We start from the raw sequence: 252,545 nt of genomic DNA on the forward strand, positions 1-252,545 counted from the left end.
GTTATGATGCATTGATCTTGTTTCTAAATTAACCAAGCAATCATGTTAAACTTTTGAAGAAAGATGTTGTCTGATAAATATAGAAAATATAATCACTACAAAGTGAACAAAATTCAGTTGACTACTGTGACCAACAAAGATTTGCCAAAGAGCAATTCAGATCATGATTTAAATTAAATACAAGTAATATGAAAGTCTGCCTATTGGATCCCAGTTAAGACTTATTTGTCAAATCTGAACATTAATTTTCCCTTAGCCATGTAGAATTGGGGACTCAATACCATCAAGTCATGTAAAAAGGAGCAGGGTATAGCACGCTGCTATTGATCTCTTGAGCTTTCACATGAATTTTACGGGCAATTTTCATACAACAAATGATATTATATAGTGTAATGATAAAGCATTATGAGCACAAATTATATCTCTTACTAGTGGTGCAAAAATCTATTAAGTGTCATATTTCAAAAGAAAATTTATATAAAAAGGTATTATTAATTGTTAAAACGTTATAAAGGGTTATTTCAATTCACTAAAGCATTTAATTACAAGAACAAGTGCATTTTATGTCAATTACAATACATGTAACAGTATTGGCATTGTATTTATCTGCATTTGATGTATTTAATACACTTAAAAATGCAGACAAGACACACTTCTAACAGAAACAAATGTATTTTTTTTTCTGCATTTTCCAGCATTAATACTCGTCAAGTGTATTTTTTATCATCCCAAATACACTTTACCAGGAAAAAGGTATGTTAAAATGCATTTTTAGTTTGTTTGAAGTATATTTTCAAATGCATTAAGACACTCTTTTCTTTTGCAAAAAATGTTGAACAAAAACTTGAAAATATTTAATATACTAAAGTGTTGTAATAATTAAAGTTTTGTATGAGCATCAAAAACAATGTCAAATTCATAACAGTGCATATTTAGTAGCAGTAGGCCTTATATGGTCTACTTGTGGTAGAAATAATGCATTTTGTATAATACAACATACATAAATTAAAAAATATAGCTGCCCATACAGTTCAATACAATGTTCAATTAACTACACTATGCAAAGTTGAAATATGACATCATGCTTTGAATAATCTTTTCAATAAAGAATAATATGCTGTTTTAATTTATAAGTGAAATAGACTCTTGCATATAAAAACTGATTTTACATCAAAACTAAATGTTTAATTTGATTTTTAGCTCCACTGGCCAAAGGTCATGTGTCCATCGTGCATCCATGCATAAACTTTTCCTTTAAACATCTTCTCCTAAACTACTGGTCCAATTCTGATGAAATTTCTTAGGAATGTTCCTGGGGTGAACCTCTTTCAAATTTGTTCAAATTATGCCCCTGGGTCAAATTTGACTCTGCCCTGGGGGTCACAAAATTGAAAATTTGCTTAAATAAGGCCTATTTTGTGAAAACTTTCAAAATCTCCTGTACATAACCATTGGCCTAGGGCTATCAAATTTGGTTTGTAGAGACATCTAATAGTCCTCTACCAAATTTGTTCAAATTATACCCCTGGGGTCAAATTTGACCCTGCCCCGGGGGTCACAAAATTGAACATATGCTTATATAGGGTATATTTTGTGAAAACTTTACAAATCTTCTCGTCCATAACCATTGTGCCTAGGGCTACCAAATTTGGTATGTAGTGGCATCTTATAATCCTCTACCAAGTTTGTTCAAATTATGCCCCTGGGGTCAAGTTTGACCCTGCCCCGAGGGTCACAAAATTGAACATATGCTTATATAAGGCCTATTTTGTGAAAACTTCAAAAAAATTCTTGTCCATAACAATCCGGCCTAGGGCTATCAAATTTGGTATATAGTGACATCTAATAGTCCTCTACCAAATTTGTTCAAAATTAATCCCTAGGGTCAAATTTTACCCTGCCCCGGGGGTCACAAAATTGAACATATGCTTATATAATACCTATTTTGTGATAACTTAAAAAAAATCTTGTCCATAACCATTAGGCCTAGGGCTACACAATTTGGTATGTAGAGACATTGTATAGTCCTCTACTTAGTTTGTTCAAATTATGCCCCAGGGGTCAAATTTGACCCTGCCCCTGGGGCCACAAAATCAATTATATGCTTATATAGTGCCTATTTTGTGAACATTTTAAAACTCTTCTTGTCCTTAACCATAAGGCATAGGGCTACCAAATTTGGTATGTAGTGACATGTTATAGTTCTCTACCAAGTTTGTTCAAATTATGCCCCTTGGGTCAAATTTGACCCTGCCCGGGGTCACAAAACTGAACATACACTTATATGGGGCCTATTTTGTGAAAACTTTAAAAATCTTGTTGTCCATAACCATTGGGCCTAGGGCTACCAAATTTGGTATGTAGTGACATCTAATAAGCCTCTACCAAATTTGTTCAAATAATGCCTCTGGGGTCAGACCCTGCCCCGGTGGGGGGGTCACAAAATTGAATAAACGCTTTTAAAGTGCCTATTTTGTGAAATCTTTAAAATCTTCTTGTCGAAAACCATTTGGACTATGGCTACCAAATTTGGTATGCGGTAACATCTTATAGTCCTCTACCAAGTTTGTTCAAATTATGCCTTTTGGGTCAAATTTGATCCTGAACCGCATGTCACAAAATTGAACATTATATACGCTTATATCTTGCTTATTTTGTGAAAACTTAAAAAATATTCTTGTCCTTAACTCTAGGACCTAGGGCTACCACATTTTGTATGTAGTGAGATATAGTAGTCCTCTACAAAGTTTTCTCAAATTATGCCCCTGGGGTTAAATTTGACCCAGCCCAGAAGGTCACAAAAGTGTACATGTGCTTAAATAGGGCCTATATTTAAGTATTTGCACATGCATAGAAATTTGTTTCAACCTTTTTCAGCAGTGGAGCGATACAGGGCCATCACGGCCCTCTTGTTTAAATACTCAAAAAATGAAACCAGTTTCATGCTTGCATGAACACAGTTTATAAATGCTGTCAGAATTATAAAATATGTAAGTACTATAAATACAAATGCCAGGGAAAAGTGCTTTTTGTACTAAAAAATTTGAATGAATATTACAATAATACATTCTGAATACTTTAGTATGTAATAAACAGTTTTGTCTGAGAAAATCACTAAATTTTATATATTTATTCAAATTCACATAAATCATATTTCAAAAAAAACATAATTACTTCAAATCCTTTCACACAATACTGAAAAAAATGCACAGTTTCTGATTGTTATTGATTCTTTATTAATTTATACATGTACCATTTTTAATCTTGATGCATCCTCAATTGTATAATGCTCTGGAGGTCACTGGTGTGATCCCCAGTGTGGGAGCATTCTTAAGAAATCTCCAAGAGACACCTAAGTACTGGTTCTAGGCCCAGGAAACGAACTCAAGAGCATTTTACATACATGTACGTAGTAAGTACTTTAAATTTAATGGAACTAAAAATGGGTTAAAACTAACAACTGAAACCCTTATTAATACATTTTATTTTGAATCAAGCAAATGTGCAAATTCATTAAAAATAATGAGTAAAATTTAAAAATTCTACTTTAAAGTAATCATGATAATTTAGATCTTCAGAATATTTAATGATGATAATGATACAATTTTATATTCCCTAAATGATAAAAATAAAACATGTAATGTTAATTTATGAAAAAAACGTTTTAATTTTATCAATATCATGGTAATTACAACTAGATACAGGCAATTAGATCAGAAACGTGCATTAATTATATTAATGAACAACCCAGACATTTGTAGTGATTTATGGTCACTATTTGATTAACGTTCTATACATGACCTGTCATAAAAGGTATTTTTTAGCCAGTATTACAATCGGCAATGATAGTCTGTATTGCATACATATTCCAACGTCTATTATCGATTCGCTTCCTCAAACTGAACAAATATTTAATGTTTACATCGCGAAACGTAATGCATCCAGTTTCACTTTCGGTTTGGTTGGTTTTGTAAACACCGTAATTTCATCTTAAAAATTGGATGATAGGGTGATTAAATAATAATGGAAAAGTAAATCGCTTGGATAATAGGTCAAAATGCAACACAAATGAACGTTAATAGTGCTATTAATATCAAAGTTTCGGTAAAAAGTTTGGCGCTAGTTCAACGCGCATCCGTATACAGCCTCATAACAATAGACTGACAACCTTTTGGGTAGTAAAGTAGTAATACAAGGCAATATGGCGACCGTTAGCCACGAGGCCTATCTTACGGAGGAATCCGAGATAGCCGAAGTATCACGATTGGTATTTTGATAATGACTGTAGTGTAACCAAGGTCAGTGTATTACTCCGCGTTCCAAAAATAACCGCTGATCAAATAATCATTTATTTTAAATCAGAGACGCGTTCTGTGACAAAGAGTTGTGCGTTATTAATTGCAATTGTATTTATATTGAATTGCAAATATAAAAGTTTTATAACATCAATATAACATTTAGTTGTTTTATACAAGGTAACTACATTTGTTTATAACGTAGCCTAACAAAGTAGCACGTGCCGTTGATTATATATAAAAATTAATAAACGGGGCTTTAATCAACCGAATTAGCTGCACAAGTGGGATAAACATATATGTGTGTTACTGCTAAATCAATAGAACCACTGCACGTTAAAAATGCCAAAATATGTTTCGTAACAAACTGTATAATATGCTTTTGAAATAAATATCATCTTAAGTTTGTGGGAGATACCCGTCGATGCATGGCAGACTCTGAAACAAAAATCACATCGTCGAATGCCCTCCATTGTAAAAAAACAACGTATTTCGTTTTTAAACCTTCTCTTTTCTGTGGTCGATTGATAAATCACACGATATAAGACATCAGACTAGTCATTAATTAATTAATTTGTGTAATTAATCATGTTGTTTTTTTTAATATGCGTTTGTGTCGACATTTGAATTAAGCTCTGCCCACTGTATGTCTACTCAACAAGAACTTGTTGCTTTACCAAATATGTGTCAGAGTGTAATGGTATTCATGGAATGCACGTACACATAGATAAATGTAACATATAAATTAAAATTGTCAATATAGAAACAACACCAACAAGGACACATGCCAGTAAACACAGGTTGCATTCAAAAAGTGAACCACACTTCTCTTTATACCCATTATTTCAGACAATCAGTTAGTTAACCCAATTATGCCTAGCGTCTAGAAAAAAGGCCTTGGCAAACAGCGTAAGACCTAGATGAGACGCCGCATGATCCAGTCCGCACAGGCTAATCAGGGACGATTTCACTTTCCGCCTTTATGGCAATTTAAGTTTGAAGGAAGTCCCTCCTTACCGAAAATCAAGTTTAGGCGGAAATTGTCGTCCCTGATACGCCTGTGCGGACTGCACATGCTTATCTGGGATGACACTTTACGCACATGCATTAAGCCCAGCTTTCTCAAAACAATGCTAATATATAATCATGTACTTTTTAATCAAAGAAAGGCCTGCGCTCTGAGTAAATATTGCTTTCTAACACACGACAATATTATTGGAATACGTTTACGATCGTTCCAGTTACAGGCAGCAGTATCCCCCCTCCCGGACCCAACCCCCCCCCCCCACCCCCTCCCCCTCCGAGCTTACCCCCAGGGGTTCCAGATTGTTAAATGTACACCTATTGTGTCGAGCTTACCCCCAGGGGTTCCAGATTGTACAACTATTGTGTATGGTTTGACTTTTCAACAACGAGTATTGACAAAAATACACAGTTTGAAAAAAATAATCCTCGTATAGGTATTATATATCATGCTCGGCACGAAAACGAAAAAGCAATCGCCAAGGCTCGTGCTTTTTGTTTTCTAAGCCTCGCATGATAAACCTGATCTTTAATAAACACTAACCTATTATTCTCTATATCTTTTTGACTTTAACTATGAGAAGAGTGAGTACGTGTGCTGATAAGTTTGTAAGAAACTGTTTGATTTCCTTCTTTGTATATGGAAAACAAAAGTGTAATAATAAAACACATGAATATTTTGATAAATATGATAAAAAAGACCACTGCGGCATGTAAGCGTATGCAAGTTGAGCCAATGTTTTTTGATAAACAGTAAAAAAAAAAGAGGACGACAATGCTCTTAACGCTGGGCATGTATTCAGAACTGTTATATGAAGTGCGTTTCATTCCAATAATAACAAACGAAATAATAACAAGTCGATTACATCATGCATTCCAGACAAAACTAATAACTGCAATACATTTCTTAAAATAAAGAACGTCTCCGAGCAAATGCGTTACAGATAACTTTAATGTCTGTGATGAACAAACGTGAATTAGATATATATCCAGCCAGCAGGTTTTTTATCTTTCAAATAAAAAATATAACAGAACTAAACAAACAGTGACTCAAACTTAATGTAAACTTATATTTTAACAGTGGGTTTTGTTTCTAAAAATCAGCAATTACCAATAGCAAGTCATCATATTGTCATGCATGAGTCACAATCTTAATATGGTGTGTTTAAGTTACATTGACATGCAAAACCTTACACGGACAGATAACATTTCATACTGTATTTGTAAGTGCTCTTTTTTATAAAATGATATCTCACAATCGCAAAAAATGTTACATTTATCCGAGTCTAAATTACAATTTAATTGACGACAAATGTTACACCTGCTTAACAGCTCACACGGCCAGGTACTTGATGTAAATATAGCATCTAATACATCAACGCATTTGTAATCAGATGTTAAGTGCGTTCAAGCTTTTTAATTTACTACGTACATTTCACATTGCATCTTACGACTGATGTACACCATTTGTTATCCCTTGTTGAAACTGAACGACTGCTACACATTTTACGCGAATTATATTACAGTTGCGAGACAAAGTGTTTACCTGGACTAATACGAACGAGGAACTACTTGTTTGATAAAACCTGTTAATATCTTAATACTTCAAACACTTACATTCAATGGGTTATCATTTCTATGACTCGTTAAAACTTTTAAATGAAATAATGAATTTATTTTATGTAAACTTTCTTTCAATCGAAGTCAAAAGGAATTCCAATAACGCGCTTTTATCGTGTTTTATAATACTAAATAACTGATTAAATAAAAATTATAAATTATTCACTCACGTGAACATTTAGAAAAGTAGCTAATGATACCATGCATGAACACAGTAAAATATAATTAAAAGAATATATGTTTGGGGTATTACACTCAAATTGCGTTTTCGATGACTGAATATACAATGACGTCTTTCTACAATTACATGCGTAATTTAGATACAGTACTTTCTTCTTTTTTTCATGATTTCACTCGTTGACTTATATTAGAATTACTGAAAAATGGTGATTCTTTTTCTGCTAAAAGAATACGTTATAGTTAATCATGGTGAAACAGCAACATCAAATGCTTGCATCGCGTGTGATGTGCTTTGATCTTTTGAATAGTTTGATGCCCGCCAATCATTCCGTGGCATGTTGATGTCAATATTTCAATGTGGTCCGACATAAATAGCTTTCCGCGTTCACTTGGGATTGCACGTCTATAATAATTCATGGTGTTTGAATTTGCAAAATAAATATACTTAACTTGTTCGATCCTTAAACCTATGTCCTATATTGGTATATGTGTTAGAACTAAGTGCAATAGTTGTGTACGTGTATCGAATTTTATATCAAAACACGAGAAAAAATATGTATTTGTCTTACAGGTAAGAATATGTTTCAAAGCCACATTCGGTAAAAAAAAAAAACTTCATTTAAGCTGTGAAACCTAATAATCGTTTCTGTAGCATAAGGTTTCAACTGGGTAGTGTAGCTAGCCCTACGCCCAACCCTCCTCCTTTTTCAGCGCGGGCTTGGGACCGTCCATGGCGGACTGCATACTTGCAGAAGCGCTTAAGGCTGACGTGGATACCAGTGTGGAGCTACTACACCCGCTCATCAGCACGATATGGAAAGAAGAAGGAATTCCATCAGAGTGGAAAGAGGGTTACCTCATCAAGCTTCCCAAGAAAGGTGACCTCAGTTCCTGCTCCAACTACAGAGGAATCACACTGTTGTCAAACCAGGAAAGGTGCTTATCGCATCCTGCTGAACGGAATCAAAGACGCAGTAGACCCTCACTTCCGTGACCAACAAGCAGGCTTTCGAAAGGAGAGATCATGCACAGATCAGATTGCAACCCTGCGCATCAGTCGGGAACAATCCCTGAAGTGGAATTCGCCGTTGTACGTCAACTTCATTGACCATGAAAAGGCGTTCGGCAGCGTTGACCGGGAGTCTCTCTGGTAACTTCTGAGACACTACTAAGTGACAGGAAAGATCACCAACATCATCAGGAAGTCTTATGAAGGAATGACCTGCAGAATTGTTCATGGAAGACAGCTCACGGATGCCTTTGAAGTGTGAACCTGAGTGAGGCAAGGCTGCTTACTCGCACATTTCCTGTTCATGCTGGCCATTAACTGGATAATGCAAAATTCGACGGTGCAGAAGCGGAATGGAATTAAGTGGACTCTCTGGAAACAGTTGGAAGACTTCAACTTTGACAATGATCTTGCTCTTCTCTCCCACAACCAATTACATATGCAGAAAAACGTGGTATGGGACAACTCAGTTAGAATGGGCCTTATCTTCAACAGAGGGAAGAGCAGGGTGTTCAGGACTAACACATCCAACAACAAACCTATCACAGTCCTAGGCGATGCGCTGGAGGAGGTTGACAGCTTCACCTATCTCGGAATTCTGGAAAACCAGGGAGAAACGTATGCCGATGTCAGAACCCGCATCGGTAAAGCACGAGCAGCCTTCCATCAGCTGATGAACATCTGGGGATCCAGCGAAATCAACACCAAGATTAGGCTCTTCAATACCATCGTGCAGCCACTACTCCTCTATGAAGCAGAGAATTGGAGAATCACTGTCACCACCACCATAAACAAAATACAGGTCTTCATCAACAACTGCCTCAGGAAGATCGATCCTCAAGATCCTCTGGCCAGACACGATCTCTAACGAAGAATTATGGAGAAGAACAAATGAGCAGCCATTTGAAGAAGACATCCTTCAGAGACGTCGGCGGTGGATAGGCCACACACTTCGCAAGCCTGCATCCAAAACGACAAGGCAATTTCTCACATAGAACCCCCAAGGAAAAAAGACGAGATGGCGGCCTAGAAACACTTGGCGTCGGGACCTGGATGCAGATGCTAAGCAGATGGGCCAAACACGGGGACAGCTGAAGATATTCGCCCAGAGCCGAGACGCCTGGATAAAGTTGGTTGGCGGCCCAGATGGGACCACATACAAAGATGAGATGAGATTACCTAATGATCGAATCATCTGACGGTCACATTGGTACACTTTTGCATGAATGTTACTTTTGTTAAAACTGATTAATGCTTCCAGATAGTTGCTGACTTTTAAAGAATGTAAATACATACCGTTAATTAATATAGTGCCACTGTTTCAGTATGTATAGTGTCTTCAAAGCCTATTTAGCATGCTAAAATACTGACTTCATATTAAACTTTTCCAAACACGCATCTCAATAAAATCATTCTTATTTCGTCAACAAAACTAATTGAATTTTAGGCAAGACTTTTGTTTCAGTATTTTATTTATTGCGAATGGCCTTCTGCAACATACATAATTTTAACCTACATAAGTTTAACCATGAAACCTCTGCAAACGAAATGTTGACCCAATTTTCGACGTTGTAATCAAACGCAATTTATGGTCTATTGTCCATTATATAACAGAGGAGGTTATCACGTGATATTCAAAATGGCGACGTCCATGCCGAGACCGTAATTTTTCGCCGATGTATACCTTTTATTTCTTTTGTTTAATTTTAAATGACGCTCACTTTCTTGCAAAATCAGTAAAAAGGTGATACGCGTTTATTTTGTATTAAAATTCGTTTGATATCTCAACTTTAATCTCCGCAAATTGTCTTAGTTACGCTGTGATAAGGTCATCCCGCAAAGAAATTTTGCGTGGGGTAAAGTCTCAATATAGAGCGAATATTAATACGAAATAAACGCTAGTTATTTTCTTGCTGATATTGCTGGACAGTGAGCGGCATTTAAACAATTAATACAAGTTATGAATGGTATAAAACTGCCTATAAAAATACTTGCCCCGGAATGGACTTCGCCATCTTGACTACCACGTGATTACTGCAGTACCCCATTGTATAAGATCCTTAACTGTAAAAATAACATTTTCAAGTCTATGTCATTGATAAATAACAGCGCTGTGAAAGATATTGTTGCGCCCCTCTTATGTATGGGGGAAACAGACACAGCAACTCAGTTATTTGATTAAATCATTTAATAATTCTAACTCTTGACATAACCACTTTTAGGCAATAAACATATTTTGCTCACAGGATAAAAAGCACAAAAGCCACAGTAACACTTGTGTCGTCGTATTCCAAGTTACAAAAGCGCGTTTGATTTAAACTCGCGAAATCCGTCGGGAGGGCAGTCTTTAAAGCTATTTAAAGTTTAAAATTATCTCCAGAAAGACAGAATGATGTTACTTATAGTTAAACTAATCCGTTTACATACGTAGAATTGATAAATCCAACAAGCGTGTATTCAAACTTTTGAAATTTAAGCCCTCCCGCTCTGGAACTTCACGGTCTATTTATAGCTCATAGAACGATTGCTTTGGTCGACCGGGTCGATCGAGTTTACACGGCCTATGGTCGACCAAAAATATGAACACAGACGATTATAGCATATGTGTAAACAATGACATTCCGTGTAGAACCGAACCACGGACATGGCTTCATAAGAGAAATTACATATATAAACTTTATAGGATTAGGACTCGAACCTTAAAGAGAACGGAATAATACATCGCGATAGCATACATACACACACATGTAATGATAATGCATATTTCACAAACTCAATGTCCGTTAAATCACACTTTGATAAATTCAATAAAGCTCAATTTTTCAACACAACGTCCGTTAGATGATTGTTTTTATAAAGTCCATACAGTTCACATCGGTAATCTTCTTCCGTATTTGTTAACCTTACACACGCGATAACACATCAGCAGGCGTCAATTTGAAAGTCTTATGAACGTTCGTCGGTGGTTGTAAATCCACACACTGTAATTCCGATTATGAATGAGTCATTTTCACGTTCCACATCAATGCTTTCTCGTCGGTTTTATTGCATCCCGCATTTCGCGGCTCATGGAGCGTCTCCTCTAGTATCTGGGCGCTCCTGTCCGCTATTGTAGCTAAGTGTCCCACGGCGTGGCCCAACAGCTCGCGAAAAGAACGCAACTCTCCTGCTTCACTGGTCTCCGCTTCTTGGCCCTGGAAAAGGGGGTCTGCCTGGTCCATCTCAGTCGGCATGACGCTCTCGTCCTGGACCGGTGTAGAGGGAGCTGGTGGGGGTGTGACGGCCTCACATCTGGTGGCGATGAACGCAGGGCCGTCATATTTCTCTGCTGAGCCGGCACAGGCTGCGTCCCATGCCATCTGGACCGGATCTCCGGGAGCAATTGTCGCTGAGACGCCGACATCTGCGTCAGTCATCTGCGTGAGCCGACCAGGCAACTCCGTCGCAGGTGGAATGTGCTCCTGAAGAACGTGCTCGAACAATCGGCCGCGCCGGTCCCGATTGCCGCAGTGCCTGCAGAAGTACAATCTGCCGCCGTTTTGCGCATGAGCAATTCTCGAAACACAGAGAGGCATATAGTGTAGGCTGATCAAACATAATACAAGTATGCAATTATAAAACCGTCAATATTTAAGTACTAGTATATTTTAATTTTAGATAATTTTTATTTAATCGTATTGCACGAGCTGCCCTCGCTGAACGCCGCGACAGGAACTACGCCTGTTAGGTCTCGGCCTCACGTCTGCAACATCCGAACTTCGGTCGTGGAAAAATAAAGATCGCGGCAAATACAACAATGACGCAACGTTATTATCAATGTTCACTTTTAATTTATTTTAAAAGATACTTAGTTCGCAAAAAAACATATAAGGGGGATGCACTGAAAGTTGAAAACTAGAGGCGCTTTCGTGCACGCTGGATCCAGGCAGGAAGTTGATTGCCACGGTATGGTTTAAGCTTGTTGTGGTGCACCAGACGCTCTTGGCCTTTGCTGTCCGGTTGCAGCACAAAGTTCAATTCCGTGACCCTTTTCTTGATAAGAAATGGGCCATCAAACGCTCGTTCCAGCTTCGGGTTCACACCCACCTTCTTTGTCTCGTGCAGGCACCAGACGGCGTCTCCTGCCTTGTAATTGAACTGCTGCACGTTCAGGTCATAAATTCCCTTGCTGTAGCGCATGACCTTTTGTAAATGTTCACGTGCAATCCGATGGGCAAGGTGCATGCGTTCTTGAAGTTTATCGACGTAACTTGCGGGACTGGGCATGTCCTCCCTTACACCGGACGTAGTCGGGAACACCATGTCCTGGGGGAGGAGGACCTCTCTTCCAAGGGCAAGCATGTTTGGGGTCATTGCCGTTGATCGATGGGGAGTTGCACGGTACTCACCCGCCAAGCATCCTAGATACATGTCCCAGTCGTCTTGCTGTTGAACGAGGTAAGCTCTCACCATTCGAAGCAGCGTTCAGTTGAAACGTTCGACCTGACCGTTTCCTTGTGGATGCCGCGCACTTTATCGCGCTTTCTTAACGCAAAGCATCTGTCACAACTTCCCAAACATCCGGCTCTCGAACGCCGCTCCCTGGTCCGTGTGAATCGTTAGCGGTGCACCCCAGCGAGCGATGATGTCATTAAGTATGATTCTTGCGCACACTTCCGCTGTCTGATTTGGAACCGCCCAAATTTCAACATATTTCGTGAAAACATCAGTTGCGACGAGGATATAGCGATTCCCTCTTGGCGTGATGGGGAACGGACCAACAAAATCCAAAGCAAGGACGTCCCACGGTGCGCCGGCTCGTAGGTGGCCCAGAGGTGCCTTTGGCTTCCTGGTCGGCTTCTGGTCTGGCTCGCAGATCTCACAAGCGTTGACGTACGTGCGAACGGATGACTTCATGCGAAACCAGTAAAACGAACGAGCCACCTTAGCCTTGGTCGCCTTAACACCCATGTGACCGGATGTGAGCGAGTCATGGTTCCTATTATCTTTTTGTGGAGGGCTGCGGGAGCTACAATCTGGTCTTCGAATTCATCGGACGGCAGCCGGCAACGGCGCCACAACAAGTCGTCGTGAAACACGAGGTCGTTGGCTATAAAGTAGTAGTGGCGAGTCTCTGGACTTCCGCTTTGTGCTTCCTCATGCGTAATGATTTCACCGTCGCGCTTTATTATGTAAAGCGGCCTTATATCTGGGTCTTCACACTGTAATCGAGCCATTTCTTGGCTTGACATCACCGCCATCCATTGTGGGCGGCGATGAGTCGACGGCGCGGTTGAAGTTTCACCGGAAGGAGGTCTCGTATCACTTGGCCCTAAACTTGATGCCTTCGCGTATTCCACTTGGCCCTCATTAGCCCCTTTTCCTTGATGTTGCATCTGGTCTGCTCTCCTCTTGCACCGGTTGCATGGCCCGCACTTTAAAGGCTCGCTCATATCAACCTCATCGCACGTGCAGTCCATAGGCATAGGACACCTTGACAACGCATCGAAGTGTCCCTGATTTTTCCCGGGTCTGTATTCGATCGTGAAATGGTACGCGGAGAGGATCTCCAGACAACGAGCGATCTGACCATTGGGTTCTCGCAGCCGGAACAGCCACACTAACGCCTGATGATCCGTTCGCAGCCGGAAGTGACGTCCCAGCAGGTATTGCCGGTAGCACTGCACGAAGAATACAACAGCTAGTAGTTATTTTTTTGTAACGCAATAGTTTCTCTCCGCTTTGTTCAGTGCGCGGCTGCCGTACGAAATAACGCGTTCCTGTTCACTAAAACCACTATCCTCGATTTGAGCGAGCACACCACCGATTCCCAACCCGGACGCGTCGACATCCAGCATTAAATCGCCAGCGGCTTTCTTTGGGTAATCCATCACCGGAGGACTTGTCAAGGCTACTTTCAGAAAAGTGAAAGCATTCTGGCAGTTCACTGTCCATATGAATTCCTTTCCAAGCTTCGTAAGCTCGATTAACGGCCGTGCAATCTTTGCGAAATTACGCACGAAGTGCCTGTAATAGGAAGCTGTGGCTACAAATTGCTTCACCTGTTTTGGGATCTCGGGCGTCGGCCAGTTAACGAACTTGTCGACGTTGCTTGGGTCCGGGCGGACCCCGTGACCTGACACGACATGACCCAGGAACACAACTTCCGGTTGGAGTAGACGGAATTTTTCTGGTTTCAGTTTCAGCCCTGCGCAAGATAGGCGTTGAAGAACCTATTTTAAACGATGCATGTGTACATTGAACGAAGGAGCGTGTACGATGACGTCATCAATATAGACCAGGCATGTGAGCCACTGCAGCCCTTGCAAGGCGAGCTCCATTAGCCGCTGGAAGGTTGCACAGACCGAGTTCAATCCGAAGGGTAGTCGGAGCATCTCGTATTGTCCGTATTTACACACGAACGCACTCTTGGGAATGTCATCCAGTCTGAGTGGTACCTGGAAGTATCCGCTTGTCAAGTCGAGCATGCTGAACAAGCTCGAATCAGCCACGGCGTGTAGGCAGTCTTGAATTCTCGGGAGCGGAAAACCGTCGGGTTTGACCAATTCGTTCAACTTCCGGTAGTCGACACAGGGACGAACCGCGCCTGACTTTTTCCTGACAAGAACTATTGGGGACGCCCATGGCGATGTACTCCTTCTTATAACGCCCATCTGTAAAAGTTCGTCGATCGCCTTCCTTTCATCATCAGCATAAGCCATGGGTTCTCTACGAGGTCGCTGCTTAACTGGAGCCGCGTCGCCGGTGTTGATGCTGTGCTGTAGAAGATGTGTAAGCCCCAGGTCCCAGTCGTCACGCGAAAATGTACCAGCAAATTTAGCAAGAACGCCAGCGATGATCTCGGACTATTCTGCACTCCGCCCGGAGGTTGACTTTTCGTATAAGTCCTTAAGGTATCATGGAACCTCTGCGGCGTTGGCCTTAGGAAGCGAGCCGGTATTGGCGTCGACGGAGGTATCGTTTACAAGTCGTATCCGCCGGACTGTCGTGCTATTTTCACTGTCAGGAGACTCGGCTTTGGCTATCACGCTTACGATGCGGTCCGCACGCTCAGCTATACCAACTTCCGTTCCCTGTCTCAGCGTCACGTCATCAGGCATCGGATTTAATATCCGAATCCTACATGTGGTGGCTGCATTAGCATCTACTAGAGTCGAAGCCACGAGAAGAGAATATCGTTTTCGGAACTTTGGGGCCGCCTCAACCACGTAGTCGCGGAACGTGTCCTGGTCATCCGCCTCGCTGCGTTCTATGTACACGTCCACTTACGCCTCAGACTTGCCAGGGACGCACGTATCTTTCGCAACCACGACCTTACGCAATTCGCCAACATCCACAGTCCGCATGCACGTATTCCTAACACCATTCAGCAAAATCTCATTTTTACTAAGCCACGTGTCTGTATGACCCTTTTCGCCGTTAAACAACACGTCACACCCGAGAAGAACATCATCTGTAACGTCTGCGACCACCAGCTCCCTTTCCATCACTACAGACCCCATAGTTATGGAGAACCGTCCCTTTCCTCGCACCTTAATCGGGGTACCCCCGGCACCCTGAAGCATCGTTGACCCGCTCAACATTGGTCTGTTCGATGGATCCATCTGCTGGAACACTCGGTCGGAAAGAATGGTCTTCGTGGCCCCTGTGTCTGCCATAAAAACAACCGGAACATCTTGCACCTTACCCCGGATATATATGCCTTCACTCGAGTTCTTGGCAGTTTTCCCCGTTTTAAAGTCATGGCCGTCGTCATCGTGATTAACATCTACGCGGACCTCCCTCTGGCCTCGAGAGCAGGTCCCTGAAAGTTTAAAGGCTCATTGCCTGCCTCCGTTCCGCGTTCCTCGGCACTTTCGTCCGTCACCGTCCGTTTTGGGCAATCCCGAGCAAAATGACTTACCTCGTGGCAGCTGTAGCACTCTCCTTTCCGCCTTTTAGTGGCAGGTAGCCGGCCACGTTTCCTTGTCTCTAACCATTTAATTCTCCGCTGAAGGCGCTGGATTTCCGCATTAACATCCGGTGCCTGATGCGCATGCACCGTAGTGTGGCTGGGGGCGCGCTCTTGCCGCCGATAACTTCCGGTTCCACGCAGTTCATCTCTAACGTGTACCTCCGCAGCTTCGTCAGCGGTTCTGCGGACGGTATAGCGGTTCCGGTTGACACGCGCGCAGTTCCTCATCTGTTTCCAGTTAACCACGTGAAACACGGCCTCGTCGATATTACTCGGGGCTTTATTGAATTCGACCGCAAATCTGGCGTCTTGGTCGAGGAGCCCGTCAAAGAACCGTCTTACGAGGTCCTCGTCTCGCGTCTGTCTGTCACGGTTCCGATGCGCCTTGGCGTACAGACATTTCAGATCGGCGGCGAATTCCTCCGTCGTCTCACCTTGTCTTTGTGCGCGTCGGTTTAGCCGGGCAGCATACGATTGGACTGTTTCGATCATTCTATAGCGATTCGTCATCTCAGCACGAGAAGGTCGTAGTTATTAATCACATGGGGTGGAAGTTTTGTAAATGCAAATTCACTGGCGAGGCCTTCCAATTTGGGTAGAATGTTGTCGAGCTTCTCGTCCGGGCCCCAGTGGTATCTGTCTGCAATGGCTTCGAATTTAGCGATCCATACGGCCAAATTTTCGGTGCCACTGAATGGCGGAAACTTCGGTTCTGCTCGCATGGGACGCTCACTGGAACGTCTGTTGTATCCGCGTTCACACTGGCGTCTCTCGTAATAAGAATCCGAACGTCGATCGTTATTTCTCTCGTCGGCGAAATGCGAGTTATTAACGTCTCGGCGAAAACCGCTCGTCATTGATGCTCGAACGGGTACCTCTGGACTCCACCGCGGTTGTGGTTGTGACTCAACGTGTCCTGGTGAATGTGACCTCGGTCGACCGATGGTTCTGATCGTCCTCTGCACGCTGTCTAGCTTAGCAACCACGTCGCGTAGAGCACTTGCAAGTGCCGTCAGGTCAGCGCCGTCGGTCGTGTTGCCTTCGCTGGCGACCTGTCGTACCGTCCGGCGCTCGTCGGGATCGGTTGCCTCTACCTCAGCGATATCTAACCTGGTACGCACACCGTCGACTTCCCTAAATGTAACCTCGTCGTCCGTGCTGTTCCCGCCCATGCTTGTCGTTGACGTCGGTTCGTATCACTCGATCGGCGAATGTATAAACCGGCCACACCGCTGCCACCAAAATATGTTGCGCTCCTCTTATGTATTTGATTAAATCATTTAATAATTCTAACTCTTGACATAACCACGTTTAGGCAATAAACATATTTTGCTCACAGGATAAAAAACACAAAAGCCACAGTAACACTTGTGTCGTCGTATTCCAAGTTACAAAAGCGCGTTTGATTTAATATCGCGAAATCCGTCGGGAGTGCAGTCGGCACCGAACACTTTAAAATGTTTAATGTAACTAAAATGTATACATATAAAGAATACTGGGGCAGATCAATATTAAACACAAATGAATATGATTCGCAAAATAGTATAGTATAATCAGCGATTTGAATGAATGTTGTAAATTACTGTCTATAAAGACGAAGCGTATGTAATATTGGTGTTGCTCATGCGTTGAAATAGATCTTATTGGCAAACATCACAAACATGCATATAATTGCATTTATTGTCAGTGTATACTCTTTATAAATAAATACATAATTGAAAAATAATATCATATAATACTAATCTAAAATAAAGATGCATCTAAGCAAGCAATCTTCGATGTGATTCATTGTTTCCTTTTCCCGACCACAGAGTAACATATTAAAAGTTTTTTTGTTAATAAGTGATTATAACACTTAAGACATATCCGAGTAACTAAGAATGAGAAATCGGAAGTGTTTAATCTATTATTTCACGAAACGCATATGTAATATGTGTATAACGTATTCGACCGAAGACATGACATCTGTTCAATGAATCGTATTCATCTCACATGTTTTTCAGAACAAAAACAACGCCATAAAAAACCGTTGCCCTCATTCATCATTCATTAGTGGCTTTATTGAAACTTCATTTAAAACAGATAGAAACCTGGTGAACTTTAAAAACAATCAGATAGTTGAAAGACCGCATGACACAATTGTTTTTATTATCAACAGTTTTTGTGTGTGTGTACAAACGTGTTTTTATTGTTATCTTGGTCGTTTTATTTAAGTTCGAGTACCAACTAAAATACTAGTATTGTCTATTGTAAAGCTCGTTTTAATTCTATCTTCTGAACGGTGGTTCTTTCATTTTTACTTTCGCAATAATGAGGAGTCAATGTATGTTGACTTAGGAGTTAATCGCTTTGTTCTACGAGGTCATTAAACTTGATGTGCATAAAAATTTTGAAAGACCAATAACCGTATTTAAATCTCAAATAAAACGATAGAGCGAAATCATTTTCATAATATATCCTCTTATCATAACCATGCATTTGTGCTTCATACCATAAACACACATACATGTAAAGAAATAGTATAGGTGTTAATTATTGTAATCGTTTGCATTGACACTCATGTTCTATGTTTTATTTAAGTTAATGAAAAAACGTTTCGTTATTATTATGATTGTTACCCTGTACTTAAACAAATATGTATGCATATATGTGTTTTATGTCATATGGATTTAATATACATTGATTATTAATGCAACTGGACATAATACTTGCTATATATTTTATCAGATAGTTGTAAATATGATTAAACATTATGACTTTTTTTATAAATGTCACAGCTTGGGCCATTTGATATAGCATTTGCATCAGTTACTCGGATGTTGATATGCAATGCCACACATTCTTCTCCATTGCGGAGATAACGCGCTGCATTTTATTAATTTATCTTGTTATGGTTTTTATATTATACATGTTTTGGGACAAACGCACAAACAACTTAAAAAATACGGAAGAATATTACCTAAAAAAATAGTTTTTATTTGAGTATAATCGTTCACAAACCAGTGCAGTTTATCTAATGTTTCCTGTGTATTTATTGGTATATACAATACGATGCTTTATGCAGTATTGATCAGACAACATGCTATTTGAATAAATTTACCATTCACGTTTTTACAAACCAATAATAACAAAACCAAGTTTGATATATGTCGACGTTTTCACTAAAACCACTATAGCGGTGAATGTTTGAATTCATGCTGCGATTCTGGTAGGTTCTTGTTAGTTGATCCAGTGTTATTAAGCTTACATCTTCTTACATCTTCCTATTGTTTTTCTGTCTGACCTCAATTACTCGTATTAAATATTACACAATAAACGTAATGTGTCCTCACCTTTAAGTTATTCGAGTTGTCTCAATTCTCATTTAATGTCAAATCAAGACAAAGGTATCAATTTTTTTTAATCTGAAATTGATATCGTTATTTTATTCTAATACAAAACATGTTATTATCTATACAAGATTATTTACATAATTATTACCCGTTACGTACTTAACAAACAACATATTAACATAAATCATTATAGCACACAGGTTTACAAATATGAGTAGAGTGTAAATAATTGAAATGACAAATGCAAAACACCCACTTCTATGTTTTGCAATCGGTCTTTTTTTTACAATAGGATTACGATTTTATTTTTACCCGGTAATGTAATAAATACCCGTGAGCTCGTATGCAATTTAATTTTTTTATCCAATTTGCAATCAAGCACTGGCAACACATATGTTGATAACAGTAATAATGTAAAAATGGTATCATTTTAAAAAACATTGCGTGTACACCAATAGATTAATTTATCTTAGATTATAAGATATCATTTTTATTATATTATATGTATTAAAAATTGTTCAATCGAAGATCCTTCCGGAAGTCCAAATGTGAGAAATAAGACATTATTTTATCTTGTTAACGTTCAGTCTTGACAGAGAAAGCAGAAAAAATATTCAAATCATTACTAAATATTCAAATCATTTCTAATGATTCAAATCCGCATGGCTGTGTTAAGGCACAATGGAAAAGACCCACAGGTGACAAGAAATATTATGGAAACAACGATAATATGAACCAGACCCTTTAGGTAACTTACTCCTGATGGATTGAATTATGTAGCCGAACTAATCAACAAACACATTCGTAAGTCTGCTTAAAAATGGTACGACTCTTTTAAATGTGCAACTGTTCAATTTTATGTTTTAAAGATTTTTAATTTTAAGCCGCCTTTAAATACTTTAGTTGGATATATTTACCATAACAACCAAACGTGTATTGCCTTCAACTGTGCTGCGGTACCCCATACAACCACAAATTAATACTAGTATTATGTTAAAGAAAAATTAGGCACTTAGTTGCAACATATAATTAGCAATATCAGCAATGAAATGACCTAAACATAAGACAGCAATATATACTTATGACGTCTGCGTGTGAATATTTCTATTTATTTGATGTTATCACTTGTAAAATTTATTTTCCTTTTAACATGACTTAAAAGGTAAATTCCATTAACATGCATTCCATAACACTCATTCGAGTAATACATGAAACTTTAGAAACGAACTTCACATTCTTAGTATTCAACAGTTGTTAGAGCAAAATTGCTAACAAACCATTTGGCATTAATAATAACAATACGAATCGGCCATTGACTTCACACAGTGTCAACAACAGTGAAGTCTATTGTTGCAAAATGATAAACAAATAGCCCTTTAGAACACTTGACTGAAACAAACTTCCAAATAAATTCGTCTCCAATTGTATCAAACCACTAGCAATTCTCTATGAATTTTGGAATAATCCCATAATCTATCCGAATGATATTAAGAGTATGTCAGTAACCCGAGTACTTGCATACCTGTCGCTGGCATATACGTGGAAACAACTCCGAGCAAAACCTTTCAATTACAATCATGAACATATAAACAAGGCTCCGTGTCCTTCGCATTGTGTCATTCACCTGAATACATTTAGCAAAATATCGTTTTCATTGTCCCGAAGTCCGCACTACTTTCGCCTTGTTTTGTTATCGATGGCGACATTTTCTAAGGCATGCTCCTCGTTAAAGGCCACTTGGCTCTCCAGCAGGGCGGTCTGTTGTGACTCATACCGCAGACATCGACCCCACCAGGACCGCTCAACGCAGACCTCCTCCTCGGAGAACGTGAAACATTTGCTGCCCAGAATGTTGAAGTAGATCTTGCCGATCATGTTTGCCATCGAGGACACGGACTGACGCAGACATCCACGAAACCTGAAAAGAGATGTGAACACCGGCGTGTTGTAATAATAGAGTTTACAGTGTCGTATATGATGAATAGATTATGTGTCAATTAAGGATTCAGTTCACCAGGCGAGGGATTATATTTGAGTACTTTAAAATAGCAATTGGTTGCGTATAAATGCAATTTATCTAAAATCAACCTACTAAAAGAGATGATCAAGGAACCATTCTTCAGTGCGCAATGGTTAAAATGGCAACCATTTTAAAGAAAAAGCACATGGGTTGCGTTATGTGGAACAGGCAAATTGGCATCGCTTTAAATAAAAGACTGGCGCATGTTAACAATAATGTTTTATCTGATATTGTTTTTGAAGTTACATTTTTCCAATATTTGTATTGATGGAATGGTTTACGGGCTATTAGTGCGTGAAGGTTTCAAATAAAAGAATAACTCGCATGATGAATACGAAGTTAAACACATCATCAAAAGAAACTTATATTTGGATTGTGTTTGGATACTTTTTAGCCGTCGTAAAAACCTCATTCCACAAAGAGTATATGTAATTAATAAAAGCTGTCAAATGACAACGGCAATACTTGTGGTTATAGGCAACAATCACTTTAGATGCATTTTCGATTTCGATCTTATAAAAAAATATGCCTCCCATGAAAAGTTGGCTTTAATAATCTCAACTAGTTGGGAAACAAAACAGAAAAAAATGCCTCTTGGTCCTAGGAAAAACTCTTCTGTTATTGAAGTAATTCATCGAGTAATACCGCCCTATAGTTATTATTATGTATTCCCTTGTAATGTTGTTGCTAAGAAACAAATAACTGTACACTAGACGGTAACTGACAAAAATGCTTCATTTCAAACTGGAAGAACATTATATATGTAGGCAAACATTACTTTTTTTCTTGGGATATGTATTGAATGTAAAAAAATATCATACAAGAGTGATGCAGTTAATTACTGTTGTTTATGCTTTTTTATGGCGTCAAATATAAAAGGTATCACTAAGAAGAAAATACGCGATTTAACTCTGATTTGAAAATACTCGGAGGCAAGTAATGTTAATTATAATAAATAAATGAAAAACAGAACAATTAATAAATATTAGCACAGATTATGGTCCGTGCATTTCGGAAGATATATTTAACAAGCAAGTGATACAAATCTTTTTAACACAAACATATATTAAATGCATCTTAAACTTTATTTTACGTTTTTCTTTAAGTATATGTCCTAAAAATATAAAGGAGACCTGAAAACCCCGATGTCGCTCACCTGAGATACAAAGCAACTGACCTGATCTCTGTGAAGCCCAAGAACGAATGTTCCGACCAAGGTTCTTGAAGATTTAACTATACATGTGACTAAAACAGGTTTAACAAGGGTTTACTACGGCCATATAAGAAAAGATTCCCCTCAAACTGGCAGTTTATATGCTTTTCAACTGACCGGAACCGTTTTAGAACTTATCCGACATATCATTACAAAAAATGTTCTGACCATGACCAATAAGACTGGACTATAAATGTAACTTTTTACAATGTTATACTATAGTCATATAAGGAAAAATTCCCCACCCCCTAGCCATGTTTTTCAACAAACCAGTACCATTTCAGAACTGATCCAAGATATCATTTAGGCGAATATTCTGACAATTGTCATGAAGATCGGACAAAAAATGTGGCATCTAGAGTGTTAACAAGGTTTTACCATAGCCATATAACGAAAAATGCCCCGCCCCTTGGTGGTCATGTTTTTCAACTAACCGTAACTTTTTTTTTCGACCTTGTGCAAGATATCATTGGAACAGCTCTTCTTACCCCGTCCCATGTATAAAGGAAAGAAATGTGGCCTCTAGAGTGTTAAAGGGGCCTTTTCACAGATCTTTGCATGTATTGAACATTAGAACTAAAAACAAACTCCAGTAAAGAATCCAGAATGAAATAAAAACAAAACAGAAAAATGTAACCCTCAACAGGGCTCGAACCTTTGATCCGTAGAGTCTTAGAGTAAAAGTATACCACTTAGACCACTAGGCCATCCGTGCTTATACGATGAATGATGTATCTTATACTTTATAAAATCAATCCTCGTAGTTTCTTAAAACATAACGACAACAACAGAACTCTCCAAATTATTCAATCGTTTCGCGTTGCAACTCTTTATAATTTTCAGGTTTAAATCGTCAAAAGATGAATATATTTGCTATTTTAGAGCATGGTATTACTGTTTCCTCACAAATATCATAACTAAAACGAAAATTTGCGAATCTGAAACAACTGTGTTTAATTGTGTCAATTTACCAAAACGTCAAAAGGCCCCTATAACAAGGTTTAGCTATAGCCATATAAGGAAAAATGCCCCGTCCCCTGGCGGCCATGTTTTTCAACCAACCGGAACCATTTTCAAATGTATCCAATATATCTTTAGGAAAAATGTTCTGACCAAGTTTCATAAAGATCGGAGAATAAATGTTGACTCTTTAGTGTCAACAATGTTTTACTATAGCCATATACGGAAAAATGCCCCCACCTCCCCCCTCTGGCGGCAATATTTCTCGATCAATCGGATTCATTTCCAAACTCATTCAAGATATGATAAGGACAAATGCTCTGACCAAGTGTCATGAAGATCGGACCAGTTATGTGGCCTCTATAGTGTTTACAATATTATTCAACCAACCGGAACAAGTGTCACCCCGTCAAAGATACTCTTGTGACAAATCTTCTTACCAATTTTCAAGAATATTGGACAAGAAGTGTGGCCTCTATCGTGTTAACAATGCAACTTTTGACGCCGCGCGACGCAAGACGGACAAATGGCGATTACAAAGGTTCACCATGAGTACATTGTGTTCAGGTGAGCTTACAAGACCTGTTACTTTTATGGATAAAGAACATACTTAAATGAATGTAACCAGAGTGATAAATAATGAAACAATAGAATAGATCCACTTACTTTCTCACAGATAAATAGAAGATAATACTTGCATAATTGCATATGTATATAACTTATTGCATAGATAATGTGTGTATATAGATCGGGATTTACAGGTGTCGATAACAGCTACCAACGCCTCTGTTGATAACCTCTCGTTTTTTGAAACCTAATAAAAATAAAATTAGTATTTAATGTTTTCAATATGTGTTCTCCAATCAATTCATGGTGATGGTTAATTGTTCTGTAATGTTCGTAAATATTCATTAATAACGATATATGTGCGTTGCGTGGCGTTATATTTTCTACTTTGATTGACAATTATAAAGGTTAAATTAATACGATATAAAATAACGTTTCAGTACATATTGGTTAACAAACTAACATATACATGAAAAAGGCACTAAAGTTCTGATTAAACGAGCCGAAAACAGCATATACCTACCTTCCAAAATTATCATTCATACAGCAATTAAACTATTCTTCTCCAGTATTTGCTATTATGCCTGGAATGCGCGTAGTTTATTTCACTAAACATTCGTTTAAGATTCATGGTGTTTTGCATTACAGTAAATGTTTTTTTCGGGAACACAGATTTTTTTTATGACGAAGTAATAACAACGCGATTGGAATGGCGTTTTATTACCCCTAACGTTCTGTTTTTGTTACTGGAAGCTGGTTTAATCATACGGTCAGTGGCATTGTTTCGTTCGGTTATTGCCTTTAGAATTCTTGGAGTAATAAGTACTGGTACAGGTAATATACACGACCATCATTTGTGATTTAGATGCTCGAGATAGACGACAATTATTTTACAAATAAGAACGCTAATGACATATACGAGGATGCTCTCTTCATAAGAGTTATTTCAGCAATCATTTCTCAATTACTTCAACAAATACATGTGCAATAAGTACACAATAAGTAACACACTAAACGCCAAACTATTTCATTTAACCCACTTATGCCTAGCGTCTAGAAAAAAGGCATTGGCAAACAGCGTAGACCCAGATGAGACGCCGCATGATGCGGCGTCTCATCTGGGTCTGCGCTGTTTGCTTAAAGAAATTTATGTAAAAAAATATTATAAATATAGAAATAAGTATACTAGAAATCCCTTATTTCGAAAATAAATTGATCCAATTTAAAAGGATATGAGAGTCCACTGGGCATAAATGGGTTAATCTGACACAAGCTTTATGTCATGTAAAATGCTTCTGAATCTGCGATTAAATGAAATACGGTTTGCTTATATCATTATGTATATACGCCTTCAAACGGGAGAACAATGGCAAATGATAACTTAGTTGTATCAATTAACGTACGCAAATCGTATTGGTTGACCTTATTGAAAAGTAAACAGGATGAGGACAACATACATCGATGTGCCGAACATAGTGCATGTGTTCCCCTAGATCAGCACAATACCAGTATATGTACCGTTCACGTGAATGAGCCGAACTGATCCTTAGGCACACAAATAATGCTATTTAAAGCGCGAAATACTCTCGAAGGCACGTGTTAATACATACGTGCGTTTCCTTAAAAATGTCATTAAATGAATTAAATTAAATCACAAATCTGTAATGTTTGGAATAGTTACGAATAATTATAATAACATAGACAAGATAATAAATGTGCCTCTCTTGGGGTTTGAACATTGGACCTGTCGTAGCAAACATGTTACCTCTACACCCAACAGTCTGGCGAATTTGTAAGGTAGTTTTAAAACGTGTTGGCACTACAAGTTCGTGTAGTATTTTAAAGAAATGCGTTCCAAGAGTTTACTATTTTTCCAATTTCCACTATACAAAAATTCCAAATGTTGGTTTTCATGTTTCGTTGTCAGAATGGTGGGCTTATTAAATACAAATACAAATTTTATTTTAAGTTGGTTTGTACATAACATACAGAAGAATATATATTTTTGGAATATTTGACAAGTGTATTTGAAACTTGCCATTATAAAAATAGTAAAAAGGTATCTGTAAGTTTATTCTTTCATCAGGTTATGTATTTCTGATTCTAACAGCCTTATTCGATACAATGGGTCTTGTTACATGACTATTCAAGCACAATAGTATTACGAGCAATATGCTATTAAATAATACGAAATTCGATCTGTTTTGGTTGCTTGTCTGACAAACCAATGACCTATGCTCGGGATTTCAGTTGGTTGCTTGACTGACAAATACACCAATGACCTATGCTCGGGATTTCAGTTGGTTGATTGAATGACAAATAGGCCGACCACCTACGCTAGGGATTTCAGATGATCCTCTAAACAAATCCAATGTTGATGGCAATCATGCAACCATTTGCACTGAGATAAACGCTGATTTATTTAACAGATTATTGGTCCTTGGGCGGGTAAAATGAGTGGTCATGGTGTTAAATTTCTAACCTCATGTCGACAGGTGTTAAACTACAAATTATCAAACACCGACAGTCAATCAAAGGGACTAGAGTGATCGTTCATCGATTTGCTGTATTTTAGAGGCTAACACCAGGTGTATTGCACAATTTTGTGCATTATTGAGAAAAATCTTCATGTGCTTTTCAATTAAAATAAAATAACAAGATCATAATAACTTACGGAATTCGTTTGAATAAAAACAAAGGTAGTATTGTGACGTGTAATAGTCATATAAATGCAAAAATAAAAACGATTGTTTAACGGAAATTAATTTGAAATATTGTTTACACATAACTACTTTACTTGTTATAAAAAGCAGGAACATTATCAGAACAGATCAAAACAGAACAATATTGTATTTAGTTACGCATAGTACAGCTCATCGTGATCAATAGTATAAGACATTAATACATTCGTGAAAAACAGTAATTGAAATAATAATGCATTATGCGTGAGAGTCTTGTGTGTTCATTTACACAATGAATTGAGTGTGTAAACCATATATTAACAAAAATCAGTTGAGGCAGAAAAAACAATATTCATTCGTTTTATAATAAACTGTCATGATAAAAGAAATCAGCCTTAATAGACGAAAACACAATTCATTCATTTCATATGAAACAGTTAATAGATTACAATAATAAACGTTTCAGTAAAAAAAATACATTTTCCCTCTTCTTAAAGCATGTAATACAGTCAAGTGCTAACTTTTTGAGGGTCCCTTTATTATTACTATTTAAAAGTTTCAAAAATGTTAAGCCTACTTGGTCTTATTGAGAAATGTTTCGATATGTATTTGGATCCTTCTTCTAAATAACATGGACATTTAAATATGAAGTGATATTCCTCTTCTTAATCGTTAGGATTACATAAAGTGCAAATTATATGTTGACAATCAAGGAGCTCGACATAATTATATTGTCTGTCAACTTGCGTGGCTTTGGTATGTATGTATATATATGTGTGCTTTATTTATGAACCGTATAATTGGTTGTGACAACCCAAACAGTTCTACATTAATTACTACGAACGTAAAATGGATTTGAGGTCGACTTACATGTTGGTTCTATTCAATGTATGAGATAACGGGATTAAAGTAACGACCTTTTTCAAGTGGCCGTGTTCTAAGCGATGATAAATAATTAGTTGCAATCAAATTAATGACATTCCATTCGTGTGTCTGTAAATCATTCAGGAAAATGAAATGGCATGTGTCGCGCATGTATACTCTTGTTCATGGTTAACTTCGAAGTATATCACTATTATAAACATGCATTACCCTTCCACCACCATGATTATCACTATCATCATTATCTTCCTCACCATCAATATCGTCATCAGCATCACTACAGTCATGATCATCATTATCAATAACAAAATAACCATCATCATCGCCACCACACCACCATCAATATCAGCATTAGCATTATTTTGGATAATTAATAATAACAAAAAAATATCTTCTTAATTTGATTATCATGATTTTTTTTGCATCAATATCAAAATCAACGCCAGTATTATCATAACTCTGATGTTGTCGTCATCATCATCACCACCACCACCACAATCAGTATCATCATCATTATCATTATCCGCCACATCGTCATCATTATCAGCATCAGCAGTATTATGATCATCCTCATTATAATCAGCGTCATCAACATCATCATCATGATTATCACGATCATTACCATCATCACAATGATTGTAGTCACAATAGTTCAAAGTAAAGTTAAAACCCAAAAGAAATGTCCGGTTAGGGTGACAGGTGACCGGTAGATGAGGAATCCGAGTGCACAAATATCCTTTCTCGTATCCTTTCAGTTAATGAAAAACAGTGTCTTTATGTTCCTAAAAAAATGTTCATACTATCATAAGAATTATTGTCTTAACGCTACTTATATTAATTTATTACATAATATTTTACTTTTATTGTATTTAAGTAGTGAAGCCGGTATTGTTTTATTGCTTAAGTTTAAGTAAATAAATAAATAAATATATATATATATATATATATATATATATATATATATATATATATATATATATATATGTATATATATATATATATATATATATATATATATATATATATATATATATTTGGTTGAGAAAAAATATTACAATAATCGATATTACCAACATCGAACAAATGTTCTACAACGGGAAGAGAATGCCAATAAATCCGTCGTTAGATCCTGTTGAGTTTGAACACTTGCTCTCTGAGGTTCAGAAACATATGGTGTCTACTTCTGAATCGTACTCACAGAAACTCAAAGAAACTTTCTGATCTTAATAGTGTTTCCCATTTGACTAATGTGAAGTTTACTAATGTCTCTAAAACCAAGAAACCTAGAATTCGCCGATTTGAACGTCGTCAATCCAATACTCGACCTAACAGTCAGCCCAATATTGTCGTAAATCTTTCAAGCACAGACCTTACAGAACACGAACAAAAATTACTTTCAAAGGGTCCGAAACCACCCCACATTGACAGAGGTAGCCTGATTGAAGATAGCAAATCTTTTAGTAGACAACTTAGACTCAAGTCCCACTTTTCAAAAGCAGAACCACTTTATGATAACAGCTCTGTTCCTATCGAAAGAGAAAATTCAGATTCACAAACAGAAAACCAAATCCTTAATGAAATGGGTAGCCTTGACGAAAGACGCAGTAGCCTTCAGGATAGGCGCAGTCCAAGTCAGGAAAGGCTAACAACCACCACTTCTGAGGATTGTGAACTCACAAACAATAATGAAATGTACCCCAAATTCAAACTAAAAAGCAAATGGGAACCCCAAAAACAATCTGTATCGCTCGAAACATTTATTCATAATGTCGAATCGGACATTTCAGAAGCCCAAACAAATACAAACATGAAAAGCAACCTCATTAAACATGAACGACAAGCTCTGCGGTCATTGAAAAACAATAATGACATTATTATAAAACCAGCAGACAAAGGGTCCGCGGTTGTCGTTATGGAAAAAGAACAGTATATATCTGAAGCCGACCGACAACTCAGCGATGCCAGGTTTTACAGGCGTTTAGACTCTGATCCCACCCAGGAATTTCAGGCAAAAGAAGTAACAAAACTCAAAGAAATGTTACACTCTGGAGAAATCAGCGAAAAAAACTTCGACTATCTCTCAATCACCAACCCCAGAGCTGGCCGATTTTATCTTTTACCAAAAATACACAAACCCGGCAACCCTGGACGTCCAATTGTCTCAGCGAATAGCCACACAACTGAACGGATTTCGGAGTTTGTGGATTATCATCTCAGACCTCACGTAGTAAAACTTCCGTCGTATGTAAAAGATACAACGGACTATCTTACAAAAGCATCATCCGACACTCTAACAAGTGACACATTACTTGTCTCCATGGACATTGAATCTCTTTATACAAACATTCCCCACGAAGAAGGCATTGAGGCCTGCACACATGCTTGGGAAACAAGAGACACAAAAGACCATTCAACAAAAACATTAGTGGATTTACTGACCCTTATCCTGAAATGTAATAACTTTGAGTTCAATGGGGTGCATTACCTCCAAATACAAGGTACAGCAATGGGAACTAAAATGGCACCATCATATGCCAACATTTTCATGGGACATCTCGATGGACAGCTCCTGAAGGCGGTACCATTGACACCTTATCGCTGGTTACGTTTCATAGACGATATAGACATGCAGTGGTCTCATGGACAAGACAACCTCAAAATATTCCTTGAACTTGCCAACAACTTCCATAAATCAATTAAGTCCTCTGTTTTTTAATATTCACAATTTTCAATTTTTGAAAATGTTTATGGGCTCATTATATAAGTCGCGTTCTGAGGAAACTGGGCATTATCCATGTGCGTAAAGTGTCGTCCCAGATTTGCCTGTGTAGTCCGCACAGGCTAATCAGGGACGACACTTTCCGCCTAAATTGGATTTTTCATTTAAACGAAAAAAATGTCATAAAAGCGGAAAGTGTCGTCCCTGCAGTGCACAGGCTAATCTGGGACGACACTAATACTGTCTTTACGCACATGCATTATCCAGTTTTCTCAGCACACGCCTCATATTAATTAATAGCATAATAGTTACGATGATACGCGGAAGACAACACTGACCTTGGTTGTTATATCTGCGATCGATCATAGAAATCTCAATCGAGTGAGGGAGGACCAGAGCGTTACCCTGTGTAAAATGCTGACGCGTAACGAAATCCACGGGAGTTTTTTCTTTACGGATGACAAATCAAACACTCGATCGTCGATTGTAATACTAGATTTAAAGCATTTAATGGGCTAATTTATTTATTTATGATTTTTGCGTTGAATGTTATGTGAAATGGAGTGAAATGGGACGGAATTTGTGTGATTTTGTTTGAATTTAATTCTGCCCATTAATTTGTCGCAAACGCCATAGGTGGTATAAAAGACAAATGAACAAATACAACGGGCTTGAAATATAATGCATATTTTTCGCATTAAAATGTCTAGACTTAAAGTTGTCAATGGAATCAATATGCATTCCTTAATCATTCGATCTACAATCAACTAATAAAAAATAAACCACGAAAGAAATGTCAAAACATGCGCATTCTGCGATTTAATGTCAACGAATGTTGTTTCATTCTTAACTTGGAAAAGATGTATTCGTTTTTAAAGGCATTCCACAATATTTCCACATAAGGATTGATGGAACACGTGCAGTCGCAATGTGGCGTGAAGCACATAACATTGCGAATCGCATCCATACTATTATTGTATCTATCATTCTGTGAACTAACATGCACGTTATTAGTATTTGAGGTGACATACGATGACTGATTGAATCGGTTCAAACAGATGACGTTTCGTTTTTTCAAATCAAAAACTGAAATCACAATTGATTCCAAACATGAAAACGCGACTCACGTTGTTAACATAATAAAACAGTAAAGTAAACAAACTGATGATAGAGAATAAAAATCGGCAATAAGCGATATAGTTAAACGTGAGCATACCGCGTGCTAGCTTTTATATCCTCGACATTGGCATAACGTATGAACAGCGATATCAAATGATGGACTACATGTGTTTTTTTAGTGCTGGCTGTATTATTGTTAATAGTTTCTTGCACAGAGGTCCGGGGAAGTTATATCCTGGCCTTCTGTAAGGATGTAAAACACACGCTAATGAGCATATTTCACTGAAATTAATATCCAATCGTGCTCGCTAGATAATTAAACGAATTACGCTGATCGTTTAATTGGTATTTTATATTGTGATAGTTTTGCTTTCAAAAACAACGCAATTGGTAACATAAAACCATGTCAATTAGAAAATACAAGTTAAATGTTTAGGACGTGGATAATCCATGAATTTATAAACACGTGTATTTAGGCACAATGGCGAAGTTATTCGTGAAACCGTTTTCATTTATGACAAATCATAGTCGACTATACCTGTAAACTATTAGCAGTATCAATATATATTATTTTAAGTGCTTGCAGATATGACGTGGATTTATTCATTAAATACTCAGTTTCAATTCAAGAATATCGCTCAAGTTCCAAATCTAACTGTCCCAATTCATACTTTGAATGTGTGTGTGTGATGCTATTATTTTAATGGTTTAATCCATTTATGCCTTGTGGACTCTCCCATCCTTCTAAATTGTATAGATGTATTTCCAAAATTCTGGATGTCTAGTATATTTATTTCTATATTTCGAATACTTCTTACAGAAATTCCTGTAAGCAAACAGCGCAGACCCAGATGTGTATACGCTGTTTGCAAAGGCCTTTTTCTAGACGCTCGGAATAAATGGGTTAATATTTTAGCCGCGATCTGCGAACATAGGGCTTAATGCATGTGCATAAAGTGTCGTTAGATAAGACTGTGCAGTCTGCAGTGTCTCTTCTAAACGAATTAAGCCTTTTTCACAGAGCGAAGCTATTTTTTATTTTCTTCATCTAATTTAGTCAGCAGTATTTCCAACGTGTACCAGCTTCGATAATTGATTAAGCGGAACTCTTCTGGGATGTGAGAAGTGATCGTGTCACTAGAACATTAACTACACCATACAAACTAGCTGGCCTGCAAAAAGGTAGTTACTAAGAGTGTTGTAGTGTGTTATTTACCGTTTTACATTTAAAGTATGTGATTCTTGCGTGTCGTAATGTCGTAATGTCATGTAATCCAGCCTTTCCAATTACGTAAGTGATGTTTTATGTAATTAAAAGCTTTTGATTACAATCAGGCGATCGAGCGATGTCTACCAAGACGTAAATTTCAACACCTCAGTCAGCCAAACTTTATGTATTCGTTCTATGATATATGAGTCGTGTTCTGAGAAAACTGGGCATAATGCACGTGCGTAAAGTGTCGTCCCAGATTAGCCTGTGCAGTCCGCACAGGCTAATCAGGGACGACAGTTTCCGCCTAATTTGGAGTTTTGCTAAGGAGAGACTTCATTTAAACGAAAAATGACATAAAAGCGGAAAGTGTCGTCCCTGATTAGCCTGTGCGGTGTGCCCAGGCTAATCTGGGACGACACTTTACGCACATGCATTATGCTAGTTTTCTCAGAACACGACTTATATCATACTTCCACTAAGCGGTATTACTAAGGCCAGACGCGTGGCTAATTGAAACTGGCAAAATAAGAACATAATATTTCAACGTGTATTATCATAATTTAATTAAGCAAAAACGAACATTTTGTAAAATTGCATATCAGAAAAAATAATTAGGAATTCGCATAATCGAGGCGTTTAAGAATGAGCAATAAATAAACGCTTTAACAACGTGACACTGTTTCTTCAACAGTATCATTTTTCACAGCCCTTGATGTGTGGACTCGTTGATTTAAACGTATATGTTTTAACATTCCGAAAGAATTTAAGTGTGCTTTATACTTACTGAGGTTATGCATACTTTAACGTGAAGATTTGACGTATTAATATATAGCATTATTTTATCTATAAGATCCTTTGTTTCAAACAATTTACAATGTGTATATATTAGCAAACGGTTAATAAGATATGATCTACGTATTAACAAACCGTATCTGTGTAATCAATTTAATGTCTACTGTATAGATCCAGACGCAACAGATGTCGATTTCTCAATAAAAAATACATGACAACTCAAGAGAAGACCGGACATTAACTCATAATGTGCACTGTATGTGGTTTTGAATGTGTCAAAAAGATTGTGACAAAAAACTGTCGCTACTTTTCGTCATAGGTATATTTAATGAATACAAGTTTTGCCTGTTGTCGATACATGGTAACTCAAATCTTGCTCTTGTGTGCGTCACCTCATAATAACATTGGGATATTCTATCATTAAATTCCACATAAAAGAGCCGTAAAAAGCTAATTAAAAATATATATCATCTTGGGAGTATTTTAAAGCATACCGGTATATCAACAAAACGACACGTACTCAATAAAAGTGGGTCATGGCGTCAGGTACTTGCGATATCTTCAAGTCGAATGTAGCAAATTGTGACATCTAAAAGTGTTCTCTCATTTCGGAGAGCGAAATATTGTTAATGCATATTTTAATACCGACACCTTTTGGTTTCAAAGTATAACGAATGGTTTATTAATTCATTAAAAATCTCTGAGTAAAGTGCACTAGTTCGTAGGGTGAGTTGAAGAGTGAATTCGTCCAAATTGCAGTGAATACGTTTTGAAGACAAATTAGATTTAAATGAAATAATAAATATAAACACCGCGCGTGTTCATACGTTTAAAAATATTTTATTTCCGGTCGCCATAGCCTGTGACATATGGAAGGGAAATACCGCCAATATTATTCATCACCAGAAATGTTGCACGTGTTGAGTATTAAGCTGATATGTTTCATCTTGCAATTATAGATTATACATACATGTCAAATAATATCCGTTCAAATAAGCAATGTTCGATATATTGTTATGATTCCAATATCAGAGGGTGGGGATTTTTTCATTCATGGTTCTTCGTCAATTTTTCTCTCATTAAAAAAAGTTTTATTATTTATTTGAATATATTAGGCTCCTGGGCCCATATACTATCCAGGGTACGTTACTTCCACCTGTGGGCTGGTAGGATTTTACTAATGACAATTTTTACCCTAACACCGTTTGACTTGAAAATGCGTTGTAAAATGTTGAATTGTGATTTGTCAACTTGTAATCTGTAGAATTGTAAAGTGTACCCTTGTTAGATGCTGACTTGTAGCAGATTACTAAAACCGATCGTACATCTTAGAAAATATTGAACATGCTAATGTAGTTTTTTTTATCAACTTCTTAATTTTCTGACAGATCTGAAGTTTAAGAAGTTACATGTTTGTATTTAAACATTTAAACTTGTTGAAGTTACAAGTCTACACATGTGTAGTGTGGACATCGATCTAATTTAAATGAAAATATCTTCATATTCATAATTGATTTATTTGCATATCGATTTTGTAGAATCGGAACATACAACATTTTACAATTGTACAAAACAGATATTCAAATGTTGTATTTAAGCATTTTAAAAATTCTCAGTTAAACAAATGAGCTGAATATTCAACACGTGCAACATTTCTGGTGATGAATATTATTGGCGGTCTTTCCCTTCTATAGTGACACGATGTACTCTAATACTTGGTGTAAGACAAGTTTCACGACCCTGATTTCATATCACTGTTCAGTGGGTAATTAGAAATGCATTTCAACACATGCATAGTTTTAAAAATGAATTAATTCTGCTGTTCTGGCTTGATGGATATGAAAGAATGGATGTAAGCGCAAATGGGTTAATGAAAAGCCACACGAACACCGCATTTTAATGAGAATTCCATTCAGGACGGCACGCGAATTGATGAGGCGAATATGCTGTTTAAGGGGCATCGGAAATAGCGCCGCAGCTTTCAAGATAGGTGCAGATATTAAACCGAATCATGCGACCAGAACGCGGTGCAAGTGCGGACCAAATACAAGTGGTTCGTACTCCTTATAGACTCGAGCCGTCTGACAAGGTTTAACAGAAACCCCTTCTAATTAAATCTATCCGAGTTCATAAAATATACATGAAACTGGGTTAAATAACTCAACGCTGAATTATTTTCTCTTTTTATGCGATACAAGTTTTATATCAACGACAAAAAATGTCTCAAAATTATGCTGATAACTATGATGAAATATTACCTGGAAAACAATAAATGGATCGCATATCATTTCGCAACGTGGTATTTGTCTGAGTATGTTGCCCGTGTCAAATATGATCACGAAACTTTGCACTGAAACCTTACGATTTTGTGATGCAGCGGCGGGTATTTGGAACAGCACAAAACACAGACACTAACAATAACATGCATTCGTCCCCTCATTTAATGTCTAGTTGTATAATGTCTCTTCTGCGCATATCTTGGCGCTTGTTGCAGCTGTCATCACATATGTATGTGAAATGCAATCGGACCAAGCGATTCTAACTTCTACGTGCCAACAAGCATGAGAATAGAACGTGCTAAAACGCGAACCAGTTTGATTTCAATTCTGTAGCAGTGCTCATTCATTTGAGGCGCGTTCTGAGAAAACTGGGCATAATGCATGTGCCTTAACTGGATATTCGTGTAGAAGAGACTTCCTTTAAACAAAAAATACCATACAAGCAGAAAGTGTCGTCCCTGATTAGCCTGTGCGGACTGGACTGCACAGGCTAATCTGGGACGACACTTTACGCACACGCATTATGCCCAGTTTTCTCGGAATGCGACTCATTTTATCAGTTAGAGTAATTACGGTTCTCATTTTTGCCGTGTGTGATTTTTGTTATTGATGATTCGCAATATTAGCATTGATGTATAGGATTAAAATTGAACATTGATTAAAAATGTGCGCTCAAGATTTCACGATTTAACATCATGGTTAGCATTATAAAATATTCACTAGACCTGAAAAAAGTAAACCCGACTGTAGACAATTTTTGTAAAAAAAAAATATATTTGTGATGCACGAGTCAACACTTTAACCAACATGACCGTCGAACAGTCGTCATTATGTGATTGCAATATGGCGCTGTTATGTGCGTACCCTCCAAAGAACGAACGCACTGAATATAAACAAGCGCCCACAATATATGTCATTCCATTCGGTGTTTTAGAACAGGTGAACGCGAGTGCCAAAGAGTCTGTTTGCTGTGATAAAAGATAATTACCTAACGGGAACATTTGTTAGTTTATTTTTTTTTCTCTCATGCGTTTTTGTGAATTATGCGCCCCTTAGTTATTCCAATGTCCCAAATTTAAAGCAGTTTTTACGTTAGTCCCGAAATGTTCTGACACGAGTGCATTTGGTACCGACATATGACATCGCGTTAATTGTTGAATATGGCAGTCAGTGTCCTATATATTTGTCTTTCAAAATAACAAAATTAAGGAGAATATGTTTAGAGTAAGTTTATGTACAATTTTTTTCAGTAAACTTGTCCGTTTAGAGTGAACAATAACTCTCTTTGATTATATTTTTTAACATTAAGTTTTTGCTTACGCTCATTTTGATAATATCAAATATAATTATACTGATATCATTAACATGAAATGTATGTACTTTTTGTAGTTTAACAGGAAAAAATCCTGCATTTTATGAAAGTGTCGCCCCTGATTAGGCTGTGCGGACTACACAGGCTTATCTGGGACGACACTTAACGCACATGCATTTAACCCAGTTTTCGCAGAACGCGACTCATGTGAGAAAAACGGTACGAAGTGGAATAGATTTAACTAAGATGTAAAGAGAAAAGGAAAGCATATTTAAAGTTTCATTGAAACCGTATTTTCAATCTAACACAAAATGCAAATTATGTTTAACTGTAATAGTTTTTGTGATTGTATTTGATTCTATAGTGTTAAAACGACGAGTATTAAACGACGTTTTGATCACAATTTTACAAGCATACATGAGTCGCGCCCTTGAGAGACGGGCTAAGTGTATCTGCTCTGCGCCTAGACTGATATATCCGTTTAGAGGATTTAAAAGAAAAGTTCCAAAAAAGCGAAAACAGTTTACCCTGATTAGCCTGTGTGGACTCCAGAGGCTATTATGGGAGGAGACTTTACGCACATACACTAAACCCTGTGCATATATAACAATATACAAAACCCTGTATATGGGTTCAGTTAATTAAATATCATCCTACTGAATCGTATAGTTCAACAATCTTACAACGACATTGTCCTGAAAAGGGACTGATATGTAAAAGTTCCCTTCTATAATAATAGACAAAGGAGGCATTAAAAAACGAATAAAATTCCAGAAAATTATTAAGTTGGTGTAAAACAATTATGCTGCTTCATATTAACAAATCAGAAATATGTATCGTAATATTCATCTTTATGTGACTATGCTGTTTAGTATTTAACCCATGTATGCATAGCGTCTAGAAAAAAAGGCCTTGGCAAACAGCGTAGACCCATATGAGACGCCGCATGATGCAGGTCCCATCAGGGTCTGCGCTGTTTACTTAAAGGAATTTCTGTGAGAAATATTCTAAATATAGAAATAAGTATACTAGACATCCCCAATTTCAGGAATAAATTGGTCCAATTTTGAAGGATGGGAGAGTCCACCAGGCATAAATGGGTTAATAATTTAATAAAACAGGACCCAGAAACGCGATAACACTTACCGCTGATCGCACTCGCAATGCAGCAGGCTATGCAAGCGATAGTTGAAGAGGTTGTGACGTGACGTGAACGGCGGGATGACAAAGGGACAGCAGTCGTGGTCGCGGCAACACATGTCCAGCTCATGATCGTCCCCAAGATCATCAAAGCACTGCGCCAGGTCGCCCTTGCCGCACCATTTTGTGCCAGGAAAGATGAGAACGCTGCTAAAGTCGAATGCGCCGCGTTTAGAACGCTGATTCTTCTTGACCGGCACGGCTGCAGATCGTTTCGAGAGGTTGTGGTCTTGTGGGGTTAATAGGGTTTCTTTAGGTGGCGCGGGTAGAATACCCTTGTAGCTGTTTAGTTTTTCTGGATCGAGTGTATTGATAATTTCGGCCAAAAGGTCTGTGAAGTTACCAGATTTTGCTTCCTGTTCTGCGGTTTCGGTTGCTTTCACCAGAAATTTGCGGCAGTCTCTCCGTAACGCTTTCATGTTGACGTAATCTTCAAGCTCTCCCAATTCCGTTGCATCTTGGAACGTCAAATGTGCAAGCGACATGTTGTGTTTTGTATAGTTTGTAATTGACGTGGAAACAAACACGTCCCCGAAGTCTTCCCTACATATTTCTCTATCACCCATGATAAAAGATGAGATAAAATCCAACATTTGATTTGTGTCTGACGAAAGGTCGCACTCTTTCAACGCGCCTCCCTGAAAAACCGCCTGAAGTATATCCCGGCCGTCGGTCACCTGACGTAACGTCATGTCATAGTCCGGCGAGTAGCCTGCTAGGGAGAAACGTCTCCAAATACAGCGTCTTGTTGCAGGCGATTCGTGTTTCGCGCTCGCCATGTGCGTTTATTCGAACGCCGACGAAGTTCGTCTGATGCATCAGGCGAGTTCGGATACGAATCCATTGGTCGCCGTCGAGATGAAGACCTCGACATCCTCCGTTCTCTGCTCCCAGCAAGAGGGAAAATATTAATACCGCTATTTTCACTGGGTCCATTTTCATGTATCCATGGTGATTTTTCACATTTTAATTACATGTATTTCTAACATCACAAACACTCGAGGCGACGAAATACAGAATATTCTTGCTACTTTTCACCCCAAAAAATATGTTCATATCCGTTTAAGATTTATACAATCATTCGGATTGTTCCTCCAGATAGAACACAAAATACCCGACACGTTCAACAACCTTTTGCAGCGCGATGGGACTTGTCAGCACAATCAACTGTCGACAAGCGACTGATTGGAAGATTGGTTTTTGTGGTATAGTGTAACCGACTAGCGCTAACGCTCCGACTACATTGAAGTTCGCAATATAAGATCTACCGGTGTTCGCTTTCAAAGTGAATGAGTATAAACAAAAATAGATTAACCATTGTAAATAGTCTTCTTTTAAAATCATATACGTTTTTACACAATTAACAGCAACAAACAAACCATAAACCTCGCGCTCGATACACTTGGGTGGAAGTTACATTTATTGCATAATATAAAATATGTTGTTTAAAATTGATTACATATACCTGCGCCTCGACATGGTCAAACATGCATTAATTTAAAAGCGTAGTAAGTGTTTCGTGTGCGTTGTGCATTAAAGGGGCCCTTTCACATTTTGGTAAATTGATAAAAATTTAAAATAAATCAGATTTGCGCATTTTCGCTTAAATTATGATATTTGTGAGAAAACTGTAATACCGAACACTTGCCATGTTCTAAAATATCCATTATAGGCATCTTTTGACGATTTAAAATCTGAAAATTATGAAGCGTTGCAGCGCAAAACGATTGAATAACTTGGAGAGTTCAGTTGTCAACTGTCGTTATATATTTTGTGACACTATGATGATTGCATAAATATGAAGTATAAAATACATCTCTCATGGTAAGAGCAGGGCTGGCCGTGTGGACTTACGATTAGACTTTTATTCCATGGCTCAGTGGTTCGAGCCCAGTTGAGGGTTACTTTTTTTCTTTCTGTAATTTTACTTTTGTTTTTACAGGAGCTTTTTGGGTCCACTGTTTACATTTATCAATATAAAGCATTTAATGACAAACTTATATACGTGTCAAATTCTGTGATAAGGTCCCTTAAACAAACTTGCATTTATATAAGTGCAGGTCAGAGTGTAAAAAAGGGACTATTAATTCTACGTTCGTATTGTACTTCGAATTTTAACTAGAACAAATTATGCCTGGTTAATGGAACAGGCACGATTTTACACAAACCATGAACAATAAACAAGGATTCATGCGAACTATAAAAACATATCCGATGAATTCATCATCAAATACAATTGGGAAATGTATGTTCTCTTGTGAACAAAAGAAACAGCAAAACCATAATTTTTGCTTTTTATAAATGCGCCATAGTAAAATAAAGGTATAATTTTCAAGAATATTTGGCAAATTGTATATGCATTGAAATACTGTCGTTACTCTTTAGCCAGCAAACAACTCAAAGTTGTTCTAACCTTATGGATACATTATATATTTAAGGGACCTTTTCACGTTTTGATGAATTGATAAAATTGAAAAAATGTTTCAGATTCGCAAATTTTCTTTGTAGTAATGATATTTGTGAGAAAACAGTAATCCTTATCATTTATCATGCTCTAAAATATCCATTATATTCATCTTTGACGATTTAAAAACCTGAAAATTATAAAGCGTTGCAACGCGAAACGATTGAATAATTTGGAGAGTTCTGTTGTTGTTATCTTTTTGTGACACTATATTGCTTATAGAAAGTATAAAATACATCATTTTCTCTTCGAGCACGAATTCCCGAGTGATCTAATCGTTAGAATTTTACTCCAGAGGTCAGTGGTTCGAGCACACTTGAGGGTGCCTTATTTTTCTTTCTTTAATTGTATTCTTGTTGTCTATTGCAGCTTTTTAGATCTTATGTTTCACATTTATCAATATAAAGCATTTAATGACAAACTGCAATGCAAGCCAAAATCTGTGAAAAGTTCCCTTTAAATTGTGTATGAAAATGAAAATGTGGTTCCGATTCCTTCGCGTCGGAAATCTACATCTATTATTGATTATTGGCCGATACACAGCGATAAATTATTTCTTACAGTGTCTTGGACTTTTAAACGGTAAAGATATTATAAGAATGGATTTGTTTTACAAATATTTAACTCTAACGTAACACACTTCCCATACATAATCATGTATACATAGTCGTGTTTATTTATATTTAATATAGCTCTTATGTCGATCTAAATCTCCATTTAACGGAATTATTTGTAATGATATGGGGACAACAACGAGTTTTTTCTGTATATTGGTACTATTTAATAATCCGAAAAAACTCTAATATCTGAAGTAAAAACCTATATTTCTCCAACCGACCTGCAACTGTGGACAGACGGGCCTCGTGAAAAACGAATGTGTGTAACCCTATGTGTGTAACCTGGCAAACTTAACTATCAAGGTAGCTGGTATACACGCACCGCTGAAACAACAACAATCAACTTATTACCGATTTCTGATATAGTTTAGCTTTTATCAATGCGTAACTTCTTTCCTCTCAGAGGTATATGTCCTTTTATAGGTGCAATAGTTTTTTTAAACGTCAAATGTGGTGTGGTTAATGTGGTTAGTAAGTCTGATTCTGTGTTTGTTCTATTTGTGATCTACCGAAGTTGAGATTTGAAATAAAAAAAATATTATTCTTTATTTCCTCCGATCATGACCGATGTCGAATATTCGAACAACATCAGTGCCGTAGCCAGACCCAACTTTAAGCCGAGGCAGTATCTAAGGTCCTTCTAGTCGGGTCCGGGGGCATGCCTCCCCGGAATTTTTTTTATCCCTAGAACATCTCTGGTGCGTTTCAAAGGCAATTTAAACAACATTTTATACCTAAATTATCGGAATCGTGGACGCTATATATGACTGTTTGGTATCAATAAAGTTAAAAAAAAAAATCTGCTTCAAGTTCATTGTCAATTTTATATTCTGGTACCATAAACGGTGTTTGAAGTGACAATGATGTAACAAACTTAACTACAGAAAAATAGTCATATACTTCATTTGAAGTCAGTGACAGATAGAAACAAAAGTTGAGACACAGCTCTCTCATACAACCCATAGTATGTATATGGATAACAAAATGTGCTCTACATATTTATTATTGAAATACTAAAATAAAATAGATCTACCTTATAATATGAAGAAACAGATCTATCAAACATTTTAGCGAATAATGTTTCATGAACATGTTTTATTATTCTAAAACTTTTAAATATCAATCTTATTGAACGCTAATTCAACTCTCCTGAATCCAGTCGAATCCCACATTTTTAGAATTTGTTTTAAATCAACTGGAATGTGTTTATGCACCAACATTAAAGCGATGTCATTAAGCCGTTCCTCTTTCATAGTAGAACGTGTCCACGTTTTAAGCCTTAGCAATGCGCTAAAACTCCGCTCACATGTACAAGAACCAATAAAAAATATTAATTCTTAAGATAACATCATATCAGCTTCCGCAAACTTGCTGTTGTAGTTCAGACAAGTTCACCGTGAAAAAATTTGTGTACGTTTTGTTTTTCCATTTAGAGCTTGAAAGCACAATAGGGCTATTTAATGAAATATTTAAATGCATTAAATCAAAAGCGTTTTCAATCATAAACACATGTAAAAAGGATCATTGATAGAATTTACTTAAACACGGACCTACTGGGATTCGAACCAACGCAGTGACAATATAATAGTGAGCAATGGATCCAAAGTCTGACGCCTTACCGATCGCGTCACAGGGGCATATTGCTTTTTATGAGGAGAACAAATATTTAACTGAAATCAGTAAAGTTTTTGGCCATTTTTTCAATTTTCTTGTGTAACATTTTGTTTTAGCACTGCGTCATCATTTTCTGTCAGTTTACAGTTTTATCGTCAACTTCATTGACTATTAAAAAGAAAAGACTTGAACTTCTTTATATCAAAAAAGTTTAATACGCGGGATATCGTAATTTGAAAATTCCAATGTAAACAAAGATTCTTATCACCTGAAACGGTCCCGGATTAAACTCGAAAACGCCAACCGACCGAAGTGTGTCTATGTCCAAAATAGATCCAGACCTGGTCGTAAAACACCCGATCCTCGCTCGGTACGTTCCGATGTCCACAATGATTGTAACATCGAAGTGTACAGTGCGACGCTTTGTTTAATATACGGATTTTCCTAATCATTTAATTTCATTTTGCTGAGAAATTTGGCATCAATAGAAGTTATTAAAATGAAATAATTATCTGCCTCAAAATGAGCCAATTGTTCAATGATAATATTTGTTTGTGATCATAGTGCCTTAAATTCATTAAATTGCCTCAATTTCTTATATAGAGTTTATTCTTTGACATAAATTTTCCTTTTTTTCCCATGTAATCTCAAAATTGCTCTGCAAATTTTAGCCGAGGCAACTGCCTTGGTGTGCCTCAGCGTGGCTACGGCGCTGAACATAACTATACAATAATCACAAAGCATGTCCAACATAGGAAGAGTGGCATAATTTACAAAATATATAATCATGAATAAATACAAACACACACACACAATTCTTAATGATATCATTTCAGCTGTTGTTATACATGTATTTACAATATCACATACCAAAGTCGAAAGCCAAAGTTGGTGTAATATTTGTAAACTTACATGTGTAAAGTATTCAATTACCACACTATTTAGCTATTATCGATAACTTAATTTACTTTACCTTAAACGAAAATTCAAGCTAAAGTTAGGTTATCAATAATTTACTGACAATATCATATCATCCTGTAAGTTATTACAAAGAAATATTATAGTCAATTTGAGCGAATATAATATAAACAAGTTAAAACAAATCACATATGAGTTTTAGTAAAACGAAATTGCTAAAAAGGCCATCTTCAGTTACTGTAAATGCAAGACACACTAGATGTCTACTCATTGTCAATACGGGAAGAGCCATAAATTGCATAAATTTGCAGTGCCCGATCACTCTGTACAGTTCAACAATGCATAAATTTGCAGTGCCCGATCACTCTGTACAGTTCAACAATAGGCTTATTCCTTTTGGATTCTGTTTTTTCACAAAACCAGAGAGTATGGTTCAAAATACTGTCTGTGAACTTGTAACAGATTGCACATTTACTTGCAAATTGCCTCGACATCGGCATACTTAGGATCTTCATTGACTTGTGGTTCACAGAGAGTGACAATGGCGGTAAGTGGTCTATCAGCTTCAAATAGCTTTAAATCCTCAAGACATGTAATTTTATTTGCAATGTCTGAGCGTCTTTGTCTGTTTGTAATTCTAACACTGTTTTTGATTGTCCGTTTCAATGCCATCTTTCCAAGGAATACACCACTTTCCAGATATGTTTCTAGGGTAGGCATCAAACTGTACTTATGTAAAAGTCTGTAGATGTCAAGAATCAGCCCTTGCATATTAATGCACCCTAAGCAATATCGTGTTAGTCTATGTATGAACACTTTCTGGGCCAAGAATCTAACTGGAAGCCGGCACAGTTGCCCGAAAAACTCAAGCTTCTAAAAGTCTATCAGTTCTTCCGCGGATTCAATGTTTAAGCATGACAATGCAACATCGGTGTTTGTGTTCCTACCGACGCTAAGAATTTGTTTAACACATCTTCTACGAGATATTTCAAGTTGATTTATGTCACCATTAGAATAGTTGCACCATAGCGGCGAGCCATATAAAGCTTTGGGCAAGACCAGATTAACATATATTTTACGAAGTGTTATAGGATTAAGTTCAGCAGGATTAAATCCACAATGAAGGATAGAATTGAGGGTACCTCTCATCTTCGACGAAGCTTCACACATCAGTGCACCGCTCGACATGTTACGGTCACATTTCAGTCCAAGATGTGTGTACGTTTCTGCTTCCTGTATAGTTTCACGCCCGAGTGTCCAATTACGTTCAGGTCAGCTGCATCGCTGTTCGTTGAATACTATAACTGCACATTTTGATGGATTATATTCAAAGCGCCATTTCCACGAATAGTCATAGCATATTTTCATCATGCCATCAAGTGCGTGCTTTGAAAATACAATTAGAATCATGTCATCTGCTACTGTAGGACTGTTCATATTCATTCTGTACATACAAAAACCTAGACCAGAATGTTCAAGAGCATTGATTAGTCCATTTATATATACTAGATAGCAGTTCGGTGAACTTTTCCTGCCTGGCGAGTTCCCTGACAAACAGGGAACCATTTCGATGTATGGCCATGATTTTTGACACAACTAGTCATGTTCGCGTATAATTCCATGAATGCGAGCAGTGAAGTGTCGTCTATTATTGTTTGGAGCTTGTTAAAGAGGCCGTCATGCCACACTTTATCGAACGCTTGTCTCCCATCCAGGTAGCACACGTATAGCTTTGATCCATGTTCACGTGCAAAATAGACACTTTCACGTAACATGAATGACGTCATGAGATAGCCAAGGCCCTCCTGGAAACCACCCTGTTGAATGTTAATCTCGGCCATCATAATTGTACTACATTGTTGTAAAAGCACAGATTCAAAGAGCTTTAACACAATAGAAGTAAGGGTTATAGCTCTGTATTATCCGGATTGTCCTTTTGTTTTGATCCTCCTTTATGTAGCGTTATTATAACACCACGCTTGAGAATGTCAGGAATGTACACTGTACGAAGAATTGCAGTGAAGAAATTAGCTAATAATGGCGAAATAGCACTCGCTACTGGCTTGAGATGCTTGTATGTTATACCATCATATCCAGGAGCCTTTCCGTTTAGACAAGAACGTATACACCTCTGAATGTCTTCGGGCATTACTGTGGCGTTGCTGTCAGGTATCAATGTCTCACGCATTTGCCCAACGTTTTGTGACACATGATCACGCCATTTGTCATCAAAATGTTCAGAGTTAGATGGCGAATATAGTCTTTCAAAATAAACCTCCCATTGTTTCGTAATCGCTTTCTGGTCACGATGTACCATTTCACCAAACTTGATACCAGATGTGAACTTATTACAGTTATAGGCCATACGATGTGTGTTGACCTGTTTCCAGAAATCTTTTGTATTCATTTCTGCAGATTCGTCAATATCCCGGTTCAGCTGCATCATATGCCCATTTGCTGCCTTTCTATGGGCTCGCCGGAAGTCCCTCTTTGCCGTCTTATAGGACATATACTCTGTGTTAGTTTTGTTCCTCGGACGTCCAGCACGACACCACTGGGACCTTTAATAACGCATCTGTTTATGGTATTCACGTAAACCACTAAGCCAGTACGGCTTTAAATGGGACTGAAATGGTCTATGACCGATACAAGTTCCTGCCGCTCCTGTCAGCACATCACATAACATAGTATATGTTGAGTCAATACTGTCTTTACTATCGCACACATATGTACATTGATTCAAAGAGTTTGTAACATTTCCAACATAGTCACTAATTTGTGCATCCGTGGCTCTTTTCCAGCTTATACGTTTAAAAGATTCTTCACTGATGTTAAATTTACGGTTTGACACAGGAAAGTTTATGCTTACTGTGACAGGTCTATGTCTAGATACATTGAGACAATCATCATCTAAAATTTCACAATGCGAAACGAGATCAATACAGTCACTAGATAAACAAATATAGTCAATCACTGATTCATATACAACATCATATAATACAAATGTAGACTACATACCATTACAAGCTGGCAAACAGTTTACAGGTATATTCTGCGAGTCTGAAAAGAACTGCCTAAGAAGCAAACTTCAAGGTTTGTCATCAAGTACAGAACAATTAAAATCACCCATAAGAATTACCATCCTTAACTCACAATAGGCACACCAAAGTTCATACAATTTCTGCACGTTATCCCTGTATAACACATAAGAATGATTGGTACATGGCAGATACACTTGAAAAATAAATACATAATTGCTTGGTGATATTTGTAATTGTAAACCAATAATCCTATCATCAATTTCAAGGGGCGAAACTCTGTCATTGAGTTCATGTCGCCAAAGTAGGGCTACTCCCCCTTTACCAATTTTCCGTTTGCTAGGCAATAATAGGTCATTATCACACTTGACAATATATCTATAATTTTTAAAAGCAGAGTCAAGAAAATGTACACTGTTATTAAGTAACCAATGTTCAGAAATACCACAAATATTTATGTGAAGGTTAGTCAATGTTTTACACAAGTAAGACATAATTATCCCCACGCTTTTTGAAAAAAAGGTGGGGATATTGTGGTTATCTCCGCCGTCCGTCCGTCCGTCTGTCTGTCTGTCCGTCCGTCCTGGCCACTATCTCCTCCTACACTAAAAGCACTAGAACCTTGAAACTTACACACATGGTAGCTATGAGCATATGTGCGACCCTGCACTATTTGGAATTTTGATCTGACCCCTGGGTCAAAAGTTATAGCGGTTGGGGTGGGGCCGCGTCAGAAATTATCACTCATTTTTTTAGGTTATTTTACATTTACTTCTTTATTTCTACACCGATTCACTTCAAATTGATACTGGACCTCTCTTATGACAATACGGTCAATCTCAACCATGCATGGCCCCATTCCCAACCCTGGGGCGCCCCGCCCACATAGGCCACACCCACCAAAAATTTCCATTTACTATAATTTTTTCATTTCTACACGGATTCACTTCAAATTGATACTGAACTTTTGTTATGACATTAGGGTCAATCTCAACTATGCATGGCCCCATAACCAACCCTGGAGCCCCGCCCACACAGACCACACCCACCCAAAATTGCCTTTACTATAATTTCTTCATTGCTACACTGATTCACTTCAAATTGATATTGAACTTCTCTTATGACAATACAGTCAATCTCAACTATGCATGGCCCCATTACCAACCCTGGGGCGCCCCGCCCACATAGACCACACCCACCCAAAATTGCCTTTTACTATAATTTCTTCATTTCTACACCGATTCACTTCAAATTGATACTGAACCTCTCTTATGACAATACGGTCAATCTCAACTATGCATGGCCCCATTACCAACCCTGGGGCCCCGCCCACATAGACCACACCCGCCCAAAATTGCCTTTTACTATAATTTCTTCATTTCTACACCGATTCACTTCAAATTGATACTGAACTTCTCTTATGACAATACGGTCAATCTCAACTATGCATGGCACAATTACCAACCCTGGGGCGCCCTGCCCACATATGTCACACCCACCCAAAATTGCCTTTTACTATAACTTCTTCATTTCTACACCGATTCACTTCAAATTGATACTGAACCTCTCTTATGACAATACGGTCAATCTCAACTATGCATGGCCCCATTACCAACCCTGGGGCCCCGCCAACATAGACCACACCCGCCCAAAATTGCCTTTTACTATAACTTCTTCATTTCTACACCAATTCACTTCTAATTGATGATGAACTTCTCTTATGACAATACGGTCAATCTCAGCTATGCATGGCCCCATTACCAACCCTGGGGCACACCTAGGTCAAACATTCGGCGTGGGGATACGCGTCGGCCTCTGCCGCGCCATTTCTAGTTCCAGTTGCATTCCATGAAATAAAAAAAACAATCTGAAGTTTTCAACATTCAGTTCACTCATTCAGTGTTTGAAATATATTGAAAACCTTTACATGTGAAATATTTTCTTTGACTGGCATATGTTAATTCGGCAAAAGTAGCTGTTACCTACATAAACACACATGGAGACACCCGGAGACACCCTAGTTCTTCTTGAATGCTCTGAGCTTTTATGGCTACAAACACACTGCTCAGAGTTCATCCTGATTAGACCAAATCCAAAGACCTATCAATATGCATGTATATTGATAGGTGTTTGACAAAATCCAATGTAAAAAAATAAGTCTCAAGTTTGTCAATAAAATCGCATTCAATCAACCTTAAACAGCATAACAAACACAATACCTGTTACAATCAATATCAGTTGCATGTTGTTTGTGGATAATTGCTCAAAACAAAAAGTTGATAAAAAAATCAAATGTAAGCCAAAATTTTGAACTGACTATTTGATCTATCTTATGGAGGGTCTGAAAAAAACACACGGTGTATTTCAATTGGTTAATAAGACACAGGATCTATCTTGCTAAGGATTCAGGAGATAATCCATAGCGTATTTTCTATTTCAGAATACTAGGCTATTTCCATTGCAAAAACTTACACATTTGTATGAACAGTTGATGTGTTTGAAACTTTGGATTAATAATATTATCATGCAAGCACACCACAGCACGTAAGTTGTTTTTATTTGCGCATTAGTGATATAAATGATCTGTTTGTTTTTATTCATGCCAGAAAATAGTTTATGTTGCATATATTACTGATTTAAGTACTGCTTGGATTTTGGGCAGCAGACTTTACATGAAATATGCCACGTTGCAACTCTCAACGACCTGAAAGGTCAATAGCTGGGAGTTGGATTATTGCAACTAGGGTACCCCCTCCACCCTAGTTCATATAAACGTACTCCCAGAGCCTTTGATAATGTTTGCTCTGCCGCTCTGGGAGTTAGTACATATGCATCCCTTCTTAAACTCAATCACAGTTCTGCGCACAGATTTTGTGCGCATCACTAAACAGACGTTGTTTTTGTTTACCAATAAAGGCTAGAGGTGAAGAGACTACAAAAACACATTAAATAAGTTTACCTGAATGGCAGCTTTCAGACATTATCCTTTGCATGCAACCTAAAAAACACACGAATGTATCAACACACTATTCCTGCTTGCATTTTCATTTTGAAATTTGGACCAATGTAAATATTTGACATCCGTTTGACATCATTATCGACACCAAATATCAAGATGTGTCCTGAGATCTAACCAATAGCAACACTTTTAGTCGGCACTATTAAAACAGTTTCCCAATATGGAGGATAGAGCGTATGAAAGAATAACAACGTAAATAAAAAGCAATTATTTCTTGCTTTTAGGGTACCATTTTATGAGTTTATGCTTTAGACAGGTAACCATTGATAAGTTTTTGCAGTATTAGTGTTCCTTAGCATTTTCAGTGGTGATCAAATTGCAACTATCAGCAACCCTTTAGGTTATAAAGCTGAGAGTTGAATTATTGCAATTACCTCCCCCCAGCTGCAAAAGCATAACAATTTTCCATATTATATACCGGGTAGCATATCTGTCTGTAGTATCAGCTCTCTTAATGAATACGAACATTTTTTTAATTGAACAAATACAAAAACACAAATTGTTATATGTCAATCTATAGGTAAATGTGTACTCTGGGACATAACAACGAAAACTACATTTAAATCGACAATGTTTTGACATTTTATGGCTAAACTTAGCTCCCTGTAGTTATCTGTTTCATATTCAATTGTCTCATAGTATCGACCCTTCTGATTGGCTGCTAAAATTTGTTACTATGCTGCATGTGCTTGGTCTAAAAAAAAGTAACTTAATGGAAAAAATGAAACTCTTTCTCATGTTGTTTTTAAAACATTTTTACATTTTATTTTATTTTTAAGCGGCATATAAAACATTTCATAAAGCTACTATTAATCCATAAATTTACCATCATAATTGTGTGTAAAGTAATTAAAAATCATACATGTAGCATCGTCCTGGAATAAACATGACCTACTTTCAAACAAACACAGGAATCATAAGAATATTTGTTGTAATCAGTATTTTTTTTCCCTCTTTATAAAGTATCGGAAAACACAATTTCTCAATTTGGAAGAAACTACGAATTTCCCTATTGCTGTCAAGTATTTGGGAGTAAAAAATCAAATACACCAATATCATAATATACAACACAAATTTTTTTAATTTCAGGGTTGTTCACGCACAATTTTCCCAAATGGGCTCGCACCGTTACTTTTCCCAATTGGACAAAAAAATTAGTGCTTGTAATAGTCATGGATAACCATCAAATAAATAACAACTTCTTAAAATTGAAAAAAAAACATGAACTTTCCAGAACTTCTTGAAGGTTTTTCGTTGAAGGCACAATACTCTGAGGAGGAGCGATAATGTGAGAGTAAGAGATACACATAAACAAACAAAAAAGAGAGTGTAAACAGCCTCACTATTGTATTCTTGATTGTAGGCTGCAATATAGCAATGAGAAATAGTAAATGTTAACAAAATAAAGCTAAAATAACAAGCTTTAATTTGAAACTTATAATAGACGAAACACAGTGTTTTTTCCAAATGACATATTGACTCACTTTCGGACATAATGACAAACAAAAACATCTATAAGTTCTTACAGAAATCTGGACATATGAGATGTATGAAATTTAACCTCATATAAAATGTTGTGATTTTTCACCAAACATCCCACACAATGAATTGCCTCTTGACAAATTCAAAATTTCCTGTCTTACAGAGCTGTGGTAAATAAAGGTGGACATGTTTAAGAATGTTGATGGCCACAAGAGGACCGACTTCCTTGAGCAAACAAAGGCCCAGAGAGAGGAGCGGGCACTGGAAAAACTTAGGGAGAAGTCTGCACTAATAATACAGGTGAGAAGTCTGCACTGATAATGCAGGTGAGAAGTCTGCACTAATAATACAGGTGAGAAGTCTGCACTTATAATACAGGTGAGAAGTTTGCACTAATAATACATGTGAGAAGTATGCACTAATAATACAGGTGAGAAGTCTGCACTAATAATGCAGGTGAGAAGTCTGCACTAATAATACATGTGAAAAGTATGCACTAATAATACAGGTGAGAAGTCTGCACTAATAATACAGGTGAGATGTCTGCACTTATAATATAGCTGAGAAGTCTGCTCTAATAATACAGGTGAGATGTCTGCACTTATAATATAGCTGAAAAGTCTGCACTAATAATGCAGGTGAGAAGTCTGCATTAATAATACAGGTGAGATGTCTGCACTTAATATAGCTGAGAAGTCTGCACTAATAATACAGATGAGATGTCTGCACTTATAATATAGCTGAAAAGTCTGCACTAATAATACAGGTGAGAAGTCTGCACTAATAATACAGGTGAGAAGTCTGCACTAATAATACAGATGAGAAGTCTGCACTAATAATACAGGTGAGAAGTCTGCACTAATAATACAGGTGAGAAGTCTGCACTAATAATACAGGTGAGAAGTCTGCACTAATAATACAGGTGAGAAGTGTGCACAAATAATACAGGTGAGAAGTCTGCACTAATAATACAGGTGAGAAGTCTGCACTAATAATACAGGTGAGAAGTCTGCACTAATAATAAAGGTGAGAAGTCAGCACTATTAATACAGGTGAGAAGTCTGCAATAATAATACAGGTGAGAAGTCTGCATTAATAATACAGGTGAGAAGTCTGCACTAATAATGCAGGTGAGAAGTATGCACTAATAATAAAGGTGAGAAGTATGCACTAATAATACATGTGAGAAGTCTGCACTTATAATAGATGAAATGATCTTTACAGTAAAACTAGGGATTGCAAAATGTGTATTTGTCTTTTTGTCATGTAAACAATTGAAATGTATTAATTATCTTAGTATTAAGATATTGGAATGAATTATAGTTTTCAATATAGGCCCTAAAGCAATTAAACGATTGGTGAATTATGAAATCATTCAAGCTGTCATAATATCGGTATTTTTCATTCATTTTTTTTTTCATAGGTATTTGTGAGAAAAAAACGTCAAATGAATGAAAGAGAGTATAGTAAAGGTGTGATTAACAGTATCTTTCTATTTAATTGTAGGTTGGAGGTAACGCAATCTAATTAATAAGCCATATTGCATACATTTACAAAGTTACTTCAGAATTTTTTTAAATATGCTTTATTCTAATTTATTATCAGAAACATTCTTTTACAATTACAGATTTTAGTATTTATTGGCCATTTTGGCAGTTGGTTATTCTAACATAGTCATCTGAATTTGCTTACATGTTTGGTTTTCAGAAGGTTTTCAGGGGACACAGGTCAAGAAATTCAACTCGTATTGCAATCAGGTACAAACAAGTTTGGAGAGGTGAAAGAGAACAATACTTTATGCCTTTTATTTAACCATTTATGCCTAACGTCTAGAAAAAAGGCCTTGGCAAACAGCGTAGACCCAGATGAGACGACGCATGATGCGGCGTCTCATCAGGGTCTGCGCTATTTGCTTAAAGGAATTTCTGTAAGAAAAATTCTTAATATAAAAATAAATATACTAGGCATCCTTAATTTTGGAAATAAATTGATCCAATTTAGAAGGATAGGAGAGTCCACTAGGCATAAAGTGGTCCTCCAGCTTCCCTTCACATCACAAGACCACACCAACATTTACAATTCTTTCAGTAGCAACGAAAAAGTGGTAAATTTGTCCCAAATTTCATGAGTGTAATAAATAATAAGGTAGGATTGCTGGGGAACACTCCAGGTCCATACATATGGGGCGTGTTTTGAGAAAACTGGGCATAATGCATGTGAGTAAAGTGTTGTCCCAGTTTAGCCTGTGCAGTCCGCACAGGCTAATCAGGGACGACACTTTACGCACATGCATTAAACCCAGTTTTCTTAGAACAAGGCTCATATTAATGTAGCCTCTGTGTCAGAAAGGACCTCATAAACTTTGAAATACACAAACATGTTGTCTACAGTATTCAACAATATAAACTGCTGGTTAAAATATCTATTTGTCCACAAAAAAGCTATGAACTCAAAGTTTGCCATGTTAAATTCTCAATTGTTTGCTCATTTTAAAAGGCATTTAAACATATTTGAATGTCATCACCATTTCTACTAAGATTTCAGTACAAGCGCCAACATATTCAGCAGTGTCCCTAACAATTCCTCTTTTGCGCCAAGTAAAAAAAGCAGTATTTGATTGGCTGGGTACTGTATTTTTATGCCCCCGCAGGAGGGCATATAGTGATCGCACTGTCCGTCTGTCAGTTAGTATGTCCGTCACACTTTGGGTTTCAGTTTCGAAAAATGCTCATAACTTTTATGTCGCTTCAGATGTAACATTCATATTTGGTATGCACGTGTATATGGACAAGGCCTTTCCATACGCACACAAATTTTGACCCCTTTGACCTTGACCTTGAACTAAGGGTCCCCGTTTAGGTTTCAAGAAATGCGTTTAGGTTTCGAAAAATGCTCATAACTTCTATATAAGCGTTTATCGGGGGCATATGTTATCCTATGGAGACAGCTCAACTTGGCATTCATGTAAAATGACTTTTTAAATCACACTTTGTTATATGTTTCTCATAGCTTGCATATTTTAAAGGTTTTGGTTAATAAATTTTCTTATGATTTTGTTTTAAATTGTAACAGTTTGTGTTATTTGTATTTGTTTGCTTAAATTGGGCATCTGATTGCAAAGTTTAATATTTATTTATTTGAGTTGAAAAATACATGAATTTTACATAAATTAAATTCTGTTAAGATGAGTAAATTATGAGTGGTGTTTTGTATGATTTACAAAACAGAGTGTATAGTGCTGAATGTTCCCAGAGTTTGAAAAAACCCTAGATAATCAATTTAATGGAAATTCAGTTGAACTCTTTATAATCACATTCATCTGTTCTCATACAGATTAAATACATCACATGTGTAATGTTACGCAATACTTCTGTTCTCTAGAACTGAGATTGAGCAGCTGTTAAGGAAGCCTACTACTGAGGATGGAGACTACATTCCCAACTTCAAACCAGGTACAGCAATTACTCTAAGTTTACGGACACTAACATATTTATTTTTTTTAACTACAAAAAATATTCAAAAATTACAGGTAAATGATTGAAGTGTCACAAGATAAGTGAAAAACAGGGCTAAAGTCTATAGAAAAGCGCTGTAAAATACAGTGTCTAAAAATTTAGAGACATTAATAATAGACGAAAACCCATTATGTCCGAAAATTTAGAGTCACGAAAAATAATTATTTTCGCTAAAAAAGAGGGTGTCCAAAAACTTTGATTGTCCGAAAACTTAAGAGTAATTACAGTAGTTTTCTTTTTCTATTGTTAAGTGTACATACTTTGCTGATTTTGCAAAAATATACGAATATGTAGAAATGTGGAATTAGGCCTTTTTTCATAAGTGCCTATTGCATATATATATTTTCCATGCTTATAATTACAATCCAACTAGGGTATCAGTTTTAATTAAAATCTTTAAGGACTTCAATTGACTTCCAGCCAATGCCATACAAATACTGTTTTGGTCTCATTCTCATCCCATTGCATATCAATTTATATATGTAACGATGTTCATGCCAAACAGCAACAAAACTTAGCTATTGAGAAATGGAATTCAACATTTGTTAATGTTTTCACTAAAAAAATAACATCACTGCGACTAAAAAATTAAAAAATATAATTGTCATGAATAAAAGTAAGTTGATTAACATTAACATATCACATAGTGGGTCCACATGTATGAAAAAAAGGGTCATTTGGGCTGATTATCCAATCAGTAGACAGTATTTACATTTGTAGGTGATATGCAATAAGTTGTAATCATGACAAAACATTATCATGACCATTTTTACTTCTTTTGCAGCTTTGGAAGTGTACCAACTGCTCAGAAGGTTTCTGTTTACATTCTCAGACACAAGTGATGCCAAGGTCTCATAATCATTAGCTCTTAATTGAGCCTTGTTCTGAGAAATCGGGGCTTAAGCATGTGCACAAAGTGTCGTCCCAGATTAGCCTGTGCAGTCGACACAGGCTAATCAGGGACGACAATTTTCTGCCTAAACATGATTTTTGGTAAGGAGGGACTTCCTTAATACCATATAAGAGGAAAGTGTAGTCCCTGATTAGCCTGTGCGGACTGCACTGGCTAATCTGGGACGACACTACGCACATGCATTAAGCCCAGTTTTCTCATAAGCTTTTAATTTATTTGAATGGCTCTGGGAAAACAGGACTAAAGGCATGTGCGTCAAGTGTCCTTCCAGTCTATGCAGTCCGAGCAGGCTAATCAATTTCAGCCTGAACTGGATCTTTGCTTACAAGAGACTTTCTGAAAACAAAAATTTGATGAAGCAGAAAGAGTGGTTCCTGATAAGCCTGTGTAAATTGCTAATCTGAAACATGACTTAACACACATTCATTAAGTCCTGTTTTACCAGAGAATTGCTCATACTCGTGTTCAGATTTTAATGAAACGTTTGAGAATGGTTCCCTGTATTTATACCCCAATAACCATTGGTAATGAGAGCTATATAGGAGTCATTTTGTTGGTCAGTCTGTCGGTCTGTCCCAAAAATTTCATCCCATATTCACCAAACTTGTTCAGAAGGTGTATCTAGATGATGTCTAGGTTAACTTTGAATATGAGTCATGCTGTGTCAAAAACTAGGCCGCGGGTTCACTTAGTGCGTTTTAAACTGAAAGTTTGTCCTGACCATAACTATGTCATTTATCGTTAGATTTTAAAATGACTTGGTACATTTGTTCACCTCACCATCATGGGACGGTGTGATAGCGAAAGAAGTATGTGGATATCTCCAAGGTCAAGGTCACACTTGGAGTTCAAAGGTCAAATGCTTGTCGAGGCCATAACTTTGTCATATATTGTGAGACTTTAAAATCATTTGGCTCATTTGTTCACCATCATTAGACGGTGTGTCATGCGAAAGAATTACACCGATATCTCCAAGGTCAAGGTCAAACTTTGAGTTCAAAGGTCATAAATGGCCATCAATGAGCTTGTCCAGGCCATAACTATGTCGTTCACTGTGAGATTTTAAAATCATTTGGCACATTTGTTCACCATCAATAGGTAGTGTGTCAAGCGAAAGAATTATGTCACTATCTCCATGGTCACACATTGAGTTCAAAGGTAAAAAATGGCCATAAATGATCTTGTCCGAGCCAAAACTATGTAATTCATTGAATGATTTTAAAATTACTCGGTACATTTGTTCACAATCATTGGACGGTGTGTCATGCAAAAGAATAACGTCAATATCTCCAAGGTCAAGGTCACACTTGGAGTTCAAAAGTAAAAAATTGCCATAAATGAGCTTGTCCGGGCCATAACTATGTCATTCATTGTGAGATTTTGAAATGACTCGGTACATTAATTTTGTTCACAATCACTGGACAGCGTCTCATGCGAAAGAATTAAAGAGTTAAAAGTTCAAAATGGCCATAAATGATAATGGCATAATAATTCTTAAAAATAGCCATAAATTAGCTTCTCTTGTTTTGTGAAGGCAGCATGCAAAATAGTCTGTGTCAATGCAGCATGTGGGGATATGCGTCATGTCTGTGACAAAGCTCTAGTTTTAAAAGTGACATCTTCATTGCTATATCGGTATAAATCGTTTAAAAAAAAAAGTAACAGTTCTGTTTTCATTACTTATAATTGGATGAATTCATTTTAAGCTGGGCTGTTTTCTGAGAAACCCCGAGGTATTGTCATAGCCAGCTTGTCATGTCATGTCCGTCGTCGTTTTGTCTGCTTCGTGCTTAAACCTTAACATTTTGTCAAGGTTTTGAACATTGGCTCTAAAATCAAATAGCTTCAACCTACAACTTTGAAACTTCATATGTAGCTTCACCTTGATGAGTTCTATATGCCACAGGCATTTTTGGGTCACTATGTCAAAGGTCAAGGTAGCTGTGACCTCTAAAAAAAACACAAAAATCTGACAAGCTTTCATCTATTTAAAACTGCACCCGCAGGTGAGCGTGGCACCTGTTATGCGGTGCTCTTGTTTTTATTTACTACCAACAAGGCATTCATTCGAAGGTGCAAAAAGTCAACATTCACATTCATCTGGTTTGTTTTTCACGCTCCTCTGCTGTTATAGATTCTTATGTGTGTCTATTTTTGGATTATAAGTTTGACTGCAGTAACTGCCTTTGATATAATGAATGTAGCCCTTTGTGAGAAAATGAATACTAGAGTGTTGATGTTTGTTTTACTGTGAATATTTCTGAAAAAGTCTTCAAAATAAATTTAAAGAAATCATCCCTTTTCAAATTAGTACCTAACAACGTTGTGCTAGTATGTGGTTTTAGACATTTCACTTGTATTTTATGAGTTTTGCTAAGCTTGAGGTTATTTGAATGAAAAGTCATGACTGACTGTTAAACACAGGTTAGACTGTTTGATTTTTTTTGACCAGCGGACACAATGTTTGAAGCTTGAAATCAAGAACTCAACTCTAAATTAAAATATGCTAGTTGTGGCAATTGTTTTTATGCCCCCGGATCGAAAGATCGGGGGTATATTGTTTTTGACCTGTCTGTCATTGTATGTGTCTGTGTGTGTGTCCCAAAAACTTTAACCTTTTTCATAACTTTTGCAATATTGAATGTAGCAACTTGATATTTGGCATGCATGTGTATGTCCTGGAGCTGCACATTTTGAGTGGTGAAAGGTCAAGGTCATCCTTCAAAGTCAAAGGTATAAAAAAAATCAAAGCGGCGCATTAGGGGGCATTGTGTTTCTGACAAACACATCTCTTCGTTGACTTATAAAATTCTTTTGATACACTGTATTATAGAGCTTTGAGATGGTGTGTCGATATTTGCTGCATAGCATGGATACAGATAATTTAAAGGTGTGTGGAAAAAGTATTTGTTTATATTGTTACATTATAATTTTGTCGTTTGGTTATGATAACTTTTAACTTATTTGAAAATGTAAGGTCATCATCTGCCTTTTGAAAAGTGATTTGATTTTGTAAGACACTTTTATTACAATACATTATTTGTACCTTGTACATTAGAAAGTACCCAAAATCAAATCAACTTCCTAGTCTCTGTAATTTCAAAATAAGCCTGCTTGTGAATAGTTCATTTAAGAAAACATGGCTGTGATGTTAAGTAAGTACCATTGAAAACAAATATAATACATATTGATTATACAATTGTGTTTTAAACTTCTATAGTGAAAAGTGCAATATAAGATATCTCTTGCAATTCTTCTGAATATCATTTCTGTTTGTTGCCCATTCAGGTGTGTTATGTCTCAGTGTCCCTGCTGAAAGACTTTGTGTTGCCATGGATACAACAAGCAAAGGACATTCTCTGGAAATGTGTCCAGTATCTCAAACAGCTAAGGGTAAAAATAAACTTTATAATTGCACTAACAAGACAGTGTATTTCAGCCTTGCACTGTGAAAAGGGGGTTTAATGCATGTGCGTAAAGTGTTGTCCCAGATTAGCCTGTACAGTCTGCATATGCTAATCAGGGACGACACTTTCCGCCTATACTTGATTTTGCAGACTTGAGACTTTCTTTAAATGAAAAATATCATAAAAGTGGAAAGTGTCGTTTAGGATTAGCCTGTGCAGACTGCACAGGCTCATCTTGGACAACACTTTACGCACATGCATTTAGCCCCCTTTTCACAGAGCGAGGCTTATGTATTTGTGGTAATAATTGAGTACTCAACTTTTGAGCTCAACATTTAGCAGAATATTCAGAGCAATACTACTCACCCAAATGTCAGAGTCGCCTCTTGGGTAATGCTTTGTGTAAGGTTAACCCTCTGCATGCTGGAAAATTTGTCGTCTGCTAAAATGTCGTCTGCTGAATTTCTAAAATAAGCATTTTCTTCGATTTTTTTCAAAGAATTTTTTCAGAATAGCAAATAGTTTGGATCCTGATGAGATGCCACAGAACACTGGATCCAAACTGTTTGCAAAGGCCTTCAAAATTCGGTTCCAGCAGTGAAAGAGTTAACATGCAACATCTCAATATAATTGTCTCTATTACATGTCTACAATTGTAACTTGTCATGTGTTTGGGGTCAGTGTGTGAGGTTACTGACAATTATCCATAAGTCTGACCTGCATTTAGCACAACTATGCCCCTTTATGTACGTACTTAAAAACTTGATAAAGGTAAACATGCAATATCACCATATCACCGCTTTCGATTACATGTATTCAATTGATACTTCACACATTTGTTTGGGCCTGGGGGTCATTTAATTTGAATTTCACGCATGTGTTCATGTTCATTTTATGAGGTCACAGATCAAGATCCATAGTTCTGACCAGCAATTAAGCAGAATTAGGCCCCTTTGCAAACAAGTACTCCATATGTTATTTCTTCTACAGATATTGAAACAACACTTTTCATATGCGTTCAGCGTCTTAATGAACATTCACTGTCCAATACCCAAGTCCATCTCAGGAGTGTGTTTAAGTTGATATGTAGGATTGGATTTGTGTGCAAAAGGTTCATATTTCTGTAAATACTACAGATATTGAATTGAAACTTCACACATATGTTGGGCGCAAACATATAAGGTAACAAATCAAGGCTTATAACTTCTACCAGCAATTAAGCGTAATTTTATACTTTAAAAAATCAGGATACCATTTGGAGGCAACAACTTCTATCTCCAACTCACATGTAGACATATTATGGAAATGCATATTGGGCCGATTAGGTCAAGGTCAATGTTACTAAAATTATTGCAGTGATATATATTTCACTTTAATTTTCTGTGTATGTATTAAGGTAGCTTATATTCAATCCTTGCTGGCAAAGTAAATTAAATTTGCCATACTTAATTAGTACAAATTTGAAAATCTAATATTTTGGAATGGTCATATTTCTTGTTTGAATTTCTACATTTAATCTTTTAGTTAACGTCATGTATTCAACTTAAAATATGTCTTGTGGTAGCGTTATAAGGTGACTGACAGAAAACGTAGATTACACTATCAAAGCAGAATAATAGTCGAGGACCAGTCTTAGGAAGTTCTCATTTGCATGACAAAATAACTTTAATTGTATTTTGTAATAACTAATAATCTTTCTTGGTTTATAGTAAACCAATGAAGTTATTTTCTCAAAATGTTTGATTTTAGGAATCTTATATATTTTGCAGTCAATTTAAAATCGCAGGATATTGTAAATTAATATGTATCAGACAACATGAAATTGTTTTTGTTAATAAAGAATATTTAGTATTGAGCAATGTACTATTTTGTTGAAATAAATTAAACAAACATTTATCATTAAAGAACATGCTTTTGTCAACGATTGCAGCCAGAGAATCATTCTGAGGTTCGAGTGATAATGGTTTACCTGCGGATGCTGATCACCTTTACCAGTACTGGAACCTGGCGAATATTGAAAGGCAAAGGTCAGTGGTATGTTTGTAAGGTTTCTGTCACAGCGTTTTGTAGTATTGACCTTTTTTGTGAAGCAAGATAGATATACATCCAAAGGTATATTTTCTGTAAACATTTGACTTAAAAAAATGACCACATGCATTTACCACTGAGTTATATAAAGTACTAAGAACTTTGATATTTAAAGTCCTTTTTGTTTCTAAAGAGTTTATTAAACACAGCATAACCTGTACACATTAACTGGAAAAATATGTTGTTGTTGTTTTGACACCATATGATATATGATCGTAAAAATTTAATGTTAACAATTTGCAGATGCATGTTAATCATTTTCCTAGTATAGTCATACAATAGTTCACCTGTCCAATCTAAGCATACTGCATGCTTTGTCATATGCATGAATTCAGTGTATGATATCCCTGTCAGGTGAGGGCCTGGCTGATGGCCTGGGCAAGTTGTGTAACAACATCATGGGCCACCTTAACAACAAAGGACTCTACCCAGCTTTACAGGTAGCCATTTTTTATGCAAAGTGATTGTGAACTATTTTATAACACTGTCAATGTGACTGCATGGAGAAAACAATCTATGCAGTATTTCCACCCTGAGCCAAGGTTCAATGATGTCTGAGATCATTGTATTTTTTCATGAATTTTTGTTGTTTTCTTTTATTGTCCCCTCCCGGTTTGTGCTCTGTGTGTCTGTCTGTCAGTCTGTCACACTTTTATGAATCTTGCGATAGCTTTAAAAGTTCTTCATATTTTTTCATGAAACTTGAAAAATGGATAGATGGCAATATGGACATTATGCACGTCATATTATTGGGACAAAGACCAATCCTAAAACCTCACCTGAGCAATCAGGTGAGCTAAAAAGTGTGTTTCACCTATCTGAGCCATTTTCCAACTTGTCCAAGAAATCAATAAAGTCAATGTATTGACTAAGTTTCACAATGATTAGGCAAAATATGTGACGTCCATAGTGTTCGATCGTAAGGTTTCTCTATATAGTCACATAAGAAAAACTGCCCCACCCCCCTGGCACCAATGTTTATTGACCCATTGGGGATGGACAAAGACTGGCTATCATTATTGTCCCCTACCTGTGAAACCGGAGGGGACTTATGGTTTGCGCTCAGTCTGTCTGTCTGTCTGTCTGTCTGTCTGTCTGTCTGTCTGTCTGTCTGTCTGTCTGTCTGTCTGTCTGTCTGTCTGTCTGTCTGTCTGTCTGTCAGTCTGTCCGTCACACTTTTCTGGATCCTGCGATAACTTTAAATGTTCTTCATATTTTTTCATGAAACTTAAAATATGAATAGATGGCAATATGGAGATTATGCATGTCATTTCAATTTGTTCCAACGTCAATAATTATGGTTACTATGGCAACAAATATATTTTAAAAATCTGACAATGGTGGAGTTTCACCGGTACGGGACCATATTGCTTGGCACTCTCTTGTTTCTATTTGACGTCAGTCTAACTCTTGAAGTAATTGTTTATCGCAGATTAATTTAAAAGACATCATTTATACAGTTTACGTAATATCCATCTGTAAGTAAACAGTGCATGAAAGACGGTATTGGGCATCCTCATCACACCTTTTTACCGTAAACAAGTTCTTAACCAATAATTGTTACTTATGAGAAGTAATTCAAGTTTAATGCAAATGGGGAGCATTTAATAACTTATGGCGAATAAGTTGTGAAAACATTTACCATTACAAATTTTATGCGGAAACAATTTAATTTCAGTACAAGTATATTTCATCATGTCCATTTATAGAACTGAATTACACAATTTGTCTACAGCCACGTGATTATATTATTTAGTCCCTTTGTATGCATATGCACCATTCACTATGCCATGTAAAATGTGTGTTTTAAAAAGAGCACGAAATTGTTGCTGAGAAGTTCCATGCATGAAAAGCATGCCTGTTAAATCAGGCCATGTGCCGTAACTAAATATAGACGGGCAACTCAGTAATTTTAGTAATTTAGAATGAAAAAAAAATGCATCGGAATCCATGCACAAGATGCCCATTGAATCTTTAGAAAAAATTACGTAAATTTACTAATAATACATTTAATTGAAGTCACTGATTGATTGGTTGTTATAACCAAATATGAACAGTGCTGATGCTCGCACATCGTGTCACCTGATAAACGCATGTTACATGGGAATGATCCCATCCAAACAAATCACTTTGCATTTATGCGGTTGCGTAAAATGGCGGACTTTGTGTTTATAAAATTCTAAAACACATTAGCGTCAATACTGGTCTTATTTTGGTTTTGAACATTGAAATCGCAATTATACTGGATTATAGGGTAATGGATAGAGTCGAAACATGTATGTATCCAGCTTATTCATTATGCCCCCTTTCGAAGAAGAGGGGGTATATTGATTTGCACATGTCGGTCCGTCCACCAGATGGTTTCCGGATGATAACTCAAAAACGCTTAGGCCTAGGATCATGAAACTTCATAGGTACATTGATCATGACTGACAAATGACCCTTATTGATTTTCAGATCACTAGGTCAAAGGTCAAGGTCACAGTGACTCGAAATAGTAAAATGGTTTCCGGATGATAACTCAAGAATGCTTACGCCTACGATCATGAAACTTTATAGGAACATTGATCATGACTGGCAGATGGCCCCTATTAATTTTCAGGTCACTTGGTCAAAGGTCAAGGTCACAGTGACTCGAAACAGTAAATTGGTTTCCTGATGATAACTCAAGAATAAATAGGCCTAGGATCATGAAACTTCATAGGTACATTGATCATGACTGGCAGATGACCCCTATCGATTTTAGGGTCACTAGGTCAAAGGTCAAGGTCACAGTGACAAAAACCTATTTACACAAGGGCTGCCACTACAACTGACGGGCTGTCACTTGTAGTGGCAGCCCTTGTGTAAATAGGTTTTTTTTGGGGGGGGGGCATGCATGTATTACAAACAGCCCTTGTTAAAAGAGTTGTCTCACATGTTACATGACCTTAATTTATGATTGTTTGCAAGCCTTTTTACTATATAAATATAAGGAAAACTGCCCCGTCTCTCTGGCAACCATGTTTTTCAACGGACCGGAACAATTTTCAAACTTAACTCACGTATCTAGGAAACATAAGTTCTGACAAAATTTCATGAAAATTGGGCAAAAAATGTGCCTTCTAGAGTGTTCACATGTTTTCACTATATACATATAGAGAAAAATGCCCCGCCAACTGGCGGCCATGTTTTTTCACGGATCTGGACCATTTTCGAAATTGTCCGAGAAATCAATAAAACCAATGTTTTAACCAACTTTCATGCTGATTGGGCAAAAATTGTGACTTCCAGAGTGTTTACAAGGTTTCTCTATAGCCAAATAAGGAAAACTGCCCCGCCCACTGGCGACTTTGTTTTTCAAGGAACCTGAACCACTTTTGAACTCAACAAACATATCATTAAGACAAACATTTTGACAAAGTTACATGAAGATTGGGCATGAAATGTGACTTCTACAGTGTTTACAAGTTTTTTCTTTTTTTTGACCTAGTTTTTGACCCGGCACGACGGAAGTTTCGAATTCGACCGAGATTTCATTGGGATGAAGCTTCTGACCAAGTTTCATAAAGATCGGACAATAAATGTGGCCTCTAGAATGTTTAAGAACAAATGTTAATGGACGGACGGACGACAGACAAAGACTGTTCACAAAAGCTCACCTGAGCAATCAGGTTAGCTAAAAAAACATCGAACCGCGAATAACAATTATCGCATAAATGATACACTCAACTACACTGTATTATTATGAAAACATTAACAGTCAAAGGGGAGTAACTACTGTAAACTTTAATGCAATATTTAGAAGAGTTGTCTCGCATGTTACATGACCTTAATTCATGATTGTTTACAAGCCTTTTTAAATATAAGGAAAACTGACCCATCCCCCTGGCAACCATGTTTTTAAACGGACCGGAACAATTTTTAAACTTAACTCGTGTATCTTGAAAACAAAAATTCTGTCAAAATTTCATGAAGACTGGACCAAAAATGTGACTTCTAGAGTGTTCACATGTTTTCACCATATACATATAGAAAAAACTGCCCCGCCCACTGGCGGCCATGTTTTTTCACGGATCTGGACCATTTTCAAACTCATCAGAGAAATCAATAAAACCAATGTTTTGACCAACTTTCATGATGATTGGGCAAAAATTGTGACTTCTAGAGTGTTTACAAGGTTTCTCTATAGCCAAATAAGGAAAACTGCCCCGCCCACTGGCGGCCATGTTTTCAAACGGACCGGAACCACTTTTGAACTCAACCAACATATCATTAAGACAAACATTTTGACATGAAGATTGGGCATGAAATGTGACCTAGTTTTTGACCCGGAACGACCCAGTTTCAAACATGACCGAGATTTCATTTGGACGAAGCTTCTGACCAAGTTTCATGAAGATCGGAAATAAATGTGGCCTCTGGAGTGTTTACGAACAAATGTGGACGGGCGGACAGACGACAGACAAAGACCGGTCACAAAAGCTCACATGAGCAATCAGGTGAGCTAAAAACGATGGGATGAATAGAAAAGCAGGTAAGTATTGATTAAATTTCACCTAGGGTAATTAAGCTTTTAAGCCGCACTTTATTTTCATTTAATTATTTATCTTTATGTCTCATGAACATTTGATAGTAGTGTGCTTGTACTGGTGAATGCTCAGTCTTTAAGGGTGATGACTTTGTTTACAGATTCTCCTGATGCGAGGACTCAGTAGGAGTAAACCGGCTTTCACCAAAACATCTTTAACAGCGATTGTTACAATATCCTTGAGGCAATTATCACATTTTGTACTTATTTTATTAGCGAGGCTGTTTTCGGAGAAAACCCGAGCTATTGTCATAGCCTGCTCGTCGTCCGCCGTTCGCCAGTGTCGTGCTTAAACCTTAACATTGCCTCTAAAATCAAAGTGGTTCCACCTACAACTTTGAAACTTCATATGTATATGCACCTTGATGAGTTCTACACGCCACACCCATATTGGGTCACTAGGTCAAATGTCAAGGTCACTGTGACCTCTAAAAAAATACAAAAATTCTGACAAGCTTTCGCAGCCGAGCGTGGCACCCGTTATGTGGTGCTCTTGTTTTGTGTGTTTTTATGTCCCCCAGTCTATACTGGGAGACATATTGTTGTCCCCCAGTCTATACTGGGGGGGACATATTGTTTTTGCCCTGTCTGTTTGTTGGTTTGCGTCAAACTTTAACATTGGCCATAACTTTTGCAATATTGAAGACAGCAACTTGATATTTGGCATGCATGTGTATCTCATGGAGCTGCACATTTTGAGTGGTGAAAGGTCAAGGTCCTCCTTCAAGGTCAAAGGTCAGAAAACAAAATCCAAGGGTAGTGACCAGATTTTTAGTATGCAGGGCTTACTCTGCCAATCGCCAAATTAGCCGTTGGCTACAAATAAGGAAGTTTGGCTACCAAATAATTCATCTGGCTACAAAGTTTTCTGCATTGTCACCCATAAAATATTGAAAAAAATTAGAATTAAGACATAAAAAGATATTGGCAACATAAATGTTGAGCCAGAGGGAGCCCTGAGTATATGATGTGTAACATTTACTTTGACCTATTTGTTATGTAGTAAATAACTTAAAAGGTGTCTGAAACCAAAAGAGGTATTAAGTATATAACATAAGACAGAGGTTCTGCAAAAAATGTGTGTAAATCATGCCATTTGGGTTAAAACTAGTAATGTCTTAGTGATTATATGATTTGTATAGACTTGTTTAATGAACAATTTATATATTTAATTCCTCTGAAATTATTATAATGATCAGCGGTTTAATACATACATGTAGTGTGTACCATTTTGTTTATTGGTTGTCTGCACATTTTATACAAATCGTACCCCTGGGGTAAAAACTTACCACTTCCCAGGCATCATAGGTTTGGAAATGAAACCTTTAAACTTAAATGTAGTAAGAAAGGTCTTTAATTAAATTTAACTTTCTAAGGGACTACAAATGCGTAAAAATAAGTATCAACGTGGTTAAGGGTTAAGACTTGTATAGAAAATTACTTACAGATCTCCTCTGAATCCACAAGGCCACAGGATGTAATATTTGGCATGGGACATTATATAGTGGACCTCTAAACCATTTGTTCCCATCATTCCGCTGGGGTCAATTTAGGACCTGCATTGGTTGTGAGGGTGAAATGTTTGACATTTAATTATATTGTACAGTAATTTCTAGATTGGAAATCTAATAGCACCCAACTTTTATATTTGGTATGTGACATTGTGTTGTGGTCCCTTAAAAGTTTCTATAAGTCACAACCTTTAGTTTGAATTTTGCTGTAACTTGCTACACAGGTGAGCAACCAAGAGCAATCTTGGCCCTCTTGTTTTCATGTTATCCATAAAAAACATAACACAATAGCAACTTGACATGCTAAATTATTCACATTTTTATTTCCTAGGCCCCTGATGGCAGCCAACTTTTCAGACAACCTGCTCACTTTGTTTGTATTGAACATCTTCTCTGTGCCAGCTTTAGTGCATCATGTGTCAGTACTAGCCCCAGATGTAAGTACTCATGTGTAAGTACTAGCCCCAGATGTAAGTACTGCCAACCTTAAGTCTCTTGGTAAAATGATTTTTTTCTTACAAGTTCTTGCAAAGTTTACAATAATTGTTTTGTGAAAAATGTAGGAAAAGACATGGTTGTATTTTGACTTTGCCAAGAATATTATTAGCATTTTCAATCGCAAATTGTAATCTTATTTTTGAGAACACATTTAATGATATAGTAAAATAATGTTTGATTCTGAGACTCTAGCATTGAGAGTTCAGGTGATAAATAGTGTTTAAGCAGTAAAATACAAGATTTGGTCACATCAAGAATAAAGTGGTCAATTTTTTCCAATTTTAAATTTTCTGAAATAATAACAGTTTTTTATCTGTAAATTGTTTCAATACTTAACCACTTGAATGCATGCAAGTTCTGTTTACAATCATGATAAAATGTTTAAACAATATTTTTAGCGTTTGAGCTTTTGTGATTGCCTTTTGTCCGTTGTCTGTCGTGCGTCATATGTTGTCCGTTGTGCGGTGTCAACATTTTCCTTGTTAACTCTGTAAAAGCCACATTTATTGTCCAATCTTCATGAAATTTTGTCTGAAGGTTGGTCTCAATAATATCTTGGATGAGTTTGAAAATGGATACATTTGCTTGAAAAACATGGCTGCCAAGAGGCGGGGCATTTTTCCTGGCTATATATGGCTAGAGTAAAATCTTGTTAACACTCTAGAGGTGAAATTTATTGTCTGATCTTCATGAAACTTGGTAAGAAGATTCATCCCAATAATATCTTGGACAAGTTCGAAAATGATGCCAGTTGGTTGAAAAACATGGCCGCCAGGGTGCGGGGCATTTTTCCTTATATGGCTATAGTAAAACCTTGTTAACACTCTAGAGGCCACAATTATTTTCCTATCTTCATGAAACTTGGTCAGAAGATTTGTCCCAATGATATATTATCTTGGATGAGATTGAAAATGATAACCTTTGGTTGAAAAACATGGCTGCCAAGGGGTGGGTCATTTTTCCTTATATGGCTATATTTGGCTAATGTAAAATCTTGTTAACACTCTAGAGGCCATATTTATTGTCCAATCTTCATAAAACTTAGTTAGAAGATTCATCCCAATAATATCTTGAACAAGTTCGAAAATGGTGATGGTTGGTTGAAAAACATGGCCGCCAGGGGGTGGGGCATTTTTCCTTATACTTTAGTAAAACCTTGTTAACACTCTAGAGGCCACATTCATTTTCCGATCTTCATGAATCTTGGTCAGAAGATTTGTCCCAATGATATATTGGATGAGTTTGAAAATGGTTTTGGTTTTTTTAAAAACATTTTTCCTTATAATGCTATATATGGCTTTTGTAAAACCTTGTTAACACTCTAGAGGCCACATTTATTGTCCAATCTTCATGAAATTTGGTCAGAAGATTCATCCCGATAATATCTTGGAAGAGTTCAAAAATGATGCCAGCTGGTTGAAAAACATGGCTGCCATGGTCGGGGCATTTTTCCTTATATGGCTATAGTAAAACCTTGTTAACACTCTAGAGGCCACATTTATTTTCCGATCTTTATGAAATTTGGTCAGTAGATTTGTCCCAATAATATCTTGTTATCTCAGGTGAGCGAATTTGGGCCTTTCAGGCCCGCTTGTTTATATTGTAGTTGTTAGCTAAGGAAGGGTTCTATAGAGATGTAACTGGTTGTCCTGTTTCCATGTATGATTACAGTGCCTGACCCTGTTGATCACAAACCGGATCTTCAAGAGGTCTCTGGACCTCCTCTCTAACGAGCAGAGTACCAGGATCATCTTCAATTCCCTCGAGGGCAACTATGCATTGTGCTTGCTGGGTATGGGAAGTGGCACTTCTATTTAAATTGTGATTTTTATGTCCCCCACCACTATAGTGGGGGACATGTTGTTTTTGCCCTGTCTGTTGCTTTGTTTGTTTGTTTGTTTGTTTGTTTGTTTGTTTGTTTGTTTGTTTGTTTGTGCAAACTTAAACATTTGCCAGAACTTTTGCAATATTGATGATAGCAACTTCATATTTGGCATGCATGTGTATCTCATGGAGCTGCCATTTTGAGTGGTGAAAGGTCATCCCTCAAGGTCAAAGGTCAAATATATGGGTCAAAATCGTTCATTTAATGTACCCTTTTGCAATATTAAAGATAGCAACTTGATATTTGGCATGGATGTGTATCTCATGGAGCTGCACATTTTGAGTGGTGAAAGGTCAAGATCATCATTCAAGGTCTAAGGTCAAATATATTGAGACATAGTGTTCCACAAACACATCGCTTGTTTTAAACTATTTTTCTTGATGTGTTGGAAAATTACTGTTGCATTCATACATTTTCATATAGATTGAGGAGACTGCATTTTTACTTATTTTAAAACTTGTAATATTATATTCAATATTTATACCCCCATTACCAATGGTAATGGGGGCTATATAGGAGTCACTTTGTCGGTCAGTCTGTCCCGAAAGCTTGTCCGGGCCATAACTAAGTTGTTCATTGTGAGATTTTAAAATCATTCGGCACAATTGTTCACCATCATTGGATGGTGTGTTGTGTGAAAGAATTACGTTGATATCTCAAAGGTCAAGGTCACACTTTGAGTTTAAAGGTCAAAAATGGCCATAAATGAGCTTGTCCGAGCCATAACTTAGTCATTTTATTGTGAGATTTTAAAATCATTTGGCAGATTTGTTTACCATCATTGGACGGTGTGTCGCGCAAAAAAATAACGTCGATATCTCCAAGGTCAAGGTCACACTTTGAGTTCAAAGGTAAAAAATGGCCATACATGAGCTTGTCCGGGCCATAACTATGTCGTTCATTGTGAGATTTTAAAATCATTTGGCACATTTGTTCACTATCATTGGACTGTTTGTCGCGCGAAAGAATTAGGTCGATATCTCCAAGGTAAAGGTGACACTTTGAGCTCAAAGGTAAAAAATGGCCATAAATGAGCTAATGTCTGGGCCATAAATATGTCATTCATTGTGAGATTTTTTCAATCATTTGGCACATTTGTTCACCATCATTGGATGGTGTGTCACTCGAAAGAATAACGTTGATATCTTCAAGGTCAAGGTCACACATTGAGTTCAAAGGTCAAAAAAGGCCATAAATGTGCTTGTCCAGGCAATATCTATGTTGTTCATTGAGAGATTTTAAAATCATTTGTTCACCATCATTGGACGGTATGTTGCACGAAAAAATTATGTCGATATCTCCAAGGTCAAGGTCACACTTTGAATTCAAAGGTCAAAAATGGCCATAAATGATAATGGCATAATAATTCTTAAAAATCGCCATAAATTAGCTTCTCTTTTTTTGTGAAGACAGCATGCAAAATATTCTGTGTCAATTCAGCATGTGGGGGTATACGTCATGTCTGTGACAAAGCTCTAGTTGTACTTAAAGTTAATAATTGTCCAATTGGCAATTATTCTATATTTGATTGACTATTTGTGCTCAAAACATAAAGTTAATGTTTAATGTTTTTCTGAAAACAACATAAAAATGGTGTATGATGTATTTACAATTAAGTATTTAATCTGTTTTTTTTTAAATAATGACAGTGACCTTATTGTAAAGTTTTGTGCTAAGCAATTCAGTCAAATTTTTAAATTATGAAATAAAATTGTCCCTGTTCATTTCTTATAGCATGCTCTCTTTTATTCTGCTTTATGCTTCAAGCAAACATGATACAGCTGGGATATTCAGAGCTGGAAGGACTTGTAGAGAACACAGCTAACTTCATGGTGTGTTCAATTTTGTATTGAATATGTTGGTAATTGAATTCTAACAGAAAGTTGGTATGTGAGAAGAGGTTCATATGAGTAATATACATGCTATTCCTTTGTGAGACAAAGATTGTGGTTGCTATGGTTTAAACAATGATTTATAATATTTACTCAGTAGGGTATTGCTTTTTTCTGTGACAAAGCTCTTGTTAAAATATGATGAAATTGTTGTTGTTGTAGCGTTTCAACAACAATGCACCCGTCTCAAAGGATACACTGTCTGTTACATCTTTTTGTGTAGTCTCTTTTTGTTATCTGTCTCACTGCCGATTATTATACAGTCATTGCTTCTTGGGATTTTTGTGCAATTGTATTTCACCATCTTATGACTACTGTGTATGAATATCTGTTGACAGAGTGTAACGATGCGTTTGCTGGACAAATGCAAGAACTATGTGCAGAACAAGAAGTCCAACTTGACCCACTGGCACCCAGTGCTTGGCTGGTTCTCACAAAACACAGATCAAGGGTAAGTGCTTGGCTGGTTCTCACAGAACACAGACCAGGAGTAGGTGCTTGGCTGTTCTCACAGAACACAGACCAGGGGTAGGTGCTTGGTTGGTTCTCACAGAACACAGACCAGGGATAAGTGTTTGGTTGGTTCTCACAGAACACAGACTTGGGGTAGTAGCTTGGCTGGTTCTCACAGAACACAGACCAGGGCTAGGTGCTTGGTTGGTTCTCTCAGAACACAAACCAGGGGTAGGTGATTGGTTGGTTCTCACAGAACACATACCAAGGGTAGGTGCTTGGTTGGTTCTCACTGAACACAGACCAGGGCTAGGTGCTTGGTTGGTTCTCTCAGAACACAAACCAGGGGTAGGTGATTGGTTGGTTCTCACAGAACACAGACCAGGGGTAGGTGCTTGGTTGGTTCTCACAGAACACAGACCAGGGGTAGGTGCTTGGCTGGTTCTCACAGAACACAGACCAGGGATAAGTGTTTGGTTGGTTCTCACAGAACACAGACTTGGGGTAGTAGCTTGGCTGGTTCTCACAGAACACAGACCAGGGCTAGGTGCTTGGCTGGTTCTCACAGAACTCAGACCAGGGGTAGGTGCTTGGCTGGTTCTCACAGAACAAAGACCAGGGGTAGGTGCTTGGCTGGTTCTCACAGAACACAGACCAGGGATAGGTGCTTGGCTGGTTCTCACAGAACACAAACCAGGGGTATGTGCTTGGCTGGTTCTCACAGAACACAGAACAGGGATAGGTGCCTGGCTGGTTCTCACAGAACACAGACCAGGGATAGGTGCTTGGCTGGTTCTCACAGAACACAGACCAGGGGTATGTGCTTGGCTGGTTCTCACAGAACACAGACCAGGGGTAGGTGCTTGGCTGGTTCTCACAGAACAAGGACCAGGGATAGGTGCTTGGCTGGTTCTCACAGAACACAGACCAGGGGGTATGTGCTTGGCTGGTTCTCACAAAACACAGACCAGGGATAGGTGCTTGGTTGGTTCTCACAGAACACAGACCATGAGTAGGTGCTTGGCTGGTTCTCACAGAACACATACCAAGGGTAGGTGCTTGGTTGGTTCTCACTGAACACAGACCAGGGCTAGGTGCTTGGTTGGTTCTCTCAGAACACAAACCAGGGGTAGGTGATTGGTTGGTTCTCACAGAACACAGACCAGGGGTAGGTGCTTGGTTGGTTCTCACAGAACACAGACCAGGGGTAGGTGCTTGGCTGGTTCTCACAGAACACAGACCAGGGATAAGTGCTTGGCTGGTTCTCACAGAACGCAGACCAGGGGTAGGTGCTTGGCTGGTTCTCACAGAACACTGACCATGGGTAGGTGCTTGGTTGGTTCTCACAGAACACAGACCAGGGGTAGGTGCTTGACTGGTTCTCACAGAAAAAAGACCAGGGGAAGGTGCTTGGCTGGTTCTCAAAAAACACAGACCAGGGGTAGGTGCTTCTTGGTTCTCACAGAACACAGACCAGGGGTAGGTGCTTGGTTGGTTCTCACAGAACACAGACCAGGGGTAGGTGCTTGGCTGGTTCGAACATAACACAGACCAGGGATAAGTGGTTGGTTGGTTCTCACAGAACACAGACCAGGGGTAGAAGCTTGGCTGGTTCTCACAGAACACAGATCAGGGGTAGTAGCTTGGCTGGTTCTCACAGAACACAGATCAGGGCTAGTAGCTTGGCTGGTTCTCACAGAACACAGATCAGGGGTAGTAGCTTGGCTGGTTCTCACAGAACACAGATCAGGGGTAGGTGCTTGGTTGGTTCTCACAGAACACAGGCCAGGGGTACGTGCTTGGCAGGTTATTACAGAGCACAGACCAGGGGTAGGAACTTGACTGGTTCTCACAGAACAAAGACCAGGGTTAGGCATGTAATGAGGAACATATTTATGATTCGTATATGTATTTTCACAAAATACACTGCACAGTTTTATTTGTATTATAGTCATTTAAGCTTAATTCTATTTAAAGTACAAGGCATTTTGAGACAACACTGTATTTATATCAAGTCTATTTCCATGATTAAAGCTGAATTCTCCTGAAAGTACAAGCTTTTTTAGACAGTATCAATTCTATTTCTGTGATAGAACAAGTATTTGTTTTCTTAAAATATCTTGAAAGTGCTCTCAGAGCGGGTGATTAAACTTTGTGAATATGTGCTATGCAATATAAAAGTCAGATTCTTGAGCTTAATTAAACAAGTGGAACACAAAGCCCTGAATGAAACAATCCATCTCATTGATGAATAAGTTTGATCAACTAAGATTGAGATGTAGAATGTTCTCATATTATGCTGGTTATTTTCTGCCCCAGCTTGCATGAGGCCCTACCATATGTGGTGAAGCAGCTCCAGATCCTCTGGTGCAGTAAGATGGTGCGGCTGCTCTTCCAGGAGTTGATAGACTACGTGGACCACGCCCGCAGTCAGGACACTCAGAGGGCCGCAGCCAGGGACAAAGGCTAGTAAAGCATAGAAAGACTGGCGTGGACAACATGGATTGCTTGTTAATATGACCCTGGAAACCTTTTAATCCCACTACTGTGAAATTTTAGTTTGCAACATTCGCATTAGTTTTGTCTTCAAAACTTAACTCTTAAAAGACACAAAATAATGATATGAATGATATTATAATTCAACTGTGTTAATTTTCTATTATATTTTCTATCTGATAACATAACACTTCGTAACTTAAAAGGGTCAATTTTCCCCACAGGAATCCTGAAGAAAGCTCTGGACAAAGCCTCCTCAAAAAATGCCCCAACCAAGATCAAACTAGAGTCTGCCATATCTCACTCAACATGCCTACCTTGTGCCCTCTACCAGTGTGCCATTGGCACCCTGTCACAGCTACGGCTAGACATTGTCAGCGGTAAGTGGAGGTCGTGCTGTCTCTTTATGGCTGTAGAAATAAATGGGATTTTAGAGTTGCTTCTTATTCATTTTTCTGAGGGTTATGTAGAACTACTATTTGTAAAATACTATTTGGAAAATATCTCTGGCAAATGAAATCTTGTCATGTATTTAAGACAATATCATTTGATGTAATTAAGATCTATGTTGGGACAGCAAGGTCTACATCTCTTGTTTGGTGATGATGTTAACTGCTGTTTATAAAGAAAGTGAAAGAAATAGCTCTCAAATCCTTTGACCATTTATCTTTCTGTCTATCTGTTCGTTCATTTGTTTTATTTTGATGTGGAGCAACTTCATATTGTGACAGCAGACAATTAGAGACAGGTTATAGTCTTACTTCAACTTAATATAATGGTACAGGAATATGATGGTAAGCTCATAGTTTTACTTTAATGTCATAAAATGATTGAGGACATTAGGGTTTATGACAGTGGACCATAAGAAAACATTCATAGTTTTACTTTTAATTTCATATTATGATAGCGGACAATAAGAGAACGTTCATAGTTTTACTTTAAATTTCATATTATGATAGTGGACAATAAGATAAAGTTCGTAGTTTTACATTAACTTCATATTATGCTAGTGGACAATATGAGAAAGTTTATTGTATTACCATATACAGGTCTGAGCTACAACGAGATAGTGCTGCCCAGCCTTTGGCGGTTCCTGTGTGACCTGGGACCCAGCTGTGGTCTCAAGGTCTTCCTGGACCTGCTGAGTGCTGCGCCTGGTAGCACCATACACCCAGTCTTCTCTCTCCTCATTCTCTTCTGTGAGACAGCATCCACGTACATCTGGTGAGAACAATTTGTGTAGGCTTTAAAGAAGTATAATGTGCGTTTTGATGAGATGTGGATTTTTACTTTTCCCACCATTGTAGCTGCATTTGTTATGTTAAACTCGTGTGAAAAAACTAGTTTATACTAAATCGTAAAGATTTTTTCAAAATCCTTGAAAATAACATGCAGTGTACAGATGTTTACTGGGGGAGCATTTTGCAAACTTCTGTTTATGAAATCTCTTATGCTTGTATAGCACCCTAGACCAGATGGAGATGTTTGAGCAGCAGAAGGTATTCAAGGTGGCAGACTACATCAAGATGGGGGAGTTTCTCAACATGTTCACATTCAGAGTCATCTGGCAAGCCCTCCTGCGTAAGTGCTTGTGTACTATATGGCTACTTGTTTACCATGTATCTTTACATACTTTGTCAATTGCATCTTCCTGACCCTCTTGTTTAAAATGAACTTGTACTTTTTTACGATTTCTTTATTTAATATTAATATTCTGCAAATAAAATCAAGATAAATTGATATGGGCCGTGCTCCGTATAAAAAAGAGGTTTAATGCATGTGCGTAAAGTGTCGTCCCAGATTAGCCCGTGCAGTCCGAACAAGCTAAGCAGGGATGACACTTTTCGCTTTTATGATATTTTCTGTTTAAAGAAAATCTCTTCTTTGCAAATATCCAGTTTAGCCAGAGAGTGTCGTCCCTGATAAGCCTGTGCAGACAACAAAGGCTAATCTGGGACGACACTTAACGCACATGCGCTTAATCCCCTTTTCACTGAGCACGGCTCATATGAATTTCTACAGCAAGTGTTTACAGATACATGCACAGAGATGTCATTTTGCAGCAATATTCAAAGAAGTATTTAATAAAAATCATATCATCTGTACAACTGGGTTCAATTTAAATGGAAAATGAAGTTAATGATTGGACTTGGATAGAATGGTCACCTGACAACAGTTTGTCAAAAATACTAAAAGGATCACCATGATACATGAAAAGATACATCAATTAAGTTGATAAGTTTGTAGTGTTTTTAAGTTGTGAACGATTACAGGTGGAACTCATAGCTTCAATTGACCTAGTATCATGTTGTTTGCCTGCAGCTGTACAGGAGGCAGGCAGCAATGAGTTGTTCACAGCGACCCGTGGGCTGCTCATGATTCTCTATGAGATGGACTCCAGGCGACCGTACACTCCACCTGATCACTGGCTTATCAAGTACTCAATGGAAAAACTATTCTTGATGCATAGCTGTAAAGTGTCATCCCAGATTAGCATATGCAGTCCACAAAGGCTAATCAAGGACAACACTTTTTGCTATTATGAAGTTTTTCATTTAAAAGAGGTCTCAACTAAAGAAAGTCCAGTGAAGACAGAAAGTGTTGTCTGTTATTATTTGGAGGGAATTGCACAGACTCATATGGGATGACACTTTACGCACTTGCATTAAGTCCAGTTTCCTAGATCTACGGTCATTTTTGCCTGTTATAGACAAAATAACTGCCCATGTGGGCTAGACTTAAGGGTCTTTCCTTCCTCTCAAATACAGCTTACATGTGCAGTTGTTTTATGTCATATTGTTGGTCCTCATGTCAGATATGGCTCTTTATAGTTGTATATGATATTGTTCAAGCAAAGATAAATACTTGGTATTGGTAATTTCATTTTATTTTCCAGAGGTTGTTATTGAATGTTTCACTTACATAGAACATACGGTTGATATGATTTAAAACAAAAATGAACCTCACTCTGAGAAAGTATGGTTTAGGTCATTTGCCTTTGCCCTTTGCATGCTGGGAAATTTGTCGTCTGCTAAAATGTTGTCTGTTGAATTTCTAAAATTAGCATTTTCTTCAATTTTCAAAGAATACTATCAGAATAGCAAACAGTTTGGATCCTGATGAGACGCGACATATGGGTTTCACATTACTTTGTGCATTAGACAATGCTTGAAATAGTTTTAAAGCAAACTAAAAAAATGTTTTTACTACACCTATAATTTATTTTTGATACCTAGTTTCTTTTTTCTGCTATATAAGAGAAGTGAAGGCGAGTAGTTTCTTGGTTGACCTGGATAAAGGCAAGAAGACTGCCATGTTCATTCTACTCAAGATGCCTCACATCATTCCTTTTGGAGAGGTGAGTAGGGCTTAAATTGAAACATAGATTTTAACCCATTTATGCCTTGTGGACTCTCACATCCTTCTAAATTGGATCAATTTATTTCCAAAATTATGGATGTCTAGTATATTTATTTCTATATTTAGAATATTTCTTACAGAAATTCCTTTAAGCAAACAGCGCAGACCCAGATGAGACGCCGCATTATGCGGCGTCTCATCTGTGTCTACACTGTTTGCCAAGGCCTTTTTTCCAGATGCTAGGCATAAATGGGTTAATCACATTGAATATGTACCTTTTTAAAGAAGTTAAACAAATTAAAAACAATTTTTCTGTGAAGTATCTGTTGTCTATGCAGATGAAACATTATAACATGTACATCTTAAACTAGAACAGGTGTGTATAATAAAGAGAAAACTCTACTGCAATTTAACAATTTCAATATGGAAAACACTAACAAACTAAAATAATTTTGATTTATGAAGATACATTTTAAATAATGATGTTTCAGCAAAAGAAAGTTTGTAAATAAAATGATGTTTTTTCAGAAAAAGAAAGATTGTAAAAAAAATGATGTATTGAAAAAAGAAAGATTGTAAATAAAATGATATTTTGGAAATAGAAAGATTGTAAATGAAATGATGTTTGGGAAAAAGAAAGATTGTAAATAAAATTATGTTTAAGGAAAAGAAACATTGTAAATAAAATGATGTTTTGGAAAAAGAAAGATTGTAAATAAAATGATATTTTGGAAATAGAAAGATTGCAAATAAAATGATGTTTCGGAAAAGAAAGATTGTAAATTAAATGATGTTTAAGGAAAAGAAAGATTGTAAATAAAATGATTTTGTGGAAAAAGAAAGATTGTTAATAAAATGATGTTATGGAAAAAGAAAGTTTGAAAATAAAATTATGTATTTCATAACAATAAATATTGTAAATAAATTGATGCTTTGGAAAAAAAAAGATTGTAAATAAAATGATGTTTTGAAAAAAAGAGGGAATGTAAATAAAATCATGTTTTGGAAAAAGGTAGAATGTAAGTAAAATGATGTGTATCATAAAAAGAAAGATTGTAGACAACATGATGTTTTTCGTAAAAAGAAAGAGTGTAGATAAATGATGTTTTTAGCTCGGCCGTTTTTGGAGAAAACCCGAGGTATTGTCATAGCCAGCTTGTCGTCCGGCGTCTGCCATCCGCCTTCCGCGCCATGCTAAAACCTTAACATAGGCTCTAAAATCAAAGTGCTTCCGCATACAACTTTGAAACTTCATATGTAGATGCACCTTGATGGGTTCTACACGCCACACCCATTTTTGGGTCACTAGGTCAAAGGTCAAGGTCACTTCTGACAAGCTTTCATTTATTCAAAACTGCACCAACAGCCGAGTGTTGGCACCCTCTATGCGGTGCTCATGTTGTAAAAAGAAAGATTGTAAATAAAATGATATTAAAAAAAAAAAGATTGTAAATAAAATGATGTTTGGTAAAAAATTGATTGTGAATTTAAAATATGAATTTCGTGAAAAGAAACATGGAATTTAAAATGATGATTTGAAAAAAGAAAGATTGTAAATAGAATGTGTTTTTTTGGAATAAGAAACATTGTAAATAAAATTTTGTTTAGAAAAAAGAAAGATTGTACACTTATAAATATAGTCATCACACTTATATCTATGTTATACTACCCAACAAGCACTTCAAAATTGTGTTCCATAGCTGTTAAGACCATAAGCAAATGAAGTTCAATGGAGCATAGTAAAATGTACTTCACAATTTTTACAAACATATAGGATATGGCACGAGTTGTCATATCATACCATATTTTATTAAACGAGTTCATGAATTTTGTTAGAAAGCTCGCCTTTACTAATGAATTTCCTGGACGAGTTAAATAAAATATGGTATGAAATGACAAGTGTCAGATTTTTTTTATCACATGCAAATGATCAAATTAAATAAATATTTACGCAAACATAATGATAAATCCAGAATGTTGTTAACATTTCATGACGTCATTTGACGTTGCAATGTCATTTCAGCAAAATAACAAAATGCGATTGGTCAATCGAACGAAAACTAAGCCAATGAAAAGGCTTAAAAAGTATATTACACATGTGTAAGATAAAAATATTCGTAATGGTTATTTTATATGGAAACAGGGTATGGCATGTGATAAATAGCTCTATTAATTTATTTACAATGATTTGCCATATTGATAAATGCCTGTAAGACTACTCTGGCCTTTACCTGCACTGTTTAACTCCTTTCTTAATTATAATCGGCCTAACTCTTATCCTAATTATTATCGGCCTATCAGCAACTATAAAATAGGAAATTATTTATGAAATAAGAAGGTTCTATTAGAGCGTTCTGAGAAACCTGGGCCTAACGAATGTGCCTCAAGTGTTGTCCCAGATTAGCCTGTGATGGCCAGGCTTATCAGGAACACCATTTACAATCCATTATAATTGGATTTTTGTGTTTAAAGCAAGTCTCTTCTAAATGAAATTCCAGTCTAGCCATAGAGTGTAGCCTAGCCATAGAGTGTAGTCTAGCCATAGAGTGTAGCCTAGCCATAGAGTGTAGTCTAGCCATAGAGTGTAGCCTAGCCATAGAGTGTAGTCTAGCCATAGAGTCTAGTGTAGTCTAGCCATAGAGTGTAGTCTTTGATTAGTCTGCACAGGCAAATCTGGGATGACACTTTACGCAGATGAATTAACAATGTTCTATTACAGCGTGTGAAGGTGTTCCGTAAGACGGTGTACAATGAGAGGGTATCGCTGGGTCTGTGTGACTCCCAGAGCACCACTCCACAGTCCACGCTGATCACTGTACACAGGAGCAGGATTGTAGAGGTGACAAGCCACTGAATTTATGTACAAAGATTAATGAAAATATTTGTAGCCATATAGGTAGAGGATATATAAGAGTAATTTTGTAATCGGTCAAACAGTTTGTTAGTTTGTTCACATAGAATATTGAAAGTTTGTTTTGCATATTGCTTTCACATTTCTCAAGTATATTAATAGACACTTTCTTGGCCAATGACATACATTCCTGAGTGCTTGTCCATGAACATAGCTGACAAAGTTGTGCAGGGTATAACTCAAGTTTTGTTAAACTCTTCTCCCCCCCATTAGAAGCAAAGAAAAGATGGCTTTTGCAACCAGCTTATAACCAGAACAGCATGCGAGTTACTCACAGTCTATTAAGGTTTTATGCTGTTTGCTGCTCATCAGTAACAGGGTTGGAAATGAAGCCTTTAAAACTTAAATTTAGTAAGAAAGGTATTTACTTAAGTTTCTAAGGGACTACTAATGCGTCCAAATAGGTATCTTATTGGTAAAGTGTTTAAAACTCAAGCTACAGAAATTGCAGTGGGCAAAATTGTTTATATTTTATGTGTATTTATTTGTTAAGATTTAGTTGCACGTCTTTCACCTTTTGATTTTTTGTAAAGCTATTTTTCCTGTTGCTTTTGTAATCAGGAAGTCGTTTTTTCAAAAGTATGCAATTTAAATAGAATTATATGTATTTGAATGATCAAAATGTTTTTTCAGAGTTTATGTTTCCCCTCTTTATCTTTTTAAGAGATAAACAACTTTAAAATGTAACTCTTCTTTTCCTCTTCATGTATTTTATTCAATACAATAGGCTCAATGTAAATTGAAGCTTACTATTTGCCACGCCCACAGGATGGATACAGGCAGCTGGCCCAGCAGCCAGTGCGTGCAATCAAGGGCCTGATACGTGTACGGTTTGTCAATGAGCAGGGACTAGACGAGGCCGGTATAGACCAGGATGGCGTCTTCAAAGAGTTCCTGGAGGAGACCATTACAAAGGTGTTTGATCCGTCCCTCAATCTCTTCAAGGTAGGGAGGATTTGTTGGCCTTTTATGTTAAGCATATTTAGTCTTTATCAGTGGTATGGAAAAATTAAGTTATCTTTAAGTTCTTCCTCTGAAATTTACAGTTCATAAATCTTTGAAAACAGGAAAATCGTAATTAAAAAAAATCGTGGAAAATTGCAAAAGAAAAAATATATGAGAACTGTGTCACAGTTTCTACATGGACAGTTGCATAATGAGTATTCCGAATGTTTAAGATGTATACTATCATTGTCAATTACATGAAAGCATATAATTGTAAAATTAAATGGCAAATTGTTGTCATGGTAAACATTTGATTTTCTGGAGAGCATGCAAACAAATGATGACGTGTATAGCATCATAATTTCCTATTTCAAAGTGTTGGGGTTTTTAGTTAATATTACAACTTTCTACCACAGAGTGCAATTAGAAGTGCTGACTGATTACATATGTTGATATATTAAACAAACAATGTGTGTGCCCAATGTGGAGCATTATTTTAAGGCAGTATTCAATAAACAAAAAAGAGAGCTATTTTATCTTTATCTTATAATGCAACCTCTATAAGATAAGCACCTCTGTCAATTTAGTCACTAGTCCAATACAGGCTGATGTACATGCTTATTGTCCCCTACCGGTTTCACCAGAGGAGACTTATGGTTTGCGCTCTGTGTGTCTGTCTGTGAGTCTGTCTGTCCGACTTTTCTGGATCCTGCGATTACTTTAAAAGTTCTTCATATCTTTTCATGAAACTTGAAACATGGATAGGTGGCAATATGGACATTATGCACGTCATTTCATTTTGTTCCTACGTCAAAATTTATGGTTGCTATGGCAACAAATAGACTTGAAATACTGCTGAAAATGGTGGTTTTCTGGATCCTGCGATAACTTTAAAAGTACTTCATAAAACTTGAAACATGGATAGATGACAATATGGACATTATGCACGTCATTTCATTTTGTTCCTACATCAAAATTTCTGGTTGCTATGGCAACAACAAAAAAATAATTCTGACGATGGTGGAATTTCTGACAATGGTGGAGCCGCTAGGGGACATATATTGCTTGGCAATAGTCTTGTTACATTAAACAAGCATTTTTAAGGAGGCATTCTTAAATTAAAATTGTTAAATCTGTGAATGTTTAGTTTTTTCAAAACTTACATTAGGCAAATTTAAGACCACATTCATATTTGAAACTGAGCTTAATTTGTACCCATAGGCTTAGGAATTCCAGTGGATTTACAGCACTCTGTTTGTACCATCTTCTGTTTCAATATGAATCAGTTAAATACATATTGAGTGTTATGTTATTAATGTTAATTTGCACTAATGAAAATTTAAAATGCCTGAAATAGTATTCTTTTGACTGCAGCTTTAAAGTTGCGCAACAAAACTTCAGGCATAGCTGTGATTGATTTTGAGCACATTAAGTACATATACCAGTATGTTATAGGGATCTGTAGGTATCACAGCACATTAAGTACATATACCAGTATGTTATAGGGAACTGTAGGTATCACAGCACATTAAGTACATATACCAGTATGTTATAGGGAACTGTAGGTATCACAGCACATTAAGTACATATACCAGTATGTTATAGGGAACTGTAGGTATCACAGCACATTAAGTACATATACCAGTATGTTATAGGGAACTGTAGGTATCACAGCACATTAAGTACATATACCAGTATGTTATAGGGAACTGTAGGTATCACAGCACATTAAGTACATATACCAGTATGTTATAGGGAACTGTAGGTATCACAGCACATTAAGTACATATACCAGTATGTTATAGGGAACAGTAGGTATCACAGCACATTAAGTACATATACCAGTATGTTATAGGGAACTGTAGGTATCACAGCACATTAAGTACATATACCAATATGTTATAGGGAACTGTAGGTATCACAGCACATTAAGCACATATACCAGTATGTTATAGGGAACTGTAGGTATCAGTACAATTATCCTATAGTTCATGTATAAATGGCAATAGTGTGTGTTTCTAGTTTGAATGTTTATGAACACTATCTTAACCCATTTATGCCAAGTGGACTCTCCCATCCTTCTAAATTTGGATCAAGTTATTTCCAAAATTAGGGATGTCTAGTATATTTATTTCTATATCTAGAATATTTCTTACAGAAATTCCTTTAAGCAAATAGCAGAGACCCTGATGAGACGCCGCATTATGCAGGGTCTCATCTGAGTCTACTCTGTTTGCCAGAACCTTTTTTCTAGATGCTAGGCATAAATGGATTAACATAATTTTTGACTTAAGCTTGATGAAAGCCTTTTGAGTTGTACCATATTCGTCTCCTAGGTAACCAGTGAGCAGAAGCTGTTCCCCTCGTCCACATCGTATATCCAGGAGAACTATCTGCACTTGTTTGAGTTTGTAGGCAAGATGTTGGGAAAGGCAATATATGAGGTGGGGTGTACTGTACTGTCATGGTTTAACTGCTACATTAAGTTTTAAATCGGTAGGATTGTAAATGAAAATAATAAGTTCTTACAATTTCTATTTAAGAAGAGGAAAAATAAATCAATGTTGTCATTGAATGTATGAGTTTTTTTGTCTGTCTTTGCTATTGACTTATTTTGATTAATGTAAGATGCACTGTGTTTGTTGTAACTTTCAGGGTATAATAGTTGAGGTGCCGTTTGCGCCGTTTTTTCTCACCCAGATACTGGGCTACGGCTCCAGCTCTACCTACAGCTCCGTGGATGAGCTGCCCTCATTAGATCCTGACCTTGCCAAAAACCTCTCGTATACCAAGGTACCAATAGCATATTTAGAACGATGTATTTAAAGAGATACCTGATGTTCAGTTAATATATAGAGAATATTTGTTGGATCCAATGGAGTATAGTTTTAATTTCAAGAGTGATCATAAAAAATAATATTTTCTCAAGTGAAAATATTTTTTTATGATCAAGAGTGAATTATAATCGATATTCCAATCCAACAAATTTTCTTTTTATTTTATGCTTTTTTTTCACTGTTTATTTACATTATAAAAGCATTTAACTGGAGAATTTCGCTGGAATAATTTCGTCGAAAAAATTGTCATTTCACAGTCAAACATTGAACAATATTGATATTTTTCAGCGTAATTTTTCGCTGTTTGGAACAGTGAAATATCAGTTTTATTTCACTGATATTTCTCTATAAACCACCAGAAAGCATAAAATAAAATTGCTTATTTTTATGTAACTGAAGAGTTGCATTTCAAAATGTTAAATATTCGTACTTACATAATAATGTTTCTTTATATATATTTTTCAAAATAAATGATGATAAGTGCATAAGTATTTAAATTGTAGTTATAAGTATGCTTTCTTGTTACATGTAATTCTATTGAAAGGTTGATATTATGTTAATGTTAAGGAAAATGATCTTGTAATATGTCAGTCATAATTTTGACTGTTTGTAGCAGATGAGAATGTCATATTTGCTGAAACATGTCCTCTTCCTGCTTTTCTGTATGCAGTGTATGTTAATAACATTTACTTACTTACTACTGGTTTTGGTGTTCAGCATTATGAAGGTGATGTGGGTGACCTTGACCTGACCTTCTGCTATGATGAGGACATCATGGGGCGCCTGGAGACGCATGAGCTTGTACCAGGGGGAAAGGCTATACCCGTCAATAACGACAACAAGTAGGAATTCACATATGGGGGAACTGAAATAAAGTCCTGAATCCTGAAATTGCGAGTAACTCACAGTCTTTTGAGGTTTTATGCCATTTCCTACTCATCAGTATGTAAGTGTTGGAAATGAAGCCTTTAAAACTTGAATTTAAGAAGAAAGGTTTTTAATTTAATGTTACTTTCTAAGGGACTACAAAATGCGTGAAAATAAGTATCTAAGTGGTAAAGGGTAAATCTTTTAAAGCATGTTCAAGTAAGCCTGAGTTAGTCACGCCAGCATGAGGTCCAGGGTATTCTTTAAGGCTATAATAGTTAGTCTCTTTTTTATGCCCCCGGATCGATAGATCGGGGGTATATTGTTTTTGGCCTGTCTTTCTGTCTGTCATTTTGTCCCAAAACTTTACTGTACAGTAAAGTTTTGCAATAACTTTTGAAATATTGAAACTAGCAACTTGATATTTGGCATGCATGTGTATCTCATGGAGCTGCACATTTTGAGTGGTGAAAGATTAAGGTCATCGTTCAAGGTCAAAGGTAAAAAAAAGAAGAAAAAGTGGCGCATTAGGGGGCATTGTGTTTCTGACAAACACATCTCTTGTTTGTGTCTGCTCCATATTACCCATCCCCTTTGGAAAAAAATCAGGAAATTTCCCTCATATCCCCTATACCAATTAAGGGTTTTCATGAAAAGTTAATTTCATTCAGAAAACGTCTAGAAGTCATGAGTTAATCACTTTTACTCTAATCAAGGTCACCTATTCAAGGTCAAGCAGAAATCAGACGAGGATGTAGTTGCCTCTTGAATTTCCTTGTTTAATGAAAGAGGACACTTTAGATATAAATTATGTTTTCTATCTTTTAATGATACATACATTTAATTTGCCTAGGCAAACAGTCAGGTGTAAAGAAAACATTGAACAACTGTAGCATATTATGTTATATATAAAGAGTAATGTATTTCTGTCTGATCATATGTAATATACATGTATCAGGGGAGGCTTAGAATTTAATAATGGCAAAACTTGCAGAGGGGTAATTGTATTCATGCCGAGCCTGAAATATAACATAATGATCAGGCAGTAATCTGTTACAGATATTGTGTTTATCATAGGTTCACATTTTTAAAGAAATATTTAAATATAATTGCTACAATGCTGTTTTTTTTTGTGGGAATATGATTTAAGTAGTTTTACTTGTTAATAATAATGTCATTATCACTTGCGATTTAAATTTGTAAATTATGTGCTTTGCTGTTCTGTTACTTTTATGTGTAAAATATATTACATTTTGGTATCAAATTGTTTTGTTGAATCTGATTCTTTTTTTACAAAAAATGAGGACTTAATTATTGAATCTGAATATATGACCTATCCAAGCATTGACTGATATAACAACTTTCTGTTGACGTTGTATGAAAAAAATTAATCAGGCAGCAATATATCAGATATCAATGCAGTGGCATGATTCATAATGATAAAAGAATGTAGGATTATTTCAAAAACGTGCTAATATATATGAAATGAATATTGTTGTTATTAACTTTTTATGATTTAATTAACTTACTTGGGCTCTAGAAATTTGTTTTATTTTGAGTTTGATTGTTCACTGTAAAAAATACATTATAAGCACAAAAGTACAAGCTGTCTGCTTCCAAAAATTCTTAAGTAAGATGGTTTTAAAATTATCCATAATAACAATTAACCTTTTAATTAACGTTTTGTGTTATGTAAATGAGTCTTGTTCTGAGAAATGTCATAAAAGCGGAAAGTGTCATCCCTGATAAGCCTGTGAGAATTGCACAGGCTAATCTAGGCCGACACTTTACGCACATGCATTATGCCCAGTTTTCTTAGAACACGACTCAAATCATCATTCTGTGATCAGGATCCGCTATGTGCACCTGATGGCCCATTTCCGGATGTATCGGCAAATCCGTGAGCAGATGCTGGCTTTTAAGCGCGGCCTCAACTCAATTGTGAACCCTGACTGGCTGTCGGTGTTCTCAGCTCCTGAGTTACAGAAACTCATCTCTGGGGACACTGCTGACATTGATATTAGTGATCTCAGGTCTGTGGGTTCTATTTCAGATATTATACTGATGTATTTTGGATTGTATAGTTAATGCTTATTAGTTAATTGATGAATTCTTATATTTACATGAATAAAAATTCATATAAATTAAGTATAAGCTTTTCAAAATATGGTTTTCTTTAATGTTTGGTTATGTATAAGCCCCAATTCATTACAGCATTTTCCTCTAATGAAACGAATCTTTAAAAACATCAAATATACTACTGGCTACATTTAAGAATTTAAATATATGGGCCTCGCACTGTCAAAAATGGATTTATTGCATGTGCCTAAAGTGTTGTCGCAGATAAGCCAGTGCAGTCTTCACAGGCTTATCAGGGACAACACTTTCTGCCTAAACTTGATTTTTGCTAAGAAGAGACTGTCTTGAAATGAAAAATGTCTTGAAATGAAAAATATCATAAAAGCGGAATGTGTCATCCCTGATTAGCCTGTGCCGACTGCACAGGCTAATCATGGGCAACACTACGTACATGTATTTAACCCCACTCTCACAGAGCATGGCCAATATGCCTTTCAGAAAGCACACACAGTACTATGGTGGTTACCATAACAACCACAAGGTGGTAAACTGGCTCTTTGAGATTCTGGAGAAGGATTTCACACCCACAGACAGGGCCGCATTTCTAAAGGTACGCTTTTAGTCATAGTCTCATAATGCATGTGCATAAAGTGTCATCCCAGATTAGCCTGTGCAGTCTGCACAGGCTAATCAGGGACGACGCTTTCTGCATTTATGACATTTTTCGTTTAATTGAAATCTCTTGTCAGCAAAAAACCAATTAAGGCGTAAAGTGTCGTCCCTGATTAGCCTGTGCGGACTGCACAGGCTAATCTGGGACAACACTTTACGCACATGCATTGTGCCCAGTTTTCTCAGAACACACCTCAAATAGATGAATTGTGGATCTACGGAGCGGGGGAAATAACTGAGTGTTGTGTTGAAACTCCAATATAACGCGGATGATGGGGTCTAAGTCACAAGACAGCGTTATAAACAGATTAGCGTTAAAAGTTCTGAGCATTCATAAATTATTGCAAAGTTGTGTTGTCATTTGCCAATACTTGCATAGAAACCCTACGCTAGTGATTACTGTATACATAACATGTTTCTAATGTGCATGTATATCTGATTATCCCTAGTGTAAGTACTTCATCAATTTAACAATTATTTTGACCATTTATGACGATCAGTGATTTTAAGAATTTCATAAACACAAACATACACCATTTTAGAAGTGTAAAATGGGCACTATTCAGATTTAAATGTAGCAACCAATGGATGAGTGAGTTTAAATTAGATTGAAAACATTGGATACAAAGCTTATTTCATTTTTATTGCCTGATACGTTTTCAGTTGCATTACATGTATCAACTCTGAGAAAGGTGGCAGGTCCCTTAAGATTGTTAAAGACATTAAAAGACATAGGGGATAAGAATGATAACATTTTTAAAGGAAATTATATATTTTTGTTGATATTTGATGTCCACTTTAATAAAATACTTAGCTAAAAACACTAAATTATGAGTATATAACACTCTTACTTGGTTTGATGTAAAAAAAGCTGTTAACATACACACAAATGCATCTGGCTTTGTCAGTAATTGTCCAAAAAATTCTTAGTAAAACTTAAATTGAGAGGGGGATTTTAAAGTTGATCCTGTAAAAATATGAATGCACAGGTAATAAGGGACGACACTTTCCGCCTAAATTGGAATTTTTGCTAAGAAGAGACTTCATTTTAACAAAAAATGTCATAAAAGCGGTGTCATCCCTGATTAGCCTGTGCAGACTGCACAGGCTAATCTGGGACGACACTTTACGCACATGCATTATGCCCAGTTTTCTCAGAACGCGACTCATATGTATGTAGCATTTGATTTAAGGTTAATAGCTAACACTAAAACTACTTCTAACATATCTGTATTAAAATATGTTAAATATTAAATATCACAAAGGTCATTTATGAGATACCAGCGATAAGTTGAGTTAAGTTGCGAAAATCATAAAATAATATGTAATAAAGTATGGAAACTTAAGCAATATCCGCTGTACCAATGTTTGCACATTTTACTGTGTATTTTTCTACGAACTTCCAAAGGCTTACTATATGTTTTTATTAAACTTCAGTTTGTCACCAGCTGTTCCAAACCTCCACTTCTGGGCTTTGCCCACTTGGAGCCGCCATTTTCTATCCGATGTGTGGAAGTCAGTGATGACCAGGTATTGTTTTGCAAACTTTGTTTTATTATTGAAATGTTTAGAAAATGAATTTTATCTTGTGAAGGACTGTAATTGTCAGTTTGAAAGTACCACATTGTTCAAATATTGGTTAATACAAGTTACTTATTGAAAGAATTATTTATAGAAGTATTAAATTCCAATGTTCATTTTACAATTTTGCGCCATTAATACAACTACAAACCAATGTTACAAGCAATTCTATTGGTCAATACTTTTAAAGTTAAGATCCAGTTGACATGAGAAGTAGCGGTATGTGATTTGTACTGGTGATAGACATTGAGTCCTTTAGTTTGAGTTCAACCCACCCCCAACACCCATAGGCCTTTGAAGCAGCACATTTGCCATTTTGTGAGCATTTAACAATCCCTTCTTTCTTTATCGTCCTACAATACGCAGGATACGGGTGACACAGTAGGGTCGGTTCTCAAAGGTTTCTTCAACATCGGACGCAGGGAACCAGTTGGAAGACTGCCCACTTCCTCCACGTGTTTCAACCTTCTCAAGCTGCCCAATTACCAGAAGAAATCCACCATGAGGGACAAACTGAAATATGCCATACACTCAAACACAGGCTTTGAGCTATCGTGAACTGTGGCATTTGAAGTGATACTACAGTGTGTACTTAACAGGTGGAAAGGGATAATAGCAAATATTATGATGTAATGCTGTACTCAGAAAACTTATTCTAATTTTGCACTGTACAAGTCTTGGACATTTTTTTTTCATTCTCCTTTATTAGCATAAATTCACATGGAATTATCTTTTACATCTATGCTCAGTTTTTGTTTTTAGTATTTCCAAAAGTAACACAAGTTGTTTATAAGCATTTTAATCTTGAATGTATGTTTAGTCAAATGTATTAAAAATGAGCATATTGGAAATTAATTTAATAGCCATGTAAGTTTCAATATAATTTTACTGCAAAAGCAGTGGCCCTGAACATTGAGATCTGCTTGCCTTTCATTAAAAATGTAAAGTCTTATTTTCTATGAAATTGTGTCATGCAGTGCTTTCTTAATATTCAGATCTCCAAGTAAAAGCTTTCAAAAACTCGTATTAATATAAAATTATTTCTGGTGTTACTGCATAATTATCTTGTGTTGATTGTCTAAAAATACTCGGTTACTCAATGTGTGCTTAACATGTACTGTATTTAAATGTTTGTAGTGATATTTTGTCATGTGTCTTGCATGTACCGGTTCCTTTAAAGCACCACATAATTTGCCAATAACTGTGGACACTCTGTTGTCAATGTGCATGAGAAACATACATTTACATGGATTGATTCTTGATCCATACATAGGTCTTTGCTGAACCTATTGTGGAGTGACTAATTGGATCGTTTCATGTTGTCAGATCATATTTGTTTATTTAACCGGATCCCATTTATTAAATACCAAAATAAATATTTTAGATCTGATATAACACAATATTTTTATGCCCCCCTTCGAAAAAGAGGGGTATATTGTTTTGCACATGTCGGTCGGTCCATCGGTTGGTCGGTCCGTCCACCAGATGGTTTCCGGATGATAACTCAAGAACGCTTAGGCCTAGGATCATGAAACTTCATAGGTACATTGATCATGACTGGCAGATGACCCCTATTGATTTTCATGTCACTAGGTCAAAGGTCAAGGTCACAGTGACTCAAAATACTAAAATGGTTCCGGGTGATAACTCAAGAATGCTTACGCCTAGGATCATGAAACTTCATAGGTATATTGATCATGACTGGCAGATGACCCCTATTGATTTTCAGGTCACTTGGTCAAAGGTCAAGATCAAAGTGACTCGAAACAGTAAAATGGTTTCCGGATGATAACTTAAGAATGAGTATGCCTAGGATCATGAAACTTCATAGGTACATTGATCATGACTGGCAGATGACCCCTATTGATTTTCAGGTCACTAGGGTAAAGGTCAAGGTCACAGTGACTCGAAATAGTAAAATGGTTTCCGGATGATAACTCAAGAATGCTTACGCCTAGGATCATGAAACTTCATAGGTACATTGATCATGACAGGCAGATGACCTTTATTGATTTTCAGGTCACTAGGTCAAAGGTCACAGTGACTCGAAACAGTTAAATGAATTCCGGATGATAACTCAAGAATGCTTACACCTAGGATCATGAAACTTCATAGGTACATTGATCATGACTGGCAGATGACCCCTATTAATTTTCAGGTTACTAGGTCAAAGGTCAAGGTCACAGTGACTCGAAACAGTAAAATGGTTTCCTGATGATAACTCAAGAATTATTAGGCCTAGGATCATGAAACTTCATAGGTACATTGATCATGACTGGCAGATGACCCCTATTGATTTTCAGGTCACTAGGACAAAGGTCAAGGTCACAGTGACAAAAAAACGTATTCACACAATGGCTGCCACTACAACTGAAAGCCTATATGGGGGGCATGCATGTTTTACAAACAGCCCTTGTTCAGTTTTATTTAATGATAAAATTCTTTTCAAGTGTTATAATAAATTTTATCTTTAAATTATTATTTGCTTACTATTGTTTGCAATTGCAACATGAAAATGCCATATCTAAACCTTTTGGAGCAAATATATATTTGTGAAATGGGGTTTGGTTAAATATTGATTCAATGTCTGGCCAACATCATAATGAAATTACTTGTACCTTTCCAAAGTGGTAATTTAAGTACATTGTATTATGTTGATGCATGAAATGCCTTTTTTAACATGTACAATTAGATAAATTATAGTTATATATGTTATTATTTTATTATTTATTATGAAACCTTTCGTATGTACATAACTACATGTGAATGAATTTAATCCTGTTATTTAAACTTTCTGTATGTGGAATTGTATTAAATTAACTCTTTATTTCCACGTTGATTCAATATATATATATACATGTATCTTGTTATTTCGTATTTTATAAAGTCATTTTTGTTTTGTTTTAAAGCTATGCCTGTGAGAAGAATGAAATAAAATCGCAAAAGCATTTGCTTCACCAAGTTCTAATTACTTAACACTAAATGTTTACTAAATTGCCCTAAAAAATATTCAGATAAAAAACATTCACGCTAGCAAGATTATGCCAAGGCATCAATTTTACCAGAATCTCTCTTTAATTTTAAATCTTAAAAAAGCCTCAACACAAAATAGAAAGTGCACATATTTTTGTGTAGCTATTTCAAATGGATGTACCTGGAAATAAGGCTTATACTCGACTCAAGAAACGTTAAAAGATTGAAGCTTGTCATACCCAGATTGAAGCTTGTCATACCCAATTAGACGAGGTAGCTCAATATATATGTGATTCATGTATGATTGAGGCTGAAGCTCGTTAGCAAGTAAGAGCATCAACCCATTTATGCCTAGCCTCTAGAAAAAGGCCTTGGCAAACAGCATAGACCCAGATGAGACGCCACATAAGTGGCGTCTCATCTGGGTCTATGTTGTATGCTTAAAGGAATTTCTGTAAGAAATATTCTAAATAAACAAATAAATATACTAGACATCCCTAATTTTGGAAATATATTGATCCAAATTAGAAGGATGGGAGAGTCCACTAGGCATAAATGGGTTTATTATTCCTTGTGGCCTTTGATCAGTGATTTCTTCTGTTCAAGAATATTAAAAGGTAAAGAACTGTAGACCACTGTGAAATTGCTATTTTAAAAGCTAGACATGCATTATACTTTAGTTTTAAAACTATAAAAAAAAATTGACACAGATTCCATGGTTCTTACAGGGATGATATACATGTAATTAGTATTAACATAGATCAAATACTAAGTTAAAACCAGAATATCACTCCAGAAATGTTAGTTCAGAACAATAGTTGAAACAGAGTGAATCAAACAGCCAATTTGGGTAAGCCCAGCATTCCGTTTTCTGGAAAAAAAATTATGCAGCACTTTCAGATATAGTTGATTTTTTACCTGCATGACAAACAGATGATATGTAAATGTAAGACGTTGTGTCGGAAGATTTTTATTGATATAGTATGTGTATGCATTATAATAAAAAACGGGTAACTAAACTTGCATCACAACTGATAGTTGATCATTGAGTCATTGCCATCGAGCGCCTGTGGCCCTGACAAGCTGTTTCATGGCCAATTTCAACATTGACCTCTAAGTGTGACATTGACCTCTCAGGTAACAGGGTTCCCAGCCAACCTGGAAATCGGGGAAAACCTGGAAAAAGACTCACTCAGGGAAAAGTCAGGGAATTTGGGGGAAAATCCTGAAATCAGGGAAAAATCAGGGAATTTTGTTTGGTCAGACTTTCCAGACTTGTTTCGAAAAGTCCTTACAATTATGACAGCAAATCGCTTCATCTGCATGGCTATGGTGGCTTTGTAGTAAACATGTAGCTTAGTGTACTTCATGTATTAGTAAATACCTACTTCTTTCTCTGTTTATATAGCAGCTGTGATGCACCTATGTATATTTATTGAGGGTGTCTAAAACAAGAAATAGGTCGAAATTATGATCCTCAAATTTTTATTTTCCATCAGGGAAAAATCAGGGAATTTTGCTCATACAAAAAACTGGGAACCCGGGGTAAGGAGACTGGTTTTAGACACAAAACATGCACTCCAAATTGTGGTATTTTGCTGTAAATTATTGTAAAATAGCATGATGAATGACAAAGTTACTTTCTGTTTTATGGAAAAATTTGACCTTTTACCTCTTTGTGACATTGACATTTGAGGTAGGGAGACAAGTGCTACATATGAGTCGCATTCTGATAAAACTGGGCATAATGCATGTGCTTTAAGTGTAGTCCCAGATTAGCCTGTGCAGTCCGCACAGGCTAATCAGGGACAACACTTTACGCTTTAACTAGATTTTCGGTAAAAAGGGACTTCCTTTGAATGAAAAATACCATACAAGAGGGCCTGAAAGGCCCAAAGTCGCTCACCTGAGATTCAAAGGAACTGACCTGTTCTGGGCAGCCCAAAAAGTCATTAGAACCAAATGTTCTAACCAACTTTCATGACTAGTGAACACCCTGGCAGCCACGTTTTTCAACAGACCAGAACCATTTTCACACACATCCGAGATATCATTTAAACAAATATACTGACAAAGTTTAATGAAGATTCAGAAGTCCATATAAGGAAAAATGCCCCGCCCACTGGTGGCCATGTTTTTCAAGCAACTGGAACCATTTTCGAACTTGTCCAAAATATCATTGGGACAAATCTTCAGACAAAGTTTCATGATCATGGTACAATAAATACGGCTTCTAGAGTGTTAACAAGGTTTAACTATAGCTATATAAGGAAATATGCCACACACCCTTGGCGGCCATGTTTTTCCACCAACCGGAACCATTTTTGATCTCATCCAAGATATCATTGGGACAAATCATCTGATCAAGTTTCATGATGATCGGACAATAAATGTGGCCTCTAGAGTGTTAACAAGGTTTTACAAAAGCATGATACATGTATATAGTCATATTAGGAAAAATGCCCCGCCCCCTGGTGGTTATGTTTTTTAAGCAACCAAAACCATTTTCGAACTCGTCCAAAATATAATTAGGACAAATCTTCTGACCAAATTTCATGAAGATCGGAAAATAAATGTGGCCTCTAGAGTGTAAACAAGGTTTTACTATAGCCATATAAGGAAAAATGCCCCGCCCCCTGGCGGCCATGTTTTTCCACCAACCGGAACCATTTTTTAACTGGTCCAAGATATTATTGGGATGAATCTTCTGACTAAGTTTCATGAAGATCTGACAATAATGTGGCCTCTAGAGTGTTAACAAGGTTTTACTATAGCCATATATTTAGCCATATAAGGAAAAATGCCCCGCCCCATCGGATAAGAAATGTGGCCTCTAGAGTGTTCACAAGGTAAAATGTTGACGACGCACGCACAACGCACGCATGACGGACGACAGAAAAAGGCGATCCCAAAAGCTCACAATGAGCACGTGCTCAGGTGAGCTAAAAAGCGGAAAGTGTCCTCCCTGATTAGCCTGTGCGGACTGCACAGGCTAATCTGGGACGACACTTTACACACATGCATTATGCCCAGTTTTCACAGAACAAGACACATATTGTCCCATGATGTATTGAATTTGTTCCAACCTATTTAACAATTGATCTCTAAATAGCAAACATATTGCTGTGGCAGGAATTTTCAAGATCTTTTATCTGAAAATGTTACCTTTGAACTCTTATTTGTGGCGTTGGCTTTTGAGATAAAAAGAGCTTAACATTCTGTCTAATGCTGGCCTGCATTTGTGTCGAGTTATTTCAAACTCCATCCCAATATGGCAAAGTAATGGTTGAAGCAGGTAATCTAGAAAACAGTTTCTGCCTTCCAGGAGGGGGGGGGGGGCTGTAAAAATTGTGAAAATATATTTTAAGATTCAAGTTCAGATATTATTGTTTACTGCACCAGCTTTGACCATGTATGTTAAGATATGATAGAAGAGACAAAGGAACAGAGGGAATAATCTTGGTTTAATTCTTTAATAATATTGCACATTATTTATTCGGATCATAAAACACATCTTAACAAAAGTAAAAATTAAACAACTGTAAATCAACATCTAAAATATAACATTAATTCAAATTGTAAATTCTGTTTTGCTATACATGTACATGTATTGTAGAAACAGTTCAAATCTTGCGACCAGATGAATGGCAAGACAACGTACATCAAAACAAACAGAATGGGAATATGAAAATAAATTGCTTCTTACAGAATTTCTTTCAACAAATAATAGCCCTACAATTTGAAATCATAACATCACATGTTAAAAATACATAGACATATGATGGATATTTCAAATACAATACTTCGGATACATTGATTCTTACGTCGGTAATATCAGCAATCTCCCTATTTCACTGGAGTTAAAGAGAATTGTACAGAACATGATTGTATTTTTGAAATCCGTCAAGAGTTTTATTGTAATATCCTTAAAATAAAACAAATCACAAGTCAAAATAACAGTTCAGTTACAACTTGTGTATGCTTTTAACAAACATGATCAATTTGCACTTCAGTGCATATTTTTATACATGTTATAAATAAATTCACAAATTTGTAAAAAGTTCTGCTAATGGCAAACCTTTGCAATCATATAAATAGCGCTACAGAACCTAAATATACATAGTTATACATACTTGGGTATAGGAAAAAACATTGAAAAACATGGCAATCACTGCAAAACCACTACCAACAAACCAAAGGCAAACAACAAAGCAGTTTGACATAGGTGGAATGATTCATTGAATGCAATAGATTCTGGAATGGTTATTGATCTTAACCCTTTGCATGCTGGGTAATTTGTCATCTGCTAAAATGTTGTCTGCTGAATTTCTAAAATTAGCATTTTCTTCGATTTTTTTCAAAGAATACTATCAGAATAGCAAACAGTTTAGATCCAGATGAGACGCCACGTTCTGTGGCGTCTCATCTGGATCCAAACTATTTGCAAAGGCCTTCAAAATTCGGTTCCAGCTCTGTAAGGGTTAATACGGCTACAAGTACATACACTAGACATGTTAAATATGCACCATAGAAAAAAAACATTTAATGTCTCTAATTATTTCAGCAGACAAATTAAAACAAGAGGGCCTGAAAGGTCCAAAGTTGCTCACCTGAAATACAAAGGAACTGACCTGTTTTGTGCTGCCCAATTTATCATAAGAACATATGTTCTGACAAAGTTTCATGACCAGTAAATTATAAATGTAACTTTTAGTGTGCTAACAAGGTTTTACTATATCCATATAAGGATAAATTCCCTCCCCCCTGGGGTCAATGTTTTTTAAACAGACCAGAACCATTTTCCAAGATATCTTTTTTTTTTAAGTTCTGGCGAAGTTTCATGAAGATTGGACAATAAATGTGACATTTAGAGTGTTAATAAGTTTTAATTTTTAATTAATTTGGCCTCAAGAGTGTTAACAAGGTTTTACTATAGCCGTATAAGAAAAAATTCCCTGCCCCCAGGGGACCATGTTTTTTAACAGACCAGAACCATTTTTATCCTCATCCAAGATATAAGTAGATCAAATAATCTGACCAAGTTTAAGGAAAGTTGGACTATAAATGTGACTTTTAGAGTATTAATAAGGTTTTATTAGAGCCATATAAGGAAAAATGCCCAGCCCACTGGCGGCCATGTTTTTCAAGCAACCAGGACCATTTTCGAACTTGTCCAAGATATCATTGGCAGAAACCTTCTGACCAAAGCTCATGAAGATTGGACAATTAATGTGGCCTCTAGATTGTAAACAAGACAAATGTTACGCAAACAGACAAAAGGCAATCATAAAAGCTCACCATGTGAACATTTTGCTCAGGTGAGCTAAAAACATGCAATTATTAATTATTTTTATACATAAACACTCATGCTTGTACACCTAAAATAAATAAGGCAAACATGAAATTCTTATGAATTTAGAAACTTAAGAAATGTAAATGTTGGGCCTTCTGACTAATGTCACATGTATATGTTTTTATTATGATACACACCAACATAGAAAGATATGTAAACATAAGCAAGAAAACAAATGGAAGCTCCCAAATAATTTGCTTTGTTAATTTATGTGTTAATTGTAACACAAAATTAAATTAAAAGAAGAAAATGTCATATTATAAATCAAAAGGTATAAATTAAAAAAATACTTTCCTCTTTAAAAATAAAGGAATGTCCACTGTATATGCTGCATATGACTATAATACATGTAAGTCCTTAAGATCAACAAAAAAAAAACTATTAATAATGCACATATGCACTCTAAGACTCAATAACTCCATGAAAAATACTTTGACTTACAGGCCTGACAACAATGACAATTTCCACCCTATAGCAGAGCTGCATATCGCAAACAGCGCAGACCAGATGAGATGCCGCAAGTTTCTCACGTGTAACTGACAGAATACATGGCGTAAGGATAAATTGAAGGACAAATAACACAGTGTTCGAAAGAAATTATTATCGGTGAAATTAGTTTCAGACCCACGGAATGTAAATCCTATAAAAAAATAGGAATTTCAATGGAAATAAAAAAACAGCAACTATGTGTCGTGTTCTGAGAAAACTGGACAAAATGCATGTGCGTAAAATGTCGTCCCAGATTAGCCTGTGCAGTCTGCACAGGCTAATCAGGGACGACACTTTCCACTTTTATGACATTTTTTGTTAAATGAAGTCTCTTCTTAGCAAAAATCCAATTTATGAGGAAAGTGTGGTCCCTGATTAGCCTGTGCAGACTGCACAGGCTTATCAGGGACAACACTTCGTGAACATGCATGATGCCCAGTTTTCTCAGAACGCTACTCATATGTTCCCCCATTTAAGAGAGCACAAGCCAAGCAATTATAAGAATTTAGAACAAACAAACATTAAGCAAATGAAAATATTATGTTCGGAGTAAATACACTGTTACTGTTACCAGAGATATCTGAAATATTACATTTAGGCCCGTTATAAACAAAGTGTATTTTGAATTGTTGGAATGAACAATCTGTGTTTCTCTGAACAATGCCCATTAATGCTATTATAAACATGACTTTAATGTTATGTAAAGTAAATTATTTTCACAAATTATAAGGTAAATTATCAACATTTTAAATATATCTGTAACTTATTATATCTGATTGGTTTGTTGATCAGTTATTACAGGTTGTTCATTCACACAGATGAAAGCAATTCTTACTTAAGATAGCTTAACAGACAAAAAAAGCACTGATCAGACAATATAGAGGGTTTTTTTAAACAATATAAATGGATTGCTAACTATACACTGCACGTTACAATTATGCACATTAAATGAAATAAGAAAATTCGATCAAAATTTTACATCCTATTGCTGAAAGATTAGTTTTAATACAAGTAAGTATAAAATGCTGTTTTTGTTAACATTTTGAATAAAACAAGTTTTTTACTTGAAATTAACTGAATATCGCTAAAATACAAATACAGTTTATTAATATAGATAAAATAGAAACACATTTCTCTTTTGTTAACCTATAGATTACTGGTAAATTCTTTCTAAGTTAAGTTGTCTTTTGAACATCACAATATTTTCTACTTAACATCTCATAGAAAACATATAAATAAAGTTAGCTAGAAAAAAGTTCATAATAATGGTTATTTTGGTTTTAAAATGGCTCTTTTAGTATACATTACACAATACATGATAATATATGCAGCATTTAAAATAACTGTATTAAGCTAGCATTCTAAAGATTGGTATCAATTTGATGTCCTTTACAGACAACTGCTGATTGCTCTTTTATCGTCCTTATAATTAACCATTTGCATGCTGGGAAATTTGTCGTCTGCTAAAATGTTGTCTGCTGAATTTCTAAAATTAGCATTTTCTTCGATTTTTTTCAAAGAATATTATCAGAATAGCAAACAGTTTGGATCCTGATGAGACGCCACGTTCTGTGGCGTCTCATCTGGATCCAAACTGTTTGCAAAGACCTTCAAAATTCGGTTCCCTCACTGAAAGGGTTAATGCCATCAGATGTTACCATGGCAATTATGAGACCTCAACTGCCGCATAATACACACACACACTGGCATAAAGACTACCTATGGAAAGTGGTGATCACATTATTGGTGGTTCTTTGGGATCTAAGACATCTGTAACAAAATATCAACATAAAAAATTAAACTGTTCAATATGAATTTTCACCAGCTGGGTCAATGAAAATAAATTAAAAGATGCAACAATAAAGACCAACCCAGTCTAATTAAACATACATCAGAAAACGACAAGGTAAATTTGAAAGAATCATTAGAAAGGAACAACCAAATTTTAACTTTAAAGACACATCTGTAAATAACATGTCCGCATTTTATTTGTAAGATAAAGTGGTACAGAGCAACTAAATTGATTTGACTTTTTTAAGCGCAACACGTTCTGTAAAGAACAACTCAATTTAACTTATATAAAAAACAGTATGAATTGGTTTGAAATAACTCAATATTTGAAACAACAGTATGTATGGCAAACAATTCGACACAAGCTTAAAATTAAAAAGCCAGAGCCTACCTGCAATAATCCTATGCCAGGGCAGGGTGACGTAGGTGAGGTAGGCGTTGAGAGAGACACTGTTAGCCCTGCGTCGCTCCTTAAACCAGTGCCACGCCTGCCCAAAGGACTTTCCCCAGAACCCATTGTACTGCTCTGCATCCTCAAGTTCTGAGTAATTAACAGGGGAAATAATATGAGTCATGTTCTGAGAAAACTGGGCATAATACATGTGCGTAAAGTGTCCTCCTAGATTAGCCTGTGCAATCTGCACAGGCTAATCAGGGACGGCACTTTCCACTTTTATGGTATTTTTCGTTTAAAGGAAGTCCCTTCTTTCGGAAAATCATGTTTAGGCGGAAAGTGTCGTCCCTGATTAGCCTGTGCATACTGCACAGGCTAATCTGGGACAACACTTCATGCACAAGCATTATGCCCAGCTTTCTCAGAACACGTCTAATATGAGATAGGTGTGCAAAAATGGGTTGTAAGCCAAATGCCACTACATGTAGCTTAGGTCTGGCGCAGCCTGCGCAATTGTGTTGTCTGGTGAGGAGCTATCTTTTCAGCTATTGAAACCAGCAAACCTTGCATGAATTTATGGCAGACAGGGTAGCTACTGTCAATACTGTCCGAATAACTGGTCTAGATGTGCACTGACCAGCGTATGGCATACTGGATGTGTGCTGACCAGCGTATGGCATACTGGATGTGCACTGACCAGAGTATGGCATACTGTATTGCACTGACCAGCGTATGGCATACTGGATGTGTGCTGACCAGCGTATGGCATACTGGATGTGTGCTGACCAGCATATGGCATATTGGATGTGTGCTGACCAGCGTATGGCATACTGGATGTGCACTGACCAGCGTATGGCATACTGGATGTGTGCTGACCAGCGTATGGCATACTGGATGTGTGCTGACCAGCGTATGGCATACTGGATGTGTGCTGACCAGTATGTAGCATACGACCCATTTTGACATGATGAGGCTCATACAGACAGTTATGACTCAAAGATCGACATGGTGGGGCAGATATGAGAAATGCATAATTCTAAGATTCATCAACATTGGTAAATTATTGTATAAACTTTATTGAACCAACAATGCCATGCAACTTAAAAATGTACATCATTTCAGCTTTTGTATGGTAATATACAGAGTAAAAAATGAAGCTGAAACAGAATTAACAGAAATTTAATAAGCTAATTCAGAAAAAATTAGCTAAAATTGTTGCTGATGAATATGGCTCGCAAATATAGGTATACAATGTACTTTTAATAGATTGCTTATGGTAATGTATTAAATACATATCACATATATTGTAGTTTGTCAATGTGAATACTAATTTTCTATAATGATCTAAGTTTTATGCAAGTGCAAGAGCATGCTATCATCTCTGCCAGTTTATATGACTATTCATTATTTTTCAATTTCAAAATAAGACTAACAAAAAGCATTTACTTGCCTGATAGGAGCTTTCGTGTTTTACAATTAAAAAGCAGAGATGACAATATTTATCTGTTAATAATAAGAAAGTGCATGCAATTACAGCCCACACACCGTCATGCAAGGTCCCTGCTTCAACTTCCTGTTCATTGCCAATGGCATCCACATTTTCAGTTTCTGAACGCGACTTTTTCACCGAGCGAAACATGAAAGACTTTATTGCTTGACTAGGGTCGCTCATTCTGCGTTGAGTGTAACCATTTTGCTGCAAGGGGAGACAATGCAGGTGTGCTGAGGAGTGTACATGTCAACATTACTGATTATCACAGGTACAGGTTCTAAGATAGCTGGTGGAGTATTAAGGCTAAGAACTTTGTCTTCTACAACACAACTTAACTCTTCTATCAATATATAGCCCCATGAAAGGGGATGGAGTTTACACAGGAAACATATTTATTTCATTTTTTTTATTTAACTTCCAAACCTAGATCTAGAATTTCTACGAATTAGTTGATCAAAGATACAGCCTAGATTTTGGGTAAATATGCACATGCATTATGCCCAGTTTTCTCAGAACGCGACTCATATATATATTTGTTTTTGATAGTCATGTACATGAATATGTCACATTATGAAACAATTATGCAACAATTGAATTTCTTAATAAATAAAATAACCATTATCAAAAAATGATGACAAGTTTTTCACCCATCACCACAACATTGACTTAAGTATTTGATTTATGATTGCAACGATGCAGAAATGCCATAGTTTGGCAGTAAAAAAACTATCATAATGTTAAAATGCAACTTTAAAAGTTCCATCAATGATAATTCAGGTTTGTGGGATACGACTTAAAATGAAAATGAAATAGTGACAAAATATACATACTTTCATTGATAAATGACAATTAATTGTCCTCATGTATTCTATTTACCTTAAAAAAACATCAGTCTTAAACCCATTTATGCCTAGCGTCTAGAAAAGACCTTGGCAAACAGCATAGCAAGGAGATGGGACGCCGCATGATGCGGCGTCTCATCAGGGTCTGCGCTGTTTGCTTAAAGGAATTACTGTAAGAAATATTCTAAATATAGAAATAAAAAAACTAGACATCCCTAATTTTGGAAATAAATTGATCCAAGTTAGAAGGATGAGAGAGTCCACTAGGCATAAATGGGTTAATATGTCTCTTCAGTCTTTGAAAATTTAAGATGCAAACATGATTGCAATGGACAAGTGTGGCTATTAAGTCATAACTCATTATTTTAAGTAATATACATGTCAAACAAATGAGTTGCGTTCTGAGAAAACTGGGCTTAATGCATGTACATAAAGTGTTGTCCCAGATTAGCCTGTGCATTCTGCACAGGCTAATCAGGGATGACACTTTCCACTTTTATGACATTTTTCGTTTAAAGGAAGTCTCTTCTTAGCAAAAATCCCACTTTAGGCGGAAAGTTTCGTCCCTGATAAGCCTGTGCGGACTGCAAAGGCTAATCTGGGATGACACTTTGCGCACATGCATTATGCCCAGTTTTCTCAGAACACTACTCAAATGTAGTTGTTTGAATTGGTATGGTTCATCGCAACATTTGGGATGAGGATAACAGGAATATGAAGGCTTTTTTTCTGCTGATAAAAGGTAAGGTGATGCATATGTTACCTGGATATATGTGGCATTGGTATAATGTGAAAAAAAACAAATGAAATTAATTTACCTTTATCAGCCTAAAACAAAATATTTCTCACATATGGTATGAATTTTTTAAGTTTTTATTTTACATTATAATAATCAATAGTATATCACACTTAAGCTATCCTCATAGCACCATCTTCATGGAATCACCATAGCACACACTTATTAACATCAATATGAAAAAGTTTTAATAATCTTAATATTCCTTAATTACAAGAAAAATCAATTTGACAGAAAGCTATTATTGAAGCTATGTGTAGCCTTCAATTTCAAACATAAACATCAGTTAGGTCATATAACAGTTACATAACAAAAATACCAGTTTTTGAAATAAGCTTTAATTCAAATACAATAAATCATTAAAACAAGAGCTGTCACCATAGGATGACTTATGCCCCCTATAAACACTTGATAGAAGTTATGAGCTTTTTTCGAAACCTAAACGCAGATTTCAAAACCTTAACGCGGACCCTTAGTTCAAGGTCAAGGTCACAAAGGTAAAAAAATGTGTGCGTAAAAAAAGGCCTTGTCCATATACACATGCATACCAAATATAAAGGTTATATCTCAAGGGACATAGAAGTTATGAGCATTTTTTGAAAGCTAAACACAGATTTCGAAACCTAAACACAGACCCTATCTTCAAAGTCAAGGTCACAGGGGTCAAAATTTGTGTGCGTATGGTAAGGCCATGTCCATATACACATGGATACCAAATATGAAGGTTATATCTCAAGGGACATAGAAGTTATGAGCATTTTTCGAAACCTAAACGCAAAGTGTGATGGAAAGATGGACAGACAGACAGACGGACAGACAGACGGTCAGACGGACAGTCCGATCACTATATGCCCCCTTTTCTTCGAAAGGAGGCATAAAAATAAAACAAGTGTGTCACAAAATATGTCTGTTTAAAGGTTTGGGTTAAATTGTTAAATGAAGGATGTATTCAGTTTTTGTACACAATTATTCCAAAGAAGTAATGGATAAAAATAACTCATACCAATGGCAAAATGGTCTTCAATGTTTAACATATTAATGCAATATAAATAACGCATGTGCAATCTCAAGTTAGGCCGGCAGGTATGTCAACTACTGGTACACACATCATTTTATATAAAAAATATCCATCCAAACTCATTATATTCAGCAGTGACCTTGACCTTCATCCCACTGGCCATTAATTAAAAGTCCTGCAAGGTCTAAATGAAAGCAACCTACATTCAAAATGATAGTCTATACCTCCATCCAAAATAAAGCAATTTAGGGGAAACAGTGTTTTTTATTTTTTATTTAAGTGACCTTCACCAAGTGAAATCCCATGCTACCACTGCAGGTAAGCTATGTACACACAGATCTTGACTGGAAACATTTTTTCCATTTTTTAGTAACATGGTTTAGTAACATGGACCTTCACTGGACCAGCTCTAAATGTAATCCCAAGCTAGGTCTCTGCATAATGAAGGTAAGCCGGATCTCAACTGCTTGATTTTGCGGTGGTAAAATGTTAACCTGCATTAACTAGTGGGCTGGGTTTATCTACCAGTGATTTGCTGCTAATATTTAGAGTGTTTATAAATAGAAACACGTGTTTGAGCAGACAGAATACTTGGTATAGTATAGAATCTGTATTTACATGTAAATATCGAGTGGAAACCACTTATAACAGAGCAGACAAAATTAACTTTGGCAAATTTTAGAGAATTCAAGGATACTAATTCTTCACATTATCTCGCTTTTGTCATCAAAGTTGGTCCAGATATTTTGTCTAAGACCACATTCCTCATCACCAAGTTTCATGAAAATGCAATTGTAACTGTACAAGAGTGCAGACATGATTAATTTTACCATTTTGCCGACACTTCAAGGGACATAATGAAGGAAAGCTTTAGGACAGGAAACATGACTCCTTTAGACACAAGCTGCTGCCAGCTGCCTAATATGATTGTTCCCAAAGTACCAATCACTTTTTAATGGGTGTATAAAAAAATTAAAAATAAAAATTCAAAATATAACACATAGCGGAACAAAATAACAAACAAGGGCTTTTTGTAAAACATGCATGCCCCCTTATGGGCTGTCACTTGAAGTGGCAGCCATTGTGTGAGTAGGTTTTTTGTCACTGTGACCTTAACCTTTGACCTAGTGACCAGAAAATCAATAGGGATCATCTGCCAGTCATGATCAATGTACAGTACCTATGAAATTTTATGATCATAGGCCTAATTATTCTTGAGTTATCATCAGGAAACCACTTTACTGTTTCGAGTCACTGTGACCTTGACCTTTGACCTAGTGATCTGAAAATTAATAGGGGTCATCTTCCAGTCATGATCAATGTACCTATGAAGTTTCATGATCCTAGGCGCAAGCATTCTTGAGTAATCATCCGGAAATCATTTTACTATTTCGAGTCACTGTGACCTTGACCTTTGACCTAGTGACCTGAAAATAAAAAGGGCTCATCTGCCAGTCATGATCAATGTACCTATGAAGTTTCATGATCCTAGGCCTAAGCATTTGTGATTTATTATCCGGAAACCATTTTACTATTTCGAGTCACTGTGACCTTGACCTTTGACCTAGTGATCTGAAAATCAATAGGGGTCATCTGCCAGTCATGATCAATGTACCTATGAAGTTTCATGATCCTAGGTCTAAGCATTCTTGAGTTATCATCCGGAAACCATTTTACTATTTTAAGTCACTTTGACCTTGGCCTTTGACCTATTGACCTGAAAATCAATAGGGGTCATCAGCCGGTCATGATCAATGTACCTATGAAGTTTCATGATCCTAAGCGTTCTTAAGTTATCATCAGGAAACCATCCTGTGGACGTACCGACCGACCGACATGTGCAAACAATATACCCCCTCTTCTTCGAAGGCGGGAATAATAAATTGACAGAATGTGGAATTATAGCATTCATTGCTTATACCTGTTGCTGGTCAGACTCAAAATCATCTGATGGAAAATTCTCAAGATCTGGGGTTTCGGCACCAGAACCTTTCACTCTTGATACTGCAATCTCTGCGAACCCCTTGCCTCCCGGTCCCCGCATTCTCATAAACTCCACCCGCTTGTGGGTCTTGTTGATCCATCCCAGAGACATCTTTTGTGCCATTTTGGAAGTAAGACTGGCCTGCAAGAAATATACATGTCGAAACTGCTATCCAACAATTTTTTTAACCAAACATACATGATCATAGTCCAAGAAACCAAAATTAAAATGTTTCAGTTTAAATTTTATTTATAGTTGATGAATGTAAAACAAACAAAGAAACATTAGGTATAGAAAAAACAAACATTGATTTCAAACATAAACTGACCTCTTGCTCGTTGTTCTAATTTATACAAACAAGTGACCATTAGATACACCTGGTGCAATACACTTCCGCAAGAACCCATTCAACTATCATCATGAATGCATGAAAACTAATGAAAGCAGCTGACAAAGACACTGAACTAACTGCGTGTAGTACTTTAACAGATATTTGTAGTTTTAACAAATACAGACGGGTATGTGAAGCAAAAACTACAAAACACACAAAAGAATCCTTACTCTGGCATCATAAACTTTCTTTAAGTTATCATAGCGTATTGATCCTAGGAAAATAACCCCCTGATATGCACCGTCCCTGTCTGAAGCTATTAGCTGCACTGTAACGAGCTCGCTGTCCTGTACAACTATATCTGTGAATGCCTGAAAAAGGGGTTTAATGCATGTGCGTAAAATGTTATCCCATATTAGCCTGTGCAGTTCGTACAGGCTAATAAGGGAAATCACTTTCCGCAAGAATTGGATTTTTGCTAAGAAGAGACTTGATTTAAACGAAAAATGTCATTAAAGCGGAAAGTGTCGTCCGTGATTAGCCTGTGAAGACTGCACAGGCTTATCTGGGACGACACTTTACGCACATGCATTATGCCCAGTTTTGTTAGAACGCAACTCATATCTGTGAATGCCTGAAACGGTATATTTGCCTGAGCAATAGACCACCAATAAAACTCACGATGGTGTAATGGTCAAGGTGCCCTCATTACTAAGGGCAGATTACAGGTTCAATACCCAGTTGGGTTTGGTTCTTAAGATCTTTCCAAACAGAGCAAGTACTTATAATTCCCAGAAAATTAGCTGGATAGTTTCCCTGTCCACACAAGGCCTTTACTTTCATCGAGCTAACAAAAATGAGCAACACTCTGAGAAAACCAAGCCCACAGTTTTACCAGATAAGCCCATTCAGTCTGCTTATGCTAGTCTGGGAAAACCAAGCCCACAGTTTTACCAGATAAGCCCATTCAGTCTGCTTATGCTAGTCTGGGAAAACCAAGCCCACAGTTTTACCAGATAAGCCCATTCAGTCTGCTTATGCTAGTCTGGGAAAACCAAGCCCACAGTTTTACCAGATAAGCCCATTCAGTCTGCACATGCTAGTCTGGGAAAACCAAGCCCAGAGTTTTACCAGATAAGCCCATTCAGTCTGCACATGCTAGTCTGGGAAAACCAAGCCCACAGTTTTACCAGAGAAGCCCAGTCAGTCTGCACATGCTAGTCTGAGAAAACCAAGCCCAGAGTTTTACCAGATAAGCCCATTCAGTCTGCACATGCTAGTCTGGGAAAACCAAGCCCAGAGTTTTACCAGATAAGCCCATTCAGTCTGCTTATGCTAGTCTGGGAAAACCAAGCCCACAGTTTTACCAGATAAGCCCATTCAGTCTGCTTATGCTAGTCTGGGAAAACCAAGCCCACAGTTTTACCAGATAAGCCCATTCAGTCTGCACATGCTAGTCTGGGAAAACCAAGCCCAGAGTTTTACAAGACACGCCTGTTCAGTCTGCACATGCTAGTCTGGGATGTAACTAAGGTTTTTAGGAATCTATTTCTTTAAAGTAAGTATTTTCTAAACAAATCTTCACTCTAGGATGACTCCACAGGCTAATCTGTGAAATACTTCACTAACGTGGAGACTAATTTTTCAATATTTCATGTCATTCTATTCATCCAGGTTCACTTTTATTTTACATTTTGTACCACTGTATGTTCTTTTGTGTAGGTTAGAGTAGAACATGTGAGTCTATAGTGCAAAACTTGATTTTTTACATGTGGATTTCTTCAACAGTGTCATATATTGAGTGTCGAAATTGGCTTGGAATTTGTATGTAAACTAATATATAGAAATTGAACTACCCATACGGAATCCAAAGAAGAGATAAAACACAACTTTTATATATTGCTTAAAGAATGTATATCAATTAGACTTAAATACTGTTAAAGATTGTCAAAATAAGACATGCAAAAGGTTTTTATACAACTTTTTGCAATTTAAATTAATAATTATTTTGTATTTAATTAACAACCAACACACACAAACCTCTTCAAAATTATCAACTGTAAAGAATATATTAGGATAACAGATCTCCTCTTGTGTTCCTTTACTGTCCATCCGTCTTTTACTGGGCGAGGCATACACTCTCTGTAAGGATATTTTAGAATGAAAACAATATTATCATTCAATGACTGAAAATACAGGCTTCCTGAAAAGGCCGGACCGCCGGTCTTGTCCGGCAAAATTCTTTACGGTCAGGCGAAGTTTCTAATATCGCCGGTCCTTGTGACAGGCCAAAAAAATATGACTTAATAAAGAAAAGTCTAATACTTGCCAAATGATCGAAAAAAGCAACATTAGAATCACTCTTTTTGTGAATTTCAAGCCTTTTTTCAGTAAGAACACTAACGCGTCACTAGTTCTTAAGAGTGCTCTCCCTTTGAAACGTTGTTTTTTCAAAAAGGTCAATTTCATTGGTCCGACATATTACCATCTATCTAATTACAAAGGTTATAACAAAAAACTACACCTGAAAATAAATGTAGTTGCTAAAATTCTTCAATGGCAACACCAATCGTGCTGCGTGATTTTGTTTTGAGTCTGACTACAATTTTAAGCTGTTGTCCATCATACACTGTAATCACTAAAACACACAAGTGTTTTGATTTACTTTATTGAGTGTACTTATAGGCTGCACATAGCAATAAATATGAGTTTTAATTTACTTAATTCTTCAGTTGTAAACTCACGCTTTTTGGTCAGGTGAATTTTTGTCCGGACAGGCTAAATTTTCCATCAGCCTGTCCGGTTGACAGGCACTTTTTGGGACTTTTCAGGAAGCCTGAAAATATGCAGCTTGTATAAATAAGAAATTAAACTATTTAACACTTTATCCAGGTATTTTATGTCCTATTCAAAAATTCAGATGTGGTATAAGTTTCATTGCATGATGGTCTTACCTGTGAATACTTTTTGAGACATTGCAAATGTTTTTCTGCAGTTCTTGTGCACACAGCACATGTCATTGTGTAAACAAACTGAAACACAGGCATAAACATTATTTAAGTTAATCAGACTTATGTTCAAGTAATAGAAATACTTTTTTTCTTCAAACTGTTTTCTTATTACAAATGTATTATTATTTTCTGCAGCATCATAATATGGCATACAATCTGTCTTGATCTTTACTTACGTAAGAAATCTACATTATTGTTGAATATCTTTCAACACATGAACAAGATGTACATACCTGATGAAGTATGATATTGAGGTAAACTGTCTCTTCCCAGTTAATGGTTGTATCATCAAATGAGGGTTGCTTTTTGGAGTCTTTTCTATATACTTCAATTTCTGCCTAAAATATTCATTTTTTTATAATTTTCATCAACATCACATTTCAGTTGACATAAATTAAAAAGGTGAAAAATGGACTTCAAAGGTATAATTTAGTGATAGACCACTAGATTCATGAACCATTGATTTAAAACATTGTGTACAATAAAATTCAGCAATTAATGCTAATACATTTTCAGACAAGGATGTCATTATTATTTTGGACACTATCTAATTCAGATCAATTATTTCTAATACCATTTACATTTTTGTAGTACAATATTAATTGAGTACACGTTAATGTCTTTCTATTGATGGGCCAGTGCATTTCAGTATGATAGATTGAAGCCAAACACTAAATATGTTATATTAATAGTGTGTTATAACTTGTTTGTACAGAGAGCAATTCAAATATGGTTCATGCCAGACAACAGGTGTTGGGCTCGTGGCCAATTCACTGAAACACTATCAATATGTCATAAAACAACACTTTTCATCACTTTGACAAAAACAAATGTGTGATATAATATTATATGTATTATATCAGGGCTCTAGGAAACGCTTAATTAAGCGTATTTGTACGCATAAAATTGACAATGACGCTTATCTGAAAATATTTGAGTCCCCAGGATGCACCTTTTTGCATAACTGGGTATTACTCAATCAAACATTGCTTTGTATCCAGTTGCAAGATGCCAAAGTTTTCAATTAGATGTTTAGAATGGCTGGTCAATAGAGGGTCTGTGACTTAAGTTGCCCCATTTACAAGTCATGCAAAGTTGAACATAGAAATGTTCAGTCAGGAGCCATTAGACTTCTTGAAATTGTTCATAGATGATATCTTGATTAATTGCCTAGTGATATTTAAATATGCTTCTGCAGGGTTAAATGGCCCATTAAAACAACACTCAAGAATGACAAAATGAGAAGAGTTAATCTTATGTCTGCTTAAATAAATATTTTCCTGGCACTGGCAGTACATATGGGGCTCAGTTACTGGTCAGATTCAGAATCACTGCTGTTTAATGAAATTCTAAATGTTTTTTTAAATTGAAAACAAATAATTGTAACAAAATATACATTTGATTCAAGTGTAAATTGATTAAAATTTACAAGGAAGTAAAAAGATACTAAAACTTTCTGGTCTAATCACAATTTTAAGTTTATAACCTGTTCAGGTAAAAACAAGAGCTGTCACCATAGGATGACTTATGCCCCCAATAAACGCTTGATAGAAGTTATGAGCGTTTCTCGAAACTTAAACGCAGATTTCGAAACCTAAACGCGGACCCTAAGTTCAAGGTCAAGGTCACAGAGGTAAAAATTTGTGTGCGTATGGAAAGGCCTTGTCCATATAGACATGCATCCCAAATATGAAATTGCATTCTGAAGCGACATAGAAGTTATGAGCATTTTTCTAAACCTAAACGCAAAGTGTGACGGACAGACGGACGGACAGACCGACAGTCTGTTCACTATATGCCCTCCTTTGAGGGCATAAAAATCAAAATTTTAAAAGTACCATCATAATCTACAATCAATGATAAATAAAAACAAGAGCACTGCATAACAAGTGCCACGCTCGGCTGCGGGTGCAGTTTTGAATAGATGAAAGCTTGTCAGAATTTTTAATTTTTTTATTAATTTTTTTAGAGGTCACAGTGACCTTTACCTTTGACCTAGTGACCCACAAATGGGTGTGGCATGTAGAACACATCAAGGTGCAGCTACATATGAAGTTTCAAAGTTGTATGTCGAAACACTTTGATTTTAGAGCCAATGTTCAAAACCTTGACAAAATGTTAAGGGTTTAGCACGACGCAGACGGCAGACACGACGACGGACACGACACAACGAGCTGGCTAGGACAATACCTTGGGTTTTCTCCGAAAACAGCCGAGCTAAAAATATAGGTTTTATTAACTTATGTCTTATAATAATTGAAATGGATCGTGTTATACTCAGCCACCCATTTCAGCCTCTATTATAGAAATTATTCCAGCAGTAATGAGGCTTATCAGTTATTACATACATAGCAGGTTAAAGATTAAATATATTAATTAAGCTCAGTTAAATACACCAATAATACAACATTAACACTTAAGTGTGTTTGTTTATATTTGTTCATGTTTCCCCAAAACAGCCAAATGTGAGTTGTTTCTGATTAATTATGATGGGCAAGGTGTAATGAGGGATATCAAACAAGTGAAGAGTTAAAACTGGACATTCAAGTTAGGAATGGTGTAATATGGGTTTTTAGTAATGAAACAATTATATTATATGTTAATTGTATATTAATTCTTTATTTTATTTGATTTTTTGCGGAAAATTTTAAGACACGTGCAATACATGTATTCAATGGGACTTCTTTTGTACTCCTACTTTTTCCTTTTGGACTTTTTCATAGCAATGAGTCCAAGGACTCCTGGTTTAAAATCCTAGTGAGACCCTGTATATTAGAATATTTTTTGGGTCAAAATGATGAAAAATGTTGTTTTATGACATATTGATAGTGTTACAGTGAATTGTCCACGCCCCCAACACCTGTGTGCCAGATAATCTCACCTTAGGTAATAATCGATGTTCAGCCTTTTCTTTTCGAACATAAAACAGCATGTCATCTCTTGTTCCGTCAGAAGTTTCATTAGTTAAGAAATATCTTTCAAACAGACTTGTCCAGAACTTCACAGTTCCATCTGGGATGAGTTCATAATCTGAAACAAACAATGTAATGTTTTGATTTTTTGTTCTAATGATAGTTTTCTTGATATGCTTAATATTTGAATATTTTCAGTAACTATTCTGTTTTTAAAAAATGCATTTAATAGTACTTAAAAATCAAAGATAACAATTAACCCTTTGCATGCTGGGAAATTTGTCGTCTGCTTAAATGTCGTCTGCTGAATTTCTAAAATTGGCATTTTCTTCGATTTTTTTCAAAGAATACTATCAGAATAGCAAACAGTTTGGATCCTGATGAGACACCACGTTCTGTGGCGTCTCATCTGGATCCAAACTGTTTGCAAAGGCCTTTAAAATTCGGTTCCCGCACTGAAAGGGTTAAAGCAATGTTGATGATTCCAAATATTGTAGTGTGTGCATACAAGAACCTGCAGACTGGTAGAGCCACATTCTTGTGTTGAATAAAACAAATATATACAGAGGGCGTTATCCATGATAATCAAGACAGCAACGCCCATGGGGAGACGTGCTTTTCTGCATTTGATACCCTTTGGTACTTTTATTAATTTTTTTTAAATGCTACTCACTTACCAGATATTTCAACAAGTAAGTGATAAGCATTTATTTTGTTTAAATATTTGCTTTACATGTATCAACTTTACTCGCTACCAAATTCCTAAGCGAGATCACAAAAAAATAAGCTCCAGCTAAAAACAGTCTCAGCGAGGAAAGTCAATATATGAAGCAAATAATCATACAAAAGAAACGCTTATCACTTTTTTAGGCACAGACCTCGCCCTCTAGATAGTCATGTGTATATACATATTTGCAAATGCTTACATGAAAACACATAAACATTATCCTTTTACCACTTAGGTAGGTATTTTAAAGCATTTGTAGCCCCTTAGATAGTTCAATTTAATTTAAGACCTTTCTTACTAAATTCAAGTTTTAAAGGCTTCCTTTCCAACCCTTAGATACTGATGAGCAGCAAACAGCATATAACTTAAACAGACTGCAAGTAACTCGCAGGCTGTTCTGGTTTTATGCTGGTTGCAAAAGCCATTTTCACTTTGCTTCTAATGGGGGAAAGGGTTAATATGCTATATCCCTTTTGAATTGTGGGTAATTTTTCATGAAGATTTAACATCACAAATGTTTTATACATATATGGCCATTCATCAGTAGGAACATAGTTTTTAACCTTTGTTCTTTAGATTTGTTTCTATTTTTCCAAATGTTTATCATCTGTAAACATCAAAATAATCTATTGTTTTGATAGAGTCCAATCGCCATCTTGAAATTAAAGTCCTTCTTGAGTGGTGGTTTCTTATTGGCTGTTCCAATGTCAAGATTTGCATGCTTAAAATAAAAATTGCAGGGGAGGTTACTTTCTATGGTGATTGGTCATTGCACATGCTGACGCAATTTGTGACAAATGTAAACAAACACTGTAGAAAGTAAAATAAAGGATTTTGTGTTCTTTAGAAACAACATAAAGGAGGAAATATTGTTTGTATTTGATAAAAACGTATCAATATGAATTTACAATCTTTTACAGTTTTTGACCCATTTCAGATCAGGAAAAAAATGATGACTGTGTCAAAATTTCTAACCGAAACAAACATTCCATCAAATGATTACACGTGATCTCTATAACCAAGACTAAAAAGGACCCACAGTTCAACAAAAACAAAGCCAGACAAAAAATAGCTCAAAATCATCTGAACATGATTATCAGTATCACAAGGCACATTTTTCTGACTGTGTTTACTGTTGATGGTGGACGAACCAGTTATCGAACACCTAAGAAATTACCTTAAATTATGTTAACATTGAAACACTTAAAATGACAAAAACATTTTGTTTTAACAAATGACTAACAGTTTAATCATTAAATAACTTATCTGTAAAGTTTTCCAGCAAATATCCTTCAAGAATTCATAACAATGATTCCCTGGTTATTGTCACCTCTAGCAGACAAAACAAAATGGCGGCCGATGTAAACATGACCTTTTACCCGACACTTCATAAATACTACTCTAGCATATACAAAGTCACATGACTATCACGTGACCCGGACTCGGCGAAAAAATCTGCGTCGGCTGCAATCAAAATTGCAAACGGAAATATGCTTTTGGTGTGTAAATGCACGTTTTGATAAATGCATTCAAAAAGTAATAGCAAAAAACACATAAAACCGTGTAAATAACAATAAATGCATTCCTTTAACCTGTTTTCAGCGCATTTGTTTCAAGCTAAGTAGGCAAGTAGGTCAGTCACTTTATGTGCGACCATTTGTTTATCAATGTGACGTAATGCGCACTTTTGCGCATGTGCATACAGAATCAAAACAAAACGTCCGATAATAGGTGCTGTTCGATAACAGGTACTTACAATATCAATTTTGCATCCAAATCATGTAAGTATATCATAAGACATGAGTATTTGATAATTGATCTGTCAAACCAAAGATCTATAATTTAATAAATAAATAATGGTAAATGTTTATCTATAGATCTTAGTTGCAATAATTCAGCATTATAACCCAAATGGTTGCTGAGAGTTGCAATGTTCTGTCTATTGAATTTGTCCTAATTAAGGTGCAAAAGTTTATCAACACTGCAAGGGCTAAGGAACACTGATGCTGTACAATCTGTCAACTTTGCCTAAGTAAAACACCAACTCATGCAAATGGTACCATTAAAGCAAGAAATAAGTGTTTTTAATTACTTTGTTATTCTTTGTGTTGCTCTATCTACCATATTGGAAAACTGTGGCAATGTTGCCGATTTAAAGGGTCGCTATTGGTTAGGTTGCAATACACCAATCTTTTGCACATTGTGATTTTCATTGTAGTTGATAACAATTTTCAACAGACATCGAACATTTATACTGTTCCATATTTAAACACAAAAATGTCAACAAGAAAAGTGTAGCAACATTTTTGTGTTTTAGGGTGCATATGAAGAATATCTCCGTAGGTTGCCATTAAGGTAATTTAATGTGTTTAAGTTTATGCATTGTTTCCTTTTTTGTCACTAATAACGTCAGTATAGTTATGCGCACTGATCAGGAAGTGGTGCATATGGACTTCCAGAGCTGTCTAAGCAACAATTATCGAAGGCTCAGGGAGTCTGTTTATATGGCCTATCCTTTACGCTAATAGGACTGGCCCTCCTCATAATATCGTGCCTTTAACCAAAACATTCAAGAAGTGCTGGCGAGATAATGGTTTTTTTTCAATTTATAGAAGTTGTAATTTATTTGATTGTTATCCATGAATATGACGACTATAATTCTCATGATTTTCGATGTTCGTTGGAAAGTAGCTAATTTTTATTACAGGGTGATGCTATGATTTTTATTACGTAATTCACAATTATATTAGGTTGTTTATGGATTAATAGAAGCTTCATCAAAAAAAAATATTATGTTTTTAATGCTGCTTATTTTTAAATAAAATGTAAAAATATTTCAGCGATATGAGCAAGTTTCGTTTTTTTCATTAATTTTAGAAAATGCAAATGCGAATAGTAACAAATCTTAGCAACCAATCGGAAGGGCCGATATTATGAGACAATGTACATTAAAAAGATTACTAACGGGAGCTAAGTCGAGCCAGTATTTTGTCAAAACATTGCCGATTTAAATGCGGTTTTTGTTTTTATGTCAAATAATACGCATTTAACTATAGATTGACAAACAACACATGCATGTTTTTGTATTTCAAAATTCGTATGTTATTCATTAAGAATAGACCAGTTCACGCGTGACGTCACGCGCACCTGCGTGTTTACATCCGGGCTATATTGGTAGTCAAAAGAAAGATACAATCAATGGGGAGAAATAGAGCGTGGTCGGTTATATTTAAACGATTATATTTAGATTTTATTTTTCAACATGCCAACAAGTTGTTCTACGTTACTGAAACAAATAAGATTGAACACAATGAATAAATAGATCAACTCCAAATAAAAAACATTAACAAATTAACCATAATGGTATTTGTCTGGGCAGGGACCTTTACCCTGGTCCGGGAAAACTAACATGTTGACACATTAAACAAACATTTAATTAAATTAAATGCAATAGTTTTCATTTGATTGTTTGCATCAATCTTAAAATCGTTTAAGCCTTTGTATTCCGGTGTTTAATTGCCCCTTTATTCTGCCTAATCCGATTATCTCATTTTTATCAGATATTGTCCAGACCTAACTAACAACATGGTGTCATAAATCACACTAGGTGGCAGATGACAGTCTGGTCATTAAACACAATTGATGATGCCACCATGTCTTCATTCTGGTAGTATTAAGTAACTAGGCATTTGGTTGAATAAATTTACCGCCGACATACTTAACAGTTGCTTAAATTAGATATGTTACGGTACCTATTGTACAAATTTGAAGTCTATAGATTATCGGAAATTGAACACGGTAAAGATACAAGCCCGTTTTATTTATAAAAAAATAAAGTATTTATGAATTATACAATGTAAATAAAAATATTTAACGTATTTAGCGGGCATCGGTTAATTATAAATACGTCATTCCGTATGAAGATGTAATGTTACGGCAATGCACGAAATACATCATAAAAACAAGAAATTTCGTTTGACATCAATGGGGGTAAATAATAATGAAACAATATGTATATATTATATTATATATATTATGTTGTGTGTGTGTGTGAGTTTGTGTGTGTGCGTGTGTTTGTGTGTGTGTGTTAAATGTTAGATAGTTGTCACTCATACTCGATCACTAGTAACGAGTTTACAAAATACATGAATACACAGTTCAATTTGCATCATGTGAGGTTGTGTTTTTTAGTTGAATGTTAATATTCCTCAAGTCTTTCTCTAACAACACCCATTCAAATTAAAATAACATGTAAATACCGTAATGAACTTCGCTTTTAATAGGGCTTTGTAGAAGCTAGTACGTTTATTTTCAATGAAACACTGACACATTCTAGCTATCACTAATTTTTTATTACTCTAGTTTACGCATGCAATTGATAATTATAATTTTACAATTAGATGTATCATTATTTTTACTGAAGCTTTTCTGCAAATAATTATACGGCTAATGCATAGAGCTCTTTGTTGTGTCGAATTGTCTGTCGTTCAGTCTTCAGACAATCTTGATTACTTTGATGCTTATGACGCGTTCTTTTAAAATGCAAATAAATGGGTTAATGCATTCTTTTGGCACTAAATATTATATTTTTTAAATATTATTTAGGTGTTATTTTTTTTTAGTTTCTTTCCGATTTATTGACTTGACAAGTCTCGTTATCCATATGCCTTGCGTTAGGTGTAAGCAATGCTTTTGACTACCAGTGCATTTCGCATGCGCGAAAATCAGGAATCAAAACAATAACAATGAACTGGTCTATAAGACATTAAGAGGGCCGATACTACGGATAGACATGCTGTAAAGCCTATTATATATACTTGGTCAAATACGTATGTACACTGTAAGTTACCAACATATAAAGTAATCAAACCTCCTGAAATCGAAAAAGATGTTGTTTCCCGCTTTCTCTCTTCTGCGATCACTGACAACATATGCTGTAAGGAACTACTGGTCTTCATTTCACTGTCGACATCTTCCACTTCGTCTCCGTCAGCCATGTTTGTTTTTATTTAACTGTACGGTATAATTTTGTTATTCAATGTTGGCTACATTCTACTAATGCGGTAGACGGGAATGAGTCGTCAATTGAACTACAAATAATTGTGTCTATTCAGAGGTTGTGGTTAAAGCCAAATCGAATGTCCGAATGAGCAGCTATGAACTGTACATAATGCAATGTATAGCATGCTATTTGAATGATCATCTTGTGGGACAAACGCATCATTACTTAAATCATGTCCGCCTAGCGACAGGATGTCACGGGTCGTGTTGGAGCGTTCATTGCATCTCCCAATTAGACAGCAAATACTGGTTCTTCAAAGGAAACGGACTCGAGAGCTTTAAAATAAGCCTCAGGCTTCCGATGCAATCGAACTTAAATTAATAGGTTTAAACTAAACAATATCATAGACCAATACACAGTAGTGTGTACCAGATCAAACCATCGTGCACGCATTTAATTAATCGGTTAATTGGAAATGCTGTTTAAGGTAAAGTTATTGTGGATGAGTCTAATAATCATGAATAATCTAGATTGGATAAGAGTATTGAATCTGATGTTATTTTTTGCCACATTGAGAAAACATCATCCCGTTTAACGTAATAAATATTGCAAATAATAATAGTAGATTTGGGCCCAGAGCCGAAGTAATGCTCGAGTGATCATTGTCGGTTCGGGTACTAAAATGCACTCCGGGTACTCTTAAGTATACTTATATGTACCCCGGGTACGAAAAATATATTAACACGTACCCGGCCATTTTAGACTGTGCCCGAGTTGTATTCCCGCCCAAAATCCAATGTCGAAAAACGCGCTACTGAATACAAAACACAATTCTCTGTGAACAAAACCTGCCCCAACATGTTTTTTTTTAAGTAAGATTTTCGATAATATAGAGGTCATTTTACTGAATATTGACATAAATATGAACATAATTAATTGGAAGAAAAAAGTCGACAACGACCAATTTCGCGTTAAAATTCCCGGGTACGTTTGCGTACCCAGGGTACATAATATACTTAAGAGTATCCGGGGTACATTTAAGTAGTACCCGAGCCGACAATGACCAATCGAGCCAAAGTAATGGATGTGCTTCGACTAAAGAAAAATGTAAAATAGTGTAGCAGGAATAATTCGTTTCTATATTTCTGCATTATATGGTTTTGTTTTAGATTAATACTTATCTGGTGTCTAATGTAAATTGCATTTGTAAAATTCATTGGTGCCAGTCTATTTTGATATATTTAACCAACTGTATCGTCGTTCTTCGTGGATTTTATGTTTATTAAATATTTAGGCCCATACATTTATTCATTTTTATGTTAAGATTATGATGTAAACTTGCCATTGTGCGTTTTAGTGTGTACAGATAAGGCAAGGCCTCTATTTTACTTGTAATGCATGAAATTCTCATGGGATCTTTTGTTTCAAACAGTATAAAAGCCAGTGTGTAGACTTAAACTGGACGCTGTTTAGCTCAAGAACACTAGAGGTAATTTTTACCTACGTTAATTCCCTTCCACTTGTTCATTCATTTATTGTCTAAATAAATTTAATGAAACATCTTTAAAATGTAACTGTCATTTTGGTAGTTGAAGTTCTGGTAGTGTTGTGTGTATTAAATTAACAACGTGTCATGGTAAAATTGTCTCTGTATTACTTACAAAAATCCGGGGTAAAAGGGCAAATTAATAAATTAGAGTAAGCCTGTTACAATAGTAAATATGTGCCTTATTGTAGCTCATTGGGTCATTGTCGACCTGAAATGGCCCATCAATCGTGATACATCGGCTTTCTCGAATTCCTCCGAAATAAATCGTCTGCTGATCCAGAGTGATGGCCCACAAGTCACCCGGGGCGACTAGAAGCTGATTCTTGTCACCCTAGGGTGACTTCAAGCCGATTCATGTCACCCTGGGGTTAGTTGAATGTTATTGTTTACATTCGGGATTTTCCGCGCATGCGCACTGGCTGGTTGGCAAAAACACTGGTTACAGTAACGTAAAACGTGTATACATGTTGTTTGTTTAGTCAATAAAACCGTACAAAAATCCAAAATAAACATTAAAACTCTTAAATAATAGTGCAAAAATATAATATTTTGTACCAATAAATGTATTTTCATAAATATAATTTCCTCTGTATAAAAATACGAATTAATACATCAAAGTAAACGTGGTCGGAAGACTAAAAACTGGCAATCCAACAAAACAAAACAATAAATATTCTTTCCTATTCTTTGTGATTGTAAGATTTTGGTAAATTATATGTCAAAGATAATAACACATACATTAATTTGATGATAATTATAAGTGGTGTAGATATTGTTATTGTTCATAAGCGAGCGAAAGTGCAAGAGGGGCATTTAATCAATTATAAAACGAAGCCCTAAAAGCGGAATACATTACAATTTATAAACATTGTAGTAATTTTATTTTCCATGGAATGAGTTACCGTTTCGATTCCATCGAATGACAATATCATAAAGTTTAGCATACATATGAAAATCAAGAACTGCATATTAAGCAAATTAAACTGTCTTTGCGTGCACTCTCTTTACTGGTGATAAGGAGTGATAACAATCTAGCATTTTATGATAACTCAATCTATATATTTATTTATTTTACGCAAGTATATTTTACCCTTTTGTTGCTTGCTTGTTTTCATGATGTCATTTCGTACACTACAGAAACGTACAATCTTAACACGTAATAGCCGAGTTTACATTTGCCGGTACTCGTTAAATACGTTAATTGTGTAGCAATGAAATTGCACAATATTTTTAATTTATAGTATTTAACACTATCATTATGATTAAACAGGCTAATATATACATACGCTAATTCCTGTTAATCCATTTCGGACAAATATCTTCATTTTCTTAAATATGTTAAAATATTTTATTAAAGCAACTGTTTCGTATTTTGGCTTTACAATTTTGCTTAGATGATCGCTCAATATGCCAAGAGATGACATGGAGGTATCATAAATTGTGTTTAATGACCAGACACTTGTATGCCACATGTGGTTTATGCAGGGGCCCTAGAATAGGTCCCTGGATTTATCACACCATGTGTTCTTTGTAACTGTTTGGACAGTATCCGATCATAACGAGATAATCGCTTTATGATGAACAAAGGTGCAATAAAACACCGGGTTAAAAGCGCTGAAACAAAGAGTGTCAAAACTGGTGAGAATAATTAAATAAAATCAATTACATTTATCAAGAGAATTTATTTAATGTGTAACAAGGCAAGTTTTTACAGGCATAAATGTTCAAATCAGTTACTATATGTTGCGTACATAAAGTCGATCTATTTGCTGTTTGTTTATATCCTTATTTTTGTTCGTTCATTAAATTTGATTTATTCTGAAAGAATTTCAATATCAGAGAATTTTTTATCAAAAAAATGGTCGCGAAGATGTGCGAAGTAGAGATTTTTATGGTAACCGCATACCGCGCTCGTATATTGTGTTTCACTCCAGAGTTCGTTTATAGTAAAAACAAATAATAACAACAATATAATCGTTCCAAAAATGCATTTCTTTGCACGCTTATGTTTTATTCAGACATAGTTAGTAAAATTATATTTGATATAGTGCATGATTATCAATAAAAACGATTATTATTTCAACCTTGTGTTATTTTTTAAAAGACACCGATTTTTTTTATTTAGATATAAATTAAATTTTTATTGTAACCATAATTTAATACAGGCCTGATTTCGTGGTTTCATTAACAGATAGTCTAATATGCATTTTATTACATTTATGTTTAATGCGAACCTGTTACATTTCACTATCAAAAAATGAAATGTTGGTATTACGGTGCTGTTCACGAACATTCGAATTGAATACATTTAGCATATTATGCATTTGCTTATTTATAACAAGATGGCCCTTATATGTTAATTGCAATTTTCACATTTCTCCAGTGACAATGTATGTTGTATTAGAAATGTTGTTGTTGTAATATAAGCCGTACATTTTACACTTGAAGTCGCTTTAAGCTGGCTAAGCCGCGTTGAAATCACCTTATTGTTGTTTTTACTTTAGTTAAAACAATATTTAAGTTAACAATTTATAATGATTTCCCTTGTTTATGATCCACAGAAAATAAATATATAATTGGAAATCATTTAAGTAATTAAATAGTTTTCTTTTCTTGTGTACAGTACCTAACAATGCCTTAATGTTCCTTCATTCTGAGATCCACGCAACATACTGTTATTTATTAATCATCGACAATTACGCTGAGATTAATAAGCACGTGTGGCAATTATTATGTTGCCCAAACTGCTTAAAAATATTGTGCATCAAACGGTATAACACGTTTTATAGAACACACACCTGGTGTGGTTAAACTATTTATTGTGTTTGTTTTCTCATTACTCGTTCATATGTTCAAGAAAAAAGATAAAATAATAACCTTTTATAAAGTATGTATAGCACCTACAATTTTGAATAATGATCGAACAGTAATGATCATGCATTTGATATAAAATCTGTGTAAACTCTTAAAAATTACGTTCATTCCATATGTACAACACGCTTTGTTTGTCGGACAAAATGGCGGCCAGATAAGCGTTGCTGAGGGGTGTGTGAAAAATCGATATCTGATTGGCTGATCGACAAAATGTGGGCGGAGTTGGCGACTGGTCAATTGACATGACGCCTTATCAGTGATCGCTCCGCCCACTTAATCACGTGGCTCAGCGGGAAGAAAAACTAGACAAGCTAACACCAAAATGGCTACTTTGCCTATAGACTGCATATAGATTTACGCGATATTCCGGATGATTTTATGGACTTGTTTAACACCATATTACACTTGTAAAGGGGTTGATGCCATTTAGTTATTCTGCAAATGCAAAAAATATACGATTAAAGAGAACATCAGCTATTTATAACGGGTACATTAAACACGCTCTCAAACGCTTGCGCGCTTACCGAAATCGAACCCGTTATTACGTGTAATGGTGGTATTTGTAATAAATTAACACTTCACCGGTATTTACCCGTGTTATTAACAAAATTATTACCAAAACATTCCCCCCTACCCGTGTATTTGACACGAAATAGCGCTTTATAACTGGGAATTCGGTGAAGTTTTACGCGCTTTCTGACGCCGGGTGGGTACCTCAATCCCACATGTTATTGCGTATAAAAGTGATATTAATCATATTAAACATTGCTTATGGGACATTTATCAATCACTATAATTTAAAGCGCAAAATCAACACAGAAAATTTGGACATTGTCTGATATAAAATTAGCGTTGTACTAAATGGAATACGATCAGGATATTATAGATTAATAAGGCTACCAATATTAGACGCTCGCGCAGGTACCGACTTCCCCGAAGTTACCGCATTTATTGGTTAACTAATATCAGTAATAATAACTCTTTTACAATAGCATTTATCGATACGTCTTTATTAAAATAATAACAAAATGGTTTTCACTTGTTTCTGACACACACAGAAACGCGATTTTTAACGGGGATTTCGTAAACTTACACGAATTGGGTACCAAAATTCTCAACTATTTTACATGCACACGTGGCATATTACATACTTAATAATGCTTAGTTATGGCTTATATGACATTTCAAGTTTGTGAAATAAATTAATGTTCTATAAAGGGGATCTCGGTAATTCTTGAAGCTTCCACTCGCTCTTGTCAAGACCGCATTGCCGCGTTGGAAATGGTATAAATTTAATTCATCTAACTTATCTTTCTGGATACCAAATGTCAGAGTTGCATTAACTCTTTTTACACCTTTTTTGCCATATTTCATTTCCGTTTTTTAATCCGAACAAAATAAACGAAACTCGTTTAAAAAAAAGAGATCTAGGCATTCGAGCTCCTAGTGGGGATTAAACGCGTTTATTAGTGACACCACATGAGTGCAAATGTGTACATACCGTTAATAAGATAATATATCACACGTCACCTTCAAATAACATGTATGATGTCAATTAAGTGCATTACTATCAGAGTAATAAAACGCAGCATGAATTAGGCTTCATGTTGGGTTTTATTTCTCTTTAAGTAATGCAGATGAACCTCGCTTCTGACCTAGTAACTGATAAAACTATTTTAAAAAAGTGAAATATTATGTGATAATCAGATCGATAACATAAACTATTTAAAATCTGCTAGTATATCCGATAAAAATATATTATAATTGTCTTTGACAGTGTTGACGTTCAGTTTTTCGTGGTGACGACCGCATGTATTTATACATCTCTTACACTTCTCAAGATCTCTTTTCGGCTTTGGAAACGATATAAATTAAATGTCACCAACTAATCTTTCAGGATATCAATTGTCCGAGTTACATAATCCCCATTGACACCATTTAACCATTTTTAATCGTCTTTTTAAAGAGAAAAACAAAAGAAACTCGTTGGAATAAAAGTGAACCTAAACATGTAGCTTGTCTAGAAAATGGCGGACATGTCGTTGCTAACGAGTGCGCTCGATTAATCGATCGCTGATTGGTGGATCAATTCTAGTGGGCGGAGCGATCATAGATAAGGCGTCATGTCAATTGTTAATAAAACGTTGAGGGAAGATTCGCGACTCTTCCACAAGGGCATGTTCTAATTTCACGCCGAGTACGGGAAGTGGACTGGTCTTTTCACCAGCCTGTCCAGATTGTCCCAAATGTGTTAATTTACATATTAGTTACATCTTGTATAGGTATCGTGCATACAAATAACTTTATATTCTACAAAGTATAAATAAAAGGCTTTAAATTTACAGAACATAGAACTGTTCTGTTTAAATTTACCGGTCTTAATGACTGGCCGGCCCGCAGCGTGCCAATTGCGCTCCTAAATATTCATAATACTAGCTGTTGTTTTTCGAATTTATTTTATGTTTTCCTGGTGTGGGAACCCAACTAGAATGATAAAATTGAAATAAAATTAGAATAATGTCGCGTTTAATCATTTCCACGTGCTAAAAGATGAAACCATGCATATATATCACACGTGCTTAAGCGTCTAATCTTCACGGATGAATTATTTTATCGTGAGCTTGCACGTGATGTAGTCAATTGATCACATGCACTATTTAAACAAAAATCTGTACTCATAACTCCTGTAACTGATATAACCAATTTGAAGTGTTCCGTTAGAAAAGTCCCCCCCCCCCTGTGTATAACAACATTTGAAAAGAACGTGAACTCTGCTTAAGAATTTCTCAGATATTTTCTAGCTAGAATGTTGTGGTTGCAAAATTTACGGTTTATATTTTAACAAACTCATGAAATATATCATTTAATAACAACAACATGCTCAGTCCATTACAGCAACAGTCTTGCGAATGCAAAACATTAGTTATGGTTATACACAATTATGAATTAATTAACATGTTATCAAAACTTTTATTTGTCATTTCATTTAAGTAAAAAAAATGAACTCTTATACTCTCGATTTTAACATTCAGAAATTGTAGCTTGTCAGTGTACCTTTACTCTTCACATAAATCGAAAACAGAACTGGTAATTTGTCATATTCAATATTACTTGTCAGCTTCTGTAAAGGTTTGTTGAATACATCATGATGCCTTAACAATTTGTATTAGACATGATAATAACATTAAGTTAATTTTACGCACCAAAATATATTATCTAAAATAAATAAATAATAATGTTATTTTCATTAATCCTCCTTCTATGTCTATAAAGGCATAGGTCTCTGTAACGGCTATTTGATGTAAAACCTAAAAAATTGATGTGAAGCAGGAAACACACCATCAATAATTTTCAATGTCGTACTGGTCCTGGTAATAGCCTTCAAACAGCTGCCCATCAGCACCGTACTGGACAGAGGAAGTTGACCGAGAGTTAATACTGCTGTACAGTGTCCCAGACAACAGCTGTTGGTTGCTACGGAGATGACCCTGACCTTCACCTTGACCTACATTGTCCATAGTGAGGTCAGAAGGTTGCACAATGTCATTATTTTGTGCTTTCATGGAAACCATCATCTCTGACGAATTTGGATATGCTGGAGGCGACGCTGAGCGCTGATGGTATACATTCAAGACTCCAGTGTCCAATGCTTGACTTTGCGAACTAGTGTTGATATTGTGTAGCAAGTCCACTTCTGAAACGTTGTCTCTGAACTGGTAACTGGAACGTAGATTTTCCAGTTGTGAATGGATTTTCTGTATATCAGAGTTACTTGCTTGTACATCATCTGGCAGATCAATCACCAGATTGTCTGATTCATTGAAATTCCACTTTGTGGACATCCGGGTCTCTTGTTCTGACTGATGGTCAACATGGATTAGGTTTGCCAAGTGATTTGTGTTTTGGTAGAGAGCGGGCTTAAGCAAAGAAGTTTGCTCAGGGTGTTCAAAAGCTTCTTTAAGAAATATTCTTACACAATGAATAAATAGATCAACTCCAAATAAAAAACATTAACAAATTAACCATAATGGTATTTGTCTGGGCAGGGACCTTTACCCTGGTCCGGGAAAACTAACATGTTGACACATTAAACAAACATTTAATTAAATTAAATGCAATAGTTTTCATTTGATTGTTTGCATCAATCTTAAAATCGTTTAAGCCTTTGTATTCCGGTGTTTAATTGCCCCTTTATTCTGCCTAATCCGATTATCTCATTTTTATCAGATATTGTCCAGACCTAACTAACAACATGGTGTCATAAATCACACTAGGTGGCAGATGACAGTCTGGTCATTAAACACAATTGATGATGCCACCATGTCTTCATTCTGGTAGTATTAAGTAACTAGGCATTTGGTTGAATAAATTTACCGCCGACATACTTAACAGTTGCTTAAATTAGATATGTTACGGTACCTATTGTACAAATTTGAAGTCTATAGATTATCGGAAATTGAACACGGTAAAGATACAAGCCCGTTTTATTTATAAAAAAATAAAGTATTTATGAATTATACAATGTAAATAAAAATATTTAACGTATTTAGCGGGCATCGGTTAATTATAAATACGTCATTCCGTATGAAGATGTAATGTTACGGCAATGCACGAAATACACGAAATACATCATAAAAACAAGAAATTTCGTTTGACATCAATGGGGGTAAATAATAATGAAACAATATGTATATATTATATTATATATATTATGTTGTGTGTGTGTGTGAGTTTGTGTGTGTGCGTGTGTTTGTGTGTGTGTGTTAAATGTTAGATAGTTGTCACTCATACTCGATCACTAGTAACGAGTTTACAAAATACATGAATACACAGTTCAATTTGCATCATGTGAGGTTGTGTTTTTTAGTTGAATGTTAATATTCCTCAAGTCTTTCTCTAACAACACCCATTCAAATTAAAATAACATGTAAATACCGTAATGAACTTCGCTTTTAATAGGGCTTTGTAGAAGCTAGTACGTTTATTTTCAATGAAACACTGACACATTCTAGCTATCACTAATTTTTTATTACTCTAGTTTACGCATGCAATTGATAATTATAATTTTACAATTAGATGTATCATTATTTTTACTGAAGCTTTTCTGAAAATAATTATACGGCTAATGCATAGAGCTCTTTGTTGTGTCGAATTGTCTGTCGTTCAGTCTTCAGACAATCTTGATTACTTTGATGCTTATGACGCGTTCTTTTAAAATGCAAATAAATGGGTTAATGCATTCTTTTGGCACTAAATATTATATTTTTTATATATTATTTAGGTGTTATTTTTTTTTAGTTTCTTTCCGATTTATTGACTTGACAAGTCTCGTTATCCATATGCCTTGCGTTAGGTGTAAGCAATGCTTTTGACTACCAGTGCATTGCGCATGCGCGAAAATCAGGAATCAAAACAATAACAATGAACTGGTCTATAAGACATTAAGAGGGCCGATACTACGGATAGACATGCTGTAAAGCCTATTATATATACTTGGTCAAATACGTATGTACACTGTAAGTTACCAACATATAAAGTAATCAAACCTCCTGAAATCGAAAAAGATGTTGTTTCCCGCTTTCTCTCTTCTGCGATCACTGACAACATATGCTGTAAGGAACTACTGGTCTTCATTTCACTGTCGACATCTTCCACTTCGTCTCCGTCAGCCATGTTTGTTTTTATTTAACTGTACGGTATAATTTTGTTATTCAATGTTGGCTACATTCTACTAATGCGGTAGACGGGAATGAGTCGTCAATTGAACTACAAATAATTGTGTCTATTCAGAGGTTGTGGTTAAAGCCAAATCGAATGTCCGAATGAGCAGCTATGAACTGTACATAATGCAATGTATAGCATGCTATTTGAATGATCATCTTGTGGGACAAACGCATCATTACTTAAATCATGTCCGCCTAGCGACAGGATGTCACGGGTCGTGTTGGAGCGTTCATTGCATCTCCCAATTAGACAGCAAATACTGGTTCTTCAAAGGAAACGGACTCGAGAGCTTTAAAATAAGCCTCAGGCTTCCGATGCAATCGAACTTAAATTAATAGGTTTAAACTAAACAATATCATAGACCAATACACAGTAGTGTGTACCAGATCAAACCATCGTGCACGCATTTAATTAATCGGTTAATTGGAAATGCTGTTTAAGGTAAAGTTATTGTGGATGAGTCTAATAATCATGAATAATCTAGATTGGATAAGAGTATTGAATCTGATGTTATTTTTTGCCACATTGAGAAAACATCATCCCGTTTAACGTAATAAATATTGCAAATAATAATAGTAGATTTGGGCCCAGAGCCGAAGTAATGCTCGAGTGATCATTGTCGGCTCGGGTACTAAAATGCACGCCGGGTACTCTTAAGTATACTTATATGTACCCCGGGTACGAAAAATATATTAACACGTACCCGGCCATTTTAGACTGTGCCCGAGTTGTATTCCCGCCCAAAATCCAATGTCGAAAAACGCGCTACTGAATACAAAACAAAATTCTCTGTGAACAAAACCTGCCCCAACATGTTTTTTTTTAAGTAAGATTTTCGATAATATAGAGGTCATTTTACTGAATATTGACATAAATATGAACATAATTAATTGGAAGAAAAAAGTCGACAACGACCAATTTCGCGTTAAAATTCCCGGGTACGTTTGCGTACCCGGGGTACATAATATACTTAAGAGTATCCGGGGTACATTTAAGTAGTACCCGAGCCGACAATGACCAATCGAGCCAAAGTAATGGATGTGCTTCGACTAAAGAAAAATGTAAAATAGTGTAGCAGGAATAATTCGTTTCTATATTTCTGCATTATATGGTTTTGTTTTAGATTAATACTTATCTGGTGTCTAATGTAAATTGCATTTGTAAAATTTCTATCATTGGTGCCAGTCTATTTTGATATATTTAACCAACTGTATCGTCGTTCTTCGTGGATTTTATGTTTATTAAATATTTAGGCCCATACATTTATTCATTTTTATGTTAAGATTATGATGTAAACTTGCCATTGTGCGTTTTAGTGTGTACAGATAAGGCAAGGCCTCTATTTTACTTGTAATGCATGAAATTCTCATGGGATCTTTTGTTTCAAACAGTATAAAAGCCAGTGTGTAGACTTAAACTGGACGCTGTTTAGCTCAAGAACACTAGAGGTAATTTTTACCTACGTTAATTCCCTTCCACTTGTTCATTCATTTATTGTCTAAATAAATTTAATGAAACATCTTTAAAATGTAACTGTCATTTTGGTAGTTGAAGTTCTGGTAGTGTTGTGTGTATTAAATTAACAACGTGTCATGGTAAAATTGTCTCTGTATTACTTACAAAAATCCGGGGTAAAAGGGCAAATTAATAAATTAGAGTAAGCCTGTTACAATAGTAAATATGTGCCTTATTGTAGCTCATTGGGTCATTGTCGACCTGAAATGGCCCATCAATCGTGATACATCGGCTTTCTCGAATTCCTCCGAAATAAATCGTCTGCTGATCCAGAGTGATGGCCCACAAGTCACCCGGGGCGACTAGAAGCTGATTCTTGTCACCCTAGGGTGACTTCAAGCCGATTCATGTCACCCTGGGGTTACTTCAAGCCGACCGGGTGACTAGAATCGGCTTGAAGTCACCCCAGGGTGACATGAATCGGCTTCTAGTCACCCCGGGTGAATAGACCAGTAGTGCGTTCAGTTACAGCGAACGTTTGCCAATGATAGTTCGTTTCCGATTCAGTCTTATTGAACGATAAGTTCGGCGCGAACGTTTCAAGATGGCGGCTCCCAGAAAATTGATTGCGGTTTTGATGGCGGAAATCGCTAATAACACAGAAAGTACTTAATTAACAGATTTTTCAAAAATAATAAAACCTATAATAATTTGATTATAATTATAAGTGGTGTGGATGCGATAGTGTTATTTTTCATTAGCGATCGAAATTTAGTGTAAGAGGTGCGTTGAATCAGTTATAAAACAAAGCCCTAAAATAGCGCAATACATTACAATCTTTAAATGTAGTTGTAATTTTCTTTTACATTGAATGAATTTTCGTTTCGTTTACATTAATGAAAATAATAATAAATTTTAGCATTCAAATGGAAAAAAACACCTGCATATTTTGCGAATTGAACTGTCTTTGAATGCACATGTATATTGAAAACTCTTTTGTCGTGATAATGAGCAATACAAATCTGGCATTTTATGATAACATAAATCGGAGTTTATACATTTATTTTACCCAAGTACTTTATATCTATATTATGATCAAACGCGATTCGCGATAATGTTTCGAACACTGCAAAAACGCACGATCTTTACACGTTATTACATCGGAATTAATATTTGCAGGTACCCGTTAAATACGATAATTGTGTAGCAGTAAATTTCTACAATATTTTAAATATATTGTCATTATAAAACACTTAAGTGCTATGTTTAAACTGGCTAATATATATACTGAATAGATCCTGTTAATCCATTTCGGAAAAATGTACGCCTATTTTTTAAATGTGTTCAAATGTTTTATTAAAGCAACTTTAAGGCTTAATATGCCAAGAGATAACACGGAGGTATCATAAATTGTGTTTAATGACCAGACACATGGGGTAAATGACCCCATACTGAGTCATACAAATATAGGTCCCTGGGTTTATGACATCCTGTTTTCTTAGTAATTGTCTGGACAGTATCCGATCATATCGAGATAATCGGTTTTTGATGAACAAAGGGGCAATTAAACAATGGGTGGTTAAAAATGCTGAAATAAGCAGTGTCAAAATTGGCGTGAACAATGAAATAAAAACATTATATGTATCAAGAGGATTTAGTTAATCTGTAACAAGATAAGTTTTTACGGACATATAGGTTCAAATAGTTCCTTTATGTTGATTACATAAAATCAATCAATTTGTTGTTTGTTTTCGTACTTAATTGTGTTCATTAATTGGATTCTATTTAATCTGAACGAATTTAAATTTCTGAGTATTTTGTTGTTCTTAAAAGAGTCGCGAAAATGATTGAAATCTTATCACGATGCGGATCATCAAACGCAAACAATAGCAGAATGGCCGCAGTGTTGACGGCCAAAATTTGAGGATGCGCAAACGTGGCGTCATTATCGGAATCCCCAACACCTCCTATACACTTTGTTTATTGTTCAATTCATTTTATGTACTACAAATTAGGAAAAAATATCGAAGTTACACTGAACAAATACAACATATTTATTTGTCCGCCATCTTGGTTTCGCTCGCCATCTTGGTTTCGCTAGCGAACTATAGCGAACTACCTCCCGAGAGGGTTCTCTTCGGTTCGCGAACGTTCGCGGCGAACCGAGCGTTCAATAGCGAACGTTCGCGAACTATAGCGAACGTTCGCTGTAACTGAACGCACTACAGTTGAATGTTATTGTTTACATTCGGGATTTTCCGCGCATGCGCACTGGCTGGTTGGCAAAAACACTGGTAACAGTAACGTAAAACGTGTATACATGTTGTTTGTTTAGTCAATAAAACCGTACAAAAATCCAAAATAAACATTAAAACTCTTAAATAATAGTGCAAAAATATAATATTTTGTACCAATAAATGTATTTTCATAAATATAATTTCCTCTGTATAAAAATACGAATTAATACATCAAAGTAAACGTGGTCGGAAGACTAAAAACTGGCAATCCAACAAAACAAAACAATAAATATTCTTTCCTATTCTTTGTGATTGTAAGATTTTGGTAAATTATATGTCAAAGATAATAACACATACATTAATTTGATGATAATTATAAGTGGTGTAGATATTGTTATTGTTCATAAGCGAGCGAAAGTGCAAGAGGGGCATTTAATCAATTATAAAACGAAGCCCTAAAAGCGGAATACATTACAATTTATAAACATTGTAGTAATTTTATTTTCCATGGAATGAGTTACCGTTTCGATTCCATCGAATGACAATATCATAAAGTTTAGCATACATATGAAAATCAAGAACTGCATATTAAGCAAATTAAACTGTCTTTGCGTGCACTCTCTTTACTGGTGATAAGGAGTGATAACAATCTAGCATTTTATGATAACTCAATCTATATATTTATTTATTTTACGCAAGTATATTTTACCCTTTTGTTGCTTGCTTGTTTTCATGATGTCATTTCGTACACTACAGAAACGTACAATCTTAACACGTAATAGCCGAGTTTACATTTGCCGGTACTCGTTAAATACGTTAATTGTGTAGCAATGAAATTGCACAATATTTTTAATTTATAGTATTTAACACTATCATTATGATTAAACAGGCTAATATATACATACGCTAATTCCTGTTAATCCATTTCGGACAAATATCTTCATTTTCTTAAATATGTTAAAATATTTTATTAAAGCAACTGTTTCGTATTTTGGCTTTACAATTTTGCTTAGATGATCGCTCAATATGCCAAGAGATGACATGGAGGTATCATAAATTGTGTTTAATGACCAGACACTTGTATGCCACATGTGGTTTATGCAGGGGCCCTAGAATAGGTCCCTGGATTTATCACACCATGTGTTCTTTGTAACTGTTTGGACAGTATCCGATCATAACGAGATAATCGCTTTATGATGAACAAAGGTGCAATAAAACACCGGGTTAAAAGCGCTGAAACAAAGAGTGTCAAAACTGGTGAGAATAATTAAATAAAATCAATTACATTTATCAAGAGAATTTATTTAATGTGTAACAAGGCAAGTTTTTACAGGCATAAATGTTCAAATCAGTTACTATATGTTGCGTACATAAAATCGATCTATTTGCTGTTTGTTTATATCCTTATTTTTGTTCGTTCATTAAATTTGATTTATTCTGAAAGAATTTCAATATCAGAGAATTTTTTATCAAAAAAATGGTCGCGAAGATGTGCGAAGTAGAGATTTTTATGGTAACCGCATACCGCGCTCGTATATTGTGTTTCACTCCAGAGTTCGTTTATAGTAAAAACAAATAATAACAACAATATAATCGTTCCAAAAATGCATTTCTTTGCACGCTTATGTTTTATTCAGACATAGTTAGTAAAATTATATTTGATATAGTGCATGATTATCAATAAAAACGATTATTATTTCAACCTTCTCTATATGCGCTTATATGAATATCACCTCTTTTTGCCAACCAGTGGGCGGAGTCTAATATTGTGTTATTTTTTAAAAGACACCGATTTTTTTTATTTAGATATAAATTAAATTTTTATTGTAACCATAATTTAATACAGGCCTGATTTCGTGGTTTCATTAACAGATAGTCTAATATGCATTTTATTACATTTATGTTTAATGCGAACCTGTTACATTTCACTATCAAAAAATGAAATGTTGGTATTACGGTGCTGTTCACGAACATTCGAATTGAATACATTTAGCATATTATGCATTTGCTTATTTATAACAAGATGGCCCTTATATGTTAATTGCAATTTTCACATTTCTCCAGTGACAATGTATGTTGTATTAGAAATGTTGTTGTTGTAATATAAGCCGTACATTTTACACTTGAAGTCGCTTTAAGCTGGCTAAGCCGCGTTGAAATCACCTTTTTGTTGTTTTTACTTTAGTTAAAACAATATTTAAGTTAACAATTTATAATGATTTCCCTTGTTTATGATCCACAGAAAATAAATATATAATTGGAAATCATTTAAGTAATTAAATAGTTTTCTTTTCTTGTGTACAGTACCTAACAATGCCTTAATGTTCCTTCATTCTGAGATCCACGCAACATACTGTTATTTATTAATCATCGACAATTACGCTGAGATTAATAAGCACGTGTGGCAATTATTATGTTGCCCAAACTGCTTAAAAATATTGTGCATCAAACGGTATAACACGTTTTATAGAACACACACCTGGTGTGGTTAAACTATTTATTGTGTTTGTTTTCTCATTACTCGTTCATATGTTCAAGAAAAAAGATAAAATAATAACCTTTTATAAAGTATGTATAGCACCTACAATTTTGAATAATGATCGAACAGTAATGATCATGCATTTGATATAAAATCTGTGTAAACTCTTAAAAATTACGTTCATTCCATATGTACAACACGCTTTGTTTGTCGGACAAAATGGCGGCCAGATAAGCGTTGCTGAGGGGTGTGTGAAAAATCGATATCTGATTGGCTGATCGACAAAATGTGGGCGGAGTTGGCGACTGGTCAATTGACATGACGCCTTATCAGTGATCGCTCCGCCCACTTAATCACGTGGCTCAGCGGGAAGAAAAACTAGACAAGCTAACACCAAAATGGCTACTTTGCCTATAGACTGCATATAGATTTACGCGATATTCCGGATGATTTTATGGACTTGTTTAACACCATATTACACTTGTAAAGGGGTTGATGCCATTTAGTTATTCTGCAAATGCAAAAAATATACGATTAAAGAGAACATCAGCTATTTATAACGGGTAAATCGGTACATTAAACACGCTCTCAAACGCTTGCGCGCTTACCGAAATCGAACCCGTTATTACGTGTAATGGTGGTATTTGTAATAAATTAACACTTCACCGGTATTTACCCGTGTTATTAACAAAATTATTACCAAAACATTCCCCCCTACCCGTGTATTTGACACGAAATAGCGCTTTATAACTGGGAATTCGGTGAAGTTTTACGCGCTTTCTGACGCCGGGTGGGTACCTCAATCCCACATGTTATTGCGTATAAAAGTGATATTAATCATATTAAACATTGCTTATGGGACATTTATCAATCACTATAATTTAAAGCGCAAAATCAACACAGAAAATTTGGACATTGTCTGATATAAAATTAGCGTTGTACTAAATGGAATACGATCAGGATATTATAGATAAATAAGGCTACCAATATTAGACGCTCGCGCAGGTACCGACTTCCCCGAAGTTACCGCATTTATTGGTTAACTAATATCAGTAATAATAACTCTTTTACAATAGCATTTATCGATACGTCTTTATTAAAATAATAACAAAATGGTTTTCACTTGTTTCTGACACACACAGAAACGCGATTTTTAACGGGGATTTCGTAAAGTTACACGAATTGGGTACCAAAATTCTCAACTATTTTACATGCACACGTGGCATATTACATACTTAATAATGCTTAGTTATGGCTTATATGACATTTCAAGTTTGTGAAATAAATTAATGTTCTATAAAGGGGATCTCGGTAATTCTTGAAGCTTCCACTCGCTCTTGTCAAGACCGCATTGCCGCGTTGGAAATGGTATAAATTTAATTCATCTAACTTATCTTTCTGGATACCAAATGTCAGAGTTGCATTAACTCTTTTTACACCTTTTTTGCCATATTTCATTTCCGTTTTTTAATCCGAACAAAATAAACGAAACTCGTTTAAAAAAAAAGAGATCTAGGCATTCGAGCTCCTAGTGGGGATTAAACGCGTTTATTAGTGACACCACATGAGTGCAAATGTGTACATACCGTTAATAAGATAATATATCACACGTCACCTTCAAATAACATGTATGATGTCAATTAAGTGCATTACTATCAGAGTAATAAACGCAGCATGAATTAGGCTTCATGTTGGGTTTTATTTCTCTTTAAGTAATGCAGATGAACCTCGCTTCTGACCTAGTAACTGATAAAACTATTTTAAAAAAGTGAAATATTATGTGATAATCAGATCGATAACATAAACTATTTAAAATCTGCTAGTATATCCGATAAAAATATATTATAATTGTCTTTGACAGTGTTGACGTTCAGTTTTTCGTGGTGACGACCGCATGTATTTATACATCTCTTACACTTCTCAAGATCTCTTTTCGGCTTTGGAAACGATATAAATTAAATGTCACCAACTAATCTTTCAGGATATCAATTGTCCGAGTTACATAATCCCCATTGACACCATTTAACCATTTTTAATCGTCTTTTTAAAGAGAAAAACAAAAGAAACTCGTTGGAATAAAAGTGAACCTAAACATGTAGCTTGTCTAGAAAATGGCGGACATGTCGTTGCTAACGAGTGCGCTCGATTAATCGATCGCTGATTGGTGGATCAATTCTAGTGGGCGGAGCGATCATAGATAAGGCGTCATGTCAATTGTTAATAAAACGTTGAGGGAAGATTCGCGACTCTTCCACAAGGGCATGTTCTAATTTCACGCCGAGTACGGGAAGTGGACTGGTCTTTTCACCAGCCTGTCCAGATTGTCCCAAATGTGTTAATTTACATATTAGTTACATCTTGTATAGGTATCGTGCATACAAATAACTTTATATTCTACAAAGTATAAATAAAAGGCTTTAAATTTACAGAACATAGAACTGTTCTGTTTAAATTTACCGGTCTTAATGACTGGCCGGCCCGCAGCGTGCCAATTGCGCTCCTAAATATTCATAATACTAGCTGTTGTTTTTCGAATTTATTTTATGTTTTCCTGGTGTGGGAACCCAACTAGAATGATAAAATTGAAATAAAATTAGAATAATGTCGCGTTTAATCATTTCCACGTGCTAAAAGATGAAACCATGCATATATATCACACGTGCTTAAGCGTCTAATCTTCACGGATGAATTATTTTATCGTGAGCTTGCACGTGATGTAGTCAATTGATCACATGCACTATTTAAACAAAAATCTGTACTCATAACTCCTGTAACTGATATAACCAATTTGAAGTGTTCCGTTAGAAAAGTCCCCCCCCCCCCCCTGTGTATAACAACATTTGAAAAGAACGTGAACTCTGCTTAAGAATTTCTCAGATATTTTCTAGCTAGAATGTTGTGGTTGCAAAATTTACGGTTTATATTTTAACAAACTCATGAAATATATCATTTAATAACAACAACATGCTCAGTCCATTACAGCAACAGTCTTGCGAATGCAAAACATTAGTTATGGTTATACACAATTATGAATTCATTAACATGTTATCAAAACTTTTATTTGTCATTTCATTTAAGTGAAAAAAATATACTCTTATACTCTCGATTTTAACATTCAGAAATTGTAGCTTGTCAGTGTACCTTTACTCTTCACATAAATCGAAAACAGAACTGGTAATTTGTCATATTCAATATTACTTGTCAGCTTCTGTAAAGGTTTGTTGAATACATCATGATGCCTTAACAATTTGTATTAGACATGATAATAACATTAAGTTAATTTTACGCACCAAAATATATTATCTAAAATAAATAAATAATAATGTTATTTTCATTAATCCTCCTTCTATGTCTATAAAGGCATAGGTCTCTGTAACGGCTATTTGATGTAAAACCTCAAAAATTGATGTGAAGCAGGAAACACACCATCAATAATTTTCAATGTCGTACTGGTCCTGGTAATAGCCTTCAAACAGCTGCCCATCAGCACCGTACTGGACAGAGGAAGTTGACCGAGAGTTAATACTGCTGTACAGTGTCCCAGACAACAGCTGTTGGTTGCTACGGAGATGACCCTGACCTTCACCTTGACCTACATTGTCCATAGTGAGGTCAGAAGGTTGCACAATGTCATTATTTTGTGCTTTCATGGAAACCATCATCTCTGACGAATTTGGATATGCTGGAGGCGACGCTGAGCGCTGATGGTATACATTCAAGACTCCAGTGTCCAATGCTTGACTTTGCGAACTAGTGTTGATATTGTGTAGCAAGTCCACTTCTGAAACGTTGTCTCTGAACTGGTAACTGGAACGTAGATTTTCCAGTTGTGAATGGATTTTCTGTATATCAGAGTTACTTGCTTGTACATCATCTGGCAGATCAATCACCAGATTGTCTGATTCATTGAAATTCCACTTTGTGGACATCCGGGTCTCTTGTTCTGACTGATGGTCAACATGGATTAGGTTTGCCAAGTGATTTGTGTTTTGGTAGAGAGCGGGCTTAAGCAAAGAAGTTTGCTCAGGGTGTTCAAAAGCTTCTTTAAGAAATATTCTAGCCTCCTTTGAGTTGGGATCAATTACCTTTGGCATATCTGACCTACTTTTTCCATACTTGGCGTAGAAGTCCAAGGCCTTAGCCTTTTGTACATTAGCATTACTGGTCAAACTTACTGGCACCGAGTGTTCAGCTATATACTTGTCCACTTCCTGAATGAACAGCTGCACCTGTCCCGGAACACTCACATCAACACTATTGTCAATGTTCAGACTTGAGTTTTCATCATTGGTTTGGGACATTGTCATAGGCAGGCTGTCATTCAGAGCTTCATAATCCCTAAGGCTACTTCCCATTGCTTTTCTGTTAAAACCTGTTCTATATTCATCACCATTCTCTTCTCTTGACATCATTACAGATGAATTCTTTCCACCATAAACATTATTCATCCCATGGTCCCGATTGTCAGAAAATACTAATATCTCCGACGGTAAGTGTGAGCTAGTGGCCCCATCTTTTGACCTTGTACTTAAGCTCTGCTCATACATGTCTGGATTGTCAATATATACATCAATTTCATTAGATTCTCCTGGAACACTAGGTCTCAATGCATCCATCAACTGTTTGACACTGTTGGGCTGGAGCTTATGTTTTGTGCTCAGGTGCAGCTTCATGTTTCCACGAGTTGTGCTCCTGTACTGACATTCAGGTTTTGGACACAAAAATGGCTTTTCTCCAGAATGAACTCGCATGTGGACCTTGATCTGAGTGCGTGTTTTAAATGACTTTGGACATTCCTGGCACTGAAATTTCTTTTCTTTATTATGCTTGTGAAACACGTGACTATTTAATGCTGTCCGTGTTTTAAACTTTGTTCCACAGGTGTCACACACGAATGGATTGTCTTCAAAATGCACAAGCTTATGTTCACGAAGCTGAAATTTTGTGTAGAACTCTTTCTTGCATAGGTCACATCTGAAAGGCTCCCAACCTTTTGGCAATGGTACACCATGTTTAAAGTATTTGTGATAGTGAATATAATAAATGCCACACTCCTTAGTTTTGTAGCCACAGATGTCACACATTTTGGAATCTTTGGTGGGTGAATTTTTGTCTTCAATATTTATATATTGAACACTGTCTTCCAGATCAATTTCATGTGTGTTAACAACATGTGTTATAGCTCGCTTGGCAATCAAGAATTCACGATCACAGAAACAACACCTGTACAGTTTTATATTGGTCGTTTTTGAGCCCTTCAACTCCAACTGCGCCACTTTCTCAGTCACAGCATGAGAATTATACAAGATGGAAGTTTTGTTAGCCGTTGTATCCACATGTCTACCTTGGTTGGCAACATGCCACATTTCAGTTGAAGAATGTTTGTTTGTTTTCAAGTTTATTGCAATTTTACTGCATGCTTCTGTTTTTCCTCCTTTTGTTTTACCAGAACTCTTGTCATCCTCAATTTTCATCATTTCTCTGATCTCCTTGCTTCTCTTCTTTGGGGGCTGCCTCATTAACACCTTGTCACTGATGTTAATAATTTCTGTGGTTAATTTTCTGCAAAGTAAAAACATGTTGGCTATTTTTCAATACTTTTACAGGCATTTTACAATACCATATCCATTTTAGATGTTAAGTAAAAACAAGGCTGTCTCCATCGGAAGACATATATCTCCGAAAAATGCTTTTTCGAAACCTAAACGCAGATTTCGAAACCTTAACGCGGACCCTTAGTTCAAGGTCAAGGTCAAAGAGGTCAGTATTTTTGTGCGTATGGAAAGGCCTTGTCCATATACACATGAATACCAAATATGAATGTTCATCTGAAGGGGCATAGAAGTTATGAGCATTTTTCAATACCTAAACGCATAAGTGTGACAGACAGACAGACGGACCGACGGACAATGCGGCTGCTATATGCCACCCTACCGGGGGCATACAAAAATCACAAGGTCTTAGTGGTGGTCAAAGGAGGCATATGCAAAGTATACACTACTGGTGCTAAATGCGGTGAAAGTTAACAACCGGTATTGGCCCTTAAAGGGACCTCTTCATGTTTTGGTAAATTGACAAAATAAAAAACGATTGTTTCAGATTCACACATTTTCGTTGTACATGTAGTTATGATATTTGTGAGGGAACAGTAATACTGAACATTAACCATGCTCTAAAATATCCATTATATGCATCTTTTGAGGATTTAAAAACCTGAAATTTATAAGGCGTTGCAACACGAAAAGATTGTCATTGTATGAGCACGGATGGCGGAGTGGTCTAAGCATTAGACTTTTACTCCAGTGGTCAGTGGTTCGAGCTCAGTTGAGGGTTACTTTTTTTACTTTCTTTAATTTTCTACTTGATTTTTACAGGAGCTTTTAAGGTCCAATGTAATATTTATCAATACAAAGCATTTAATGACACACACCAATACATGCCAAAATCTGTGAAAAGGCCCCTTTAACCATTTTATGCCTAGCGTCTAGAAAAAAGTCCTTGGTAAACAGCGTAGACCCAGATGAGACGCCGCATGATGCGTTGTCTCATCAGGGTCTGCGCTGGTTGCCTAAAGGAATTTCTGTAAGAAATATTCTGATTCAGAATTTCTGAATATAGAAATAAATGTACAAGACATCCCTAATTTTGGAAATAAATTGATCCAATTAAGAAGGATGGGAGAGGCTGTAGGCATAAATGGTATAAGAATCGTTAAGCTTCCTGGTCTTACTCAAACTTATTAAGCTACTTCTTCACCAGAGGGGGCAATCACGTGACAAACAAGATGGCAACGTCCATGCCGAGGCAGGTATTTTTCATCATTTTATACCCTGTATTACTTGTATTATTATTTTTTATTCAGCTCACTTTCCAGCCATATTGGGAAGAAAGTTACTGGCTTTTATTTCATAGTAATATTCCCTCTATATCACGACTTTACTCGGTGCAAAATTTCTTAGCGGGATGACCTAATTAGGGCTCCACTAAGAAAATTTGCGGGGAGTAGAGTCGAGTTATAAAGTGAATTTAAATATGAAATAAACTCTAATCACCTTTTTACTGATATGGCTGGAAAGTGAGCGTCATTTAAAAAATAAAAAAGTAATAAAGGGTATAAAACGGCAAGAAATAACCGTCTGGGTATGGATTACGCCATCTTGACTATCACGTGATTACCCCCTCTGTCACACATATTGATTTTTGTTAAAGCTGCCAAAATAATATGCTTAACTACAATATGTACCTTAATCTTGCTTTCTTTGGTGGTGAAGCATAACTCAGTTCATCATCTTGCTTATCCATATGGTTTTCACTGCTTACATTATTGCCCATCTGCCCAGGCTGGTTTTCATTTCCTTTGCTTTGTGTCCTTATAACCTCTTCTTTATTGCCAGTGTCTTGCTGTTTCTTATTATTGAAAAATACGGGCACATCTTTGTGCACCACTAAACATTTTTGTGGAGATGCCAATTGTTTATTAATATTAGGATGTCTACTATAATCTTTTGTTCCCAATGGAATATCATGCTCTTCTTGAGTAGCCATTTCAACGGCAGCCAGTCTATCATCCTGTCTGGATGTGACAGTATCAGTTTCAACAGTCTGATGTTCTTTAACTTTCATTCCCTTTGTTTTGATCCTTAAAGAAGGCACTTTAACATATTTACCACTAGTGTCATTCGACTTAGCTTTTTTCTGCGAAGCTACCTCCAGAATGCTCAAGTGTGTGAGACGTTTACGAAATCGTGTAGAAGGCCTTGTGACTGTCTGTTTCAAAGCCTTTATAGCTGGTGTTGTGGTAGCACTTTTTTTTTCGTTAAACATTTCATTTAGATAGTCGGACTTTTTAAGTTCATTGTCATCAAGAATACCACTTGCCAAGGGATCTGGCAGGTCAACCATCTCTGTGTATTCTTCATTTTCAATTTTTCTTTGATGTTCATTATCAGTATTGACTGCTGCCTTACTAGACAGATTGTCCTTGTTGACTCCTACAATGTGTTGGACATTTTCCAGGTTGTTCTGACATTCTAATACCTCGACAACCTTTAAAGCCTCAGTTAAAAGTTCAGAGCTACATGTAGATGCAGGGACGTTTGTAGTCCCTGTGCTTACAGTCCCTGGGGTTTGAACATTTACATTGCCGTCATTTCCACTTCCAGTATGACACGTCTCCTTGGCCAAGTCAAGCTTACCGTCAGCCATGTCAAAAGAGTTAGTGTTCCTTATCAATGTGCCTGACACATGTTTTCTATTGCGGCCTCGTTTTCGTATCGGAATATTGCTCTGTGAAGGATCATTTGTGACCCAGTCTATTTCCTGCATCTGCGATTGTGGATTTTCTGTGCTTGCTGCTTCAGCAATGCCAAACTCTTCTCTAGAAGCTACAATATTGTTCTCGGTCGATTTGATAGTCCCTGAAACAGATTGCTTGATAGACGTGTTATTTTCTTCACAAAAACTGTTTTCTTCTACTTGGACCTTTTGCACTTCCAACAAATGGTTATTTATTTTCTCAGAAGGTCCATTTGCTGCAGTCTTGTTTGCTAAGGTTTTGTTTAATTTCTGCAATCAAAACAGAAACATTTCTTAAATATTGATGAGACATTGAAATAAGCATATCGGTTATAACTGTATTGCTAAAATATAACAAACTACAAGTGTCAAGAAAGATTAAGATCATTTTATGTCTAGGGTGGTGTTAAAAGATGGCAGAGTGGAAAGTGGGATCAGTTGGTTGACATTATCTTATAGTTTGCTTAATTCAAGTTGTACATAATTTAAGTTACTGATTAAAGTTTTAAGCAATGAGTATTTTGTGTATACATGTAATTAAATAATTCCAGGCTATGTGTAATTTCAAATTATGTTACTCTTAATGTCTGCATTGACCTGTCAAAAGCAGCAGCAGATGGGAACCAAGGAGAAGAATGGAGCCCCAAGCTGATTGCATCCAGATCACACCAAGCAATTACAGCAAAGAGAGACTGGGTGCTGTACCTGTTTAGTAGTGGTTATGCGGTCTAGATGAATGACAGACTCCTGGTAAGGGCTGGCAATGATCAGGTGACCCAACTTAGCCTCTTTGCAGAAGTCATAGCAGAACCTTACTACACTGTCCATGCCAAATATCAAGGACAATCTGAAAACAAGAGAGACCTGGGTTGCTCACCTGTAGTCAACAAGAACTGCTAGTCTGCTACTGCTATGGTTTTTAAAACACTGTGCACAGCTTTGTCACAAGAAAATTAAGTAATATGCAACTTTAAGACATTATATGTTGATTACGTAAACTAACATTTAAAAGCATTAACAAGACAGACAGTCAGGAACAAGGAACAGAAATAATTTTAGGCAGCATTTTTTATTAATCCTTTGAGCAGTCTTAACAAGAAATCGTCCGAGACGGGTGATGCTCCCCAAAGTTTTTTTTGTCACAATATTGCACTATATTTTCAGATAAAAGGAAAAGTCTTGAGGGCACAGTAGTTGGGGGGATAATAATTTTTTTATAGAAAATTTCAAAGGGCCCTTACTCTGTAAAAAAATCATCCGACCAGAACCCGCTGATTATATGCACATCTCCTCTTGGTAGTGAAGCTTCCCATAAAGTTTCATTGAATTCCGGTCATTAGTTGCTGAGAAATAGCCCGGACAAGAATTACACTATATGTACAGTAAAAGGAAAATTTCAAAGGGCCATAACTCTGTGAAAAATCATCCGACCAGAACCCGCTGATAATATGCACATCTCCTCTTGGTAGTGAAGCTTCCCATAAAGTTTCATTGAATTCCGGTCATTAGTTGCTGAGAAATAGCCCGGACAAAAATTGTGCACGGACGGACACACGGACGGACAGACGAAGCGGCGACTATATGCTCCCCACAAAATAAATGTTTGGGGAGCATAATAAAGTTTTCTATATACATCATTTATTACATAACTAATACGTGGGAATTTGTTCTGCCCTTGAAACCCATGCTAAACAAGAAATGTGTTTGTCGGAAACACTATGTCCCCTTCTGCACCGCTTTGATTTTTTTTACCTTTGACCTTTAAGGATGACCATGACCTTGACCTTTTACCACTCAAAATTTGCAGCTCCATGAGATACCCATGCATGCCAAATATGAAGTTGCTATCTTCAATATTGCAAAAGTTATAGCAAAATGTTAAAGTTGGAGCAAACAAACAAACACACAAACCAACCAACAGACAGGGCAAAAACATAATGTCCCCCACTATAATGGTGGGGGACATAAAAATAAAGCAGAATATTATAGGAATTCGGTACACGGATAGACAAAGAAGATTTTTGTGAAATTATTTTGGAATCAGATCAGTAGGGTTGTATACACTTTCACTAAAGCCATATAAAGAAATAACAAGAGCTTGTCACAGTAGTGCCAAATCACCGCCGATATGTTTTTGCTTGTATGACAACTTTTTTTTTAAGAGAGTAGAATAATATTTGTAAAACATGGCACCTGTGTCATCTATTTATATTTCAAGGGTCAAATAGTTATATAGTGTTGGAGTAATGCTGTAGAGAATAAAATATATTTACTTTGAAATAAAATTAAATATAATTTAAAATTATAAATATTTAAAACATAAAAATAAAATTTAAAAAATAAAGGGAGATAAATCAAAACTATGGCCGAAAGAGTGATGGTTCATGTTCACTGCACTTCTCCTACTTGCCATCTGTTAATATTTCTAGTTTCAAGTAAATCCCTTCAGTAGATTTAGAGTTATGCTCTGGACAAAAATTTACTTGGAAATTAAATAAAGGGAGATAATTAAAAAACTAAGGTAGATAGAGTTATGGTTCTTAGTCACTGCACTTCTCCTACTTGCAATCTATTTACATTTAAAGTTTCAAGTAAATCCCTTCAGTAGATTTAGAGTTATGCTCCAGACAAAAATTTACTAAGAAATTTAATAAAGGTAATAATTCAAAAACTAAGGTAGATAGAGTTATGGTTCTTAGTCACTGCACTTCTCCTACTTGCCATCTGTTTATATGTCATGTTTCAAGTGAATACCTTCAGTAGATTAAGAGTTATGCTCCGGACACAAACTAACTTTGAAATTATATAAAGGGAGATAATTAAAAAACTAAGGTAGATAGAGTTATGGTTCTTGGTCACTGCACTTCTCCTAGTTGACATCAGTTTATATTCTAAGTTTAAAGTAAATCCATTGAATAGATTTGGAGTTATGCTCTGGACTAAGTTTCGGACGGAAAGACAGGCGCACAGACGGACGACCAGACGGGACCAATTACTATATCCCCTCCGAAAAAAATTGCTGCGGGGATAATAAAAAGAAATGTTTTCTTCTTTATGTTGTGACCATATTTGTTAAATCATACAAAATATTTATTGTTGCAATTTAGTTAACATCATCACATGTAATGATTATTTTGGTGAAATTATTTTGAAGTCCCTTCATTTTTTTATATAATTGTTTATAGACTAAAATAAGGAAAACTGTAACACTCATTGGGTGCCAATATTGTTAACGAATCAAAATCATTAACAGAAATTAAAAATAGGGTCACCATGAGAACATTTCGGTGAAAATATTTTGAAATCCTATTCCTGTTGTTTTTTTAGAACTTTTCAATGTTTTTATGGAGCTATATATGGAAAACTGCCAAACTCTAGACCGGCTATGTTTTTAGCTCACCTGAGCACAACGTGCTCATGGTGAGCTTTTGTGATCGCTTTTTGTCCGTCATCTGTTGTGCCTTGTGCGACATAAACATTTGCCTTGTTAACTCTATAGAGGCCACATTTATTGTCCAATCTTCATGAAATTTGGTCAGAAGATTGGTTTTAATGATATCTTGGATGAGTTCGAAAATGGTTACGTTTGCTTGAAAAACATGCTTGCCAAGGGGCGGGGCATTTTTCCTTATATGGTTATATATGGCTATAGTAAAATCTTGTTATAACTCTAGAGGCCACAGTTATTGTCTGATCTTCATAAAACTTGGTCAGAAGATTCATCCCAATAATATCTTGGACGAGTTCGAAAATGCCGGTTGGTTGAAAAACATGGCCGCCAGGGGGCGGGGCATTTTTCCTTATATGGCTTTAGTAAAACCTTGTTAACACTCTAGAGGCCACATTTTTTTTCCGATCTTCATGAAATTAGCTCGGAAGATTTGTCCCACTGATATCTTTGATGAGTTCAAAAATGGTAACCTTTGCTTGAAAAACATGGCTGCCAAGGGGCGGAGCATTTTTGCTTATATGGCTTTATGTGGCTTTAGTAAAATCTTGTTAACACTCTAGAGGCCACATTTATTGTCCAATCTTCATGAAACTTTGTCAAAAGATTCATCCCAATAATATCTTGGAAAAGTTCGCAAATGATGCCGGTTGGTTGAAAAACATGGCCGCCAGGGGGCGGGGCATTTTTCCTTATATGGCTATAGTAAAACCTTGTTAACACTCTAGAGGCCACATTTAAGGTCCAATCTTGATGAAATATGGTCAGAAGATTTGTCTTAATGATATCTTGGATGAGTTTGAAAATGGTTTTGTTTGCTTGAAAAACATGGCCTCCAAGGGGTGGGGCATTTTTCCTTATATGGCTATATAAGGCTATAGTAAAATCTTGTTAACACTCTAGAGGCCACATTTATAGTTTGAGCTTCATGAGACTCAGTCAGAAGATTCATCCCAGTAATTTCTTGGACGAGTTCAAAAATGATGCCGGTTGGTTGAAAAACATGGCCACAACGGGGGCGGGGCTATTTTCCTTATATGGCTTTAGTTAAACCTTGTTAACACTCTGGGATCACATTTATTTTCCCATCATCATGAAACTTGGTCAGAAGATTTGTCCCAATTATATCTTGAATGAGTTCGAAAATGGTTTTTGTTGCTTTAAAAACATGGCCACCAGGGGCGGGGCATTTTTCCTTATATGGCTATATATGGCTATAGTAAAACCTTGTTAACACTCTAGAGGCCACATTTATTGTCCAATCTTCATGAAATTTGGTCAGAAGATTGGTCTCAATGATATCTTGGATGACTTCGAAATGATTATGTTTGCTTGTAAAAAAATGGCTTCCAAGGGGCGGGGCATTTTTCCTGATATGGCTATAGTAAAATTGTTAACACTCTAGAGGCCACATTTACTGTCCGATCTTCATGAAACTTGGTCAGAAGATTCCTCCCGATAATATCTTGGAAGAGTTAAAAAATGATGCCGGTTGGTTGAAAAACATGGCTGCCAGGTAGTGGGGCATTTTTCCTTATATGGCTATAGTAAAACCTTGTTAACACTCTAGAGGCCACATTTATTTTCCGATCTTCGTGAAACTTGGTCAGAAGATTTGTCCCAATGATATCTTGGTGAGCGATTTTGGGCCTTTCAGGCCCTCTTGTTCAAAAAGGAATTAAACAGTTCAGGGATATAAATTTTGGAACTTTTGCTTATAAAGAAATGCAGCCCACCTCCTTTATTTTTATGGTCCACACATTTAAAATATGTCCCACCCTTTTTGTCACACTTTCATTTGACAAAATTCTTGGAAATACAGACACGTCCATTGTGTTTTTGTTGACAATTTTTAAGAGGAACACAAATAATAACTAGGTATTTGCATAACCTTATTTTTAATAAAGAATACCAGTATACTTCATGGAAAAAAATCTTGAAGGATGCCTTTAGTGGAAACAGCACATTCATGTCACTTACATTTTACATAATTTAAACCCCATAATTTTTCACGAAAAACGTCACCATGCCCTTTTCATGCCCCTGGCATTTTTTAAGTCTGACTAAATCCTTAATTTAGACCAATCTAGAAAAAAGCCACCATATGAACATTTGTTTGCCCCCCCCCCCTCCGATCAAATTATCTGGGGTATATTGTTTTTGGCCTGTCTGTCTGTCTGTAAGTCTGTCATTGTATGTGTCTGTCATTGTATGTGTGTCTGTCCCAAAACTTTAACCTTGGCATTAATGTGTATCTCATGGAGCTGCATATTTTGAGTGGTGAAAGTTCATGGTAATCCTTAAATTAATTGGAATAATAAAAGAATCTCTACAAAGTCAAAGTCACAATATCAAATTTTACAGTTAATTAAAACACGAGCTGTGTTTGTGAAACACAATGCCCCCTAATGCGCCACTTTGAAGCCATATATTTGACCTTTGACCTTGAAGGATGACCTTGAACTTTCATCACTCAAAATGTGCAGCCCCATGAGATACACATGCATGCCAAATATCAAGTTGCTATCTTCAATATAGCAAAAGTTATGACAAATGTTAAAGTTTTCGAACGGACAGACAGACTGACTGACAACGGACAGACGGACGGACCGACTGACGGACAGTTAAAAAACTAGTATATGCCACTTTTTGGGGGCATAAAAACATGGAAAGTGAGTATGAAGTTAATATATTAGGTAATGAGGAAGTTAAGGGAAATGTAATGTTTTTCGAAATTTTGACCATAAGGTATAGGTCATACAGGGGTCAAGGTCAAAATATATGCGTCAGTAGAAAGGTCTTGTTCATTGGGGGTTTGTGTATAATTATGAAGTGAATCGGTTTACTAACAAGAATGTTGTGGGCAATGTTATAGTTTTCAGAAATTTGGACTATAAGGTGAAGGACTGAAGGTCATTGAGGGGTCAAGGTCAATAACACATATGTCAGAAGAAAGGTCTTGTTCAAAGGGATGTTGTGTCCAAATATGAAGTGAATCGGTTTACTAGTAAGAAAGTTATGCGCAATTTTAAAGTTTTCGGACAGACTGACTGACAGACAGACAGACAGACTGACGGATTGAGGAGTCAAGGTCAAAAACACATGTCAGAAGAAATGTCTTGTACAAAGGGATGTTGTGTCCAAGTATTAAGTGAATCGGTTTACTAGAAAGTTATGGGCAATGTTAAAGTTTTCGGACGGATGAACACACTGACTGACGGACAGTTCAACTGCTATATGCAACCCTACCAGGGGCATAAAAATAATTGAAAAAGCAGGGAGCTGGATGATGACTTACCACAATAGCTATCCCTGGAACCCTGGTACACGACATAATTCTTACATCAACTCACCTGTATATCTGCTGTACATTTCCCACAGATAGGGATATAAATCCATGATATATGAAGTTGATCATGGTCTCTACACTGGCCTTAGTGATGCCCTCTGGAAGCACAAGCTTCAACTCAGCGTTGCTGTAGTCCTGGCCCTTCTTTTGCAGTTCGGGGCTTGCAGCAAGGAGTACAATCTTGTGTGCCTATAACAATAAAACCTGATTTGATTTAGACGAGGTTTGTTCTGAAATTTTCGTGCAATACAAAAGTGTGAGGCTTTTATATAAATGGGCTAGGCTCTGTGAAGATTAGCCTGTGCAGACTGCACAGGGACTGTCAGGGACAACACTTCCTGCTTTTATGGTATAATTTGTTTGCAGAAAATCTCTTCTATGCAAAAATCCAGTTAAGGCAGAAAGTGTCGTCCGTGATTGCGGACTGCACAGGCTAATCTGGGATTAATAAAAAAAACTTTTCAAATGCACTGAATATTTTTATTTACACTTCATGTATTGTAACTACCAGCACACAACTAGTACATGTAATAGAGTTTTATAGTTTCTGTTTATTAATATTTTTTAGGCATTAGCTAAGTGATACAGTAACATTCCATATCAGGGAGTTGAGATGACCAATTATTGGGCTATATTCAGATGGTAAGCAAAAGTCGTGTTCTGAGAAAACTGGGCATAATGCATGTGCGTAAAGTGTCGTCCCAGATTAGCCTGTGCAGTCTGCACAGGCTAATCAGGGACGACACTTTCTGCTTTTATGACATTTTTCATTTAAATGAAGTCTCTTCTTAGCAAAAAACCAATTAAGGCGGAAAGTGTTGTCCCTGATTAGCCTGTGCAGACTGCACAGGCTAATCTGGGACGGCACTTTACACACATGCATTATGCCCAGTTTTCTCAGAACACGACTTGCATAATGACACAGTAGTCCAATTATTTAACTTCAAATCCATACACTAACAACCTTAGATGAACGAAAAGACCGATACATGTGTACAGAATCTACTTGGGTATTAATTGCAATCAATTATAAACACTAAAAGCTGGCATGATAAATATGCCCTAGTATTGATGAAAAATAAACTGAAACTCAATTCCTGTACCTTGACATATCCTTCATCCAAAAACAGAATAGCGTCACAAAATTTCTCTTCAGCTCGAAGTTGAGACAGGACTTTTAACACTGAGGATCCAATATCGTAGTCGTTGTATGTTTTCTCTGTGACTATCGGTCTTTCAGTTTGTGTTGGGCAAGGGTTGTAGAACAGAATGCAAGGATCTTGATCCGAAGTCCGCAAGTCCCCAACAAGATTTTTGTACCTCTCTGCCACTTTTGTACCAAGCAGGGAACTGAGTTCATCTTTTGCCTTCACAGGTACTGTTTTCTTTTGCAGAAGTGGCTTTTGAGCTTGTCTTATTTGAATGTTACGATTTATGCTGCTTATTGGCATAGTATGAACCTCTTTTTGAAGTGGCTCTTCAGTGTTTTCATTCTCTTCATCCATCATGTTCAATGGCTGATCAATATGGAGTTCCCTTTCAGACAAGGCAGACATTCTCGTTGCCTCGACACTTTCAGGGTCCTCTCTAGTTTCTCTGGATGAGTTCTGCATCATTTGACTCAGCTGATTCTGAGCTATAGCCTTTTCAAGCTTTGACTTATACACAGGACCAGCTACCAGAGGCTTGGCTTGCATGCCAGCCAATGAAAACAAATATCCTGATTCATCTTTCCTATCACTTTCTGAAAGCACTTCATGTTCTCTTATCGATGCTGAAATGTATGCACTGCTATAAGCCTGACTAGAGCCAATTTTACCAGCCCTGCCCATTGACATATCAGCTGATAAATCCTCTACTGAATATTCATTCAAGGGTTCTGTGGCATGCAGGTCTGTCTTGTATGTCTGTCTCCTGATGCTAGCCTCTGACACTATCGGGTACACATATCTCATGGGATCCTTACTATTGCTGCTGTTTGCTGTTAGTTTGGCTGCCAGAAGGGGAAGATTGGCAGCCAATTGGCCAAGTCGAACTGGGATGTAGTCTGTGGCCCCTTATAAGAATAAACAGTAAATTGATAAATTATTACTCACAGTTTTAGCATCTTTTCAGTTAAGACAGTTCAGGTTGTTTTTGTATGTGATAATAAAGGAATAGTTCTTATTTGTTAAATGACTGAACACAAAGGAAAATCAAATCTATGTTGTTAATAACTTAATTATTAGTATAGTAACACATAAACAGCAATTTATTTCGAATTAAACCATCATAATTATAGTGGTTTAATAATCAAATTTCAATCTTATTGTTTCACTATTGTTCTGTTAAAATATGCTACTTAAAGGTACCAGACCCAAAGCAAATTACATGTATCATTAAGTGCTGTACCCATTTAATCATTAATCATTAAGCACTAATGATATGGAGCAATATGATTTTTATTACCTGATCAGTAAATAAAATAAAAACGAATATGTCATGTCCCTTTTGTTTGCAGTATTAACCCTTTACCACTTAGATACATATTTATATACATACATATATATACACACATATTTTGAAGCATTTGTAGTCCATTAGAAAGTTACATTTAATTTAAGACCTTTCTTACTAGATTGAAGTTTTAAAGGCTTCAATTTCAACCTTTAGATACTGATGAGCAGTAAACAGCATAAAACAGATTGAGAGTTATACACGGGCTGTTCTGGTTTTATGCTGTTTTGTTTGTACATAGCTGTTTTCACTTTGCTTCTGAGTGGGAAAGGTTTAAAATGATCAACTTACATAGATTAAAAAGGAGTAATTTGTAAAGTAACAAAATCCTGAACTCAAGAGAATTTCAAATCACTTAATAATAAGTATGCTTACACATAAACTGCACTTTATTTCAAATTCAACCATCATACAAATAATTATTAATTATTCAAAATTCAATTTTATTGTTTCACTTTTTCTCTTTTCAATTTTGCTAAGCACCAGACCAAAGAAAATTAAAACAGAGAGCTGTTATCATTTAATCATTAAGAAGAAAGAACATAGAGAGATTTGAGTACATGTATTACCACATGATTATGAAAGAAAATTACTTTTATACATTAAATAACATTAGGTAACATTAAATACAGTTCATTTGTTATTACACAATAGGCATACTTTCAAATTTGCTATTCAAGATTGTCCCACATAAATCATAAGCTACTAACCAAATGGTACAAGTGCTATTTGCTGTGCTCTGCACACGGCAGGCTGGTAGCGTTCATCTGCCTGCAAGGTGGCTGACTTGCTCAGATTTTGAGGGACACTTCCAGGACTCAATGAACCTAGACATGGGATGAACAACAGTATAATTGTTGGACAATTAACATTTCATATGATTGTGTGAGAATACTTTTTTTAGTTGTTAACAAGAACAACCTAAGTTAATAGTGTTTTGAACACATTCAACTGGCATCCCCGCTGTGAAAGGGTTTGTGACACAGAAAAGTATACTTATTATAACATTTTTTCATAATCAAAATGGACCACTGAATGTTACATTTAAATCGCATAACACAGCTCTCCTTAAAGGACTCAGGGGCGGGTCAGCCGATAGATGCATTCGGTAAGACGCAGTCGGACCTGTAAATCAACTCTGAATGCATGTACACACATTTAGTAATACACAATGCACTCAGCACAGCACCTGGAGCTATTAATAAGCAACCTTAATATAACAGCTGATTCTTTATCAGAACAAAGGAAGACAAACAGAAACATCCAATACAATTTAACTATGTGATCAATCAAACCATTAATTCATTATGAAAAGTAGGTAAAAACATTTTAAATGAGAGTAATTTACATTAACACGTGCTATTAAGTGTGACAAAGATATTTGTCAATTTTCAGGTGGTCTCAAAAGGCTTATGTGAGATTTTTATCTTATATTTGATGCAGCTTAAATCGTACGAAACAGTTCCCAATTATCAACTTTTAAGATAACTTTGTCAAAATGGGTGTACACCATATATATTTTTTTTTCTGATTTCTGCAGAATCCTTACTATTGAGAAACAGTGTAGTTCCCTGTGAGGTAGCCTGGTACATGGAGGAAGATACAGCAGGCTGGGAACTGAGACCAGAGCCGTACACCGCAGCATAGGAAACTCGAGCATTCTCCTGACTCTGGGGTAGCATCTGCAGTCCTAGATCACTAGAAATATACCAGCAACATGAGAGTGTAACAAAACTATAGTTGACAAACATTAACGAACGTTACCACACATACCTAGGCTAAAAAGCTCTGAGTCTGAAGCTTTACAAAAATAAAAAACATATTAAATCTAAGTCATGGTAAGAAAGGCTTTCGTGGTGCATAACTGGTGGCACATGTATTTAAGATTTAATTGAAACTGACATTACTATCATTAAAGAAAATACAATGTTTTTCAATAGGTGGGTAGAAAATACAACAATTTCCAAAACAATATTTCTAGGCTATAGGTAAAAGACTACCACTGAAATACGATTTCAGATTTAGAAGGATTTCTAGTTGTTTGATTTTTATTGACAGCATTGCATTTTTCTACAAATAACAACATTTTACAAAAGATTTGCAGTTATAAAAACATACACAAGAATAGAAGATAATATATTTAAACAAAACTTACTAAATAATAAAATATATTATTAATTGATTATCTTTACATAGTTTGAAATGATGCTAGGGTTTTCATAAGGGCTGTCCTAGAACTAACCAAATCTCAGCGCAGAAGGTGTTTAACCCTTATCCTATAAGAAGCAAAGTGAAAATGGCTCTTGCAACCAGCATAAAACCAGAACAGCCTGCGAGAAACTCGCAGTCTATTCAGATTTTATGCTGTTTGCTGCTCATCAGTAACTAAGGGTTGAAAATGAAGCCTTTAAAATGTGAATCTAGTAAGAACGGGTTTCAATTAAATGTAACTTTCTAAGGGACAACAAATGCCTCAAAATACGAATCTAAGTGGTATGGGTTTAGTTAAATTATAATGCTAGATATTTAAAACCCTTTACACACTATCGTAAGAAATATCATTTTATTGCCATGTACCTGAATAAGAGTCTGAATTAGAAAGGAAACAAAGTATTAAAGCCACCTGTGACAAGCAACCAAAGCCAGGCGCTTCTCACCTCTGCTGATGAGAGAAGGTCGGCAAGTCTCTAGACAGCGACTGCATGAAGTGATCCCCAAGACTGGCATCCCCCTCGGAGTGATCCATGTTGACAGTTCCTATCTGCAGAAAATCTTCAATGTAACAGTTCCACTGGTCAGACTCTATCATCAAGTTGTAATTATTGTAAGAAATAATAGATATAATAAATTAGCTTGGTCTAAAATATGTATACGATTTGAAAAATACATACCGGTAATTTAAGTTTTATTTCAGTTTTCTCTTGTTACTAAAATGTGTCTTCCGACTACTCATTTTTGGCAATGTACTTCTAAATGTGTTTTGTTATTTTCATTTTTGGTTTCTGTTGAAAGGTGGCCAATAAATAACAATAGATGTGTTTGTCAGAAACACAATGCCCCCTACTGCGCCGCTTTGAAGCCATATATTTGACCTTTGACCTTGAAGGATGACCTTGACCTTTCACTACTCAAAATGGGCAACTCGATGAGAAATATCAAGGTGGTATCTTCAATATTGCAAAAGTTATTGCAAAACTTTAACCAAGGTTTAAGTTTTCCACAGAATAACAGATAGACAGGCCAAAAACAATATATCCCCGATCATTCGATCCTAGAGCATAAAAAGGGGCAATGGTGTATTAGGGATGAACTGCGACATTAACTTTTTTTATAATAAAGAAGTCAAGATGAAACAATCTAATAACTCTTTTAAAATTCTGAAAGATTTACCTCCTCTTGTCATCATAAATGAGTCAACAGCACTATGAACAATTAACAACAGTACCTTGAATATCCATGTAAAATCTTTGATGGTTATCAAGAAATGCATTATTTATTGAAAATTCAACAATTTACAATTTTCTTTGAGTTCAAACAAGTATAGTAAATTTCCTTTGGAAAAACACTTAAATATGGTAACATGTTTTTTTTTCAAGAAATTCACCTTCTTTAAGTGCAAATAAAAACTGCAAAACACAGATGTTAAACAGAACAGAACAGATGACAAAGCAACCATTATAGTTTGGTAAAGTCAGGCCCCGTGTTCACAAAACATTTTTTGCAATCGAAAATCGATTTTACTTGTCATTGAAAATGGATTGCCATTGTAGTTGATAGGCAAAATCAATGTCAGTTTAAATCGATTTTCAATTGCAAATTCGTTTTGTGAACACGGGGCCAGGCTTAGCAAACAATAGTTTTTTAATTCATGCTGTCATTTATTTCAGCTTGGCTAAAAGAGCTCTATTAAAGATAGAAACCATTCAACGCTCATCCCACTAAATATAGACAATTATAAAAACAATGGAATGTCCATCTTTCTTGATGGTATTTATCTACCGAAGCTACCATGTTATAATGATGAAATCATGAAGTAAAAATGCACAGATTGCAATAAAAAAAAAAGCAAGCCCTAGGATTGGGATTTGAGTTCACACGTACAAAAGTCTATGTTTTCAATGAACCGTTTACAATACTACAGTCTCCTTAATAACAGTGTGTACAAATATAGCGGTACTTTATGTATATTTCATTCATATCAATTTTACGACTACACCTGATTTTCCAGCACCACCTAAAAAAGGTACATGAGGGCAAGTTTTTAAAATAAATAGTTTTTTGATCGTTTCTTAAAACAAGCATTAAGCAACCTTTTTTTTTCTTAAGTACTTATAAAACTAGAGCTTTGTCACAGATGTGACGAATACCCCAAAATTCCGCATTGACACAGAATATTTTGCATGTTGTCTTCACAAAAAACAGCGGACACCATGCTGAATGTTTAAAATGCACTTAGTGACCCCGTTTTTGACCCGGCATAGCCCATGTTCGAACTTGACCTACACATCATCTAGATACAACTTCTTACCAAGTGTGGTGAAGATCAGATGAAAACTATTTGAATTAGAGAGCGGACACCATGCTGAGTGTGTAAACCTTACTAAGTGACCCCATGACCCAGTTTTTGATCTGGCATGGCCCATGTTCGAACTTGGCCTTCAGATCATCTAGATAAAATTTCTGACCAACTTTGGCAAAAAACGGATGAAAACTACTTGAATCAGAGAGCGGACACCATATGCTGAATATTAAAAAACACACTAAGTGACCCCATGACCTAGTTTTTGGCCAGGCATGGACCATGTTCAAACTTGACGTAGAGATCATCTAGATAAAACTTCTGACCAAGTCTGGTGAAGATATTGGATGAAAACAACTTAAATAAGAGAGCTGACAACATGCTGCATGTTTAAAACACACATATAACTGTGATATAGTTATTGACCCGGCATGACCCATATTCAAACTTTATTTAGACATTATCTAGATACAACTTCTGACCAAGTTTGGTGAAGATCTGATGAAAACTACTTGAATTAGAGAGCGGACACCATGCTGAATGTTTAAAACGCACTAAATGACCCCGTGGCCTAGTTTTTGACCTGCCATGACCCATGTACGAGCTTGGCCTAGACATCATCTAGACACAATTTCTGACCAAGTTTGGTGAAGCTCGGAAGCAAGCTACTTGAATTAGAGAGTGGACACCATACTCAATGTTTAAAACGCACTAAGTGACCAGGTGACCTAGTTTTTGACCCAGCATGACCCATATTCGAACTTGACCGTCATGAAGACATCATATAGATACAACATCTGACCAAGTTTGGTGAAGATCAGATGAAAACATCCTGAATTAGAGAGGGTACACTTGATACAGACTGATAGACAAGTTCACTCCTATATATCCCCCTTAACTGTGTTTGTGGAGGTATAAGAATAATTTATATTATTTTTAAAGGGGTCTTTTCACGGTTTGGTAAATTGACAAAATTGAAAAAAGTTGTTTCAGATTCGCAAATTTTCGTTTTAGTTATGATATTTGTGAGGAAACAGTATTACTGAACATTTACCATAGCCCAATATAGCCATTATATGTATCTTTTGACGATTTGAAAACCTAAAAATTATAAAGCGTTGCAACGTGAAACGATTGAATACTTTGGACAGTTCTGTTGTTGTCGTTTAAATTTACGAAACTACGAAGATTGCTTATATAAGGTATAAAATATTTAACCTGTGTATACCCGGCGGAATAGCCGAGAGGGCTCATGCATTTTTACTTCAGACTAACTCCAGGACCTCGGGGGTCACTGGTTTGAGCCCTGGAATCTGCTACTTTTTTTCCCTTTTTTAAATTTTATTCTTGATTATTTACTGGAGCTTTTAAGATACAATGTTTACATTTACCAATATAAATCATTTAATGACAAACTTCAAAATATCTGTGAAAAGGCCCCTTTATTTCCATCTACACATTAAGATGCCCTTTTAAAGAATGAGTTAGAAAGAAAAATATATTTCTTCATTATTCTTATTAAAAAAAAAGAGCCAAAAATTAGATCTACAGGAGCTTCATAATGAATCAGAGTACTTATGTGTCTCCATTGGGTTCTACACAACTATATAGCCTTTTTATTCCTGAAGGGTAGAAGACAGAAGTAGGTATAGTCTACATTTCTAATAGAAGCTATAAATAGACTGATACTGACTATATGACACACATAGCCAGTTTCAATCATTTAGATATTTATGTTGTTTTTCTGTATTGATACAAACTACTTAATATACTCAAATATGTATCTCAGTTCCTGTAAGTTACTGGTCAGCGTTATTAACTTTTGCATTCAACAAGCGGATATAAAGTATAATGTTAATGTCGCCATTGCTAAAACCAAAAGTGGAATACCATTAGAGATCAAGCAAAATAGAACTAGTAGGAAGGAGTTTTCACATGAAAAGATGATGCAAACCATATAATAAAAACACAGTTTTTAAATAAACCTTACAGTCTTATTGCAGTTCTTAAACGTTCGCTTATTCGTGTATGTAAAGAAGGAATATTAGCTATAGTCTGTCGTCCATCTTGAAATTCGACAAGTGCGCGTTGCAAAGGTCATGGTCTTTTAAGGTGTCGCTTCTCAACAATAACAAAGTGACGTATCGATATTTCGGTATGGTTTGCTCCCTTTGAAAAAGTAATCATTTTGAATTATTTCCCTTAGACTATTGCAGATTCTGAAACACAGTTGGATGTGTCGTTGGCAGCGCACTCAATCAATCCGACTGCGACATGACACTATTTACCAGCAAATACAAACTCAAAACAAATAAATTTTTGGCGTTTCGACTCGTCGAAAATAATGGAACTAATTGATATTCACAGTTTTGATTGCGAAATCGGCTTTTAACGACATAACCCTGTGTTTATCGATTTCATACACGTGTACCGATTTACACGTTCATTATTGAATGAGTACATTCCTCAGGTGGTTAGCGTGCGGCTGTGATATTAATTAGTAACAAGAAATATCTTTTAAAAAGATATAGGGCTTTGATTGTGGTCGGTGTTGGTGAACGATTAAAAGTTATATCTATGAGATCAAAGATAGCGAATGCCTTTTTTTCTGCTAAGTTGTTAGCTACATCACACGCAAATTAATTACAGGGTGTTGGGGCAGATTTCGTGGTTTATATCGCTTTATTAGATATTATTGATTAGATATCTATATTGACAGAATAGAAAACCACAAGATGAATGAAAATAAATGAAAGCATAATAGGTCAGCCGACAACACACGAATCATCCGTACATATTTTATAATTATTTATACGCGCGTTCTTCGAACAGACCTGTTTTTGTGGTTTGTCGGACAATGTTATTTGACTCCATTATTAATACATGTAGTATCGTGAATCATCGTGCTCATGCTTAATAAATCGATTAATACGTTTGCATATTGTTAATTAAATTAATCAAAACTGGTAGTTATCATGCAATTGTTGAAAGCACATTAAGAATCTTTGATTGACATACCATAATAATATCAGCGAATATCTTCATTTAATATCTTTCTTATCAAAATAAACATCAAGTGCACATAGTTTACGCGATAGCCTTTATATAACAATTTCTGTAACTGACCGCAAACTGGCCTTGATACCTTGCGGGTTGGATTGCAATGCATAAAAAGAGGTTACGAATCCACTGCAAGAACGACGGCTTGTTAAAAGCTTTATAAATTAGCATGTTGTACGGTCAATTTCGAAAACAATTTTACATATTTTCGTCAAAGCGTATATCATGATTGAACAAACAATACTTATGTGATCTAAAATTTATGAGAACACAAATATAATGCAATGTCGTAGAAATTACCAAATCTGTTAGTTACGGAATCCGGATAGTGCAATCTATAATCTCGAAATTCTTTCATCAAGGGCGACACTTAGACACACGAAGCGATACTTGATATTTTTCTTGACAGTCGCGGCAATGCCTTTCCATGGGGATAGATTTTTTTACCTCTGTGACCTTGACCTTGAACTTTAGGTCAGCTTTCACTTGCAGGTTTCGAGATCTGCGACTGCGATTCTAAAAAGGTCATACATACTGTTTCCCTTCAGATATTGCTTTCATAGTTGGTACGCATGTGTATCTGGACAACACCTTTCCATGCGAATGAAATTTTGAACTTGGGGTCCGCGTCCAAGTTTCGAAATCTGCGACCACGATTTAAAAAAAGCTCATAACATCAACGTCCTTTCAGAAATTGCTTTCATATTTGGTACGCATGTGTATTTGGACAAGACCTTTCCATGCACATAAAAAAATACCCCTGTGACCTTGACCTTGAACTTAGGGTCCGCGTTTAGATTTGGAAATCTATTATGTGGTTAACTCTGCCGTCTGTCTGTCCGTCCGTCCTGGCCACTATCTCCTCCTACACTATTAGCATCAGAACCTTGCAACTAACACACATAGTAGCTATGAGCATATGTGCAACAGTGCACTATTTGGAATTTTGATCTGACCCCTGGGCCAAAGGTTATGGGGTTGAAGTGGGGCCGGGTAAGAGATTTTCACTCATTTTTAGGTTATTTTACATTAACTTCTTCATTTTTACACCGATTTACTTCAAATTGATACTGAACATCTCTTATGACAATACGGTCAACTATGCATGGCCCCATTACCAACCCTGGGGGGCCCCTGGGTCAAACATTCGGCGTTGGGATACGCGTCGGCCTCTGCCGCGCCATTTCTAGTTAAAATTTGTCTCTTCTTCTTGATACAACACTCCTTCTAATAAGAAGATTTTGTGCCGGCGCCTATTGGTTCAGCGGTGAAAACTGTACAAAGGTGCTCAGTTGGGTGTTAGTTTAAAATTATTTACATTGTAATTGTTTACAGACGGATATGGGGGACAATGGCGGCCACATATAAAGGGTTGTATGTGGGGAGGTAGTGAATATCATTATATTACTGATCTTGGATAGAATAAGCATTTACAAGAGTCTTTTGAAGTTTGTATGTGTCTAAAACAGTCGTTACTGCTTGATCGGCGGTACAAAATGTATACAGGATCAAGGAGATTGAAATTTTCGAATTAATCGTTTTAGTAAAATTTAATAGGTTAAGAGATAATTTTCAAAAAATTCGGGAAACATTTTAAATTGTTTTATGTCAAAATAGCTATCCGGAGAGGCGCCCCTTCCTGGAGAGGTGCCCCCTTATTTTCAAGGGGCGGAGAGGTGCCCGTCCATCAAATCTTGAGGGGCGGATAAGTGCCCCCCCCCACTGAATTAAGTAGGCGGAAGTAGGCGGATATCTGCCCCCCACCCCCTCACAATAATTCAAGGGGCGGATAAGTGCCCCCCTTGGGACTATCGTCTGTTCCAGTTTGTGTCAGCTTCAAGAACCATGAATCGTTACATTTGAAGAAAACTGCAGTCGGGTTTATTGTCGAGACCCGTAATTGGTGAAAACAAACAAATCAATTATTGTTTTCAGCTTACATAAGATTGTATTATATTGCATGCTAATTCATGGGCTTTTTGTTTGAACTACAGGGAAAATATGAACTAATTCAGCCGCGAAAACTTGATATAATAGCAAAAAAGGGAGAGAAAAATCTTTGGTCACACACATGCATTGAAAAAAAGATCCCCTGAATAGACAAATCCTGCAGGATCAATCTGCTCAGGGTGTTCTTTAAGGGGAAGACAATATTTAGGGGGCACTTATCCGGGTCATCAATTCTGACAAGAGGGCACTTCTCCGCCTCCTATTTTTCAGCAGGAGGGCAGTTCTCTGCTCAATAAAACATCGTGAGGGGGCTAATATCCGACCAGTGAAAAATCTTTGAGGTGGCAGAAAAGACAATGCGTATCTCTCGGACGTGTTCTTCATGATTCCTCTCCCTAGCGTATTGTATGCTGCTGCGAAGCCTTGGTATGTTAGCTGCTGCATAATTAAGTCACTAAGCGAGGCATTTGGAATATTCTGAGGATTCAGTTGTAATATTTATATAATTTAATCATTATTATCATGAAGTAATACATAATTATATTTCGCCATTCTTCGAAATATATGACACCAAGCCAATGTATTATATAATAAATACCCACTTTCATTTGTCAACTATTCTACTGTTAAAGTCATTTTAATAACGTGGTAGTTCTTTTAAGAGGACATTATATATTTTAAATTCAATACAGTTGTATGTGTGTTTCAGATGAATTTGTAATTAGATGTTAATAAACAATGTTCGAAAGTATGAAGTACGAGATTTGTGACAGGATAAGGGAGGGGGTTAAAATGGTCAAAAATAGCGTGACATACTATATGGACGGCCCAACGACTATGATATTTTCTTACGGGATTTAAACAAGGTTTATTCATCACAATATTTGCAGATAAATGTGTTTATGATTAGAATTGTAATGCTTGTGTCATGTGTAATTTGAATGACGATGCATCTTGCTTCTGCTACACTTCGGATGGCGTTTAACTCTTTCAGTGCTGGAACCGAATTGTGAAGGCCTTGGCAAACAGTTTGGATCGAGATGAGACGCCACAGAACGTGGCGTCTCATCAGGATCCAAACAGAACGTTGCGTCTCATCAGGATCCAAACTGTTTGCTATTCTTATAGAATTCTTCAAAAAGCGAAGAAATTGCTAATTTTAGAAATTCAGCAGACGACATTTTAGCAGACGACAAATTTCTCAGCATGCAAAGACTTAATGCAGAAAACGTGATTTGTTTCGGTTGCGGCCAGGACTCGTACCTGCTACCGTTGAGTTGCAGACTCGGCGCGTAAGCACGATACGATTTATCAATAAAAATTAACCCATTTATGCCTAGTGGACTCTCCCATCTTTCTAATTGGCATCAGCTTATTTCCAAATTAGGGATGCCTAGTATATTTGTTTCTATATTTATAATATTTCTTACAGAAATTCCTTTAAGCAAACAGCGCAGACCCTGATGAGACGCCGCATCATGCGGCGTCTCATTTGGGTCTAGGTTGTTTGCAAAGGTCTTTTTTTCTAGACGCTAGGCATAAATGGGTTAACATTAAAATTGTGTGTGAACATGCATTCCTACAATATAATCGTATTCAAACCAGTGTCTTGATTATCAGACGGCACCATTCCAACCACGTCTGCTCAACAATGTGCCACGTTAATGCGCCTTGTGTCTTCCAAGATGTCAATTATTTGCCCGAGCGATAACATAGGCGGGATAGGTCTGACAAGCAGTTTCTTGGTCAGTCAAGGTCCATTCAAGGTGTGACGAGCAGTTAGTGGGTCAATCAAGTTCAATTCAAGGTGTGGAAAGATTGCTCAGTGGATGCAATAGCAGACTGGTATCGTCGTAGTGCGTGGGCGAATCTTAGGACTGAAATTCAAACCTCGAGCCAGCTGTTGATATAGCAGGAACTAATTAGTAAACATACTGTAGGGATGAGATTGAACTGGCCCATATGTGGTCACATTACCGAATAGTGTCGAGACGATAAATCCGTGTTCACCTAGCTCCCATGAAACTTGTTTGATTCCGACCGCGTGAAATAAATGAGCCTTAGTCTGAGAAAACTGCATGTGTGTAAAGTGTCGTCCCAGATTAGCCTGTGCAGTCCGCACAGGCTAATCAGGGACGACACTTTCCTACAAAATTGGATTTTTGCTAAGAAGAGTCTTCCTTTAAACGAAAAAATGTCATAAAAGCGGAAAGTGTCGTCCCTGATTAGCGTGTGCGGACTGCACAGGCTAATCTGGGACGACACTTTACGCACATGCATTACGCCCAGTTTTCTCGGAACGCGGCTCAAATAATATACTGTTTAGATTGTCGGCATAGAATAATGCTATTTTGTAAACACTACAGAGCCTCCAAAATTTGTTGTACCTTGTTAACTTGTAAGAACGTGTAGTATATGACACATTTCTACCAGTCAAAATATATGCAATCTTTCTGACTGTTATTTACTATAGATAAGTTAACGACAAGTCAGTGAAATGCACACACAATCTCATTTAAAGACGATCTATCTACTTTGCGGTTCTCCTGCTTTTCTCTATGGGAAATTATATATACAGAACCATGAATCATTATACCTCATCAAACAATGAATTCCGTTGGTGGATAAGCATTTAATCCATGTTAAACGTGCGTGTTTCGAAGCTTATGAGGTATATCCGCACCGAAAACGAACGCTGAACAAACTGGCATCGTCACTCGATAATAATAATTGTATAAAAAGTGACAACTTGTTTTAAAAAAATAAGTTTGGGACAAGTTTACCTGTCCGTTTCTGCCTGCCTGCCTGCCTGCCTGCCAGCCCGCCTACCCGTCCGTCCGTCCGTCCGTCCGTCCGTCTGGTCTGTCTGTCTGTCTGTCTGTCTGTCTGTCTGTCTGTCTGTCTGTCTGTCTGTCTGTCTGTCTGTCTGTCTGTCTGTCTGTCTGTCTGTCTGTCTGTCTGTCTGTCTGTCTGTCTGTCTGTCTGTCTGTCTGTCTGTCTGTCTGTCTGTCTGTCTGTCTGTCTGTCTGTCTGTCTGTCTGTCTGTCTGTCTGTCTGTCTGTCTGTCTGTCTGTCTGTCTGTCTGTCTCTGTCTGTCTGTCTGTCTGTCTGTCTGTCTGTCTGTCTGTCTGTCTGTCTGTCCTGTCTGTCTGTCTGTCTGTCTTCTGTCTGTCTGTCTGTCTGTCTGTCTGTCTGTCTGTCTGTCTGTCTGTCTGTCTGTCTGTCTGTCTGTCTGTCTGCCTGTTGTGCATCCCATTTAAGGTGTTAAATCGCATCCTGCTGAACCGAATAAAAGACGCAGTAGACCAGCATCTCCGTGACCAACAAGCCGGCTTCCGAAGGAGTGATCGTGCACGGATCAGATCGCAACCCTGTGCATCATTCTGGAACAATCCCTGGGGTGGATTCGCTCTTTTATGTCAACTTCATCGACTATGAAAAGGCGTTTCTACAGCGTTGACCGGGAGTCCCTCTGGAGACTTCTGAGACACTACTAAGTACCAGCAGGAAAGGTCACCAACATCAGCGACAGGAAGTCTTATCAAGGGATGACATTCAGAACCGTTCATGGCAGACAACTCACGGACGCCTTCGAAGTGGGAACCGGAGTCAGGAAAGGCTGCTTACTCTCACCTTTTCTGTATCTGATGGCCATAGACTATGTAACGAAGACATCGGCGGATCAGAAGCGGAATGGAATTCAGTGGACACTCTGTAAACAGTTGGGATACCTCGACTTTGCCGATGATCTAGCTCGTCTCTCAAGTAACCAACAACATATGCTGGAAAAGACAAACATGAAAGCGGACAACTTAGCTATACTGATCCTCACCATTAACAGAAGGAAGAGTAAGGTGTTCAAGACAAACGCATCGAACACTACACCCATCACAGTCCTAGGCGAGGCGCTGCGAACACTACACCCATCACAGTCCTAGGCGAGGCGCTGGAGAAGGTGGACAACCGAACACTACACCCATCACAGTCCTAGGCGAGGCACCGCGAACACTACACCCATCACAGTCCTAGGCGAGGCGCTGGAGAAGGTGGACAGCCGAACACTACACCCATCACAGTCCTAGGCGCGGTACCGCGAACACTACACCCATCACAGTCCTAGGCGAGGCGCCGCGAACACTACACCCATCACAGTCCTAGGCGAGGCGCTGGAGAAGGTGGACAGCCGAACACTACACCCATCACAGTCCTAGGCGAGGCGCCGCGAACACTTCACCCATCAAAGTTCTTGGCGAGGCGCCTCGAACACTACACCCATCACAGTCCTAGGCGAGGCACCGCGAACACTACACCCATCACAGTCCTAAGCGAGGCGCTGGAGGAGGTGGACACTACACCCATCACAGTCCTAGGCGAGGAGCTGGGAACACTACACCCATCACAGTCCTAGGCGAGGCGCTGCGAACACTACACTCATCACAGTCCTAGGCGAGGCGCTGCGAACACTACACCCATCACAGTCCTAAGCGAGGCGCTGCGAACACTACATCCATCACAGTCCTAGGCGAGGCGCTGGAGAAGGTGGACAGCCGAACACTACACCCATCACATTCCTAGGCGAGGCGCTGGAGGAGGTGGACAGCTTTACCTATCTCGGCAGCATTCTTGACAATTAGGATGGAACGAATGCAGATGTCAGAACTCGCACCGGGCAGCATTCCATCAGCTGAAAACATCTTGGGATCCAGCGCCATTGGCAGAACCAACAAGATTATGCTCTTCAATACCATCGTGAAATCAATACTCCTCTTTTGAGCAGAGACCTGAAGAACCACTGTCCTAACCATAAAGAAAGTAAGGTCTTCATCAACACCTGCCTTATCAAGATTCTCAAGATCCGCTGGCCAGACAAGATCTCCAACGAAGAAATGTGGAGAAGAACAAAGCAGCAGCCAGTTTAAGAAGACATTGTTGAGAGACGTTGACGGTTGATTGGCCACACTCTTCGAAAGCCTGCCGATGCTAAGCAGATTGGCCAAACATAGGGGCAGCTGGAGAGACTCGCCTAAGACCGAAAAGATTGGAGGAAACTGGTTTGCGGAGGAAGGAAGGGGAGAGGGAAAAGGGAGGATGAAGAAAGAGTGAGAAGAAGAGAGAGAGAGAGAGAGAGATAGAGAGAGAGAGGTAGAGAGAGAGAGCGAGAGATGAGGGGGTTTCTTCGGCTTTCTGTCTTTCTGGCTTGCTTGTTCTTCTTCGTTCTTCGGCTCTCGCTCCTCTCGCGTCTCTCTCAGCTCTCTACTCTCTCTCTCCATCCTCTCTCTCTCTCCGTCTCTCCTCTGTCTGGAGGCAGGTTAAATGAATGTACAATACAAGACCACAAGTGGCTCATGAACACTAACACACGACAGCTTTTCAAGGGTGTATATCGACAAGTGGTCCATGAACGTACACACGGTGAAATTCTACGTACACACTAAGAAACTTACGAACAAAACGGGAACCATGAACGTACAAGATACATCACAAATGGCGGTTCATGTTTGTAAAAGGGTAGGTTCGTAACTGGAGATGAACGAACGAACGACAAATGGTCGAACGGCACGTGGCCAATGAACGTTCGAACGGCACACAGCCTATGAAAACAAATGTTTAATTGCATATGAGCGTACACAAAACACATAGTCGATATAACGAATCTTGTTAGGCGCGTACAAACGACCAATGACCCATGGATGGGAATGTTATTGGGTATGCGAGTACAATCGACACACAGCTCATGATTTTACGAACAAAAACGGCTGCATGGATGCAAATTAACGTGCGGACATAAAACATGCATGATCTCACGAACGACAAGTGGTCTATGTAAGAACTAACGACACAAGTCATGGACGTGAACGTTATGACGACAAGTGCTTCGTAAACATACATGAACGAACTTAAACGTTCGAAAAACACAAGTGGTTCATGGACAAACGAACGACAACTCGTAATTGAACGCACGAACAAACAGCGTACTTGATGTCTACTGTGCCTCACGGGTCTCATACACGAATATCGACCAATGTGAGAATCCAACTTATAAAAGCAAGTATTTACTGTAATATAAAGTTGTTATACATGCATATTCACATATTTACATAAATGGCGGGAATTCTAATAGGAATGGTATAACATGACATCATTGATTGAGAACAGTTTTACTGTACCTCATGTAAAGGAAACCATTCTCTACGGAAATATTGCACGCAATGGCCATGCATATTTATTAATTGGAAAACAAATCAACAAGGAAGAACACTTGTACTTAATTACAAAATGCATTGTATTTAATAGGGTATATTCGCATACTGCTATCATTTCGCTGGGATGGTGAGTTAAAAGATATGAACCAATTGAAATACGCAAATAGATAGACTGCTTATGCCATTTGAATACAAATTGAGTCACATTTAGTGTTCATATGCGGGTCATAAACCAGGTAGTGTTAGCACTTGCACTCTACCTGCACTGTGCGTTCATATTTTAAGAAATAGACTATTAAAAGATATTCTAAAATAGCGAGACATTTGAGCTCCTGTTTCGTCATATGTGTCAGAGGGTGGGTCGACATTTCATATAACAATGAATTTACCAATCGATTTGGCCGAACTATCCGATGTTTTGGCGGGGAATTTCTTTCGTGACATTTTCTCGATTTCAGACCACAAATTGTTATTTCGGTCATTGATACCGATAGTGAATCACATATGTTTATTTGGATGGGGTGATCTTCATATCTTATAGTACGCACAATACAGCGAATTATGATGCAGACGTGAATTTGCTTCAAATATTTCAAAGTCCGTTTTCGGCTGCATTGTTTACAACCGAAGTTTTCGCGTTTCCTCCATTTTGTTTTGGTATGGAATGTATGAGTTAAATCCATATTGCTGATATTTCAACCTGTTATTCTTCGGAGGTGAAGAAACATGCATCCATTTCCACTGTTGATTTAGGTTAAATATTTTGTTGAGTGTAAATACTGTGTATATGGTGTTACATTTAATCAATTACACCACCGCGAACTGTTTTACAATATTTAAATAGGATGTTTGTTTCATTATCATTTAAGATAAAAGTCCAATTACCCTTCCAAAAATCACAGCAAAAAAACAACAAAGTATCAAATTGAACTGATATAGAAATACATTAATTACAATTGAGTGTACAGAGTTATAAAAATACATAGTTAACCCATTTATGCCTAGCGTCTAGAAAAAAGGCCTTGGCAAACAGCGTAGACCCAGATGAGACGCCGCATGATGCGGCGTCTCATCTGGGTCTGCGGTGTTTGCTTAAAGGAATTTCAGTAGGAAATATTCTAAATATAGAAATAAATATACTAGACATCCCTAATTTTGGAAATAAATTGATCCAATTTAGAATGATGGGAGAGTCCACTAGGCATAAATTGGTTAAACTAAATATCAGGGACAGCACTATCCGCGTAAATGGAATATTCGTTTTAAATAAGTTTCTTCATATCGAAAATCTGGTTTATGCGGAAAGTGTCGTCCCTGATTTGCCGGTGCGGAATGTACAGGTTTATCTGAAACGACACTGCGCGCATGCAGTCCGCACAGGCTAATCAGGGACGACACTTTCCGCCTAAACTTGATTTTCGGTAAGGAGGGACTTCCTTGAAACTAAAAATACCATAAAAGCGGAAAGAAACGTCACTGATTTACCTGTGCGGACAGCACAGGCTTATCTGGGACGACACTTTACGCACATGCATTTAGCCCATTTTTCTCAGAACACGGCTCGTATTTATGTATTGCCAACACATTTAATTGCAGTATGCATGTATATTATTCTTTTGCAACCGAGGTTCTGTTAAAAACACGAACATTGGTGCATTTTCATACAGTTTTCGAATAGCACATGCTTAAGAATCAAGAAACAGAACAGAATAAAAAAAATGTATCATGCCGGGCGTGCATATATAAAGCATAGTGGCTTTACAATATTCTTCATATTTCACATTTCATATGTGCATGGTTCCATAACCTGTCTCTTATTCGTTAACATTTTGGAAAAAAACAACAATACACATCGCACTTTAAATAGTAATGGAATTAGGTCTTTACAGAACAGACAGTGTTTGGTACAAACATTTTTTTAGTGTATTGTGTTTGCGGGGTGGGGGTTGAGTAGGGGGATGGGGGCTTAAGCCTTAACCCCTTTTGTTGGCCGTGACATCAGAAGACGTTGGTCTGCGAATGAATGCATCTTTAGGGTACTTGGAACATCCACACAATACTGATACCAGCTTGTGTTAAATGTTAATATAGCAGTTGTACAGTCTTCATTTAAAGTTATTACAACTATGTACTGCGAAATGCAGACAAATACAACCCATAAATGTTAATTATTCATATTAAGAGTGCCTTTGTCTACATGATGTTTGTAAGTGAAATTAACTGCGAGCCATGCGTTTGATAAGTTTTATCTGTAATTAGCTTTGGCTGTCATCTTCCGCGATGCCTTGAAAATGGATGATAAGATCCGTAAGATTAGGCTTCCGCGCGTCACGACAGCCTATCAGTGGAAAACAGGCCATTATGGGGAAACACATTCAGAGGAAAGATAATGACTTTCAATCAACAAGATGGCTACGATTAATATTTAAGAGTCTCTTTCCGATTTGAAATCAATTTTATCTCGCCGATGATCACTGGCTGAACACGATATAAGTAAATTGTTAATTATAAGCCTACACTGACAAGTATGTGCGTTGTAAGTGCAGTGTTCGTCGGTATTACAGTTTCAAGTCGGTATTACATTTTCATGTCGGTATTACAGTTTCATGTCGGTATGACAGTTTCATGTCGGTATTACAGTTTCATGAAATTCACACACAAACAGTCAATATCTCAACATGTATTTTCTTAAGAAGCTATGAAGCTTAAGAAGCTATCTTTTCAATATGCGACCTGTGGAGACCGGCTTTTTCTAACTGCAATTCTTTTGTTTCCAGATGCGACCCGTTGAGACCGATTTATTGCAGATGCGACACTTTTTTATGACCCTTTGGGGTGGTTTTTTTTTTTTTTTAATGCGACCCTTTATGGTCGGTTGTTCCAGCTGCGACCCTGTGTGCAGCTGAATGTATCATACGATGACTAAGCGGATGTGGTGGTGCGATAGTCGAGTGGTAACACTCTGGTCTACCATTCCAGAGGTCCCCGGTTCAATTCCTGGTCGGGACACTGGACATTTCAGAAATGTTTCAAGTGTTTCCCATCAAACTAGAGATGTACTGATATGAAACCCAGGTAATTTTCGCGTGTATTGGTGCTATACACTTAGCACGTAAAAGACCCAAGGGATCTATTCGTAAAGAGCTAGGGTATCGCACCCGGATTCCTTGTATCTCAATACTTGTCTCTTCTGCTTACTGTCTCTTCAGCAAAACCAAAGGACCCAATTGGAAATAAGTGCTTGCACTTTGATGGGTTATCCTTGACTGCAAGATTAAAAGAAATTTAAAAAAGCGAGATCGTGGAGCCAATGCGTCTCTATAAGAGTAGGAGTTCGCTCCTTTACAACACTGAACACACCAATGATTCAGCATATGCGTGACAGTCTGAAAAAGCTATTTTTTATAATTTATAAACTAATAAAAACCTCGGCCTAGATTTATAGTTTGAATAATAAGGACGTCTTTAAATGGGACCTTTTCACATTTTGGTAAATTGACAAAATAAAGAAAAGTTTCGGATTAGCAAATTTTCGTCGTATTTATGATATTTGTGAGGAAACGGTGCTGAACATTTACCGTGCTCTAAAATATCCATTGTATGCATCTTTTGACGATTAAAAAAAAAGAAAATGATAAACCGTTGCAACGCGAAACGATTGAATAATTTGGAGAGTTCTGTTGCTGTCGTTATATTTTGCGACACTGCGAGGATTGCTTGTATAAAATACATCATTCATTGTATGAGGAAGGATGTCCGAATGGTCTAAGCATTAGACTTTTACTCCAGTGGTATATTGATAGGGGTTTGTTCGAGCCCAGATGAGGGTAACTTTTTTCTTTGTTTAGTTGTATTCTTGTTTTTACTGGAGCTTTTTAGATCCATTGTTTACATTTATCATTATAAAGCATCATATGACAAACTTCAATACATGCCCAAATCTGTGAAAAGGCCCCTTTAAGACACGTACCAACATTACATGATTATCCAATAGCGAAACTCATTCAAAGTCAATAGATAAATAATAAATCATCTGAGGCTTTGGTATATGTGTAATTGGTTTAACACATTCGGGAGATTTAATAATTCAAATTAAATTCAAATGTATTGTTTATTTGAAATATACTATGATCAAACCAAAAGCGAGTGAGTAACAGACATCTACGGAAGAAAGCATATGAGCCATTGATTAAATGCATGTCTTTATAGATTTAAATAGGAAAATCTCAATATTTTGGAATAACCGATTAGGGTTTATGATAATTCAGTTATGGTCATTGATATGTATCAAAATTCTAGTGAAAATGGATATTTAATGTTGCTTTTATTCCCACATGAATCTCGAACACTTAAAGTTTTGAGTTTTGTTTGTATACCGTTGCGCCACAAAACACGATTTTAAGAGACCAAGAAAGACCATAGCACTGTTATGTAAACAAATTTCCCATAGTACGATGTTTGTGTTAAATGAGTCAAAATAGGCAGAAAGAACAAGGCCCCAAACAAGACATGTGCGTCAACTATAATTGCTGTATAATTAAACACTAACATCTTAACAGAACCATTTTGAACTACTTACAAGTATAGTACGGTTTAATTTTATTTCAAGCGCTACTACTTTGGGTGTTGATGATATAGCTAGGGGTACACACAAACGGGAAAATGTCATACAGACCACTCGATAACAACTTTTTCAAGTAGCTTCTGTTGAGAGATGATATCCCGAAAAAAAAACATCACGAGCTTTGAACCTATTATGGGCCGTTATGTACAGTACTTTGTGTTATGGTATTGTTTTAACAATTGGTCATTTGTTACCAATAAAGGACCTCGTGCCTAGAAGAAGTTCCCCCTCCCATCATGCGTTGCTCGTTTGTTCAAACATATTTATATTATGTACATGTAATTTTGAAACGCACATTAATGAGCTACAGTGCATAAACATCGCTGGATTTCCCGAATGTGAGATCAGATGATTATGACGGTCTTAAATTAATCAAACACATGCCAACGTCTAAAGGTTGCCTTAGTTCCACGAAATGGTGTTAATCACATGAATGTTTGAATGGCAGATCACTTGTGGCCATTGCTGCTTCACACGATTATGCATTGTTCGGCTAAGCTTCGAAATTTCGACGTTAATTGTGATAACAATTGATTGTTTCCGGCCCATCTTAAGGCAAAACAATCCTGTACTTATATTGTTTTGGTCGCGGCACTACGCACATTTACAAGTAGATGTAAGTGTATATTGAATATTCCGTCGAAATGACTAGACCATCGGCATATTCATATAATCACACGAGTCGCCGAATGATAAAAGCAACAGAAATTATGACGAAATGTGCACCATATCAGATTATCTTTTGGACCCTCGTCCTTACAAACCCATGTCTTGTATAGTGTAGTTGCGTTTCTACGGGAGAATAATATCGTTTGAATTAAATGTGCGTATATGTACGAATATAAACAATAATATCACTACAAATCAAAAAGGTTTTGTCGTCCATATTCGTTTCAAAAACACTTAATAATACAGATTTGGAGACCTTTAAGTGACATTATACGTGAAATGATTGGGCAAAATTAAACTCTAGTATACATTACACGTAAAGGTAAATTAAAACCCTGCTATTATAACGACGAGTAACGTAAAATTGAATTCTGACAATTAACATGGCACTTAATGGTTAATTAATATACTTAAAATGTTGTGGTGCATGTGATACCCGGTAATTGAAATCTGATATTATTAACGATATATTAAAGTACCATAAGTTTCTGATATTAAACAAGACATCTTAATGTATACTTAAACTCTGATATAATAGATGTCATGTAACAATAACATTAATCTCTCTAAGTAGATATATTAGGAAATAATTGGGTTTAGTACAACTCCTGCAATTATCGAACAGACACAATAATTATGCATAAGAAACCAGTTCAATTCAAGTTAACTCTTTCAGTGCTGGAACCGAATTTTGAAGGCCTTTGCAAACAGTTCTGATCCAGATGAGACGCCACAGAACGTGGCGTCTCATCAGGATCCAAACTGTTTGCTATTCTGATACTATTCTTTGAAAAAAAATCAAAGAAGATGCTAATTTTAGAAATTCAGCAGACAACATTTTAGCAGACTACAAATTTCCCAGCATGCAAAGGGTTAATAAAGTGTGCTCCTAATAGTGCGTTATTGCCAGTGTAATGTTGATGAGATGCACCGAATCGCCATCAATGTTTTGGAAATACATTATTTAATGTTGTACCTTGTCCCTTTGTGTAAAGCCACGTATGCGCCTTGTTTCATTATTTCAAATTCCCAGTATTGTTGTTCCCCAAATCTTTCACTTAGATAAAGATCACTTATTGCTTCAAATGCAGTTGTTGTATTATTGGAACAATTGGAATGAAGTGGTCACACGAAATGCATTGTGATGAGTACGTACATACGGTAATACATAAATTGACTACATTGACACATGAAAATAACGCACGACATGCATTGTATTCTACATCGAAGTAAATGCTCGTAACAATTGAAAGAGACACGGATCACTACACGTGCTACACTGTACATGTATATCAATATATCTGACGATCGCACGCATGACCTCAACTGCAAAGTGGACTGCAGCAATGACCAAGCCCCCAAGCATGAATTTGTATGAACTAAAGTACTAATAAAAACCGCGCTTAATCAATATGCGTAAAATATCGTGCTATATTATCCTATGCAGTCTGCACACGCTTATCAAGAACGCTTCTTTTCACTTATATAAATATAGTCGCGTTCTGAGAAAACTGGGCTTAATGCATGTGCGTAAAGTGTCATCCCAGATTAGCCTGTGCAGTCCACACAGGCTTATCAGGGACGACACTTTCCGCCTTAACTTGATTTTCGGTAAGGAGAGACTTCCTTGAAACTAAAAATACCATTCAAGCGGAAAGTGTCGTCACTGATTAGCCTGTGCGGACTGCTTAGGCTAATATGGGTTGACACTTTACGCACATGCATTATGCCCAGTTTTCTCAGAACGCGACTCATATAAATGTTTTTGTTTTTGTTTTAAGGAAGTCTCTTTTTATCGGGAATCAGGTCTATGTGAAAAGTTTCGTCACTAATTAACCTCTGTGGACTGCACCGGCTAATCACAGACGATATTTTACGAAGATTCAGTAAGCCCGATTTATCCAGAATGCTGTCCATATATATATAGTGTACCCATCAGGAACATATATAGGGATTTTGTCAAACATTTTACATAAATTTGATAACTAATCAGAAAAAAATCAGGTACGCGGACGAAACGAGTAATAAAATGGCTTTTTTGAATATTAAAAGAGATCAAAGATAAAGCGAATGAAAGGTTATGTAAGTTTAAGCGAGGCATGGTATGGTATTGCGCAAGGGGGGTTAGAGGGTTAGGGTTAGTGTTAGGGGTCGGGTTAGGGTTTGGGTTAGCCTAAACCCAACCCTAACCCTTACCCGAACCCTAACCCTTACCCTAACCCTTTTTGGGGGTTATCACCCTGACCATGCCTCGCCCGTTGTAGTTTTCCGCCTCCCAATTTGAATGAGTAATTTCTGTTTATTTCCTTTGCACTCCTTATTTACCTTTTCGGAACATTTTGATTGTACTATAACGATGAGAGATCAAATCAATTATATTTGGCAGTTAAATTGCTGTAGTACATTTTGCATAATACACGTGGGGCTCGGAAACCCAACTAACACCTATTGTATACATAAGGCAGCACACGAACAGCACACATATACTGAAACGCCTCATTAATTTCTACCAGTGTGGCCCAGTTTCAGCCCTCATCCCAGTTGACACCATTCTATACATAGATGGTGACGTCACCACGTTATTGTCAGTAAGACCGGTGTGACACAATGATAATCCCTGCGTTATATCTAGGTAAGGTTGCAGTGAACCAACTTTTTTTAGGTTCGTCCATTTAACTGTTAGTACTTGTAACAGGCTATGCTTAGTGTGACGTTATACTTGTTTTAAAGTAAATTGTCAGTGGTGGTTCGAGTGGTGACGTAACATAGCTTTTTAAAAGCGGACTATTATTATGAACGCGCGTGTCTCCTCGAAATTCGGTCAGCGCTATAAACTGATTTGGGTCGCGTGCTATGAAAATGTTTTTTTATGCATTTGCGTAAAGTGTCATCCCAGACTAGCCTGTGCGGTCCGAACAGGCTTATCAGGGACGACACTTTCCGCCTAAACTTGACTTTTGCTAAGAAGAGACTTTCTTAAAACGAAAAATATCATAAAAGCGTAAAGTGTCCTCCCTTATTGGCCTTTGCTGAATGTACAGGCTAATCTGGGACGACACTTTCCGCACATGCATTTAACCCCTTTTTCACAGAGCACGGTCCTATAATAACGTAGTTATGATCAGCAGCGAAGCAGCTGTGTTGAGTGAATATTTATCATATTCTGAAAAAACTGACGCCTTAATTATTATATCCGCAAAATAAGAATTGGCCCGTACTTTCCGAATTTCAATTAAATTTATAACAAGTGGTCGCACGAAACAGTAATATGGTGAGATATGTAATGTTTGTGATAAAAAACAACGTAAAGTCTGCCATTAAACAGAAGAACACAATACCCGAAGGACATTTAAGTGAATTTGCTTCTTCTTCTTCTTCTTTTTCTTCTTCTCCTCCTCCTCCTTCTTGTCGATCACTCAGATGGCAATCCCGGCTCTTTGCGCAAAGAAAGTCGTGTGATGCAGGTCCTGCAGGCTGTCCGGAGCTTTCCGTGCATGGTGATCTGATCCGCCCAGATAAAACAGTTATTTCAACGATTGGGTAGATGGTAACCAATTGACGAGAGCTGAAATGAAATGAATGAGTAACCGCTATACGTAAATAGAAAAATCGTGTCAAATCGTGCAAAGCACGGGTTAATTTTAGTGTATGATTCAAACGATCGAGAGCTGCAACCGAATTTCTCAGCTCTTGATTTTATCTTATAATTTCATTAGTATAAAATTTAATTTTAGAGCAAATTAGTTCTTTTTCAGAAATCAGTGAGATAAAAATATTATTCATCCAGAAAAAAATGTTCCTTTGCAATTTTCTCAGTTCATGTACACGTACACATCAAATGAAAAGTTCATAAAGTGCGGTAGATGTTGAATAACATATTGCGTCGCGTTTTGAGAAAATTGAGCATAATGCATGTGCGTAAAGAGTCGTCCTAGATTAGCCTGTGCAGCCTTAATTGGATTTTTGCTAAGAAGAGACTTCATTTAAACGAATAATGTCATAAAAGCGGAAAGTGTCGTCCCTGATTGGCCTGTGCGAACTGTACAGGCTAATCTGGGACGACACTTTACGCACATGCATTATGCTCAATTTTCTCAAAACGCGACTCATATTTATGACAGCAAGTTTGAAATAGATAAAATCATTAGTTTAGTCATGCGAGTATTTACATGCACGCATTTTTATAGTGGCTGCAAATAAGACTTGAATAAGGATTTGTTGACAAGATGTTAACATGACCATTTGCTACATTTGACACAGATTTGAAGAAACAAATGACATTACACATCAGGGAATTAAATAAATATATTGACGAAACTAATGCTGAACAAAAAGAACTCGGACGTGTGTATTCACCGAATAGGACTCTAAACTCAAAATGTCAATAATACAAACCTAGAGTGGTAGTGAAACATTTCTTTCTTAAATTGTATTATTTTATTATACTGGACCTCTTTAGTACCAAAGTTTGCATTTATACATTAAAGCATATAAGAGAACAGTTTTAAAGTTATTTACTCTTAAGTTAATATAATCATGTGACACCTGGTGCATGGTCAGTATTGACTCCAAGGACATGATAGGAACAACCGCCATAAAATGATTTATTTATTTATTTACTTCATTTTTTTGAAGAGCTGAACTTATATACACAGGGATTGATCATTTTAAAAAATGCAAATAATGGTAGTCGTATCACCAAAACGAGAAATCAAAATACATTTAACCCATTTATGCCTAGCGTCTAGAAAAAAGGCATTGGCAAACAGCGTAGACCCAGATGAGACGCTGCATGATGCGGCGTCTCATCAGGGTCTGCGCTGTTTGCTTTAAGGAATTTCTGTTAGAAACATTCTAAATATAGAAATAAATATACTAGACATCCCTAATTTTGGAAATAAATTGATCCAATTTAGAAGAATGGGAGAGTCCACTAGGCATAAATGGGTTTAAACAAAAGAAAAACAAAAACGAATATATGATGTTTTATCATATACATCTACATAATCATACGATTATCACAACACCAGATAACATGTTTAAAGTAAACGAAGCGTGTTGCAAAAACATCTCATATTATCAACATTATATTCAAATTTGCGTTACTCAATATATAATATGCGTTTGCCAGATTTATTAAAAAGGTTATACATAACACGTTATAAGGGTTCATTCTCATACATCACGTTCATTATCTAATGTTGTAAGCCTTTTACATAGGACAACTGTTTGTAATTTATATACACACAAAACGAAAGTGCGTTTGCAAATTCATTTCCGACCGAAATGAAAGTTCATTATTCATATTCAACGAAAGCCATATAGGTTGTGCTCTGTTAACATAAGACGCAACGCTGTAACATTGCTTATGTCAGACGTGATGAACCGACTCCGTACCATAGCGTGCAAAGGCACGAGTGTACATTTGTAGAAAAAATTAGTGTTGCATAATTCTTCCACTGTCTTGCACTGGTTTTATAAAACCCCGTTCATCGTGACATAAATGAAATCATTCAAAGGTTGGGAAATGAAATTTAGACCATTTAAAAATAATAATGTACATTTATATTTAAACAAGCGGGAAACACTGACGACCCAAATGTATATATAATGTTCAATAGTGTTTCGTTAATGGATGAGTAACAGAGAAATAAAGAAGATTATAAATCGTTTGAGACGATTTCGACGATTTAAAAAAATATTTATTACTAAGCCTTAATGAACCTATAATATAGCGCATGAATTTCAACAAAGGGTTCCCAAACCTCTTGTCCTACTAACTTTCACATATTCTATTTTTTCTGATAGCATTCGACTTAATGCTTGCATGCTTATCACCACCATGAACTGTTGGCATACATGTGAGATATTTCTCGCCATAATGTATGGTTTATTAGTCTTCAAACAGCTAACCTACTTGATCTAGGGATCGAACTGACGAAATCCGGACTCCGAGTACAGCGCTCATCAAATTGAGCCAGCCGGGCACGGCTTAACAGCAAGAAAGTACATCATATGTATCTTGTTCTGTGAAAGTTGGGCAAAATGCTTGTGCGTGCAGTGTCGTCCCAGATTAGCCATTGCAGTCCGCACAGGCTAATCAGGGACGTCACTTTCCGCCTTTATGACATTTTTCGTTTAAATGAAGTCTCTTCTTAGCAAAAATCTTATTAAGCCGGAAAGTGTTATCCCTGATGAGCCTGGACTGCACAGGCTAATCTGGGACGACACTTTACGCACATGCATTAAGCCCAGTTTTCTCAGAACATGACTCATATTATCAGGGATATAAGGATATTGATTCCAGTACTCAATACTTAAATGCAAGTAATAACATCAGGTTTAAAACAGCAAAGTTCCAAATTTTTATACGTCAGGGAAAAGATATAATTCATCAATAATTGTGTAAGCAATTTCAAATGCATGCAGCCGCAAATTTGAACAATAATTCAAGAGTGTACAAACCTGCGCATGCGTGCACATTTGCGATTTAAGGATTCATGCTTCAATACACACGACAATTACTTTAATGATAACAGAATTTTGTTTAAAATAAACCACAAAGACAAACCTACGCACTATTCCACGAATACCATTACTCTTAAAATGCCACTACTCTAAAATAGCTATCGTGCGTATAAGAGATAATACCGTCTATGTTAAATGACCTACATACATTTACATCTGTACTTTTTAGCCCACCCGATCTTAAGTTAAAATTCGATAGTGTATCAACGGGCACAATCCATCCGTATCACGTACGTCAGCAGTATCGTAAACAGCCACTTGACGGGGAAATTTTATGAATGAAGTTTACAATCTATGAACTATTCTTAGCGCATGAGTAAATATAATCGTTTTTGAATGCCGTAAAGTAAACGATATTGGCAAAAATTTCAATTGTTGTTTTATGTATACGTAAATCGACTGGGGTTTAGACAAAATAAAATTGGTGGTTTTTTGTTACCAGTACCAATGGAGTGTAAACGATACCGTAGATGCGACATCTTGACATATTCACCCGTTTTTCACCCTATAGACAACTTTATGTTTTGTTTAAAGTTTGAACGAGACTTACCGTCTTAAAGGGGTAAACCATTATAAATTATCTCATCGCATATGAGTGCACTTACACGCATGCCCGTCTCTTTTCTGTTATTTTCAGCTATGATCGATCGTGTTGCAATACCTTTTTGGAAAGAATGCATTGATGTTGTCAAGATAAAGGACTCATCCGCTATTTCACGGATTTATTGTCTCCATCGTACTATCGCATTGTCGTCATCGTACTATCGAATTGTCGCCATCGTACTTTCGCACTATCTCATTGTCGCCCTCTGGATTTTAATGTGTAACTACGATGGCCTAACGGTATTCCGTAATAGTGTGACATAATGACCACAGTCTTGTTTCAAAGTGGACCCCTTTCTTTGATGCACTCACTAAGAGAGTTATCATATATCTTTTGTAACATAAGGGCAAATGGCTTGACTTAAGTCTTAAAACTCGAGTTTCATGCATCGTCCGACACAGGACAACCAGATATTCCCAATATAGACCCATACAGATTCATTTACATAAAATTGACATTTGTGAAAAGCTTTGAAACCAAAATAATTCGATTACATATCCATGGACATTTATTTGCTGCTTGCAGCGACCTGTTTATATAGCCCTGCTTAAGTACACTATAAAATTTATGTTTACAACTTTTTGTTTACAAATAAGACTTCTATTGGCCAATGTTCTTGAGTTATCCAACCAATGACACACAGGTTTATCAGGGGCAAGTGCGAGGTGATTTAGCTAAAATATTGAACTTGATCGCGTGTTCCTGCAACCGAAGCGTGTTATATTAATCGAGATTAAATTTTAAATGGAGCCGATGGTTCAACAATATAAGTTCCAGCATGTTATAGACGTATTTAAATTGTCGTTGTTGTAAATATATTAAGTTCATAAATATATTTATTCTGAATGATATTGAAGTAAATTATTTTCAAAGGAAACATTGCTCTGATTGTTCAATGGTTGGACAGAGTAGATTTTAACTGTAAATAGGATTAGTAGCTTTCTTTTGTAGTAGTTGATTAGTTTTCAGTATGTAGAGACTGGGTAGAAAGATGAACTGTTTTTACTAACATTTTAATACGTTAACTGGCTTGTCAAGCATGAGTTTATTCACTCAACCACATCCGTGTGCATGAATGACTATTTCGAATGTCATTCTTTGCATATCATTCATGCTGTCAACCTGTATGTTTATGATATTAACTCATAAATATAATATGTTTAGGTAAATATGCATTTTATACATCTTTTATATTCATGTCTGTCGGTTGTATTATTGTATTTATTTTGTTTAAATAGTTGTATTTGTGTATTAATTCTGTTGGTATACTACCGTCGGAACACATCATTTTACATATAATTGAAATGTATACTTATTATAAGAGAATCATTCTTTGCATATCATTCATGCTGTCAACCTGTATGTTTATGATATTAAATCATAAATATAATATATTTAGAAACCCAAACGTGTTGTTCGAAGAAAGAACCCTAAACGCCCGAACGGCAACACATGTTTCCCGTGTTAGCATGAAAATAAACTTAATTTGTAACAAAATCAATAATATTTAACCCATTTATGCCTAGCGTCTAGAAAAAAGGCCTTGGCAAACAGCGTAGCATTATGCGGCGTCTCTTCAGGGTCTGCGCTGTTTGCTTAAAGGAATTTCTGTAAGAAATATTCTAAAGATAGAAATAAATATATTAAACATCCCTTATTTTGGAAATAAAAGGTTCCAATTTAGAAGGATGGGAGAGTCCACTAGGCATAAATGGGTTAAAACTACAATATAACAATAATCTTTACAACGAGAGAAACCTGCTACACTTCTTTAGACGTCAGCAATAACTCACTCAATAATTGCTGTTGCTGCCTTTTTTCAAGAGAAACAAATAGAACAACAAGTTAGGATTTACATTAAACATAATCTCTTTACACAAATCACATTAACAACCTTTAATGGAAGTGTTTTATTAAGATCAGCATTTGGTTGTCAAATACATTTAGTTAAGCGTAGGTAAACAACTAATTATCCAAGCTATATCACCCGATACGACTCGAGTTAGTCTGTTCAACAGGCCTTAGGTTAACGGAGTTAGCCTGTACGGACAGGCAATGGTATTACCATCATACCATTTGGTATGGGGTTAGCCTGTAGATAACCTGGATAAAAGATCTATAAATAAATAGGTTATTTATAGATTACGAAGGAAAAGGTATTAGGTCACGGTATCTCGATCTCTCGATTATTTATTGAAAATAATGAAGAAAAGCGCCTTTTTAGGTCTTAAAACAATAAAGAATGGAAATATTGGTTATAAATTTATATTTTAATAAATGAATTTAGAACAATTTAAGATTAAATATATTGCACACTGACAGTGAATAGATTAATAATTTTGAAAACACTAGGGATTTGTTTATAGTTTAATTATATTTAAGTATGAAATACCAAAAATAATAATCAAATTATTGTAAGCAGAACAGGGTTTCATTCAATCATTTATTTATGTATTAATGTATTCATTTATGTATTAATGTATTTTTTTTATGTATTTATTTATTTATTCATTCATTCACGCGTTCATTCATGCGTTTATTCATGCGTTCATGTATTTCTTTCTTACTTTCTTTATTCATTCATCTATTTATTTATTTATCTATCTATTTATCTATTTATTCCGTTTGTGCGTACGTGGGCTTGTTCATTGGTTTATTGGTTCGTTCGTTCGTTCGTAATTTCTTTCAGTCAGTCAGTCAGTCAGTCAGTCAGTCAGTCAGTCAGTCAGTCAGTCAGTCAGTCAGTCAGTCAGTCAGTCAGTCAGTCAGTCAGTCAGTCAGTCAGTCAGTCAGTCAGTCAGTCAGTCAGTCAGTCAGTCAGTCAGTCAGTCAGTCAGTCAGTCAGTCAGTCAGTCAGTCAGTCAGTCAGTCAGTCAGTCAGTCAGTCAGTCAGTCAGTCAGTCAGTCAGGTCAATCAGTCTTTTAGTCAGTCAGTCAGTTCAGTCAGTCACTCAGTCACTCAGTCACTCAGTCAGTCAGCGAGCGAGCGAGCGAGCGGGCCGGCCTGTCGGTCGGTCGTTCGTGCGCTCGTTTGTTATTTTGTTCGTTCGTTCATGCGTCCGTCAAATTGTTTGTTCGTTAGTTCGTTTGTGCGTTCGAGCTTTCTGCGTTCGTAATCATCATCATCATCATCATCATCATCATCATCATCATCATCATCATCATCATCATCATCATCATCATCATCATCATCATCATCATCATCATCAACAACAACAACAACAACATCATCATCATCATTATCATCGTCATCACTATCATCATTTTAATTTTTTTATATTTTTTATTTCATTTCTTTATATATTTTGTATTATTTGTATTGTATTATATTAAATGCATATTATGTTAATGCTGCCACGTTAAAACAAAATGCATGTTGAATAAAGTTACAAAAATCGATTGGTGATATCGTCACATAGCAGGAGAAAGGGTGCCTTGGGTACCTTATGACATATCATGCCGACAGGTGATTGATGTCGGTGTGTCATGCAACATTGTCCTGTTTATTGGACCCTTAATGCGATAAAGCCACTTTTAATAATGGTGATAACTGTTATTTCTATTGCTTAACAATACGAGACTGCGAAAACAAATGCCACAGGTTATTTATTTGACTCTTTCTTTGTTTCAATTTATATTAAAAGTATATTGATTATCTGAAGTGTGACTGTCTTTAGTTTGAAGATTTAATACGAAATTACATAAAAACTATAGTTGTTAATTTACTAAAGCAATTGACTCTTTAATATGTGTTTTTTTTATATGAAACTACGATAATGGTAGCAAGAAGTATCCTTTTTTAACGATGCTCGGTACATATCCCGATCGTGAAAATTAAGGTTGAAATAAAACGTTATATTTAAATTACTGATTTTTTAAGTTTTAAGTCGCATATCAAACACATCAAATGTTTAATGTAGTGTATTGTATATTTACGTGTGACAGTTTGAAGTCCTGCTGATATAATTTATAAATCATTAAAAAGGGAATATAATATTTCCCGTGCACTTTTATACACTTAATTATAGTATTTGCCGGAAAAGAAAACCATAGTGGAAGTATCAAGTAAATGAATGCAAAAGTGTAATGAAACTAAACACTTGCGTGCGTACATAAAACTTGAACTACATTAAGCACTGTTATATGCATCCTAATATCAGTCATATGGCATATTATGTATGTAGCATACGTCTGTTCTCAAAATTTGAACTATATGGTATTTAAGTATTTCATTTAGACGCAGTTGTCTTTCCACACATTCTAATCACCCATGTTTGACTACTCGCGTTTCTTAATTGGACAATCTAACCTGTACTTTACGACAGAAAATTTAAGTCAGACTAATATATAACGGAGCCGGTCGATGTCTGATCTATATGAATAAACTTGACGCTTAAATGGATAAGATTTAGGGATCACAACCAATTTAAGTCAGACTAATAGCCGGCCGATGTCTGATCTATATCAGATAACTTTACGCTCAAATAGATAAGAAAGGGGTCACCACAGCAGGTTGCTAATACACAGTGTAGACTTCCGCTGTTTTATTGTTGAAACATGTTTGTTTAGAAAGCATGGCCAAAATAATATGGAATCCAATTTTGAAATAAAAATCGTCTGAAAATAGCGCCGTTGACTCGTTAATTGAAGAGTATAGATGACATCAAAGAAGTGATTTTCTAGAAACCTGGAGACAACTGAGGACGACACATACAATTAAGTAAATAATAAAACAACTAAAAAGCATCCTATGGAGGCAGATGATATCTTACTTAAAAGTCAACAGATAAGTTGAGGCTAAAAATCGTATTTTATAAAGGAATATAATTGCATCTCTGTCCAATTAGATGTATTGCAAGCGATTGTTTATTTCAAATGTAGTATGTGCTGTGATAGAAACCAACTTTGCGCATAAATTATAATAACGTGCCTTGATCGTTTTCTCGTCTATGAGAGTTTAAACTTGTAATATACTGTGAAAAGCACCCATGGTACTTAACCGAAGTTATTTCTATTTAATGTTAGTAATTTACACTATTTCAAGGGAGGGAGGAGGGAGGGAGGGAGGGAGGAAGGGAGGGAGGGAGGAAGGGAGGGAGGAAGGAAGTAATGGAATGGAGGAGGGAGGGGTGAGTGGGAGGGAGGTAGGGAGGGACGGAGTGAGGGGACGGAGGGAGGGACGGAGGGAGGACCGGAGGGAAGGGCGGACCGGAGGGAGGAACTGGAGGGAGGAAACGGAGGGAAGGACGGCGAGGACGGAGGGAGGAACGGAGGGAGGAACGGAGGCAGGGACGGAGGGAGGGACGGAGAGGTACGGAGGGATGGGGGTACGGAAGGGAGGGACGGATGGGAGGGACGGAGTGAGGAGGGACGGAGGGAGGGACGGAGGGAGGGAGGGACGGAGGGAGGGACGGAGGGAGGGACGGAGGGAGGAGGGAGGGACGGAGAGGGAGGGAGAGGAGGGAGGGAGGAGGGAGGAACGGAGGGAGGGGAACGGAGGGAGGGACGGAGGAAGGGACGGAGAGAGGGACGGAGGGAGGGACGGAGGGAGGGACGGAGGGAGGGACGGAGGGAGGAACGGAGGCAGGGACGGAGGGAGGACGGAGAGAGGGACGGAGGGAGGGACGGAGGGAGGGACGGAGGGAGGGACGGAGGGACGGAGGGAGGGACGGAGGGAGGGACGGAGGGAGGGACGGAGGGAGGGACGGAGGGAGGGACGGAGGGAGGGAGAGAGGGAGGAGGGGAAGGGAGGGAGGAACGGAGGCCGGGACGGAGGGAGGGACGGAGGGAGGGACGGAGGGAGGGACGGAGGGAGGGACGGAGGGAGGGACGGAGGGAGGGACGGAGGGAGGGAGGGAGGGAGGGGAGGGAGGGAGGGAGGGAGGGAGGGAGGGAGGGAGGGAGGGAGGGAGGGAGGGAGGGATGGAGGGAGGGAGGGAGGGAGGGAGGGAGGAGGGATGGAGGGAGGGAGGATGGGAGGGAGGGAGGGCTGAGGGAGGGAGGGAGGGAGGGATGGAGGGAGGGAGGGAGGGAGGGAGGGAGGGAGGGAGGGAGGAGGGAGGGAGGGAGGGAGGGAGGGAGGAAGGAAGGGAGGAAGGAAGGATGAAAGGAAGGAAGGAAGGTTGGATCGATGGATGGATAGATGGATGGAAGAACAAACGAACGAACTCATTTACAAACGAACGAACCAATGAACAAACGCACGAACGCACAAAGTAACGGAAAAAAACGGACGGACGAAGGGATGGAAAGATTAATGAATGAATGAACGCATAAATAATTAAATAAAAACAAAAAACAAAACAAAAATGTTTAAAACATAAATACATATATGAATGAATAAATGCATGAACGAACGAACGAATGAATGATCGAACGAACGAACAAACGAAAAAAAGAATTAAACAAAGACCAAAATCAAAAAAGAACGAAATAACAAAAGAACAAACAAACGAACAAACAAACGAACGATCCAAGGAACGAACCAAAGAACGAACGAACCAACCAACCAACAAACAATAAACAAACGCACGAACGCACAAACGAACAAACAAACGGATGGACGAACTGACGGACGGATGGAAGGATAAATGAATGAATTAATTAATAATTAGATAAATAGATGGGTAATTTATTTAAAAAAAATTCTTAAATAAAATTACGTTCATACTTTTTGTTTGTTATTATTTTTTCTATTGCATACTTAAATATAATTTAACTACATGTATCAACAAATGCATAGTGTTTTTCAATATATTGAATCTATTGTACATTTCACAGGTATTACAAATAAACCACGAGGTAACAAGATAGATTCACTTTAGCATTTATTATATTCAATCTTAAAATGTTCTAAATTCCTTGAATAAAATAAATATTTGCATTCCATATTTAACATTTTTTTTAAAGTTCAAGACCTAAAAGGGCGTTTTTCTTCATTATTTTCAATAAATAATCGAGAGATCGAGATACCGTGACCTAATCCCTTTTCATTCGTTATCTATAAATAAACTATTTATTTATAGATCTTTGATCCAGGTTATCTACAGGCTAACCCCATACCAAATGGTATGATGGTAATACCATTGCCTGTCCGTACAGGCTAACTCCGTTAACCTAAGGCCTGTTGAACAGACTAACTCGAGTCGTATCGGGTGGCTATATCACCATAACAGCAAAGCTAATTAAACAAGTGTTGTATTTTTTTCTCTCAGTTAGTGTCTAACACAAGAAAAACCCATCAACAACAACGGATGTTTGCATGGAAAATATGCGATTCACAGAACAAATAATAGACACAAAATAAATAAAGAAAAAAAAACATGCGTTCGTCACACATCGTCGTTGCGGTTAAAATTGCATAGGAGTTAAAAGTGCTGCTTAAATGAATACGTGCAGTATTATTAATGTTTTCTAAAAAGTGCAGTGACAGGTTTTCAAAGAAATGTATGATCCAAATATCCGACCTTCATGTGACGCTTATCACACTTTACAGTTTTATTTATGTACTTAATTAGCCTAAATAACACGTTTGTCAAGAATTATTACTCAGAACCTAACAATTAACTTGGGTAATTATGCATGTTTGTACAAGCAAAGTCGCACGGATCTTCATACTAGTCATATTTAGTAATATGTACGTCTATGTATAGGCATACAAAACACATATCTGTATAGGCATACAAAACACATATCTGTATAGGCATACAAAACAAATGTCTGTATAGGCATACAAAACACATAACTGTATAGGCATACAAAACACATGTTCAGTTTGAGCAAAATGCGTTACTATAGACTTTTTTGTCTTTTAAGACATTGACCAATAGAAGTCTGATTTGTTAACAAAACATGGTAAATCTTAGTATGTATTGCTATATACGTAAGCCGTTGGTTATGGCGAATATTAAGTTTGAAGGTCGAGTATTTGCGATAACATAAGGAATGTATCGAGCATGTCTGGCATGCAGTTTCAATAAATACTCAAGATTTGACATCCACCCACCCCACTCATTCACCTCCGTCAAAAGCACGCACACTCGTACTGCTCGTCTACGTTCTTCCTGGCTAAGAGTTCTTGTAGTCTAGTGATGGCATGAAAACATTACTCCCTTACCTCAACTGCGATAAGCGTTTATAAATATTTACATTTACTTAGTGACATTATCAGAAATGTGCCCTAAATAACTATAAACGATATCAGTTTTTTTGTTATTTAACTTCGTTTTAATGAATGTACTCTTATGCAGGTGCCTGATTGTGTGTGCATTAACGCATCCATCCCGGTATTTTCAATGATTTGCTTGCTTGTCGTAGCTGTATGTTTACAAAACACATGCGCACACACAACTGTATGAAAATAATCAGTTAGATTTTAATCTAAATATTCGTGATGATGGATTTTTATATGTGCTCATATTGTTTTGGAATACAAGTTAAACATTATTTAAAGCCTAGCTGCTTAATCGATTGATGGTATAGGGTCCGGGAACAGCCGTATTTATTAGACGCCTTCTAGCTCCTTTTCGACCCATGTAGTTCCTAAGGGCGTACGAGAAAGTGCTTGGTGCTTCGAGAGACCAACACAGCTGTTTTTGGAAGGTCAAAACTGCCGTGTTGATCCATAATGATCCGGGAAGATGGTAGCATCCGGGATAGTCTGTTTAGCTGCCGTATAGGTTTCTTCGACAGCCGTATAGGGTCCGGGGACAGCCGTATAGGGTCCGGGGACAGCCATATTTATTACATGGTAGTTACTGTGTGTCCTTGATAGTCCGAGAACATAATTTCAGACCCTGTCTATGAGGGACCGTGACGGCAATTGTAAGAGTGTCTCCTTTTCTTCCGTCGATGCAATGTGCGATGAGATGACGACTGAGAGCAAGTTTATGCTGATGATATGCCAACTTTTCCTGGAGAAAGCTCGGGTTGAAAACAGTATCGTTGTTGCTAAATGGAAGCTTCCAGTCCCGTATTGTCCAAAAGGCAGAGCAGGCAACTGTATATAGGCCTCGCGACTTTAAGGGGCCCATGAGACCGTTGCAAAATATTTATTTTAATTACTTACTTAGCCTAATCAAATATAGAGAGACGTAGAGACGGAAATGCATGTTTTACTTGTATGTCCTCTACTAGTATATAATCAAATACGAAATGTTATTTACCAGAAAGCTCAGTTTTTAGACTCTGGTTTTCAAGATATGAGTGATAATGCTAAATTTGTATTCATGTTTACTCACCCAGATATTGTTAGGGTCCTCGCAAAAACCTGCTGTGCTATATTGAAGCTGAGAAATAACACGTTGTATAGTACAAATTTTAGTGAGTAGATATTTTAATAATGCTAAGATTTTTACTGTGTGTATAAATTTAAGATGTATAGAAAACATGGCCACTGTTTGATTTCTAAAGTTTAAATAGATGGTATAATTTGATTTAACATACTTGTTTAAATAACAAGTTTTAGTGTTACTGTGATATTTTTATTAGCCATACTATAAATTAGTTGTTGCTTTTGTATCAAACCAATATATCTTAATATTTCAAGATGCTCTGCTAGATTGTTGAACACTGATATATATATATATATCAAAGCTTCCATTTACATGTCTATATATTGACAAAGCCAATTATGTTTTTGTTCCAATTTAAGGCTTGACCTTGATTGACATCAGGGTATTACAATGGTATTTTATACCTTTAAACAGACATTATAACACTTTTTCTTGCCATCCTTGGCACTGGTAGGCTAATTAACACTAGGGACCTTGGGCACTAGGGACCTTTTTTCATCGGAAAACAGTTCAGCCAAAGTTTCTTGCAGCTGCACAACTGTGGGGATATCTTGAACGGGAAGCCCACGCAGTGTATACCCTCGGTATGGCAGCTCCTTGTACTAACATTGTAACCATTCCTTAATTGTCATTGCTTTTGTCGACTCCGACTACAAAGTCGTTTGGGCGGAAGGTTGCAATAGTGCTCTTTGTGTTTAACATATCTAGAGTTCTTCTCTGCCAAGACTGTCGATGCTAAAAACCGCCAAAAGGCCACGGATCGTCCCGGATCCTGATCTGGGGAATCCTTGACTGGCGTGTCCTTTACTACTCATATGGGACTAGGGCGTAAAGATCCGTAAGCAAAAGCGATATTTTTCGACATTTGGTTTGAAATGGGAAATCATCGCTACATGATAAGAACAGCCAGTGATCCATATCGTCGTTCAAACTAGTCAACATACCCTTCATTACAATTTTAATACTTCGTAGCAGAGCGTATTTTAACCCATTTATGCCTAGCGTCCTGAAAAAAGGACATTGCAAACAGCGTAGACCCAGATGAGACGCCGCATGATGCGGCGTCTCATCTGGGTCTGCGCTGTTTGCTAAAAAGGAATTTCAGTAAGTAATATTCTAAATATAGAAATAAATATACTAGACATCCCTAATTTTGGAAATAAATTGATCCAGTTTAGAAGGATGGGAGAGTCCACTAGGCATAAATGGGTTAATATGCATGTGCTGCTTAGGAAGAATCATATTTTGTTGGTTGAATACTGTGAAACTAGCTGCATGTGTCTTGTCTGATAAAATACAGTTCGCAATACCTATATCTGCAACCTCCCACGCTATTTGAAAGTTGTGACTTCACTGTTTATAAACATGCCAGTATCAGCATTTACTGCAGCAGAACTCATATTACATTCACGTTAACGCGGATGCGGTACCTAGACATGCGGGGTTTTGCTTTACTGAGAACTTTACCGCAGACGCAGTCAATTGGGTAAATGAACATCCAATGATTTCAGCGGAAAGTGGAACAGTTGGGTGGAAAAAAAAAACGATTATCTTCTACAAAAGATGTCACATACTTTTAAGCGTCTTTGTGCGTAATTACTTGTAATTACAAACACAAACAGCTTAAGCGCATGAACACACGTGAGAATAGTGGATATCTCTCATCATCTCTCATCATCGTCCATTTAAGAGAGCAATGGCGTGCAGACAAGCAGCAAGCTACAGAAGGGCTTCAAATAGGGATCTTCATCGGGGCCAACCAATCATCAAAGCGGATATTTCTCATTTTTAAGAAACCCATGAGAAGTTTTATTCTTCCGTGAAACATATACTTCAGACTACCGCATTTCTTTTATTAACATTCAGCGTATAATGGGGTGTCATGTAAAAGACAAACAATAAGCGAGGTCATGGGTGCTAGTTTTGTTTGTTAACTCGCGCGTCATTGAGATTTAGGACGAAACGGTTTGACGTTCATGTTCGTTAACTTCAACAATAAAGCACTTTAAACAAGTGTTAACATGATATTGTCTATTGGGCTGAAAGGGGGACACTTGCTTTAATTAATGGACTGTTAGTTGAAAAAGGCAATCTTACCATCTGAAAGGAAGTGCTTTAATCTTACACATTCAAACCCGCTAAGTATTAGCCATAAACTTTCAGGATTCGTTTAAGTGGAAAATAAACGAACATATCGAAGACAAAAGCTGACACGAAGTACACGTATACCGTAGGCCTTAAATGGAATAACATTTATACAAGTGATTAGACCCATTTACAGCACTACCTTTATATTGATGGGTTCTAGACGTCCTGTGGTGCAAGTCAAACTTCAACAATAGCTCAACAAAATAATAACTTCCGAAATGTTAAATAATTTCATACTGCTTTTTAATTACAAAATGCGAATAATATATATTTTGTTCCCAAATTTCCGAATGAGATCTTGATATAAGATTTCAATTTAGTACGAAGATTTCTAAGTGCGAAGTTTTGTTACAATAGTTCGGTTTTCACGTTTTCGAGAGTAAATAACTGATTACATATGTACATTGAAAGTCACATGTCCACGAATCTAATATTCTTTATATGCACTTCCAAACGCTTATGGTTCTGGTGTATAATTTGATATGTTTGGAGTTTCATAGCAAAAGTAATGTGTTCTCAAATTATTTATGATAAATCAATGTTCTATATTTACTTGCGATGACCAAGGCAAAACTCACTTCAATTACTGAAACGATTTCAATGAATAAAATGGTCGTTCGTATTGTCTAAACCATAAAGAAAACATTTATATCATACTATTTCTTTACGCATTCAGTCTTTTAATTACGTCATTTATAATCCAGGTGGATTGAAAAGTGATTGTTGAGCGCTTAATTTGCAAAATAAAGCGCTCGGAGAAGGATCACGTATACATGGTTATATGTTTTGAAAACATAAAAAATATATGTAATTGTAAGGAATTACTGTTCTGTAAACCTTTTTATATTTCAGTTAAAGATATTAATAAGAATATAATTGGACAATAATCGCTAACTGGTAATAGTTTAAACGTTTAACAATTTAACATAGTCAACTAGTATAAAGTCCTTTAAATGCAACTGAATTACGCAGTAACTCAATAATAAACTAACTGATAGAGAAAATCAATGCATTTTATTTAAAGCATTCTGAGGACAAATGCGGAACACCTCTTATAATTTTACAGAATTCTTACCTATTGTGATATACAGAGTATTAATTTAATACCGTGGGTTGATAAATAGTATCAAAATTATTCGATATTCTATTTTTAAAATATCATGCAACTTTTTAAAACATACAATACTAAATATAACACCAATAACTGCGCAAGTGACACACAAATAGGTTTAATGGTTATGCATATACGTCAACGTTTCGCTTGGGTAAGCATTCGGATAATACCGGCGACCTTGAAGTACCGAATTTATTATGCTTACGGTGCATTGGCGTTGATTGCCATGAGGCGCCGCGGGCGACAAAACCGTGTAGGCGATTAAAGTCACGATTTAACCTGGGTAATTTTACTGTTGCCATTTTTTTTACCGATGCATTGGGGGTTCAAACGGGTTGTAAGGGACCTAAACCTCCTGCTTGACTCAGTTTTAGCTCGGCTGTTGTCGGAGAAAACCCGCGGTATTGGCATTGCCAGCTCGTCGTCCGCCGTTCGCAGGCGTCGTGCTAAAACCTGAACATTTTGCTCTAAAATCAAAGTGCTTCCACATACAACTTTGAAACTTCATATGTAGATGCACCTTGATGAGTTCTACACGCCACACCCATTTTTGGGGTCACTAGGTCAAGGTCACTGTGACCTCTAAAAAATAATTCTGACAAGCTTTCATTTATTCAAAAATGCACCCGCAGCCGAGCGTTGGCACCCGTTATGCAGTGCTCTTGTTTAAACAATCCATTTAAGTGACAAAACCAATCATAGAAGCATGTTTCAAATTCAACTGCAATAAAAGCAAAGCCTTGCAATTGAACTAAGTTAATTTACGTTGAAAACAAAGATACACAGTTTTTTATCAACGATGTAAATCTAGTACATTAAACCAAATGAAATCTTGTATACGGCGCACCAAAACATGCCTACAAAAAGCGTTGTTTTTTTGTACAGAGATAACCCTGTGGTGTTAAATCGTTGTTCGATGCGCGCGCTTCACGATACTGCGAAGAATGAGCGAATGGTCTATATTTAGGATGAGCGAATGGTCTATATTAAGGCATTCATATATGTAGCAAAACAAGTTCGTTTAGCGGTTTGACAACATTGAAAGTTATACATTCAAATATTGTTTGTTTATGGGAAAGACCATGTGATAAACCAGCAAAGTCCTGCGCTTATGCAATTAAGTAGCTAACACTATACATAACGCATAGTTTAAATAGCCCAAAAGCTTATTATAATTCCTTACTATAATATGATATGAGCCTTTCTCTGTGAAAACGGGGTTTAATACACGAGTACGCACAGGCTAATCGGAGATGACACTTTTCGCTGTAACTGGATAATCGCTAAGAAAATATTTCCTACGTACGAAAAATACCATAAACGCGGAAAGTATCATCCCTGATAAGCCATGCCATCTGCACAAGCTTACCTGGGACGACACTTCACGCTCATGCGTTAAGCCCCATTTTCCCAGACCAAAGCTCATAATTATAAAATTATAAAACAACAACAGCACAAACTGTAATACTACTACTACATCCACTCCTAAAAACAATTAGACAAATAATAATAATAATAATAAATAATAATAACAATAATAATAACAATAATAATAACAATAATAATAACAATGGCAAAAAGAAGAAGAAGAAACAGTTAAAACAAGTATAAAGATTTATTGGATTAAACTTTAAAGCACACACCTGTAAAACAAGTGCCCTACTTTAATTTAGAAAGCGGGATAGTCCCGCATCATAGCGTTTCGCAATTCTTCTAAGAAAACTATTTTTAGAGCTATGAATAAATCGCCAACCGCTAAGCATGGTTTATATTTTATCATGCATAATATATACATTCTGCAATTATCCATTTTCTCTTGATTATAACTTATGAATATATGTAACACGGGTTTAAGAACAAATAAAAGTCCTTGATTTAAATGAGTTTGTTGACGTCGCCGTGACCTTCGGATTGTAAATACGCGATAAAGCGATTAAGTAAATGTAAAGTAACACTTGATTCTGATTGGCCCTTGCGAGCTGACGTCACATTTTTCCCAGTAGGCCTATTCATGTATGATAAACAATTACTACAAGTAACGTTGAAAATGTAAACGCAAATCATTCGGTTGTAAAACTCAGAGAGTTTAAGTGGTGAACATTGTGCACTTTTAACGATAGTTGTTTACACACAATAGTTTCTTCAACTGGTGAGACACAATTATAATAACGCATCTCTCGCAATGGGTAATCTTCGCTTCCTTGCATTCTGCATGTTATGTTTGTATCTGTTTTTTCTGTCTGTGTTTATTTCGGAAAGTATATGCATGTTCTCCGCTATAATTATATGTAAACACTAAACTTTGTTTCACTTCTTTACTATCATGCTTGGATTTACATGTTTGTATTAAGAAGTATTTTTTAAAAGAAACCTAATTATTTAGCGACTGTATCAAATTATTATTTTTGAATAACTTTGGAAAAAATGTTTAATTTCAATATTTGCAGAAAACTGGGAATCGATTGAACGCTACTTGTTGTCGAAGGAGTACGAAGCTCTTACGTTTGACCAACAGGTATGGACACTTTTATTTTTAGTTTTTGGGGGGGCAAGGGTGCAGAGGGGGATGAGTGTATGCCTTCAATGCGTTAATATAATAATTCGGACAGCGTTGGTCAAATAATTGCGTTATTTGTTGATATGTATTTTTTCATATTATGAATCTTGTGTTCCTACTGTTGAGAGTTCGAATGATCTTATATAAAAGAAATACTAAATAGTCTGGTCTTTCGATACACCAATTGCAATTCGACATAATTAATCCAAGATGCTTAAACTAAGCGCCCAGACATATGCAAGCTGTAATTACAGATCTGCACTTTCAGGTCCCACAGATGCTTTCTGAGCTCAGCAGTATGCTACACGGGGAGATAAGTTCAGATTCGTCCAGCACCGAATTTTACCAGGACGACCTGGCTTTTAATAAGCCGATGCCAGTGCAGGTTCGAAGTCCGTGCGAGCAGTTTAGCAAACTAGACTCTTGTGAATTGTATAACCTGGACCAGCAGGGTTCGCCCCAGTCCGAATCATCCCAGTCCGACTCGTCCAGGTCCGACTCTACAAGTGACAGTCAAGACTTCTACAGGGACGCACAGTCTTACAATTACACGTACAGCGATCTCAGCAGTGACACTTATAAGTCTTGCATAGTCCGTAATACGTGTCTACCATCCAACGGATATTACACGAACGTTTCAAACAGTGGTACTGGGTCTGAACACTGTGGACTTGAAATCAAGAGCGAGCCTCATTGGGAGGACGAGCCGACGAGCAAGCGATTCACATTTAATAATAATAATCATATTGTGCACAGCGGCGGCGGCGCCACAAGCGTCCATCCGTGCGGCGTCCCGGAGGACATTGGGCGGCAGCTACTCAAGGAGTTCGGGATGGAGGTGGGAGAAGTGTGCCGGCAGCTGCAGATTGATGCAGGTATGTAAACGATACCCCGTATTCTATAATTTTTATTGTGTATGGAATCATTAAAACGGTTTTGTAAAAATGAATGTATTATAAACGTTGATTACTATGCTCCTATATAGTTCTTCATTTGATCTTTTTGGTCATAAAGATCTTGCTAAAGAAAGTTTACACTTTCCAAATAAAATTAAACTTGTATGATAAAAAAAAATTAAACGGATTTCGCGCTTCGGGGTTTTCCTTTTCAGTAACTATAAGTGGTTTTGCATTCTCCTTTACAACTATAATTATTGCCATATGCATTTATAGCCTCAGTCGCATTTAAACTTGTATATAGGCTCAAACTCATTGTGTACATACCGGTCTTACTGACAATAACGTAGTGACGACACCATCTATTTGTATAGAATGGGCTCAAACTCATTCACATTTGAACCTCCGCGCAGAGATTTCACTGGAACCTGCATTGCTGGTTCCTTGTCTGTGAGAGAAAGGAACGACAACTCTCCGTGGGGATTGCATTCATGGGACGTTCGCATTAAGGCTATTTAATATGTTCTGATTTGGTACAGTAAATACATTTTTGAATAGTTCTATCTGAATGCAATTTAAATAACTAGATTTGAAACACACATGTCTTATTTGTATATTTACACAATTCTCGATTTGATCGGAAACAGTTTTTAAGCTTGCTTGATAATTTTAAAACATCCATTAATGGTTACATTTCAACGTTATTTGTATCCTTTGATCTTTAACGACGATCGGTGTGATTAAAATTGTGCTACAGCTTGATTATATCGGGGAATAAAGTGAATGCGATCCCGAACAGGCTTTATTTCATCACGTTAAACTACCTGCCGATCCCAGTATGAAAACAAACGTTACACTTGGTTTAAAGTGAACCGTATCGTTTTCTTGTTATTGTTTACGTCGATCTGTACATGTACATCGTGTGTTTTTTTATTTATTGTTTTACTTAAATATCTTGTCGCGTCCATAAGTGACCATATTATGAATTGACACATTTTATTTTAAGAATAATTTTGGAAATGTTGCTTTATTTTTAGTTCTTGTTCTATGCTATGACAAAAAAGAAAAAATAAATACTAAAAAATCCGTCTGTGCTTTGAAGCTGAAGAGTGTCACCGTTAAATTAATAATTGCGTCAACATTGAACAGGTGTTTCTGTGCTGAAAGCTAAATGATCGAAAATGTAAAACATAATTTCCATAAAATTAACTACATTCAGCTTCTTTTTAAGCTAGACGTACGGTACACGCATCTTTAGAACAGAAAACAACACAAGATAAATGTATAAAAGAAACAAAATAAGTAACTCAAACAATTAAAGTCTCAAGAGCGTTAAAGACATTAATTACTATTACACATATATCAACGGACCAGTATTAGTCTATTACACTCATGCGAGTCAATGCCAAAGTCTGTTACTTCATTCAACGAAAGGGAATATATGTTATGGTTAATCTAAAAACGCACATACAGATTTGTGTATATACGTCAAACAACAAACAATGAACGTTTCATACAAATAATGACCCGCGTCATGCGAAAATGGGCCGTATGCCATATGCGATCAGAGTTACTTCAGCCCAGCCTGCGCTGTCTGACCAAGAGCTGCGATCTTCGCTCAAGCCAACACGAAAAATTGCGTGACTTGACAGCGGATAGTGTAGCTCCTGACCAAACTGCACGGATGCGCAAAATAATCTGGAATTACGCTGGTCGCATATAGTATAATCCTCATTTTTGCATTATGCGGGTCAAAAAACATTTATAATCAGAAAAAGGCTTTTTAGCGATAAAGCTAGCATTACTCAGCATTATAGATAATGAATGCAAGTTTTGATCTAATTTCCATTTAAGGGGGATTTATTTGATGCCTAAACAAAACGGTTCTTCCACTTATAACATAATTTAAACACGAAATTAAAAATTTAAGTTGAAATCTGTCCGCTTACCTGATGATAAAGTACATCGTTAAAATTGATTTTCGTATATTTAGAAATGGAAGGGCAATAAATTTCTAGCAATCCATTACATTTATTCAAATGGTGAAATTGGTTTTGCAAATTAAATAAGCGTAAGAAGCGAATTCGATAATGCAAATTTTCGTCGAGTTGCTAATAAATTTATCAGTCTGTTGTGCCTTTATATTAGGATCTGGCCGTTACAAATCATTGAACACTAAATTGAAACCTACTGGGAAAGACGTTACATAGTTACGATAAATGTACTTTAAACGTAACGGGTCCAATGTCTGGCAATAAGACGACGCCTGTTATAAAACATTTGACATCAATAACTAATGTATAAGAAGCTCTTATTAAAGGGACCTTTTCACAGATGTTTGCATGTTTTGAAGTTTGTCATTAAATGCTTTATATTGATTAATGTAAACATTGGATCTTAGCAAAAACAAGAATAAAATCAAATATAGAAAAAAAACTAACCATCAACTGGGTTCGAACCACTGATCCCTAGAGTAAAAGTCTATCGCTTAGACAACTCGGCCATCCGTGCTCATACAATGAGATATATATTATATATATATATTTTTGTATAAGCACTCCTCGTAGAATCACAAAATATAACAACAACAGAACTCTCCAAATTATTCAATCGTTTCGCGTTGCAACGCTTTATAATTTTCAGGTTTTTAAATCGTCAAAAGATGCATATAATGTTTATTTAGAGCACGGTAGATGTTCAGTATTACTGTTCCCTCACAAATATCATAACTACACCGAAAATTGGCGAATCTGAAACATTTGTTTTTAATTTTGTCAATTTACCAAAGCGTGAAAAGGCCCCTTTAACCCATTTATTACTAGCGTCTAGAACAAAGGCCTTGGCAAACAGCGTAGACCCAGATGAGACGCCGCATGATGCGGCGTCTCATCTGAGTCTGCGCTGTTTGCTTTAAGGAATTTCTGTAAGAAATATTCTAAATATAGAAATAAATATACTAGACACCCCTAATTTTTGAAATAAATTGATCCAATTTAGAAGGATAGGAGAGTCCACTGGGCATAAATGGGTTAAGAACGTTATAAACGTTGGATTATAGTAAGATAGAATGCTGTTCACATATTTATGTCCAAAACACGCTCATATGTTTAGGGCTCTTGAGAAGGGCAAGGGGATACGTGCCTCTATGTATGATTTATATTACTAGTTTAAATGTTCCAAGTTAAATTATTTTATAAAGATGTGTGGCTATATATAAATATGGCTGTTCTATCTAGTATTTCTGAAGATACAAACATAAGATGACACATATATACACGTTTGTATTTTCCTGTATGCAGATCCCATGTTATGGAGCCCCCGACAGACACATGATTGGGTGCGGTGGCAGTGTCGTCATTTTCACACGGCGGATAGCAGCCTCGAGGAATTCTACATCCCTGGTTCCACGCTTTGTGCTATGTCGGAGAGCGAACTACGCACACTGGTTTCCAGCGAAACTACTTCACATATCAAAGCGAAGCTGGACATCTGGCTGTGGGGTGAGTGTATCTACAGTATAGACACTGAACTAGTAAAGTTGAAAAATTAAATGTCTTTAAGAACACATTTTTTCTTTGCATATGCAAATAGTTTTATGTTATCGTCATACACCAATCTACACAGAAAAGTCTTCCATGAAAAACAATTTTTACCCAAACAAGATCTGGAGTACCTTCACTTAGTTATTCACGTATTGCATCTCTCTACCATTTTTCAGTTATTCAGCAGACGACACAGAGTTTCGCACCTGCGTTGACCCAGATCCCTGTACCCCGCTCTCCCACGATCTCCCCGACCCCCCTCAGCGCAAGTCCGTGTGAAGGCATGGGCGAGGAGGAGAGTTTCCCCAGTCATAGTCACGTGGCAACAGGTACACACCATTACTGAGAACGCATGAATCAGTGTGTAAGGTAGTTGTCTATCGATTTGCTTAAATGTTAGGTCAGACAGCGGATTATTTGAAAACGTTTTTACACACTGTTACATAAATGTTTTTGATAGATAATGGTCCAGGCTTCCATTTTGGGATCTTTATAACTTCGCAATTATTATGAACGTATTACCACGTTTATCGATCCTGCGATTTAAAATCGTAATCATTGATCTGAAAGAGAAAATATTGTTATATTCGGACACTTTAGAGACATTGTCATATATTATAACTTGTTGCTTGTTTCTTGATCAAATAATTATGAAAACAGCTTTATTTTTCTGTCTTGTATACACATGATTCATTCTTGTAATTCGTAGTTTAATAAGTCATTGCCCGTTAAATACATTGCATAAATTCTGTTTCGTCATTCGCCCTTCTCACGTTTTTTTTAATCCGTGTATCAGGCTCTACCGACGCCGACCGCCTGCCCGACGAGCCCGTGCATCACCATCGCCAGACAATCCAGCTGTGGCAATTCCTGAAGCTTCTACTGCTCGATGGCGGCTACACGGACTGCATCCGGTGGATGGACAAATCCAAAGGCATTTTCAAGATAGAGAACTCCAACCGGGTGGCAAGGCTCTGGGGCAAGCGAAAGAACAGGCCCGCAATGAACTATGACAAACTGAGTCGCTCCATTCGGCAGTACTACAAGAAGAACATCATCAAGAAGACAGAGCATTCCAAAAGACTCGTTTACCAGTTCTGTAAATAAAGAACTAGGTGTGGCGTCCTTCCGGAGTTAGTTCTACACATGTCCCCATGCATGTGATTTGGTGCTTGTTGTTATTTGGCAAGGCCACGGTCACAGACGTTTGTTACTAAATTGGTGTAACTTTTGCATGTAAACGATGTGCCGTGTGGTACGCCTGATTCGATATGCCATGTGCCATTTGGTACGCCTGATTCGATATGACATTTGTCAGTTTCCAAATTGGTACTGCAAAGTGCATTTTCAATTCGAAAGGCATCACGTGATCCTGTCGTGAGAGAGTGGGTCTTATGCCAAAAGAGGCCAGCGGATTCGCAGGCTTGTCTTGAGTTTTGCTGGCCGCATATGACATAAGAACCATTTTCGCATGACTCAGCACATACGTGGTTTGGTCAATAGAGGAATCCAACGAAGTAATGAAAAAGAAACATATCGTTTTTTGTTCACTGCAATTGTAAATGGCAGCTTATTATTGTAAACGCTATCAATACACATTTGAAACCGGATATGTGAGATAATAATATGAAGGCGTTTTTTTTTATTCCCACACAATGTCCTGTTCCCCTTCTTTATTATTTAATACTTAGTATCGTGTACCAAAAATGGAAATTAAAGCAAGTGTACCGTGATAATCTCGAATTTTTATGTAATCTGTTTGCTCAAGAGATTTGACGGTGTCGCAGGACCTTTTGGTGCAGAATGTAAGACATTCCATGGTAATAGTTAGTGCTGTATATATACGTAGTTTGTTCCACACGAGTGCTATTTTCTCAACATAATAATTTAAATCTAGAAATGTGTTTTTTTATGTAATGTTCACGTAAGGCATAATTGTATAAGTGTATCATAGTTATTTAATATGAAGCATAATAATTAAATGATTGTCATATAACACATTGTTATGTATTAAGAAAATGTCGTTGGAACAATTGAGTATGTTTTGAGGGTAAAATTTGTATATGATAAAATGTGCATTTATTGATGGCTTAGCGCTGATTCAGATAGAACTACTTTACGACATGTTCTGTCAACTGTGTTCATGTTATATTTTCTCATATATTTATATCATTATTGTCATCACAGATCGAGTCGCTTCGATTTTGCCAAGTTATACCATAGCATTGCAATAAATATACTTAGTTTCTGTAATCGCATTGTTGTTTTCATAATAACGTTAATTGAACAATGTTCAATAATGTATTTGCCAAAGATTATAATTTTTTCTATACTTTGCATACACTGTATGCAAATTTGTTTTAATACACGTTTGAATATTTTATAGAAATGTTTTGATTATTTAAAATGAAATAAAATTGATTTTTTTACCAAAATGTTGGCTTTGTTTCTGAACAATTATGGGTATTTATAGCAAGTTACCTTTTCTTTTTATGTAAAATTATAAGCATATCATGTAAAAAGTTACATCATTCGATAAATGTGTAAGCGACATTATAATCAACATTTCCGCTATGAAGCTTAATCGAACGCGTTTATTTGACTTATATGCTATACAAACAGGTACTTTATCAGAATCAATGTCTCACAACGACTTAGTGTAGATGCATACGTATTTTATATAATGCTTCAGAATCGATCAGGAAATATGCAAACACAAATACATGTATTCGAATTGGATATCAAGATGTTGATGAGCGGTTGGCAGTGTGAAATAACAGTCTTGCTTATTGTCAATTGAATACCTCGTAGCGATGAAATTTAGATGAAAAAATCATCCGCAATTGCTTTTCAAAATTTCGGTTATCACATAATAATGTGAAACTGCGATATTTTCAATCCCAGCTTTCTTTTGCTTCCTGACATCAACGATAACTATTTGAGTCGTGTTCTGAGAAAACTGGGCATAATGCATTTGCGTAAATTGTCGTCCGAGATTAGCCTGTGCTGTTCGCACAGACTAATAGGGGACGACACTTTCCACTTTTATGAATTTTTTCCTTTAAATAAAGTCTTTTCTTAACAAAAATCCAATTTAGGCGGACAGTGTCGTCCCTGATTAGCCTGTAAATTTCAACTGTAAATAAAAACGACACTTTATGTAACTATGTTTTATAACCAATCCGTAAGCTGACGTTCCACTTCATCTGTCGATAGAAGAGAACAGAAACTATAAACATTAGTCTCATATACGAACAGTCGTCATTATATCAAGCGATTTCGGGAAATAAGCATTTTTTACATGTATACATATAATATGTATATATGTAACAAGTTCTAAGAAAACGGGGCTTAATGCATGTGCGTAAAGTGTAATCCAAGATGCAGTCCGCACAGGCTAATCAGGGACGACACTTTCCGCTATTATTGTATTTTTCGTTTAAAGGAAATCTCTTCTACACGAAAATCCAATTAAAACGAAAAGTGTCGCCCCTGATAAGCCTGTGCGGACAGCACAGGCTAATCTGGGATGACACTTTACGCACATACATTAAGTACAGTTTTCTCCGAACACGAGAATTATGTATACCTGTATTAACAAAATCGCAGTCGCTTGAAGTTTGAATCAGGTATGCACTGTGTGCAGGAGAAACGTTGCTTGAAATAATTGTTAAATTCATATTTTGTTTTTTTTTTCCAACTTATTGCGCTATTGGAATATGTTTTTATCACATAACTTATTGTCCGTACATATGAATACATACATCGAATGCGAATTAGAGCATTCTGCTTTTGAGGATAATATATTTGCTCTTGACAAGGCCTCCGTTTTGGAATGCACAAGTTTTATTCAGATTTCCTCCTACGAAGTACCTAAACAGAACCACGCCCATTTAAATGTTATTTTGTGACGGTGTGATCAGGAACTTAAAACATAATCAAAATGGTATACATTTCAAAAGATTTATAACTTCCATTAGAACACATACATCATTAATAAACCTGATTTTTTTTCATGACGCATCATCGCATCTGTTAATACTCGCAATTATTGATGAATTAAATTGAAAAGCTATCCGCCTCCACTCTGGATCAGCAGACGATTTATTTCATAAATCTATCTTACGGAGGAATCCGAGATAGCCGATGTATCACGATTGATCCGCCTCATGAAATTACATATGAGACTCAATGTGTCTGTAACAAAGAACTTAATGCAATGAATTGCGTAATGGTATATACTATATAATAAAGGGGCATATCGACGGTGTGCCATCCTTAATGTAGACATCTATTAAAACAATTCAAATTCCCCAAGTTTTTATAGATATGCATCTTCACGGCGTATAACCATACTGGTACTGTCTCGGATGAAAACGGTGTATCGGTATCTATCTCGGATGCGGTACCGGTCGTTCTCGCATAAAACATGGTCATGTGTGGATGGTCATGCACTGAACAACATTTTATTGTAATAAAACGGACACGGGTCATTCAACGCAAGTACATGTATTGCACGGAACATTAGAATCATTCTGCTTTGTGGTAATATGTTTATTTTATTTTTTTCGGCATAGCTGTATACGCCAATTTTTCACCTTACCTGACCTTTGTAACTGTCCAATAAAATTCAAATAAAATTTCCCACGGCTAGGTCAGAATGAATACACTTCATTTATCCCAAAGGCTGATTTGAGCATACGACCAGAACATTGGAAACATGTCCGCGTCTTTGTAACACTGTTTTACTGCGTGTTCAGCATGAAACAAATTTATCTCTAATGAAAAGGCTTAATAGATAGGACAGTTTTACACTCAATCTCGACATCAATACAGTTTGTGCGTGCACCTTTTATTTTCAGAGGATTGCCAGCGCGAGAACGTTTGTTCTTTAAGGATATGTTCTCATATTTAGTACTAACTTCCATATTCCTGTCAACATGTTAACATGTAAAAGTATAAAGAGCAGTGGAAGCGAGGCCTCACTTAATGCATTGCATGTCAACCCGCGGGGTATCGGGTCAATTTGCGGCCAGTGTGTGTGAATGTCAGAGTTTATATACAGGTCATCGCTGCGTCTTCACGACTACCTTATGTGCTGACCGGAGTTCGCGGCCAGTTAAATAATCGTTATATAATAAAGACGCTATAGCTTGAACTAGGTGACCTGGAGTTTTCTTTAGACCAGAAAGATGTTAAATGAAGATATCCAGCGATATAATTACGGTATGTCAATTATAGATTCTTAATGTGTTTTCAACAATACCATGATAAATATTATTTTTAATTAATTTAACTAGAATTATTCCACCATATTGACTAATGTTTTAAGCATGAGCGCGATGATTCTCGTTACTGTTAATAATCGAATCAAATAGCAATGCCCGACAAACCACTAAATCAGGTTTGTTCGAAGAACGCGCGTATAAATATTTAAAATATGTACGGATACTTCGCGTGTGGCCGGTTAACTCATATGTTTTAATTTCACTTCCATTCTTCTTTTGGTTTTCTGTTTTGTATCTATAGGTTTATGACCAGCAATATGCAATAATGTAAAATAAGCCGCGAAAACTCCGCGTAACATCCCGTACTACGTGTGATGCAGCTAAGAACTGCACAGAAAAAGACATTCGCTATCCTCGATCTCATTCATTGAACTCTTTACCTTTCATAAACTCCAACCACAATCAACGCCGTATGTCTTTTTTTAAAGATATTTCTTGTTTATCTTGAACAAGTTTTATATTGATAAAATCATTAAGAAACATGTACACAACCATCTTCAGGTGTCCTTCGTGTGGGATTCGATTTCACGCCAAAAAAAAAATCGCCAACCTCAATGAGGAAGTTCGAATGCGCATAAAGGTACACATGTACTTCATTACATGTTTAACGATTTAAAAGGTACCTTTTCACAGATTTCGGCAGATATTGACGTTTTTCATTAAATGCTTTATATTGATAAATGTAAACATTAGATCTAAAAAGCACCAGTAAAAAAGAAGAATAATTTGAAGAAACTAAAACTATCAACTGGGCTCGAACCACTCACCCCTGGAGTATAAGTCTAATACTTAGACCACTCTACCATCCGTGCTCATACTATGAACGATGTTTTTATACTTTATATAAGCAATCCTCGTAGTGTCACAAATCATAACGACAACAATAGAAATCTCAAAATTATTCAATCGTTTTGAGATGCAACGCTTTATAATGTTCAGGTTTTTAAATCGTCAAAAGATGCACATAATGGATAGTTTAGAGCATGGTAAATGTTCAGTATTTCTGTTTCCTGGCAAATATCATTACTGCAACGAAAATTTAAGAATCTGAAACATGTTTGTTTATTGGGCCAATTTACCAAAACGTGAAAAGCTCTCGTTAATACTTTTATTGATTTTAACGCGCCCGCTAATAGTGTCCCTGTATATAAGTTTGTGGATCGTGTAAATTAATTGAATTTAGTTACGCAAGCTTTTATTTTAAGACGAGACATTTGTTCCAATCAATCCTTTGATGCACACGTAACAAAATATAATATAAGTTCTGAAAATATTATACCGTTTGACCTTTGATATCGCCGACCAAAGCGATTCTACGATCAACAGAGAACGATAATTTTCGGCGTTAAAGCAATTCAAAGTAGAGACAAATCGCTTTCCGTATGTCAATGTAGATCCGATAGGCGGCAACGTTATTTTACGTTTTAATCGTGCATGTTAAGAGCTTTCATTCGCATTAAAATAACCAAAGCGCTGGAGCGCTGTGGAGGCACCGAAGTTGTTCGCTGTTGTATAATCTTAGACGCAACTCAGTTTTCAAAATTATGTTATAGCTTTTTATATCGCAAGATTGAAATGACCACAACCAATTCAAAGTTATAAAGCGTGTGTTTTAAAACACAGGTAGAGATGTGTTGTTTTTTTTCAAATCATTGATACAGCTAATCAGTGTGCACAGGCTAATCTTATTTGACATGCATTAAGCCCCGTTTTCCCTCTTAAGCAGCCAATATGTACAGATTTCAATGATAAACACTGGAATGGCCAACGTTGTCTTACAAGCTGTTAAATACACACTACGTACTGTACCAGTGAGAACAGGCAGATGCGGTGGTTAGTGCAGACGCTTTTAGCATTCGTCGTCTGCTAAATTTTACTGCAGTTATCCACACAGGCAGTCACGGATTACGGTTCCTAGCGTAGCTAAGCCCATACTGATTTGCAAAATTGCGTTCACAAATAAAAACAAGAGTGGCTCCACAAGAGACTGATTTACCAGGGTGCAGGATCACGTAACTTTTTGGGTTTTCACTTTTAAACTTTATTGGATGTAAACGACGGTGAGTGGTGCTTTATAAGTCCCCTACCGGTGAAACTCAACACCGGTAATGGGACTTTTATTTCTTGGAAATAGTCTTGTTTCAAATATCTTTTTAAAACAAGTTTTCTTAAGAAGGTCAACTAGTGCATAAAAGACAAATTGTTATGCTTATTATGCAATTCGAAATACATCAGCATAACTTAACTTAATAAGCATGTGTTCTTGCTCAAAAATTCCATTTTTACTGCATTTATTTAACACGGTTGTTTCACGCAACCTGAAATTTTGTCACCGATTTCAGACGTATTCAAGGCTTTAATCTTATACCTTAAGGTATCGGCACATACTGCAAAAAAACTGTCTTTTATGCACTATAGATTTTTGCAAATGTATTTCAATAACTTAAGATATTTATAAAAATTAGTTCTTATCGGTGTCATTACATTCTTTCCAGCCCGTGTGTAAACCCCTTAAAACCCCATTGATTCTTTTTTGTGTGACGTAGGATGGGCTTTATGCCAGCATTCTTATGCCTTAAACACGCTTCAATTGACTGAAAATAAACAGCACCCAGAATGTCTACAGGAGCAGCAACAGCAGAATGTCGTTTCGTACCATATAATTGCAGCGTTAGAGACGGAATTGGTTGGATTGTTACACTTGCTAAAAAGGACCCACTTCAGGCGGGACTGCTTGCCAGAGATTCTTGATGGCGAATGTGCACTCGCTGGCCTTGCAACTCTCCCTGCTCAGAGAAACCAGGAGCTACATCAGCTACAATGTGGATCTAATCGGTGGCATTTCTGGGGGGGGGGGTACACATATGAGTCGCGTTCTGATAAAACTGTGCATAATCCGTTTACGTAAAGTGTCGTCCCTGATTAGCCTGTGTGGATTGCACAGGCTAATATGGGACGACACTTTACGCACATGCATTATGTACAGTTTTCTCAGAACGCGACTAATATGCTCTCAAAGGCTTGTCCGTTAAGGCTGTTCATGTGTCACTAGGTTCAGTGGTTTTAATAAAACATCAACATGCCAATCCATAATATACTTTATTGAATTACATACTAAAATTATTTGTTTTTTAGTCTTTGTCTACAGACTCATTACAGCACGCGATGGAAATCATGTGATCAATACTTTAAATGCACCCAAAACCTAAATTAACAAAGAATTTCAAGAAGTAAGAACACAAATTTATCCTTGACATCCGCATTAGGTTTTAAAATGCACGATTCTCATTCGAAAAGACGACAACACATATTTTCCTTTTGAATGTATGTACATATACTCGTAAACAGTGTCGTTGATTATTACGTTACGTGACTTCAGCAAAATCGAAATTGAGTTAAACTGCTAGACATATAGTGGTCCATATGAACGAAACGTTGTTTCCTTGTTATAATTATTTCGTAACACCATGCTTTAATTGTGAAACAATACTTCACAAATAAACGTTGCTTGTAAATGCGGAAGAAAAATATCATACAAACGTAATTACCTGTCTATCTTGATACAAGATAAGGCGCACAAAACAAGTATAAGATGAACGCTTAACGCGCAAAGCGTGTACGCCTGCAATACGTCTAAAGATTACGAAACGGCGCGGGAATTTCCCATGGTAAACCTTGCTGTACCAGTACGGAGTTTACCGCAACCTTCAGCAATACAGATGATACATGAATGTTTGATATGGAAAAAGCTTGCAGCGCTTTCAGTCACATTTGAGATCAAGACGTTTGTTCTCTTTAACCTCAGGTAATTGGCATGTTACGCAATACAAACATGTATATGAAACATTGACATGATATATCACTTCTCCTAAAGTACAACAGACCCCGATGTTTTCAATAGTCTTAAAGTATTTTGAAATGATATTTTCTTCAGCTCTATTTTGCATCAGCAGTGAAAAGCGAAAAAAAACATTTTAGATAATATAATAATCTTCAATAGTTCGTGCAATACACAGCACAAATACGACTTTTTACAACACCATGAACATTAATACCGTGATAGCAAAACCATAAGATACTTACGCCCAACATTTGATTACTGACTTAAGACATTTTGAGAAAGCGGTGCCTAGTAATTTTGATGATGATAGTGTGTGTTTTCAATACTCATTGCAAACTTTAATTCCCTTTTTAATCAGAGCTCAAACTTAGATGCAGTCTGAATGCCTTCAATTAAACTAAAAGATACCGGATATCAAAATGTTTATTACTGCCTTGGAGCCACTGTAAGGGAAGAACAAAATTAGGGTGAAGGAGTCATACTTGCCTGTACTGTGTTTAAAGGACCGTAATTCATTCGTCCATTCGTTCGTTCATTCGCTAATTCATCAATGTGTTCAGTTATTCGTTCATTCATTCGTTCGCTCATTCTTTCGTTCCTTTATTAATGAATGAACAAACGCATGTGCGCCTATTTCTTAACTTTCTGTAGCTCGTGGGCCAGTACACAGGCCTAATTTGTTTGAATAATTTTATTTAAACCACGAACACATCAGTAATTTTTCAATATTCAGAAAATATCTGAAACATACACATTCACATAAAATAACACGATCGTAATTAAAGAAAAACGTGTCACTCGTGTCGTACGCTAGATATAACGTATGCATTTAAAGAATCGTACGTGGAACAGGCAAGAAACACGAGGCAATGCCTAGACGAGTTGAATAACTGCTAATGTTGAAGAAATAGATACAAAAACTCTGAGCGGATAGAAAACTTTAATGTTTAACATGTCTATTATGTAGCAGTCTTCCTAATATGCCAAAAAAGAACATATATTTGTTTAGTAGACGGCAAACACATCTGTTTTGTTCAAATTCTATGAGAAGTTGCAGAACGCAGACACTTTATTTAACTGTGATCCATTATGACTTACTTCCTTTTTGAACTAGAAAAAATTGTCACCGTCGACAAAGTGTAGACTGGCGAGTTTACACCCCCCCCTCCCATCTTGGGCAATTATTACTAACAAGTTAAGTAGATCAACAATGAAACACGTGAATTAACATCGAAATAAACTTTTCAAAACTAACTTTTTCCCTAATAGCAGAACTTGTGTGGGTGAATAAACATGTAGGTTTCTGTCTGGGGTTGTTCATGAGAGAACTTAATCTGAATTAGTTGGAGAGCTCATGTCAGCCTCCATAACATTTGGCGTGTGGGGTGAGTGAATGATCCGGTAAGCTATTATCATTCATTACAAATAAACCGATTTCAATTTCACTTATTCGTTGATTTAGCAATAACGAAATGCATTGAAAATTATGAATACGATTAGCGGGTTTAAAATGAGCTTAGAGGGTATATTTGGTGACAATTGTAAACAAAATTAAGCATTAAATGCAGCTCTTGTATGTTCCTTAAGCGGCGTTATGAATGCCCGACAGAGTTCTATTTGATGTCAACCGCGAACCTGTAATATTCTAATGCTCTCCCGTCTATTACTAGCACCTACAATAGCCCGCCCAGTGTGTCGGCGTATACGATTTTGTATAAGCTAGAAGCACACATACCTCCACTATCCCATCCACACAAAGACACTTTGAGCGGCGCCTAGTTGGTATTTTACACGCAATACTGTATGGCGCACCAAAGGGGTCGAAACTTTAACTTCTGCTCGAGCAGAAAAAAATGCTGCTCGAGCAGCATTTAAATGCTGCTCGAGCAGCATATTGCTGCTCGAGCAGCATTTAAATGCTGCTCGAGCAGCAAAATTTCTGCTCGAGCAGCATTTATTTTTAGAATAATCCATTGAACCCTTCAGCCAATCAACTTTGAGCTTACAAACGGACGACATTAGCTATCTCTACGGAAACGAAATAGACCGGTGTAGCGTCAATATTGTCAGATCGTGAGATCTGACGATTTTCACAGTACCCCCGTGATATTGCTCCGATCAATCGCCGTGAAAAATGTCAGATTGATGAAAAATAATATTTAACGCATTGTTGTGTCAATTCAACTTAATTTTGCGTTTTAACATCTTGCAGTTATTTACGGACATCTTTTTTTCGGACGTTGAACCTAAACACATTGTTCACGTTGAACCTAAACACATCGTTCACAACAAAGATATCAAAACAGTAGTTCTAACACCATGCAAACATTTGAATTTTAAAACGATTTTCGTTTTAAATGTTATATATATCGATGATGCACATGCATTACGTTGTAAAAAAATATGGTAATGCCTAATTTACAGTCATGAGTGTTTTTTAATAGTCAAAGGTATGACATTGATTTAAGAAAATATTTTCAGATTATATATATATATATATATATATATATATATATATATATATATATATATATATATATATATATATTATTTCAGCTTTAAAAAGTTAAAAACTGATTATGAACCAAATTCAGTTCCAAAAATGAATAATCCCAATCGGTGTTTTTATCATTAATTTAGCTAATTCACATGTACACTCAATTCAGGAAAACTATTGTATTATATTTCACACAATCATAGTAACCACTATCATCATTTATTTAATATGTCAATAAGCTAGATTGGTAATTGTCGGTTCGGCTCGGGTAATGCTTTAAAGTACCCCGTGTACTCTTAAGTATACTTCAATGTACCCCGGGTACGCTAAATATACTTAAACGTACCGTTGGTCTGTCTGTCAGTGCAGTCACTCACAAACTTTTCAGTGCTTTATCTCAGAAACTCAATATAAGTTTTCAACATGAAACTTTAAGGGTGTATAAATATAGCTGAGGAGAGGTGCCATGCACAAGAACCATAACCCGTCGCTTTCTGAAATAAGAGTTATTGCGCTTTGTTGTTTTTGTATGATGTAACTAGGGCTATATCTCAGATACTATACAAGATTTTAACATGAACAGAACAGAACAGAATATTTTATTTTAGCTTAAGCATAAAGCTCATCGCCATAAACATACATATGCAATAACAGCATGTGTGACAATTATATACAAAACATACATCCTTTTGAGGAAAGACCAATTTAAAAAAGTAATGACATACAACATGTTTTAGTGAGAATGTCACATGGATGGGGTTAATACAAAGTGATCATATAATGTTAATACGAAATTTAATAATTGTTACAAATATAACATTATTCTAAGCTTATTGTCTTTGTGGAAGATATATCATTTATACTACACATATAGCACATCTTCTCGTAGCATTTTAAACAAAAAATGGCAAGTTTTCTTAACACTATTTTGTTTGAACAATTAAGTAGTTCGATAAACTTGAACATACTAGGTCGTGATCTGTAATACTTTTGGAATTAATGTATTCCTAATATCGGCATAATAAGGACATTTAATAACATGAAACTTCATGGGTGTATAATTATCAATGCACGAGAACCATAACCGTATACTTTCTTACACAACGGTTATTGCTCTTTCTTGTTATTGTTATTTTATGATGTAACTTTTCAGGGCTTTATCTCATTTATAGAACCATGCATAAGAACCACAACCCTTCACTTTCTTTAATAAGAGTTATTGCCCTTTGTTGTTTTTGTATGATGTAACTTTTCAGGGCTTTATCTCAGAAACTATAAATACAAGATTTCAACATGAAATTTCATGGGTGTATAATTGTCAATGAGAATAAGTGCCGTGCACAAGAAAAATAACCCTAGTACATATGTACACGTCTGATGTTACTTTCCAGGACTATATCACAGATACTATACACAATTTAAAGAAGAAATTTAATGGATGTTAAGATATCAATGAGGACAGGTGTCATGCACAAAATCTATAACCCTACACTTTCTTAAACAAGGGCTGTTTGTAAAACATGCATGCCCCCCATATGGGCTCTCAGTTGTAGTGACAGCCATTTTGTAAATATTTTTTTTGTCACTGTGACCTTGACCTTTGACCTAGTGACCTGAAAATCAATAGGGGTCATCTGCGAGTCATGATCAATGTACCTATGAAGTTTCATGATCCTAGGCATAAGCGTTCTTGAGTTATCATCCAGAAACCATTTTACTATTTCGGGTCACAGTGACCTTGACCTTTGATCTAGTGACCACAAAATCAATAGGGGTCATCTGCGAGTCATGATCAAAGTACCCATCAAGTTTCATGATCCTAGGCATAAGCGTTCTTGAGTTATCATCCGGAAACCATTTTACTATTTCGGGTCACCGTGACCTTGACCTTTGACCTAGTGACCTCAAAATCAATAGGGGTCATCTGCGAGTCATGATCAATGTACCTATGAAGTTTCATGATCCTAGGCCCAAGCGTTCTTGAGTTATCGTCTGACAACCACCTGGTGGACGGACCGACCGACCGACAGACAGACCGAGAGACCGACATGAGCAAAGCAATATACCCCCTCTTCTTCGAAGGGGGGCATAGTAAGAGTTTTTGCCAATTGTTTTTTTATGTTGTTACTTTTAAATAAGCGAGATAAGGGTACAACCCTTCAAATAAACTTTTCTGTTAGTTCTGCACCCATCAATAATCAAAATTTATTCAGCGGGGGATATCAATTTAACGAATTTGCTTATTATTAGTCTAAACGTTGAAGTAGACTTAATATTTTAAGTAGCAATGAGAATATAAGACACAACAGACTCATCAGTCATCAGTATTATGTTAGCATATCATTAGTCGGTTACTGAACTAGGGCAAATAAAGTTGAAGTTTATCAGGTGGTCTACCGGTAAAAGTCCTCACCGCCTAGCAGATAAGTCTACACAGTATTTTAAAACCGGTTCATGAACATGAAATGATGTCATTTACGCCATAGGGATTATTTATTTTAAGTCAATATGCTTTTGGAATCTTAAGGCACTCATTGAAAAATACACCACTACATTAATAAATATCTAGGTCAATTGTGATTCTGTCAAGCAATGATTATCATATCAATTATTATCTCCAGAGTTATTCTTTTTTTCTTACACTTATCATAATCTAACCATCTGCATTATTTTTGCCAAACAGGTGGTTTTGCAATCTGAGCACCACAATCATCAATATTTTTGTGTGGATATAAAGATGTTATAAAAATTAAGGATTATAAAACCTTTAGTTTTATTGTGCTGTACTTGTTTAGGAGATGTGTAATACCAACTGGCTACTTCTGTTTTCAGAACTAAAAGGCACAGAAGGATTTTATTAATATTTTGTTGAGTTCTCAGATTAATCGAGCCCAAAGCACTTCCTGCTACAAAAACATATTTTCGAGCAACAACACATATTGATAATATCCATTTTAATGCCGTGCAGGTCTTTACAGTGGAGTGATCGAGTCGCACAGATTTGTTTGCCGCACTCCATGAATCAGAAGTCTGCGTCTCACGACTAGTCTCGATAAACTGAATCATGGGCCTGTCGCAACATTGTGGGATGCTTTTTCATGACCAAACATTTGGCAGTCTGGAAATAAAGTAAAAGTCATTCATACTTAACTTAAAAAACAACAACATTTGTTTGCAATAAGAAAAGCATATATTCACTAGATTAAGTGTTCACAAAAAATACTATTTCTGAAAATAAAATTGCAAGAACGATAGTTTGACAGTGAAAAGTATTCATGTTTTATGCATCATAAATATACAACCACATAAAGACACTGAAAAACAACTTTTCATACAAAATAATATAATGGAGCAAAGAGAATGCTTTTTTTCATTATATGACACATTAATAAATTAAAATATGAGTAATCTTCTTGTTTAACTTTTTTTCAGGGTTATTTGACAAAAGTGGGACTATAACACAGTTTGATCCTCAGGTTATGATATTACATATGAAATATCATGTCTTTTATAAATTAAAAGAAAATGCAAGGCTCTAAAAACCAATGCACCAACAGAAAGGTACGATGATTATATTCTACATTCTCCCATTATGTTGTTGAATAAAAGTTAATGCAGATCTTTACTAAGCAAACTAGAGCTTTGTCACAGACGTGACAAATACTGCCACATGCCGCATTGACACAGACTATTTTGCATGCTGTCTTCACAAAACAAGAGAATCAAATTTATGGCGATTTTTAAGAATGATAATGCCATTATCATTTATGGCCATTTCGACCTTTGAACTCTTGAATTCTTTAGCATGACATGCAGTCCAACTTTATGGCCATTTTTTTACTTTTGAACTCAAGTGTGACCTAGACCTTGGAGCTATCGACATAATTCTTTCGCAAGACACATCGTCCAATGACTGTGAACAAATGTACCATGTATTTTTTAAATCTCACAATAAATGACATAGTTATGGCCCGGACAAGATCATTTATGGCCAATTTTGACCTTTGAACTCACAGTGTGACCTTGACGTTGCAGATATAGACGTAATTCTTTTGCGCGACACACCGTCCAATAATGGTGAACAAATGTGCCAAATGATTTTAAAATCTCACAATGAACAACATAGTTATGGCCTGGACAAGCTCATTTATGGCCTTTTTTTTACCTTTGAACTCAAAGTGTGACCTTGAACTTGGAGTTATCGACGTAATTCTTTCGCGCGACACACCGTCCAATGATGGTGAACAAATGTGCCAAATGATTTTAAAATCTCACAATGAATGGCATAGTTATTGCCCAGACAAGCTCATTTATGGCCATTTTTAATCTTTGAACTCAAAGTGTGACCTTGACCTTCGAGATATTGAAGTAATTCTTTCGCGCGACACACCGTCCCATGATGGTGAACAAATTTGCCAAATGATTTTAAAATCCCACCATAAATGATCAAGTGTGACCTTGATCTTGGAGATATCGACGTACTTTTTTCACGCAACACACCGTTCCATGACCATGTTCAACTTTTATTTTGGCTTTTTTTTCAGTTGCTTTTGAATGCTTAATTAAATCGAAATTTAATCATTAATTCTGCTATAATGTAAGTTTGTTTTCACTTTCTGGAGGTTTATAAGAAAAACATTCATTTTGTGTCCCAAGTGTACATGTACAACATTTAATAACCAACTTCAGGCTAACATTGAGGATTATTGGAGAAACATTTTGATTAAAATTGACATTAATTTGAGAAGAGGAAATGTATTTTTTAAATAATGTTATGGTAAAGTCAAATATACTTCCCACACATTATCATTTATATGCTTATATTTTTCTTCTGAAGACAAAATATGGAGACATACCCATATAATAAGAGTAGTTCACCCCCAGAGTGAAGAAACCACCTTTTTCACTTGTAGATTACACCCTTCTGTGTACTTCTTTCCAGAAAATTAGTGCCTTTGTTTATTTTTTAAAAGCTATCACCTGTCCATCAAACATGATAAAAATTTCGTACACTTGGGACAATGCTATATTTGTCTTGCAAAAAAATTTCACAAGCTTTTGGCATCAAATTTTCAGTACATCTAGTAATAAGCATTAATGGTTTGAAGAAAATGATGTAAAACCTTGAAAATTCTATCTAATGAAAAATTTAAAATAACTTTCTTGCAAAATGTACACTTGGGACAGGGACAAATTCTGACCACATTTAGTATTCAGCTGTTCAAAATTTACATGAACAAGTAATTGTATAAATACCTGTACAAATGAGTAGAAAAAACATGTGACAGGTTAAAAGGACACTTTTTGCCTATAAATATTGAAGCACTTTATGATGCCACCTAATATACATGAAGAGAGTTGAAAATTGTGGCACAAAATTGACAAGAACATCATTGCTTTGAACACATGCTACAACAGATATCAACCTTAGTAAGAAGCATTGTTTAAAATGTTTTATTTTTCTTTAAGCATATGCATTTTTATATTCATTAAATGATGGCAATACCTAATATTTCTGAAAGTTTTATTGAAGTATAGAATTGAAAATCACCTTTTACATAAAATGTCACGCAAAACCAGTACACTTGGGGCAATTTTAAGGATATTTTTCAATTTATTTTGTTAATGAAGCAAGTTATTGAGAAGAATTTTCACATTTAAGTTAATCACATGGAAACACTTCTGTAAGATAGAAAAAGAACTCAACCATGCTTAATGGTAAGAATATAAATGCATGTTTTATTTAGGCTTCATTATTTTTTAAATCACCCATAGGATAAGATGCGGCATTTGTCTTTACGGAATATAAAAAAATCAATCATTTTTACCCGGAAGTTGGCGCTGTAATAAATTTGCTATTCTGTGTGTTCTTTTACCAAGCTTGATTCGGAATTTTTGAAAACGGGCCATGGAGATTTTCTTTCACCATTAAAAAAATAGTTCACAGATTCAAACCATAATTCCTGATTAATATGTTGCTACAGTGGATTCCTGTTCTTAGCATACCATGTCAGCAAAAATTATGCTAATAACAGGAATATGCTATTAACAGGAACACACATTTTAGCATAAATATAGCAACTGGGGGCATACAATAAGTCAAATCTGTTAATAATTGATCGTTAAAGTGAAATTTAAATTCAACATTGTATATGATTGATGTTTAAGATAATTATTTATCAAATGGAATTGTATTCTAAGGTATTTGCATTTGCATTTGAGCATATTTTTGCAGATTTAAAGCATATTTTCTTGGCATTCTGAGAATGTTCTATGCTATTAAGACTTTAAGTGAATTCTGAATATTGGGGTTAAAAATTATGCTATTAATAGAAGAAAAATACATTAAAATTTAAGAATTAATCTGTGCTTTGACATTCTATATGCTGATAACAGAAATATGCTATTATCAGGTATGCTAATAGTGGAATCCAGAAATTATCCTGCAGTCTGACAGAATTTCGTACCCTGTCAGACCAAACATCTGACAGATTATTTTACATTTTGCAGTGTCTGACTTGGCTTCTCACTTTTGAGTCCATGATGCTTAATGTTTTAGATTCAACACTAGTTTCCTCAACCTCACGACACCAGAGCTCCTGTGATGCAAATATACTTAAGTGGTATAAAGAGATATTTTTTTTCCCTGCAAATTGCGTTTAGTTCCTCACTTCTGGTTAAAAACAAACCTGTTACCCTCCGATTGACTGTCAATTTAAACAGCAAACTCCAATACATATTCCTGTTTGTATTCTTGTATGAAAATTTCCACAACATATGGGCGTAGTTATATGGGAACTGAATATTCAAATACATGTAGGTTAAGAAGTACAGTAAATGACATGACAAAATGCTGTTAGGACATATCATCATCCTTAATTCTAAACCAGCTATACATGACATTATTCTTAAGAGGGGCATTTCAGAATAAAGATAAAAAGATACAAATGATTCGCAATGGAAAAATTATTTCCTGCAAATATTTTTTTTCGAAATTATTTCCGTCAAGACATGTTATACAATAGCATGCCATGGTTAAAATGAGTGTGAAATACAATGCCTTAACTCTTTCTGCAAAATTTGGGAAGTCTGCTTTAGGGACATTTAAATGGAAGGACAGATGAAAGGTAACTCATTATAGTGCCACCAATGTAATTATTATGCAATTTATTCGCAGTTCAGAGCTGAAAATAACATCCCAGAACTTAATTATGCACTGCCAAGTTATTCAATAAATAGTAAATTGTAAACATTTCAATTATGAAAAATTAAACAACTTGTAATTCAGACACAACTCACATTTTACCTGTTGTTAGCTTTGAACAAGCTAATTGGCCTCGGTGAAAAATAATTTACATTGTAATTGAGAAAAGTCCTCGAGAACTCAGTGCCCCAGATAATTATTTGGGAAATAGGGTTTTCAACAATTGATTTGGAAAAATAGGGTGATTCCATTCTTCATATAGAGTGAAATGAGTAATAAAAATGCATACCTTAAAATAATTGCTGCTTTACTTCCGTTGACGCTGCACACTTGTATTGATTCAATAGAACTGTAAACTATCATCATAAATTTTAATAAACTGATGTTTCGTAATATCTTTAATCCTTGAAACTGTCCATGATATAAACTTTAAAAAATGTCGACAATTTCTAACCAATGACATGCCTTTTTTATACTTTTGACAGGTTTGTTAAGTCACAGACTTTCCATCATGTTTTTTGGATGTCAACTCAACTGCTGTATACACAGTTTCTAACAAAATCGATAACACGAATGATTCATCACTTATTGGCTCTTGCTTTCTTGATTCGCAAAAGTTTGCGATCGGCTGATATTTTGGCGCAACAATCTCGGACGTCTTTCGACCTCTCTTAGCTATTTTTATTTCGCATCGTAATAGAAACTGAAAGTACAGACGCTTTACAAATACATGCACAATTGAGCGACGAATTAGGTCAGATTGAAAACTCATAGGCTAGCGTTTGAATAACTATGACCGTTTGCTGAGCTTGCTGAATGTAAGCGTCACCGCGTTACGATAATAATTCCAAAGAGAAATTACCTAAAATGAGCAAAGCATTTTAATAGAAGTTTTGTATCGTTAATTTTACGAATTTGCGTAAAAGTCAAATTGGTTGCGTTTTCAATACTCATGATATTGTATTTCTTTGCATTTTTAAACATTTTAATAGGGTGAAAGACGCAGATACGCAGCTTATCTGGGGCACTGAGAACTGGTTAACAGACATATTTTGGATAATTGTAAAAGTTAGGACAGGACATATATCTCATGTATGGGGAGAACGAGAAACGCAAGCAATGTTAACCAAAAAGGCACAATCACAGGCAATCGGCACCTTTGTCGGAAGCAATTATTAAGAATCATTAAGAAAGTAAAACGATAGAAACAGAGAACCTACACGTGCGCACCCATTGAGCAATTCTTATCAGTCATCGTCGTGATTTTCGCATAAGTTTTAACAGCCGCGTTATACATTTATGATCGATTTTCTTATTAAGCGAATGGCAACAATATTTTGATCGACTAGTTTGCAGCCAAAATATAAAGCACTTACCGCGTGTCAATGTTAAACTTTAAACAGGTCGTCACATAAACTTGCAGAAGATGAGAAAAGGCACCATCATGGCGGCAGCCATTTTTTTCAAACAAACCAGTTCGCATCAAATGGCAAATATAACAAGAGTTCTGATTGGCTAATGCCATAATCTAAAAATAAATGCTGGTCGAGCAGGATTTTTCTGCTCGAGCAGAAAAAATGCTGGTCGAGCAGTAAATTTCAATTTTTTATTGGAATATTTATGGCTGTCTTTGTTGCTCACCATGTGATAAGTTAATGATACGGATGACCGGCAGGCTATAAGACGGTTACGATCGTTCCAGTTGTACAAATTATTACAGATGGAAAAAAAAGACGATGACTGCGATTTTTTATTATCTCGACAGGAATAATTTCTTTGGCCGATGACATCAGGGCCTAATTGATATTGTATGATGGTGTCAATGTCATTGTCAAGGATGTAAACACCTTGAGATTCGCTGATGACATAATCTCCTCGGTGGTACTATCTGTAACCTTCAAGACCTAACATACATACTTCATGAAAGGTACAGAGCACATGGGACGGACCAAACATATATACTGTATGAAAGGTACAGAGCACATGGGACGGACCTAACAAACATACTGTATGAAAGGTACAGAGCACATGGGACGGACCTAACATACGTACTATATGAAAGATACAGAGCACATGGGACGGACCTAACATGCATACTTCATGAAAGGTACAGAGCACATGGGAAGGACCTAACATACATACTTCATGAAAGGTACAGAGCACATGGGACGGACCTAACATACATACTTCATGAAAGGTACAGAGCACATGGGACGGACCTAACATACATACTTCATGAAAGGTACAGAGCACATGGGACGGACCTAACATAAATACTGTATGAAAGATACAGAGCACATGGGACGGACCTAACATACATACTGTATGAAAGATACAGAGCACATGGGACGGACCTAACATACATACTGCATGAAAGGTACAGAGCACATGGGACGGACCTAACATACATACTGTATGAAAGATTCAGAGAACATGGGACGGACCTAACATACATACCTCATGAAAGGTACAGAGCACATGGGACGGACCTAACATACATACTGTATGAAAGGTACAGAGCAGATGGGACGGACCTAACATACATACTGTATGAAAGATACAGAGATCATGGGACGGACCTAACATACATACTTCATGAAAGGTACAAAGCACATGGGACGGACCTAACATACATACTGTATGAAAGATACAGAGCACATGGGACGGACCAAACATACATACTTCATGAAAGGTACAGAGCACATGGGACGGACCTTACATACATACTTCATGAAAGGTACAGAGCACATGGAACGAACCTAACATACATACTCCATGAAAGGTACAGAGCACATGGGACGTACCTAACATAAAACTTCACGAAAGGTACAGAGCACATGGGACGGACCTAACATACATACTTCATGAAAGGTACAGAACACATGGGACGGACCTAACATACATACTTCATGAAAGGTACAGAGCACATGGGACGGACCTAACATACATACTACATGAAAGGTACAGAGCACATGGGACGGACCTAACATACATACTGTATGACAGATACAGAGCACATGGGACGGACCTAACATACATACTATATGAAAGGTACAGAGCACATGGGATAGATGCCAACACAGAGAAGTTCAAGATCAGGCTGAAAAGCACGAACAACACCAGTGCAGACATCAAGATAACGAAGAGAAGCTGTTCCAAGTAATTAGGAGCAATTCCGACCAAATGACGGTACCAATAAAATGGCCATGGCCGGAGTAAGCAGGTTGTAGATGAGCAGCTCCATAATCTTAAATAACCAAGTACAGGCTTTACAAGACCATCGTAGGTCCCATCTTACTGTTCTAATGAAAGTCCTGAACGCGTGATACAGGCCTTTGTACTCAAGTGTCTCCGAAGATTGATGCACGTTTCCTACATGGAGTACAAGACTAACGAGTCAGACCAACATTTATCATTAATACTGATTGAAAGAAAAGTTTCTAATGGAGGCATCAGTAATACTTCTTAGTATGGATTTTTATACAATAATGCAGAGCAGGTACCGAAATCCCCCATGTGTTTACATATCAACGTGATATAATTCACATTTATGATTTTCAATACGACATTTATCAATCTGTATGATGGAAAGTGTTACACAACAAAAAAAGTTGATTCATTTGTCTGAAATGAGTTAACGTTATATCATTGGGATTTCGGTAATTCTACAAATTGACACTCGCATTTGTCAAGATCACGTGTTGGCTTTGGAAATGGTAAAAAATGCAACGCCTCAAATGAATCATTCTGGATACCGACAGTCTGAGTTAAATAAATCCCCGTTTAGTTTTTCATTATTCACGCTTTTCGAATAAAGTAAAACGAAATATAATGCGAACCTCATTGTTAAGCTTGTCGAAGAAAATGGCAGACAAACCGATATCAAGCAATCGCTGATAGGTCGATCGATATTCAAATAAGAGTTTGATTAACCGGTGCCAAGATGTTCATTATCATAACAACGAATTGGGTTAATTACAAACTTACATGTTATATGAATTAATATAAATGATTACTATGTAAACTGGGATCAAGTTCCTCAACTATTACGATGCTGTCGGGTACACGCATAGTTTTTGCGTGTTGTTGTTATTAATCAATAAAGAGTAATATGTCTCAAATATATACATAGAGACTCTGAAGCCACGGTGGATTCCCTGAAAAACTCAATCATTTTGATTTGCACTCTACATGATAATTATGAAGATATTAATACGTTACATACAATAATGTCCATACTCAATCATGACTTCAGGGAAATATACCTGCTAAGTATGTGTACGTGTGTACGGTACGAATTAATGATGGCAGGGCCTTGTTTGCTGTCCTGAATTAAGAAACGCCTTATAAGTCACGTAGTCTTGTTAGTAACAATTATTGCTTTGATACACATGATTAATAACCTCATGCTGAAGATGTCTTAATAGTGTATAGTATGCTGATATTGCTTATACTAAGATGACATTTAAGATAATAATAACGATATCATCTTGAAGACAAAGATGATAGAACAGGACGATGTTAAGGATAAACATACTGTTCCACCGCAATCCACGTTTATTCCGTTTTCATGACAATGAATATCGAACACCATGAACGGTATTCAGAAACCAAAGTTTGGATAACAACGAAGTACTTTCGCACGTTTACCGACTTTTGAGTTGCCAGCAAAATGGAGTTGCCATCTTTAAGACACACTCTTTATACATTTGAATGGGTTGTGTTCATTTCAAACTTGCGCTATAAAAAGCTATAAAATAATTTTGAAAACTGAGTTGCGTCTAAGATTATGCAATAGCGAAAAACTTCAGTGCCTTCAGCGCTTTGATTTTTACGTTCTTACTTGTGCCCTTAAGTAAACTACTCAGTCGAAACACATCCATAGTCGCCTGTGGACTCTTCAGCGTTTCACTCATATGAGCGCTGAGCTTACGCTCGGTGACGACTTGAGACACAGTCCCCTGTTAGTAGTCCTCTTAAATTCCAGTAAATTCTGTATCAGTTTACTTCGTATCGCCTGTCGTTTCAGGTGTGACTTAATTTTCTACCGGACAGTACTGTGGTTTCATGTTCAGTTTACAAGACGCATGAGATTTTTAAAGACCCGCGTCATGCGAAAATGGGACTTATGCAAAAAGGTGCCAGCGTTGCTCCAGTCAAGACTGCGCATCCGAGCAGTCTTGTCAGGATATGCATACTGAGAAGGATACTCCGGAGATACCACGAAGCTTTGCGTGTTTTTTATAACGGAAAGCGTAGCCCCTTATCAGAGTTCCGAGGCCAGAGTAGCTGACCGCATATTCCGTAAAACCAAATTTCACATGACGCGGTATTAACAGTGTTATTTAAATGTATGTCAAGAAATCTGCGTCTAAATCAAATATCAAAAGTTTCGATGACATATGATGTGATCACACGTAGTCAAATGTATATATCTATTATTTGTGCCCTTCATGAAAACATTTCATGCGGTGAGTATGCGATTTTTAAGTGAAGAAAGAGCACAACCATACTCAAAACTTAATTCCTTATTTAATAATTTAATTTCAAAGGCATTATATATGCCAAATATATTTTTAAAGATATTTATTGCATCCGTTATCAGGTCATCCAGCATACCAACCAGGAGGTCGGCGACTTAAACGCTGTCCGATGAGTGGCCAAACAGAATGAGTGTTGACAAGAGCTGCCTTTTTAATCATTTTTACCTAAGATTTCACAATTGCACAAATATCACTCTGCAGGCTAGGCAAACATGTTGTCAAAGAATGTTGAGTGTTTGCAAAGTTATTGTTACCGATTACTCCAAACCACAGCCTCGTTATGGACATCATTCCTTTGATTTAAAACGTGTGTGCTTACCATATGTGCATGTAACGCAAGTTGTTCCACGAATTGTTTTTATCAAAACTTTGTGGTTAATTAAAAACCCAACGGTACAAAACATTAGCTCGTATCGTACTATCAATTAACAGGACAGTTACATTGCCGTCGAATTACGAATGTCTATTAAAGGGATCTTTTCACGGTTTGGTAAATTGACAAAATTGATAAAAGTTGCTTCAGATTCGCAAATTTTCGTTTAAGTTATGATAATTGTGAGGAAACAGTATCATTGAACATTTACCATGGTCTAATTTAGCCAATATATGCATCTTTTGACGATTTAAAAACCTAAAAATTATAAAGCGTTGCAACGCGAAACGATTGAATAATTTGGAGTGTTCTGTTGTTGTCGTTAAATTTTGTGAAACTACGAAGATTGCTCATATAATTCATAAAATACTTAACCAGAATAGCCGAGCTAGCTAATGCGTTTTTACTCCAGGTTACTCCTGGACTCCGGGGGTAACTGGTTCGAGTCCATTGTTGTCTTATTTTAAATTTTATTCTTGATTTTTTACTGGAGCTTTTAAGATTCAATGTTTACATTTATCAATAAAAGCTTTTAATGACTAATTTCAAAACATGCCAAAAACTGTGAAAAGGCCCCTAATAACAGCATGTCAAGTAGGTTCATACTAGACTCCGTGTACTATAGAACATAAACAAATAAACGCACGTTCAACTATCTATTTATTTTCTTTTGGGTTGATGTTAGGTTGTAAATTCACATTTAATATATAACTGATAAATATGAGCATAAGGAAATCATTACTAGTAGACTATTAAAAACAACACATTCTTTACATTTCGTTTTTACACATATTTAACGTAATAACTCATACATACAGTTTACGTTGTTTTTATTTGTTCATGAGGTTTTTCATAATTACTTGAATTGTTTTGATTTAAGTTATTTAATAAACTATGTGGACGATTTATCTACAGGAAGTCTAAAATATATTAGTTTAGTGATATTAAACTAGTGATAAAATAGTGATATTTAGTGATATTAATTAACCCGTTTATGCCTAGCGTCTAGAAAAAAGCCTTGACAAACAGCGTAGACCCAAATGAGACGCCGCATGTGCTGTTTGCTTAAAGGATTTTTTGTATGAAATATTGTAAATATAGAAATATATATACTAGACATCCCTAATTTTGGAAATAAATTGATCCAAATTGGAAGGATGGGAGAGTCCACTAGGCGTAAATGGGTTAAAATCGAAACTTCATGTATAACGTTATGTCCATACAATATGATGCCAATAAGGCATTACAATTGTTGAAGGATACCAAGTCATAAAAAGCTCGTTCAACGATTGTTTTGAATGCTATCAACATAGGGGGATCCAGGGGGGGGGGGGGGGGGGGGGGGGAGCGGACGCGGCGTACGTCCACCCCCCACCCCCCCCCCCCCCCCCCCCCCCCCCAAAAAAAAAAATCGCCAAAGTAAAGTAAATTCATTTGAATTTTCAAACTTAACTAGATCTAAATCACATATTTCCCACTAATCAGAGACAATCGCTTAATGTTTTAACTTTAGACTCTCTGTTGCCCGGTTTTTCAAGTCGAACTTTGCGATTCTGATGTATCCATCATTTTGCACATTCTCTTTTCGCTGCATTTTATGTCAACGAAGATGGATGCGCCAACGCTTAAACGAGCGAAAATGCAGTGTGTGTTGTTCAGAGTTTATTTTAAGGTCCATGCGCGCGCCCTCACTGGGTCATTTTGGCTCGATCTGCCCCTGTGACCTTTCAGGAGTAAAAGATTAATTTTGAGCCAAAGTAGGTCAAATTAACCCCGGCTGCCCGGGTATTCGCCAGCGATATAAGTTAGATCCAATTAGACCAGTGCACGGTGGCCAATGAGACCTTAATGTGCACTGGTAGACAATTTCAAGGCAAATTCATGTCTGGACGCAGCTCCGCCAAGGGAGTGCAGCGCACAACTCTGCCTTTATGGCCACTCTAGTCGTCACCGGCCGTCGTCTTCATCCACGAGACGGTTTCCCCAGTGCGTTGAGCGCACTGAGTACTGCCGCCCCGGGGTCCCTCTCTAAGGCCACCACCTCGATGTTCTTGGGACTGCAGTCTCCCGCCCAGCAGCCCCAGGTCCGCCATATGACCTCCAAAATGGTAATCCCGCTGTCCCACTGTTCCCGTTTCTCTGCAGACGGGACCTCTGGCAGGTCCGGGCCAGCGAATTCTCGACGATAAACAGCGGCTGACAAGACCGCTGCATCGTGGAGATGACAGCGGACGTAGCAGTGTAGAAGCCGTCCGGTGAGAAATTTTCTGCGGGTGACTCTCGCCTCGCGACGCGCACGCTCCAGCTGCTGACCGAGGAGCGAAAATGAAGACGACTTTGAAAAGCTTTTATCCCAAAGCTGCGGGAAGACGGTAAAACTTGCCATTTTATATTATCTTCTTTTATAATCCAATTTATCTGAAGAAATTACCGTTTTCCCTTGTTATCATGAATTGCTTGTCAATAGTTTTAACGCACGCGTGGATAAACCACTCGATTACGTCATTCCGCGCGTTCATATATTAGTTTACCTCATTTGCAGATTAAAGCCGGCGTGGCCCCCCTGTAGAGCTTTTGTCTCTTTAATTTTATAATCCTGAGAATCGGGTTCAAAATCCGGTCGGGCCACATTTATATATATATATTTTCCCCCATTTATTTACGGCATTCTTCTATTTTCTTTCAAAACAAACATTTCATGACAATTTTTTTTCTTATGTCGTCAAAACCTTCCAAATCACTGAAATCGTGGAGCTTCCGGGGGGCTTTGCCTCCCCCCTATCCTAACAGGGTTTTTGCACCGAAGCGCCGATAAGTTACGCAGCTTTGTGTGCGAAGATGATCACACCAGCAAAAAGCTATCAGGAAATTGTAACATTTTTAAAAAGCCATTGCGGTGCGAGTGTTAATCTTGCTATTAACATCGCGTGTAGTAGTATACATCATTTGTTACGTATGTTGCAAATAAACTTAAATAAATAAATACTAATTTAGGTAAAAAAAGAGAATGACATGGACACAACAGATACAGAGCACAGAGGCAAACGCCAGATGAAAACTGAACATCATATACACAGATGGCAGCCACCAAAGCGATCCTCGAGAGTCGCGTTCTGAGAAAACTGGGCATAATACCTGTGCGTAAAGTGTCGTCCCAGATTAGCCTGTGCAGTCCGCACAGGCTAATCAGGGACGACACTTTCCGCTTGTATGGTATTTTTCGTTGATAGGACGTCTTTTCTACACGAAAATCCAGTTAAGGCGGAAAGTTTCGTCCCTGATTAGCCTGTGCAGTCCCACTCCAGGAAACACGATACATTGTGAGCAGTGTAACACCATTGGGGCAGTGTTCGTTATTTTAGCATAAACTGACATATGGTAAGTAAATTGGAAAAAAAATAAACGTTTCAAAGTCCAATTTGAAAGGGAAGTTGTTATACAGTGAAACATCCCCTAACAGTCACTGTCGACAACAAACAGTCATCTCCAAACAATTTCACTAATGGCTACCTCTTAGTTTGGTTATATCTTATCAGATATATGCTTTGCACGAGTCCATGTAATACAAGGCTTGCTACCTCTCCTCATTTCAACATTCCAAAAAATGACTTTTAAACGGGTATCTATAAAGTGCTGACTTTAGTGTATCCCATTTTCCTATACAACTCTCTCACAGTGTCTATCAACTGTTTAACTTATTGACATCTGTATCCCAAGGTCATGACTTTTGTCAATTGATATTATATAAACATGTATATAATGTATAAGAAACTTGTCAATTCAACACCTGTTACTCAAACCATCTGAAAACAACAGCCACCTCTCTACACCATCCAACTCCTATCTATGGCAGTTGGTTGTTGTCAGCAGGTTGAAAACAGTCCTTAATTTTTCGGTATAAAAGTAATGACAAGTTTTTTGAGGCTCTTAAAACAGTGAATCAATGAGGTTATGATTGCGATCATAACTACCACCTACATTAAAACTGTGACTAATTAAATACTATATATACAACCCCCATATACAATTATCAAGACATCATTCTATGTACCTAACTAATTAATTTATGTGACAAAGCAGTCAAGCTTTTTTTTACATTTTCCATGTTGAAAAGGCACTATTGATAATACATAAGGCATTTTAAAGTACATTTTTATGTATATGTGCGCACATACATTTACTCTATGCCTCTACAAAGCAAAGAAATTGCAACAAAATGGCTGGAAATAAGTTTTTTGTGACCAAAAAGAACTATAAAGTCACTGCTCACATACGCTTTCATGGTCTTCTGCAGACGGCATCAATGTTACCCAACATGGTCATTAAAAACGCAAATTTCTCCACAAGAAATAGTTTTCTGGAGAAACCCTGCTGAGAGATTATGGCAGACATGTGTAAGTTTGTATAAATCCTTTAATTAGTGTAGTGGCTTGCAAATTAAAGCAGTTTTTCTCCCCTTCATGCCTGAACATGGCCCTTTTTGCCCAATCTTTTACTTCAGGGAGCCACAGTTCGCTCATTTTTTTAAGAAAATTTGTCAGGAATTTTTTCTACATGTATGCCAATACCTTTGTAATCAATGTTTATACATAGTTGTTTAAATTTGACAATTAACTTACCCTATGTAACTTCATGCTAAAATAACGAGCACTGCTCCAATGGTATTACACTGCTCATAAGGTATCGTGTTTCCTGGGGTGGGACTGCACAGGCTAATCAGGGACGGCACTTTATGCACATGCATTAAACCCAGTTTTCTCAGAACGCAACTCCACGAGACGGCGTACCAATGCACATGAAAACAGTGACCAGGAAACTTGTCAATTTACCGTTTTAAAAATGTGTGACCATCAAAGAAGTCTTTCAGAGATAAAGATTGAACACAGTTTCACGTATATTTAAGATATTTTATTATTGAGCTTTACTTGTACCCGCATTCTGGAAAACTGGTTCCACACCTTATCAGTACGCTTGTAACTGATGTCAAGTTATTTCAATATCATAGTGACAACGGCGTAATAACCCTGATGCCATCTTTTCATGGTGGTTTTAAACCAGTCCATAATGGAAAAATTGTTAAAGGTTCATAAATTATGTTTGCCTACACATTGAACAATGACCAGAACATTGGCCCTGGTCATTGTGCATTACACGTAACTAATCAACTTTATCATGTGATGTAAAAATCAAAGTAATGCTTCCGGCGAAGTGTTTGGCGTTGAATGCAATATTTGAACTAAGAAAGTGACCTCGGACATAGGGAACTGCTTCCACATGTTTATTACCTCTGCTAAATTACTTCAAAGATTCCACCTAAGCTGGACAAAGAAGGTCCGAAAACTTTGCGAAGTGTTGGTTTAATATTTTTTTATATTTAACCTTTGCAGTTGGCGACGAAATAGTATTGTAAACTTTAAGCTAATTAACCCATTTATGCATAGTGGACTCTCCCATCCTTCTTAATTGGATCAATTTATTTCCAAAATAAGGGATGTCTAGTATATTTATTTCTATATTTAGAATATTTCTTACAGAAATTCCTTTAAGCAAACAGCGCAGACCAAGATGAGCCGCCGCACATTTGATATGGTAGATAAGTCCGCATATGTCTTTCTTGTCTGGTTTGTCCTTAGTCTTAAAGACAACGTGATCCTTCCAAATGTTCAAGGTACCTCTGAACAGTTGAAGCGGGCCTTTCTTAAGCACAACATCAGCGTATCCTTTAGGCCACATACAATTCTAAGACACTTGCTAGTTCACCCTAAGGACAAACCATACAAGAAATACATTTGCGGACTTATCTACCATATCAAATGTGATGGCCATCCAAATGAACAGTGTTCAATGGACTATATTGGTGAAACGAAAAGAAATCAAAAAGCACGATTTATGGAACACAGGAGACCGAGTTCAACATCATCTGAGGTCTCAATGCATATACACGACTGTAAACCGGACCACACAATCACAATGGGACAAACGTTAGGATTCTGGACCGTGAGCCATCTTGGTTCGAGAGAGGGGTCAAGGAGGCTATTTACATCCGTGCACTAAGACCGGCGCTAAACATGGACGTGGGCCGCTACCAACTCTCGCACACCTGAGACTGTTCGTTAACATCGCTCACCCCGACAATTAGCGGTGTTAACGTTTCCCAACAGTAGATGTCATTCTGCTGATGAAGACCGTAGTTCACGGACGAAAGCTCCAGGTATGGCTTTCAATACTTCGTGTGTGTAAATTCACTAATTTCACAGTCTAAAACTTATTGGATTATCATGGAAACCACGCAGTCAAACTTTCATGGAAGAACACATATTGTTTAAGTGTGTTTTTACAATAAGATGATAACATGAACCGTTTAAGTTCCATAAAAATATATGAATAGTGCAATCACTTGTATCAGCAATAATGAAAACGGAAGCAGAAATTTAATCATTCATTTCCACAACTACATGAATACGTTTCTCTTTTTAATCTATTAAATATGTAAGATTGTATCTGACTTTATACGTAAACAACCACTTTGTTAGTGACGAGCGAAAAGATAATATTTATACGTTTCGTATCGAAATGTATTTCAAAATGAAAAAAAGAAGTGGACTATTTCCTGAACATAAAGCACGACTCTTATGTTCTAAAATGTAACAGTACATGTATATGGTCAGCGATTCTGAAAATGAAAGCTTGAAGCATGTTTATATTTATTTTAATATGGTGAAATTACTTGTTATTCGTGTTGATGTCAGAGACAACGCAGACGTGGCACAAAAAAGTGTAACCTTTTGAAAAGTTTGAATTTGTTTCGCAACAAATACAAGATTTCCGAAAAACTTGATTGCCCTTTTATTTCAACGTTTTCGTAGCATTCCAGTATACCCTATTACAAAAGAGCTGCTTTGTGGTACAACATAGTTGTTACTGAACAGATGTCTAACGATTGCAGCGCAATCAAAACCACGCGTTTTCCATAGTCAGCGAAATAAAGTGCAATCATAAAACCACGCGTTTTTCCTAGTCTTCGAAATCGAGAGCACTCATAAAACTAAGAGTTCATTATTGACAGTGATCTCGAGTGCACAACACTACGTGTTTTCCCTAGTAAGTGATCTCGAGTGCACTCCCAAAACTACCTGTTCTCCCTTGAACGTGATATCGAGTCCACTCGCAAAACTATGCGGTTGATCTTAATAACAGTTGTCACCTGAATCAAACAGCAACAACATTTATAACGTTTTTAATCTTAACACGTTTTATTTTGCATCGCGTGACTTGTTACGATTCACTGTAATTTTCCTAAAAACTGTCAGGCAACCAGACAGTATGTTGAAAAAGCATTTAAAGGGGCCTTTTAACGCTTGGGTAAATTGACAAAAATGAAAAAAAGTTGTTTTCGATTCGCAAATTTTCGTTTTAGTTATGATATTTGTGAGGATACAGTAATACTGAGCATTTACCATAGTCCAATATAGCCATTATATGCATGAGCATTTACCATACTCTAGAATAGCCATTATATGCATCTTTTGACTATTTAAAAACCCGAAAATTATAAAGCGTTGCAACGCGAAACCAATTAATAATTTGGAGAGTTCTGTTGTTGCCGTTATATTTTGTGAAACTACAAGGATTGCTTATATAAAGTATAAAATACGTCAGGCGGTGTAATCGGAAGGATGGCCCAGTGGTCTAAGTCGCAGACCTTTTACTCCAGGAGTCCAGGGGTCAGTGGTTCGAGTCCTGCTGACGGTTACCTTTTTTCTTTTTTAAATTGTATTCTTGATTTTCTAATGAAGCATTTTATAGCCAATGTTTACATTTATCAATATAAAGCATTTGATGACAAACTTCAAAACATGCCAAAATCTGTGAAAAGGCCCCTTTAATGTGATAGACTTGTACTACTTTATTGAAACATTCAAAGTTGGCTTTTCTATTTTGTTAAATGCTGTTTGATTGCACTCAACAAAAAAGGCACATTAACACATACATGTGAATGAGTGAATTACAATTACTTGTATATCAGTTGTATGTAATATACTGGTACCTATAAAAGTATCAATCACATGAAGAATCGAACGTATAATTGAGTCGCGTTCTGAGAAAACTGGGTTTAATGTATGTGCGTAAAGTGTCGTCCCAGATTAGCCTGTGGAGTCCGCACAGGCTAATCAGGGACGACACTTTCCGCTTTTATGGTATTTTTAGTTTCAAAGAAGTCCCTCCTTGTCGAAAATCAAGTTTAGGCGGAAAGTGTCGTCCCTGATTAGCCTGTGCGGACATGCATTATGCCCAGTTTTCTCAGAACGCGGCTCAATTATACATGTATATACGATGATTCTAAGAAAGCTGTTTAGAGTTTCTGTTTTTAGGCCATAGCCGATCACTACATACGTGCCTTCAGGCCATAGCCGATCACTACATACATGCCTAGGCCATAGCCGATCACTACATGCATGCCGAGGCCATAGCCGATCACTACATACATGCCTAGGCCATAGCCGATCACTACATACATGCCTAGGCCATAGCCGATCACTACATACATGCCTAGGCCATAGCCGATCACTACATACATGCCTTCATAGCCGATCACTACATACATGCCTTCATAGCCGATCACTACATACATGCCTTCATAGCCGATCACTACATACATGCCTTCATAGCCGACCACTTCATACATGCCTTCATAGCCGATCACTACATACATGCCTTCATAGCCGATCACTACATACATGCCTTCAACTTTAAGTATGCAAACATACCAATTACAAATATGAAATAATTGAACAAATATATGTAATGGCTCAATGCACACACGGTTACCGCGATAATGTTTAAGCAAAACGCAATCAACTTACAAAGCCGTGTTGCTATACAGACCATTTAATATACTGAAGTTTTTGTTTGTTGCATAAGTTTTACACAGATTTTGGCACGTATTGTAATTTGCCATAAAATGCTCATATATATAGATGCAAACATTGGATCTAAAATGCTTCAGTAAAAAAACACAAGAATAAAAGATAAAGAAATAAAAAAATAACCCTCATCTAGGCTCGAACCACTGACCTCTGGAGTAAAATCGCTAAGACCACTCGGCCATCCGTGCTCACGAAATGAGATATGTTTTGCATACTTCATATAAGCAATCCTCGTAGCATCACAATATAAAACGACAACAACTGAGCTCTTCAAATCATTCAATCGTTTCGCGTTGCAACGCTTTATAATTTTCAGGTTTTTAAATCGTCAAAAGATACATATAATGGATATTTAGAGAATGGTTCATGTTTCGTATTACTGTTTCCTCGCAAATATCATAACTACAACGAAAATTTGCGAATCTGAAACATGTTTATATAAATTTTGTCAATTTACCAAAACGTGAAAAGACCCCTTTAATGGTACAGACACACTTAATGTTTCGTTAGTTAGCAACATAGATTAATGATCGACCCATGCGAAATATTTAAACATATTGTGGCACTGTTCCATTTTTCATTAAAAGCCTCAATTCTTTGAAATTAATACAAGCAATACTGTAGTTAACAATGTACCTTCCGGTGAAAACCTCTTTTAGACTTAGCCTCAAATTGAGCTTTAGATGTACACGTCAAACATCTCCAAATGCGTAACAATGTTGATTTTCTGTCATTGTTTTTGCTACATTCGATAATATAAGCGTATATATATGAAGAAATAATTATATGCTGTACAGAAATTTGGAAAATGTGCTTCATTGTACACCCTTATTTAAATGGGAGATAACTTTAGTATATTCACAAAACGTTCAATTTAAAGAGTTTGGTTTACATTATCACCAAATAGGTTACAGTATACTAAATAATCGTTTCATATCGTTTCATGTAGGGCTGTACAAATATCATAGTTGACGGGAAGACATGTTTTACACTTTAAAGGGACCTTTTCACAGAATCTGGCATGTTTTGAAGTTTGTCATTAAATGCTTTATATTTATAAATTTAAACATTACATTTTAAAAGCTCCAATAAAAAATCAAAAATAAAATTTAAAAGAGGAAAAAAAGTAGTCCGTAGCAGGGCTCAAACCAGTGACCCCCGGAATCCTGAAGTAAAAACGCATTAGCCAACTGAGCGATCATGCCAAGCATACATAAGATGCGTATTTTATACGTTATATAAGCAATCTTCGTAGTTTCACACAACAGAACTCTCCAAATTATTCAATCGTTTCGCGTTGCAACGCTTTATAATTTTAAGGTTTTTAAATCGTCAAAAGATTCATATAATTGCTTTATTAGACCATGGCAAATGTTCAGTAATACTGTTTCCTCACAAATATCATAACTTAACCGAAAATTTTCGAATCTGAAATAACTTTTTTCAATTTTGTCAATTTACCAAACCGTGAAAAGGTCCCTTTAAACTATTGTTCGGGATTTATGTTTCGCGATAATGGTACGGAATGATTAGGTGTTCACTATTGAATCCCTGAAATATGATAAACTTGAAGACTATAGTAAAGCATTGCACTGAAAAAGGTTACATTCCACTAAGAAACGGCCGAAAAAAAGTTGCAAAAACAGTCGATTTTGATTTGTGTCAAGTTCTTTCTTGTATTGAACATGACATGTCTTTTTTTTATTGCATAAATCGATTCCGCTTAGAATGGCCTTTAAGAAAACATATGGTTATGGGGGTCTCTATGTGCAAACTGTTGCATTTATTTTCGCTTAAAGTTGTCGCTTTTACATTAGATTATATAGGGAAACTATTTAGTATATTATGACCTAAAATTATCAATTGAAAACAAGAGAATGACAGGGTTCTCCCAATTGATATCGGTGGAACTAATGTATGCTTCTTCGCACATTACTGCTAATTGAGTCGCGTTCTGAGAAAACTGGGCATAATGCATGTGCGTTAAGTGTCATCCTAGATGAGCCTGTGCAATCCGCACAGGCTAATCAGGGACGACATTTTCCGCCTTAACTAGATTTTTGCTAAGAAGATACTTTCTTTAAACAGAAAATATCATAAAAGCGGAAAGTGTCGTCCCTGATTTGCCTGTGCGGACTGTACGCACATGCATTATGCCCAGTTTTCTCAGAACGCGACTCAAATCTAAATCCACAGTATCCAGGATTGATATTCAGTACATTTCCAATGATATCATTGAATAAAAAGGTTTATAATGCATATGTCTTCTGTCTACTGTCACCTTGAACGTGAAGCAAGCGACATGATTTTTGCACGCGAGAACAACATTATTTTTTTGCTTCTAACGAAGGCTCTTTTATGAAAAGAATTCTTTTAAATGAAATTATTTTTAAATTTAACGAATACGACTAACGTCAGTGTACAAGAAAGACAACCATTTAAATGCATGGATGTTTATTAAACCGCGTTCCGTCCCCTTATTGACTCTGTTCGTCACAGATCATCGAGGGAGATCATGATAATGAAATCACTGTTGGTTAATGATTTAGGGTACATGTACTCTATTACGTAATAGAAACATTGATGTAATAACGGTCACATGTTAAATTTATCAAATTTAATAACTGTCTGTAATTACAAAGAATTCAATATGAGTTTGAAACACACGTGACATATACGGTAAACATCCGAATAGTTACAAAAAACACGTAATACAATTCAAAGATCTAAAACATAAAAAAGACCGCAAACATCAAGACCGCTGGAGATCTCATCTCTTTAGAGGTCATCTATTATCTATCGTTACAACCAGCTATTATGATTTTATGAGTTCTTCAATCAGAAATGAGAACGAGTGAAATCTGACACATAGTTTTAATATAAATTACATCTTTAATGAATAAATATAATAAACGTATATCATAATAGATTTATAAAATACGTGTCTCTGCAGCCATATTAGTTTAGCAAGTACACATGTATAGGTTACATTTGAGGCTAAATTCGCTTTTTAAGTACACCCTTCAGACTTGCCTTTTCCTAAAACTTACCGGAACTTAATTCTTACTGGAATGTAATTAATGCAGTATAGTTTTAGAGGTTATAACACAATTAAAAGTATAAAGTAAACTGCGTTTTTATAACAGTTTTAGTCCAGGAAATAATGAATTGACAGATTTTAAACCTAAGTACACAATTTTATTGAAGGGTACATGTCTGCTTTTGCACAAAACCGTTGTATCTCTTTATCCCTTCTCCTGATTAAGGTAAATTTTTCAGGCATAATAAGTTTATAGCCGGAAATGAATGAATGATATTTACCGACATGTTATTAGCGAAATTCTGAGAAATCAGGCCGTGGCCACCCGATACGACTCGAGTTAGTCTGTTCAACAGGCCTTAGGTTAACGGAGTTAGCCTGTACGGACAGGCAATGGTATTACCATCATACCATTTGGTATGGGGTTAGCCTGTAGATAACCTGGATAAAAGATCTATAAATAAATAGTTTATTTATAGATAACGAAGAAAAAGGATTAGGTCACGGTATCTCGATCTCTCGATTATTTATTGAAAATAATGAAGTAATTCGCCCTTTTAGGTCTTGAACTTAATAAATATGTGAAATATGGAATGCAAATATTTATTGTATTCAAGGAATTTAGAACATTTTAAGATTGAATATAATAAATGCTAAAGTGAATCCATCTTGTTACCGCGTGGTTTATTTGTAATACCTGTGAAATGTACAATAGATTCATAATATTGAAATACACAATGCATTTGTTGATACATGTAGTTAAATTATATTTAAGTATGCAATAGCAAAAATAATAACAAACAAAAAGTATGAACGTAATTTTTTTTATAATTATTTACCCATCTATTTATCTAATTATTAATTCATTCATTCAGTTATCCTTCCATCCGTCCGTCAGTTCGTCCATCCGTTTGTTTGTTCGTTTGTGCGTTCGTGCGTTTGTTTGTTGGTTGGTTGGTTCGTTCTTTGGTTCGTTTCTCGGATCGTTCGTTTGTTTGTTCGTTTGTTTGTTCTTTTGTTATTTCATTCTTTTTTTTATTTTGGTCTTTGTTTAATTCTTTTTTTCGTGTGTTCGTTCGTTCGTTCGATCATTTATTCGTTCGTTCGTTCATTCATTTATATATTTATGTTTTAAACATTTTTGTTTTGTTTTTTGTTTTTATTTAATTATTTATTTATTCGTTCATTCATTCATTAATCTTTCCATCCCTTCGTCCGTCCGTATTTTTCCGTTACTTTGTGCGTTCCTTCCTTCCTTCCTTCCCTCCCTCCCTCCCTCCCTCCCTCCCTCCCTCCCTCCCTCCCTCCCTCCCTCCCTCCCTCCCTCCCTCCCTCCCTCCCTCCCCCTCCCTCCCTCCCTCCTTCCTTCCTTCCTTCCTTCCTTCCTTCCTTCCTTCCTTCCTTCCTTCCTTCCTTCCTTCCTTCCTTCCTTCCTTCCTTCCTTCCTTCCTTCCTTCCTTCCCCTTCCTCCCTCCCTCCCTCCCTCCCTCTCTCCCTCCCTCCCTCCGTCCCTCCCTCCGTCCCTCTCTCCGTCCCCTCTCCGTCCCTCCCTCCGTTCCTCCCTGTGTTCTTCCCTCCGTTCCTTCCTCCGTTCCTCCCTCCGTCCCTCCTCCGTCCCTCCCTCCGTCCCTCCCTCCCTCCCATCCATCCAGCCAGCCAGCCAGCCAGCCATGCCAGCAATTTATTCATGCATTCATTTTTTTATGTATTTAATAATTTATTTACTTATTTTGTGTTCAACCTTTTAGCTTTTTTTAGTTAATTAAATGTATTAATTTTCTTTTTAAATATATTGTTGTAACAAACATACAAAATGAAATAAAATTATAAAAAAAAACGTTCTAAATTGAAATAGTGTAAATTACTAAAATTAAATAGAAATAACATCGGTGAAGTACCATGAGAGCTTTTCACAATATAATACATGTTTAAACTCTCAGAGACAAACGTTCAAGGCACGTTATTAAATAACTTAATAATTTATGCGCAAAAATGGTTTCTATCACAGCACATACTACATTTGAAATAAACAATCGCTTGCAAGACATCTAATTGGACAGAGATGCAATTACATTCCTTTATAAAATACGATTTTAAGCCTCAACTTATCTGTTGACTTTTAAGTAAGATATCATCTGCCTCCATAGGATGCTTTTTAGTTGTTTTATTATTTACTTAAGTGTATGTGTCGTCCTCAGTTGTCTCCAGGTGTCTAGAAAATCACTTCTTTGATGTCATCTATACTCTTCAATTAACACGTCAACGGCGCTTTTTTCAGACGATTTTTTTATTTCAAAATTGGATTGCATATTATTTTGGCCATGCTTTCTAAACAAACATGTTTCAACAATAAAACAGCGGAAGTCTACACTGTGTATTAGCAACCTGCTGTGGTGATCCCTTTCTTATCTATTTGAGCGTAAAGTTATCTGATATAGATCAGACATCGGCCGGCTATTAGTCTGACTTAAATTGGTTGTGATCCCTAAATCTTATCCATTTGAGCGTCAAGTTCATTCATATAGTTCAGACATCGACCGGCTCCGTTATATATTAGTCTGACTTAAATTTTCTGTCGTAAAGTACAGGTTAGATTGTCCAATTAAGAAACGCAAGTAGTCAAACATGTGTGGTTAGAATGTGTGGAAAGACAACTGCGTCTAAATGAAATACTTAAATACCATATAGTTCAAATTTTGAGAACAGACGTATGCTACATACATAATATGCCATATGACTGATATTAGGATGCATATAACAGTGCTTAATGTAGTTCAAGTTTTATGTACGCACGCAAGTGTTTAGTTTCATTACACTTTTGCATTCATTTACTTGATACTTCCACTATGGTTTTCTTTCCCGGCAAATACTATAATAAAGTGTATAAAAGTGCACGGGAAATCTGATATGCCCTTTTTAATGATTTATAAATTATATCAGCAGGACTTTAAATTGGCATACGTAAATATACAATACACTACATAAAACATTTGATGTGTTTGATATGCGACTTAAAACTTAAAAAATCAGTAATTTAAATATAACGTTTTATTTCAACCTTAATTTTCACGTTCGGGATATGTACCGAGCATCGTTAAAAAAAGGATACTTCTTGCTACCATTATCGTAGTTTCATAAAAAAAACACATATTAAAGAGTCAGTTGCTTTAGTAAATTAACAACTATAGTTTTTATGTAATTTCGTATTAAATCTTCAAACTAAAGACAGTCACACTTCAGATAATCAATATACTTTTAATATAAATTGAAACAAAGAAAGAGTCAAATAAATAACCTGTGGCATTTGTTTTCGCAGTCTCGTGTTGTTAAGCAATAGAAATGACAGTTATCACCATTATTAAAAGTGGCTTTATCGCATTAAGGGTCCAATAAACAGGACAATGTAGCACGACACGCCGACATCAATCACCCTGTCGGCATGATATGTCATTAAGTACCCAAGGCACCCTTCCTCCTGCTATGTGACGATATCACCAATCGATTTGTGTAACTTCATTCAACATGCATTTTGTTTTAACGTGGCAGCATTAACATAATATGCATTTAATAATTTAATATAATACAATACAAATAATACAAAATATATAAAGAAATGAAAAAAAAAATGATGATAATGATGACGATGATAATGATGATGATGATGATGTTGTTGTTGTTGTTGATGATGATAATGATGATGATGACGAACGCAGAAAAGCTCGAACGCACAAACGAACGAACGAACAAACAAATTGACTGACGCATGAACGAACGAACAAAATAACAAACGAGCGCACGAACGACCGACCGACAGACAGGCCCGCTCGCTCGCTCGCTGAGTGACTGAGTGACTGAGTGACTGACTGACCTACTGACTGACTGACTGACTGACTGACTGACTGACTGACTGACTGACTGACTGACTGACTGACTGACTGACTGACTGGCTGACTGACTGACTGACTGACTGAAAGAAATTACGAACGAACGAACGAACCAATAAACCAATGAACAAGCCCACGTACGCACAAACGGAATGAATAGATAAATAGATAGATAAATAAATAAATAGATGAATGAATAAAGAAAGAAAGAAAGAAATACATGAACGAATGAATAAACGCATGAATGAACGCATGAATAAATAAATAAATACATTAATACATAAATAAATACATTAATACGTAAATAAATGATTGAATGAAACCCTGTCTGCTTACAATAATTTGATTATTATTTTTGGTATTTCATACTTAAATATAATTAAACTATAAACACATCCCTAGTGTTTTCAAAATTATTTATCTATTCACTGTCAGTGTGCAATATATTTAATCTTAAAATGTTCTAAATTCATTGATTAAAATATAAATTTATAACCAATATTTCCATTCTTGATGGGTTTAAGACCTATAAAGGCGTTTTTCTTCATTATTTTCAATAAATAATCGAGAGATCGAGATACCGTGACATAATACCTTTTCCTTCGTAATCTATAAATAAACTATTTATTTATAGATCTTAGGCTAACCCCATACCAAATGGTATAATGGTAATACCATTGCCTGTCCGTACAGGCTAACTCCGTTAACCTAAGGCCTGTTGAACAGACTAACTCGACTCGTATCGGGTGGATGGAATATCAACCGTACTTTCGTCTTTACAACTGACGACAAAAATGATTCGATGTACGATGTGAGTCTTAATGTAATTTTCATGCAGATTCGTTCATACGACACAAAGACACAATTTTGTTTTATGGATCATTTCGGCTTAGAATTGTATCATTATAATTGTTGAAGTCAGAGGTTTCTTCACACTATTTACATACCTGCGTGACGGGATAAATATGAGATCGTCGGCAAGTGGGTGACCGATCAAAACCAATAAACGCTCTGCACCGGGGCGGTAGACGATATCTCGAAACAATTTTCTCATCTCTTGTGTTTTCGAGAACAATTCTCTCCCTAAAAAGCCTTGGCATTGGTATTATTCGTCCCCTGTCATCGTCGATGAGAAAAACGACCGCCATTACGTTTATTTACGGGTGCCCTTACCCAGTCTTGTATTTATGTATGAAATTTATGTAATTTTAATTTACGATTTTCTTGATGAAACGCGAATTCATTGAAACATCGTAATTAATGTAAATCGTAATTTACAACTAGTCGTTAATCGTTGATGAAACGGCTCCCAGGATCTATAAAGTTTATTGCGTATTTTTACATTATTTTAATCTATTTTACAACTCCATGAACGACAGCTCAGAAGAAAATTGCTTACATTGACCGTCATTATGGATATAACGTCTACCTGGTTTATTAAGTGAATGCAATATAGGATGCCGCAAAAATGGACAGGAATTCGCGATAACACGAATCATGTTATTGATAGATCTCTGAGTTTTCCACAACGTACATTACATATATAATAGCGTGATCAATAACCTAATTAGCAACACATTTTATCGATTAAACGTTACATACTTAGCCCCGTTTTTCTTTTGGAATCCGACAGTTTTCAAATTAAGATTGCATTCATTGGCAGTCTCATCACATTTGCAATAAAGACATTATATAAAAGACCATAAGCTCTTAAAATAATGAGTATTTTGAACATAAAGTTAACAAATAACAAAAATATGTTCCTTATAGCAATATCCAAACTTTAAACGCTATATGTGGTCTGGTAACATAGATTTAACAAGAAACACAAAGATCTTTTTTTGCGGACATTTTATTCAACACATGTTCATGTATCAAGTTAGTGTTCGTGTGTCGTATGAATAGTTTTCGTTGCGGGACATTAAAATGGAATATATTCTGCCACATTTTTTAAAGTGTTATTATGGGCATCTAACAGTATATGTTATGTTTATAGGTGTCTATCGCATGCCATCCCTTGTTTATTTTTGATGTTTTCACTTCATATACACTTATATTTGTTAATGCAGCATCAACATACTAAAGCAATATCCCGGAAATAGAAAAATCATGCATTTGAATATCAACCGTACTTTCGTCTTTACAACTGACGACAAAAATGATTCGATGTACGATGTGAGTCTAAATGTAATTTTCATGCAGATTCGTTCATACGACACAAAGACACAATTTTGTTTTACGGATCATTTCGGCTTAGAGAACTGGGTGAGTCATGTAAAATATAGAATATGATATATATATTTTAGAAACAACTGGTAGCAAGATGAGTTGTAGATAATTGGTCATTTACCACAATTTAACTAATTCTTTTCAGGTCAATTCAACAGTGAAAATGCGCATAATATCACTTTATAGAGCGGTGCGGCATTAACGGGGTTTTCAGGGGCTGGACAGAATGTAAACACATCGTTAAAGGGACTTTTTCACATTTTGGTAAATTGACAAAATTAAAAAAAATGTTTCAGATTCGCAAATTTTCGTTGTAGTTATGATATTTTTTAAAAACTTGAAAATTATAAAGCATTGCAACGCGAAACGTTTGAATAATTTGGAAAGTTCTGTTGTTGTCGTTATATTTTGTGATCTGACAATTTACCAAAGCGTGAAAAGGCCCCTTTAGATCCTATGTTTACATTTATTAATATAAAGCATTTAATGACAAACTTCCATACATTACAAAATGTAATGAAACTGCATGAAAGACAGTTTTATCTTGCAGATTGTGCCTATATCAGAAGGAATAAGAATAAATCATTGAATACGTCACAATTCGGTGACAAAATTTCACGTTGCGCGAAGCATAACCGTATAAATGAATGCAGTACACATAGAAGTTTTGAACAATAACACATGCTTATTAAAAAACAGTAATTCTGAGGTATTTCACACTGCAGTATGCAGCATACAAACTGTCTTTTATGAACTAATTTAAATTCACAAGAAAAATGTTTAAAAATAGTTGTTCGAAAAAAGCAAGTCTTACCGGTTCCAACAAAGTCACGTGTGTACCAATCGCGTTCGACCTAAATACGGACTGCTTGATATCCCTTTAATAACATATTGGTTGCGAATTTCGTCTGGCCTGGAGTATAGTCACGGGTGTTAAACGTGATTGGTAATTTATAAAGAAACATGAAGAACAGTCTACTAGAAATAAATACAAGCAATGGAAGAAACAAACAACAACCGCGTTTAGAGCATAACTTTGGTCGTGAATGAGATTGGAACGTATATCGATCACTAACACTCACCGCGACGTGCGCGAGATGGCACTGAATAAGCTGATTGCGATTGGCTTAGTCGGAAGCAACTGCGGACCGAAGCAAAGTAACAGTTTTTGTTAGGATGCATAAACAATGGTCGGAAATAATGCGGCGATAGCGTTGGTTGCCATTGCAACGTGCGTAGTGTTCCATTTGGATCGAGGTAAATAGTTCTGTCACTACAAGCTTTTGTCTTAATGCATATTATGGTGTACACATTTAAATATACGTTCACTTATTTTTTTCCAAAATTAACTGCACATGCATTAATTATATTATAGCTTTTAAACATTGTGCGATAAATAAATTAAAGTCCTTAAAAATATTTGCTAAACGTCATACAATGTAATCGTTCTTTAAAATACCATGATAGATTATAAAAGCCACTGTATTTATTTGATTTGATACAAAACATTTAATTGTATTTATATAAATATTTGTCTTTCAATAGCGTATATATACGACTACTGGGCAATGTGTGCATATGAGCCGCGTTTTGAGAAAACTGACCTTAATGCATAAGCGTAAAGTGTCGTCCCAGATAAGCCTGTGCAGGCCGCACAGGCTAATCAGGGACGACACTTTCCGCTTTTATGATATTTTTCGTTTACAGAAAGTCTCTTCTTTGCATAAATCCAGTTAAGGCGGAAAGTGTCGTCCCTGATTAGCCTGTGCGGACTGCACTTTACGCACATGCTTTATGCCCAGTTTTCTCAGAACGCGACTCATATATATATATTTTCCACGTTATTTTCCCGTTAATTACAAATAAGTGTAATCATGCTGAATAAAACCCTAACCGACTGCGCAAGTTCAGCAAACATTGCGTTCGCGTGTTCTGTTGAATGTCCTTTTTAAATATGATATGGTAAAGGAGAAATTTAATATTTATACTTTATATATGTACTGAGTGGAAAGCTATACTGACAATCCATGTATATCTGATTATATCTGTGAAATCGTGTTGACGAGTGCGCCAAGTGTTGGCTGCAAAATTTTCGCTATGATAAAACGTTGGATTTTAGTGATTATCTGGACTTGTCGAATCTGGACTTTTGGCACAGTGCTACATGAACATATTGCAAATAATATTTGCTTATTTGTAGTAAGTTTTTCATTTTAATTAGAATTAATTAGATACATATAATCTCATATATGTAGTGTATATAACTTTATACTTTGTACATACATTGTTCACCTTTTAGTGAGCGAAAAATCAAGGAATTATGTCGTTCATTCATTGTGAAGGTGTGGATAGAAAATTGCTAAAACCGGACAATGAAACTCTTTCATTATTGAAATCATACAGTATCTTGAAATACAGTCGCCCCGGGCGGTAAACATAAGCTGAAACGAAATCAGGATATAAACCAGGGTGTTCACTTGGAGAATATTAAATTGATACCAATTCCTGCTTTACCGAGCTCTTATCTGAAGGCTACCAAATAAAACAATTTATTTTGATAAAATCCCCAAATAAATCTTGCGAGCTTGACCCTATTCTAACTTGGCTCCTGAAAGAATGCAAAACTGAACTGCTACCAATACTGACAAAAATCATCAATCTTTCGATGGAAACAGCAAGTGTGCCAAGATCCTTTAAAACATTACGTATACGACCTTTATTGAAAAAGCCCACCTTAGATAAAAAACAATACAACAATATCGCCCGGTTTCGAATCTGCCATATGTTTCAAAATTATTGGAGAAAGTTGTCAGCAAAAGAATTGATGAACATTGTACAGAAACCAATTTAAATGAATAAAACTAGTCTGCACACAGGAAGTTTCACTCAACAGAAACAGCTTTGTTAAAAGTTCAAAACGATGTCCTACAATCATTAGATAATAAAAATGTCACTGTCTTTGTTATGCTCGATCTCTCTTCCGCTTTCGACACCATCGACCACAAACCCCCTTTAAACCGCCACGAAGAACAGTTTGACTTTGCTGAGAAACAACTACAGTGGGTAGCTTCCTACCTATCTGACCACTTCCAAACGGTGAGCATTGACGGCAAGGTATCAGAACCAGTGCTGCTGAACTTCAGCGTACCCCAGGGATCTGTGTTAGGCCCAAAATTGTATACCATGTTTACAAAGCCTGTTGGGGAAATTTGCAAAAAGCATGGACTCGGGCATCACTTCTACGCCGATGACTCGCAGCTCTACCTTTCCTTCGAACCCACCGATGGAGCAGCCCAAAACGGAACACTAAATCGAGTTGAAAAGTGTCTCCAAGATATCATCTCGTGGATGAATAAAAATATGCTCAAACGTAACACCGACAAAACCGAGGAAATAGTATTTTAATGTCAAAACAACGCCAAGTACGTAGACGGGTTAACTGTTAGAGTAGGGGACTCGACAATTAAACCATCGCAATACGTTCGAAATCTCGGTGCTTGGTTTGATTCAAGAATGAACATGGAACACCATCTTAATGCTACAAGTAGATCATGTTTCGGTCAAATTAGGCAAATAGGTCATATCAGGCAAAATCTTACACCAAATGCCACACAATCCTTGGTCAATTCACTTGTTAAATCTCGACTAGACTATTGCAATGCACTGCTGTATGGAACGCAACAAGCAGCTATCAAGAAACTACAAAATGTTCAAAACACTGCGGTGCGTGTTATCACAACATCCCGCTATAGTCATATAACACCGATCCTAAAGGAATTACACTGGCTCCCAGTAGAAAAAAATAATTCACTTCAAAATACTTACCAATGCGTTCAAAGCCTTAAATGGACAATCACCTGTATATCTGAAAAACCTACTTGAAGTCTACAAACGAAGGCGAAACTTAAGATCAAAGAACGAAGCGACTTCATTAGTGATTACAACGAAGATTCAATCCGTATCATACGGAGAGCGAAGTTTCATGTACGCTGCTCCAAAACTCTGGAACTCACTTCCATCAAACATTCGAGGTTCTTCAACACTGAATTCCTTCAAAAAGGCACTGAAAACTCACATCTTTTTCCAATCTTAAGCAACATAAGCAGTGGTTCATTCCATTCATTATATATAATTTCAATCAGCATGCACTGTAATTACCCGGTAACCAATTTAAAGAAAGCATGCTTATTCCTTTGGGGGATTGTGGACTCGTGGTAATGGTGTCCTGACGTTTCCCTTGTCTCTGTTTTGTCTTGCTGATCTGCGTTATCTATGGTTACTGTGCATGTTTTTTACGTAGTACTTAAAGTTTTATATTTTATTATTTCATTAATTGTCTTATAGCTATACACATAGAGTAGTTTTTAGTGTCTTGTTGATCTTTCTAACCTATGGTTACCGTGCATGTGTTTACGTAGCACTTATAGAATAAGTATAATAGAGTAGTTTTATAGTATAATTGAGTAGTTTTGATCGCTTTCTTTTGAAACAGTGTTGCAAAATGTATTCGTATCTGTGATGCGTCAAATGTTCTTATGTAAAGCGCATTTGAACGTGCACTCTTGCATGAAAAGAGCGCTATATAAATCCGGTATAATAATAATTATTATTATAGAGTTGATAGTTTTCCTTCTCAACGAGAAATGTTTTCATTTGTTATCCTGTAGCATGGCGCCTTATCTCAACATCTAATAAGTCAATCAGCATTCCGGCAAACGCAATTACGAGCGGTGGAAGGTCGATCCATAATTCATATGAAAGTTCAACAGCCATATACCAGGATACTAATGGTTCCTTAATAACACCAAAGACATATTAACATTTAACACGACGGACTTGTTAAAGGGATCTTTTCACGCTTTGGTAAATTGACAAAATTGAAAAAAGTTGTTTCAGATTCGCAAATTTTCGTTTTAGTTATGATATTTGTGAGGAAACAGTAATACTGAACATTTACCATGGTCTAATATAGCCATTATATGCATCTTTTGACGATTTTAAAACCTAAAAATTATAAAGCGTTGCAACGCGAAACGATTGAATAATTTGGAGAGTTCCGTTTTTGTCGTTAAATTTTGTGAAACTACGAAGATTGCTTATATAAGGTATAAAATACGTCAAGTATGTGTACTTGGCGGAATAGCTCAGTAGGCTAAAGCGTTTTTACTTCAGGACTCCAGGGGTCACTGGTTCGAAACCTGATCCTGGCAATGTTCTTTTCCTTTTTTTAATTGTATTCTTGATTTTTTACTGGAGCTTTTACGATCCAATGTTTACATTTATCGATATAAAGCATTTAATGAATAAGTTATAAAAATGCCAAAATCTGTGAAAAGGCCCCTTTAAGTGTTCAATAATGGTGTACATAAATAATATTTGCCAAACCTAGATCCTTTTACATTTCTTAAAATACAGCCACAGTTGCCATGTTTTGTTGTTTCGGTTTATATATGTCGGCACGCGACGATCATTATTCCTATTACAAAACTGCGTCGTGTAATGAGCCGATACAGGCATTTCACAGTTAAAACGGGGCTTTACGAGGAAAATCAAACTGATGTAGAATATGTATTGATAGTTACACCGTAACAAAACATTTAAATAAAGTAACTCTTGCCCATGCCGAATATTATTAACTCGACAATACATGGATTCAAGTTCAAAATGAATCACGATATAGATTGATCACAAAAAGGCTCGAATTTACATGTTTCTCCCCTATTGACCATGATCGCGGCTACCGGTAGTTAATCTAAGGACTCGTAGGTCTCTTTGTAACGCGCATATTTCCACGCATTGTGAAAAAAGACAATCGCTAGCTTCATGAGTCATGCCGCCAACAGTTGTAATGAATTATATATGCCAATAGTAGTTATGAATTATGGAAAAGCCGGAACCGGTTATAAACATCAGTAACAATCATTTGTTCATTATGATTCAGACGACCAGTCGTAATTTATAGTTCAGTACAGTAGCCTATCACGAAAGAACAGTATTTCGTATGGGTATTTTCAAGAAATATGGCGGAATGATCTAACTACATGCACTCCGTAATAATTAATTTGTAACGAGAGAGAACGAGCATTTAAGATAAACTAAAACATACGTTAACGTGCATTTACAATTATTTATGATCGATTGCTGACCTTCCAGTTATGAACATAGGCAGTCGCATTTGGCATAGTTGATTTAGATGTTATACTTCACTAAGAACAAAATGAAGTGCAGACTTTAACTGATAGGACTTTTACATTTAATGACAAAATACATTTGATTGACTTAACATTCAATGGCAGACAAACCGTGGCATGTGCATTGAGCGAGAAATGATGGAAAGATCAAAATCAATAGATCCGTCTGCACATTTATTTTAAAGAAATTCTTGCAGTTCTGTAGTGAAACGCAGTCGCATCAAATATAACGTTCTTTTATTGTTAAGGAAAAAATTTATAAGACAAGGTCATTAAAATTCGACTAAAATTGAGTTAGAATTTTGAAGAACAATAACAACATAACTATTAATAACTCTCCCCATCATCAAGAATGTAAACTAATTCTACTCGCTGTCCGCTGTCATGTTTATTTCAATCAATACATGTGAATGCTTGTTTTCAGTTGGCGCTAGCTGTTGCCATGACGATGAATTCATCAACAAATGTCGCAATCACGCAGACGCCATCAACTCTTCGACAGACGCAACCGTCGTCTGCAGGTAAACACAAAATAAGTAACCTGTTTGCTATCATCGAGTCCGTGAAGAAAATGTCATTTCACAGTTAAGTTTGATTTGATATATCAACAATATAACTCGTTTCTAGTGCTGCAATTCATTTTTTTTAACACAGATATTTGAAATGTTTAAGGAATGCAACGTGTTCTACGTGCTTTTCGTTGAACAATTTGTGTCTTCTTCTGAGAAAACTAGGCACAATGCATGTGCGTAAAGTGTCGTACCAGATTAGCCTGTGCAGTACGCACAGGCTAATCAGGGACGACACTTTCCGCTTAACTGGATTTTCGTGTAGAAGAGATTTAATTAAACGAAATATACCATAAAAGCGGAAAGTGTCGTCCCTGATGAGCCTGTGCGGCTAATCTGGGACAACACTTTACGCACATGCATTATGCCCAGTTTTCTCAGAACGCGACTCATAAATTTAACGGTACACTTGTGATTGACTTTGGATTGTTTGCATATTTTAACCTTATTATGAAACGCGCGCACTGGTAAAACAATTCACCAGAAAAAAACTGCAGACAAATTGAATACAATCATCGAAATAAAACTTTGAAAATAAAACAAGTTAATAAGTTTTATATTTGTGAAATGCTATATATTTGATGTTTTTTGTAGTGTTAACATGACAGTTTAAACGTTAACATCGATTCTTGTGTTATTTTTTCCATGTTTAGGCATTTGCAGGATCTGTTTAACTGTGTGACTGAGACCACGCCAGAATGCATTGAACAGGCCGTGTTAAAATTTACAATTACCCTCCACGACCAAATCCGCTGTCATCCGTCACACGAGGACTACCAAAGATATCAGGAAGTGCAGGTCCGCGCATGCGCTAGCCTTGAAGAAGCCAATGGCAAGCAACAAGTCCTCGCTATGAACGGAAGCCATGGTGACCATGTCGCGCACAATAGCCACACGGTGGTTTATAATACCTCCGACGATCACACAAACGGCAGCGTTTCCTTGCAGAGTGCAAACGGTTCTGATAAACGAGGTAAGGACACGCGATACTTTTATAAACATGTATATTTTAATATTTTTTATCTAATGATATGTATCATTTTAACATACTCAACATATTGATATGATATGTATCATTTTAACATACTCAACATATTCCAAACCTGTCGAATGCGTATTAAGCAATATTAAACATACATGTTGATTTTTAATTGAATGTACTAGTATTTTACAAAGCATGCTTTAATGCGGTAAAAATTGATAAATACCACATCACTTACCACATCTAAACCCATGAACTTACCATTCCCTTCAGAAAAAAGATAAACACGTGAGTAAAAACTAAACAGGCAACGTAAAAATGCAATAAAATGAAAATTTAGTTACAGTGGAAAACGTTCTATCATAATTAGTTGGGTTTGGGGTGAAGAACTGAGAGCAAGGAGTCAGTTTAAATAGGCACCACGCGTTCAACACATGTACTTGTTGACAAAGGTGTTTAAAACACATGTCCAGTCACTTTTTTTACGTCTTACTAGTACCACCCATTGACTTTTTTTCAGGTACCTCGATTTTTCCAGCCATGGCGATCCTTTTAACTACTCTCTTTGGCATAGAAAGGTTAATTTTGTAAATGTGATTAACGCGTGTATAGGCGTCTCTGGACCTAAACTTCGATTGAAGTTTGAATTCATATCAATAACGTTTGGTTATGAAATGGAACAATTTAATTAAAAAGTGTATTACAGTTGTATATGTTTGCTGACAATACGGGTTACGCCTGTTTTGCTGATATATACCAAATAAAAATGTATTCGTGCGTCTCAACAAAAGACCTCGGACTCCAATGAGTAATTAATGACTCTTATAGAATATATGCTTACCAAACTCATGGTCTACGTAAGATCGTATCATGTGTATGCAAACAACAAGCGAGACTTGCAAACCACGCTTGTTTGTGATATGTATGCGTCTCTTTGCCAGACTGGTCTGGCAGATATGGCACCGAACTGAAAAATGATTGTATCACAATTGTTGAACAATCAATACCTTCGTAGTCATGTACTCTGTGCTGTGTCTAGACATTCTTAAGCAACCGTTTATAAGAATCATGAGCACATAGGGCGAAATCAGCCGATACTGATGAAGGGAGAATACATTCTTGTGGTAAATCAGCCGATACTGATGAAGGGAGAATACATTCTTGTGGTAAATCAGCCGATACTGATGAAGGGATAATACATTCTTGTGGTAAATCAGCCGATACTGATGAAGGGAGAATACATTCTT

The 252,545-nt window shown here is 36.5% G+C and overlaps 7 protein-coding genes across 14 annotated transcripts; 4 read left to right on the forward strand and 3 right to left on the reverse strand.

Annotated features, from left to right (window-relative positions):
- Positions 1-19,041: 19,041 nt before the first annotated feature.
- On the reverse strand, positions 19,042-39,537 carry LOC127847724 (uncharacterized). Its single transcript, XM_052379822.1, has 2 exons — positions 38,317-39,537; positions 19,042-21,331 (listed from the first exon to the last, which is right to left on the reverse strand). The coding sequence occupies exons 1-2, from the start codon at positions 39,147-39,149 to the stop codon at positions 21,085-21,087; spliced, it is 1,080 nt and encodes a 359-aa protein (XP_052235782.1). The 5' UTR covers positions 39,150-39,537; the 3' UTR covers positions 19,042-21,084.
- A 2,216-nt stretch (positions 39,538-41,753) lies between these two features.
- On the forward strand, positions 41,754-92,950 carry LOC127847714 (ubiquitin-protein ligase E3B-like). Of its 3 annotated transcripts, none has more exons than XM_052379803.1 (29): positions 41,754-41,856; positions 51,686-51,822; positions 53,230-53,279; positions 54,904-54,974; positions 55,822-55,886; positions 58,784-58,840; positions 59,239-59,343; positions 61,288-61,384; positions 61,800-61,885; positions 66,117-66,199; positions 67,858-67,963; positions 69,696-69,816; positions 71,677-71,741; positions 72,140-72,252; positions 74,574-74,719; positions 74,975-75,130; positions 75,800-75,974; positions 76,213-76,331; positions 77,073-77,187; positions 78,009-78,108; positions 80,830-80,949; positions 81,790-81,966; positions 84,303-84,410; positions 84,622-84,759; positions 85,521-85,645; positions 87,521-87,703; positions 88,248-88,359; positions 89,859-89,951; positions 90,369-92,950. In XM_052379803.1, exons 2-29 carry the CDS (start codon positions 51,709-51,711, stop codon positions 90,558-90,560), a joined length of 3,192 nt encoding a protein of 1,063 aa, XP_052235763.1. In that variant the 5' UTR covers positions 41,754-41,856; positions 51,686-51,708; the 3' UTR covers positions 90,561-92,950. The 3 variants fall into 3 exon arrangements, with proteins under 3 accessions (XP_052235763.1, XP_052235762.1, XP_052235764.1); XM_052379802.1 differs by having other exon boundaries at positions 41,783-41,918; XM_052379804.1 differs by having other exon boundaries at positions 41,789-41,922.
- Positions 92,951-96,429: 3,479 nt separating this feature from the next.
- On the reverse strand, positions 96,430-129,225 carry LOC127847721 (uncharacterized protein KIAA0930 homolog). 3 transcript variants are annotated; one of them, XM_052379819.1, is made up of 10 exons: positions 129,087-129,225; positions 113,358-113,506; positions 110,710-110,814; positions 110,420-110,497; positions 109,506-109,607; positions 107,696-107,836; positions 107,072-107,275; positions 102,548-102,698; positions 101,000-101,149; positions 96,430-100,587 (listed from the first exon to the last, which is right to left on the reverse strand). In XM_052379819.1, exons 1-10 carry the CDS (start codon positions 129,211-129,213, stop codon positions 100,553-100,555), a joined length of 1,242 nt encoding a protein of 413 aa, XP_052235779.1. In that variant the 5' UTR covers positions 129,214-129,225; the 3' UTR covers positions 96,430-100,552. The 3 variants fall into 3 exon arrangements, with proteins under 3 accessions (XP_052235779.1, XP_052235778.1, XP_052235780.1); XM_052379818.1 differs by lacking the exon at positions 129,087-129,225 and adding an exon at positions 118,986-119,124; XM_052379820.1 differs by lacking the exons at positions 107,696-107,836; positions 129,087-129,225 and adding an exon at positions 118,986-119,124.
- A 9,147-nt stretch (positions 129,226-138,372) lies between these two features.
- Positions 138,373-159,655, reverse strand: LOC127847712 (uncharacterized). 3 transcript variants are annotated; one of them, XM_052379798.1, is made up of 9 exons: positions 159,533-159,655; positions 155,681-155,784; positions 154,573-154,721; positions 153,734-153,850; positions 151,631-152,583; positions 150,532-150,716; positions 144,436-144,577; positions 142,679-144,000; positions 138,373-140,997 (listed from the first exon to the last, which is right to left on the reverse strand). In XM_052379798.1, exons 2-9 carry the CDS (start codon positions 155,767-155,769, stop codon positions 138,864-138,866), a joined length of 5,091 nt encoding a protein of 1,696 aa, XP_052235758.1. In that variant the 5' UTR covers positions 155,770-155,784; positions 159,533-159,655; the 3' UTR covers positions 138,373-138,863. The 3 variants fall into 3 exon arrangements, with proteins under 3 accessions (XP_052235758.1, XP_052235759.1, XP_052235760.1); XM_052379799.1 differs by having other exon boundaries at positions 155,681-155,795; positions 159,533-159,630; XM_052379800.1 differs by having other exon boundaries at positions 155,681-155,780; positions 159,533-159,621.
- Positions 159,656-166,100: 6,445 nt separating this feature from the next.
- Positions 166,101-166,960, forward strand: LOC127849161 (uncharacterized). Its single transcript, XM_052381880.1, has 2 exons — positions 166,101-166,317; positions 166,758-166,960. The coding sequence occupies exons 1-2, from the start codon at positions 166,101-166,103 to the stop codon at positions 166,958-166,960; spliced, it is 420 nt and encodes a 139-aa protein (XP_052237840.1).
- Positions 166,961-195,754: 28,794 nt separating this feature from the next.
- LOC127847720 (DNA-binding protein D-ETS-4-like) lies at positions 195,755-203,165 on the forward strand. Of its 2 annotated transcripts, none has more exons than XM_052379817.1 (6): positions 195,755-195,884; positions 196,183-196,250; positions 196,561-197,167; positions 200,488-200,688; positions 200,907-201,059; positions 201,527-203,165. In XM_052379817.1, exons 3-6 carry the CDS (start codon positions 196,570-196,572, stop codon positions 201,835-201,837), a joined length of 1,263 nt encoding a protein of 420 aa, XP_052235777.1. In that variant the 5' UTR covers positions 195,755-195,884; positions 196,183-196,250; positions 196,561-196,569; the 3' UTR covers positions 201,838-203,165. The 2 variants fall into 2 exon arrangements, with proteins under 2 accessions (XP_052235777.1, XP_052235776.1); XM_052379816.1 differs by having other exon boundaries at positions 195,768-195,921.
- A 41,515-nt stretch (positions 203,166-244,680) lies between these two features.
- On the forward strand, positions 244,681-252,088 carry LOC127847727 (uncharacterized). Its single transcript, XM_052379827.1, has 4 exons — positions 244,681-244,813; positions 250,172-250,268; positions 250,970-251,289; positions 251,819-252,088. The coding sequence occupies exons 1-4, from the start codon at positions 244,744-244,746 to the stop codon at positions 251,887-251,889; spliced, it is 558 nt and encodes a 185-aa protein (XP_052235787.1). The 5' UTR covers positions 244,681-244,743; the 3' UTR covers positions 251,890-252,088.
- The last annotated feature ends 457 nt before the right edge of the window (positions 252,089-252,545 follow it).

This window comes from Dreissena polymorpha, chromosome 10, assembly GCF_020536995.1.
Source record: "Dreissena polymorpha isolate Duluth1 chromosome 10, UMN_Dpol_1.0, whole genome shotgun sequence".
Taxonomy (NCBI): domain Eukaryota; kingdom Metazoa; phylum Mollusca; class Bivalvia; order Myida; family Dreissenidae; genus Dreissena; species Dreissena polymorpha.

Coding starts and splice junctions, on each gene's coding strand:
- LOC127847721 (XM_052379819.1), bottom strand. CDS start 129,213: ATGGCTGACGGAGACGAAGTGGAAGATGTCGACAGTGAAATGAAGACC. Junction 109,608..110,419: donor GTCTCAAAAAGTATTCACAG/GTAAGACCATCA, acceptor ATATCCTTACAG/AGAGTGTATGCCTCGCCCAG. Junction 101,150..102,547: donor AGCAGGGACCTTGCATGACG/GTGTGTGGGCTG, acceptor TTAATTACTCAG/AACTTGAGGATGCAGAGCAG.
- LOC127849161 (XM_052381880.1), top strand. CDS start 166,101: ATGACATTCAGAACCGTTCATGGCAGACAACTCACGGACGCCTTCGAA. Junction 166,318..166,757: donor TGATCTAGCTCGTCTCTCAA/GTAACCAACAAC, acceptor CACCCATCACAG/TCCTAGGCGAGGCGCCGCGA.
- LOC127847727 (XM_052379827.1), top strand. CDS start 244,744: ATGGTCGGAAATAATGCGGCGATAGCGTTGGTTGCCATTGCAACGTGC. Junction 244,814..250,171: donor AGTGTTCCATTTGGATCGAG/GTAAATAGTTCT, acceptor GCTTGTTTTCAG/TTGGCGCTAGCTGTTGCCAT. Junction 250,269..250,969: donor GACGCAACCGTCGTCTGCAG/GTAAACACAAAA, acceptor TTCCATGTTTAG/GCATTTGCAGGATCTGTTTA.
- LOC127847720 (XM_052379816.1), top strand. Junction 196,251..196,560: donor CTCTTACGTTTGACCAACAG/GTATGGACACTT, acceptor CTGCACTTTCAG/GTCCCACAGATGCTTTCTGA. Junction 200,689..200,906: donor GCTGGACATCTGGCTGTGGG/GTGAGTGTATCT, acceptor ACCATTTTTCAG/TTATTCAGCAGACGACACAG.
- LOC127847724 (XM_052379822.1), bottom strand. CDS start 39,149: ATGGCGAGCGCGAAACACGAATCGCCTGCAACAAGACGCTGTATTTGG. Junction 21,332..38,316: donor CATTGCGAGTGCGATCAGCG/GTAAGTGTTATC, acceptor ATCTCTTTTCAG/GTTTCGTGGATGTCTGCGTC.
- LOC127847714 (XM_052379803.1), top strand. CDS start 51,709: ATGTTTAAGAATGTTGATGGCCACAAGAGGACCGACTTCCTTGAGCAA. Junction 77,188..78,008: donor CCTGATCACTGGCTTATCAA/GTACTCAATGGA, acceptor CTGCTATATAAG/AGAAGTGAAGGCGAGTAGTT. Junction 78,109..80,829: donor ACATCATTCCTTTTGGAGAG/GTGAGTAGGGCT, acceptor GTTCTATTACAG/CGTGTGAAGGTGTTCCGTAA.
- LOC127847712 (XM_052379798.1), bottom strand. CDS start 155,769: ATGGATCACTCCGAGGGGGATGCCAGTCTTGGGGATCACTTCATGCAG. Junction 153,851..154,572: donor AACTACACTGTTTCTCAATA/GTAAGGATTCTG, acceptor TCCCATGTCTAG/GTTCATTGAGTCCTGGAAGT. Junction 144,001..144,435: donor GCATAACCACTACTAAACAG/GTACAGCACCCA, acceptor TTTTGATTGCAG/AAATTAAACAAAACCTTAGC.